Source organism: Lepidochelys olivacea, assembly GCF_965140295.1.
Source record: "Lepidochelys olivacea isolate rLepOli2 genome assembly, chromosome: 4".
In the NCBI taxonomy this organism is placed as follows: Eukaryota; Metazoa; Chordata; order Testudines; family Cheloniidae; genus Lepidochelys; species Lepidochelys olivacea.
The window spans coordinates 19,804,883-20,093,240 of NC_140414.1; the positions used below are offsets into that span (position 1 = coordinate 19,804,883).

Genomic DNA, 288,358 nt, shown 5'->3' on the forward strand with positions numbered 1-288,358 from the left:
ATTTAGACACTGAGTTACAGCGATCAGCAGCCATTCATACACAGGAGGCAGTGGTCTGAATGATTAGAGATTTGGGGTTGATCATTCAGTCCGAACACTGACATCAGTGAAGTTTCCATTGCATTAGGCTTATGAAACTGAACTTTGACACTACTGTACCCAAAACTATGTTCTACACCTCTCAAACCCTGCAAAAATTTAAATCAAATTCATTATTTTACTTTTATCAACACAATTACTGGAGCTAGGTCTTTTGTTTCACAGTCTGACCAAGAACACCCTGGCTCCATTTAGGCAGCAGATTTGACTGTTGGAACCTCTTGCTTTTAAAGAAGTTTCCTGCTTGGAGTGACAGGTAGAGCCAAGGCACTCTGGCTATTTGAGGATACAGCCATAGGTAAGCTAACAAAAATGGTTACTATTTGAGACTTTGGATTCCCTTTCTGTAACTGAACTGAAAATATTGTTTTAATTGTAATTAGCGGTGAATGTTCCTTTTTAGAAGGATTTGTACTAGACAATAGTCTAGTGATTAGCATAAACATTTTCTGCCATCCTGCATCAAGCAACAGAATTCAGATTGACATTGTCATGGAGCATGGGCCTGATGTGTTCCCTGGCACTGTGGTTTTACAAACTTTAAAAAGACCAAGTCATGTAGAAATTGTGGGCCAGATCCTCAGCGGGTGTAAATCCTTATCACTCCACTGACTTCAATACAGCTATTCCAGATTTACACCCGCTGAAGATGTGGCCCATTCGTTTTAACTGCAGTGGTAATTTTCAATGTGTAAAGTAACATTTTATCTTTCTTTGACCAGGATTATATAAAAAGTGGAGATAACTCGCTGTTTATAGCACATATGCCCTCATCTACACATTGTTGTGGAAATCAGATCTCTGGGTTGCTAGGTATGTCTGCATATCCCAAGGACTGTATGCAGTGTTGTCGTAGCCGTGTTGGTCCCTGGATATTAGAGAGACAAGGTGGGTGAGGTAATACTTTCCGAAGGTGAGAGAGAACAGCTTTTGAGCTTACACAGAGCTCTTCTTCCTGAGAGTCTCTCTCACCAACAGAAGTTGATCCAGTAAAATATATTACTTCACCCACTTTGTCTCTGTAATATCCCAAGAATTGTCATTCTTTTAGAGTGAAATTTTACAGCTTAAATTATACACAGCTGCATTAACAAGGGAGCAAGATCCAAATGTTGATGTGATTCTGGCTGCTCCAAAAGCAACAAACCAACTGCAGGTAACTATTTTATCTTATCTCACTTTTCTACCTGTTTAACAGTAGCTCTCACCATGACTTCAGTGAGGTTACACAGGATTTGCAACTGGTGGAACTAAGTGAGAATTTGGTCCCGATCGTCTGGAGCCATTTTCAGGTTGGTGGGCTGTGCATTTTAATGATGTAATATCCAATCGCTAGCTCCCCGCGAATTCACAGCTGAGGTCTTGTCACATTAATATGTAAATACATCAGAAATCACTCTGGGTCAGACTGTCCCCCTCCTGCATGACAAGCCATAGGGAAACAGTTAAACGCTTACTCTTTCCAGTCCATTTTTACATTATTTTAAAAATATATATATCGGCTTACAAGGCAGGTGTGCGGGGGCAGGACTTGGACCTGTTCTGGGAACCACCAGAACTTATACAAACCTGGCGCCATTGGGAATGGGAGCACCAGGTCCTGCACCCTGCATTCCATAGCTCCATACTTGCTGTGCAGAAATGGGCAGCCTTAATCCAGTTTACTCTCACTTCCCCACTCTCCCTCCGAGCAGCAGTAGCTGCTGTAACACTGGCAGACCATTTGGGAGAGCACGGAAAGTGAAAAGAACTCAGCTATCATCTCCACATTTTTTCAAGGGATTAATTTCACCTGCTTTTCCTGTTTGCCCTGTAGACTCCAGTTCTTTTTAATCCCAGACGTGGGAAGTTATTTCAACTTTAAAACCACACGGAAATGTTTTTTTGGTCTGGGCTTTCTCTCCCCCCACCCTCGTTTTTTTTTTCTTTTTGACAAGTCAGAAAATTGTGAAGTGAGCAGGAGAGAGCGAGTGAGAGGGAGAAGACGCTTTCATTCTTTTCGTGCAATGGACTGAGGCAAAAAGGCCATTATAATGGTAAATCACACACAGAAAGGAAGAAAAGACTGATAATCAATCACAAATGAAGCATTCGTTTGGATTTTGGCAATTTACTGGCCAGTGGTTATAAACCTACATAGTTTTTTCTTTTGTCCAATTTACATAAAACATGCAGGTTTGAAACAGCAAGGGCAGGAAGAATCATTTTCAGAAAGGTATCCTGCCAAGGAATACTTAGGATGGGAAAGACACAATACTGAAATGCCAGCAAGGACTCAGTGAGTTCTGAAGAAAAAGCAACATGCTGAAATGCTGGCGTGAAGGCTTTTCAACACAGGACCCTGGACTTCAGCTCAGAAGAGAAACTTGCTGTGTCAGAAGCCTCTCCCCAGACAGCCCAGGGTTTCACATGCTTAAGGATGACTCGTAGTGGACTTGGGGGGGAGTTCAACTCATTCTTCCGTGATTGCTTCAGTGGGATTTGTGGTTGAATGAGTATGTGATGATAAACATGAGGATGCTAGGCAATACTGCCACTGGCATAGCCTCTTCAGAATCCAGCATAACCCAGAAAGAAAGATACATTTATCTGGAGGTGTTGCTTCAAGGAGGAGCTCCATGGGGATTCACTCTGAAAGGCGGACTGGAGCATGGGGAACCATTAATCATCTCCAAGGTACTTTTGTTTGTTTTAAATCCGGATGCAAACAAGTTAGCAGAAATGCCTGGTTTCCAGGGCAATAGTTGTAAAATATTGCCTCCTACGGGGTGGAATTGTTCCGGGGTTTGGACTGATCCTGGCAAGTGCTGAGCAGCTCTAGATCCTGTTGAAATCCCTAGGTGCCCAGGACATCCTTTTGTTGATTGTAATGCCTGAAGTCTAAGGACATTGTTAAGCTATCAAAGCAACTTTCCTGTCCCAAAGGACAGCAACTATTGCTTTCAGAAAGAGGCTGTATTCATTTCATCATAGTTCCTTTTAAAATGAAAGCGGGTGAATCTTCCTTTTGTGTGCTGCACCAGCCATCTTGTACCATGAAATCATGGTGCATCTGAGCATGTTCAGTGAGCCGTTACCTGCTTTTGTGAATTGACTAGCGAGAAAACATTTTAGGTCACATGATATTGTTTCAGCTAATCCGAACTGAAGGGAAAAAAAAGAGAAAAGTGTAATAAATAGTTCTGGGTATGTATGTGTATATAAATATACATATGCATACATGTGTGTGATTACTCTCACACACACACAGAAAGTATACATATACATAGCAATTTTTAAAAACCCACTCCAGTATTCTCCTATTTACTAAATGCCGATGAAATGTGGTACTTCTGGAACTAAATTACTATTATTCAGGAATGCGATATTAACCTACAGGTATCTGATAGCATAGATGGCAAATATATTTGGGGTAACATTTTCAAAAGCACTTAGGTCCCATTTTCAAAAGGGACTTGAGCACTTAGGAGCCTGAATCGCACTGAAAGTCAGTAGGGCTTGGCTCATAAGGTTTCTAAAGTATTTCTAAAGTATTTCGGCATCTAAAGATTTAGATGGGTACCTCGTGAGATTTTCAAAAGTAAAAATCCCCCTAGGCACCTATCTGAATCTTTATGTGCCTAAATTCCTTTAAAAATCTGTCCCGGAGGGCCTAAGTCCTATTTGCTCTCAATGAGACTGACTTGCAAGTGCCTAAGTCACTTTTGAAAATGGGACTTAAATGCTTTAGAAAAATGTACCCTTAGTGGTTCTCAAATCTCTGCTAGGCTATTGGCAATAGTATGTATATGGGTATATACATAATGTATGGAATGATCCTTTCACGTGTGTGTTTGAGTTTGTATGTATATGTATAATTATTTAATCTAATTTCTTTATATAGGATGGGATTTGTGGGCTCTAGAAACTCAGAGGATCAAAACCAATGGCAGCTAAAAGAAAACTCTGGTACTCTGTATCTATTCCATTTAGGCGAGATCCTGCAGTCCTTACTCAGATGAGTAGTTCCATTGAAATCAGTGAGTTCTCATCAATTCATTTCCCCTTTAGTCACGTAAGCAAGGATTGTGGGATTGGGACTTTCACATAAACGTTCCCAACTTGAACTGGTTCTTAGCTGTAAATGAACGTTCCCCCCCTTTCCTGTAGAGCAACATTAAATAGAGACAACTTGGGACAGACACATAAAACAAAACATCACATCACTGAGTCAGCAGGTTATATTTCATTGTTTGCACATTAGGGACTAATATTGCAGTGTCAAATTTTCAGCTTTGTGCATGAGAATGTTTTTACTGTCGTGGTAAAAGCAGGTTTTGCTTTTAATCCTGAAATATCTTCCCACCACATACAAAGTTCAATAACTTTTCTTAAATGAGACAGAGATGGCTCTTGCTGTGGAGCATTAATGAGTCTGTGGGATTTGGTTTCCTCAGTAACCAGCCCCCTGAATGTCAAACATGCCTGGAGTGTGCAGGAGGCCACTGGCAGCTGTATGACTTGTGCCTTCCTTCCCTAAAACAACACTGCAAAAATTTGTATTTTGTTTTTTTAACTTGTAGCTACAGCCTCGCTTGCACTGTCACTAATTTTTGTGCATCTGTTCATGCATCAGTGACATAGATGCTAGCTTGCCAGCTTCCATATGAGTTTTACTCTCTGGAAATTGTGCAGAGCATGGTTTGGTTTGGTTTTGTTTGCTTCCAGTTTCAGCTGAAAACTAATCTGGTTATATAGATTAATATATTAGAGCTATGTAAATATCTGTGTTCATAATTCAGTCTGAATAGCAGATAGTGAATTCATGTTAGTTACCTAGAAAGCTTTTTGACCTAGATAATACATAATTCTTTATTCTTTGACCAATCAAGTTTATACTGTAGAGCTATTAGGAATTGTTGGGAATAATAAATGAAAACATTGTATAGGTCAAATCTTGACCACCTAACTTACTCACAAAAGAAGTCCCATTGAAATGAATGGGACCACTCATGCAAGTATGGTGACAAGATGAGCATAATTTAGTCTAACAGTAGTATTCCTGATCTGTAAAAACTAGAGAAAAGTGGGCATGGAGGCAGGTTAAGAATTTAAATGAATGGTAATTCAGAATTAAGGCCTGATTCTCATTTACACTGTGGCCTCTTTACACTGCTCTGGCAAGTAAGGTACATTTACACCTACATTAAGGTCCCTTGACATTGCCAGAGAGGTGCAAAGTGTAAATGAGAATCTGGACTTCAGTGACCATGTAAACCAGGGGTGGGCAAACTTTTTGGGTCGAGGGCTACATCTGGGTGGGGAAATTGTATGCAGGGCTGGGGCAGGGGTTTGGGGTGCGGGAGGAAGTGCGGGGTGTGGGAGGGGGTGTGGTGTGCAGGAACTGGCTCAGGGCAAGGGATTAGGGCAGAGGTGGGGTGTGGAGTGTATGAGGGGGCTCAGGGAAGGGGGTTGGGGTGCAGGAGGGGTGTGGGGTGCAGCAGGGGGTTTAGGGCAGGGAGTTGGGGAGCAGCGGCGCATACCGGGGCCAGGACAGGCTCCCTGCATGCCTGTCCTGGCCCCATGCTGCGCTGTTCCGGGAAGTGGCCGGCACTACGTCCCTGCATGGCCCTGGGGGTGGGGGGGCCACAGGGCTCCACGTGCTGCCCTTGCTGCGCCTCCAGGTACCTCCCCCGAAGTTCCCATTGGCCACGGTTCCCTGTTCTCAGCCAATGGGAGCTGCGGGGGGCGGTGCCTGGAGGCAAGGGCAATGCATGTAGCCCTCTGCTCCTCCCCGGAGCCCAGGGACATGGTGCCAGTTGCTTCTGAGAGTGGCGTGGGGCCTGCAGCACCATGGGGGTAGTCCCACGGGCTAGATCCAAAGCCCTGAGGGGCTGGATCCGGCCCGCAGACTGTAGTTTGCCCACGCCCGATGTAAGCTGAAGTCTCTGAAAGTTTGCAGCAAGATTTTACCATCTATTATTATATGTCCTGTTATCTCCATGTAACACAATTAAGAGGTCATGGAATATTTGATAGTTGGCAAGTCCACTCGCATGTGATACTTGCCTCTGTTTCTCATGCTTTTCTATTCCATGTAGTCTATTTTTTGCCAGTCTCCTGCTGCAGTCTTAGCAGGTCATTTTGATAGCTTTCTATGCTGCTTCTGTTGTGCATTTCCATGCTATCCTTGATCCACCTTGTTGCCACTTGCCCAGGAGGGGTTTCAGTCCAATGCCTGCCTTGTTATAGTATTGGGTCTTTTCTCCATGTGTGTCCTAGCCATCTCCAATTTCGTTCTATAATTTCTGGTCCTATTGGTTTCTCTTTCATCCTCCTGCAGAGTTCTTTGTGATTTTTTTTCTGGCCATCTGATATTGTGGATTTGTCTAAGGCAGCTGTTTACAAAAACTTGGAGTTTAGATAGTAAGATCTTAATAAGTCTCCAAGTGTCAGCGCCATATACTAAGACTGGCTTTGCAATGGTGTTAAATATTCAAAGTTTAGTTTAGAGGGCAAGATTTCTGTTTCTTCCTATTTGGCTTTAGAGTTACAAAGGCTCACTCCCAGTTTATGTCTTATGTTCCTAAAGGTTCATGCTTCAGGGTTTCAACTAGCCATTTCCAGGGGTCAGGAAGGACTTCCCTGCCCCCAGTATATTCTGTTTTCCCTTTTTTAACATCTTCTCCTCAAGCATCAGGGATGGCCGTGGCTGGAGATGGGACATTGGATGGGGAGGGCCAGGACTCTGAGGTAGCACCAAGCATTATCTCTCTCAGTTGCTTGGCTGGCTGGTTCTTGCTCACATATTGAGGATCTAACTGATTGCCATAGGTGGGGTGGTCAGGAAGGAATTTTTCCTCCAGTTGAGATTGGCAGTGACATTGGGAGCTTTTCACCTTCCTCTGCAGCATGTGGGTGTGGGTCACTTGCCAGGATTATCTGGGTATGTCTCACTTAATCATTTCCTGCCATTTTGGAGGCCTCGGGCACTGGTACACCTTGATCTTTCCTATTCCCTGCCTGTGGCACATAATAATCTTGTCTCCTGTGGGCTGTAATACCTTGTTTTTATTTTGGTCGTTGGGTTTAGAGTGGGGCCGTTGGTGGCCTGTGGTATACAAGAAGACAGACTAGATGATCTGATGGTCCCTTGTGCCCTTAAGCTCTATGACTCTGTGGCTGGTTTTCAGGTCTTTATTCCACCTGTTGTACTTACAATGCTGCCAAAATAAGAGAAACATTGGACCTCCTTCTTTGTCAGTCCCAGAAAGTGTTATTGGCGTTTCCTGTTGTGTGTTGATTCTCATGGTTTGTGTTTTCACGGTGTTGATATTCAACCCTACTAATTGTGCATAGGCCTAGAAATCATTTGTTTTGGCTTGCATATCTATGTGGGTATAGAATAGTAAGTTGATATCTGCAAAGGCAAGGTCCTCTAACTTGTGTGTGAAAGCCCATTGTACGCCCCTTGATTATTCTATGGTCTCTCTCATTACCCAATCCACTACCGGTTAAACGATCATGGATGACATAAGACATGTTATATTTGTAGTCATCAGTAACTCATAATTGTTTTGGTTCTGTAAGTATCAGTCAGTGGGTGATCTCACCTAAGAGAGCCTTTGAAACTGTAACTGAGGGGAAGGTAGATTGGTGAGTTTAAGAAAGGTCCAGAAGCATAAATACAAGCTCTCTGTCTCTCAATACTGCACACCATGGAAAGGCAGTTCTTTGCACTGGCATGGTGTGTGCCAAGCATTGGCCCAAAGGCAATTGGAATTTTCGATGTGCAAGGAATGCAGGATCAGGTCCAAATCTTTTAAGCGAAAACACTGGGGCTAAGGCCCAATCCCCCAGACCCCTCCACATGTCCTACAGACACTGGAAAATACTTTAACTAAACACCTTGGCCTAGATCCTCAAAGCTATTTAGGCTCTAACTTCCACTGAGATCAATATCTTTGAAGATCTGGGCGTTTGAAACTAACCCAGTCAGTTAGTGGATATCCATCTGGAGCCCAGTAATTTATAGATGGCTGTTGGGTGTCTTTTAATTAGGGCTGTTGATTAATCACAGTTAACTCATGCAATTAAAAAAAAATTAATCGCAAATAAAAAAATTAATCGTGATTAATCGCAGTTTTAATTGCACTGTTAAACAATAGAATACCAATTAAAATTTATTAAATATTTTTGGATGTTTTTCTACATTTTCAGATACGTTTACAACACAGAATACAAAGTATACGTGCTCACTTTATATTATTATTCTTGATTACAAATGTTTGCACTGTAAAAATGATAAAAGAAATAGTATTTTTCAATTCACCTCATACAAGTACTGTAGTGCATCTCTTTATCATGAAAGTGCAGCCTACAAATGTAGATTTTTTTTTTTGTTACATAACTGCACTCAAAAACAAAACAGTGTAAAACTTTAGAGCCTACAAGTCCACTCAGTCCTATGTCTTGTTCAGCAAACTGCTAAGACAAACAAGTTTGTTTATATTTATGGGAGATAATGCTTCTCACTTCTTATATTCAATGTCATCTGTAATCATCTAATTCATGATTAATCACAATTAATTTTAATTGCGTGATTAATTGTGATTAATTTTTAATCGCTTGACAGCCCTAATAAATATTAAATTATTGTTCTCCACTTGTTGCTATTACTGTTCTATCCTTCTGCTTCGTCAAACAAGAAGACTCCATTTCTGAAGACTTGCTGTGTTACACACAGCACCAACATATATTACTGTGTAACCATCATGGCCTATGCTATGCAGGACGTCAAACTAGATGATCATGACAGTCCCTTCACTGGCTTAAAGTCTATCAATCTAGGAATCAATGACTCACTTACTGGTGCGCACTGAAAGATAGAGAAAATTTTTTTAAAGTACTATGTCTAATAACATGGAGAAAAGTTATTCTGTAGTTGGGCAAACAGAATAAAATAAACTAAACCCAAACAAATGGTAGAAGAATGAGAATGCACAAACGTTTTGAGAGTAAAAGTATAGTCAGTGTCCTGTTATCTCTAGCTCTACCATGCCAAGGACAGTATGTCCATCTTAGAATCGTTGAACCATAGGGTTAAAAGGGACCACAAGGATCATCTAGTCTAACCTCGTGCCAAGATGAAGGATATGCAGCTTCTTGAATGTGCCAACTTCAGCTCCTTTAATAGGAGAAGTGATTCCTTCTCTTTAGCAAATCAAGACCTACAAAAAGGTTAACAAACAGTTTTAAAATAATTTGTAGAGAGTCATGGGAGTTTAAAAATAAAATGCCAGGCTTAGCAAAGAATCTTTGCCTCTTGGTGCTTGAGATCATTTAATTTCACTTAGAAGCCATCTGGATGTCAGAGTGGGAAAGACTGATAGACTCCTGGAACTGACCTAATGGGAGAATGCTGACTCTGTGAGTCCTTTGATCAAAATGTTACAGAAGTTGGAGCTGGATCAAAGGCGAAGACTTGGAAGAGTCTGTCAGCCGGCCAGCTGAGGTCCAGAATGTCCTTGTGGGTTTGGGTCTGTCAAGGCTGATAGAACGATTCTCATTATGTGTCGCTAAATGCACTATGAGCTCACTCAAGTGAGGACAGAGAGAGGCTTCTTAAACGAAAGTGTTAGAAGCAGCATACGCACAGGAGCCTCATGGCTAAGGGCCCAATCTTGTTTCCATTAAAGTCCGTGGAAACACACCTATCAGCTTCAACGGGAGTTGGATCAGGCCCTTAATATGGGCTAAAGCTCTTGCTAGTATTCAAGATTATTTCCCATGCTCTCTCGCAGGTTATCCCTATTATTATTAAACTTTTATTGCTTCCTACAACCCTGCTGGGAGGTAAACCTCGGGGTTTGTCTCGTGTTTCTGGCACAAAGACCCTGTCAGTGACCTATGCTTTTGAGCTAAGGGAATGGATGAGCTACAGCACAGCATGTGAAAAATGTTCCCATATAACTACTAGCCAAGAAAAAACATCTCAGATGCCTTAATCCCTAGCAAGAGAAACAGCCCTCTTGTTAATTACATGAACATTGAGTTTAAAATAAATGGGTATTTCAGAGGCCTACAGCACCTTACATTTCTAAAGGTCTGTGTGTACCAAGGAGATTGCAGAAATAGATCACGCTTGGCTCTAGGATTCACCAAACAACATTATTAAATTACATTCCATTAAAAATTCTTGCAGCAAACCAAGGGGAAATGAATAAGGCTCCCCACTCCCATCTTGACTATCTTTGCTGCATAGAAATATTCAGGTGCTTTTACTCTTGAGATAGTGGTCTCACAGCTAGAGTGGGACTAAGAAAGTAGTGTGGATCTGGATTGGGGTTAGTGTATTGGTTTGGTCTGGAGACCAAGTCAGGGCAAATAAAGTTCACATTCAACATAGTGAAATCTTGTTTGCTCTTCTTGTGAAATTTTTTAGCCCCAAATGGCAGAAATCATGAACCACTGATTTAGTGAGATTTCCACAACGAGCAAGTCTCATGCGACTTTCAGTCCTCTTGCAACAGCTTTGTTAACAGGATTTGAAATATGACCCAGAAAATAGGAACAGACACCAAAGCACTATTTGGAAGCTGGGGTCATAATTGGGGATTTGAATTCAAACCAACCCCATACCCTAATACAGCAAGGTTTGTTCTGGAGGTACTGATTTTGGCGGCTTTTTATTTATAATCCTTTTACACTATAGCAAATGTTTTTTTTAAACACTGTTTAAACAGACAGGGTCCAAATAATAATCTTTTGTGAAGTAATTTTATGCCAGAAAACAGATCTGAGTAATGAACAAGGATAAGTAACAAGGAATCTTTGCCACTGGTGAATAGTAAACATTTTCCTTGAGATTTACATTGGATTGTGAGGCCTGAGATCTTGCAAAGTTCACTCAGATTAGAAAGTTCAGCATGAAGTTTGGTTTGCTGTAGAGAGACTTTTTTCTCTCCCCACCAAGCTCTTTTGCCCCTTCACCTCAAGAGAGTTTTTATGTCTTTGAATAGCTGGGAAGAAATGGTGAATAGATCCAAATTGATCTGAGGTTGATTGACAGAATCATTCTCAAAACCCACACAAACAAGAAATATTAACTGCTTCGGGGGGCATGTCAAGACAACTCTTCTACTTCAAAACCCCTCACGTACAGTTTTGATTGACAACGCTGCTCTTTATCTCAAAAACAACACAAAAGGGAGACTAAGTCTCATTGGTTTCTCAACCTTGCTCCAGAGCTTTGGCTGTTGTCCCACTGCTTGCCAAGAAGAATATTATGCCTTGTTTAGAGGACTGGTCTTTGGAAAGAAGCTGCATTGAAATTATCCCTCTTTCAAATAAATTAACACACATATAGATTTTCCCATCTTTTTGTATGTTAACTTTTAACAGGAGAAAACATGTTAGTGTATGTCCAGATTCCTAGATCTGCAGATTCTTGAAACACCTTAACCTATGCAGAAAACTTTATCCACTTAGTCAGCAAATTGATTCTCTCATCTGCTGATTTAGATGAAATACATGGCAGAATGGAGGTAAAACAGAGTAGGAGACATACAATTCTCCCGCAAGGAGTTTAGTCACAAATTTAATTAATGCATTATTTTTTTAATTAACATAAGCATGGAAGCATGTCCTCTGGAATGGTGGCTGAAGCATGAAGGGGCATACGAATGTTTAGCATATCTGGTACGTAAAGACCTTGCAATGTTGGCTACAAAACTGCCATGTAAATGCCTCTTCTCACTTTCAGGTGACATTGTAAACAAAAAGTGGGTGGCATTATCTCCCGTAAATGTAAACAAACGTGTTTCTCTTAGCAGTTTGCTGAACAAGAAGTAGGACTGCGTGGATTTGTAGGCTTGAAAGTTTTACATTGTTTAGTTTTTGAATTCAGTTATGTAACAAAAAAAATCTACATTTGTAAGTTGCACTTACATGACAAAGAGATTGCCCTACAGTACTTGTATGAGGTGAATTGAAAAATACCATTTCTTTAGTTTGCATTTTTACAGTGCAAATATTTGTAATAAAAAATAATAATATAAAGTGAGCATTGTCTACTACTTTGTATACTGTGTTGTAATTGAAATCAATATATTTGAAAATGTAGAAAAACATCCAAAAATATTTAATACATTTCAACTGGGATTCTATCGTTCAACAGTGTGATTAAAACTGCGATTAATCAGAATTAATTTTTTAAATCATGATTAATTTTTTTGAGTTAATCGTGTGAGTTAACTGTGATTAATTGACAGCCCTAATGTTTATTCATATGAAATCTGACCTATGCCCACTGAAGTTAATGGAAGCTTTAACTTCAGAGGGGCAGGATCAGGTGCACATACAGTACCAGAGACCTGATCCTGCAAACCCTTATTATGCATGTGGGTAACTTCATGTTTTTGAGTAGCCCTATAGTTTTCAGTGAGACTACTCATATGTAGTTGTGTCATGTGTACCAGTGTTGCAGGACTGGGCCCACATTTGTCTGGTTTTTAAAGTGGATTATATGTACCTGGCTTTTGTGTCATTTTTGAATATAGTCATAATATGACAACAATATAAGGCTTCAGTCATGTGCAAATACACTTAGCTTTATGTGTTGTGAGTAGCCTTATTTGTCATGACTGGGGCTTGGGTAGTCAGACCTAGTGGTTGCAGTCAGGGGCATGCACAAGGAGGTGCAAGCAGGCACCAGCCCCCCCAGTAATCAGCAGGGGCACAGAACTCCTCCGGCCCTGGGGTTGCGGCAGGGAGGGAGAGTGAGCTTCTCTGGCCCCAGAGCTAGAGGAGTTCTGTGCCCAAGCCACAGACCCAGGGCCGAAGGAGCTCTCTGAGGTCCTGGAACTGGAGGAGCTCTGTGATCCCAGTGCAGCCAAGTACTTGTAGATGACTATATTCAGATGGCTCCACAGCGCATGGATTTTTGTTGAAATGGTGCATGTACTGCTGTTTATTTCTATGAATATGATATATGTGGATCTGTTGATGTTTTAATGTGTGTAATGTGTGCGTTTAATATGCCCCTCCAAAAATGGTCAAATTTAAATTTCTGTGCACGCCCTGGTCGGAGTAGAAGCTATAGTTGGGAGTTAAGCCAAAAGTCAGAACGGGAGTCGGAGGCAGAGACCAAGGGCAGGGATCAAGAACAAGGCAGGACAGCCAGAACCAGAGCAGGTCAGGAAAGCAGGAACCAGGGATGAGTCAGGAAGGCAGGACTCAGGCAAGAAGGTAGGCTCCCGTGTAGCAGCCAGCCAAGAATACATCCAATTGCATGGACAACTTCCTGTGTCTCTTTCTGGCTTAAATTGTGTACCATGTTCCTCCAGCTGGGTTCAGTGGTCTGTACCTTTAGCAGAGCGTAAAGGAGGGCTCCCAGTTCTCCAGTCACTAGTAGAACTGTTGGTGGTGGTGTGGAGGCAGGAGTGGCCTGCTGGCTTGGGTTTGGGACCCGCAGATCCTCACTTCATTGACTTCAATGGGACTAGTCACAGTGTGTAACGTTAATCATAGGTGTAAAACTTTGCAGGATTGAAGCCTGATATTGTAAGTAGACATCCAGGGACCTGCTTTGGACTGGTATAAGGAAGGCAACAGAGAATATACAGTACTGCCCGGCTGGAGAGTTTCTATTGTTCCTTCATGTATTTTTCATTTTACTCATTGGAAAGGGGAATAATCCTATTGATGGTGTATCGAGGCTCTTAAATGTGTTGTATTTCATGCAATGGTTTCCATCCAGATTCAAGTGGATGGGTGTCCCCATAAATTAAAAAATGTGGCTAATTGGTACTCTTCCTTGCACTGTCAGCAAAGAGGCTAAGAACTGATTGGGCACAGAGTTGAAACCACCCTTCTTCCCCCCAGAGGGGTTTTCTTCAGGTCTGTGTTGAAGCACGTGGGCAAGATACAGAGGGAAGATGAGCAGAGAACCATATTTTGCAGGGTGATCGATCTGGCACCTTCCACCAGCACTAAAGCCACACACAGCTTAAACATAGAATGAAATACGCTAGTCAGCTTCACGGCATTGCCGTATGGAAGGGGCATGCCCTAGCCTAGCCCTAAGGACCAGGAATTGCCCAGATCACTAGAAAATGGAAATGAGACAGACATTTACTTACAGGGCAGAGGGAAAAGAAGGGTTTTGATGCTGTGCAGGAAGAGTCCCCGCTGCGCGTTCCCCTCTTTCCGAGGGCTCTGAGTGGGGATTTCTGATGCCAGTTTTGGGGACAGGATCTCCTACCTTCTCTCAAAGGAACAGAATTGCTTAATGAAAAGGCCTCTATTGTCAGCCACCTCCATTAGGCTGCCAATCCCCCCATTCCACAAAAAAGACTTCTGTTTGCTTCCACTACGCTGAATTAGCACTTGCGGACACAGAGCTTCCTTGCTGACTGACTGACGCGAGCGCTTGCTCCCTGGGGTGCCAATGCACCACAAACAGAGGCAGCTGGAGCTTTTGAGCCTGGAGACGGGTTGCCTGATGGTGCAGATAGTCCATCTACAATTTGTCATGACAAATGTTTCCCTCTCTGATCCAATAGGAATATCTCAACTTCCCTTATTAACAAAAAACGGGTGAATCCAGAGCTCCTCCACTCCAGACACAAATCACAGAGGTGCCTTTCCTGAGGGTAAATTTGTTAAGATGAGTCCCCAGAAAAATAGCTCCTCCAGATTGAGAGATGAGGGACTTCCAGGTGCTTCTCTCCAGCTCAGTAGCCATACTTAGAGCTACCTTGCTATTGAAGACAGCCTCTTGCTGCGAAATTAAACTTCCACTCAGCTCAGGAGCATTTGGATCTGGGGGGGCTTAGTCTGAGCCCTTTTTTGCTTCCTGTTCAGTCATTTGGCTTCATGTCACCTCTGCAGTAGGTCACGCACTTAGTGGTGTGTCTCAGAGCAGAGAGAAGGTGGGACTCAGCTGTAATGGACATCAGAGATGTTCTATATTCAGGTTACTGGACACAGACAGGACCTCTCTCCAGCTCTAATGCTAAACATGGCCTGTGCTGCCTGATGTCACTACACAGGCTTTGCCTAAGTCCTGACTTGCACTCAGGAGTCACAGAAGGGTCTACCAGACATACATGTCTAAAGAAATGTGTATCAATGGGGTATTGCCTCCATACTGGCTCGGAAAGAGTTCAGTGGAACTGGAGAGCTCAATTAATGCACCTGGTTGTGGCTGGAGGATGGCATAGACTGGGGAGGAGCTGGGCATCAGTGAGCGATGCTATAAAAAGAGGATGTCTGGAGGAGAAGGAATCTGCAGGGCGAGAGAAGAACCCTGCAGTCAGCCTCTTGGCGGTGGAGAGACCACTGGAGAACAGGAAGGTTGCTGCAGGGTGAGGAGAAAGTCTAGGGAGAGAAGACGCTTGGAAGACACAAGACTGGAACAAATTCCTGTGTTTGACCCTGGCATAAAGGTAGGCTCCAGACTTCCAGGGAGAAGCCCTAGGAGGCACTGCTCATTACAGAGTGCCTGGGAACAAGCTGAGGAAAAGCCCTGAAGAAAGGCTAATAGTTGGAAGTAGTCCAGGGAGGCAGCACCAAGGTGTCTGATGGAGCAGACTTTACCTGCTTGGCCTGGCTTAGACTGCAATCCAGGGTAGTGGGAGGCCCTGGGTTTCTCTACCAGCCACTAGGAAGGTGAGGTGAAGCCCCCAGACAAAAGGGGATAAGGATGATTTTAAAACCCTGGGTAAGGCCCATGGGGCCAAGAGTTAGGGCCAAGGGCCATATGTAAGGACATTAGAGTCTTTGTTGGAATTTCTGTTACCCTGAAAGGGGTGGAAATAAAACATGACTTGGCCAGAGGGCTGGGTCACGGGAAGAAGCAGACCACTGCAGGAATGGAGTGAATGTTGGCCAAGGGCACTGGAGAGGAAAGAGCTGCAATGCTATGCCCAGCCATGAGGGGGACACCTGCAGTGAGTAAACCTTTCTGTAGTGTACTGAACATTTTCCAGATATCGGATTTAAGCTGATCCTGGAGAGTGTGTTGGAGAATAGGTTTGTATAAAATATGCCCCAGTGAGACCCAAAATAAGAGTTTGTGTAGAACTGACAGTTCTTTAGGGAGGACTCTGTCAATCTCTAAAACTCTCCTGCACTTGCAGGGAGCTCAACCCAAGGAGCACAAGGTATCGGAGGAGGCCAATAGAAAACAATGCATTAATTAAAAACTAGAGCTGGAGCTGAGATAAGCTGAACTCAGATTTTAGGGCTGTTTGTCTTTGGGAATTTGGATCAGGCCTAACACTGTGGAACATGCATCTGAACTGTCCAAACCTTGTGAAGGTTTCAGATCTGCTGATTATTAAAGAAGAAAATAATCCTGAAGGATAAGCTAAAACCTGATGATCAGAAAAAATAGCCTGGAATCTTTGGTCTGAATGCATTTGTGAGCTATAAAGATTTTGCTGCTGCAGCTCTTCGGTTTCATATTCTCCAAAGCTTTGGGTAAATCACCATTTGGTGGCAGCAAAGAGCCCAAGTCCAGCACATTGTAGAGCAGAAATCTTTCAGTACAATCACAAAGGCAAATCGCTTACCTTTTATAACTCCATGTCCTTTGAGGAGGGGCGAGGAGAGATTTAGGGCTCGATCCTGCATGATGGAAGCTAATGGCAGTTCTGCCACTATCCTGAAGAATCCCAGTGTGCTCTTTCAGACTGTGTATAGAAGCATTATTTCCCTCCCCATGTGAACTGCAGAATCTCCTGGCTGGAAGACGGCAGCTGTTTAATAGGGCAGGACCATGCAACCAGCAATGGAACAGCTAGCGACTGATAGCTTGTCTTGGGCTGGAACTTAGGCAGCAGAATGGAATGACATGAGGTGGAATTTGGTGTTCCTCTCTACCTAAATCGCAGCACCCTCTAGCTGCCCAGTGCCCACTAACACCAGCACAGGGCACTGGGTTCAGTGCTGACTTAGAGGAAAGATTTCCACCTCTTGCAAACCCCACAGTGCTTCCGATTCGCCTGCCATCCAGTTACTGTCCAAGCCCAACCCTGTCTGGTTTGTATGATGGGAGGAGATCACAGCCCCAGGCGGGACGGCTGCTGCTTGGGCAACAGCTTTGTGAAATAAGACGTGTGGAGTTCAGCTAAGCTCTGTCCTCCACGGGAACCAGGCCTGCGGTACTACTGCTGGTGATGTGTGTAGTGTGTGAGTAGCATGGGCCGAAGGCTAACCCTGCCAGTGCTATATCAGAAGTACACTAAATATGCTTCACCTTTGCTTTCTAACATACTCCTCTAAACTCACACATCTGGGTTTCCCTCTTCTCCAACCCCCAAGGGGTCCCCTATGTCCCTGGCTGAGACTTTAAGACCCTCCATTTTTCCTTGTGGTCACCATTCTTCAAGCAGAAGAGATCTGGACCGAACCCTTTGAGGGAGGCCTGTCAAAACCCTGCTAGTTAATCAAGAGTTGCTAAGTGCTATGAAGCATTCGTCCCCACCCCCAATCAGTGAAGTGTTAGGGATCTTCCACTAGAACTTCTTCCCTAGCTTGTGATAAACTGTGTGGGCCACAGGGTATATGTGGTATAGGTAGGCGCTGGGGCATCTCTTCATTTGTGTGCCCATTTCAACACAAGCAGCACAAGGAGGGAAGTGGCACCACCTGGCAAACCAACTCCCGTGACGGGCCCTTGCTGGGAATGTTTGCACTTTGTTCCTGGTAAATAGCTTGCGTGTGGTTATACAATGGGGAATTGTTCAGCCGGTGCCATTGTGAGAAGGGACAGGCCTGGGGTGGGGAATATTGTGTACAGGACACTTGAGCTCTTTCCCTACTGGGAAAATGCTGTCAATATGACCTGGCACCCTATGTCATCTGGCCCATTCCATAGTCAACACATTCCACTTCAGATGTGGGATACTTCAGCAGTATCCACAGTAGGGGAGTCTCAATCAGAGGTAGGGAAGTCACCTCAGCTTTCCTTTCAGTGTGGTGGTAGAACTTTAACAAGGTGCTTCCGGAAGCCTCTTCCAGCACATCACTGGGAGAGGCTGAGCAGGCCGCCTCTGCAGTACAGAAAAAACAAGTACATAAGCCTGTTTATTTTTTGGAGGAGGTTGCATTGATTGTGTACTGTCCTACTACTCTTATGCAGTCTAATTCCATCCCAGGTATGGTATAACATTGTCACATTGCACCATCAAGCAGCTTGTCCTGCTTTTTCATTAATGATGTATTATGGTAACACCCAGAGGCAACAGTATTTCTTTAATGCAATCCTGTTTATTTACAAAAAATATACAAAAGCTAGTTTGCCCGAATACAATGGGAATCAAACAACAGGAGACCATTTCTTTGTTCACAGTTCAAGGCCTCTTCAAGCCAGCACCCGACCCAAAAGCGCGCGCGCTCTCTCGGGGTCACACCACAGTCTCCGGCTTCTAATTTTCCCTTGGGGTGCTCAAACCCTGCTCAGCCCCAGGCCCTGCCCGCACTCCACCCCTTCTTCCAAAGCCCTGCCCCACCATAAAGGAGATTAATTGCTTTTTACATTTATCCTGAATGAAGGTTGGCTGTTAAAGGAGGGGGGAAAGGGAATCCGGAAGAGATGAACCCAGCTTACTCAGGTCACAGCGCTTGTTAACATTCTAACCAACATCCAAGCACAGTGTTCATTTTTTATACTAATGTAAAAAAAAAAAAAAGGTAACCGTTAAGAATGATTCCCGCTGATAAGAAAATCACTGTGCTTAATTTCATTAATAGAGCAGGCTGTGGGATACATTTCAAAGCACTGGGTGAGAAGTAAGCTCCCAAATCCCATTAAGAAATAACAGGATTTATGTGCATTCCTCCCATCTATTAACTTTCCCCTCTGGAAACGCCTTGTGCTGAGTTGGTACCATTTTACAGGCAGGTGCAGCATTTTTCAGTTCCCACAGCCCCCTCCAGATAATCTGCTGGCCTGAAAGCCCTTCTCTATTCTCACTGGAGAATGGGGATTTTCAGAATGATGGACAAGTGACGTGTTTGGCTGACAACTGTCATGGCTCCATGTTCCACCAGGTCTCAAACACACATTCTGTAGCAGTGCTGAAAGCAGTTTTCTCCTGACTACACCAACAGTTCAAATGTTTCCAACACCAGTTGAGAGGGAGAGAATTTCTAAACAGCCATTGTCAACTACGGGTCATTTTCCTTCTGTTGATTGATGTTCAGATGAACACCTTCAGCATCTGAAATCTCAGATACTTGGCTAATATTGTCATTGTTGTCTCTCATTATTAGAGCTGACCGAACTTTTTCAGACAAAGTATTTCCAGTGAAAAGTGGCCTATTTTTGAAAATGGTACTTTTTGCAAAAAATAGTCAACCTCTCCAAAAACTTTCACTTTTTTGCAGACGTTTCATGGATATTTTTTATTTGTTTTTAATCAACATTTGTGTTGCTAAATGAAAAATGTTTATTCACTATTTCAAGCACCACTTTAATAAAAATGTTGATTAAAAATATTGTGGAAACTTTTGCCAAAAGTTGAAAATGGGACCATTTTGAACCCTGCAAAGTGGAAAGTTTTGAAGTTTCCTGGGAAGGTGCTTTTCTCTGGTTTTTGATCAGCTCTATGTATTATTTATTTTTTATTACTGAATTGCTAAGAGGCCTCACTCAGGGATCAGAGCCCCATTACGCTAGGCATTGTACACAAACAGAATAAAAATACAGTATGGCTTCAAGGAGCTCACAATCTCTACGTGTGATGTAACAATAGGTGGATAAACCAAGCAAATGGGGTGATGGGTAAATAGTGAAACATAGGCCCTTAATCTGCAAAGACTGCACATGCTTAACTTTATGCACTACAAATAGACTCATTGAATCATTGCTTTACATAATAATTCTACGATTTTTAGGAATTCAGAATTATGCAACTTGACGTTTCTATATCATTTAAAGATGGAATCAAATGTCTATAGCTGCACATATTTATGGTTGGAACAATCTTCTCCTGGAAGATTTTTGATAGTGCTAGAGCCATGCATTTATCTTTTCTTGAAAAAAGTCTAGGAATGTATCCTTTCACTCTTTTTATTAAAATTATTATTTTTTAAGAGAGTGGCTGTTTTAGAAAACCAGATTGGTCCCCAGTGCCAGACGACTCATTTTTATGTGTTCATTGCAGAACAATCCTGCAAGTGGACTGAAAGAGATACACATTTCTCAAAAGCAGTCTCATAGAAACTGGGAAATGAACTGCTGGAATTCAGACCAAAGATCTGGCTGTTTTCCAAGAGCAAATACATGGCAAGACACATTTCTACTTTCAAGAGAGCGAGAGCCTTAAAACACAGGAAGAAATGTAAAACATTCAGAGAGAAGGAAACAGATGGATCTTCATATTATCAAAGATTTTTCCCCCTTCATTTCATGTTTGCTTAAAAGCAGTTGCCCTTATTTCTTGTATAGTGTCAGTTCAGAAGGGATGCAGCCACTGACCTGACTATAAGGCAACAGCAAAAGGTTAGAAGAATTAGTCGTGTAGTGCAGACTTTTATTAATCGTCGTATTGTGATCCTCTTGGCACCAAGTCTGCAATTAAATAAGTTGCTGGCACTTGTCCCTTGGTTAAATGACTACCACTGTTCACCCTGCTTGCAAGTCAATGAATGCAATGCTCTTGGGGAGGCAAGTTCAAACACGTTTGTTCCTTGGGGATACCGCACAGTGATGATTCCAGGCTAAGAGGTTTCCACAGGCTTTCCATGTAAATCTCTATTGTTGTTAGGTCTCTATAAATAGCACATGCAAACTAAAGCTGGGATAATGGGGGTGGGGAGGGGGAAGACTGATGTAGAAACAATGTTCTTTGAAGGGATCCTCCCATTCTCTTATGCTAGGGGCTAGAGGTGTTCCTTAGGATTGCAGCTTTTGTTGAAGCGGATTAAGTTTCCATCACAGCTTCATCAGGGGTGATTTAGCCTTTTTATCCATCCAGCAAGTCAGCCACACACAGGGTGGTTTCCGCCCCACCCTGCCCAAAAGGGGAAAGGAGCCAATTTCTCCAGACATAGGGCCCTGTCTCTTTCCCACTTAAATCAATAGTAGGAGGTATGGGCCCATGGGCCAGCACTGCTCTGTGAGTCAGTCAGCAACGGCTACTTTCAGAACAGTGTGGCCAACCTCTGCTTGCCAGAAAACATCATGCCTGTGATTTATTAAGGCTCCATACGCCCTGGGAGAGAGAGTCCCTGTGTGCCCCCCCGCCCCCAATACCTACATCTCTAACCTAGCAACCCCACCTGGCCAACCAAAACAGTCTGTTTTACTTAAGGAATGTGAGAGGACAAGGTAAATTCATTAACATTGTACTTCACAGTCCAGTGCTGTTAGTAAATATAGATGGCATTTTTGTGGTAATTCTAGTCTGATCTGCATGTATTTGTTACACCGCTGTCAGGTCAGGTACACAATAGTTACTGTAGAAAGAAGATAGGGCTATATTTGAGTTCACATTTCTTTTGTCTGAGAAACAGAGGATTTTCCCAATGTGAATAGTAATTGTAGGTGCTTCAAGCTTTGGTCCCCGACTTGAGACATCTTAGAGGGGGTCTGATTTTTTTTAGAGGGTGGGTACTCAGCACTTTCTGAAAAAACTCAGTTTATTTATGGTTAATTACCACCGGTGATTATTTGTTATTTAGTGATTATTTAGACCCTAAGTTCTTCAATATTCTCATGCTGTGTGTGTACAGTGCCTAGCACGATGGGTCCTGACCCTTGTTTGGGACTTTTAGGCACTACCGCAGTACAGCAGCTGCCTGACGTCACTCTGAAACTGATGAACAGGAAGGGCTAGATTGTCATTGAAAAACTAGCCCCATGTGAGGGGAGGAGTGGGGGTTCGCTCAGAGAGCCACAATTCTTTCGCTTGTGTCCAGAGGGTCCTAGTAATCTGCTAGGGTCCCTGACCAGTAGTACATTATTGCCCTTCCCTTGCTAGTTCAGCTGTGCTGGCCAGTATGATGCGAGGTGGAGACAAAACTCCATTGAGTCCTTGTCCCTCTTTCCCCACCTGCACAGGGGGTGGAAGTACCCTGTGCACAGCAGCGGGGAAGCCATGCAGCAGTGTGGAGGGTGTTTGACTTCCTGTTTTGCCCCCCCCCGCCCCTATGTAGAAGTGCAGGGCCAATCTGTGACCTGGCCCTTAGGGAGAGTTACAGTGAAAGCTAGAGAATGAAACGGTCTAAGTGCAAGCAAATCCCAGATGACAGTAGTGCAAGGAATCAGTGTGCTGTGTGCACAGGTTCCCAGTGGCAGCTGTAGTGAGGATACATAAGGGCTTCTTAGGAGGAAGAGCTGATCGCACCATGTAGTCTCCATCCAGTTTGATGTTCCTCTTGCACTCGATAGCCCCCGCTAGAATAAGAAAAGTTGAGGCTGGTTACTTGGCCCGCATTCACGACAGATAGAAACGGGAGCTGACATCTTTGTCAGGCAACGAACGATGGAAATGAACGCTGTCTTCCTGCCAGTGTGCTCACCACACAGAAAAGCAGCTGTATGTCCTAGGGTGGGCTCTGATTACATAACGCTGCTTTAGGACTGTTCCATGAGCTGCCTTTCGCAGCAAGGGGTGTAAGAATTTGTTATGCCAACACGCGACCCAGCAGCAGCCTGCCAAAGCCCTGCTTCTTACCCAAGGGGCAAAACCGCTCGACCAGCAATACGCTTTTGAGGACGATTTCTAGTCTTTCCTTGCTCATATGCAGCACAGCAGACTTCCCACCCGCAAGCCTGAGCTATTCCGACTGACTACCATCTCTGTTTCCTCACAGAGGGTGTTACTGAAGAAAATGTCTCTCTGTCTTTAGTTGGGGGCTTAGAGAGAGTGAATGACTGGGGAATTTTACCTCCCAGGAAGTCTGAGGGGTTGGATTGCTCTTGTGTGACGCTGGTATGTTGTACTTTCAGAAAAGGTTCAGAGCTGAATATTCCCCTGTTTTGTGACTATTAATAGCATGAGAAAGAAGAGCCAGGCCTCCAGCTGAGGGACTTTTCTGTATAATGGCTTGCAAAGAAGGACTGGGCAGGCAGGGTGTGGACAAAATGCTGGCGGAGTCTTAACCCATATTTTATTTTAGACTGGCTATGGGGTTTGGTATCTCCCACTGCAGAAATCAGGCTTGTGGGGGACATTTTCTCTCCAGCTCATCTCTGTTTGACTCTGTTACTAAGACCTGGGGAAGGAAGTCACTGCAGTGAAGGCACTGGATTCAAACCCAGGAGCAGGGTCCCATTCCTGACTCTGCCACAGACTTTCTAGGTGATTTTTGGGCAGGTCACTTTATCCCTCTGTGCCTTTGTTCCCCAGCTGTAAAACAAGAATAAAAACACTTCTTTTTGTCTATGTCTTTTCTGTCTTCTCTACTTAGATTCTAACGAATTTATTTGAGCATAAGCTTTCGTGAGCTACAGCTCACTTCATCGGATGCATCATCGGATACATCCGATGAAGTGAGCTGTAGCTCACGAAAGCTTATGCTCAAATAAATTTGTTAGTCTCTAAGGTGCCACAAGTACTCCTTTTCCTTTTGCAGATACAGACTAACACAGCTGCTACTCTGAAATCTACTTAGAATGTAAACCCCTGGGGTTAGACTCTGAATTGCTGAAAGAGCCAAAATACACCAGCTCCAAACCTGATCCTGTCTGTCTGGAATGGCTGTCTCTTACTGTGTGTTTATAATACGTAACAAAGGTTTTCTGAGCATAGGTGACAAAAGATGCAAATGCCTATGGCTCTGTTATCTCAAATGTTATTCAAAATAAGGCAATTGGTTTCTCATTATTGTTCTGTAGTCAGTAGCATCTGTGAGTAGATGCACAGTTCGGTTTATTGCGGACAGTATTTCACCAGCAAAATTCCTTACTGGGAGCTTCTAAATGTAAGCATGCTTGAGTGACTGCATCTTTAGGATGTCTTTTGCATCTCATCAGCTCCTCAAACAAAGGGTTCTTCTGCTGGTCAGGTTTTAAGAGAACCCAGGGTGAGTGGCTGTTGTTCACTGCAGAGAATGTTTGATTATTCTCAGGCTGTGATCTTGTCAGATCTCATTAGCTAAGCAGGTTGGACTGGGCCAGTACTCGGGTGGAGACTTGGAAATGCTACACGAAGGGGCCTTGGGGATTCAGTATGTGCCTTTATTCCCTCTGAGTCCATACTGACCCAGTGCCCCCAGAGGGTTCTGGGGCGTGGAGTGGACACTGTGCTGCTGGAGGTTCTGGCTTTCTGAGCACTAGCAGTCATTACGGATCATCCTGTGGACCATTCTGCTAGATCAGTCGGGTGAACCCTGGGTCCTGGCCAAATTCCATCGAGAGTAATTACGTTCTGTCAACTTAAGTTCCATCTCACTACTTCTCTTCTTGACCTGACGCAGTTACATGGCATTGATTATGCTATTATACCAGCTGCTCTGTGCTGTTGTAGAGATGGCTGCATTTTCGCAGTGGGGGCAGTAAAATGATCTCTCTGTAGACATAGTTTGTAATTCTTTAAAATATAGTGATGTGTGAAAAGTGCACTATAAACAAATGAATGATCACAATCATCATATTTGACTATATTTTGTATTTTTGGTAGTAAAAGAAACCATAATGCACAGGACAGTGAGACAGAATGGTGCACTGAACTGAATGGCAATGACCGCATTTAGGCAACAACCAAGGAAAATAGCTTTGTGTGCACACCAATGACAGGATCTTTGGCTGACTTCATACCAGTGTTAATAGAGTGATTTTTTTTTTTTTTTTTTTGGTAACCCGTGTAAACAGGGAAAGGAACAGGCAAATTGTGCAGAAGATACAGGTGGGAAAACTGGGAGAACAACTGAGCAACTAGCTGGAAAATCTGTGTGCACTTATAATATGGTCATAAAATGTGTGTTGCATTTCCTGCTAGTGGCTAGTCCACCTGGAGGATAACAGCCTACCATTGCTGCCAGCTGGCAACTGCGTCTTTAGCTCAACTGGTAGAGTTCCGTGCTATGGATTCTCCTGTCGCTGTAGTTAATCCAGCTCCCTCGGAGGCGGTATCTGTGTCAACAGAAGAATTCTTCCGTTGACCTAGCACTGTCTATACCAGGGTTTGGGTTGGCATAGTTACGTCTCTCGGAGTGGGGATTTAGCTATGCTGATTGTAAGTTCTGAGTGTAGACCAGCCTTACATTTGAATGTCCTTGGTCAGTTGTTGGCTCATCAGGACTTGGTAGTATAGTCTGGCTCTAAGGAGCCATTGCAGCAGAAAAGGTTGAAATTCATGGCTGATGTCTGCTCTGTCCAATAAAAGTATTTAGTTCCATCACATGTGTGAATTGTGGCCAAGACTTTCAAAAGGGACTATTGACTTTGGGTGCCTCACTGTTTTGGTGCCCAACTTGAGACACCTGTAAGGGGTCCCCTTTCCAGATTGTGCTCACCACCTTCCTCTGAAAATCAGACCCCTTTGAGATGTCTCAAGTTGAGAACCCAATAGTCAAGAATTGCTTTTGAAAGTCTTGGACATTATGTCTCTCTATTTTTAACATGACCAGAAAATAAAGGCAAGGATGTTGAAAAGAAGTTAGACTTAATTATACACCAAACTTTGCAGTCTTGAGCTAGAAGGACTACTTCTTTGGTGAATAGGTCAGGTCATATCTGGCTCTTCATTGAGGAGGAGGGAAAGAGGGTTCAAGGAGCCCTTACATCTGCTTAAGGGGCAGCCATTATTCCAGTTCTGTTCCTTGAGTGCATCGGTGGAAGTTGTTTAGGATCACCAGTGTATCATAACACCCCACAGGAGACAAGGATGGATTGGGCTGAGGAAGGACCATCGCCTCTCTCCCTTCCATACCGGTCAGCAGAAACTGGTTGACTCTGGGAGAAACACGTTGTCTCTCCAAAAATACGTGGTTGCCATGGCTACGTGTGCTCTCTTCTCACCCCCATTAGACATACTACTTGCTTTAGGCAGGATATCTCCAAACACTCCTCACTGCAGCAGTGGTTGGAAAGGTAAAATACAGCTCTAAGTCGGAGAGACTGATTTTGGCAGCTGAAGAACTTGTTGATTACAGCAGTGATTTCTCTCAGTAACAGCTTGCACACTGTGGCTGGGCAATGAAATCAGAGCCCACCCAAACCAGCTGCATTCTTGGCTGCTGAAGCAGCCCTTCTCGGTGTTCATTCAGTTTTGCAGGTGTCGGAACAGTTTAGCAGGTTTCTGTCTCAGAAACATTGGGAAGAGCTTGGTGAAATGTATGACTAACCTAAATCTAAACTTCTATGGATTTGCTCATCCCTGTCACACACAATAGTCCCTTACAAAGATATGTGCTAGCATTTGCCTGTAGGTTAATCCAGTCTATTTTGGCCTAGATATGCTATTGTGATCACCTGTTATTTTGGCTGATTGAACCAGGGACCTCCAGAGCTAACAGCATGAACCTTTACAGTTTGAGCTAACGGGGCAGACCTCTGTAGCTGGCGGCGGTAACAACGCATATGTTCTGCAGATCAGCATAGTGGGGGACCTGTAACACACACTCATGCATAGGTTACACTGTGATGTAGCCCCGTGGCTCTCAACCTTTCCAGACAACTGTATCCCTTTCAGGAGTCTGATTTGTCTTGTGTACCCCCAAGTTTCACCTCACTTAAAAACTATTTGCTTACAAAATCAGACATAAAAATACAAAAGTGTCACAACACACTATTACTGAAATTGCTGACTTTCTCATTTTTACAATATAATTATAAAATAAATTAATTGGAATATAAATATTATACTTACATTTCAGTGTATAGTATATAGAGCAGTATGAACAAGTCATATTCTGTATGAAATTTTAGTTTGTACTGACTTTGCTAGTACTTTTTATGTAGCCTGTTATAAAACTAGGCAAATATCTAGATGAGTTGTACCCCCTGGAAGACCTCTGTGTGCCCCCAGGGGTACATGTGCCCCTGAGAACCACTGATGTAATCAACACAGAAGTCAGATGCTGACTGATAATCATCCTATGGCTGCTTGACACCTTCAGCCATAGTAATAACTAGGGATGTGCCCAAATTGGAATGCTAAACAATCGAGAGAAGACACAAATCAGGACACTTGGGGGAAGTTTGGATCTGGATCCAGATCAGATTTGGCATCTCAACTTTGTAACTTGGTGCCTTTTTTATTATTTTCTATTCATATTAGCTAAGTACAGACAACGTTCTCGAATAACAGATTAAGTGACCATGATGGAACAAATTCTTAAAGGTCAGTGGAAGAATAGACAGTGTAGGAGCGGTTCTTGGTTGTGCTGGAAAAATGTGCTAGAACATTTCCAAATGTAGTTTAACATTTTGTGGTAGTCAAAAGACATGACTACAAATGGACAGTTACAGAAGGAGGTGATCTGTGCAGTGCTCGCATCAGAAATGTCCAGGTAGGGAAGACTCCGATCTGAACATGAAAGAATACACTTTTCCAAAATCCGTACATGTAAAAAAAATGAAAAATGGGGTGTTCTTGTAGCTGTTCAATGGACCACTCGGAGACCTTTCTTATAAGATCAACTGAATCTGAATTCATCATTGTTTGGCTTGTGTCACCCAGCTGGTCGGGTCAGGGTGTTTCTCTGACCTGAGCTTGCGAGTGATGGACAGCTCTGTAGAGGGCATTATCCCAGTATAATCAAATGGAATGAAAGGAAAACCATGTGCCTTTCTCTCAGGGTAACTATTTCTCCCATTCCTGCTATCTTTGGGATAATACAGTTTTTCTTACTTCATTCAGAATTTATTAACACTTATGTAACAGGGTTTTCTTGAAGTAGTATCCACCTAAACAGTGGTTCTCAAACTGTGGGTCATGGAGCTCTTCTGAAGATGCACAGAATGTTTCTGTCACACGTTGAAGCAATCATTAATCTTCAGGCAGTGATGTTTCCTGCTAGCTATAGCCCAGTGCCTGATCTCCTAAGTCTCCCAGGCGCTAGTGCAAATTCCAGTTGAAATTATTATGTTTTTTTACTGGTTCCAGTTAGCCAACTAGGTTTTAGAACAGAACAACAGGTCTTTTGGTCTCTTGGTTCTTAGGGCTACTAGTCCTCTTACCAAAATGAACGGTGGCCAGAAAAAGTGACAGTAGCAACTAGAAACCAAGAGAGATTAGTAGAAACTAAGAATGCCAGGTAAAGAATTTTGCTCGGATCCACTGAAACTTCCCTTAGTAGTGGAGAAGAGGGCAGAGGAGGGGGCTTCTGCCACTGTTGGAATTCTGTAACTTATTTTAACTTGCAGGTTTCATTTAGTTGCAAAATATTGTCTGAAACATAACAAACATGCAAATAAAACTGTTTGAACATGGGTCTATTTACAGTTTGTGAAGTGTATGAATAATCTTTCTCACTAATTTTGTGGCTTCTGGTGACATCTGGCGTCCCTGTGACTGGAGGTGAAGTTGCATGTTTCCCCTTCAAGATCACATCTTCTTGATGGCATGGGGGTTAATGTTAAGCATGAGACTAAATTCCGTTAACTTCAGTGAGACTTAAGTATCTGCTTGAAGTTAAGCACCTGCTTACGTGCTGTGCTGAATCTGGGCCATAAAGAACAATCAAAACCTGAATTTGGAGAAAGTTCAGGACCTGTGACCAAAGGCGTTGAGATTAATAATAAAACAGGGACTGGCAGTTACAAGAAGCAACTCAGGCTCATAAATATTCAGTGACTTTTGCTTCACTGCGTTGCCTACATTGTTCCCCTGCTAGAGGTGCACACAGAGGAATACTGAAACATACAGTCGTTCAGAAATATGAAGAGGGCTGCTTCCTAGTTTTGGTCAAAGAACTGTTTCTCCAAGAGCTTCAGAATTTTGTCTGCAAAAAGCACTGATTCATTTCATTCCTGGCTGCTGACATGGCATTAGAACTGACAAGAAAAAAGGTTTTATGTTCCACCTGATCACTGTAGCTTTTGGGGCAGTGTGAATCAAATTGGGACTGGTCATCAGGTCAAGTGTGGAGGTGAATGGAACATTTTTCTTCTCACACCAGAATGAGGCCCAATGTATAACAAGGAGGACTATGATTTTATTAATGCATCTCACTTATGCATGTTTCTGAAAGGAGAATGGGGACTATAATGTTACTGAGTGGAATATTTGCATATTGTTGTAGCCGTGTGGGTCCCAGGATATGAGAAGGTGGGTGAAGTAATATCTTTTATTGGACCAACTTCTGTTGGTGAAAGAGACAAGCTTTCCTGCTATCATAGAGCTCTTCAAAAGGTACTCAGAATGTCACAGCTAAATACAAGGGAAACAGATTATTAAGCATAAGGAGTTAACACATGTCGCAAGAGACCATTTAAGATGAAATGGGCAAGTAACACCTCTATAGTCGTAAGACAAAGGAGGGGTAGTGGGTTACAGGTTGTTGTAATGATACATAAAATCAGTGTCTTTACTGAGTCCATGATTTGTAGTGTCTATCAAAGATATAAATTTAAGCTCCCAGGCTCATCTTTGGAAGGTGTTCTGCAGGTTTCCTTTGAGGATGAGGACTGAGAGGTCAGCTATGGAGTGATCGCTTTGTGAAAAGTATTTTCCCCGGGTGATAGGGTGTTTCTGTCTTTCATCATTTTTCTGTGTGAGTTTATTCGAGAGCATAGGGATTGTCTGGTTTCACCCACATAGTTGTTGCTGGAACATTGGATGCACTGGATGAGGTATACCACATATGCTAGACTCCTGGATCTTGAAAGGCATGTTGTGGGGGGTGTTGATCACGATCCTATACATGGCTAGCACAACATATGTGATATTGAGCACACAGCCTAGGATGGGCACAGGCTCTGAAGAGAGACGGGTTGCAAGCCATTGTCTTGCTACAGTGCTTTGCTTCTTATGCTAAGTACAGTGTCATCTATTTAAAATGGCCTTGTCGGCCTTTCCGTGGGCCTCCTCCCCACACAGACAAGAATGTTCTATTTTTATTCCTAACCAATCTGCTTCTTTTTAATTAGTGGGATCACCCTTAGTCATTGGGGTGATAACCCTGAAATGGTGGCTGCTGATTCAATCCGTGCATCTCCAGGGTGCTGATTCCAGGCACGTGGTAGTACAAAGACCTCTTTTTCTGTGAATTAGGATTTTGCCCTATTGCTCAGACTAGTGGCCCGTGTGCTCTGCTATGATGTAAACAACATGGCGCAATCAAGTCACGCAGAGGAAAAGATCGCATCTCAGCCCTCTGCAAAGTGACCGTTTTCAATACGATGCTGCTATTCCACTTGTCCTGTGTATGTGTGACATTCCTTCAAACCTGCCCCAACAGACACACACCATGACCCTGGTATCCATCGTTTCCTTTTCCATAGCTTGCCGTGGCTGACTGTTGCACACCGGCCAGACCTGGCATTCATCCTGTTTGCAGCCTGTTGTGCTGCCCAAATCTGTATGTGTGGAGGGAGATGTAAAATGTGTGCACACCACAGGGCAATAGGTGACTCAGGAGATTTCACCTGAGCCACACCTCTTTTTTGTATTCACAGAGGCAATGGGTAGAGCCCTGGACTAGAACTTGGGCAACCAGAGTTCTATTCCTGGCTATGCCACTGATCAGCGGTGTGACCTTTGGGCAAATCACTTCACCTCTCAGTGCTTCTGTTTCTCCTCCTATCCTTTTTCTATTTACATGACAAGCTCTTCACGGCAGCAGTTGTCTCTTAATATGTGTTTGTGTGGTGCATAGCACAATAGGGCCCCTGTCTCAGCTGGGGCCTCTTGGTGACTCGTGTAACAGAGATAATAGTAATATTCACCATGCCTGATTTTCTGTTGCTGTGTCTTACCTGTACCTGTAAATCACAGCGTGAATTTCACTGTGCTAGATGAGAGCACAAGAGCCTTCCCACCTCAGTGCAATATGCACACTCCTCCTCTACACTCTGTCGGGGGTGATGATCAAACCCTGGTTGTTTAAAAAATCTAAATAAATATTGTTCTCTTTTCAGTCTTGCTAAGTGATTTGCCTCAATCTCCTGTAGCAGTGAGTTCCAAGGGTCAACTAGATTGTTATTCCTTTGTGTTGCAGTAGCACCAATGAGCTCTAGTTGTGGACCAGGCCCCCGTTGTGCAAGGTGCTGTGCAAACACAGAACAATAAGAGCTTACACTCTAATGTTACATGTGTCACTGTCTGTTAGAAATGTTAGTTCCTCTGCTACTACCTTAATCACTAGCAATACGCATCGGAGGGTGGAAGAGGAGGAGCTGATTCTCATGCTGCTGGCCCTTCTTGTCTTACCCTCTCAGGTGCAGCTGCCTATTATTACCTGCGTTACCATAGCATCTCGGAGCCCTCGTCATGGACCAGGACCCCATTATGCTAGGATCTAAACACAGAACCAAAAGCTGGTCCCTGCACCAGAGAGCAGGTGTAAGACAAGAGATGCCAGATGGATACAGACGGACAGAGGGGGAGTACCAAGAAACAGGATTGGTCAGTGTGATAAGCCATGACCTCAGTGCTCCAACCACCCAATCCTCGTCAAAATTTGAACGCAGGAACATATTTTAGGTCAAGAAAGGGGACTCTGAGTGAGGACAGAGAGATGAGCCTGTGACAGGGAAGGGTGGAGACCAGGATTCAGCTCTTACACTCTGAGGGTGGGAATTTCAAAACCTCTCAGTACTGGCCTCACTCTGCTCCAGTGAGAGCAGCTAATGCTAAGCCCTCTTGGAAATCCTGCCTTGCAAATAGCGTGACCTGCTGAGTGAAATCCTGGAGCCACAACCGTGCAATGTCTTAGAGAGAAACTTTAACATAGACACAGCCAGATCAGGATTCCCACCTCAGGGGGAACACGTCTCTTTCAGAGCGTTGGGAGCATAGTCTCCATGGGAGAGAGAATTAGATACCACACAGGTGTATGATTTTCCTTTATATGCTTTAGACAACATTTGTCTCCAAGAACCCAATCAAAGCCCAGTGAAGGTCATTCCATAGACTCAGATGAGCTCTGGATTAGTCCCTAATATATCGCATGGTGTAAACTTTTCTAGCTGCTTTGAGTTTCTGCTCTGCATGAAACTTTGAGAAGGTGTCAACAACAGCCTCGTGCAACAGCCTGCTGCCTTTGGGCACCAATAAACACCAAGGGCCTGATCCAAAATCCATTGAAGTCAATGGGAGTCTTTCCATCAACTTCAGTAGGCTTTGGATCAAGACCTAAAACTGCTGATCTTTCAGTATGCAAGTGAAGATGGTGGGTAGAGCACCAAGGATCAGCTGCATAGTTTGCATTTTTCTAAGATTAAGAGTTGCCTGCTCTGCATTGTAAACCTGCTGTGAAGGATGGTTGTCCCGAAGTAACCTGGAACAGTTGGCCTATGGTTGTGACCTATCCACTTGTTAAATCTTGATTATTGCCAACCGTGGGTGACACAATCTCCCCATCTGATTAGGTCAAGTCATGTGTTTGATATTTTGTGAGATTAAACCTCAGAAAAGAGAGAAGTAACAGAGGACGAATGCAACCACTGTTAGCTGTAACGAACCAGCATTTTACTAAAGATACACAGCAGGACATGGGCAAAGGCAGCAATATTCCTACGTGAGAAAAATGCAGCTTTGCAATTGGCACAACAATTGGTTGCTGAAACCTGTAACACTAAGGTCAATAGAATCACGTCTCTTTGAGGGCCTGGGAAATGTTTGGAATGGTATATCATAGTTTGGGTCAGTGATACAAGAACAGGAGTAATTGAGATTAGTATTAATATTAGTAATATAGACACTGACAACACTTTTTTTATATTTAGCGATTTTCGGTAAACATTTCAAAAGTATCTAACCAGCATGATCACCCAATGTGAATTTGCTGCACCGGTGTAAGACATGGGGCATTCCCCTTGCAAGTCACACCTGCACAAGTCCCATTTTGCACTGGTGCAGTGTAAGAGAGTTGCACCCGGATTATGAGTGCAAAATTCCCCAGTCTAAACAAACACCTACGCTTTCTGAGGCTGAGACAAAAGATAGATAAACACGATATGTTTAGCTGTATGTTACATAGATAAGCATGATACATTGGGGAAGAATCAGCCTAGCTTTTGAAAAGGAAATCATGCCTCATCAATCTATTAGTATTCTTTGAGGGTGTCAACATGCATGTGGACAAGGGTGATCCAATCTATATAGTGCACTTGAACTTTCAGAAAGCCTTTGACAAGGTCTCTCACCAAAGACTCTTAAGCAAACTAGGCAGTCATGGGATAAGAGGGAAGGTCCTCTCATGGTTCCGTATCTAGTTAAAAGATGGGAAACAAAGGACAGAGAGGTAAATAGTGCCCCACCCCCAGGTATCTTTACTGGGACCTGTGCTGTTCAACATATTCATACATGATCTGGAAAAGGGGATGAAGAGTGAGGTGGCAAAATATGCAGACGATACAAAATTACTTGAGATTGTTAAGTCCAAAGCTCACTGTGAAGTGCTACAAAGGGATCTCACTAAACTGGGTGAATGGGTGACAAAATGGCAGATGAAATTCAATGTTGATAAATGCAAAATAATGCACACTGGAAAAAATAATCCAAAATATACATACAAAAATGATGGCTCTTACCACTCAAGAAAGGGATCTTGGAGGCGTCAGATAGTTTTCTGAAAACATCAGTTCAAAGTGCAGCGGCAGTCAAAAAAGCTCACAGAATGTTTGGATCCATTAGGAAAGGAGTAGATCATAAAACAGAAAATATCATAATGCCACATTATTAATCGATGGTACTCCCACGTATTGAATACTGCATACAGTTCTGGTCACCCCATCTCAAAAAAGATATACTAGAATTGGAAAAGGTGCAGAGAAGGGCAACAAAAATGATTAGGGGTCTGGAACAGCTTCCACAGGAGGAGAGCTTAAAAAGCCTGGGACTGTTCAGTTTAAAAAAGAAACAACTAAAGGGGGATAGGATGGAGGTCTCTAAAATCATGACTGGTGTGGAGAAAGTGAATAGGGAAGTGTTATTTACCCCTTCGTGTAACACAAGAAGTTCCAGAGGTCACACGATGAAATTAATAGGCAGCAGTTTTAAAACAAACAAACAAAAGTACTTCGTCACGCAACGCACAGTCAACCTGTGGAACTTGTTGCTAGGGGATGTTGTGAAGGCCAAAAGTATAATTGGGTTCAAAAAAGAGTTAGATGAGTTCCTGGAGGATAGGTCCATCTATGGCTACTAGCGCAGATGGTCAGAGATGCAACCCCATGCTCCAGGTGTCACTAAACATCCAACTGCGACTGGACAATAGGGGATGGATCACTTGAAATTGCTCCCTTTCTGTTCATTTCTGCTGAAGCATCTGGCACTGGCCATTGTCGGAAGACAGGATACGGGGCTAGATGGACCATTGGTCTGACCCAGTATGGCCGCTCTTACGTTTTTAAGATTGAGGGATTGAGGATCAAGACAACTATTTCCACTTGTTTGTATTCTTCCCCTAAGGACCAACTAAGTGCTCAGCTTTAGCATCTGCCCCCCCGTCCCCGCCACATACCCCACAGCCCATTTTGTCCTGACTCTGGCTGCCCTGTGTGGAAGTGCTTTACCCTTGGCAGCTAGTTGAACATAATAGCTTTTCTTCACCCTCAGCAGGCATGCTATGGAAACAGAAGCTAGCCAGGTGCTGAGTAGCCAGCTCAGTTCTTCTCTTGGGCAGCCGATCACAATGTAAACTTGAAGATGATGGCAAGCGTCTGTGTTACCATGTTGGCAAGGAAGTGCCACGCTCACTGTCAAATGCAGTGACCGCAGCAATTCTTCCCACACGAGTAACACCTAAGAGGATGTTTATGACATCCTGCTCGTGGTGCGTACTTCCACGAGCCCAGGCAAACCTCAGTGAAATGTCACATTTAACTGACTTGGACAGCTCTGAGGTTAACTAAGGCCAGCTGAACCATGTAAGTAACATTGCCTCGCTTCATTGTGGCTCCATGCTTTCTCTTTTCTTCCGCGTGAAACACAGGAACAGTCAGAGTGGCGTTGGAAAGGGGGCGGGGAGTACGGTCCTGCCCTGGCCGGGATCTATGTGTAAGCGTGCTAATGAGGTTCAGATGTGATGCCAGCCAGCGATCGCAAACTGTAATGTGCACATGAGCACATCAAGAATGCTCCAGCTATTCAACAGTAATAAGTTTTTATAGCTACACGTTTCCAACCATGTCACATTTTGTACCCAGGCAGCTGCTAAACTCCATGGAATTTGACATTGGGGAAACAATCACAGTTGAGAAAAACCCATACCATGGGAACTTCCATTGCTTACTGTCTGGAGTCTGATCAGATGATTGGGTTTTCTAATGTAATGGTTCCTAAAACATTGGTCCCTAAAACAGGATTTTTTAAAAAGGAATTAGGAGTCCGGTGGCACCTTAAAGCCTGTGTTTGTGGATACAGACTAACACAGCTACCCTTCTGATATGTAAAAGGAATTAGCAGGCAAGGTTGAAATAGAAAATACTCCTGTAGCGCTACATTAATTATAAAACAAACTCATTCCATGCAGGTGTGCAGGCGGAAAGGAGAGACAGGTCTTCCGCAACTTTGGGCCCGGGTCCTGCCAACACCTAAGCGAGTTCCTAACTTGTCCTGACATCAGCAGTTCTCTGGGGCTGCTCATGTGAGCAATGTTAAACATGTGCTTAAGTGTTTCTACAAGATCAGGCCCTTTGGTTTATCAACTAAACAGTAAGGAATCAATTCATACAGGCCGTGGTGTCCAATCTCTGGGGAAACTCCGGAACAGGTTCATGTGCCTGGGGGTGCTCGTGCTGACCATCAGGGAGTGATATGTGATTTCATCTTCACTGGAGAGAAACGCTGCGAGTTAACTGGTTCCATCCCATAGCAAGTAGCTGGTGAGAGATGCTCAGCATTGTCCAGGAAGGACAATGGCAAGGAACTGGAGGTTTGGGAAGCAGAGAATGGAGACCAGGGGTGGTAGGAGATACTTAAATAAGCTTCCAAACCCCATGTTTCCCGTTCATTGTGTAACTTTGAATCCGAATTTCGTGTGGCTAGAAATCAAACACACCAAGCACAAATTGTCTTTAAAATGCCACAGGTGGCTAGGTGAACACCTGGGGCAGATCCTGGTGTAAATTAGCATCACTCCATTGACTGCATTAGGGCTATGCTAATTGACACCATCAGAGGATCTGCTTAATTGCTCTGTAACTCTTACCTTTTACCACCGAACTAGAAACTGTCCATTCATATGTAATACCTGTGGGAATTCAGCAGTCCCCTCTTTTGTGGATGTCGGAGTGGTGCTAGCAGCAGGAGGCTATCCTTATTTTAGAAAAATGCTATCAGATCGACACTTTTCTGTTCTGTCTGTCTGAATAAAGTATTAAATACAGAAGATGAATGCACTGAAATCTAGTTCCCACGCTGCTGTTCTGATATCAGTTTACCGCACTAACCTGTGACTGGTAAAACAAACATTAGCTCAGTAGAAGGCAAACTGCTAAACACCAAGAGAAGAAATATTAAGGAAATGACAAGGAGTCACTTGAGCTCGTACAGTAGCACTTGACTTTCTCACCCTAAAGGCTTGCGGGAAATGGCCAGAGTTACTGAAACTCATTGTTCATTTAAAGCTTTTTCACACCGTGATCAATATTAAAAAACCAAACCAAACCTGTGTGAGAGTTGAAGGACGATTAGGGACAAGTAATAAAACTAGAATCCGATTACAGGCCTGATTCTTCCCTCACACTGGTTTTATTTAGTGTAGCTCCTGTAAAAGAGGCAGTGGGATCTAGTGGATAGAGCACTGGCCTGAGAGTTCTGCCACTCACCTGTTTGACCTTGGGAAAGTCCCTCTGATTTTTTACCCATGGGAAGTGCAGTACATCTAATATACTTGGACTTCAATAAAGCATTTGACACAGTACCACGTGGGAAATTATTGGTTCATTCAGGGAAGATGGGGATCAGTACAAGTATTGTAAAGCGGCTAAGGAACTGCCTAAAGGGGAGAAAGCAACAGGTTGTGCTGACAGGTGAATTATTGGACTAGAGGGAGGTTATTAGTGGAGTTCCTCAACGATCAGTCTTGGGATTAATCTTATTCAATATTTTTATTAATGACCTTGGCAGAAAAGGTAGTAGTCTGCTGATGAAATTTGCTGATGATACAAAGTTGGGTGCTACTGTCAAAACAGGAGTTTCACAATATTATACAGGAAGATCAGGATGACCTTGAAGACTGAAGTGACAGAAGTGGGATGAAATTCAATAGTACAAAGTGCAAGATCATGCATTTAGAGGCTAATACTAAGAATTTATGCTATAAACTGGATGCTTATCAATTGGAAGCAACAGAGGAGGAGAGGGACCTGGGTGTGTGCGCTGATCACAGGATGACTATGAGCCACCAATGTGATGCAGCTGTGAAAAAGGCAAATGCAATCCCAAAATGTATTAGGCAAGACATTTCCAGTAGAGATAGAGAAGTATTAATGCCATTGTACAAGGCACTGGTAAGACCTCATTTGGAATACTGTGTACATGAAGGCCATGAATCTTGGTGTCTAGCAAAGTTATGAATTTAAGTTCAGAGGAGATGCACCAGCTTGTATGAGGATGAGTTTTCCCCAAGATGCTTCTCTGAGCTTATCCAAAGTCTCTTTGGTTTCAAAACCAGACTTGAAATCTCAAAAAAATCGGATGGGTTTACTCATTTCTGGGGCTTCCCTGAGCCTCTTCTGCCTTGATGACTATAACTTCCTTCTCTCCAGCCTCCCTAGCACCTATGTTACCCCTGTGCCATCCACACAGTACACATTGGCTAAGACTATCTTCCTTCCCCATCGCTTGGTCCACATCACCCTGCTATTTGAGCCCCTCTCCTGGCTCCTCTTAATGCACCGCACCAAGTTCAAGCTGCATCTCCTTGCTTTCCTGACACCTTGCAACTTAGGTCTCCTCACAGCAGCCTTCCCAACAGACTCATCCCCTTGTTAGTCAGTGTAAGCTGCTGGACTGATCCCTTCCCAGCCAGGGAAGGCAAAATCACTCTGCTAACAATGACACAGCTCCAGATCCTTTATTCGGGTCTTTTCTTTCTTCTTTTTGTATTGACTAAGATTCCAAACAAAGCAATGCAACCCAAACAGTCTCCCTGCCCCCAAGGTCTCATCCCAGCCCTTTTTCCAGCGCTCAAATTTCCCTCACCACATGCCTCCCTGTCAGGGTGCCTGACAGGTCAGAGAGGGCCCCTCTCTGATCCATTCCTGACCCAGGGTCTGACTTGCCTCCTCCCCAGCCTAAGAGGCCTGTAGGGCACATGACTAGGAGAAGGCATGTGACCTGCCACTATAGCTCCCAGACTTACAGGGCCCCAGAGGCATAAAAGATAGACTGGGGCTCCCAGGTCTAGTACCTTTCTTTCAATCAGGTTCTTGTGCAATCATCTCTGCACCTTCTTCTCCATGGAGCTACCTCTCTGAATGGGTCCAGAGGGCCACTATTCTCTCCCCCTGCTCAAGTTTCACTTTGGCCACAATGCTTATAAGAGCTCAGCTAGTTAATACTGAGTTGAAGGGCAGATAGGGATAGTTGGTGACATAGTTTCAGAGCAACTGCACCTGTATTACCCCTCTGTTGTCCACCAAGGGCACACACTCTAGGCACCCGGCTCCCCCCCATCACCTGTCTTGGGTGGAAAGCCATGTCTCACTCCCTCCTGACCTGGGATTTTCCAGGCTGCACAGTTCCCTGCCTTATGCTATGATATTCCCAGCAAGTCATACTGCCTAAATAGGCCAGCACCTGCATTTTGCTTTCTCTCCAGTGTATTGCCCGCAGTCACAAGTTACCACACAGCTCCTTCTGAGCAAGCACATTTATTCTTCAGATAAAAGCATTACAGAGAAAACATAAATAGATACATAAACACTCGTAAACACATGCCAAGAGCCTACAGAAGTCACACAGTTTTATGGGAGCCATAGTAGGTCAAGTCCTTGGGGGCCCCCCAGGACAGAAAGTCCTCTCCATTTGCTGGATCAGAAAGAAGTTTAAACTCAAGCTCTTCATCCAAAAGTCCTTTCTTTGTCTGTTCTGGAGAATCTAGATTGAACTAGTATATGCGAGCCTCTCCAGGAGTTGGTATCTCTCTGGGGGGGTTATATCCTTAATTTTGCCTTAATCACCAGCCACTGTTCTTAGTTCCTAGAGAAGCTGTGGATGGAGTTCTACCCCATGGAGTAGAACACAATCATCCATGAACCATTCATTTAAAATAATGGATCCCGAAGACACTGCATGGGGTTGCACTATCTGTCCATCTCCCCGCTACAGCGGTTACATACAATCCCGGCCCACAATAATACATAAACTTAATACAATTATTGTAGGAAACTGCCAGACCTGTCACTATTATTACTTACCTCTTCGCCCTGAGGAGCTTAGCAAGGCCTTACCTGCGCAGAAACTGGGACTAAAATAGCTAAATTGATTGTAATTCACACCTTTAGGGCCAGTCTGTGTGTGGACAGTCTTAAGAGGGAAACTCTGAAACAACTAACAGTGGGGATGAACAACCGCTGTAATTATTTTGTTTCCAGTTTCTGTGTAGACAAGGCCTCCAAGCTAGAAGCAGACAAGGCAAAATGTACTGCGAGACACAGAGGAAGTTTCTACCCCTTCTCGTAAAATGTTGGGGTGATGAAGGATGTGTCTGGTGTGGGTTGATGGCTTTACTTTTGGGCTCAGAGTTTCTGCACCCAATCCTGATATGCAGAAACTGCAGAATGTAAGAAAACTGGGGGTGGGGTGGGAATGATCAACCTTTTTTTGAAATTTCAAATGAAAAAAAAATCCAAACAATCAGTTCGGTTTGGGTGTAAACTTGGGCTGACGGCTTGAGTCAGTTCGTATTTCGTCCCAACCGGTTTCTGCACCCCTCATTAAAATTGCACTGTCCCTGAGGTATCGGGTTACAAATCTTCTTGTAAACCAGGTGTAGCAGCCACAAAACTCAATTCATTTCCAAACACGGGCTCTGCAACCGGGCACCAGCGTTTTTCAATTAAAAAAATAGAAAAGCAGCAAATAATTCAGACAAGCTGCTTCATTATGCAGCATTTACATCACCTTTTGTCTTGTTCTGAGTTGTATTTTTATCAGAATGTCCTTTCCCTACATGAGCTGGTGGGAAGATGGTATGTATTCATTTCAGCAAGTTCATAGTTCCTCCTCTCTCGCAGCTGGAGATGCTTATTCTGAGCAGTGAATTAGCCAGCGGGAGTCAGGGTGAGAAGGGTTATGGGTTCAGAGCGGCTAAGGAATGTCAGTTTGGTGTGTGACGGTTCACAGGCTGTGAAAGGCAAGGCCTGCTGTCATGGCAGGATCATCCCATCCAGAAAAGCAAGGGAGGGGGAGAGAATTGTATGGACAAAGTGAAATCCATAACTGATCACAAAAAATAGAACATAACAATCCCTCCCAATTAAAACAACAACAACATGGGTGGTGTTGAGTGGCCAACTGAGACCTAGTTTTAGCTCCTGTGTTACACAGAGTGCACATTGAAATAGATAGGCAAAGCTGCCTAGATCATTAAAAATTAATTAAGCATTAAATGAATTTAAGGGACTTGATCTTCAGCTGGTGTCAGTCAGCACCTCCGCATTGAGTTCACTGGCGCTACTTCAATTTGCACCAGTTGAGACGCTGGCCAATGGTTTTGTCCATTTTTCTTGGCATGAAGAATGTAGCCCTAATGTACAAAACTGACTCGACACATAAATGTAGCTTTTTTGTGCAAGAAGAGTCCCAAGAGTTCTGGCAGTTCTGGTCTAGGGTATATAAACTAAGGCATAATATTCAGGAGAGGTTTGGGGAAAGATGGTGCTTCAAGCAGCTTTTTTTTGGCATGGGTTAGGTTCCTTCAAAAAGGTTCTTGCAAACTGGAAGTGCTGATTTTCTGCCTTGTTGTGTTCCTTTGAGGAAAGAGGCTGAGGAGGTGGCTAAAATGGAACGTGGCGATGTGCTCAGCAATTCAATTTTTATTTGTTTTTATAAAGCTGGCTTATGGGGAAAGAGAAAACTTGAGTGTTAAGTGGCACCATCCTTTGGAGGAGTCTAATAGGCCTGTCTCTGCCATGTGTCCAATACTATTGCCTGAAATTTTCAAAGAGGGGATTAGCTGGCGGGGGTGAAGTATGCAGGGAAATCAAAGGACACATCAAGTCACCTAGCCTGAAAAAAGTGAGTCTGCAAGAAAATAACCCCTTGTAAATCTAAATTTGAACAGGCCCAGTCAATGCGAGGGACAGCTCTGTCTTAAAGGTAAAAGGCATGGTCAACCAAGGCCTTGTCTGCCCACGACATTTGTACAGCTTTAACTAGACTGCTATAGTTAAGGTAGTACAACCTTCCCTTGTGTGGATGCAGTTCTACCAGCAGAGAGGTGCTTATACCAGTATGGCTTATTCTCATACATTTAGGGGAATAAACGACACCGGTATATACATGTACCTATATGGCACCGTTATACCAGTATAACTGCATCCACACTAGAGTTGAGGTTGTATCAACTTAACTGCTTTGATAAAACATCATGCCCCAAAGCAAAATAGTTAAATAGGTACAAAAACAACGTGTAGACCAGGCCATAGGCCCTGATTCAGTAAGGCACTTAATCACATCCTAGCATAGGTGCTGGAACTAGCAGTGTGGAGGGTGCTGCTGCATTCCCTGGCTTGAAGTGGTTTCCATTATATACAGGGTTTACAGTTTGGTTCAATGGCTCTCAGCAGCCCCACTATACACATTGTTCCCACACCCCTGCATTCAGCCTGGCATCTCAAGTAGTAACGATAGATTACCAGATGAGTGACGCCTTGGTTGAGGGGTCTAAACTTTGGAAGAAGAGCTAATGAGGAGAGGAGCTGAGAGCTGCTAATCAGTGATCAGGCTGGGACTTGGGAGGCAACTGCCAGACACAGGATGTTCCATAGGACCTCTTTGTCTTAGAACCTTTGTGAGAACTGTTGTGTAAATACCACCTGGGAGAAGCAGAATTCAAACCAGAAAAAGGACATGGTGTGGGTGAAGATCTTGTGGTGCTCAGTGAGTAGCAGTGGGAGTGCAAAGCCACCATGAGTGCACCTTTCAGAGGAGAGGGAGAGGCAGGTTTGCTGGATAACTTATACAACAACTGGCAAGTTTCTCATCTGGGTCTGGCTGGACTTGAAATACTTCTTCCTTGACAGCAAGTGGAGACAAATGATGCAGGAGACGTTCTGTGACATTTGCTATCACATCACAAACTTTGATCTCTGTGTGATTCTTAACCACTGAAAGAGTCTTCTCTTTACCTAGGATCTTTACATTAAAAAACAAATACCTGCAGCCTCTCATGGCCTGTCTATCAGAATTGCCTTTGTAGATGGCCCCTTAAAAGGATATTGGGGTGAGATCCTGTAGTCTTATGGGGCCAGATCATCGGCTTGTTAATTCAGTGGTCCCACTGACTTCAAAGGACTTCAAGAGGCAGTTTACTCCACCTGAGGATCTGGCCCATGGACTGCAAACTGTCTGAATTTAGGCAGCTGGTCAACAACGGGCCAGATTCTCAGTGGGTGTAAATTGGCAGGGCGCCCTTGAAGTCAGTGGAGCTAGTCTGATTTCTTTAGCTGATCTGGTTCCTGTCCAAGGATAAAGGTACCACTTGATTTTTAGAATGCTTTTAAAACAAATCTGATTTATGGCATTGTGTTTGTAGCTAGGCAAATAACTGATTTTTTCAGCTCAAACCCAAATGAATTTTTTTCAGATTTCTTAGTGAGCAACTCTTTTCAGGGGCATCCATTTACAAGGAACACTGACCATCTAGCTGACACTATCATCTGCAGGTCAACCTTCAGTCACATGACAGACTTTACTTTACAGCCTCCATAGGTCCTTCATTTCAGCGTTTCAGGACTATGCTGTGGCTTGACTCCTCTCAGCTGCAAGGCCAGGGAAAGAACCCCAATTAGTCATGCATGGCTGCTGGTGGGAGGGTGATCAACTAATTGTCTTCTGGTCAGAGGAGGCAGAGCTAGGCCTTATAAGTACATTGAGGGCACTCACCTGGTGTGAGCTGATAGGGCAGAGACGTCTCTGGTGGTGAGAAGCCCTGGCATAGGGTTTAACAGATGGGAAACCACAGAAGAAGCATGCTACAGGAACAGGTTATGCTCCTGCAGGAGAAGCCCTGAAGTAAAGCCAACAAGGGGACTCAGGTGATGCTGGAGAGGAGCAGAAGGGCTATTAGTTTGATGACTAGTTTGGACTTTTATATGTTACCCTGGCAGGGGAGTGAGCTGTTACAGAAAACCCAGAGAGGGAGCTGGGAGAAGGCACCAGCTGGACTGGCCATTGTGGCTATGGGGAGGGTGCGAGAGGCAGTTTGCCGCAGTGCTGAGTCCGTGAATAAGGCTGTGCCCTTATAAGGATGTAGTAAATTCCCATAGTAAATGGATAGACTTTATACTCTGTCATTCATATTCAGGGCTCGCTGAGTTTGAGTTTCCTTGTTAAACTTTTAGCACTTGTAACTCATACAAGTCTCCTGCCTTTGCTGTGTCAGCAGGTCTGAACTTCCATGAATGACGACTGTGTCTGTCTCATTGAGTAAATAATAATAATGTATCAGATTCTCATGAGCAGGCGGTGCTTTGAGCATCATGAGATAAATATGTAGGATTCATAGTATTACATGCATTAAAAACGCACCAGGGAGCGCTTTTGAATTCGTTGAGACCAACAAATGCAGTTGATGAAAACTACATACTCAGCTAGTGAAGCTTGTGTAGTTTGCAGAGTAAGTTCTGGGAAAACAGGAGCTGGGGTTTTAGGAACTTAAAAGCATTGCTAATAAAGCTGGCTGGCTTTTTTTTTTTTTTTAATTTCTCCAAAACTTTTCATCCCCATTTTGAACACTGATGGGGAGAAATTCCACCAAAACTTGTGACCTTTCACCCCCTTTAAAAAAAAATTAAAATGTTGATGGAAAACGTAGCTTGATGTCTCTAGAGCTGCTTTTTTTTTTAAAACATGGGGGGAAGATTGCAGAAATTTTGTGGTCAAAATTTCAGTGAACAATTGCATTGAAATGTGACCTGCTCATGAATCCATCGAAGCATATATGTCCCAAGAGAACAAACAGGCAAGGAATTAACAAGCTTTGCTGGTTAATCTAGGGCAGTCAATCAATTAGTAAAATTAAAAAAACTAGTGTGTCTCATGAAAATTAGCCAAACCCTTTGAATATACACCTCCCCCATTTAAACTGCTGGAACTCTTGTGTGAACCCCTGTGGAACATGCCTGAGGTAGATTATACTGTTTTTTTTTTTTTAACATGAGTTGCAATCTCTAGGAAAATCCTCAAGGCACTTGCATGCATTTCTTCTACCTTACATGCCCCCATTACAGTACTATCTAAGCATTTTCCAATCTCTGGTGTATTTATCCCCCCAGCCACCCTGGGAGGTAGGAAAGTGCTATTTTACCTTTTTCACGCATGAAGGACCAAGGTATAGAGAGGTTAAGTAACTTGCCCTAGGTTGCATAGGTAGTCTGTGGCAGAGCAAGGACTTGAACCTGGATCCTAGGTTAGTGCCCTAACCACTGGCTACAATGATGAAATTGCAATTTCCAAGTTAAAACTTCCAAACAAAACACCTGTTAAAACACAATTAAAGATAAGAACCTCATTTGAATGTAGAATAAAATTAAAAAAACCCAAACAACCAGCTGTTTGAAAGCAGGAAATGCATAGGGAAAGCTCCACAAATAACTTCAGCTGAATTCATTCTGCTTGACATTCTACACAATGCATGCAATCCTGTGGAGGTCCATAATACATAGAGCTCACTGGGCTATGCGGTGGAAAACACCATAGGGTGCCAGCCAGCTCTGCTGGTAAGCATTCACTTCCAGCTTATAACATTAACCCCACTGTGGTATGATGCTGTACTTATTTCTATTATTTATATTACAGTAGTGGTCAGAAGGGTTAACAGAGACAGCAGCACACTTGGGTTTGTGTCGTGTACATGCACACAGTAAGACAATCCATCTCCCAAGGAGTTTTACAGTCTAAACAGACAGATTGAGGGGAAACTGCTTCTCTGGGTCTCAATGTGATTTACTCAGAGTCTTACAGCAGATCAGTATCAGAGCCAGGAACAAAACCCAGGTCATTTGGTTACTCGCCCAAGGCCTGTATTCACTAGACCATACAGTGTCTCCAGGGGGTCTGTTTGATTTGGGATGGGATGGATGGGAGAAGTTGTTGAGGGTTTTAATGGCTGGCTTTTACACTTTCTTTGAGAAACCAAAGAGCAGTCAGTCTGTTAGAGACCCTGCAGGGACAGTTCTGATTTTGCCGACCAGTTGGTAGCATTGTGGGCTGCCAGACAGAAGAGAGCCTGAATTGAGGAGAAGCCGTGGGGCTAGTGGAAGTGGAGACAGAAATCCCTAACCTTGACTGAGTGATGGGCATTACAGCCAATGCTGCGATGGATGAAACCCTGCCACAACCAAGCAGGGATGGGGGAGGGGAGGAGTTCCTTTGGAAAGATGTCCAAGAGAGTGGTTGACGGATGCTAATGCAGCCCAGGGACAGCTGTCCTTGTGCCGAGGTTACGCTTGCTGCTATCAGGGGGAGGAGAGGACTTGAAACTTTTTGTTCGTTGGAGTATTACAAAAGGCCTCATTCTGCCCGTGCAGCCCACTAAGCCGTTTGGTGACTGAAAGAATCAATTAGGCAATCCAGCGGTAGCAGAACAAAAGATCTAGGCCACCATAATTAGCTTAGTACTACATGCCATTCCTCCAGCCCCCACGTGGTTAATCGGTCCATGCACAAAGTGATGACGCATCGGACTTCTAGTATGTGGGGCAAAAGCAAACTGCCTCTCAAGCAGATGCACCGTCTGCTGCAATTGAATTCATAACCTGAATGTCTCAGCCAGGCAGTGGCCTTTGCTTGTATCCGTTGCTTAACGCCTGCCTTCCCAAGAACCGGGCAGCAAGAGGGGATGTGGGAAATGTTGGGTAATGAGGATCCAACTGGCAAGGTGGGTGCCTCAGTGTAAAATCCCTTGTGAGATATGAGGCCAGATCCTCAATTTGTGTAAATGGGCGTAAGTCCATTGCAGGGAATGGAGGTGTGCTGACTGATGGCGGCTGAGGATCTGATGTGTAAAAGCTGATCTGCTGTGCCTATGGAAGGGTGCGCTGTGCGGTGGCATCAAAGCAGACACAGAATTATTATTTTAAAACATTTATTTAAAACGACAAAGGGTGTAAACCTCAGCCCAAATGATAAACCCTAATGAGCTGCTGGGGGCTTTCTTGGGGTCTCAGGATGTGTTACTGACTGGTGCTCAGATGCTGTGGTGATAGGAGCCACATAGGTACACGGATGGATAGGTCAGCCCTATGCACAAGAAGCAGTCCTGGAGAGACTGAGTCTGCCTGAGAAACGGTATCTCCATCATTCCTTCCAGGGTGGCGTGGCTCTACCCCATGGTCTAAGGATGGGAACATAAGAATGGCCATACTGGATCTGGCCAACAGACCATCCAGCCCAGTATCCTGTCTTCCAACAGCAGCCAATGCCAGGTGCTTCAAAGGGAATGTACAGAACAGGGCAATTATCAAGTGATCCATCCCCTGTTGTCCAGTCCCAGCATTTGGCATTTGCATCCCTGACCATCTTGGCTAATAGCCACTGATGGACCTATCCTCCATTACTTAAAAGCTGCCATCTTTGCTTATCAGGGAGTGCTCACAAGTGACTTTGATGGAGATGTGCATTGAGACCACACTGAGCTGATTCTTGGAGAACTAATGCAGGAATGTCCCTTGGCTTCGCTGATTTAGAGAGGAATTGATAGCATAACTCTCACAGGGGAGGGCTGGAAAAGGTGACTGCAACCTTACATCTAGCTTCTGATTTATTAGGTCTATGATTCATGGCTGAGTTTCTAAAGCAAAGGAAGAATAAGAGAGACGAGAGGAAGGATGGTCTTGAGGTTAAGACACTGGACTGGGACTCAGGAAGTCTTGATTCAGTTCCTGGATTGGCCACTGACTTTCTTTGCAACCTTGGGCAAGTCCCTTAATCTCCTTGTGCCTCAGCTCCCCAGCTGTAAAGTGGGGGTAATAATACTTCCTGTCTCCCACCCTTTGTCTAGTCTATTTTGAGTGTAAACTCCTTGGGGCAGAGGCTCTTACTATGGGTACGTATGTTGTCCACCACATATAGGTGCCTCTCGGTGCTACTGTAGAACAGTAATAACAGCAGAGAGGTTACTAGTGTCACTGTGGAAGGTAGTGTTTTTATACGTCCGTGGGAGTGCCACATTTTGGTTTCTCTGTGGCTTCTCTTGATTGTGAGTGTGGGATTGCACACTCTGGCAGTGATGGCCAGAGTGTTTGGGAGATAAACAGGAGTGCACAGTGGTTCAAATTTTTGGGTCCCTCCTGTCTCCAAAGGGGACAAAAAGAAAGCGGGGGTCAGCTGGCTATTCACATAAATCCCTGGTCACGCTAATTCAGCCAAAGGAACAGCGATAGTGGTTCTGCTGTAATTGCTGCTCTACCCATCTTATTAAAGGGCTAGCATTATGAATTGGGTGTTGTAGCAGGGGCAGGAGAGAGAAAATGCAGTTAAATTCATTTAGACCCCATTTCCCTAATATTTACTATAAGGTTGGTACACAAGTGGTTGAAAGAGAGCACTCAGAGTAGTTACCAATGCTTCGCTGTCAAACTGGGAGGGCCTGTGTAGTGCGGTCCTGCAGGGGTCAGTTCTGGGTCTGTTACTGTTCAATATTTTCAATAATGATTTGGATAATGGAGTTGAGAGCGGGCTTATAAAATTTACAGATGAGCTGGCAGACGTTGCAGGTACTTTTGAGGGCAGAATTAGGATTCAAAATGCCCTTAAATTGGAGACTTGGTCTGAAATGCACAAGATGAAATTGAATAATGCGAAGTACTCAGGAAGGAAAAATGAAACGTACAGTTACAAAATGGAGAACAACTGTCTAGGTGGTAGTAGTGCTGAAAAGGATCTGGGGGTTATAGTGGATCACAAATTGAATGAGCCAACAATGTGATGCAGTTGCAAAACATAATATTCTGGGGTGTATGAAAAGGAGTGTTGTATGTAAGACATAGGAGGTAATTGTGCTGCTCTACTTAGCACTGGTGAGGCCTCAGCTGGAGGACTGTGTGCAGTTTTGGGGACCGCACTTTAAGAAATATGGGGGCAAATTGGAGAGAGTCCAGAGGAGAGCAACAAAAATGATAAAAGGTTCAGAAAACCTGGCCTGTGAGGAAAGGTTCAAAAAACCTGGGCATGTTTAGTCTTGAGAAAAGAAAACTGAGGGAGACCTGAGGACAGTCTTGAAATAGGTTCATGCCTTTTATAAAGAGGACTATGACCAATTATTCTGCATATCCACTGAAGGTAGGACAAAATGGTCTTAATCTGCAGCAAGGGAGATTTAGGTTAGATATTAGGAAAAACTTTCTAACTCTAAGTAGGGTGACCAGATGTCCCGTTTTTAAAGGGACAGCCCCGTTTTTGGGGACTTTTTCTTATATAGGCACCTATTACCTCCCCCTCCCCCGTCCCGATTTTTCGCAGTTGCTATCTGGTCACCCTAACTCTAAGGTGAGTTAAGCTGTAGAACAGGCTTCCAAGGGAGGGTGTGGAATCCCCATCACTGGAGGTTTTTAAGAGCAGGTTGGACAAACACCTGTCAGGGATGGTCTAGGTTTACTCAGTCCTGTCTCAATATGGGGTCTGGACTTGATGATTTCTCTAGGTCCCTTCCTGCCCCATATTTCTGTGATTCTATGATTAATACTCATGAATGGACAGCTGGAAAATCATACACACGGCTGTAAGGTTTGTCATTCTGTTCCCTGTGTTTTTTGTTAATCTCATGGCAGGCTTGGATTTGAACTGGAGCTGGGTAATCCTGACCAAGGCTAGTGGTATCATGAGGCTATGCCACATATATTCAAATTCTTCCCTGTGATCCAGGCCCTATGCTTGGCAAGCCATGTCATCCACACTGCCCTTGTTAGCAATTATCGCACCCCCCGTTATCCCATCATCCCATCTTTAAGGACACTGCTGGAAACAGAGAAGCAACAAACTAGAGGCAGAAATATCCCTAGAGAAGGCAGGCAAACGGTGCACATAGAGGATACACACATTCAATTGGTATATGGGACAAGGCTTGCCCACAGAAATTGCCTGGGGCTGTGTATCATGTCACAGGAGAAAGGTTGGAAGCCCTAAATGTAGAACACAATTTACATGTAATGTACAGCTGACTGCGAGTCCTGGAGTTCGGACCCAGAGTCAGGTCTGAACTCGGAGTTCCCCAAAGGTGGCTGCTGCTCAGATGTGATACTCTGGCTTGTCCCACAATACACAGGGAGGAAGGGATGTGGGAGAGTTGGGTCTGGCGTTCTGCTCAGGTTCTTCCATCATGTCCATCACCATGCTGTTTCACGGTTTGGAGTTCAAATCGGGACCCATCTCTAGTGGAATGACAATGAATCCCATCTACTGTAACAAAAACTGAGCATGCCACAAATGGTTTGCCAGAGTGTCTTTATAAAAGGGTTTTGCTTGGAAACTTGGCTTTCTGAACTATTCAGGGAGCACTGCTGCCCTCTTGAGAGCATACAGGCAGAATCCAGGACAAGGTTCTTCTTGGAGAAAAAGAATTGTATTTCTCATTAACTAGGAAACCTCGCCAAGGATCAAATGCAAAGGTGTCTGAAAGCAGAAGAGAGAGAAGGCAGCAGTGGCTTTTGTTTTCTGGCTGTGGCAGTGGATTTAAAGATCACCTTTGCTTGGCAACCACTTCTCAAGGGGTTCATACAAGGCAACAAAGAATGATCATGCTCCCTCCACAGACGCTAAGCCTTTCCATCATTAGAGCCCAGCGGTGTTGTGTAAAATGAAAAGGAATGTTCCCCCAATTGCCGTGAAATGCAGCCCAGCTAATCACTAGCTTAGCACACTCTTAGCGTCTTAGTTTCAAAACTCTGCTCTAACATTTCCCCAAACTGGCAAGGAGCCCTCAGCACTCAGGGTGCGGAGATTCAGACTGACTGACAGGGGAGGAAGGGGGCTCAGTGGTGCAGCGGATTAGTGAAACCTGCTGCAGATTTGACTTGGATCCCAAGCGAAAGGAGGCTGGTGGGCTCTTTCCAGCATGTTTGCCCCTTGTTTCACTAACTATGGTATCTTTGGGAACGTCTCTGCATAAGACGCCCCAAGACCGGAAAGGCAGGCGAGTGTTGCCTACTGTATCCTGGCTTGATTTCGTTCAGGCTATCAAAATAGGCTAATCGGAGCTCTCACCTGAGCTTGTGTGGTCTAGTGCCTGGGTCACTGCACTGTGGGTGCAAAGACCTGGTTCTAGTCTCAGCTCTGCCCGTGACCTTGGGCAGTCACTTCATTTCTCTGTGGGTTTAGATGGCAAGCTCTTGTGGACAGCGGCTATCTCATCCTATGTGTGTCCACGGACTAGCACAATGATCTTGCTTGTAGCCTCCAATTGCTACCACGTGCAGCCTGCAGGAGAGATACCCAGGTGCTCAGACCAGTGCTGGAACTGTTCTCTCCATCTGCCCCTGCGGGGGCACAATTCCTGCCTAAGCTTCCTGTGAGGTAGTGTTGCACCTCCACACCTGTACCAAGGGCTGAATGCAAGAGTCTTCTAGCAGAATGCAGTAACTGAGAGCAGAATTTGGCCCAAGAAATATATATGCAGTCTGCACTCATTTCTCCGTGCGTATGCTTTCTACCCTGGGACATAATGTCCGATGGACAGTGGGAGATAAGTGGATAACCAGCGCCTAGTAGCTGGTGGTTTATTTATCATCATGAATGTAAGAAAGGCCAGCTCTCGGTGATTCAGTATCTTGTAGGGGACTTGAGATGGGATTTGCAACTTTTGGCCTCTAGATCATCCATTGAAATCTAGCCAAGGTCCGTAGTAACTGAACGTCACTATGACCCAGTGGATGTTTAGGGACCGGTGTGAAAGGTGTGGGTGACCTCAAGGCAGTTCATAGGGGACACAGGTTTACATCACAAGAACTGCCATGGTATCAAACACCATCAGCCACAGTCCATATAGAACAACAAGCACAGAGATTCATTCACCCTCTCACTATTGGAGTGGCCCCTACACCACAGGATTGAAGGATGTTAATGGGGCAGTATGAGAGAGCTGGCAATGCCCCATCCCTGTTTCCTGGCTAAGTGGAGGACTCCAGCATCTAGTGCCAGTGGTCCACAAACTTCGCCAGGTCTAAATTCAGAAGCAAAAAGGAAGAGCCTTATTAAACAGAGAGCTCCTTCCCTTCCTTAGTCTTCATGCCATAAACTCTGTTCCGTCCATTTGATGCTGCCTCTTGCATACTCATAAGTTGGCCTTCAAACGGGCTTTCTTGCAGTCAGTAGGTCCTATATTTTAATGGCATATCCTGTTTTATAATCCAAAAACTTACTTACAGTGGGCCCTTAATGAAAATCCAGTTCATCTCCTCAATTGCTCATATTCCAGTCTGGGTTCAGGTTTGAAATCTGGAATATTTCCCCCCCAAAAGTAATCAAGATTTGGAGTTCCAGATTGGTCCCTTCTGACCCTACAGTCTGAGTCTATTACTGTATGAAATACTTTTGTTTACTGAATCAACAGTCCACTGGAAAAGCGGCTCTCAGGAGTCCTGTCCCATTCAAGAGCACGCGTGCTCTCTCTCAGGCACAGATGAAAGGCACCTATAGTCTCTGGTGTGAAATAAAAGTAAATGCCCCGTGGTGGGAGCTGCCCCAAATATCAATTGAAGTTCCACTTTTTCACTCAGGGTGGCAGCAGAGGACAGAGTGATTGAAGTTTAAGGGGCTTTAACCTGAAACAGCAAAAGCTTCACAATCCTGGTATTGCTTCTGAAGGGGTGGCTGCTCCTCGGTGTTCCTGCTGATCTCGCTAAGATCGCACAGCACTCCAGGGACCGCTGCAAAGCCAACACAAAAGGGCATGAATTAAGACGAGTGCCACGTCTGGCTCTGAAATTCCTTTGCTCTTTCAAGTTTAATCAGGTGGAATCAGGACCAGGAACTCCGAATTCTGGTGGACAAATGCTCATATTGTTAAACCACCATCACATGTGGGTCCGCCTTGCTGGCAGTCTGAGCTGAGGTGCCAGGGAGCAAATGGGTCATGGAGAACGAAGCCCCCTAGCAGGCTGTCCCCCCAGCAAAGAGACAGCACACATGGGTGGTGCAGGGTGAGGGACAGAGAAAATCAGTCTCCAGGCTGCTGCCCACCTGGCACCTTTCATGAGCACTAAATTCACTCGGGGAAGACTTTGTAATAATTGTAGAAGAAGGGGCAGGGGGAAAGTAGTGCATTTGCCTTGTGTGCTGTGATGACAAGGGTTTGGCTCTGCCATCAATGCCAATATTAGACAGTAACATTTCCCCTCTTGTACTGGCACCGTCATGCTAAACTGCACTGTTCCCATTATCTGGTTAGAGGGGAACTCTTGCTGTGCTATTTTGGAGTGAGCATGATTTGGCAGCGACTCAAACTGCATCAAAGCTTAATGCTGTGGCTGATTGTGCTAGCTACTTCTGGAGAGTCAGTTAGCATTTCCTCTTCGTGGGCTAATAAGTTTGTCTTAAGGGACAAACACATCTCGCTTGACATTGCATTGACTCTGAAAGTTCCTGTGGGACACGCTAAGCTCAGAGCTTCTGAGAAAGATGGGTGTCTAATCCCTATTAAAAAGAAGGGGAATTGGACCTCCAAAGCTGCTTATGGGAGTTGGAAATCTCAGTTTTAGTGTCTTGCTTGGGACAGAGCAGGACAGCCCTAGCCAGGTCAACTCCACCAAGAGCTTCCTCATAAGCATTGACCCTTCTGGGGTTCATTAGCAAGCAAGCTCCGTGAGGAAAGGTGGCATAAGGGCGAGAGGGAAATGGGGCATAGGAAAGAAATGTAATGAAATAGTATATGGGAAGAGAGACAATAGGAGAAAACAGAAGAGTTAAAAATAGGCAGATAGAAAACCAAAAATAGAGAAATGGCACCCAAGAGAGACAGCGGCTTTTGTTGATCACAGATAGGAATTGCTGCTTCCTGGGAGGTTTAGTAATCAGAAGGTGGCAGAAGCACCAAAGGAGAGAGGTTGACTCAGCTCACGCCAGTACTGCGTGCATGTCCTAGTGATCTGAGCACAGGGCTGGGAGATGGCAACTGAGAAATTTTCCAACACCCTCTGTCACCCTGGGCAGATACCATGGACACTGCTTCAGTCTCTCTCTCTCTCTCAAATAGGAATAACAACACTAAGTTAATTCCTTCACAGTGTGTTGAAAGATCATCAGATTAGCTAATGTAATGAATGTGCTTTGAAGATTATGTGCTAAATACTATTACTATTATGTAAGGTATTAACCCCCCCCCCGCCCCCACCAGCAGTGTTCTCTTAAAAGAGAGAGAGAAAACTAGGAATTGCCATAACTGAGCAGACCTGTGGTGCATCTAGTCCGATACCCTGTTTCTGCCAGAGGCCAGCACCAGCTGTACAAGGGCTAAGATATGCCTTAATGGAAAATTATTCACCTGATCACAGGGTAAATTTCTTTGGAAGCCCAGGCAGTCAGTGGCTGGCATATCCCTTGAAACATGAAGGTTTTCTCCTTCTCTGTGCTTTTTTTATTCTGTCTAATGTAACTCGGGATATTCTCATTATTATTTATTTTATGGGATTTATTTATACATACTGCAGTAGCATCTAGGAGCCCCAGTCTCAGACCAGGATCCCATGATGCTAGGCGCTGTACAAACAGAACAACAAGATGGCTCCTGTCCCAAAGAGCTATACACGCCTAATGCCATTTCAAATCCTACTAAACTCTTAGCCTCAATAACATATTGTGGCAAGGAGTTCCGCAGTCTGGGTTTTTTTTTAAACTGAATCAGTTATACTGTTCGATTTCATGGGGAGCTCTTTTTATCCCTGTTTTATTAGAGGGGGCCCAATTTACTTTCTCTGTACCAGTCGCTATTGTGTATATACCTCTGTCATCTCCCCTCTTTCTCATCTCTATGCTGTTCTGTTCTCTTCAGTGTTTCCTAATATGCGAGCTTTGTTGTGTTCTCTGTAGAAGCCCAGGTTTTACAAAGTGATGAGTGACTCTGGATGTTTATTTTTCCATGTTTACTTCGATAACTCTGAATATTTTTATTCATATAGGCCAAGAGTTTACAAAGCAACTCGTGATGTTGGGTGCCCAACTTGAAACACCTTTTAGCAACCTGGTTTTCAGAGGGCTTGAGGCTCGCCCTTTCTGAAAATCAGGCCCCTTGAGAGTGTCTCAAATGGGACACCCAACATCACGAGTTGCTTTGTAAACTCTTGGCCTATATGGATAAAAATATTCAGAGTTATCAAAGTAAACATGGAAAATAACACAAGGGTTTGGGAAGGGATATAAACTCTCCTGCTTCAGGGCATGAGTCAATGACTGACAAGTGAGGGGGCCCAGGAAGTTATTTAAAAAAAAAAAATCCTACCAAAACATGATACTCCACTCTACACACTTCTCCCTCTGGGGAGTGGATGAGAAGACAGACATATAACAGATGTTAGTCACGTTGTTTAATGCACAATTGGAAGGTGCTCAGATACTATGGTGATGAGCATGGAATGAAAGTCTATATAGAGTAGAATAGGTAACTCTTCCTGAAGGCAGGTAATCTCAGAACTCCCTACTGCACCTTGTCTAAAGCAGCTGGTGATGGTCTTTGTTAGAAGCAGGATGCTGAACTGAATGGACATCTGGTCTGATTCAGGGCAGGTCTATGCTACAGCGGGGATTGATGCTCTGAGGTCAATCCACCGGCGGTCAATTTAGCAGGTCTAGGAAAAACCCGCCAAATTGACTGCAGATTGCTCTCCAGTCAACCCCTGTACTCTACCGCCAATGAGAAGAGTAAGGTAAGTTGATGGGAGATTTTCTCCCGTCGACCCCTTCATGGTGTAGACCCCGCGGTAACTTGACCTAAGGTACATTGACTCGTGAATAACGTAGTTGGAGTTGTGTAGCATAGGTCGACTTACTGTGGTAGTGTAGACATAGCCTAACAGTTCCTGAGATCCTAAGTTCTCTTTTGTCCATCTTGTAAAGTTGTAAGATAGTCTCCTGGATGCAAAGGCATTTCGATCTATTCTGTTTTCCTGGGTGGGACGTGGGGGGAGATCTCCTCTCTTAGGTTTACATCACACATGGGTTTGGGTAGATGGAGAGCTACGCCCTCCTGATTTAGTGCGGCATATGCTTGCAATCAGCAGGCACTTCAGATCCACTGCTTTATACCAAGAAACCCACTTCTTCCTCATCAGCACGACCATTGCCCTTAGTATCAAGAACACTACTGGTGTTGCAATCATGGGACTGGGCAATTTAATTAGCCTTTGATCTGAAAAACCAAAGTGTAGAACTCCAGAAGCCACCTTTTACAATGAGAGACTACAGCAGATTAAAAGTAATTACACCTGCCAAATACATTTAGCTCACTCAGTATTGCTATTCTCGAGCATTCAAAAATCACTTGTCAGGCTCTGCCAAAAAATCAGGAAATTGGCTTAAAAATCATGACTTTTTTTCTAACTAATACATTGTGTACTTTTCTTCTTTGCCTTCTAGTTTCTGGGCCTTTAGGTTGTACCTGTTTCATGTTTCAAAGCTCCTTCTCCTCACCCCAGAAGGCTAGAAGATTGCTTTATGTTTTAAATGAAAGCTGAGATTCTCATGAGCAGCTGGGGCTTTAAGAAAAACGCCATATATTGCAAGACTCACAATAAAAATGGTGAGTTGGAAACAGTGTGCACTAGATACATGTGTGTACTCTTAAGCATTCATTTGGCTGACAATCTGGAAAGGCCAGTAGCCTGGGGGTTAAAAGACTCTATTTATTTTCAATTCTTTCCTCTCAGCAGTGGAATATACCAGCATAAAGGTTTGCAAGAACTTTTAAAAAACTATTGCAAGAACTTTTAAAAGCTATTGAAAATGATAAACTTGTGTGTTTCTAAATGGTCTTTACTTGTATTATTTAAGACTTTTGGAAGCTGCAAATTAGTGACTGTACATTACAGCAAACAGATCAGCATGAATATTTATTAGAAAAAAGTGCTTTATTTTGTCTTGGCAAAAAGTGTTTTTCATTGAAAATGCAGCTTCAAGATCTGACTCTACTCTTGCTAAAACCAATTGCAAAACTCCTATTGACTTCGATGGAAACAGTGTTGGATGATATATATGCAGTCTGTCGTCATAATAACCCAACTGTCCGGAATTTGATCAGACAATAAGAGTTGCATTTTTACCCCAGGTTACCAACATTAAGTCCTGATCCAATAGGCTCTGAAACAGGGCCTTAGTTCAATAGGTTATGTGGGCATCTGAACCCATTTTCTCTGCTGTAAATAGTAATTGATGGCTGATTGCAAACAGTATGAGCATTTTAACAACTTTAGCTTAATTCCTGCCCTTCTGGTTTTTAAATTCAAGTTAACGGCTTAGATCCTCATCTGGTGTTCATTGGCATAACCCCATTGACTTCCATGGTGCTGTACTAGTTTACACCAAATTAGCTGAAACTCCAAGTTTTGTGGGGGGGATAGGGGGGAGCTTCAGATGACTGCGAACTTAAAAATTGGACAATGACGGACTGTGAATCCCAGTGACAATTGGACCTGGTGATATTCTAAACAAAAAGCTCTCAACCATGCTTGTAGCTGTTTCTGTTGCTTCATAGTGACTCAACAGATATTTTAGGCTTCAGAGTCATGTTTGGGGTTGTGTACACTTGTGGTGTCGCATGGGTTGTGTTTCGGCTGGGACAATTGTTTAGATTTGTACAGGTGGCAGTTGGGCTCATAGATGCGGCGGATGGACCAAGTAATCCACCATCTTTGCAGTCTCCCTTGTACAACCAATGAAATCATTGCATGCAAATTAGCCCCAGAGCAAGGATGGTGATTGGATGAGTAACCTCTGTGTGACGGGGCACAACTCACCATTGTGGCGCCCCCTGCTGGCTGTTCTGGGAATTAGCTTAGTCCACCCGTGTGCCCTCATCTTGTGACGTCTCGCCACTGTCACTTCTGCTCCAAGATGCATGTCGTCCCAAAGGATACAGCATCTTCTTCAGGACACAGCCCTCCAGCTGTGTCACACTCTGTTCTCCCCCATTTTCAAGGGAACAGCAGTCCACTGTTCAGCCACTTCCTCGATGGCAAGTGTGGGGGGGGGACAACCCGGGCCCACCCACTATTCCAGGTCCCAGCCCAGGGACCCAGAAGATGGAAGCCACGTGCTGCATCCCCTCCAACCCTGCAGTCTACTTCCCTGGGACACTTCCCCATAGCCCCAGCATCTTCTCCGCCTTTGTCTCAGGGCCCCAAAATGCCAGCAGTCAGCCAGGAGCTCCCCCTTGCTCTCCCGATCCTGCCCAGCACTGCTCTATCCAAGATGCTAGCTGCCCTCTGCTTGCAAGGCAGCCTGTCCTCTCCCTCTTGGAGCTCCAGGGAGTGACCAACCTGCTCTGCCCTGCCGCTCTTTTCATATGGACCTGCCCGGCCCTGATTGGCTGTTCCTCGTAGCCTCCCTCCAATTGGCTGTCTCCTGCATAGTCTCCCTATGGTCCTCCCCAATTGGCTGCCTGTTGCGCAGCCTCCCTAGGGTTCTGTTAACCGTTTATGGCCTGGGGCAGACGCTCCATCACACTCTGATATCACAATGGTCTAGGGGACTCTTGACATGGCATAGATATGCCTCACTGTAGCTGTACACTGTACAGTCAAATGGCTGAGAACTTAAACTGGATGGTAACAGACCACGAAATCCAGTGATGATTGAACTGGGTGACACTGAACAAAAGAGCTCTCAGCCATGCTTGTGGCTGCTTCCATCACTTCATACTGACTGCAGCCATCTTAGGCTTCAGAGTGACACACAGAGCAACATCCTATTGTACAAATGAGGACCTGGTCTGAAGTTTCTTCCTTCTTAGGTAGCAATAACTTGAAAGTCAAAGATAATTAAATAGTCAAAGATGGCAACAAAATTTGGTTGCGCTGCACGCTGCTGGTAATCTGGGTTGTTGGTGATGTGTTGAGACCAATCCTGTCACTCTGATAGTCTGGTCAATTTAATCCCATTTGATAATATACCACATTGAAACAACAGCTTTCCTCACTTTTCCCCACTGGGTTATCCTCTTGGTCACATGCCTGTCGCTGTCCTTTTGTTGTTATCTTTGAGAGAACCAAAGCATTTAGAGTCCTAGGTCATCACAGAAATCTCTGTGTTTGACTGTTATCTACAGCCTCCAAGGGATGAGAAATGAAGTACCAAGGACAACATGTCTCAAGAGACAAGGCGGGTGAGGTAATATCTTTGATTGGACCAACTTCTGTTAATGAAAGAAACAAGCTTTCAAGCTTTCACAGAGCTTCTCCTCAGGTCTGGGAAAGGTACTGAGAAGTGGGTCCAATCAAAGATATTACTTCACCCACCTTGTGTCTCTCATACCCTGGGCCTAACCCAGCTACAGCAACGCTGCAAAAAGCATTTCTCAAAGCACTCAGTCCTACACTTAGTGCTCCTCTGTCAGTTTGGTTTGTGAAATGAGCTCAGTGTCAAAATAGTCATTGTATTTTTGGGAATCCAGCATGAATCAGGTCCAGTTGGAGGTGTGTGATTGGAAACCCTGGACAAACAGGATCTGATGTGCTCATGTAGGTAGAGGCCTAAGACTGCCCCGGTTGAGAAACATGTACTGGGACATTTGCAAGCTGATTTGTGACAGTAGACTCACTGGAAGGGGAGAGTGGTGTGGAGAGGGCCTATTAGAATCACACAGAGGGAGGAACTGTGTCCCTCAAAGTCTAGATAAGCACCTGAAGGTTTGTAGCTTTGTCTGTAACCTCCAACGTTTGGGACTGCTCTCATCACAACACTTAAACTGTGGTCAATCCCTAAGGAGCAGTGGAGGGGATTAGGGATCAATTGGCCCAGGATTTGTTGAGTTAATGAAGACTTGGTTTTAATGTTGGCCTTCCTTGTGTGGTACAGCTGGCTGTGGTGTTCCAGCACAAGTGCAGGTCATGCTGAGCACTAGGCTTCATCCATCGCACTGTGTGGAAGTCTGTGTGTGCCTGCTCCCTGCTTCTTAGGAGCACAAGTAAAAGGCAGGAGAGTGGGGCTGTCTGAAAAGAAATAGGCCTAAGCGCGATCCTCATGCTCTTACCTGTGCACTCCTCCCTAGTCCTTACTCTTCAAGCTTCCTTACTCAGCCCTTTCCCCAGAGCATCTCTGTTGAACTGTGCTGTGCAGGGGCAAACCCTTAATGCTTATAGGGTTGGGGGGTTTACAACTGAAAACCGCTTCACTCTGAACTTTGAAATGGCTGGGTAGCAAACACGCACTGTATTGTAACCAACAGGCATTTTCCAGGTGCCAGATGAAATGGTGGGGAAAGTGTCCCCTAGGGGACAGCGGAGGAAAGAGAAACTGAGGCAGGATTAGAGCTGTTAGCTTGGGCATGTGATGGCAGAATCGAAGAAAGAAAAGGCATTACCTGCTGCTCGCATGTGCAAGATAGTGAGCCTTACTGATACACCTCCTGCTATCTTTGACAAACAGCTATTTTTAACCAGCACACTGCAAAGCAAATGTTAACACTTGGATAAGTGTAATCAGTTGGCTTGTATGCTCTGGGGAGGGAGGTTGCTGTGTAAAATGTAACAGAAGAAGAGCCAGTGAGTTATAATAAGCCTTTGGCTAAGCATCACCCTGATAACCACCATAAACCAAACAGGATCAAATTGCCTTGTCCCATTACTTGCATTACCTGGTAATAAACTCTCAATGGAATTCATGGAATGACTTGTTTGCAAAGCCAAATAGCAATGAGCAGAGGTAACGCGGTCTCCAATTCCCACACGCAACAGCGTGGAGTGTTCCCCAGCCTGTAGTAAAATCGCATTATACAAGAAGCAGGGAAGGAGCAAAAAAAAATGATCCCTGGAGTTTATTGTCATGATAGAATTCTCCTTACTCTGTGCCTGGGGAGGGCAGGGATGGTGGGTTCCTGTAGCCGCTGCCCCTGATTGACTTCACTATTTTTTCCTTCTCTTCCACAGTGCCAAGTGACTAGAATGCATTTGTCCTGGTGTTTACTATTAATGCTACTGCTTCTTTTTTTGTATGACTGAGAGGAAGGTTGGTCTTGTAGTTAAGGCACTGTACTGGGACTCCGACTTCCTCTTGGACCTGAGGCAAATCACTTAATCCCCTTGTGCCTCGGTTTCCCTATCTTTGAAATGGTGATACCCCTTCTTTTTCTGTCTTGCCTATAGAGATGGTAAACTTTTTGGGGCAGAGACTTGTACTATATGTCTGTGTAGCATCTACCGCAATGGGACTTTTTGGTAATACAAAGTAATAAGGATGTGGTGTTCTAGGTGCCTTACAGACAAGGAAGATGACAAAGTCCCTACCCGACAGAGTTTACAAATAGAATAACACCCTTCAGGCTGTGACGCTCAGAGTATCTTTCCCAGACCTAAAGAGGAGCTCTGTGTACCTCAAAAGCTTGTCTCTCTCGTCAACAGAAGCTGATCCAATAAAAGATATTACTTCACCCACCGGGTCACCCTTCAGGAATAACCCATATGGCTCCATAAGAATGGCCATGCTGGGTCAGACCAATGGTCCATCTAACCCAGCATCCTGTCTTCCAACAGTACTCAGTGCCAGGTACTTCAGAGGGAATGAACAGAACAGGTAATCATCATCATGTGATCCATCCCCTGTCATCCACTCCTAGCTTCTGGCAAACAGAGGCTAGGGACACTCAGAGTATGGTGTTGCATCCCTGACCATCTTGGCTAATAGCCATTGATGGACCTATCCTCCATGAATTTATCTAGTCCATTAATGATACAGGGAGAGGGTATGATTCTGATCTTATTTATGCTTGTTTTACATAGGTATATCTCCACGGATTTCACTGGGATTACTTTGCCTTACACTGGTGGTGGTGAGATCAGAACCAGAATATAAGGACTGTGGCTAATTAGCGATACATATCATAGCCCAAATTCTGCTCTCAGTTATACTAGTGCACATTGAGGCAGTGGGGTTACTCTGGGCTGACATCCGAGTAATAGAGCAGAACCAGGCCCCCTGGTTTTTAACGGAATTCTGTTTGCTATATTGTTGCTCATGTGACTTATCACCTTTAAGGCTAACACTAGAATTTGCCTTGTGTGCTGTTTTTCTTACACCCTGGAGATTTTAATTTATCAGACCCAAATATGGCACTGCATGAAACTACCTGCTGCCCCTCAGGAGCCCCAGAGAGCTGGGAAGATGTGCCTCCTGGAGATGCCATGGTAAATAACATTCACAAGCAAAAAACAATCGGTCCTTCTTAGTGATGGACGCATCTTGAAATGTTTGGGCCAGTTTTGATAAGCATCCACTTTTCCAAATCTGTTGGGTCCGAAATACTAGGAGGACGGCTTTGCTGACTGTATTTCTCATTAGGATTCATTTAGTAGTAATTACACCGTGCTTTACAAACATACTGAGATCTGTTCCCCTGCCCACAGAATTTATGTGCTCAGATGGACAAGGAAAACAATGGCAAGCCCCAGGAGAACAGCACAGGTCAGGTAGGGGTGCAGGAATTATCGGGGCGGGGGGAACATGGAAGGGGTTCTCAAAGCAGTAGATTTTTAAGGAGGACTCTTGGTGAACCAGAAATAGGAGACTGTCCCAGGCGCAGAGGGCAGCATGGGTGTAGACCCAGTGTAGTGTGGAAGGAGACGAGTAAGGGAGCAGTCAGAAAAGGGGAGTGGGAAGAATGTCAAAAGCAATGGAAGAGGAGGAGGCCCTGGGAGCAGAGAGGTGTGAGAGGCCCCAGAAGGACTGGGGTTAATTGCTCATCTGTCCCAAGAACCTGCTGATGCACAAGGCTCTCTTGTCACCCCGGTTTCACTAGCAGTCAGTGATGTGTCAGACAGGCAGGCATATAGGAAAGAGCTTTACAAACCATGCTGAGAGGCCTGTGTTTGTCTGGTAGCAGCACCGCCCCTTGCTGGCATTCCTGAGCCCCTGGTCCCCCTCCACACTAGGGCTCTCCTGAAACCTGACTCTCTTTCTCCAGTTTTCCTCACCATTGTCCAACCCCTCCTGTGTAGTGTAGTGAGGCCACGGGGAGAGATTGCTTGGGCTGCGGGTGCCTTCCATGCAGCTGTGTCTCCCCCTCAGGGGCCCTGGTGTTGCAGAGGCTTTGCTTTCAAAGTGGCTGGATGAGACAAGGATGTGGATGAGCATCAGCTGGTTGAAACAATATCCAAATTAACTGGCGGTGATGCCAATAGGTTTGCAGGGGAAGAGCTGTGGGTGCTTTGAAGGGGAGGGAGGAAGCCCTGCTGCTTCTGGGTGTTTTGGGGGTAAGGCTGTGGGTGAGTAGGGGGGTTTCAGGTGACCTTTTACTCCCTCATTCACTGTTTGTCTTGGTCCTTGGGTTACATCCAGGCTGGCGGGGATGTTCTGCTATCTCTCTAGCACTCTGGGTACTGAAGAGCTGCTCTGTCCAGCAGTTTCCACCGGTGGTCGCCGTGATGGAAGCCTACGGCTCTTCTGAGATAGCAGCAGCAGTGGGTGCCAGAAGCACCTCCAGGAAGGAGCTCAAACCCCTGCAGGCTACAGCCCATTATGGTTCTGGAAGGTTTATTATGAACATTATAAAAAGGAAAAAACATATCTAACCTACTCCCAATGGACTAAGGTGGACAGGATCTGAGCATTAATGTGTTAGGATTCCCATAGGCAGAGTGCAAGAAAATTAATACTGTCCTTTCCCATTTAAGCCTCAAAGCATTGTGGGACAGAGCTGGCATGGGAGAGGCTGCTCTACAAACCAAAGTTGCCGTCTAGTGTTAATGATACTGCTTTTGAAATTAAAATAGTTCTTACTGCCTTAAGACTGACTGATACACCCTGTAGAAATCACGCTGCAGGAAGAGCCTGAGCTAATGCTGCTTAGTGCTCAGTGACTGTGGGAGCCCAGGCTGCAAATCTGTGAGCGTTGTGTATTTGAAGAGTGCTCTGGGCTCATTCTGGATGGCAAGTCAGTGTACAGGGTGAGGGGAAGAATTGGTGGATTAGTGAACTTGAGGGGTCCCTTAGTGATGTAGCCAGAACACACCTTTGGTGAGCTACACGTGACGCTTAGGCTGCCATTGTATGAGAGCCTGCTTAAGGAATAATGTATGTTTGTAAAATGGTGGCTGACCTCAGTGGGGAAAGAGTTACACCTGGGAAGAGTGCTTTTGCCAATCCCACCTAAGAACTCAGTGGGTTGAGTTTCCAAATAATTGCAAAGAACCCAGACCAAGTGCTAGCAGAACATTTAGGATTGGGGTGGGTGACATTGAAAGATAACCACTGAGGGCCTCTTCTTGGTCTCTTTCCGGCTCAAGCAATCCTTGCTCATCTGAGTAGCCCCGGGAAGTCCATGGGAGCTTTGAAACTGACGTCAATGGGAGCAGAAGCAGGGCCTATGTGAATTAAGTCCCACAACACCTCAGTGATATCCCCATTATCTCCATAAAGCCGATGAGAAAACCAAAGGGCAGAGAAATTAAGTGACTTACCCACATCAAATCCATGTATAGAGCCCAGGGCTCCTGACTCCTGTCCTTTAGACCTATATTTCCTCCTCTTGCTTATCAAGAGAATACACTGCTTGATCTTTTTTAACCCTGGGGAGCATTTTGGACTGACGTTGCATGATCGCCCCTGTACACAATACAGCTGGGTGGTGCTGGGGGGTGTGTGTTGGTGCTGGGGCTCATGTTAACATTTCCCACTGTCCCATAGGTGCTCCTGCTCTGTTCAATCAAGAAGACTCAGTCCAGCTGTTTCTGCTCTCTTGGGTCACTGCATAGCTGAGAGCTGCGTCATGATCATGCCCATCTTGTCCGAGCCTTTCCTTTGTGGGTACGGCCCCGCTTGTGTTTCTGCCCCCTCTCTCTCAACCACACTTATCTAGCCGTCCACATCTACCGAAAGGTTAGTGCTGCAGGGTAGGGTTTGCCTCTAGGCCAACCGCATTTCATGAGAGACTCTTCGTTCCCATGCAGTTTCCCTGCCTTTGCAGCCCTGAAAGTGAGAGATCTGCCCACTCTTCCTCCTGTGCTGTGGGAGGGGGCTTGCTATGGAACGAAAGTTTCCAAAGCCCTTGCTGTGATTTTACAATCAGGCCGGTGACAGCCACTGGCTCGAGCTGGAGCCGGGCTGTGACATGAAGCCAGGCCTGGCCCGATCTCCGTGACAGGTGCTGTCAGGAATGGTATGCAATCAGACTCTTTCATAAGCCAGCCTTCATTCCTCCTCTGACGAATGAATAATGCTGGAAGCTGCTGAGCCACCCTGCTGGATCAGGCCCTGAAGGCAACCGCTTATCCTCACAGGATTGGAGCCGTACCGCTAGATCCTCAGCTAGTGAAAATCGGCGTGGCGCTGTGGATCTGATGCGCGGAGGGATGGAAATCTGAAAATGAGGCTTGAAGTAAAGGGAGGAATTTGTATTGTACAGGGTTCTCCTGTCTGTAGTGGAACCGATCCTCGATCTCTGGGTACCAGCCCTGCGAGCAATGCCTTTTATCTGTCGCTCCTCAGTTCCTCTCCGAATCTGAGCACATTATTCCTGCCTTTGGAATGGACCAAGTGGCATTTGATGTGTCATTAAAACCATCCAGGAGGGGGACACCCCAAGACTCTTCCCCAGGGCTGTAGCTCCTTTGCAAGTTGCTCTCTCTGGGCATTTGTCTGGAAATGCTTGTGGTTTTTACAACTTTCTGATTTCCAGCCAGGTGCTTCCCTCCCATTGTGCAGTGTGGGAGGGAAGAGAAGGGCTTTAGTCCCAAGCAGAACTCAATTAAGGAGGGCACATGTGGCGGGAAAAGGCAGTTCTCTGCAACAATCCCCTCCCGCTTCTCTCTAGCCCTTCCATGAGACCTTGACACCCTGCACACTTCAGGAGGGTGTACCCAAGCTGGTAGGGAGAAGGGGCATGTTCCCGTCTCAAGACAAGGGAATGCCCAATACTGCTTGCAGCATTCATTGCTGGTACCCAAGGAGCAGTCATCCCCGTGCATGTGGGCTCGAGGCTGGCAGGTGCCCAGTCACCGGTAGCCTCTCCCCTTGGAGAGCCATGCTGCCATTGCCGTGTGGATTCAGCAGGAGACACTTTGCACATGGCATGAGATTCTATGGGCCTCGGGCAGCAGGGTGAGCTTTGCAGACCGTGCCCCCTCCCTGCCCTGATATCCGCACCTCAGCTGCGACGGGAACTGATGTAGCACATTGACCGCTCTTGGTCTGTTTCAGGAGGGGACCTTGTAGACCTTAATCTGTGGGTCTTAAATTAGCTTCCATACAGTGTGTGGTAAAGGCAGTGTAGTCTAGTGGATAGGGCACTGGACTGGGGGATTCAGGAAACTTTGATTCTGTTTTCAGCTCTACTGCAGATCTGCTGCTTGCCCTTGGCTCACTTCTCTGTGCCCGTTTCCCCTCTCGCCCTTTTTGTGTCTTGTCTACTTAGACCATACGTTCTTAGGAACAGGAACTATTTTACTACGTGTTTGTACTGCACCTGGCACAATGGGGTCCTGGCGGTGATTGGCATCATTAGGTGCTGCTGTAAAGCAAATCAATAATAGTCATAATGTAACTTCCCAAACTAGTTCCTTGGCATTGTGTGTGTTGCGGAGCTGGGAGTAGGACCAACTCACAGTTAGTCTGACCTCCCAGCATGCCAAGATCCTGGAGGCTGCTTCCTTCTCGAATGCCTTGGGTTCAGCGCTGGCATGGTTCCATCCCTGTTGTAGGGTGAAAGGAAAATATTTCTTCCCTATCCCACCACTCTTTTTGCATATAAATCTCTGAGCAAGCCAAAAAATTCTGTTCATACAGGTGGAAAATCAACGTAAGAGCTAAGCCTTCTTTCCTCTAGTGGATTGTGAATTTAGAGTCACCCCAGGGAGTTGGATACAAACTGATAGAGACCTGTTCCCTTATCTCTTCTCATTGAAGCCAGCAATTTGTTTTCCGCTCCTTGCCACTTTTAGCTGAAGAGCTGTCTGCCTTCATTGATCTTGCTGCCAGAACAGGAAACAATCCAACAGGAAGTGCGGCAGTGTTGGGAGCCGCTGGGGTGGTCTTGGGGATGTTTGGGAGCGGGTTGGTAAGGACTGTGTAGACCTGCAGTATGTGGATCACAATAACTTTGGGTCATGTCTTCCATTGACCACTTTATGGCCTGCAGACACTTTGCCTCAGTCCATGGCCTCAGCAGATCTTACAGGCTAAGCATGTGCGGTCTGGTCACGACTCTTATGGGAGACCACCACGAGGAGCCCATGTGTTACACAAAATTGGTGCTGGTGAATTACTGGATAGCAACTGTCCCTCTGGGTGAGTAATGCCAACAGAGGTGTGCCTTGCTGCTGGAGGTGCCATGTTCTGGCATGTGGGAATAGACATTAGAACGAGGTCCTGATCACTTTTTGCAAGAGGTGTTAACCTCAGTATCCTGGCCAGATTCCAATTTGGGTAATTACATTGTGCCTACATGATATTCCCCTCTGTAAATACAACTGACAAGTTGTTCTTCACTCTCTCCATTTTTAAGATTCTTGTGAAGTATTGTGGTGTCTTTCAGTGCTGGGTGAGTGTCTCTTCAGTCGAGCTGGTTGGGAGTTTTTTTGATGAAAATTTTTTTGTCAGAAAGTGCCAAATTTTCAAAACTGAAATTTTTGCAGGAGAGGTAGAATTTTTTTGACGAATTTTTTTACTCAAAAAAATTTTGCAGAGAAAATTTTGAAATGAAAAATTCCAGTTTTCTGGTTCAAGAAAATTGTGTTTCACAATTTAAGTTAATTATAGTAGTTTTTGTAAATGGTTGAAGTAAAAAACAAAAGGTTTCAAAATTATTGAAACAAAACATTTAGATTGACCTGAAAAAACTCAACATTTTTTTGGATTTTCAATTTATCCTAATTTGAGACTACAAATGTCAAAGTCTCTCAAAGATTTCTGTAGGGTGGGAAAACCAGTTCCTGCCCAACTCTACTCTTTATGTACACAGGGTCACATTTTGCTGTGTTTCACCCATGTACGTTTTGAGTCACTTCACTGAAGTCAAAAAGAAAAGGAGTACTTGTGGCACCTTAGAGACTAACCAATTTATTTGAGCTACACGTAGCTCATGAAAGCTTATGCTCAAATAAATTGGTTAGTCTCTAAGGTGCCACAAGTACTCCTTTTCTTTTTGCGAATACAGACTAACACGGCTGTTACTCTGAAACCTGTCACTGAAGTCAGAGGTTCATGGATATTGTTGTGTGAATACTTTTTCTCTTGATTTATGTTGGTGTAAACAGGAACAGAATTTGTTTCAGAGTCTGAAGATTGCTTAGGGATGCTTCTGGATGATGGAAGGTGCTCTTACAGGCAGAGCTGGTAGTGACATCTATGTTTATGGTTGCCTGAGACTCCCCATTAGAGGACCCCTGTCTGGGCTGAATTTTCTACTCCAGGTATCTGCCTCAGGCTGCTGCTGCTGCTGATTATTAACAGTAGTAGTATTACTTTCTTTAAGTTTAATTAAAATGGTTCAGCTGTTTCTCAGAACAAGATAAGGGGAAAATATATTGTTTTGCCCATGCAAAAAAAATTTTTTTATGGCCGTGTCAAAAGGCATCTTAATCCTAAAACATAGGAACTGACTTCTTCTTCCATTTAAATGATTCAGTCTCTCAAGATGCATTAGTCTTGTACGAGCCCATTCCCTTATTTGTGGTGGTGTGTTTATATTGGCAATTCAAAAATATATTCCCCTAGTGGTGACAGCTGGGATTGGGAGGCTTTTAGGTTCTAATCAGAGCCCTGCTTATGACTTGCTGTGAGCACGGACCTTGGTCAAATCACTTAAAATCCCAGGGCCTGGCTTTCCCTGATATGCGGCTTTTGGAGTCATGTGCAAAGCAGTGTAAAGTGCTAACCAATCAGAATGCTGGCATTTTACACCCACTTTGCAGAGGGTAAACGACTCCCCAGCATGCAGGACAGCAGAGAGTCAGGCCTTCTGCGCTTTGGTTTGCAAAGCTCCATGGCATCCTTTAATGGCAGGCACCATGGAAACCCAAAGTAGTAGTATTCGGAATAACCCATTTCATTTACTACATGAAGTAAAGGTTAGGAATCAGTCACCCACCCAGAATGGATGAACTTCTCCTTTATGAGAGAGTCAGTGAGTCAGTAATGCAGACCATTCTGTGTTTGGGAGAAGATACTTTGTTGGGGTGTATTCCAGAGCAGTCTGAAAAGGATGCCTTCCTTGCCTCCCAGAAGAATAAAGGACCAGCTTATTTGAAAGCATCTGTGGCTTGAAGTGAATCTCGATGGCTAGGTTCTCAGTCCCTAGAAGCCTGTTTGCACTGGGGAAGGAGATATCCAGCAGTGATATGGCTCCAAGGGGGGACCTTTTGACTTAACTATATTTTGGTTTAATTGTCTTAACAACTACATCCTGCTGACATGCAGTTTGTGGACAATGGGGAAGGAATGTCTGTATTGCATTGGAAACCCTCCCACGCCCCTCCCCCCCGAAATTGTCAAACCATGTTAAGTCAAATGATGTTGGAGTCTCGAATGATGTTGGAGTCACTCAGCATCTCTGCCACCCCTTCCCTCTTATTTTCAGAACCTCCTCGGATCTCCATGAGAGCCTAAGAAACTCCATGTCCCATATAGAGTCTTAGATGAGTCCATCGCGTATTGAAGGTGTTCAACCATGGGTCCCAATGGTCTCATTCATACGAGTGGTCCCATCCATTTCAATGTGACTCCTTGGGTGAGTGAGGCAAGCAGGATTTGGGCCTGACACTTTAGGGCTCTGCACCTTGTGTGGTCATTTTCACCAGTGCAAAGTGGGGGGCAAAGTGTTACTGTTCTGATCTGGTATAGTTTTACACCCACGTTCGGGTGTATAAACAACCACGTGAGGGGCAAGACTGAGGCAAATCAAACCTTTCCCAGCAGCATTCTGTGATTAAGTCCCTGCTGCCCGAATTACAGGCGTATTGCCAGCTGAGAAAGCTAGAGTGCAGAGCTCTTCCAAGGCACCGCATCTCTCCCTCTCACCCTGTCAGTTTCTAGAAAGCTGTTTTTTGCCCCTGGGGAACTGCAGCCAGCCATCTCCAGCAGGACATTTCTGTTGATCGCCTTGTCACCATTAGAATATCTGACAAGTTAAGGGCAGTCATTTGTCATAGCAATTGCCATTGCTTCCATCAATACTCAGCTACAATGATTGCTGCATCAGAGTTCCAACTTCTTTGGGATCATTGAGCACCCAAACCCATTTGGATGCTTTCTTTTTTTTGCTTCTTAATAATTAAGAAACTTCAGCAAATAGTTTCAATTGAGTAATCACATGTCCTGTGCATAATACAACGGGTACAAAGCTGGTATGCTCCATCTTAAAAGGTACAGAGATTTCATTGTTACAAAAGACTCTATAACAAAGGGAAGGGGAAAAGAGTGGAATAAATAAAGGAAACCTCTTTAAAATCATCAAGAAAGGATCTCGGTTAGACGGCATTCTCTGAACCTACAGTAACCATAGGGAACTGAACAAAAGACAGCAGCAATAAGTCTTATGTATCCTTGGTGATCTGCTTAAGCAACATGTTGCTTTTACAGTAAGCCAAAAAAAAAGAAAAAAAAACAGATGGGTTCAAAGTCTGTGGCATGATCTACTGAATGACAAGAGGCCTGCTCTAGAGGTGCAAGATGGAGTACAGTGTTAATGCAAAGCGGGCCCAGGGTGGCCTTTTGGATTTTCAGGCCAGGGTAACGGGCATGGTATACTTTGCCCTCAATAAAGGCAACTGAATGGAACTCCATTTGCATCAGTCTGAAGATGCCGTTGAGATGCGTTGAAGTGGCTGTATTTCAGGAGAGGCCAGCTTAGTGGGGAAGACTTTTGTCTTTTTGAAAGAAGCTGAATGTACTGGCAAGCTGGATTTGATGAGGGAGGAGGAGGAGAGGAGATGCTGGAATCAGTCCTTCTGGAAAAGAGCTGTGGGATTAGAAAAGGAAAACTTTTCTGTAGGTGTTTTGGACCATCCTGTGCAGTTGGATACAGCCCGGTTACTGAACTGAATAGGGCTATTTGCATTATAGTCACACCTAGAGGTTCCCACCAAGCTCAGGACTCCATTGTGCTAGGGACTGGATACACATAGTCCAGAAGCTGGTCCAATAAAAGATATTACCTCACCCACCTTGTCTCTAATATCCTGGGACCGACACAGCTACCACAGCACTGCACACACAGTCCCTGCCCCAAAGAGCTTATGCTCTAAATAGCATTACTTCCTTTGTCTGTCCTGGCTACCTCTGTCTTTCAGCTAGAGATGGAGACCCTTTTTCCTGTCGAGTAGCACAAATACTCCCGTTGATTTCAGCAGAGCTCCTTACGCTGTAGGAGTCTGTTCATTATGGGCGACTGGTATCAGAATCTGGCCCTAAGTGACTTGCTCAAGATCAGAGAGGGAGTCTGTCAGAGCTGGGACTCAAACCTCAAATCCCTGGCTTCCCAGTTCCGGCCCTAACCACAAGGCCAACTTTCCTATCAGGAACGCTCAGACCATCCTATCAGGATGGTTCAAAAAGCCCATAGACTTTTGGAGTGCTTTCTATAGAAGGCTATTGCTATTGGTTAAGCTTTGTCAGATGCTTCCTTAGGAGACTGGGTGCTGCATTTGCTGCCAAAAAAGAAAGGGAACGCAATACTCTTGCGATAAGAGTTGCAGGGCCTTCTAATATATTGCAAGCTCCAATGACGCAGTGAGTTCTCCAGTGTTTCTTGTGTGACGTGTATGATCTTGTACCTGTGGATCCTTCATGAGATCTCTTGCAAATGTGCTAGGACACCACCAGGTAGAAACTGATGCTGACAATGTAGTCAGTAAGGTGAAAGGCCCAACTTAATTCAGCAAAACCCAGGCACACTGAGAGGTATGTCTAACCCCTGGCTCTTTATATTTAGCTGGTATGGCATATAACGTTGTAGACAGGGTGAGCTTCCCCACACGTGACTCCGCAGATGAATGTCATGGCTGACCTGGAGCAGTTTCTTGGCCTCCTTAGCACACAGGCTGCCACTTAGAGCTGGGTGAAACTTTTCAGATAAAACTTTTTCCCCCCCTGAAAAAAGCAAACTTGGGTCAACTGAAACATTTTGTGCATTGGTGTCAATTTTGGCGAATTGTTTCAACTTTGGGGGGGAAGCAAAAAAGTTCCCTCCAATGTCAAAATGTTTTGATTCTTTTTTGGGGGGGGGAGAAAGGGGGGTTGGAAGGGTTGAAACAATATTTTGTTTCCAAATTTCCTTTACTTTTATTGAAACACAAGGTTTTGTTTGGCCCAAAATGATTTTTGGGTTTGTTTTTTTTTGCCAAAAATATTGGTTTTGCTTGACCCCAAACTGATCTCTTCCAGACAACTGAAAAATCAATGATTCCCCCAGCTCTACTGCTAGTTCTGCAGCACTGCACTTTACCTAGGTGCTGTCTGGGGGATGGGCTCAGAGGAGACAAGGAATGGGGAGACACCCTTGTGATATAAGCCTGGGTTTGAGCGGTGGCCTTCAGAGGTAAGGTTAGTGGGACAGCAAACCTATCACACTTCTACCACCCCATGTGCTCTTCAGAGTCTTCTGTAATAACCAGCCTCTGCACAATGACTGGGTGACTTCAGAATAAATCACAACCTTAACTCAGGGGACTGGACGCTGCCAGGCCCCCCATCTTTAAAGCTTCCAATGAAGGCAATGGAAGTTCTGCATACAGAAGGCTTAAGAGCTTACAGGCTCCAGCTCCCCTTATCTTTCTCCGCCTAAACCAACCGTAGGAGCCTTTGCTGACAATTGCGTGCTCTGTGGTAGCAGGTCACTTAGCTCACAATAGCTGCATTGCTGGAGCAAGCGGCTGTCTGTTGAGTGGAAGCAAAGTTTGACAGCGCTGTGACTAATGTGGCCGCTCATGCACTGTTCATGAGACTCGGAATAATGAACTGCATTTTTGACTCTGTCTTTGACTGACAGCATCCAGGCAGCTTGCGATTTGGGCAAGGCGTGACATACCACCTTCTGACCTCCTGTCACTTGAAGCCTGATTTTTCAAAATTAAATTGTGCATCCAGAATGAGTAGGCAGAAATGGCTGTTTATCTGTGCATGCAATTAGGGCCCTGTATGCCAAATCAGGTAACTTTGAACGTTTGGCCCTTAACCACTCGCTGCCTTGGTTTCCCCATGTGTAAAACTGGTGAAGTCACATACCTCACAGGAGGGTTCTGCTAGTTAAATGATTCCTGTCTGAAGTGCTTTGAAATCCTTGCATGGAAGGCACTGTGAAAGTGCCAACGGTTATTCATTACTGTTGCTTTCTTTTTAGCTGCTTTTCAGGGTCTCAGTAAAATGATGCCTGGAACCTCTTTTTGCAAAGCTGGCTTTCCTTTGCTTCCTTCCACCCAGATAGATGGAGGTAGAGGAGACATCCAAGTACCAAACACTCTCCCGGAAGTGGCACATGTTGGGCTTTTTTATTTGCCTTTAGATCCTTCCAGTCTTTCTCCTAGCTCTGAGAACCCTCTTTCCATTGTACCATTCCTAACAGACATGCCAGGGCCGTGTCTCTTTCTGGCCTTCCAGTGCAGGAGGGCTGGACTCAGCCCTGTCTGGAGCTCACTGACTGTTACTTTTATTAGGGCCCAACTGAGATCAGGTTCCCACTGTGTAGACGTTGTACATAGCACGACGCTCCTTGCCCCCAGAGAACTAATGGTCTCAATTGATGAGACAGATAAAAGGTGGGAGAGGTGAAGTGACTTGCCAGTGGCAGTGCTGAGAATAGAATCCAGGTCTCCTGACTCCCGGGCCAGGACTCTAGCCACTAGGTCACACTGCCCTTGACTGTTCGTAACTCAGGAGAGGTGGAATAATGTATGGATCCGTCTCTTCCACGGGCCAAGCATATAGCTTCTATGACCCTCCTTGCCCTTGATGGCGTGGCATCACACTGTCCTAGCCTCAGACTTTCACCGTCCGCCCATTCAAACAGTCCTATTTCCTCGTTTCGCTGTTTTTGATCCTGTCTGTTGAAACAGGTGTTCATTTAAATACATTCCTTGGTCTTTGGATTTTGTTTGCTTCTGCAATAGTGACGTTGGCTGGAGATAGAGCTGTGGCCAGCGCGCACTTGCTCTGTCTGAACTATGCAGTCTTTGCTGTGAGAAAGCCACTCCCTAACCACAAACATTGCGTACATAGCCAGCGAGAGGAAGTGATACTTAGTGGGATCCCAGGCCTCTGTTTGCTCTTGATTCTTCGTTGGCAACTGAGCACGTTCGGACGAGAATTGTGCAAAACTTGCCATGCTCAGTTCATGGGGCTGTTTTCCCCTTTTCCCTCATGTAAGCTCCCATCCTTGGCATTCCAGTTGAGTTTGGGTAGAGCTACCTGGACCCAAATCACAAAAGATGGGTTCAGAGCTGGGTGCAAACTCTCCAAGGGTGAGGAAGTGTTCTGAGATGGGCTGAACTAAAGGCCCAGATCTGAGGCTGTACATACAAAATGTGGATCTGGTTTCAGGTCTGGATTCTGAACCCTGTCAGTGTTGATGTAAATAAACCTGAACTGGGGTCACTCTGTCCTTTGTTTTCCCTTTGTTTCCATGAAAAGACAGCAAGAAAACTGTTAGGTACAGAGCACTAGGGGGAGATTCTCTACTGATCTTCTGGAGAGATGCAGCGCAGAAGACGCCACCTGGGGAAAAGAGATGTGGGCAAAAGTGGTTTAAACTACTTTTGTGGATTCTGGCTGCTGTAGGGGCTGAAACAGCCCTTAGTCTGAATTGGTGCAGCCCCAGGGGGGCTCCTCAGCCCTGCCCCGCTGACCAAATGTGAAGGTGGGATTTAAATTGGCCCTAAACTGCTCCTGAACTGTTGGAATACCTCTCTGCCCTCTTGCTTCTCCTGTATGTCTGACCCACTCAGTATGGTCCTCTGTCCCACTCCAGCGGTGCCTGGACTACAGAGAACAGTTGGGGAGCTACTCTGAGCCTTGGCTAATGTAGGAAGACTTTTTCACTGTCAGTAGAAAATCATGCTTTAAGATCCACAGGTTCCAGTCTCAAGTCCTGCTGCTGGCTGCCCTCCAAAGGGCGTGGCATAACATATGATGTTGCACACCAGTCCCAAAGTGGTGGTGGTGGTGGTTTTTTAATATCCAGAACAGGAAGCAGATATTTAAACATTTTTAAAGCTGTACTGATTTGTTCAACTGCTTTTGTCCCTGGTTCAGTTTCTGAATCACAAGGCAAGGTCCCTGCGGCTTGTTGGCTCTCTTTTCTGGGGTTCACCTCAGGAACTAACCAGCAAAGGTGTTTACTCAGGAACCTTTTTAATCTAAAACACAATAGTGGCAATTTATCTCCTGCTTGTGGAGAATGCTCAGTACTTGTGAAATAGAGCAGTGAATTGAGCGGTTTCCCATTTCCCAGCAGGTGCAAGTGTTGGATCATATTAAAGAAGTTCTGTATTAAAATCACAAATGAGTTTGATTCCCCAGAGTTTCAATTCCAGGGTATTACTAATTAAGAGGTCTCTTGGTTTTTGGTACTGTTTCTCTCCCTCTATGTGTGAAACTTGCAAGCTGCTAATTGTGTTAGTACATTCTAAGACAGAGTCTGTTCTCAAAGCAATTCACAGAGAGAGAGACTCAAAGCAATACTCTGTAACAACAGAAACAGCACCCAGAGACTCCCCGCCCTTTTGTTGTATTAACAATTGTGATTAAAATAGAGATAGAGGATGTATGTGGATGGATGCTTGGTGTGGATAATAACTGAATGATCAGGGAGGTGCCAGCCTAAGAATCCAGTGTCCATCGGCTGAAGAAGGCATCAAGTGGAAATAATCAGAGGATCCCCCCCGGTGGGCAGACTGGAATCCACCCAACAGCCTCAAGAATGGGAGAACCAAAGAACAAGATAACATCTTGGAGCCGTCAGGAATGTGCTATCTGCTGATTGATTCAGCAACAGCATGATGAAGCAATTCCCATAGACTGGCATAGGAAGAAATTCCTATAAAAATAGACTCTAAAAAGTGAGAACTTTGGGGTCTGATTCTGCAAACCAACTTCCAGGAGCATCAGATGAGCATCTGACAAGGCCCTGCTCCCTCCTCATGTCCAGGCCACCTGGCCAGTGACTTGGCATGAGCAACTCTAAGGCTGGTAACTATGATAACAACCTTGCAGAACCTGTGTGTGTGTGTGTGTGTGTGTGTGTTTGTATGAATGACTGTGAGAATAAATATGAGATTGAATGGAATGTTATAGCTATAACTAACTGCTTACTATGATTCTTTCTGTATTCACAATAAATGTGGTATTTTGCCTTTTTCCCTTTAATAAGATCCTGCTGGTTTTTATTTTATTGGTACAACATTTTGGTGGAGAATTGCGAAAGGGGGAATATTGGTAAAAAACCTCAGTTATTGTAAATATTGGTGTGCACACCGCCAGCTCTAGTGAGCTAGGCATTTCTATTAGGTTAACCAGACCTGCTGGCCTCCGAGAAGGTAGCAGGGGACCTGCTGGCCTCCGAGAAGGTAGCAGGAAAAACAGATTAAACCAGACCTGCTGGCCTCTGAGAAGGTAGCAGGGGACCTGCTGGCCTCCGAGAAGGTAGTAGGGAAAACAGATTAAAGCAGACCTGCTGGCCTCCGAGAAGGTAGCAGGGAAAACAGATTAAACTAGACCTGCTGGCCTCCGGGAAGGTAGCAGGGGACCTGCTGACCTCCGAGAAGGTAGCAGGGAAGAACAGGTTAACCGGACCTGCTGGCCTCCGAGAAGGTAGCAGGGAGAAACAGGTTAACCAGACCTGCTGGCCTCCGAGAAGGTAGCAGGGAGAAATAGGTTAACTGGACCTGCTGGCCTCTGGGAAGGTAGCAGGGGACCTGCTGGCCTCCGGGAAGGTAGCAGGGGAAAAACGCATAGATTAAGCTATGATTTCAGAATCTAGGCTGTGTCACTTGCTAAGTAATACCAGCAGTGACAAAGAGATTGAAATATCCATGTTAAGATGTTTAAAAGAAAACAGGGTAAGCCAGTACTAGAGGGAGGAATGGAGTCAGAAGGAACTCCAACCTCACCTTTTGTTAAAGAAATTACACCTTTTAAACAAATCCTTCAAAAATTTGGGCACAGTCCTTGGACTAAACAAGCCCTAGCTGATGTCTGCACTATTTCGGACCTAGAGGATAGATTAGCTCAGTATATCCTCATATACAAACCTTCTAGTGCTGCCAAAAGAGATGCAGCAGCAATTTGGTTGTTGTGGGAGGCATGTAAGGATTCTTCCCTCCGCTTGTCTTCATGTAAAGAGGAAAAGGCACAAATGGAAAAGGGAGCAGACAATTGGAAGGTGCTGGCTACACATATCCAAAGCCAGCTGAAAATAGTGAAAGAGGCACTCCAGGAATACAAAAAGAGTGAAAAAGTTAACTCTGCAGAGGCTGGAGGGAGGCAGGTAAAGGGGGAGAAGGTCCTATGTACGGCACCCCCAGGCATAATTACAAAGAGAAAAGAGAGTAAAAAAAAAAAAAGTTAACTCTGCAGAGGCTGGAGGGAATTAAGCAGTTAAACTTTGTATTTCACCCAAACAACTTTTAACCGAAAATGTTAAAAAGGAAAAGTGTTAGAGCATTCTTGGTTTCTTTGCAGCCATTCTGAAAGAAAAATGAGCCCTTTTCCAAAGGAATGTCTGTAAATTAGCCAGGCAAAAATAAACTATCTGATTAAAATCATTTGACTGGACAATTTAGTCAAATTTGCTAAAAGAACATAAGAGGGTTCTATTGGAACTTAACTGCCTCAAATGTATAAAGGGAATGTAAGATGTAAAAAACAGAGCAGTGTGGAAGGGATGTTAAGGAAAAGAAAATGTGTATGTATCTGTCTGTGTGTGTGTAAATATGTAAAGTTCTAAGGACCAGTTAGTTTTGTTTTTGTTAATGCCACTAAAAATCCATTTGACTCTTTAATTCAAAGTTGCAAAACTGACAGACCTTTTTGCTAGACACAGGTAATTAGTGTTGTTTGGCTTTGGGATTTGGCATTTAACCCTTAAAAGGTAACTCAATGCTTTACAAAATTTAAAATGTTTTTAAGTTGTGGCTGCAGCAGGGCAGTCAAAATCAGGAGAATATAAAAAAAAAATTTGGATTCTTTTTGTTTGTTTTTTGTTTGTTTGTTTTTGTAACAAAATAGCAGATGAGAGTTGTAGTAAAAAAAAAATTAAAAAAAGACAGTGCCTCTCTGAAGCAACAGCAGGGGTGAGGTGCACAAAACAAAAAGAAGCAATGTTAGAAACACTGAGTCTTAAAATGGCTCTGAGTAATCAGACTGTCACTTTGATAAAGGTACATGAAAACTCTGTAAGCAAAAAAAAGAAATAGTGACACCTTATGTAAAAATGGATCTGGATAATGTTATAGAAGTTAAACTATGGAAGAAATGTGCATTTGCCCCAGAACATGTGCAGGGTATATTGTAGAAGGGGCAAAAGAAATGCAAACATACCATGCTACTTAATTAAAATGCTATTAGGGCTCCAAAGGGAGCCACAATAGGTTGGGTTTTCTTTTTCAGATTGCTGTGTGTTTTGGAAGCAGAAGTTAAAAGTAATCAAAACTCTGGTGAAAGTTGATTGTGTCCCTTTTAAGATAGAGTCTCTGAGCTGCTGATGGCTTTAAATCCAAAAGCAGGAAGTTTCTGTGAAAATGCAAATTACCTAAATGATAAAGGAAGGAAAGAACTAGCAGCACAAAGGAGCTGCAGATAAAGGACATACCTGGTCAGCAAACAAATTGTCTAAATAAAAGGCATGGGATAACAAGATAATTTTAATAAATGTAATGATAATAAGTATCCCTGTAACAACGTATAGTGTGTATGATTTTTGGAAAAATCCTTTAAGGTCGTGTGGTAATGATGCTTCTCAGTTATTACCTGTAAATAAAACTTAAAGCTTAACACAGCAGGAAAAACATTATAAACTTGGTCTGCTGTATAAGAAGGAAAACTCAGGGATTTAATGACTAAACAGTGGGATAATTTCCCCATTTTTTATCTTAAAAGATAAAAGCCTTTGAAACCTGGCCTGCCTATAGAACAAAAACAGGAAAATATGGGGGCAATTTCTCTGTTTTGCCTGCAATCAGCAAGGGTATTTGTAAGAGAAATATTTTAAGCAATAATCTGCCACCCCAAAAGGGGTAGAAACATGTTCTTTTTGTCTTTCAGAAAATCAGGAAAAGCTGCCAGCTGAAAAGCAACCCAATACCACGAATCTACTGTCACAATAGAAATTGTGTTCTGTGTTCTATGTTTTGTCTTGTGTTTTGTGTTGTTGCTAGCACTGTTGTGTGTTTAAAAAAAAAAATACTGAAGACCTGCAGGAACTTAAAAATAAATTAAGCTTTCTGTCCCAGCTACAGGACAGCCTGATACAAAAACAAGTACATGCCAAAGTAGACTTGGTCCAAATTGGTCTGGGTAACCTAAAAGGCCAATGGAATCTTTAGTAATGGCTTAATACTACCACATGGCTTATCCATAAGAAAAAAAAATATTAGAAATAGGAAACTACACAGGCATAGCTATGGGATGCACTGAAATGCAGATACTTGCACTAGCTACTTTGGAACACAAAATGTTCTGGGTCATATTGGGAAATATTAAGGGTTTGATGCATTTGTTAAAAAAGAAAGAGATCATTGTTTGACACTTATCAATATGAATGGATGCAATATGTTTCCACTATTGTAAACCAGACTTGTTAATGGGAGAAATTGTTGTCAAAATTGCACACCAACAGTCCCTGGAGGCAAAGGTATTGAAGGTTAACCCACTCCCCATATTACACATGGGATCCTTTTGGCTACCCTGGACCTTGAGCCAGTGAGCTGGGGAGGGAGGGAAGCTATTGGACACTAGAGGTTGTACCGAATGGACTCCTCAAAAGTGGGTGTGCCTCACCTTGCCTGTTGCCCCAGAACCTTGTAGTAAAGATACATCACTAGGATCATGTATGTGGCATGAATTGGAATCACAAACTCAAATTGTCTCACAGTACTTTCTCTTGAATAGGCTACATAGAAAGTGACACTGACGATTATAAATCTTAGTGTCAAAAGGGGGATTATGTTGGATCATATTAAAGAAGTTCTGTATTAAAATCACAAATGAGTTTGATTCCCCATAGTTTAAATTCCAGGGTATTACTAATTAAGAGGTCTCTTGGTTTTTGTACTGTTTCTCTCCCTCTATGTGTGAAACTTGCAAGCTGCTAATTGTGTTAGTACATTCTAAGACAGAGTCTGTTCTCAAAGCAATTCACAGAGAGAGAGACTCAAAGCAAAACTCTAACAACAGAAACAGCACCCAGAGACTCCCCACCCTTTTGTTGTATTAACAACTGTGATTAAAATAGAGATAGAGGATGTATGTGGATGGATGCTTGGTGTGGATAATAACTGAATGATCAGGGAGGTGCCAGCCTAAGAATCCAGTGTCCATCGGCTGAAGAAGGCGTCAAGTGGAAATAATCAGAGGATCCCCCCCCGGTGGGCAGACTGGAATCCACCCAACAGCCTCAAGAATGGGAGAACCAAAGAACAAGATAACATCTTGGAGTCGTCAGGAATGTGCTATCTGCTGATTGATTCAGCAACAGCATGATGAAGCAATTCCCATAGACTGGCATAGGAAGAAATTCCTATAAAAATAGACTCTAAAAAGTGAGAACTTTGGGGTCTGATTCTGCAAACCAACTTCCAGGAGCATCAGATGAGCATCTGACAAGGCCCTGCTCCCTCCTCATGTCCAGGCCACCTGGCCAGTGACTTGGCATGAGCAACTCTAAGGCTGGTAACTATGATAACAACCTTGCAGAACCTGTGTGTGTGTGTGTGTGTGTGTGTGTTTGTATGAATGAATGTGAGAATAAATATGAGATTGAATGGAATGTTATAGCTATAACTAACTGCTTACTATGATTCTTTCTGTATTCACAATAAATGTGGTATTTTGCCTTTTTCCCTTTAATAAGATCCTGCTGGTTTTTATTTTATTGGTACAACACAAGTATTTCCCTTTAGAATAAGTGGCCAAAGCCTTTCTTGGCTTAAAAAAAAATGATAAAACAATCTTCTAATGGGACAGTGTGTGTCTGTATTAGGCAGAGGTGGAAAGGATGGCTGAGAGCCTGTATGATTTGGAAACATTCATCAGCGGTTCTGCTGAACGCCTTGTGATGCAGAGTGGCTTCAAGAGGCACTGCCTAGCATCATTTCCAGGAGAGATCACCAAGGCTTGAAGGTTGGGTTTTATTGATGAGACGAATTGGCTTGACAGTGCTGGGAACTGGGCACACAGCACAGATATGCTGGTGGTATCTTTGTTGTGGTTTTACACTTCCTTTGCATTGGTGTGCTCCCCAGTGCAACAAAGTATTTAAGCACTTAATTAGTTTGCTTAACTGTAAAAACAGGCCCCACCCCCTTTTGTAAAATTATAAGCTAATTCTATTCTATGAAAACAATACCACCTGTGTTCTTGCATAGCCCCTGCCAACTGAGACAAGCTGGAACAATCCTGCGTTTTGATTTTATGATTTAGGCATCTAATTTATTTTGCCAGTAAGGTCTAGCATTTCTAAATCCTCCTGGGAATTGTGATACATGCCTGGCTCCTTTATATAAATTCTCATTTGTTTGGCTTTGTGGTGTTCTCGGGGGGAAAACACCCCTGCCCCTCCACCCCAATTCAGCAACAACTTGATAGAAGGCTTAAGTATGCAATGACACTTAGGTACCTGGCAAGGGTATTAATGTTTGGAGGAGGCTTTGAAGATGTGATGTTCTATATGATGTATGTGCTAAATCCTGTTCTTCTCATCCGAAGAACTGGCCATTACCTCCTACGAGAAACTGTTGTTCACACTGAAACACCTGAGACACTGACAGTAATCTATAGAGCAAGAAAGCTGGGTAATGTGCCGGAATGTGCATTATGGCTCAGTTACTCTTTGCCTGGCGTGACAACTTCCTGAAGTATCAATCATTTCACTTTATAAGAAAATCCCTCAGACCTAAGCATCAGCCATTCTCCACGGACATCCTACTGGACTACAGCAGACTGGATCAGAGGCCTGTGTGAGTTCTGAGAACGTGAATCTGCAAAGAGGAGTTCAGTTACAATTTTTAGTTGAATATGGTGTTGAGGAACTTGAAGGCCTTGCTGGAGGCAGTAGCATGCCTTCTGTCATGCCACATCGCTGGACTTCAGTCCTGATCTGCAAAAGCCTTGCTGTCCCAGATCTGAGCTTCTCTTGAGCATGATCCACCAAATGTCTTGTATGATAGCAGATTTTCAGTGGTGGTTTTGTGGCATGATTGAACTTGAGTCTCTAGAAGTGAACGCTTAGTGCCTTAACCCATTGTGTCACCTAACTTCACCCCAATGCCTAGTATCCTTACTTTAGGCGGATGAGTAAGGAGACAGCCTTTCTCTATGGAGAGAGCACAAGACTGGGAGTCAGGAGAACCAGGACCTGGTTCTCCCCTCCCCTCCCCTGAACCTTCTGCAGTCATTTGCCCCTGTGCAATGTGTAAGTGAGAATGTAGCTGACACTGTGCAGGGATAGATGACTGCACAAGGTGTAGAGCAGGGAAGAACCAAGCCCCTGGGTTTTATTTCCAGTTCTCCCACTGACAGACAGCATAATCTTGGGCCAGTTGCTTAACCTTTCTGTGCATCTGTAAAATGCTACCTCCCTTTATAAAGTGCACTGAGATCCTCAGTTGAAAAGTACCAAAGGAGTGCTCCCAGTTGTTATTAATTGTGTTAACTTAGATGCATCTGCTCTACAGCTTGCATGTTAGCAACTTGCTCTTGCTGATCAACCAATCTAATGACTAGAGCGCATAGGTGCTGGAACTAGGGATGTTGTCACATCCCCTGGCTTGAAGTGGTTTCCATCATATACAGGGTTTACAGTTTGGTTCAATAGCTCTCCACACCCCCACAATACAAATTATTCCAGCACCCCTGTTAGAGAGAGATCTGAACCACAGGATCTGAACCTTTCATGCTTTAGTGAAGCTTGGATCTGATCTGAGCTTTGCAGCTTGATCCAGAATTCATGGCTCTGGCTTATAAAACTGACCAGGAAATATTTCATGACCACTTCCTTACCCCTTACTGCTTCCAGATATCACAGAGAATTTTCAGCTTCATTGGAAAAGTCACAGAGGGCTGCATTCTTTGCAGATCTTGGTTGCATCCATATGAAGTGGCGAGAGAAGCAAGCAGAGAGTTCTAGGTGCCGGGAGGTGAAGGTGCTGCTTCTTGGTTCAGGAGCAGAGCTGTGGGCCTGTAAAACTTGTCCCCGATGAAGTGGCTCATTTTAGTGCCACAAAAGGCTGCCAAACCCTGCCTGGGAATCTGAGCCAATTGCTTCTCACTGCTTTTTCTCCTCTCTTCCATGCAGGTTGAAGAAGGGGGGAAAGCGGACTCGCTGCAGGCTGGTGATGAGGTGGTGAACATCAATGAGGTGGAACTAAGCAGTTCCAGGCGGGAGGCCATCTCACTGGTGAAGGGGTCCTACAAGACACTGAAGCTGGTCATCCGCAGGTAGGCAAGCAGGGTACAGTGCGTTATTGCTTCCTCCTCCTTCCCTCCTCTCCCTCCCCATCACCATCCTGTAAAGACTCTCAGCCAACATCTTCATCTCTCCTGCTGAGAGTCAGGGGCACCTGTGACTTGACACCTGGGCCATTCTGGCGCACGATGTCCTACCATGTGTGATGTCTGAAAGAGCTATTTCAACTGCTCCCCATCAACACAGCAAGTCAGGGATGCTGCTCAGTCACTTCAAAGCAGAGTCCTACTGCCTCTCTGGGGCTACCTAGGAGAAGATGCAACCATATGCTCTCTGTCATTTCTGTGTTTTTAATTTGTGGATGAGGATTCTGGGCCTGATCCAAAGCTCATTTGAAATCAACAGCAAGAATCCCATTGCTTTCAGTGGGCTTTGGATCAGATCTTTACTGTGCAATTGAGGGAAAGAATGGCTGTTTCAGTTTTAAATAGCATTGTGGATTATATAGTTAGGGTGTGATCTAGTAGGTAGAGCTGTGACCCCTGAATCAAGCCTCCTGGATTCTAGTCACAGACCTGGCATGGATTGCAGGATTTGGGGCAAATCACTTAACTTTGCCTCAGTTTCCCTGAGTGCTCAATGAATTTGTAATGTATAATCATTACACACTGTACCTCCTGGGGTGTTATTAAGCGATTTCATCTATGTCAATCACTGTGATCTCTGCAGATAAAATGCATTCTGTAGATGGAAGTGTTTGTATTAGAATCAAAATCTGTATCGGAATCCAAGTCTGTGGCTTGAATCTACCAGGGGCTGGGGGGTTTGGATCTGAGGTTTTGGTTCTATCACGGTGGAGAGGTAGAGGCCAGTGCTGACGTTTGGTTTTCGATCTGGATTTGCATTCTCAATCGCACCCCCACAGCTGAGGGGAAGGGTTCAGAGTAATATTCTGGTGCTGTTGCAGTTGGCCTTTCTAGTTTTGTTTATGTGCGGGAGTTGGTGCATATCATACGTGGCTATCATCAGCTGCAGTGCAATTCCTCTTAGAAGCTAAGCTTATTACTACTAGAGTCTTTTCTGCCTCTGTGTGTGTGTCTCTGATTGTCCTTCTGTTCTGGGGGCAGGGCAGAGTCAGCTGTCTGACTCGCTGGACCACAACTCCCAGTGTGCTAGAAGCCTGTGTCCAAGCTGGGAATCTGTCCTTTTTCTTCCAGTGACAGCACAAATGAGCCTCTTTCTTGTTTTTCTGACTAGCTTTCCCATACCATAGGAATCAGCTGAGGCAGAACAGCTTAGCGCCCATTCAGTATGCACAGCTCAACCGCCAGCCTGGGGTTCTAATTAAAGTTGCTGAGTTATTGAAAGAGGAGATGACCTAGCATCTGAAAAAATTAACAAATAGCCTACAGTGTCCTGCGTTCCGCAAGTATACTTCTAAAATGGAACCATGTAGCATTTCTGCCACCATTATTTTCCAGGGCATGGTCCCGTCTCTCTTTTCCTCCCGTCTTATAAATGTCTCCAACAGGGGAATCCCGAATACTCTTGTCCCTGCTTTACAGAGGTAATACTATGGGAGCTCTGCTTTGGTTTGGAGCTTTGGTTTGGTTGTGGTGCTTCATGTCATTTCATCATGTGACATGGTTCACTTGCAGTAGCGTTCTCAGTGCTAACAGGTTCGTGATTTCTGCTGTATTTTTTTTCTGTAAAACATGCAGTTGTAAGATGGGATTTTCAGAAGTGCTCAGCACTGGTCTAATTGTGCTCCCACTGAAATAGATCAAACTGAAGTCCAGTTTTTAAACAGCTTCTGATAAGGTGCAAGGGTATTTCCTGGTCCCCAGTGAACATAGGGTTAACATCCGCTCTGCTTCCCCACTCCCTTCATAAAGTATTCTGCTATTCACCCCAGGCTCTCAGATGAAGGAGGGCCTTGCAGACTTCCTTAGCTTGTCCCACATTCAAACTCTCTCCACTGAGAATATTTTCTCTGTCTTTTACATTCTTCATCCTGCATTTTGTTAACTCCATTGCCCTAGAGAAGCATAACTGTCTAGACAGATGGAGATGTGCTCACATGTGCAGCTGGGTCCTAAGCTATGGATGGCCTTGAAGATCAGGACCAAGGCCTGAATTGTAACATTAGATGTCACAGTGATGGCAACTTAAGATGATCAATGCCATATACCATTAGAGAAGAAGGAGATAGAGCATAATAATTTTATTCATGCAGTATCCATGCCAAAGTGCTGCAAGCTCCACTAACCAGTTACATAAGAATGTAAGAACGGCCATACTGGGTCAGATCAATGGTCCATCTAGCCCAGTATCCTGTGTTCCAACAGTGGCCAATGCCAGGTGCGTCAGAGGGAATGAACAGAACAGGGAAATTATTGAGTGATTCATCCCCTATTTTCCAGTTCCAGCTTCTAGCAGTTGGAGGTTTAGGAATCTCCAGAGCATGGGGTTGTGTCCCTGACCATCTTGGCTAATAGCCATTGAAGGATCTATCTTCCATGAACTTATCTAATTTTCTTTTGAACCCAATTCTTCTTTTGATCATCACAACATCCCATGGCAACAAGATCCACAGGTTGATTGTGTGATGTTTGAAGTACTTCTTTGTATTTTAAACCTGCTGCCTATGACCCCTAGTTCTTGTGTTATCTGGAAGGGGTAAATAACACTTCCTTATTCACATTCTCTACACCCTTCATGATTTTACAAATCTCTATCATAGTCCCCCTTAGTTGTTTCTTTTCCATGCTGAACGGTCCCAGTCTGTTGAATCTCTCCTCATATGAAGTGGTTTCATATCCCTAATCAATGGAATATTACTGCATTTTATAAGTATACAATTAACAAATAACTAACTATCAGAGCCAGATCCTCAGCTTGTCCTCCGTTGACTTCACCAGCAGAGAATCTGGCCTTCAAATGTTGACATGGACAGATGGAGGCTAAAATCCTGAGAGAGGAGCAAAGGGAAACGAAATTGGAGATCGCAAGTAACTTCAGGATTGTGGGTCAGAAGCGATATGAAATCTGCTGACCCATGAAAGAAGCACGATTCGGCCCTCTGGCTGAGGAGGGGCCATGAGAGAGTAGGCAAATGTGTCCATCTCCAACACAAAACAAGGAGTGGAGGGAAATGGTTAAGGATTCCAGAGAAAGGGGAAAAAGCAAAAAGAAAAACAAACACCCTCAATCAGATAAAAATGTAAAAGAAGGAAATAAGGAGTGAAATACAGTAGAGAAATAAAAGAGACTAATTAAGGAAAGCCATTCTGTACACAAACATGGCCAGGGGCACAGATCCTTCATTGCCGGTAGGGGAATGTTGCTAAGTCGGCGTGTTGCTGTGTGATGAAATGCAAAAACTCAAAGGTATGTGAGCGAGATTCAGAGACAGACAGCAGAAAGGATCTTCTGAGGCATGGATCATCTTTACCCGACTCCTAATGCACCTGACCATTCAGGCTAATATAGTAATAAGCACTGTAATATCCTCCAGAGTTGTGAAAGCTCCTTATGGCCTGGGACAATGTGGGATGCAGGTTTAGGCATTGTACGGCTTCCGTAAAGACGTTGTGGTTGCTTTGAGTCTGTGGAGCATGGTGGAAGAAAGTATCCTGATCCAAGAGCAAATTGTGGGGCACCCAGCAATAAGTGTGTAAGGTTCCCAGACCTAAGGGATCCTTGGTTAGACACAATGGTATTAAATAGACTATTTTTTCTTGTTCTCACTATGGCACTGATACTGTACATTTTATGCAAGTAATGTCTAGTAGTGCAATGCCTACTGAGATCAGCAGCAGTACTTCCACTGACTTCAGCAGCCTGTCAGTTGGGCCCATGCTTGACTTTACTCATCTGGGTGAAATTCTGCATCCAAGGTTTATGTAGTGTAGGTTCAGGTCTGGGGTATTGGTTCAGCCCATATAATGTTAGGAGCCAAAGCCATTAAATTCAGATCTGGAGCCAAATCCAACATTTGGGGCTGTTTGGCCCCCATCTTTTACTGGGTCAAGCTCATCTCTCTCTAAATATAATAATGCTGTTTTTCAAGGGGTAAAAGTGCAAGTAGCTGATGTCTTGCAGCTCGCTGCCAGTTGACGATAAAATGAATGAAAAGTTAATTTTGATTCTTTTTGAAGGGAATTAACAAGCTACTTTCTTGGGCGTGCTTAGCAGATTGACTTCTTTTTGTAAATTGCCTATGGTGGACTAGGATTGCTGGCTGAAGACACAAACTTTCTGAAACACTCATTTGTTACCTGAGTTCTCAACGTGCGACTGGCTAATGCTTTCAGTAGTTGCTGCAAGAGATCATGCACAGGGAGTGAGACAAACTCACACTGCCGTGAGCAATCCCACTTTCCTCATTAAAAGTGACTTGCAAATAATGGCGCAAACCTATTTTTTTTTTTTGCTGCTTTTTATTTGCTGCTTTCTGATGTACACAGAAAGCCACCACTTTTAAAGTATTTTCTTTGCTTGTTTTCGTATTAGAAATTCAGGAACTCTATATGAGTGGTTAAATAGTGTGCTTATGACATCAGAAGAGACAACCAAGCAATTCAGAGGAGATTTTTAATCAGACTGTTTAAAGCAGGAGTGTTAAACATACGGTCCCTTGGCTTGATCTGGCCTGCATTGTTCTACAAGTGGATGGACACCTAATACATAGGGGTGCTGGTCCCTGATTAGGGCTCCTAGGTGGTACGGTAATACAAGCAGTAAATACTAATGATTTGTTTGTGGCCCCCATGACATACTCAGATTGTGCTCACGCTCACCTCTCCTTTTTAAAACAAAAGTAAATTTCTAGCTCTCATGTCTGCAGAGAGGACCTCCCAAATGTGAACTGAGTGTCCATGGATGTTGCAATGTCTGCCTGAGCCTGCAGACAGCCTGAAACAATGACCAAGAGGGATGAACTTCCCTATTAATCTCATTCAAGTGTCAGCTCTAAAAGCCCAATGCAGATGCTTCAGTGTTCACCTTGGCAATTAAATAGTTAAACATTTAGCTGATGGAACGGGAAATGAGGTAGGAATTGGGAGTAGCTGCAGGGAAAGAAATGCAGAGGGAAGAATAGAAGAGACTTATTAAGAGAGAAAGGAGGAAGGAAGAAAAACAAAAGGCAGACGTAATGGTGGCCCCATAGGGAGCCCTTTTTCTGAATATCACAATGAAGTACTGAATAAATGATAGATAAAAGTTACCTAATGACATAAAGGTTGTATTGTCGCTTTCATCTCTGTGCAAACATCAGTGGGGGATTTGCTGGGGATTGAAGGGAGTATGTATGAAGTGTTGCATTTATACCCTGGATCATAACTAAACATGGAATCTCCTTTGCGTTTGACAGCCCAGGTTTAAAGCTTTGTTTTTAACAACTGGTTCTCAAATGCACATGGGATGATGTAATGTGGTGCACGGAACAGTAAAACAAGTGCATGAAACATTAAATAAAACTCTTCCCACTCAGCTATAGACAATAAGGCAGTAATCCCATTTTGGGCACTTAATTTTCCCTCACGTAGTTTATGCTGGCAACAGATTCCAGCCTCTGCATGGATACTGTTCACAGAAATAAGAGATGGGAAAACCCTGTTAGGTCATCTAGTCCATCCTTCTGCCTTATATATAAATGGGTAGAATCAGCCCCTTTGTGTCTAAAATGAAAGCATACACACCCAGCAGTAGTGGCGTCAGCTTTCCAGGAGTATAAAACCATACCCCATAATACCTGGTTTCTGTCCAAGGTACTTACATGGCCCCCAGTACTATGTGGGAATCACACAAGACCCCTGGGAGGCAGGGCAGTGCTATTATCCCCATTGTACAGATGGGGAACCGAGGCACAGGCTTACTCAGAGTCACACAGGAAGTGTGTGGCAGAGCAGGGATTTGAACTCTCATTTCAACTGCTTGGCAGTGCCCTAACCACTGGACCATCCTGCCTGATGCCTGTATCCGCCATACACTCCATGATTATCAAATGGCTTATCAGCTAGACCTGGGCTGCTGCTTTTTATTTCTGAGCTTGATCCAACTACTTAGTTTTCACTGCTACTATAAATATAACTTGTAGTGTCATATAGTGTCTGCAATATGAATAAAACAAGTTGTTCTTACTAGTGACAGATGGATGCTTTAAAGATGTTGATGCTTGTATTAAATTGAAGCTGTTGAATGCATGGATTAACAGAGACAAATTTGGAAAGACACCCACATTTCAGATGTACTGAGTACCCAGTAGCTCCTATTGACTTCTGAAAGTCAGGCCAAATCTCTAATTTCCTATGGTTTCTTTAGCCTCCCCACTACAAATTTAATCACTGAATTTAGGCATTGTAATACATGTACTGAAATGTGTGCACACCACCACCACTCCGTTAGTGGATGGAATCAGAACTGCTCACCTATGTGTCAGAGGCCCTATACTGTCAAGCTGTTAACAGACAATGGCAATACACCTTTTTCTCCAACACAGGGGGCTGTGCTTTTGTAATGGGAGGATCTGAGCTGATCCCCACTATTACCATTGAGTTCTAGCTGTAATTTCAGTTGCGACTGACAGTCACAGCCAAGATCAGGGTTGGGTCTCACTGTGCCAGGCACTTTGCAGACACATCGTGAGAGACAGTCCCTGTGCTGGCAAGTTTATAATCTAAATGGACAAAATGGGCACTGGCAGTCCTATTTACAAATGGGGAACTGAGGCAGAAAAAGACCAACTGATTTATCCAGTCTCACTCGAGGAGTCTGGGGCAGCCTTAGGAATTGAACCCAGGTGTCCAAGCCCAGTGCCTTAACCACAGGACCATCTGTCCTCAACAGTCTTGTCTTACCATGTGGCCCTCAAGTCATGCTCCCCAGCTGTCATTTATGGGTGTATAATCTCCAGATCTGGAACTCCTCTGTGGATTAGGCACTCAGGGGTTTATTGACAGAGTCATGCACCTCGCCACACCTCCCGGAGTTCAAGTGTATTTACCATGTTGGCAATAATAGTCTAAAGATCTGTTGCTAATGTCTGCTCGTTCCTTCCACAACACTTCCCCACCCCGGTTCTTTTATACTTTCTTTTTCTAAAATATTTGGCTCAGAATTTTTTTTTTTAATAGCTTGGGCCTGCAATCTGAGTGCCAAGGGGAATTTGCTTATTCTTCATGCTCAGTCAGCTGGGAGTCAGAGAAGGAATTGGTTTGCACATCAGGGAGCCTTATCAAATGCACCTTAGGTGCACATTCCACTCCCTGCTAAAATGAGTAATAATTTCCTGCCTTACATACTCCACTGCTAATATCTTTTGTACATTTGCCCATGCCATTTGAATACATTTTCTGCCATCTGGTTTTAAACACATTGAGAAATACGAGAAGAAAATACCTCCCTTCCCTTGTATTGTTACTGCAGTGCTCCTTCAGGAGGCAGATTACAGAAAAGGTTGCTCCTCTGGCAAGAGAGAAAGCAAATTCATTTCCTGCTCCACTGTATTTTTAAACAACAGCAATAAAACACACAGCATACTGAAGGCTTAAGAACTGGTCCCTTCTAGTCAGATAAAGAGCTAAGTGTAAACAGCATGCAAAGGGAAGAGCCTGTAAAATAATTGCTGGGCGAGGTGACAGGGCAGCAGGATGTGTTGCAAATGGAGGGTGGAATGAACAAGCATTGCTCTGCTGGTGACAGAGAAATAGTGAGCAGAAAACCAAAATCACAGGTGTGTGGGGGGAAACAAGTATCTTCCCCCATTACATCAAGCGTGGCCATATTGCCGCTGGGGACAAACGTTTGAAGCAGCTGTTAGCTGGGTGTCGTGACTGTCTGTGGAAGTGATGGGAAGCCAGGGCTTTCTGTAGAGCTGAGAGCACCTGAGCTTATTGACTTGTAGCTTGTAGTAGTCAACCTCTTGAACTTGAGCACAGTGTAAGGCACAAAGTACCCACATATGGCTTCTCCGTGGCTTCTTCTCCCATCCTGTGAACTTGGGAATTCAGAGCTGCTGTGGTAGCAAACCCTTCACTCTGTCCTGTGTCCCACTGGATGATGGGCCCCTGGTATGGTACTGCACTCGTTCACACGTGAGGAGTTCTGTTGGCAACCAGGGTTTCTAGAAGCATCAAAGGAAGCTTAAATTTCGCAGAAACCCATGCTGACCACATGCCGTCCCACTGGTGCAATGTTAATACTAAACCCTGTTTGGAATAGTCCAGTCCCGTGTGTGCTCCAAATTTAAATGTACATTTAGCATGACAGAGTGTGCACAAGGACAGACATGTAAAAAGCCACATGCATATGACATTACAGTGATTGCATGCACAGTCATGGAAAATGTGTGCAGATTAGGTTGGTGGTTCTGAAAATCTGGGCCCCACTGTTTAGCTGCTCCTATCCACCTAAATGAAATGCAGTTCATGGTTCTGGATCTCTTGGTAAGGTTGGCTCATTTGAATAACATACATTTTAATATGGCAAATGCCAGGTCATACATCTAGGAACAAAGAATGTAGATTGTACTTACAAGATATGGGACGGTATCCTGGAATGTTGTGACATGGAAAAGGACCCAGGGAATGGTAGATAACCAACTGTACAGGTGCGAAGTTGTAGCCCAGAAGGCTAATGCAATCCTTGGATGTGTAAGCAAAGACATATCATGTACGAGTAGGAGGTGGTATTACCTCTCTCTGTGGCATTAGTAAGACCATTACTGGAATACTGTATCTAGTTCTGGTGTCCACACTTCAAAAAGCATGTTGGAAAAATTGGAAAGTGTTCAGCCACAAGAATTATTCAAGGTCTGGAAAACCTGCCTTATAGTGAAAAACTGAAGAAGTTCAATCTGTTTACTTTCTCTTGGATAAACTAAAGAGGTGACTTGCTTATGGTCTACAAATACCTGTATGGGAAAGACGTTTCTGATAGTAGATGGCTCTTGCATTTCTTTTTCTGCTAGATCAAAGAGTTGGAAGCTAATGCTGTAACAAATTCAGACTAGAAATAAAGCAAAATTTGTTAACAGAGAAGATGGTAATTAACCATGGGAGCAAATTATCTGGGGATGTGGTGGATTCTCCATCATTTGAAGTCTTTGAAGCAAAACTGGATATCTTTTTAAAAGATATGCTATATAGCTTAAACAGAAGTTATGAGTTTACAGAAGTTATGGGCTTGATGCACAAATTACTTGCTGGGGTTGTATGCTGGTCTGTATTATGCAGAAGATCAGACTTGATGATCATAACAGTCTCCTCTGATCTTAAAATCTATGCATTCATAATCATCAGACTTTGAAGCAAAAATGTTTACATTAATAGAACACAGCAAGTCATTGGCACTAAGATGATACTTAAGACAATCAAGGTCTCCCACATCTGGGATGTCTCTTGACCGTGCCAAAACTATCAACCTATACACACCCAAATGTGAGCTACAATGTATGACAATCAAAATGAGAGACGTGCAAATTTTATGTAACTTAAAATGCTGTAGGATTCCTCCCTTTATTGTAAATAGCTCTTTCTATAGTGTCAGGGGCCTGGTTTCTGAATTTCTGATGTAAATAACATCAATAGTAGAAGTGAGGTGACACCAAACTTGTGTAGAACTTGGTGGGTTTGGAGATTAAAATGAGAGAAGCTGAGAGGTAGACACAGAACAAATAGGAACCTGCAAACATAGATCTTGCTGAGGAGCCTGACCCATTGTAGTTAGTGGGAGCTTTCCCATTGTGCTCAAAGGGAGAGGGACTGGGCCCCAACTGCGATCATTTACACACAGTAAATAAGTGAAATGTGTTGTTGTTTGTTGTATCTGACTGAGGGAGGCATTTGGCCCAGTCAGAACAACCATGCTAGTCAATGCCTTTATTTCTTTGAGATGCAGCTAGATGACTGGGGGCCTGGATGTTTCTGATTAATCCTTTTGAGGTTCTGCTGCTGGCCAAAGCTGACACCACATTCCTAAAGACAATGGGCCAGATCCTCAGGTGCTGCAAACTGGGGTAGCTCCAGTGACTTCAGCAGTGGGTTGCTGATTGCCACCAGCTGAGGTTCTTTCTCTCTTGTCCATTAGCTCAACGACAGGGTCAGCTTCATTCTCATTCCAGGAGAAGGTTCGAGTTGGTTTTTGCTTCTTTCAGACTGGTTTCTTCTTTCCTCACTTAGCAGATTCAACATTCCTCAGGCCCAGCTCCTCAGCTGAAGCCAGTGGAACGGTGCTTGCTTACACCAGCTGAGAATCTGGCCCAAATCTGTGCACTGCCTGCCTGTTTTACAAGGGCCACCGTGGCCTACAGCAGTCGCTAAAAATAGACTTTTCTCATGGGTCGCTAAAGAAGGATGGCTGTCGCTGTGCACTGTTTACACAGTCTTACGTTCACAGCAGCAGCAGGTAGATTGCTGAGGCATGATGTGTAACATAGCTATTCTGGGAATATTGTTGTGAAAGCAACCTCGCATCCAGCACCACAGGTACAACAACTCGGCAGCACCCTTTCAGACACGAGCAGTGTTTGAACAGAGCGCCCATTATGACATTCTGGGGCGCAGTTCAGACCAGTGATGGGTTGCCACCACTTGCCCTGAAAGCTGGGGTGCCTCACAATGCTTTGCACCCACAGGGGGACACATCTCAAAGAACTGCAGTTCCTGCACAAAGTCAGTAACCTCTTCTTCCCTTTCCCTTTAACTGGGGAGAGTTTTAGAAGAACACCCCCTTCCTCCCCCCCACCCCATTTGACCATCCCTTAGATGGTATCAAAGACAGGAACAACTATCTTTCTGGGGAAAAGAGACGTAGTTAGTTGAAAGAGCCTGGAGCTGTTGCTGCTGTTGAAGTCTGATCCTTTTTCACCTCAGCTGGTGGTTGGGTTTCAGCTGGAGCTGGTAGAGGCGGTGATGTCACCCAGGATCCCTCTCTCTGGCCGGGTTTGGTCGGGACATCTCTGAGGATTAGGATGACGAAGGCCCAGGATACCAGTGAATGGTGGTGGTGGCAGCTATAATGGTGAAACGTGTTCCAGTAGCCTCCACCTGTTCTTCTGTATCCCCCCCCCCCAGCCTCTTTATTTAAGGATTCAAAAAGGGCTTGATGGGTAGACGTGCCCATGCCCTTATTATTTTATCCACAAATTAGACCTAATATCCGACATGCCCCTTTTGGTTCATTAATTTCCGGACCCATATTTTCTTGTTTACTGAGCATGATTTTAACACAGTCCTTGAATTATATCACTAGGCCTCTTTTGTTTAGACTAATTCAGTCTTTCTGTCTCTTTTTTGTCCCTTTTCCCATCAACCCTTGTTGTTATAGATTATTGTGACACCTTATGAACTTTCACATATGTTTCACAGTTGAGCTCAAAATTAAAGTAAATTGATAGGCCCAGTTATCACAACAGGATGATCCTTCCGGTGTTACACAACAGATAAAATACCATGGTCACCACTAGAGGGAGCTGTTGTTCTAACATAATAGAAGATTGATTTTGTGGTACTCATCATTGCATCTTTCTAAGCCTATTTGGCGGGGAAGGGATCTTTTCGCAGGAGTAGTCAGTATCCTCCTGAAAGAAGCCAAATGCTTGTACTGGCTTCATGTGCTGTTTGACTGCAGCCAGTGGGTCCTCTGGTGAGCTGCATCACCCTCTAGTGGCCGGAGGTTGGAGAGGGGGTTCACACAGGTGGCTGACAGCCCAAAAGGGACTCTGGCAGTAGCACTGGTTGGTGTGGGTGAGACAGGGAAGCCAACAGCCCACCTTGCACCCTTGTTAGATTACTTTGCACTTGTGTCCCTTATTACGCTAGTCGGTGGAAGTGATTGGCCAGATCCTCAGCTGGTGTCTGTTGTTAGAATGCCATTGTGGAGCTTTACAGGTGAGCTATGACAACTGACCACGGCTGAGGAGATGCCTTAAAATGTTTGCTGTAAATAAAAACAGAAGGATGGTCTTGTGGCTAAGCACTGGACTGGGATCCTAGGAGATACAGAGTCAATTCCTGCCACAGACTGTCTATGTGACCTTAGGCAAACCACTTACTCTTTGTGCCTCCATTCCCCATCTCTGACATGGAGAGAATACTTTCTTCCTCCACCCATTTGTCTTTCTTGTCTTCTTAGACAGTAAACTCTTTGGGGGCAGGGACTGAGTCTCATTAGGTGTATGTACAGCGCCTGGCTCCTTGGCGTTCCAGTCTCAGTTGGGACCCCTAAGCACTACTAATTATTAATAGTTTCTTATCAGTTTTAGACGGAAAAGACATGGGTTTGAATCCGTATCTCCTGGTATGCTAGTCCATCTCCCTGCCAGCGCAGGGCTGTTCCCTGTTGTACACTTCTTAATGCTTTCATTGTAAACTGTATAGGACATTTTATTTTGAATGAAAGACATGTGACTCTCTCATCTCTTGCTTTGTGAGGCAGCTCAGTATTAAGGTCTAAGGAAGCCCAAACACAAAGATAGCAAAGATCGGTATTCAAGTCACTCCTTTTTCTTCTCTAAATGTTAACAGTCTGGACCAACTAAGCAATGCCTGTTATTACATTGAGAATGATTCCCTCAATATGTGATTAATCTAATGGAGCAAAAGCTGGGCTTAGCTGGCGGCAAGTCAATCTTCTCAAGTTCCTTGTTTGTTTACAATGTCTGCCATTAACATGGATATAGCTGATGGCTTGTTTGCAAACTACATCAGAATCCACAGCCATCCTTTCAATTTCCTTTAAAGGAAGAGCACAACTTACCACAGAGTGATTCAAACCCGATTCAGTGCTGAAATATAAGCTAGAAGGTTGAAAGGAAAGGGAGAGTATTTCTGGACCATTTGAAATCCAATACCTTTTTATCCAGTAGCATATACAAAATTATTACCTACGAGCTTCAAATATGAAGTACCCAGAACTATAAGGACCTGGGGCTCAGATCTCCAGCTGATGTAAATTGTCAGAGCTCCCTTGCATAATAGTAATATCTAGCTCTGCTGTAGCACTTTTTTCATCAGTAGCTCTCAAAGTGCTTTACAAAGGAGGTCATTTTACAGATGGGGAAACTGAAGCCCAGGGAGGGAAGCGACTTGCCCAAGGTGAGTCAACTGGCTAAGCCAGGAATAGAACACGGGTCTCCTGAGTCCCAGTTCAGTGTTCTTGCTGCACTGCCTATCTCACTGAGGTTAAGGGAGCTGTGATGGCTTATATTAGGTGAGGACCTGGCCCCTGGAAGTCGGTGGAAAGATAAGCTAGCTAGAATGCAATGCCAAGGGAGTATACTATTCATCTCTGGAGCTCACGAGAGCATGGTGTGATATGATTAGAATTAGTACTATTATTTTATTACTGTGGTAGCATGCAGGGGGCCCCCCATCCTGGATCAGACCCCACTGTGACAGACACTCTACACACACAGAATGAAAAGGTGTTCTTTACCCAAAACAACTTACTGTCAATAGAAGGGCTATATAATTATTACACACAAGTGGTGATGGCACAGAGAGAGAAGCAGGTCATCCCAAATGAGTCCGAGTAAAATCTTTGCCCCACCCTAGGCCCTCATTACAGAAGGTCAGACTAGATCAGAGTGGTCCCTTCTGGCCTTAGAATCCATGAATCAGCTGTTCCCTATATGTCACATAAAGCTGTTTTCTATTTTAAAAATATTTAGCCAGTTTTTAAAATGGCTACTGGGGTTATTTTTATACCCTGCACCTGTACAGCCAGGTATCTTAGTGATCTTGAGACAACTCAACCTTCTAGCACTGAGAGGGAGCCAGTAACACCTCTGGAAACTACCTACACCTGCTTTTCTATAGCTAATAATAGTGCAGTGCTGACTTCTGATCTCTCAGTTTCTTCCAGGGCTAATAGCAAGCGCCCTGGATCCAGTGGGAAGTTTTCCAACAGGATAAAGTGCCTGGTTTTTAAGAGACCAGACTTTAAACCCATCACTGGCCCAAGACTAAATAAGTGACTCAGGGTGTAATCTGGGGAAAGCAGAAAACATTTTTCTGGCAGAAAAAGGCAGGCAGGTGTTTTGAATTTGGGTGGATGTTTGGAATGTGGGAATAAACTGCAGGGAGGCAGATTAGTGAGCACAGAGCAGGTGGCCCAGTCAAAGGTGCATGATACATTTTGAAAGCTCTGCAATCTATCCCCGTGTGTAGGGATCCAGCACCTGGTCACAGTGAGTAATTTCTTATTGCATTATTCAGTTCTGTATTGCACGCTGCAATTAACTATTTCTCTTTTCAACCTTGCAGCCCCTGATTATTATTTGTGCCATAGCTCATGAAGGCCTCTTTGAGCAAGGCGCTGCTCAGACATATAGTAAAAGACAATCCCTGCTTTGAACCGTTTACAACTGAAATAGACAAAAGGCTTGAGGGGACAGGCCAAGAGACGTGAAGGCCCAAGGCCAGGCAGTGAATCTGTGAAAGAACAAGCTGAGCCTAGAATTCAGCTCTCCTGACTTATTGGGCCACACTGCCTCTGAGACACTGACTCTGTCTTGGCCTGAGGTTCAGCTAAGCAAGGTTTTATTATATAGCACTGATACAGAAATACAGAGTCTCTGTGCTATACACACCCTACATGCCTGACTTCCAAAGGTAGGGCATTTTGTAATATTTCAGGTTTGATTTTCAGAAGTTGGTGAACTGAAAGGTAAAACAATCCCAGGAATGGTGACCAGATGTCCCATTTTCGACTGGAACACACAGTCGAAAAGGGATCCTGGCGGCTCCGTTCAGCACCACTGACCAGGCCGTTGACTGTCTGGTGGCGCCACGCAGTGGGGTTGGCAGGCTTCCTGATAGCCTCCGTGCTGCACGGCTCCCGGGAAGCAGCCAGCATGTCCATCCTCTGGCTCCTACGTGTAGGAGCAGCCAGGGGGCTCCGCACGCTTCCACCACCCCAAGTACTGCCCCCACTGCTCCCATTGGCCGGGAACTGCAGCCAATGGGAGCGGTGGGGATGGTGCCTGCGAACAGGGCAGCATGCAGAGCCACCTGGCCACGCCTCCATATAGGAGCCGGATGGGGGGACATGCCCCTGCTTCCGGGAGCCACTTGAGGTAAGCGCTGCCCAGAGCCTGCACACCCAGAACCCCCCCTGCACCTAACCCCCTGCCCCAGCCCTGATCCCCCTCCTGCCCTCTGAACCCCTCAGTCCCAGCCCAGAGCACTTTCCTGCACCCCAACTCCCTAATCCCCACCCCCACACCAAAGTCTGCACCCCCAGCCAGAGCCCTCACACACCCCTGCATCCCAACCCTTTGCTCCAGCCCAGAGCCCCCTCCCATACTCTGAACCCCTCGGCTCCACCCCCCAGCCCAGAGCCCCCTCCTGTACCCCAAACTGCTCATCCCTGGCCCCACCTCAGAGCCCACACTCCCAGCCAGAGCCCTCACCGCCTGCATCCCAACCCACTGTCTCAACCTGGAGTCCCCTCCCACACTCTGAACTCCTCATTTCTGGCCCATGCCAGAGCCCACACCCTCAGCTGGAGCCCTCACCCCATCCCGCACCCCAGCCCCCTGAGCCAGCCCAGTGAAAATGAACAAGTGAGTGAGGGTGGAGAGAGCGAGTGACAGAGGAAGCGGGGATGGAGTGAGCGGGGGTGGAGCCTTGGAGGAGGGCGGGGTAGGGGTGGGACAAGGGTATTCATTTTGTGTGAGTAGAAAGCTGGCAACCCTAACCCCAGGTTTTGAGACAAGTGTGTCAGAATATACATCTCTTGCATTATTTTGTTGCCATATATTATGAGCATGTTTTAAGACTAGATTTTAGAGCTTCAGCTAAAAATTTCACCTTTTCCCGCTTCAGTGCTTTCAGTTCTGCAGAGCCGGTTTGTTATCCATGCAACCCGCTTATGGTCTCAGGATTATTCCCTTTTATGTCTTAACAGAGGGAAATGAACTCTGTTATCTGGTGAAGTTCACAGAGCGGTTTAATCTACAGGTGGTGGTGCTGCTTGCTTGCTCGTTTTGTAACCGTTTGTTTAGGTTAATAAATGTGCAAATATAGCTACTAATGACACGTAGAGAAAAGGAGAGCACTGATCAAATAAACAGTATGCTCAAAAGAGGAATGAAAAGATGTGGATGAAAAGCCTCGTGTTCTTAATATTCAGGAGAGTAAATAAATGGTAATAGCCTCTGTGGAAAGAATCAACTTTCATAAACAGGGTGGTCAATAAAGTTAAAGGGCAGATTCCCATTTTGTCCTTTCTCTGTTGTTGTAGTTTATTATTATTTTATTATTACAATCGTGCCCAGAGGCCTTACGTGAGTGGGGCCACATTGTGCTAGGCACTGTCTCAGAGAGCTTACAGTCTAAATAGACAGATCAGATAAAGGTGAGAAAAAGGAGCTTTTATGACCTTTATTTTACACTAGCACCAAGAATTGTATGTCAGGGAAGAATTGCCCAGGGATTAGGGCTGGCGCCTCGAACTTTGGCTCCTCAAATTCAATTCTCTGCTTCGACAGATTTTCTAATCTTGGGTAAGTTGCATAGTCTCTGTCGCCCAGATCTTGCAAAGGTATTTAAGCTCCGAACTTCCATTGATTTCAATATGTCCCAGAGCCTTAACTACAAAATCATCTTTTCTTGCAAGACCCTCTTGTTACGGTTCAGGTTTGAAAAAAGACAGGCTGAAAAGTCTTCCACACAGCCCGGCAAATGACCATACCAGAGTTTTTGGGAGAAAATACATGAGTAACTCTCTCTCTTTAGGGCCCATTGATGTCAATAGAAAGGGTCCCATTGATTTCAATGGGCTGTGGCTCAGATCCTTCTTGAACAATTTTTCCTCGCTGGCCCTTATTCCTTTTCATTTACTGGATGGAAATGGGGTTTTCCTAAAGGGAGGGGAAGCTGTTGGCATTTTTACAAAAAGCAATGTGCCAGCACGATCCTTCAAAGAGCTTTGTGGCCTAATCCTCTCCGCCGACAGCACTAATGTAATGTCACGTCGTATTTGACCAAGTGCCAAAAAATTAAATCAAATAAATCCCACTTTTGTGAATGACATTAATTAGAAGATGGATTTGGCTCTCGCTCCGCTACTTCATGCAGAGGCCTGCTCAGCAGTGCTGGAATTTGTATCCAGATGATCATTGTTCAGTACAGTTACTTTTGAACAATACTGATTATTTTGGCAGCGGAGAGGTGGGGGCTAGGGCCCCTGAAAGTTACCAGATTAACAGCTCTGGAGACCAGAGTCTTAAGTTTATTCACAAAAAGAGATTTAATGAATGGAAGGAGGGTTTTGTGATTAAGGCACTGGTTTGGGGCTCAGGAGAGGTGGATTCAGTTTTTGTCTGTGTCTCCTTGGACATATCATCTTCCTATGTCTCAATTCACCTTCTGTTGACTAGGAATAATTGTTTCTTTTTCCCACCTTTTGCCTGGGTTGTGTAAGCTCTTGGGGGCTGGGACTGTCTTTTATTGTGTGTTTGTACAGCACCTACCTACAGCCTTCATCACCTTTGGGGCCTCTAAGTGCTATGGTAAATACTATAGGTAATAACAGTGGGACAGAGCACATATTGCAGTCAATGGAGATGCACCCATTAAACCAACTAAGGATCCAAATCCGCACATCTGTAAAATATTTTGGAGCTATAGGGCATGTTCCTAGACTATTGAAGAGCTTTGCCATTGATTTCATGGTGTGCAGGATCCAGCCTGTAAGGTCCATTCTATTTAAATGCTAAGTATTTTTATTAAAGTTGAGAGGCTTTCAAAGCCATTCATCAAAATGCTTGTGATTCCTGGTCTAGTGAGGAGGACCAATAACAAACACGGAGCAAAGAAAGCTGATCTAGACCAAAGAATTTTAATAAGCACACAGTAAATTAGAAATCATTGCAAACATACTGCCTGTCAAGTGTTTAATCAGCTGTAATTTAGGTTTGCCAGGGTTTTGCACTGCAGGAAAATGTTGAGAAGAAAATCAATGGGCTCATTTGTTTTTATAATTTCAGGTCATTGATGGTGGTAGGGTGACCATGTCAAAATGCCTTTGCCTCCTAAAAAGATGCCAGCCATCACAATGTGTGACACTACGTGAGGCATTAGAAACGGAGCTGTTGGTAAGGGAACAATGGTAAATCAACACTTGCCAAATGGACAGGATGCTGGCTTTGTGACACTGTACTAGAAATGCAGACATTGTCGGCACAGCAGCTCCGGAGAAGAAACTCATCCCAGTGATGTCCAGCAAATAATCAAACTAGATTTTGATATGTCAGGAAAATCCTGCCAAGGCAGTGCCAGATGGTATTTTAGGGCCCAACCCTGCTTCTTTTGAAACTCCGAATTGCTTAAGTTGGAGCAGGAGCATACCAATGCAGAATGTAGAAGCTAATGTGTTTTACTTCTGATCTATGCCACACTTCTGTGTCTATGGTTTGGTCTAGACCAGTGTTTCTCAAACTTTTTTTTTCACGAACCACTTGAAAATTGCTGAGGGTCTCGGTGGACCATTTAATGATCTTTCCAAATGTTGTTTGTACCATTAGCTAACTATTGTAAAGCACTTTGGATAAAAGCGCTCTATAAAAAAGCCTTAATAATAATTAACATTTTTTGTTGTACAAATAAAAGCACACAACTCCATATTTTAATATCAGGAGTATTACCTTTCTAATGTGATGGATGTGCCCTCTCTCCCCCACTGCGGCAGCCCCTGAGCCGGGGCTGGGGGGGAGGGGGTCTTTCCCTCTCTCCCGCACCACAGCAGCCCCCAAGCTGAGGCTGGGAAGGAGGGCCATCTCTCCCTGGCAGCCGCAGCCCTGGAGCGGGGGAAAGTCACCTTTCTCTGGCCGCCGCAGCCCTGCATGTCACAAATTCCCCCCACCCCCTCTTCTCACCCCACTGCCCCCTCCCACCTATCCGCTATTCCCCCCAAGGCCAACACCTCACCTTACATGGGCATCTTCTCCAGAGTCCAGGCACCTAATTAGTGGAGCCGTGCCTGCACGGCTCCACTAATTAGGTGGGTGGCCCTTCATTCTCTCATGTGTGGCCGCCCAGGAGCGCACCTTAGAGGGAACTATCCGCGGACCACCTGAATGGAGCTCGCGGACCACTGGTGGTCCATGGACTACAGTTTGAAAACCTCTAGTCTAGACTGACCTTTAGAGTGCGGGGCAAATAGTAGGACATGAGTCAGGTTCCTCTTCCCCATACCAGTGCAAAGGATTGCAGAATGCTGGCTTCAAATGACACATGCAAAGAAAATCTGGACAGAGGTTTGAATTTAATAGTCCTGTACTATAAGACTCTCCCATAGCATTGCTTTAGTTTAGAGTCCTGTTTGATTCTATCCTAAATCTGATTGTTTATTAAAAGGGGTTTATAATTTGCATTACGGTGAAATCTGTTTCATATACACCGCCAGTCTGGCTGGATAGTTTATTAAATTCACTTCGAACGATTGAATCTTTATTTTGCTACTGGCCCAGAATCTGATCCCAGTTAAATCCAACATAACTCCAGTGATATAAATGGAGTTTGTCTCAATTTACACTAGTGTAACAGACACTGTTGACCTAGTTCTCATCTCCCTTATGCTGGAGTCTTTCCATAGGATTAAATGGAGTTGCTCCTGATTTACACTGGCGTAAGTGAGATCAGACTCAGCTCCCAGAATTGAGTTCACACAACTTAGATACAAAACAAAGGTTAAATCTAAAATAGCCATGAATATGATATGTCATCAATCAATGTTTATTGAAGGTTTATTTTTAGTAGAGATGATAGAATTATGTGTGGTGAACAAATTGACAAATTTAACCCTTTTTTCCTGTTTGCAGATTGTTCATGACTTTGATTAAAGCTAAGCTAATCTTTTTTTGAAACTATTTGCCAAATAGTTTGTGTGAACACATTTCAGCCTGTGGTGCATTTCCAAACTGGTCGCTGTGACTGTTTGCCATTCCTTATTTGTGGGCTATGATTGGTCACATGAGCCATGTAGTATTGTTTTTGCTTCTTGGTAGAATTAGCGAAACTTTTTAAACAGAAGAACGATGAATAACAAATGAGGAACAGCAAATAATGCACAACCAGTAGTGAACAGTCATGTTCGCATGCGGAGACGCTTGTTCGCTTATGGTATTTGTACGAAGAGGAGCAACCATTCCCCAAATATTTATCAAGCAATAGCCTTCTTGCAAAATGTTTGTGAATAGCGAATAAACATTTTTGTGACCATGGAACAAACAGCTGTTTGGAATTCAAATAAATACTCTTTATGCAATATCCTACCCGCTGCAGTAACTACACTAGAGGAGCAATGGTGCCAGTGTCATTGGGCATCAGTTGTAGGTACATTTATGGTACAATCACCATTATGTAGGTGACTTTTATATGAGTAGCAGCTTTTATGCTGCTATTAAAACAAAACAAGCTCATTAAAAAACAGCAGCTAAGTCAAAATGAATTCAGATCTGTCAGAAGTTGAGAAGAGCTGGACAAATTCAGACTTCAGCTACTACTCCGTCCCCCTATTTACCATCTCTTTGCAGCATTGTTGGAAATGGTGATGTTTCCAGTGTTAAACTGCAATAGGAAAACCAAACAGCCTCACATCAGCAGTGATCTCTGAGAGATGGAAGCGTGGTCCAGTGGTTAGAGTGCTAAATCAGGATGTAGGAGACCTGGGTGTTTAATTCCCTGCTCTGCCAGACGTGTGTGTGATAATTTGCCTCCGTCACCTCGTTTGTAAAATACGGATAATGCTCCCCTACCTCACAGAGGTGTAATGAGGATAAATATGTTACAGATTGAGAGGTGTTCCGATGCTGTAGAGATGAGGCGACACGTTACAAGAGGTTGTCAGCTACTGATCTCTGCTGGTGACTTCCTCAAGTGCTGCTGTGGCAGGAATAGGAGAGGATCACATTCCCCAGAAATCATGACAGAAGCTGCCTGGCATCTTCACTCTGTGTATTTCCCCTTCCACCACGGACTCTGCTCCTTTGTCAGGCCTGCTGACGATTGGTAGGAAGGAGGGCAGTAATTTGAGCTGCCTTTCCTCATTTACTGCTGGAGCCGCCTACTTAGCTGCTGGGTCAGTCCTGAGGTGCCTCAGCCCGAACCACCTGTATCTGAGGCTTGTTATCTTAATTGCTATCCTCCTGTTTCTTCCTTGTCTGAGACAGCCTTCTAATTCTTTCCCTTCAGTGCTGAGCAGCCTGCCACATGGCAGGTCACCTGTACTGTGCCTTCTGTCTTAGGAGCAGCGCACTAGCAAGGATGGGGCTACCTGAGGCTTGGTCTGGTTTTTCATAAGGTAAGCAGCCTCCAGGCAGCTACTGCAGAGCGAGCTGGTCTCGGCTTTATACCTGCTTGAGGAATAGTTTGTGTGCCAGGGTTTGGGAGGAGGGAAAATTGAAGAATCTGGTTGATCCTAAATGCTGGAGGATTCCAAGTGAACAAACAAGTGTCCAAGTGATGAAATGAGAGATTACTCAGCCGCTGCTGTGGGTGAGACTTGCAGCAAGCAGGAACGGGGCACAGCATTGCTCCAGCTATGTTAAAATCCTGGCCAGGGGAAGAGAGTCTTACTGAGCTTTAAGTTAAAAGGGTCTTCAAGGACTGTGGTGAAGGGTGATCTCATGTACCCCTCAAGAGACAGAGAAAAATATTTAAGGCCAGACCTTCAGCTGATATAGATGGGCATAGCTCCATAGACTGCAGAAGCCATGATGATGTACTCCAGCCAGCATGCTCAACATGATGGGTGCAACAAATCTTTTACTACAAGCCACCCCCAATAGACAATGTCCTCACAAACCACTTTAAGGGATTGCTAAGATTTCCAGTGTCATGTCATTCGATCTTTAGCTGAAGCCTAGATGAGGTAACAGATTTGTACTAGTTCCGTGAGGGCTGCATAAAGCAAGTTTCAAGCCATGTGACGCTTTGCCTCACTATTTTTAATAAGGACGGAGCAGCCATACAGATGTATTTGTCTGTGCTTAGTGTGGTGAGATTGTAGGCAGCAGAATACAAATGTAAAAGAACCAGATCCCCCATTGTAAATCAGTAAAACTCTATTGTGGAGCTACACCGGTTTACACCAGCTGAGGATCTGGCCCAGAATGTGTGCAGCTTTATAGATTGCTTATTAAATTCCACAGATAAGAACTTGAACTTGGATTTAGGTTACTGGCTATGGTTTTATTTCCCTTAATATAATGCTGAACAAATATGTAGACAAGTTACCCATTTTACTGTGAGCACTATTAGTTTGCCTGTAATTCTGTAATTTACTAAGATGGGCTAGATCTTCAGCTCATGTAAATCAGTATAGCTGCATTAAAAATCAATGCAGGTTTTTACCTCCTGAGATCTGGCCCACTATATGAAGGTTGGGGGAAGACAGTGGTTGACTGGCACTACTGGGACATTGGAGTTTGTTTTCCTAATTATATGAAAGGGATTGTTTCCTTCTGGAGATTTCTGTTTATGAAAATTGTCATGAAATAGGTTATGGTCTCTTAGCCCTATTGAAGCTGCAATGTCTAATGCATGCTGAATAGTCTTAGGAGTGACAGCTTTACAAAGAGAGAGGCTCTGGCAATGATAATGGGATGATTTATGGGGCAAATGCCCATCATTGTAGGTAAAATACCATCCACTCCAAAAGACTCTGCTTTTTTCTTGCCTATGTGCCATTTTTTAACTGAACTCGCAGAAACGGATGGTAAGGACAGAACAATGGTTGTAGAGCAACTTTACTTCTCGGAATGCTGTCACTTCCCAGGTTGTCAGCCCTTTAAATGCTTAGGAAAGTGTGTGTGTGTGTGTGTGTGTTCTCCAGCATACATATTCCTGCAGTCCTTTGGGGGCAAATCCAGCCCCCAACTCAGCAGCCATGGAGGTCCCCAAGGCAATGGATCTGGTGGTCATTGCCTTTGGAAGGGTCTGTATTTAAAGGACGTTCCTGCGCAGCACGAATTCCAGTTCCCTGGGGGCTGCTTGCAGACTGGCGCAGTTCCTAGTTGGATGGTAGGAAGGGTGAGGCCAGAGGATCTATTGCTGTGCAGAGTCTCCAGTCCTCTTCTCCCCATGATGGATCCATGTTAGGAGTACACTTTAATCATGTGACTGAATTAACTTCTGTAAAGTGGCTGCATTGGCTTGGTGGGAGTGGATGCCTTCCCCTCTGCACATCTCTCAAAGGTTCAGACCATCTATCTGAGCAGGGGTGGGGTGGGAACAAGGTAGTCAGTGATATATTAGAGTGGGCGATCTTGCATTGGCAAGGGAATGAGCTGGGGTCCTGATCCAATGCCCAGTGAAGTCTGCCACTGGCATCAGTGGGTTTTTTTACACCAGGCTCTAGAGGAGCATCTCCAATTCTCATAAAAAGAAAAGGAGTACTTGTGGCACCTTAGAGACTAACAAATTTATTTGAGCATAAGCTTTCTGATGAAGTGAACTGTAGCTTACGAAAGCTTATGGTCAAATAAATTGGTTAGTCTCTAAGATGCCACAAGTACTCCTTTTCTTTTTGTGAGCACAGACTAACACGGCTGCTACTCTGAATCCAATTCTAATGTCCATCACTAGTTCTGTGAATCATTAATGATGACTTGCACCTGAGTGATTCTACGATCTATAACATATAACATGTATATAGATAAGACACATTATGGCTAAGATTTCCAAAGCTGTGTAAGGGATTTGGATCCCCATTTTCTATTAATTTTAATGGAAATTGGGCACCAAAACCCCTTAGGTAGTTTTAAAAATGTCAGGCCTGGTCTACAGGAGGATTTTACATCAGTATAGCTATGTGTCAAGAGTCCACAAGAGATGTAGCTACACTGACCTAACCCCCCAGTGTAAACAGTGCTAGGTCGATGGAAGAATTCTTCTGTGGACCTAGCTACTGCCTCTCAGGGAGGTGGATTACCTATGCCAATGGGAGAATCCCTCCCATCGGCGCAGGTCGTGTCTACGCTGAAGCACTACAGTGGTACAGCCGTGCCACTGTAGTGTTTTCAGTGTAGACGCAGACTGAGGGTATCAGTAATTTCTCTTTCACTCTCTCTGGTATATTCGATAATCTCCAAACGGTCTGACGTCTCCGAAGGGTTAAAAACATCTCCGAAGGGTTAAAAACATAAACACACAGTTGGCTGTACAAATACCAGGTATTACCATTGACTTCAGATGCCAAAGCCAAGTCATTTCTTTTTGCTTTTTAGTGATTGCAGCCGGCAGAGACCACTTAACAATGAATCGCCACAGCTTGGCTGTGATAGGACAGGCCATGGGTGCAGACACTTAAAAGCCATGCCAGCTCTCCTTTGCTCAATAGAGGGAACAGCGGGAATTTGATTAAAGACTGATTTAAAAAAAAAAAATAGAGAAGATGAAAGGATGAAAGAGCCACCTGGAAACTTCATTCCTTCTTTATTTGTAACTTAAGCTCATAAACCAAATCTAAACCATTGTGTGTGTGGGAGAGAGAAAATTTCCTGTGTGGCTGCTCCAAACCACGAAGGACTCTGCATATGCAACCCCACAAGCCATCTCTGAATAACAGAGTCATAAATATTCCTGTCACCAGTGGTCTATGGCCTGCACAAAAGAGAGATCCCCCCGATGCGCTGCAATGACAGCTTTTTAATACGTGCAGAACAGTTGCTAAAATGAAAGCGACCTGCTCAGAAATGTTAGTCAGCCCCACTTGTGAGCATGTCGCTTAGCCCCATTCCCCAGGCAATCTGGGAGCAGTTCTTCTGCACAACACAATGAGGCATGAGCGCTCACATATTGCAGCTAGGCTTTGCCTGAGCGGGTCAGCTATGCAAATGGCCAGCTGCACACATCAAACGCCACTCACTGCGTTTTGCCTACGGCATCTGCCTCTTTGTCTCTTCGGTAGGTGTAAATCAAAAAAATAAGTCATCCCAGCAGCCTAAGGCAAATCAGCCCTCACAGATCCCACTAGTTGTGTGTGGTCAACGCTACCGTGACAGGCAAAGCAGATTCAAATGCTTTCCTGCAAAGTCAGCATTTCTGTTTGGGTCTAGGGGACCAGCGTGGTTTGAGTTGTGTGTGCACGGTGGAGGTGATGCTGTTCGGAGTTTGCCTTGGGAGCCGGGAAGGTCTTTACCCATGTAGATGCAGGCTTCAGATCCTCATAAAGGACTTTTCAGGAGGAGCAAAGCAGGTACTAAAGCCAGAGAAACTTTAGGTTGTGAACTCTTCAGGACAGGGATGGTGTCTTCCGACAGCATGCGTCTGTGCGCACCTAGCATGTTCTGGGCACTACTATAATTTAAGTAGTAATAGGCAGGGGTGCGGGAACAATGTGTATAGTGCGGGGGCTGAGAGCCATTGAACCAAACTGTAACCCTGTATATGATGGAAACCACTTCAAATCAGGGGGTGCAGGAGCACCTCTATTTCCAGCACCTATGGTAATAGGCCACTGGCTAAACTAGATTGTCACATACAGGACACCGTGTATATCGGGGTGGGCAAAATACGGCCCGGGGGCCGCATCTGGCCCTTCAGATGTTTTAATTTGGCCCTCGAGCTCCTGCCAAGGAGCAGGGTCCGGGGCTTGTCCTGCTCTGGTGCTCCTGCCGGGGAGCAGGGTCAGGGGCTTGCCATGGCTCCGCGCGGCTCCCGGAAGCAGCAGCATGTCCCCCCTCTGTCTCTAACGTGTAGGGGCAGCCAAGGCGTTCCACATGCTGCCCCCGCCCCAAGCGCCACCCCCATTGGCCAGGAACTGTGGCCAATGGGAGCTGCAGGGGTGGCGCCTGCGGACTGGGCAGCACGTAGAGGCGCCTGGCCGGGCCTCCATGTAGGAGCCAGAGGGGGGACATGCCGCTTCTTCCGGGAGCTGCTTGAGGTAAGCACCAGCCAGAGCCTGCACCCCTGACCCCCTCCCGTGCCCCAACCCCCTGCTCCAGCCCTGATCCCCCCTCCCATCCTCTGAATCCCTCAGTCCCAGCCCAGAGTACCCTTCTGCATCCCAAACCCCTCATCCCCAGCCCCACCCCAGAGCTTGCACGCCCAGCCAGAGCCCTCCCCCTCCAGCGCACCCCAACTCTCTGCCCGCCCAGAGCTCCCTCCCACACCCTGAACTCCCTATTTCTAGCCCGCACCCCCAGCCAGAGCCCGCACCCCCAGCCAGAGCCCTCACCTCCTCTCACAACCCAACACCCAATTTCATCAGCATTCATGGCCCACCATACAATTTCCATACCCAGATGTGACCCTTGGGCCAAAAAGTTTGCCCAGCCCTGGTGTATATAGTTTATCTCATTGCTCCCTGTCAAGAAGCTCTTCTCTTTCTGAACATCCAGCAGCCTTCCCTCCTCCTCCTTCCCTTCCAGCAGTTTTTCCCTGCTTGTTTTCTATCACTAATCTCTCCAGTGCTACATTCCCTTCCCCGTCTTTGGTGATGTTCTCCTCCCAGCCTCCTGCCTGTTCTCAGTCCCATTTAGACCATAAGCTCTTTAGGGCAACAGCCCTGTCTCTGTGAAGTGTCGTGCTCCCCAAAGGTGGTGGAAAGATAACGTCCTCAGATTTAGGGGACTAGCTCTTTGCCTCATCCCTCAACATCGAGCAGAAATAATCCATGAGAGCCCTTTTAAAACCAGCTGAGGGCTTGATCCAGACCAGTGCTGAGTACCCACAACTCCTGTGGAAGTCAGTGGGAATTGAAAATGCTCAGCCTCTCTCTACTTACCAAAAGAGAGGGGTGGTTAGAGCTCCCCAGCTGGTTCAGACATGAGCTGAGTTTTGATTTTAGGAATCAGAGCATTTTCCCAGATGTAGCATCTGGTGGCTAAAGCTGGGGGGGGGGATGACAGCCTCCCTCCTAAAGCCAGTCCCAAATGTGTCCGAGTGCTGTTGGAGCACCTTGAGGAGAGACGCCACCAGAGGAGCTGCCTGCATTGAGCTTGTCTAGGGGACTGGCAGCCCGCATGGAAGCCGCCGGGGCCTGAGGTATTTGAGGAATGTTAATGGTATGCTTGAGTGGAGAGCTTCAGAGCCAGGCCTGAGAACAGCTCTCACTGCCATCTGTTGTGAACCATGGAGTTTCATAGCAACAGCGTCTCAAGAATGATTTTTTTTTATTAAGAACCCTCCCCCCCCATGAATAAGCAGGATAAGGGCTTAGAATCCTTCTACAGAGTGGTGAGCATTAAAGGGGAAAATGCCTTTCCATACTCAGCTTGTATTTGGTTTGAGGAGGCATTTTTCTTTTAAACCAAGACTTTCCAAAAGTACATGGGGATATTAACTGACATGTGCAATAGTTATTTAATCACCCAAAAGCCACCAGTTCAAATCCACTCTAGGACAATAGTGACCCAGCGGCTTTCGCATCTGAGAGCTTGTTAGTGTGTGAGATGAGTTGATGTTTGCAGTGTATCATCCACTGGATGAATATCCACAACACTGTCCCACTTGGTAAAACAGTGGCCTATGGTCCTTTTAATTTTACAGAATATTACTCAATGGTAATTTGCATATCTTTTGCATGGGCATGTTGATTTATGGTCCCTATCTTTTATGAAGCTCACTAGGTTCATATTCTGCATAGCTGGACACAGAAGTTGGGCTCATCTTTAGTCTGATGATTATGAGCCAGGTTCTCAGAGGATTTAAATCAATATAGCTTCAGTGACTTCAATAGAAGCTATGCCAGTTTACAACAGCTGAGGATCTGGCCTTCTAACTTGAACTGTGTCACAGTACAATGACATTGTCTCTCTCTCCATCCATCCCATCCTGAGCATGATAGATGCCAGCCTGGAAGGGCGCATGTTTTGAGAGCCCATATCAAGAGTGTAGAAGTAGGAGAAGACTGGCCATATGAATGAACAATCTTACATCTCCTCCTTCCTGTGCTTTCGGGGATCAGCTCCTAAAATGCAGAGCTCCTTCTCTCCCCATAGCCCTGAACTTTTCTTATCAACTGGACTCCAGAGATGAGGTCCTTTTAAATACGAGTGCTTAAAATTAAGCATATGTTTAAGTGGTTTGCGGGATCAGGGCCAGAGTGCCAGACCAAAGTCCCTAGAGCACAGGACTTTCTGGGCTGGTGATGTCATGCCAAACCTGAATCCCCAAAAGTTTGTGTTCAGTTTGGCAGACTAGAATGGGCTGCTTCGAATTGGGCTTGGATTTCTGCTTGACCTGTTTGCCCAGGGCTGACACCCTGTCCTTTACACACACAAGCAGCAGTGCTATGCAATGGCATATAGGAAGGGTTAGATCAGGGTGTGTTTTGCTGAGTTCGTGTATGAGTAAAGGCTAAATGCTACTTTTTATCTAGCGAGTATAAAGAGTAAATTGACCTGTGCGTTTCAAAGCACCCCCTATTCTGCTCCCTACATCAAGAACCACTTCAAAGATCAGCCTCTCCAGTCAATACAAGCATGTTTCAATGAACTTGGGTGACCTGCTGTCTGCAGCTGCATTTGCGGCGCTAGGTGACTATGTCATTTCACAAAAAGAAAAGGAGTACTTGTGGCACCTTAGAGACTAACCAATTTATTTGAGCATAAGCTTTCGAGAGCTACAGCTCACTTCATCAGATGCGTCCGATGAAGTGAGCTATAGCTCACGAAAGCTTACGCTCAAATAAATTGGTTAGTCGCTAAGGTGCCACAAGTACTCCTTTTCTTTTTGCGGATACAGACTAACATGGCTGCTACTCTGAAAGATGCCATTTCAGTTATAGGTCTATCTAGCACAGAGGGACTTTGCTTAGAGTAGACTAGAAACACACTTTGTGCCTGGGAGCTGATTGCTGGAGACCAGATGTGTTGTGAATCCCAGTTACATGAGCTATTGCATGTGGTAATGGCTAGTTAGGTGTCATTGCAATTGCTTCATTTGCAGATGCAATCACAGCAACAACATGAGCAAATGTAGGCGAACAGCTGCAACCTACTTTCTGACATGTGCACAAGGGGCTCCATTTTAATAAAGTGTGGGCTGCTGTTTTCCAAGGGGCCTATGGCTGTCAGGTGCCCAGCTCCTGTTGAAAATCTACAGGAGCAGGAGGCTTAACTCCCTTAAATTTATTTGAAAATCCCAGTGGGCTTTAAAATGCGACTGTAAAGAGCGCTCAAACAGGTTCTGTAGGGAACACACCTGGAACTGGTGGACTAGATGACCTGGTAGGTTCTCATAGGTGTGTTCTATTTTGTAACTTGTCTTATTTTTTGACTCCGTTCTCTGAGACTTTAGTGGCACGACAGGCCATGGGATACTGCTAAAGTGATTATGTGCAGAGATAATGAATTCCACATGGTCATTTCATATGGAAAGCCAGTCTGGCTGAGCCACCTCCACAGGCTTTGAGGAGCGCATGCTTTGTAAGAGGCTAATGCTACTTACTTTGCAGATAGCATATTGGCTTTCTTATCGATTGAGCTATTTGTATACTCCTACATCTAACACATTAATGGGCCATAATAAATACATGAGTGTGGTGGGAAAACCACAGGAACACAATGGGGTCAGAGAACAGTCAGGGAGAAGAATCTCTCTCATCATTCATACCACTCCGGAAGATCTGTCCTGCACTGAGCGAGAAAATCATCCCCATCAGTGCTCCAGGCTGTCGTGAGCGTTTGAAATTAGGCACCCACTATAATGGCAGGCTTGATCATAGGGAAGAGAGTGAAAGCTGATAGCTGAAGAAGGGTTGCTGGGGAGATGGGACTCTCCCCCTAATCAACAGGTAGTCATTATCACCTGTCCGCTGTCAGTTTCCAGCAGGGGATTTGTCCCACTGTCAGCTTTCTGAGAACTAGATTTATTTGCCTAAGGCCATGGATGAGGGGAGGGTCTTTCAAGTTGCAGGTATCATTTAACTATGATAAGAAGAAAGGCAAAGCTTTTCTTCATTGGAGGTGGGGGAGAACACAGTAGAGAGACTGCCTGTGCCTGTGGAGATGGGGAAAACAAGTCACGACAATCCAATAACTACCTTGAGCAAAGAAATAATCACAAACCAGAGGATGCCCTATCACAATACAATTGCATCTTCCAGGCACCATTAGACTTTCAGACACTTTTATACTTCTCTATTTCTCCTGATCTTTCCCTGGGGAAGCTGTTATCTTTCTGTGACAGAAGATTTAGGCTTTTGTTTTAACTGGGAATTATTAATATCAAGCCAAACCCTGTCATCCTCCTGCCCCAAGCAGATCCCCCACTGAAGCAAATGGGTGACTTACGTTAAGTAAGGACTGCATGGTTTGGCTAACGTGGATCAGAGATAACTAGGGATCTGATGTATAAGCCCACACTAAAGTCAATGGACATGTTCCCATCAACTTCAATGAGCTATGCATCAGGTTAGTGTCAAACCAGCAACAACTGGTAGTGGAAAGCCTTGTGCTGAGGAGGACAAGGTTAGACCAATGAGAACCAATCGCAGTCCCCTGAATCTGGCCCATTTCTAGAAATGATCCAAAATGGAATCTTTTACTGGGTTCTGAAATGTTCATTAAATCTCCTCCCACTATTCCCTCTCCCTCTTTTCCAACCATGATTTTCAGGGTTTTGGGACTTCTGGTTTCTTTCTTCGCACAGAAGCAAAACTATTGAAATACCACAAGGTTAGTCCCAGGGCATTTCTGGTCTAACCCGAAAAGAGGGGGTGGGATACAAATGGAGATTATTGGCCAAATTTTGCAGACACTCAGCCTAGGATAAACATCCAAGCATAATAGAAGACTAATTCCAAACTCGGCGGTTCTCCTATCACTTGTCCCCTTGGTTTGCTATATTCAGCGTTCCAGTGAATGAGGATGTTGTAATGTAGGGCTCGATCCTGCATTTACTGGTGTTCCCACTGCAGGTAAGAGGGATGGGTTTTTTGGTGCACAAGGCACGTACACAGCTCCCACCGAGGTCAGCTGGCACCTCTGCAAACCAGGCCCATCATATAAAATGCAATCCATTTATCTCGCTGTGCCACATGAGGGCTGATTCAGCTGAGATCTGTCTCCTGGCAGTAACACAGCCTCATTTATCACTAAACTAGATGAATGTATTTTGTGGAAGAGGGGAGGTAGGGAAATGTCTCTTTGCCTGGGCATCGTTTCATTACACTGATTCCTCCCCAAAGGCATCAAAGCTTTGGGAGTGATGAGGATAAATGATTGCAATACAATAATTGTCTAATGATGCCCCCTGTTGAAGGGGTGGTTCTCTCTCACTGTCATGCTATACTTACTCTCCCAGCAAGGAGCTGGCCTGGGACTAATTCTGTCTTGAGGAAAATGAAAGCCTCCTCTTGACTTATTCTTAGGAAGGAGCAAATGCACATGGATAGCTTTACCTGGAGGTCTCCACTTGGGCAGCGCTCCTGTTCCTTGCATCTGATTTAGCCCACTTACTGGAAATACTTGTGGGCGATAGGAATCGTTATGCTGGAATATACCCATAGTCCAACCATCTCTCAGCCAGTGGTTAAATACAGGGTGTTTTGCAAAACACCCCCAGAATGTGCCTATTTGTGCAACACTAACCATGGAGGAAAATTTCTTTCTGACAGTAACTGATGATCAACTTATGCCCTGTAGTGTGGGGATTGATAACCTAATTCTTTTCTAGCTGGTGGAACTGTAGATGTTGTTTCAATGGGAACAATGATGACACTCATCACAATTTTGTTGTTGATCAGTTCTTGGAATCCTGCCTGGTGGTACTGTATGTTTAATAACCTTTTTTCCTAGCTTTACTTCATCATGGCATCCTACCTAATCTTTCTCTAGTGGCCACCATCACACGTGGGGGCACCAGCTGTGGGTTCAAGAAGTGTCTACCTACCATCTGTAGCTAAACCTAACCATTGTCTCCAGTGCATATAGCCTGAGAGATGAGACCAGCTGCCTAACCTCCTGTCTCTACACTGGCCCTTTGTCTATTTCACCACATAGCATTTGGCAGCCTTTTTGCTACTACTGCATCAGAACAGCCCCCCCCACACACACACCCCTTCCCTCCACACCCCAAATCTCTGTTTGCTTTTGAATAGTTCCCACTCTGTCCACACATGGAGCAGTAATGAGCTCTGATGATCAGTTGCTTTTCCTGTGCATGGTTCATTCAAAATCAGTTTTTATTGTCATCTTAATTCCAGCCCAGTTTTAGTGTAAAAGTTCACACTTGAGGAGATCATAGACCACAGTGGGGAAGGCTTGCTTTGCTTAAGTTTGGGGCAGGCGGAAAGAAGGAGAAACAAAGAAAATTATATGTGACAAAATATTGTGCAGTTTATTTCAAAATGCCATTGCTCTATATTTTGTTTTTTAAAAACTGAGGAAATTAAAATAAAAAATGACATTAATGTAACATCTTATTTGAGATTTTACCAATAGTAAATTCAAAGCAACCCGCAGCAACAACTGTATTGTGCATATATGTTCAAGTGCAATAATGGACACCATATACAATGATCTGTCACACCCCATATCTACATGATGGCCAAATTACTGTCACTGTGGGAACCATGACTTGAGTTTCCTAACTTTTTTTGTGCATGCAAAACCCTCGCCCATAAAGTTGCAGTAATATGTAGCACTTTGCATCTAATTCCAGCAATACTATGGCCTTTGTTTGTCTCACAAAGTGTAAAGTAAAGACAAAAGACATAGCTGAGCCTGGATCTTCTGAGACATTCTAAGAATATGCACTCACACACATTCTCGCTCCCTCGGAGGAATGTATGGCCATTATGATGTTCTCTAATGAGCACAAAATGAGACCGTTACATCTTCACTTAATTAGTTTGACAGATTTTCATTTAAATATAAAAAGACTTCTAGCCCTTCGAGAGCAAAAGGGGGCCTTGTCTCCATTTTAGTGTTTGACTCTGATTTGCTGGAGTGGGGGAAGGGAAACAACTAAGCATGAATAATTCCCATCTTTTGATTCCAGGTCTTCATTTTAACTTGCAGCTTTCCACATTCCCCTGCACTGCCCACCTTTGGGCATGCTGCACATCACAGCTCTTTCACCTCTAGCTAGGAGAGACCTGGGAGGACATATGCCAGATGTTCTGAGATTTGAGGGTTGGTGCTGGTGCTCTTCTCTAGTCACCAAATCAATTAGCTCTCTCTAGGGCCTGGTTTTTTTCCCTCTCAGTCTGGGGCCCAGTCCAACTCCCACTAATGTCAGTGGGAAGACTCTCAATTTAATAAGTGATGGGAGTTATGTGTTTACTTGCAATTATATTATTTGGCAAGCAGATGTCTCTGTGTGCTATATAGAGTTCCAGAATGCAGTGTGGTCCTGATAAATAAGTGTGACAAAATTGGGACACAGACTATATGGGAAGCCTGTCTATTGTTTGTAGTGTTTTTCCTACTGCCTCCTGTTTAAGATGGACTGTGATTTATAGACTCATAGAAGATTAGGGTTGGAAGAGACCTCAGGAGGTCATCTCAAAGCAGGACCAACCCCAACTAAATCATCCCAATCGAAAAAGATGCTCTCCTTTGAGCTGAACAAGCAACCTAAGGATATCTTGCTGAGCGCCCCCTACAGTCCGTCACTCTACCAGCTGAGCTATCGAAGGGCTCATGTTAGGGACCTTGGAGAGCCAGGTTTTCTGGTTCCTCTTGTTCTCCCAAATGACAAGACCGAGAACTGGCATCAAATCACGGAGCCGATAAATTCTCTTCAACGTTTTGTAGCAAATCCTTTGGGAATGTAAGAGACAGAAAGTTGGGTGTGCCTGGATGGCTTTATATTTGGACACCGCAGTCATCAGCTATACCACATGCCAGCCTTGCCCACCCTGAGCCTTTCGCAGAAGTCCCTCCCCATGGCTGTAGCAGTGGTGAAGCCTCGCTGTGGCTACTATGGGTACAAGCAGTAATGTAGACCAGCCTCCAGTGTTATCACCACTGTCATCTAGACCTGCTCTGAGCAGGGTCAGACAACATATACATGTATACCAGCCAGGGGTGGTTTTTTTGCCAACACCATTGGGGCTGCACTAGTTGGACAGCAAAACAGATAGATATTCAGGAAAAATGTAGAAACAGCCACTGAAATCACACAGACGTCACCATCAGCAGAGCTGAGGAGAGTACTCCTTGTCTGCTGCTCCCAAAGCATGCTGAGAATCCCCAGGAGCTGAAGCAGCATTGGGCTTGTAGCGAGGGCCAGTCTTTTGAGAGCGTGCTGGGGATTTTTGAATTTGGATTTAAAAGTTAAGTGAATTAATTCAGTAGCAATTTGTGGGTTTTGTTTCAGATAGAAAATCTTCTCTTTAGTTTTAGAATTAAAATTTGGTTCCAGGTTTGGGCTTCATGTGAAAGTGGATGGATTTTAAGTGGAAGCTGGTATTTGCTCCAGAGAACTGAAAACGAATACATTGCTAACTCAAGAAGAAGAGCTGAACTGAAGAAGAGCTCTGTGCAACTCAAAAGCTTGTCTCTTTGACCAACAGAAATAGGCTCAATAAAAGATACGACCTCATCCACTTCCCAAGAAAGTCCTTTTGCGTCATTGATCATGTCCTGCATGAGGTCGTATCCTGTTGCAATGGTCAGGTTCCAGACTGATTTTTGAATAACAATGTTACTTTCATGATGTGAGGGGCATCTAGAGGACGGGAGCTCAGACTGTTCCTTGGTGGGAGCGGTGGGTGATGCTAAGTGGCCAGTTAAAGGCCTTTATTTGCAATATAACTGGCAGCCAACATCAAAAATCTGAGGCTTTGGCCACTAGATTATCCAATAGACTGATAGATTCATAGATACTAAGGTCAGAACGGACCATTATGATCATCTAGTCCGACCTCCTGCACAACGCAGGACACAGAATCTCACCCACCCATTCCTGCGAAAAACCTTTCAACTATGTCTGAGCTATTGAAGTCCTCAAATCGTGGTTTAAAGACTTCAAGGAGCAGAGAATCCTCCAGCAAGTGACCCATGCCCCATGCTACAGAGCAAGGCGAAAAACCTCCAGGCCTCTTCCAATCTGCCCTGGAGGAAAATTCCTTCCCAACCCCAAATATGACGATCAGCTGAACCCTGAGTATATGGGCAAGATTCACCAGCCAGATACCCAGGAAAGAATTTTCTGTAGTAACTCAGATCCCACCCCATCTGACATCCCATCACAGGCCATTGGGCCTATTTACCATGAATATTTAAAGATCAATTAATTACCAAAATCATACCATCATACCATCTCCTCCATAAACTTATCGAGTTTAATCTTAAAGCCAGATAGGTCTTTTTCCCCCACTGCTTCCCTTGGAAGGCTATTCCAAAAATTCACTCCTCTGATGGTTAGAAACCTTCATCTAATTTCAAGTCTAAACAATAGTCTAAACTATTTCCCCATGCTAATTTCCCCCCTACTGTTACTCACACCTTCTTGTCAACTGTTTGAAATGGGCTATCCTGATTATCACTACAAAAGTTTTTTTTCTCCTGCTGATAATAGCCCACCCTAATCGATTACTCTAGTTAGAGTTGGTATGGCAACCCCCATTTTTTCATGTTCTCTGTGTATATATATATATATATCTTCCTACTGTATTTTCCACTGCATGGATCCGATGAAGTGGGCTTTAGCCCACGAAAGCTTATGCTCAAATAAATTTGTTAGTCTCTAAGGTGCCACAAGGACTCCTCATTCTTTTTGCGGATACAGACTAACACGGCTACCACTCTGAAACCTTTCCCACCCTTGTTTCCTAACTGCACATACACATAATATCTAACAAAGAAAGGAGACAGACAGCCATTCAGCCACACCCAGCTTTCTGCTTCTTATGTTTCCCTAGTGAGCGCACAGCTCCACCAGTCCAAGTTTTTCAGAAAATAAAAAAACTCAGTGGTGTGACTCTGCAGTTTTCTTCTGGCTCGATAAGGTAGCAATGGCCTGCCTCAGCTTCCTTAAGGAAAAGTCCTTTAGAATTTCATAGAGGATGAGAACATGGTGGTAGAATTTTTAAACCCACTTATTGGTTTGATTAAATTCCATAGGATTTTTCCATAAAGATTGGCCTGACTGGACTTGGTTTTTAGCACCCTGTCCCTTTTGCAGGAGTCGGTGTTTTGTTTGAAACACTGGAAGGTGGGGGGTGTAGAACCAGTGTAGGGAGCATACTTTGTAGTAGGCAAAGCACACCCTGTGCCATCTTTTTGCAGCCCTGAGCACCGGGGGTACGTTGAGCACAGGGTAAAGACCTGGTAACTACTGTCCCCTAATATGTACCATAAGAGCTGCCCACAGGTTTCTCTCCCAGACCTCTGCACTTGGGTCTGGCAGAGAAAGAGAGTTCCATAATCTGGCCCATTCAATGGAAGGTCTGTTCGAGGAATGACTCATTTGCAAACATCCTAACACCTTGTTGAATTTCAGATCCTTTCCCGTGTTCTCATAGTGCGGCTACATGGGGCCAGATTCATCTTGGGTGTCACTTCACTGAAGGCAACTGAGTTACACCAGAGATGATTGTGGCCCCTGAGGGTTATGTTGTAGTTCATGGTAGAAATGCTGACTCCTGAAGCCACATCGCTGTTTAGAAAAATACAAACAGGATTATTTTCGATACCATCCTTTCATTGTCAGGAAGGGAGCTGAATGTTTTCCTGGCACCCCACACCATTAGTGTGGGTTTAGATAACACAGTGGATCGTAACTGGTAGTAACAAGTTGTTTGTCAGAGTTTGTATTGTTGCATTGGGACCTGCTTCTAAGAATGTCTTCTGTGAATTTACATAACTGCCATAGACTCTGATACAAAACACCTCAGGGAGGGTAAGTAGTATATGACTGACCCTACCTGAAGAGACCAGTGTTCCAGTTAGTCTGGTATTTTGTCACTGGCAGTAGTTTACAATGGAGGCTTCAGAATATATAGAATTTCCTGTTAATTTTTGGTGTCTTATAGCTATGTAAGTCTATGGTCTATGTCTTATATCTATATAAAACTATGGTCTATGCATCTTTTTATGCTCTGTTCCATTTCCTGTTTTATTTACGTCCACCACCTCTCCTCTGTTCCTGAATATTTGTTCTTTGGGGAGAGGGGGGTGGTGTTATATTTCACCATTTTGCATCCCACATGCTCAAGTTTCTGTTAGCATCAGTTGGGCAGAATTTCCGTGCTGTCATTTCTGTGACTCTTAATCTAGAATGGGAATATTTCAGGGATCCTCCATGTTTTCCTCCCTTTTGATCACCCTCAGAGGACCCATACTGGGTTACTCCATTCTTCTACCTGAGGAGAGTTGATTGTGGCACCCCTCATTGCATTTCCTGGGTTAATTGGAGGGATAGTTGGAGGCAAACATGAAGTCTCCCCCGCAGGGCTCTGTGTATCACCTCAGCAGCAGTTCGAGCCAAAGGGGCCCTGGATTAGTTTAAGTTTCAGAGTAGCAGCTGTGTTAGTCTGTATCCGCAAAAAGAAAAGGAGGACTTGTGGCACCTTAGAGACTAACCAATTTATTTGAGCATAAGCTTTCGTGAGCTACAGCTCACTTCATCGGATGCATTCAGTGGAAAATACAGTGGGGAGATTTATATACACAGAGAACATGAAACATTGGGTGTTACCATACACACTGTAACGAGCGTGATCAGGTAAGGTGAGCTATTACCAGCAGGAGAGCCGGGGAGGGGGGACTTGTTGTAGTGATAATCAAGGTGGGCCATTTCCAGCAGTTGACAAGAATGTCTGAGGAACAGCAGGGGGGGTAGAGGGGGGGGAAATAAACATGGGAAAATAGTTTTACTTTGTGTAATGACACATCCACTCCCAGTCTTTATTCAACCCTAAGTTAATTGTATCCAGTTTACAAATTAATTCCAATTCAGCAGTCTCTCGTTGGAGTCTGTTTCTGAAGTTTTTTTGTTGAGGAATTGCCACTTTTACATCTGTAATCAAGTGACCAAAGAGATTGAAGTGTTCTCTGACTGGTTTTTGAATGTTATAATTCTTGATGTCTGATTTGTGTCCATTTATTCTTTTATGTAGAGACTGTCCAGTTTGGCCAATGTACATGGCAGAGGGTCATTGCTGGCACATGATGGCATATATCACATTGGTAGATGTGCAAGTGAACGAGCCTCTGATAGTGTGGCTGATGTGATTAGGCCCTACGATGGTGTCCCCTGAATAGATATGTGGACACAGTTGGCAACGGGCTTTGTTGCAAGGATAGGTTCCTGGGTTAGTGGTTCTGTTGTGTGGTGTGTGGTTGCTGGTGAGTATTCACTTCAGGTTGGGGGGCTGTCTGTAAGCAAGGACTGGCCTGTCTTCCAAGATCTGTGAGAGTGATGGGTCATCCTTCAGGATAGGCTGTAGATCCCTGATGACGCTTTGGAGAGGTTTTAGTTGGGGGCTGAAGGTGACGGCTAGTGGCGTTCTGTTATTTTCTTTGTTGGGCCTGTCCTGTAGTAGGTAACTTCTGGGTACTCTTCTGGCTCTGTCAATCTGTTTCTTCACTTCCGCAGGTGGCTACTGTAGTCGTAAGAACGCTTGATAGAGATCTTGTAGGTATTTGTCTCAGATCTTCCATACAGCCCTACAGCCACTACTAGGACACCATGTGGCCCTTTAGCAGTTTTTAATGTAACCATGTCTTGGTTTATATAAGGTACCAGTGAGGGGACACGAAACAGACACACCTGCATAACAGGCATGTCCCTGTATCAGTGCTGACAGAGAGGGTAGTGCTGCACAGGGGTTGCAGTAGCAAAAAACAAAAAAAAAGGACAGTTTCCCTTTAGCCACTTAAAACTTGGTGCCCATTGTTACCCTCTAGTAAATCTGCTAACCAAGAGAGTCTCAGTTAGAGGCTGGAGCAAAATTCTAGGCTTCACACACACCATGTGCAGGTATGAATTAGGTGTGGCCTTGTCCTCACTAGGACAGTCACGTGTGTTAGTTAACATGAGGTGAGAACCCACCTTTTCCCCTAGTGAAGACAAAAGCCACAGACAGACCTCAGCACTTTTTTATTTCTCTCAGTACCCCAGCTCTTACATTCCCTGCTGCTTAGCCCTGTCTCCCTTGCTCAGCAAATGCTCTTTCGATGATCTAATTGTCAGGAGTTCTGACTGGGTGATGAATTAGCTCAACTGGAATTCAACCATTTTTGTTTGCTTTAGTTATTCTTATCAGATGGGCTGCGTTTCTGGAAGGGGAAAGGAGGCTCTTCCTTTTAGCAAAGCTGCCGAGGCAGGAAATGATCAGCAGCCCCAGATGAAATCATGTCTGAACGTTGACTTTGTGCTTCTAGGGGAGTGCCTTGAAAAGACCCAGGCTCGCATTTCAACCCATTAAGCCTTCAGCCATACTTTATTGGAACCCCCTCAGTATTTTTATTTTCTCTTGTCGATAAGAGCTCTCTCAGGGCACAGTCTTTTTGCTCCTATTAAGGGCGAGGGGGAGTGAGAACCCTTCAGGACTGGAGCAGAGGGAGTCAGTGACCTTCACCCTAAAGACACAAACACTGACGATTTCAGCTCTTAGTGTTTGTCAGCCATAAACATAAATTAGAGAGAGTTAACGATTGATCTGGAAGGATAAGTAGTAGCATCCCTGGAGAGGGATTAAAAAGCGCAGAATGAGTTTGGACATAAATGTTGAGTAAATCTTGTCCGTAATCTCTTAGACCTGGGCAGCCTATTCAGAGGGAACAATTTAGCCAACAGATTTAGCCACTTTTCCCTTGTTATCTCTGAACAGATGTTGATATTTCAAGGGTTTATTTGTTCTTTGGGATGGTTCGCCTAATGCTTCGGACAAGCCTAGATCAGGCCGTGGCTGTTTGCCATGACCGGCTGCTGGTGGTGGTATGTGCCCTTGCCTTTATTGACAGAGGAAGGAATAAGGTCCTCCCAGCCAAGTCCCTACTCTCTTCCTCAGACTACCTGGACCTCAGGCCTGGGTCTAGTGTAGAGCACAGCCTCTGCTTTCTGGATAGTATTAGTATCCCTTCTCCATAAGTGGGCAGGGGTGAGGACTTGGCTCTGCCTCTCCTTGATTGCTGGCCAGAGGAGCAAGCCAGGTGTGTGGGTGGGAGGGAGTAGGATGCACCCTTTCCAGGACTTCAGAGAATTACTTCCCCTCCTGCCACCCAGGAGCAGGGAAGGAACTATGACTCTCCGAGACACAATTCTTCATGGCGTAGAGGGGTCGCATTCTGCCTCTTACTCATTGCTGCATCTAAAGGCTCAGGCTAGTCCGCAATATTTCTTTTCCCTGGCTTGAAATTGTATGAAGAGATGGTGTTGGTTTTTTGCATACATAAAGCCTGGTTCTGCTCCATTGAAGTCAATGGGTGTTTTGCCTTTGACTTCACTGGGTGCAGGATGGAGCCCTTTGTGAACACCTGTATTCATGAACAAGCAAATCTGTGTATGTGCAGAGCTGAGTATTTGCATTCAGAGAATCCATTTGCATGAACATTCAAAAATAAACAGACACCGAAACTTTTCCTCAAACAACAACATTCAAATAAAGGCTCATCATTACAATCTGAGTAATCTGCTTGTTGAGTCCAATGTTTCAGAATATTAAACCACCCTGTAGGTATCCTTTCATAACGAGTAATTGGTTGTTGTTACAGTGCTATAATTATTTAATATGAGGTGTTTCTGCTTAGTGTGTATATAGGCTAGAAGCAAAAGGGGATGCAGAGGTGCCTGTACAAAAGAAGAACACCCAGTGCTGGTGTGAATGGTTACAGCTCTTCTGACTTTAGTGGAGCTACATCTGTTTACACCGGCTGACGCTCTGCTCTGTGTACTGATCTACAGTTGGATATTTACCAATATTGCTAAGACAAAATGTGCCATCAAAATAAGCAGAAAAAGTAGAGTTGGTTGGAAAATTTCCGATGGATCCGTTTTCTGCAGAAAATGCTGATTGCAACGAATCCAGACAATTCCAGCCACACTTTTGATGGAAACCAGGCCTGGTTTCCTGCCAGTTCACCCATCTCTCTGGCTCCTTGGCAGCCTGCTTAGTGTGCTACCGGGAAGCCAAAGCTCCCCATCTGGTGGGCTTCCAAGGAGTCAGGGTTTCTGGGCTTCCTCGCTCCCTGGGCTCTCTGGCTCCTTGGCAGTCCACGTGGTGGGAAGCTGGGCAGCTCAGGAAGCTAGACCGCAGGGCAGCTGTCCCCCCGGCTGACAAGCTCTCCAGGAGCCTGCCAGTAACTTTAAGCACCCAAATTTGAAAATATTGGTATATGCTCTTCCTTTTAATTAAAAACAAACCAAAAGGATTGGGTGAATTTGGAGCTCATAAAAAGTGCGAGCCTATTTGATTGGATGGAAACCCCACAATAGAAAGATAAATAGCCACCTGCCCTCCTCCAAGAGTCAAGTTATTGCAGGGGACAAAGAAAGCAGGAACGAGGGGTTGGTCAACACAAGGAATCCAGAGGACAGTGAGCTTGTGCTCACTACTCTGAGAAGGAATCCAAGGAGCCAGTGGACTCTGACCAGGGGCACTCTGCTTAGGTGTGTGAATGAACTAGTGATGGGAAATAGGACCCACCACCACAAGTCCCCCTTCCGCTCCTATCCAGCTTCCCATCAAAGGTATCAAATTACAACTCTGTGGATGGAAGCCTCTCTTTCTCCATGGAACAGGCCCAGTAATGGCTGTATCTGTGCAAGCTTCCACACCTGCATTACTGTTGTGACTCAACCCTTCCTAGGTGCCTTTCGGGTTGGTAAGGCTCCATGCCCATTCAGCCCCAGGCACCCCTGCTGCCACTACGGGGCTGACTCTTGCCAGTTGTAGTGCTGGCTTTTACCACGTGGTCAGGTTGGGAACAGGACTTAGAACCCCTGGCCAGGGAGTGGCTTTCCAATCCTTACCTTTCATTTGTTACTGTAAATGCTTCATGCTGGTGTATTCTTAAGGGTTGGGGAAACACGACTGCTTGGTTTTATTCCTGGCTGGGCTACTTATTCACTGGGATGTTGGGCAAGGTGTTTACCTCTGTGCATCTCAGTTTCCCCATCTCTGCAATGGGGATAACACCACCTCCCTCACTGGGCCATTGTGAGGTATAATTATAGTTTACAAAGCACTTTGAAATTCCTGGCTGAAAGATGGTGGTACGAAGTGGCAATTTTAAAAACGACGGGCTGTCTCTTTAATTCTCTGCAGAATGCCTTTGTACTTTGAGCTGGGTGCTGCAAGTTCCTCCCTTGGGTTGCCAGTAAGTCCATATAGTGATTGCCATATAAAATGGGTTGGGAGGGACACACTGCTTCTGGCAAAAACACAGCCAGCCTCCACCTCAGTCCGGATCTCAAACCAAGCCTAAAACCAGAACGGACTGTCCCTCATTCCATCCCTATCTAGAGCTAGCCCAAGGTTTAGTGCATCTCGGTGTTGTAGGATTTTCGGGGGCCTGTGGCAGACTTCAGGAACCCATGTGGCCAAACTCCATTTCAGGGGCTCAGTAAGTCAGAATCGCTGCTGAGCTGGCTTCTGCCTTCAGCTCCCATAAATCCTGATGGTGCTTCCATGGGTCTGAGGAGGAACAAGTACATTTGGAGGTGTCTCTGATCTAGGGGAGTCCATGGGATTTGAATAAAGCAGCAGAGTAGAACCCAGCAGAGAGAGTACCTGGGGAAATCCAACTTGTAAAAGAGTGGCTGCCTCCTTGTAACAGCCCTGCTTGTGGCCTCTTGCCTCAGTTTCTCCCTTAGGTCGCCAGTAAGTCCATAGAAGCTTATTCTTTAGTCCAGCAACAATTTATTTACAAAAGACCCAACACAAAATTCCCACAACATAGTCCACATCAACCCCATGTCAGTAATCTTTAAAAACCCAGCTCTGTTCCCACCATCCTGGTGTCTTCTGCCAGACCTGCACTCTTAAACAGTCCCTCATCTGTCCCTCCGCTGGGGCAGCTGCCCCAGCCCTTCATGTGGGGCATGATCCTGCTCTTCCCAGCGGGAACTCACACAGGCTCACCACTGGTCATCTCTCATGGTTCCTCTGGGAGCCAGCTGTCCACCAAGGAGACGCTAACCCTACTGATTCCCCTCCTACAGCCCTCAACTTCAGTTCTCCTGCTTAGAGCCAGCAGACATCTCCCTGTTCTGCTGCTGCTCCTTTTCCTGCTTTCAGCCCTTTCTGGCCCTGGCTCAGGGATGCTAGCCAGCGAGCCCCTGGCTGCTCCTCCTGCCTGCAGCCCTCTCCCAGGAACCATCTTCTGTCAGAGAGGGCTCTCGTCTCCTGCTGAAACAATGCACTCTGGCTCCCCAGCAGCCCCTTCTCAGCCGGCCTCCTATACCCCCCAGGTGCTGCCCTGCCCTCATAATTATCCCAACTGGGCGCACCTGGACAGGAACAGAAGCGCTGAGCCCTAGTTCATTAAATGGGCCCACTAGGGTGTTACACCCCTCCTTTGGGATTTTGCTCTTAAAGGAAAGAAGAGTGATAGGGACAAGGAAAGAGAGGTAGGTGGAAGGCATTTGCTGGGAGTTGGAGAGAAAGGCAAGTGTCAGGGGAAGGGAAATATGACGTCGGTGAAGGATCTGCTTGTGTCTGAGAGAAAAAGTGAAGGAAGACCCCGTAGGTTTGGATAATGGGCCAAATCTTTCCCTCCTTATTCAAGTCACATGAGTAAGGCATATGTAGGATTTGTCACAAGCTCTGAACCGAGCTGCCAAACCATTTGAAGTTCCCCCATGCCTAACTGTGACTTCACTTGTATGCAGATACTGACTGCATGCATTAAAAAGGGTTACAGGCAAAACAATGTGATCGAGTCAAGTGTAGGAGTGGTATAAAATCAGGCCCCGTCATTACTGACAGGGTGGCTTGTCTGTGTGTGTTTTTAGTAAGATCATAAAGACAAGATGCATGATGCTTATATAGTTTCATTCAGTCCACACTTGGGAAGAGCGATTCGTGGTGTTTGCTGTCGTGACATAAGGGGGTTCAGTTGAAGAGCAGCTGCCAGTGAAATTCAGCTTCGTATTGTCTTGTTCATATATCATTGCATTTACCAGTCCTGTTTGAAGTTGAAAGTAAATCATAATCCAAGTGATAGATGGTTATTTTACAGCTGTGGGGGATGGGTGTGCATGCGTGGCTACAGAGTAGACCGAGAAGACTCTTTATGATAAAGAAAGAAATAGGGAGGAGAAACAGGGAATTTACTTTTGCTTTAAGGATTTGCTGTTATTTTTGCATATATAATGTTTATGGGAACACAGAAAATCGTTCAATGTGGGCTGAGAGTTAGACACAAGCTTTGATGGGAAAGATCAAGCAACGCTCTGTTCTGTCTTGTCCATGTGCTTCAAGGAGACATTGCTGCGTGCTCTAATGTTGATGAGGGAACCATAGAATGTTCCCAAGAGGGGAACAGGATTTCGGAGGCTCGTCTGACTTGATGGATCTGTAGTGGTGGGCTACAAGTCTCATGAGAACAGGCTTACTTGGGAGATTTCCGTTACTGTTAATTATTGTGGTACTTCTGCAAATTTGCACCCCTCAAGAAAAGGAAATCTCATTTCAGCTCTAGTCATCCAACCTCCTCATTAAAGTCAATGGGACTATTTGTGGGGGTGTTCTGAATCCAGGCAATAAAGATTTTTTTGGTCAGGCTCAGGCCCTTGTATTTTTAACATAGGCTTGTTGTTAAGTGTTGTTTGGGGGCTTATTGGCATTATTCACCCAGCTCAGTTTTCCAAGTGTAGCCCCTGATCCTGCAATCAGATCTACATAGGCGGACTGACCCTGGTGGCTGAGGAGAGCCCCGGGGCGGCACTGGGAATTGCCTGCATAAATCACATTTCGGGATCAGAGCTGTGTGCTCCACCCTCTGCACCATCTGGCTATAATTTCTCCCGATGAGTGCATGTTGTGTGCGCCTTTTCTGCACAGTGCTCAGGAGCAGATGGGACTCTGGGGAAGGTGATACTGTAGGTGTGGAGGCAGGGCTAGGAGGGGAACAGGCGTCAGTGTTGTGCAGAGGCAGCCGTCTGCCTGTTGTTGCCAGCTGTACACAAATGGGAAAGTGCTGACTGAGCACTACTGACTTCATTACATGGCACGTCCAGACCACAGTGAGACAGCCAACAGCAGGGAGCAGATCCGGAAAGGCCTGATCACCAGCGGCAGCCAGTCCAGTGCTATTCTCAGCAGCCAGGTGATGGCACTGCTGCCTGCTGGCTCCCTCACCTGACTTCCTGCAAAGGAAGAACTCTGGGTTGGGCTTGGGAGACCAGGAGAAACACTGGGGGTTGGGAAACACCAAGGTGTATGTTGGGGTGTCCCTGTTGATGAAGCCTCTTCTTATCATCCTTATGCAGGTATAACAGCCACCCCTCCCCTCTTGACTTCTATGGGACTAGTCAGACAATAAGGATTGCTCAAGTGAGTAGAGCTTTGCAGGGCTGAGCCTTTAAGTCCTGACCACATTTGCCTTCGTTCTTTTGAACCGCTCACCCAAGGGGCTGGGGAGGGGGTGGGACGGTCCTCTAGGGCACGGTGAATTCTAGCTGCAGTCCCAAAGTTGATTCACCAAGCTGTCCTGCCAATGACAGTTGTTTGACCTTCCTGACCTGTTACATGCTTTGGGGTAAAAGGTGTTTCATTCTTCATCCCGGTTTTGTCTTGAGCCTCCGCAGCACAGAAGAGCTGAGTGACTAGCTGGGGGTGGCTTGTAGCGATTGATTAGACAAAGAAGAAAAGAACAACTAAGCAAATTCTACTTGGCATTACAGGCAGACCATATCAGCAGAGATCAGATAGGAGCAGCAGCTCCGTTGCAGAGATGCCCGCGTCTCCATTTTTACAACCCTTAACATCATTAAATTCATGGCGAGTTTGCCAGCCCGTGAGTGGTTTGCACAAGGTCTGATCTGCACCCTGCAATTATTTGTTTAACATTCATTAATTTACTTTCCTGGAAAAGCTGCAATAAAGAGAATAAGGAGACGGGACTGAGGAAAAACCTGTTTTGAATAATCAGACAGTCACGTAAAAGTGTCTAGTGCACAGGGCACTGGCCTGGAGCCAAGAAACCTGGGTTCTGTCCATGGCTCTGCCAATGACTTTGGGCAAGTGGCTTCTGTTTCCCCTCCCACCCATACAGTCGGTCTTGTCCATTGAGATTGTGAGTTTCTCAGGGCAGGGATTGTCCCTTTCTACATGTTTGTGCAGCACCTAGCCAATAGGGCCCCAATCTCAGCGAGAGCCTCTAGATGCCACAGGAGTATAAATAATAACTTCCGCTGTTGTAGGAAATGCTCCTGCCTCTATTTTGGACAGCGGAACAGTGTTCCACTGCATGGAGAGAAAGGAAAGAAAAGCTACATATAGGGGACAGTGCTAATCTGCATGAAGGCATCATGGTTTGATGGTGTATGCCAGTGGACCCACTGTGCACATTGGCTTCAGTGGGACAAATTCATTCCTCATGTAACTGTATTGACGAAATGCAGTTATACCATAGATACATTTTGCCTAATAAATGTTAATCCGTTTTATCTTGCTGTTGACACTTGGTGTGAAAATTCAGCATGGAGAATTGGGAAGGACAGTCACACTGTCATGTTAGAGAGCTTTTCAGAGCGGGTTTGGAAGAGAAGAAAGTATTTGATTCAAGAGACTTGTACCAAGAAATATATCAGTTACATCATGTGTTTTCAAACCAAAATGAGAAGATTTTCTTCCTATTTTTCTTCCATAATAAGAAACAAATATGACCGTATGGTATTTATGTCACTGTCACACATTTCTCACATCACTACTAATCCATATAGTAAAACTGAATAATTCGCAAGTAAATGAAGAAGGAAATGTCATTGTAACAATCTGTGCAAATTAGGACTCCGGGAATACAGATCTCACTTCAATGCATGGTAACACACGAGTCTTTTAAATGTATAAGGTAAGTTCTGAAAGCAACACCACACAGCACTGTACCCCTAAGGAAAGCCTCCTGCTTTCTCATGCATTCAAACACTGAGCTACATCACTGGGCCAGGCCTCCTGCTGTGGAGTGACAGTAAGGTCGCAGTTTCTCCCGAGACCATTCCCAGCAATGGATCAGTGCCATAGTGACAGTTCTTCCTGAGAACCATTCTGAAAACTGATGTGTTGATGAACCTATTCTTCTTTAGTGCCAAAAATATTTAACCCGGGTGCTATAACTCTCCAAGATAATGTTACCAATCGCTGCAGCTTGCCTGTGCTAGAAACTACGAGTCACCCAGCAGGGGCTGTGGAACACCATTTAAAGTGCGTGTGGGGGAGATGCTTAGATTTCCCCTGCCCGTCAAACCCTCTTATGCGCCCCCCCTCCAAATGTGAGTGAGTGAGTATTGCGACCTGGCATGCGAGGTCGTAGTGTCACTCAGGTTTGGCAAAACCTGACAAAAATTGGTTCAGCCGTGGCCCAGGCCCCCCCCCCCCCGCCTCCATGATCTATAACAAGGACAGAGACTTAAGACCTGGTTTCTACTCCCAGCTGAGATGCTGGCCTGCAAGGTGACCTTGGGCAGGTCATTTTGCTTCTGTGTTTACAGTTTCCTCATCTGTAAAATTGAGTTGATGATACTTTCTTTGCAAAGGGCTTTCAGATGGACTGATGAAAAGTGCTAGAGAAGTATTGGTTTTTTTAACTGAGTTAAAGTGCAGACAAGAGGAACTCACTCTAATTTGCAAAGTCATCATTTCTTCTCTAATGGAACTCAGATGCTGATTCAAGCTAGTGTTTCATTCGTTGTGTTTACTGAGTGCTGATAGCGTGCGTGGTGCTGCACAAATAGAGATACATTCCCTGCACCAAGGAGTTTATAACGTAGTGCAAACACAAGACAAATCGTTGCAGACATGCCTCGGCTATGGGGTCCTGCTGTGAACCTCAGCAGCCGTCCTACTTGGAAGGCTTTGTAGAAGAAGCATGTTCCGCGGGGTGAATTAGGGCTTGATCCTGCAACGTGCTGAGCACTCTGGCTCGATCCAGTAAAGTGCTTAAGAACACGATTGACTTTAAATATGCAAGTAATGAAATCCACAGGACTACTCGTGTGTCTAAGAGCTTTGTTGGACTGGGCTCAGCATGTTGGAGGATGGAGCCCTTAGAGAGGAGAAGGAGGTAATTTTCTGAATGAGGTGGCAGAGACTGTTTCAAGTGCACAGGGTCGTGATACTGCTTCTGTAAAACCCAGAAGAATGTTGAAACGTAGGGTGAGATAGATTTCGCTATTTAATTCAATCCCAGTCCTTCTGAAATCCTCGAACTCTGTCATGTAAGAATATCAAAAGGGGTTAAAATTAGAGCTGGGCGGGGGGGGGAAATTTTCAGCCAAAACCTTTTTGTGGTAAAAAAAAAAAAAAGCCATGCCTGCAACGGTGAAAGGTTTTGTGAATTTATGTGGGTTTCGCCCAGTTGTTCCTGTTGAGAAAACAGAACAAAAGTGAAAAATTGAAATGTTTCATCATTTTCAAAATGAAATATGTGGATTTTTTGGGTTCAAAATGACACTTCTTGTTTTGAAACTTCCTTCAGTGTTATGGGAACAAACAATGAAAAAGCTCACATGCAAACATTTTGTTTCAGGATGAACTAAACATTTCATTCAGCCTGAAACATTTTTTTCCCCAACATTTCTGTTCGCCAAAAATTCTGCAAAAAAAAGTGCTTTTCCAGTTCAGTGTGGAACAATTTATTCCCTGATTATTCACAGTTCCAGTGAACTAAAAAATCCATCATCCACTCAGCTCTAGCAAACCCCACTAACACCAGCTGACAGCAGCAGCAGCATAAAACCAAATTTATTTTGAAGTTGCAAGTAAGTTAGATATAGCAGAGTGCCCTGGAAAGAGACAAGCTAATATTTTTGTTCCATCAAAATGAGTAGTCATTAAATCCTTCACATTTCTTCTGAGGAGGAAAAAAGAAAACCCTCTTAATTCCTTAAATTCTTTATGCCAGCCTGAAAAAAGTATTCCAGGCATGTCTGGGTCTTGCTGCTTGTTCTCTCTGTCTCTCTTTCTTTAGTATTCCGCCACCTGTTTGTAACCAGCGTTCTGTAGGTTCTTATAGAGGCTTTCTTCTCTGGTTTGTGTATGCCCTTGGTCTTGTTGCTTTGACACTGAGGCGTTGTTGTCTGCGAGAGACTGTGCGTTAGAGCTCCCTGGCTTACCCTGCTGCCTGCTTTACTCCCATAACTTCATTCTTGGAAAGTTTCTGAGTTTCCTGGGTGATAAAACACGAGCAACATTTGCTCTGGCCTGACTCATTTCTGAAGGCATTCAGCCTTGTTTTGTTATGAAGGTTACCAAGGGAGGGTGGGGGGCATGAGAATTCCCAGGGATGGCAAGTCCTGAAAAGTGTCAAAAAGTCACCTCCTGCACCTTTTACACTGTGGGGTTGTTTTGATTGGGTTTGGAAGGTACACAGAAAATATTCTGGCCTGTCAGGAGGGCAAGACATCAGCCGAACAAAGCAATGTGTTACAAACTTCTTCCCTCTCTCCAAAAAAACCCAGCTATGTATCTATAACAGCCGTCAAGCTGTCAGAGATCAGGGCTATTATCACTCAGGTTAGACTGATATAGTAGTGGAGTGTTCGCCGTTCTTGTAAAAGCCTTTGATTCTTCGCTGGAGACCAAACCAATGAATCAAGCGAGACAGTGTTTTGAACGGTTAAAGAACCCATACATTCATTTTTTAAAATGCAGTTAATAACTGGGGAAGGCAGGGAACTGACTGCATGGGCGCTTTTTCCCTCTTCACGCCATGTCATTTATCTCTTTAGAATAAATAGCTTATGCATAATTGGTGGCTCAGGGGTTTACAGAGACTAACAGAGGAGGGTTTGCTAGCTGCTCCTGGCCAACCAGTTTGGAGTCTGATTCTGCTCTCATTTACACAGGAGTCACTCTGTTGGAGTTAATGCTTTTATATTGTCATTAAACTGGAGTGAGTGAGAAGAGAAGTAGGTCCTGGGTATCCACCATTTAATAAGGACTTAAATTTGGAGTGCAAAACTCTACTTTGCCACAAGTATTTTCATATGGATTTTTCTCATTCCTCAGTGGGTGTAAAGTCTGGCGTGGGGGTATTGACTTAACTGGCACGATGCCAATTTATACTGTCTGAAAGTCTCCCTCCACCCCCGTTCATAAGAGGCAAAGAACATTAGAAATGCTATAGCAGTAGAAATGGCCCTAAACCACTGAGTACAAACATCACCCTTGGTGTATTTGGTCCTAGATCCAAACTTTGCAGCTCCCCCAGCTCTTTAATGGCCCCAACCAAATGCTGGATCTGAACCCAAACCCCAGGTTTGAAGAACCTTAAACCCTGAGGTGAGCGGTTCTCCTTATGAAGGCACTGAGGCCCAGATTCTCGAAGGTGTTTAGGCCCCTAACTCCCGTTGATTTTCAATGGAAGTCTGAGGACCTGGGCAGGAGAGCTCATCTTTAACAATCCCATTGTTGTTCTTTTAAACATTCCATACCTCTAGCACAGCTGCAAGCAGAGACGAGAGGAAATGCGTCAGGAGCGATGTAGTCTGGCCGAGGAGTCAGCCCATAGAGGAGAATGGAGACTTAGGGTATCCGAACAACAGCTCCCATGAGGTACTTTGGCAGCATTTCTAAATTGAAATATTTTGGGTTTGGGATGTTCATTTTTTTTTATGAAAAATCAAAATTGTCTGCAAAAAAATAATAACAATGCAGTCAGTGGAAGCACCAGTATAAATGCTTTGCTGAATCAGAGCCTTAGATGTTGGTTTCTGGATGCATGAACATTTGACCAATGTTTTCAACTTACGTGGAAAATAAAAACCATTTTATGGCTATGCGAAGCAACTTGGAATATCCTCCCTGCATAAGAATAGTTTAAAGTGTTAATAGGGTTTGGAAGACATGGGAATGCTACCAGAGCAAGACATGCCCGTTATTAAGAGCAATGGTATGTCCTTTTTGAATCTGGGGTGATGGAGTTCTGGTTCCTGAATGCCGCTGTGTAGATATCAATGTAATATTGGATAGTTCTTGTTCCCTCCCTTTCACTTACGCAAACTCTGACTTCAACTGCTAAACCAATATTTGCCGTTTCTTTTTAGTATACTCCTCTCTTTTGTGTTTGAGTATTTGAAAGCCTGGAGAACATTTGTCAGAATCCCAGCCTGACTGGGAGGAGGGGAATGTGAATGAATGCTCCTGATCTAGAAGAAGCACAATGTGTCTGGAGAAGAATGAGAAGTCAGAGAGCTGGAGCTTTGTTGGTTCACCAGGAAATATTTCTTTATATATGATGGCTGGCTGAGTCATTTCTCTGTATTCTTGGTCCCACTCCTCCCAACCTACACAGACAGTACGTGAGCTCCGATTTCTGCGCTGGCTTCCTCCATAGGAAACGCCATGAATTTGTCCCGAATTTGCATTAACTAACGTGTGGGTGAAAGTGCTAAATTGTGGCATTGTGAGACTTCAATTTCTATTATAACAAACCTTCGGGGAGAGGATGAATTCACAGACACCTGCCTCTGTTGCTGGTTAAACAAGGTACATTTACCTTTCTGTATGTGCAACTTGCCCTGGTGTGCAGAGAGAGGCTGGGGGAACTTCTCATGAGGATATCTACATCAGCAGCTATGATTGCTTGTAATGAAATATGGACTGGCATGCCAGCCTAACAGAGAAGTGTAGGTATGCTATAGAACCAACATTTCCATCCAACCTGAGTACTGGGTATTGTTTCCACTCAAGAATGCTGAATAAACTTTCCCTATAGTGCTGCCACACCTAAGATTAAATTCAATACACAATCTAGCTCACAGAGGGAGAAAGTACAATTGTTTTCTCAACTGCCTAAGAGCACATTTTTGGCTCTGCTGGATCCAGGATTAGGGCTCCACAGATACAAGGAAGTCTCTATCCCTCCCGGGCACCTCTGAGCAAACACTGGATTTTCCTGTAGATTGGCAGATTTGCTTTTCCAGCTGGTTATGGTTTGTGGAGCTGCCAAACAATGTTTGCTGAACAGATTCCTACATTGCAAGCTGTGCGAGTGGGGCTGCTCCATGCTCTTGTTCAGGTGCTCCTTGAGAAGGCCCTGGCTAAGGGGGAGCATCCCTACTCAGGAAAGCACTCAAACCCGTACTTAACTTTAAGCACACGCTTAAGTCACCTCCCATTAAAATGGACTTCAGGCCATACATAAAGTTAAGCATTTACACAGGACTTAAGGACATGCTTAACATTAAGCACCATGTTTAAGTATTTTCCTAAACTGGGGTGTCAGAGGAGGAGTTAACCTGACCCTGGAGTCCTTGCTGCAAACAGTCCTCACACACGCCTGCATAGGTTCAACACCGGGTGCTTTATTTACAATGTACTGTACAGGTGCTTGTTCCCCGCAACGTAAGGCTTTTTACCTTCTCCCCAGGCACAGGGTGCTAGATCTCGCCTCGCTGAGGTTCTGAGCTCCTTTGGTCTCTCCTCCCAGCGTTTTCTGTCTCCCTCCTGTCTCACTTTTAGCTGTCCCCAGCAGAGGAGTGGCATCCCCCTTACTAAATTTATCCAGAATGCAACCAATTATCTCCTTACATTGGCCTTGGTGGGGACTCTTGCAAAGTGCCCAGAGTGATGAGTCGGCCTTTCAGCTGCTCACACTGTCATATGGGGTCACTAAGCAGAAGCTGATAAGTTCATTGCACACTCAGGGGTCTAGGGCTTTTGGAGGAAGCTAGGACTATTTATGTGGGTAAGGGTCGGAAGGATCGTATTTTCTACTCCAGCACAAGGGAAAGTTATGAAATTAATTTTCATGATAATAAAGGGGAGGTACCCACATGACCACATGGGGCAGTGGTGGGAGAATTAGCTCTTTTTATGTGCAGCACCCAAGATAACTGCATGAGTGAGGCATTCTGTTAGAAGCGTGTGGTAATTCAACGTGTTGTTCAAATACTTCATTTCCTGAAATTCCCTTTCTCAGAAGGCTGAAGTTTCTCTAGAGTCAAAAGTTGTGTACTTTGAGTTTCCCCCCAAGCTTTGATTCTGAGCCTTTGGTGAAACCCTCAAAGATAATCAGTTTTCACAGTGACGCCCTGCAGATCCTCAAGTCCAGTGATCAAGGTGAAAGGCATTTCGGGGGGATTAATGACCTGCTGAGAGAAGCTGCTGGCCCCAAATCTGTTAAACTTGGCTGGTTGCTAATCCCCAGGCAATGCTCTGTCTTGCACTGAAGATGTTACTGTTTTAATATTAGTGGAAAGTGGAATAAAAACATAGGTGTATGGAATATTTTCAGGGTAATTCAACTTCATTTGGTAGCCATATGGTATTGCTAGAGAATTATTGGCCTGTGTTTTAGCGGCTCAAATAGCTTGGATGCTCTCCAGAATCCCCATCAATATCGTATGTATAATAGGTTTCAGAGTAGCAGCCGTGTTAGTCTGTATCTGCAAAAAGAAAAGGAGGACTTGTGGCACCTTAGAGACTAACCAATTTATTTGAGCATAAGCTTTCGTGAGCTACAGCTCACTTCATCGGATGCATAAAGTGGAAAATACAGTGGGGAGATTTATATACACACAGACCGTGAAAAAATGGGTGTTTATCATACACATTGTAAGGAGAGTGATCACTTAAGATGAGCTATTATCAGCAGGAATAGTCTATGATCTCACTATATTCACATTGCAAGACTATAAAACAGTTTCAAATATAATGTGACAAATTGAAAAAGCTGTTCGTCACCATGTCCTGCCAGTCTGGTGCTCACAGGCTAGAACCCAGATAAATTGTGGTACTCAAATCTGTTATGTTGTTTCAAAAGCAGTCAACATTATTATTATTTTATTATTTATTTGTTCTGTGGTTTCACCCAAAGACAAGATCAGGACCCCCCTGTGTTAGGTGCTGTACAAACACGAGTCCATCAGATTCCACAGCATTCAAAGGGATTATATTCTCATTTTATTACCATGTAAAATTCTTTGAATTGGGACCAGCCCAAGTTCTCAATGTACAAGATAATTGGTAGGTCAAAATGTTGTGGGCCCTGCTCAGCAGTTTTATATGGTAATAAAAGGAGGTTATATTACCTTTAAATGCTCTGCTGACTTTCCTCTCTCACTAGAGTGCACTGCAACTGCGGTTGCTTCATCTGTTGATAGCTGAGAGTTTATTTGGTTCCTTGGAGTCATGAGATGTGTCTCCACATTTCTTTCATCATGTCATGTGATTCAAGAGCCTATCTGCATTTGTAACAGCATAATTAGGTTTTCGTCCCAGACCCTTACTTGACAGTTGTGTTTTTTGGCCATATTTGAAATTATGGTTTAATTAACGTAATTAACATCATAGGGCCACATTTTCAAACAATGTTCAACGTTGGCCGACCTCTGCTTCCCTTTGAAATCAAGGAGAGTTTTACCGTTATCTTCCCTGGGATCAATGTTGAAGTCGATGCTGAGCACTTTTCAAAATACTCCCCACTATTCTTTTGTAAAAATAGTATTATCTACTTGGTTTAATTACAGCCAGTCACTCTGGAGTCCGATCATGTGTCTCAGCCTGCCACAACCCAAACATTAAGGGAGCTCAGCAATTTGCAGTTTCATTCCCACTCTAACGTGTTAAATTTCCCATATCAGTGTGTTGTCGACAAGGTCTCTGCAGAAGGTGCAAGGTATGAATTAATACCCCATCATCTCTGCCTTGACATGTCTCATTGTTTAATCAGAATTTAACAAAGTATTGCTCAGTGGAATAGTCTTTCAAGTACATGACTGGATGATGCTAATCCGACTTAAGCAAATGCTAAGGAAAAGGTTTTAAGGCTATCACTATTCAATGAGAGCAAAGCCAGCAAGCTGCCTGGTTGTGAAATATGTTTTCTCTACTAGTAAGACAGCGGTTGGTATCCACAATAATATTTAATCCAGGGTATAACTGTTCTTTCAACAGTGGCAGCAATGCAGATGTCCATTATGTACAGGAAGGGCTGAGCTTGGATAACTGACAGAGTGGCACCAGCACCCAAATGTAATTGAAAACATTCCCTTCTTCTCTTGCATGAGACTTGTGATTCCCTCCCGGCTCTCCTTACAGCTGTCATGTGGGCAGATGTTATTTTTGGATTGGGATTAGCAGCGCCTCACTTGCTGCTGATGGCTCCTGTTCTATGGTGGTACTTTTTTAATGATGTCTGGAGAATTTAGGTATCAAAAACAAGCTCTGAAGGGCAGCCCAGTTGGAAGTTGCCTGAGTAACATGGAGATCAAAGGAAGGCACCACAGCATTGGTCTGTGTGCTTGAGAGAAAGCGTTTTGATTTAAGAAGATTTAGGCACCTCATTAATTAAACTGTGTGTGGGATGTTCTCCTGTTGCTGGTGTAGTGGAAAGATATATTCTCATTGCATCGTGAGAGTAATAAATTCAGGAAACATACAATGCAAATGATACACGAATGGGCAGGGAGTGTTGTCTAGGGAAGGCAACTGAAAGTCAATAACCTAAATTCTATTTCCTGCTCTGCTGCTGATTTGGGGTGTGACTTTGGGCAGCTCACTGTGGCCAAGATTTTCAAAAATAGGAACCTGAAGTTAGGCTCCTAAATTAGTGGACAGATTTTCAAAACTGTTCACCACCCAGCAGCTCCCACTGAAGTCAATGGGCTCTATTGGATCCGCAGCATTTCTGATAATCAGGCCATTTAATTAGACCACGAAATAAGGATTTAGGAGCTTAACTTTAGGCGCCTGTTTTTTGAAAATTTTGGTCTTAATTTTTCAGTGCATCATCTTGCCCATCTGTAAAAGATTATATCTACACAACAGGGGTCAGAGTGACTGAATAGGGGAGGGGAAAATATAGCAAATTTCTAAGTAGCAAAGGCAACATCTGCAAAAGGTAAAAACAAATGAGAAGTATCCTTTATAAATGCCCAGTATTTCCCCCTCCCGGTTTTAGTCACTCTGCTCTCTTTCACTTGAGTGTTGTCATCACCTTGGTGCTTGCAGCAATGGCAATTGCTGCAGAGCAGGTATGGAGCAAGACCGCGGCTGCAGGTTGTTAGGAAGAGGAGCTTTGTCCTGGTTAGTTGTCTGCCTGTTCAAGGTGTGAGCAAGACTGGCTCTCTGTCTCCCTCCCTCTGGGATACCCTTTTTGAGCACAGCTTCACCTCTTCACGTGAATTATAGCATTAATGGTAAAGCCGCATGTCACTGGCGTACGGGCTCCATATACAGCTCGCTATGCACTCAGACCCGCACCCAGTTCTGAAGATCCTGGCCTGTTGGGCAGCAGCACCAAGTCCGTGAGTTAACTCTGTGTGTGTGTGTGTGTGCACTCAATATTTACAGATGTCAGAAGGGAGCACAGAGGACAGTATGAGAGACAGTCTCATGATCTAGGTTAGTGAGTGTTTCTGTTGGAAGACATGCTGTAGATGGAAAGCCTTAGTTTCTATTAAAAAGAAAAGGAGTACTTGTGGCATCTTAGAGAAAGGTGCCACAAGTCCTCCTTTTCTTTTGCAAATACAGACTAACACGGCTGCTACTCTGAAACCTGTCATTAGTTTCTATTGGAAATCCAAGCAGAAGGGTCTATTCTCAGCCTGCGCACAGGTTCTTTTCTCAGGGCATTTCATGCCAGGTTTGATAATCTAGTTTCACTAGCTTTTTTTCCCCTGAGTGTCTGGAGAAGGCAATTTTCTGCCAGAATATTGTTGGATTTCCTTAATCTCTTTTCTCCTTGTTCCTGTTGTTGTTTTGGGGAAGGATTGTGCTGAAATGTTTACTTGTACTGTAGAAGATACACTGTGCTGAAAGTCCTGGGGGTTCCATCCTGACCCTTTGCAGTTTCCTGCTCTGACTGTTGTCCTAGTGGTTGTTGAGGTTTTTGGTTGTTCTTTCAAGCATGACCTTGTGTAAATTGCTGAAACCTAGGGATGAGGTGGTGGGATAATTGGCGGCAGTTAGAAAGGGATCTTGCAGCCAGACAGGCCCTAATGTCGCAGCTCTCCACTGGGCAGCAAGACTGAACAGACATTCTTGAATGATGCAGAAATCGCCCAATGAGAGCTGGATTGGTTTGTTCCTTTATCTAGTACACTGTTCCTTTTAAAGTGTCCAGCATGTGTATACTGGAATGATTTAAACATGCTTCTGTTATTAAGTTTATTATTAGATCTGATGAGGATTTCATAACATAATATAAAGTCATGTTGGGTATTTAAGTATCAGGCTCCACTTATGGGCATCAATCATACTTTTATCTGAAAATCTTGGCCTAAATTCTTCTCTACCATATGCAGATCCAGTTGATTCATTTTTGCCATTTACTTTATATTTCAAGTGAAAAATTGTTCCCCTTGTGATTTTTCTCCCCCCTTCCCCCTCCCCCAATCCCATTTGCAAACTAATGTAATTTGTTTCACATGTATTAGTGGCTGAAATTAACTAGCCCTTCACTGAGTGCTAACATGGGACAACTAACATCCCCACAGCTAGTGGCATCCTGTGTTTAGATGTAGCACATGCAACTGAGAGATCCTAATGCAAGGCTCTCCCTCAGCTGGGTCTGTCCCCCTGACAGCTGGAATAAGGGAGATACGAAATGATGAGTGAGATTTTAAAGGGCATGTTGAAAGACGCTTGTCAAAACCCTTCATCCCAAGGTGATGAGTCCTTTTTCCTGGAGATTAATTCTAAAGGAAGGAGTCTCCTTCCACATGAGTTAGACTTAACAGCTCTGTACACCCACATAGCCCCATGGCAATTCTGAACTCACCCCTCCCAGTAGCACAAACACACAAACAGAGGAAGGAGAGTTTCACAACAGAAACTACATAATGATACACACCTGCATGGTGCTCACAGGGAGGGACCAGCTGTTTTTCACTGGTGTCCAGGGAGAGCCAAGGAAAATCTTTTTCGGTCACACCCTGAACAGTTCCTGTAGAAAGCAGTTGCAGGAGGAAGGGGGCCCACGCCTGGTTTACTGAAGTCCTGTTGACTTCAGTAGGAATAGGATCAGCCCCCAATTGTGTGCACTGCAAAGTATAGTCAGTGCAGCCTGGGAGCCTAGAGAGTTGGCTGACCAGATTCTGCTCTCAAAGACTTCAGTGCCAATGATGCAATGGTACGATCAAGAGCAGACTCACATGTGGTAGCAATCATAAGAACAGTGTGTGGTGATGATTTACTTTTATGCCTCTCATGCTAGGAATGATTAGATTGTATAAGAAGCAAAATCTTTGTCCCAAACATAAAAGGAACCTATTTTGCGATTTGGAAGAGAGGGTGTAATGGGTCACAGACTCACCCAGCAGCACCTCCTGCTGGCTGTCTGGGAATTAGCTCTTTTTTACCAGCTCTGGAGCACCTCTGCCAGTGTCTCACCATCGCTGGTCCCCATGCCCCTCCCAGACCCCAGTGCCCTTTTGCCTGGGGTGCTTCCCCTCCAGGCAATACGCCACAGATCTTGGTCTCCCCTCCCGAGGGAATCCACCACCCTCTGTCACCACCTTGCCTCAGCCTATGGGCAACTGCCTGTCACGATCTGGCCCCCTTTCACTGGGGCTGACTGCAGTCTGTATAAGCCAGTCATCATTGGCAAGGGGGGTTTGGACCTGTTGCCTCCGCCTACCCTTGGGCTGCCCTGTTGCAACCCCAGTACCCTGTCTTAGACCTTCAGCCAGACCTGCAGCCTGGGGCTTTTCCAGTCTGTAGCCTCTCTGCTCCTCTGGCCTTCACCTCAGGTACCCTGGTATGCTCCCCAGCAGCCAGGCCCATCTCCCTCCACAGCTAGAGAAGACTCTGTGTGCTCCTGGCCCACTGCCCTCTTATAAGGGCCAGCTGGGCCCTGATTAAGCCAGCCGTAGCCTGATTGGGGCATGGCCCCCAGCTGAGGCTGCTTCTCCCAATCAGCCCTGCTTTTCCTTCCCTGCCACAGCCCTCTCCCCGGGCTTTTAAGGTAGGAGCGGTGACCACCCCTCTACAGAGGGGCTAATGTGTGTGGCTTTGCCCTTCCAGGCTGGATGGCTAATTTCAGAAGTAATCAACATGTTGTCTCTTAGACCAGCTGTGTTTAGGGGCGGACAGGTAACCTTGTAGTGTGTAATGGCTTTGTCTGCTTGGAAAGTGGCTAAAGAGAGGAAACAGTAAGTGACTGTGGCTGGACATGGTGACTCAGTATGTAGCACAAAACTCACCAAATGGCTGGCTCCTGCTTAATGCAAATGGGGTAACCAACAGGATTCGTAGGTTAAAGAGGCTCAGACTATTCTGAGTGGAGACAAGAAGATTTTTAAGGGAGTCTAATAAGAGTACAGGAGAATCGATTTCATCAGGATCCTGATAAATGCCCCAGGTATGGGTGATTACCAGGGAACATATTCAGTGACTCTAAACAATGGGTCACTGGCACGCCAAGTCCATTTAAAGCATATGCCTGGCAGTGCCTACAAACCTATTCACAGTTGTTCACAGGTCTGAATCAGTGAATCAATGTCCTGCTTTGTTTCACTGTTCTACTGTGATTGCTAAATGATTCCTTAGTATCTGAATATTGATTTTAAAAGAGGCCTAGGGAGTTGTGTATTTGTTATTTGTCATGGCTCCATGGAGCATCTGCCTCTATGTCTCAGTTTCTCCGTCTGTGACATTGGGGCAATTATAAAATGTACCAAGCTCTGGAAAAAGCATTAAGATCCTTGGCTGGAAAGTGCTATATCAGTGCAAAGTGTTGTTGTGAGCTCACTTCACCGTGGGGGAAACTACACTTAACTGAAAATTACAGCATAAGAACTGGCTTTTCCTTCATTGTTCTTGAATCAGATACCACTTAGATTGTTTGTAATACAGGCTGTGATGCTGGCAGAAAGGGATTGAAAGGAAAATCATGCTCATTAAACATACCTTTTAAACAGGACAAACCAAGGGTGCATCTGGCACGTGGAACTTATTAACCTGTATTCTGGTTTTAGTATTTATTTGTATTAGAGTAGCGCCTCAAGGCCCTAACCAGGTAGGGGCCTCATTGTATTAGGTGCTGTACAGACATGTAGTAAAATACAGTGTCTGCCCCAAAGTGCTTACCATGTAAATATCTTAGTTAAAAATCAAATTGATTTGTAAAGGGAAACATCCCTGAGCCCACTTTATTGTCCCCTTGCTTAGAGGAGACATGGGGAAGGTATGCAAAATAATGAATGGTATTGAGAAGTGGAGCTTCACATCATAATCCAATAAGGGGAGAGTCAGTGAAATGGAAAGGCAGCAAATTACAAACCGGCGCTGTTTTACGTGATGTGTAATTAGTCTGTGGAACTCACTGCCACAAGATATCAATGCTAAGAGCTTAGCCGGAGTAAAAAAAGGCCTGGAAATTTATACAGATAACAAGAATATCCAGAGCTACATTAGATAGGTTAAAAAAATTAGAAGCCTTTGTCGTGCAGGGCACAAGCCAAACACTAGCTGACAGAGTTTAGGAAGGTATGTTCCTTATGGACCGGGTATTCCATAGGTACCCAGCATGAGGTTTCTTGTGCTTTCCTTTGAAGAAGCTGGTACTGGCCACTGTTGGAGAAAGGTTCCAGGACAAGATGGACCCCTGCTCTGATCCAGTCTGGCAATTCCTGTGTTCCTATTTATGTCTTCTGTCATCCTAAAGATGTAAGAGCTATTGAGTTTCTCTTGACTTTATGATCACCCTATGTGTGCGTGAAGTGACACTCTTGATGAGTTAAGAGATGCCCATGTTCAGACACTGGCAAAGGTATATACATCCAGACACAATGAGTGAAATCTTCATATTTGGGACATGTTGGTACAGTACATGGTCTATTGCCCATTTAAATGGTTGTCCCAATCCAAAGGCAGATGGGGCCTGCCCACTGGGCAGGTGCTCATTGTCCGGAGGAGTAAAGGCACAACTGAAGTCTTTGTGCTGTCCTGAATTTGTCTTGAGAAGTGATTTGAAGGAGAGGAATGTAGCAGCCTTATGTATCGGTTTAAGAACGATGTGGCACATTTTTTTTCGTCATGTGTCGTGATAACTGTATTTCTCCATCAGTTTCACAAACAGTTGTCTGTGGTTCAGTGCAAATCACTCATTCAATCAGTGGGAATCACCTGAAAACCTTTTATATCAAGAAAAATGTTAATACTGGCTTGTAGTTCTATGTTTTATGGGAATGAGAGTGAACACTGCATTTGTTTTGTAGACCCTTACAAAGCCATTAGAATCGAAGTGGCAACTGACCCAGAAATATAGCAGCTGCACTACTGGCTATCACTAAAATAGCCTCTCAGTGACCTAGTTTCTTTTCACACTTTTCAGAGAGTATCTAGTTGCACAGTGAGTGAATCCTCTTTAATAATACAGCAGCAACAAATTAATCAGTGGCTCACTGAGGTCCTAGACAGAGTCAACAGAGAAGTGGTGAATCAGGTGGTGTGAACAGGAACAACACTAATGCTTAGAACAGTTTGGAAAAGTCTGGGAATAAGCAGAACTTCAAAGATGAGAACTAGTCACTTGTGGGTGAATTTTTTTCAAAAGCATCTAAATGACTTAGGAGCCTAGGTCCCATTTTCAAAGGTTCCTAAGTCATTTAGGAGTCATTGAAAATCCATGAGACTTAGGCTGCTACATGACTTAGGTGCTTTTGAAAAGGAGGCGTATGCCCCTAAATGACTTAGACACTTTTAAAAAAAAAATGTTACCCTGGGTCTGTTTTTTCCTCCAGGGCACTAGATTGTCCAGATTGTTCCCACCAGGTAAACATTTAGGAAGGTTGTATATATTAGAGATGTGAAACCGAAATAAAAACGTGTCTTGGATGGCCTGAATTTCAGCCTTTCTGGTGTATCTGAATGTTCCCTCATGTTAATTGGGAAAATACTGTTGTCTAGAACAAGTGGTAAGGTGAGGAGTAGGGTAGAATTTCACACAATGAATGTTAAGTCTTCTAGGAGGGGATAGCTTTGGAGGCCTTCCTTGAACTGACCCTGACCTTAATTACAAGCACGTGTGTATTGCCTCCACCCTCTGGCTCTCCAAGCCCTGGCGATAGGCCTCGCCTTCTTTTTTGTGTGTGCATAGCTCTTAGCAAGAGAGATAAGGTAAGGCTAATAATAGTGTATCAGTCAAATTTCTAAAGGTGACGCGCTTGAAAAAGAGCTTCCTATGTACACACAATTCACAACCAGTTTTCGGTAAAGGTGGTGCCAAACCTAAACCATCAAGAACTATCCTGCTAGCACTTATGTCTTAACTGTCTGCTTTTAATTCTGTTCTAGTGCAGTTTATGTGGCGCAACAGTGACATCCATTGGCCTGTTAAACTAGTCAGAAGTACTGTAGAACGACATATACACCCAGGATGTACAGTACTTCAAGGGGAGTATCTCAGAGCCTTCCTTCACTAGCTAATGAACATGCTCTCCAAAACAGGCAGACAATAACACTAGGGCCCAGATCCTGAAAGGTATTTAGTTACCTAATTCCCATTGAAAGCAGGGAGTTAGGAGCCTGAATACCTTTGGAGGCTCTGAGTGTTAGCAATTATCTAGCTAGTGTTTTACACCCTGATAGCACTTTCCAGACATTAACTCATCATCCTCATTCCTCACAATACCTCTGCAAGCCATAGGTAAGAACTAGTAATCCCACTTTCCATTGAAAATGTTTGGATGGAACATTTTTGTCCAGCTCTCCTCAGATGATGGCGTCAGAGTCAAACACATCTTAAGTAACTTGTCCGCATCGCAAAGGGGAGCCGGTTAGAACTGGGACTAGAACGCTGGAGTCCATAGTCCCATGTTGGGTGCACTGCACATGCTGAATAGCTTCCATGTCCATTTGTAGCACTGCCCCCCTCTCCCACCCTTAAAAATAAGGGCAACTAGAACTTTACACAATCAACATCACAGCTGAGGTCTATAGCTTCTCAATTCCAACAGGGTAGGAATAGAATTGAGCGTAAAATATCCAGCAGTATCTGTTCACAGTGGTTCAAGCATTCTGTTTTTGTCCTTTTGGTTTCACCTTATGTAGATTTGCACCCTTTGAGTTTTGCTTTTAGATTTGGGATTGACTCAAATCACAAAACTCAAACCAGAACCACCAAATTTCACACTATCTACACTGCACTGGAAGCTACAAATTCAGCCAAAGGCTACTTCAAATTTGGTCCAGACCCAAGAAAGTTGGCCTAGGTTTGGTGCTATTAATATGGAGCAACACTGACATCCAGATTTGCCAAATGGCTCGCAAATCTTGGAGAATCTGGTTGAAGTTTTGATTTTGCAACATCACGAAGAAGATTTGGTCTGGTTTCAGAATTCATTACAACACATTTGTGGTTGGTTTCAGAGTAACAGCCGTGTTAGTCTGTATTCGCAAAAAGAAAAGGAGTACTTGTGGCATCTTAGAGACTAACCAATTTATTTGAGCATAAGCTTTCGTGAGCTACAGCTCACTTCATCGGATGCATACTGTGGAAAGTGTAGAAGATCTAGCTCAAAATCCTCATCTACATTACTGAGCAGGGGGAGGTGAGGATATGTGTGGCTAAATTCTCCAGGGCTGTGCTGAAACATACATATTTCTCATGATTTCAGAAGAGCCAGCAAAAGAAGAGTCAAAGTGAAGCAAAGTGTTATCCTGGATGACTCTTCTTTTTTAAAGAAAAATAATCATAAAAAGCACCCCCAAAAAAACCAATCTTACTTGTATCAATTTCTTATTGAATCATTGTATTCAAAGATTCAAATAACGGGTGAGTTACTGTGTACACAGTAAGAAGAAAAGGAGTACTTGTGGCACCTTAGAGACTAACAAATTTATTTGAGCATCTGATGAAGTGAGCTGTAGCTCACGAAAGTTTATGCTCAAATAAATTGGTTAGTCTCTTAGGTGCCACAAGTACTCCTTTTCTTTTTGCCAATACAGACTAACACGGCTGCTACTCTGAAACCTGTGTACACAGTGAAGATCATCTCTGATTCAGCAAAAGCTGTTAAAAATAAGCAGCAAGATTAAACTCAAGCTATGACTCACTGAAAGTCATACTCTGATTCTTTGTTTGCAAGGCCACCCAGTTGGCCAAGTCAAAGTACTGTAGTGTCTACTTGTGTTTAGTCTAGTTCAGACTTCTGTTATCACTAATTAGAAAGGGATTTTAGGCCCAAATATCCTTCCAACTTGCTTGGCACCCACAGTTTCTGTTACAGTTAATGTGAGTTGCCTGTGCTCAGCAGAGGGCCTCTCATTGACTTCAGAGGGTTTGGATCAGGCCCTAGATCCTCAGCACTTTTCAAGATCTGGCCCATTTTCATTTAGGCTAAAGAAAGCAACCCCACAGTCTGTAGTTCTGCACTTCCTGGCCATTATTTTGAGTCACTCTTTCAGATTTTATTGCATATTTGCACATAACACATGGAGGGAGAGAGAAAGAGAGGGATCAGATAGAAGAGAACTAGATAGATAAGTGGACCATCTTATTGCGGACAGAGCTGCCTTACCCCATAAGCCTTGCAGACGGGAAAATATTTTAATGTCCCCAAAGCATCATGAAATCATTGTCTCACTCAAGAGAAGCCCGGGAGACTGTTTCACTGCAGGGTGTAATTTGATGGCCGATAGATGCTCTTTATGGGTGAGTGCTCAATGGACATCTAGAAGGAAAACTAATGATTGTGCTTTGCCAGAACTGCTTCACCTCCATTCCCCCATGTGCTTCCAAACCTCATTCTCCCCACAATGTCTTCTCCCAGCACATCTGATGTCAGCCCTTAGATTACCTGTCCCCCACCTGCATACTTTTTCCATCAGCTAATTTCATTGGGCTCTCTCAAGGCTTGCCTCTTTCTCACACTTGCTCAAATCTCCTTGCTAAAGCTTTCAGGTAAGCCCTGTCTCATAGTTTACTGTAGTCCTCTGATGCTCCCTCTGAGATTCTATCTTCTCCCTGTATTACTCCCTGACTTTAGTGCTTTCTCATTCAGCATCCCTCCAGTCTCTGTGATGCTCCCTCAGTTTTCCCCACGCCAGCTGATATGCTCTTGCATGCCTCTCCACAGCTGCAGCTGTCTCCAGTTGGTGCTAGTATACTTTTGATACCTTTTCATGCACCAAAAGGGAGTATTTAGTGGTTCTCGGACTCCAATTTATCACTCTCTAACGTGCATAGTATATTGTTTTCCGGATCAGCCGTCGAGAGTTGTATTGGTTTGCAAGAGTTGATTTTTAATCAACCCTTCCGAACCACTGGAATTTCCCATGCTGTTTACTCTTTGATGTCCGTTGAGTTCTTTCTCTCATTCCTGTAGTACTGGGTTTCACTGGCAGTGGCTGTAGCTTCTTTGTCTATACTTTGTACATATTTCCCATGACCAGGAATCAGGACAGAGCACTGGATAAAATCCAGCTGGTTATGCTTGAGAGTGTGTAACATAGTTTTAAAAAGAGAATTTTGTTTAAGAGGTATAAAAATAGTTTCCCTCTCACCCTTTCTATTAACAGTGCTGGGTAACCACTACTGGCACCGTGCTGCTGGGGGCACGCAGGGCAGTGGTCACCGGTGCAACTTTGAATAGGTTGTGATGTGCACCAGCCCTCCCTGCACTGGTTCAGCTTTCTGGCAGGTGTGGGATGCAAGCATTTACCACTGCTGCTAAACTCTCTCTGTCGTCGTACTCGGGGAGCATAAGGATGAAAGGGTTGGAGTGGAAGGTTCCATGTGCCCTTGTTTTCCACTTTTGCATCAATGGGGGGGGCGGGGGGCGAGGGTAGCCACAGTCTAGCCCCGGGATTAGGGTTGGTCAATTTTTTTTGTTGAAACTTTTTTCCAGCAGAACAAGTGTCTGCTCTCCACAGAAAATGTCAATATTTCGCCAAAAAACCAAACATCCAAAAACTGAAAAGTTCAAAATGGGGCTTCTTGGGAGTTTTAACTTGACATCAGTGTGCTGAGAAATTCATTCAAAGATGCTGTAGCAAGGAACTAATGGGAAGTTTTCTTTCATGGTGCTGGAAGTAGAACCAGACTTTGAGCTTTTCTATCCTCTACGGACATTGTTCTGCCTGTTTGTCCAGGAATTAATTACATCCGGCACTGATGGCTGTTATTGTATATTAGATGAATCTTCCAATATTAAGCTTTAAAAATACTTCATTTGGTTCACATGACTACAACATGGCGTACAGTGAACGCAAAAGACTCCACCACCTGTGTGTGTTGTTTGCTACCCTGGCTCTTTAGAAACCATAAAATCAATAGTAAAGTCCCCTTTGTCCCTACACACCCTGCATTGATTCATTCATAACCCTTTTTTGTCATCCTCCAAATATGGACTGAACCTGGGAGGCAAAGGAGCCTTTGCCAATCAGGGCTGTGGGATTCTTTACCAGACCATTTTCACATAGCCAGTGTGATCGATTGTTTTGGAAGCATTGTGGGAATTCATCTGCCCGATGCCCTGCTCCCGTCTGGCCTGGCTTGTGCTCCCACCTGGAGCTGACACTGGGGGTTACCTCCAGAGCTAATGGGGTTCAGCATAGCTATGGCTCCACTACAGTTTCAAAGTAAACAGAAAGCATTCCTGTTCTCTCAGGTTTATGACCAGTTGTGGTTTCAGGTTTGGCTTGTTTCATTGAGCGCCTTGGCAACACTTCAATCCATAACTAGAACTCTGTGACACTTCCTGCTATTGGCATAATCTCCGAAATGCTCAAGAGGTGAAAAGGGGTTTAAGTCATACAACTCCCATCCTAGTCAGAGGCAGAGCTTTGTGATCTAAGCAGCCTGTCTGGAATACTTAGACCCAGAGCCCTCTCTCTGTCCACAGCACAGGTCATTGGATTGACTCTGGTTTCCATTCTGAGATGACTGTGAGTGAAATCTCCTACCACCTTGACGGCTGTTCGGCAGCGCCGGTGTGAGTGTTATGGTCTCAGGCCAGTCGCCAGAGGAGAAGCGTCACAAACACTACCCGATTTTTCACATTTGCTGTCTGGTCACCCTAGCTCCCACGTTGGCCATGTCAGCAAAGACATGGCCATTACCTGAATGGGCCATGAGGACTAAACCATGCCTCGAGGGTGGTTTCTTCAGTTCAGAGTTGAAGAACATTGCAGTGAAGCTGCTACCGCAATTGTCTGTGCAACACCTGGCCTCTGTATGACGAGGAGTTCAGTTCAGTCTCCAGCACTGCTAATTCTGCATCTTTCCCTGGCACTGAATTGAATAAACATGCATTTCACTTTCATTTCCCCCTCTCTAGCAGTTACAAGGGAACAAAGGTTGCTCCAATGCTGAAGTCAGACAACCTGATGCTCACACTTTCACAGCGTTAAGGCTGGGAATGGTCAGGAGACTGAGGAGCCCGACTGATTGGCCAAGCAGAAGGGCTGAAACAAAGAGTTAAACTTGCAGGAAGGGCAATGAGGATGGCTGGGCTAAATTCAGTTGTCTGTGACGCCAGTGTAAATCTGGTATAACTCCACTGAAATCAGAGCAACTCCAGAGGCCCAGGGAGAAGAAGGATGGTCTTGTGGGTTCAGTTCTTGGCTCTGCCAAAGACACTGTGTGACCCTGAGCAAGTCATTCCATGGCACTTCACCAATCCTCCGTTCGCCCTCAGGAAAACAAAAAGAGCAGTATTCCTTTCGTCTGCCTTGTCTATTTACATGGTAAGGTCCGTGAGGCAGGACTGTCTCTTAGTATGTCTGTGTATGATGCTTAGCACAACGGGCCCCCATCTTGCCTAGGGGCTTTGAACACTACTGTGGTACAGATAATAACAGCGTCTGATCTGAAAGTCCCTAAATCTGCATTCTACAGCACTGCACTAGCAAAAACACCTGTATTTAAAACAGAGGTGATGCTTTAATTCAGAAAGAATATTAACATGGGGCTTGGTCATTAGCTTCCATGCAGGGGAGTAATGGGATCTCATGCATCCCCCCTTATTCCTTTGCATGGGCTACCCACATACCCAGTTGGGGGGGGGGAGGTGCAAGAAATGCAGCTGCCTTGGGGCTATCACCCTCTAAAGTGGTGGGTGGGGAATGAGGTTGTCCCAGGAGCAGCCTCTCAGAGCTCATGGTAACACCATGCTCTAGCCCCCAGTGATCTGTTTGTAAGTTTTCAGCAAACAATGCTTTATTACCGTACAAGTGAAAAGAAGGAATGTAAAATTCCAAAAAAGAACATCTTGTGAAGGTGCTGTTCTCAGATCTCCTCTGATAAGGACAGTTCCAAGTGTTGGAGAAGTTTCCTGCTCTGTGATTTATTTAACTTCTTAGAGAAAAGCCACCTTCATCTCTTTTTTTTTTTTCCCAACACAGGTTTTAATTTGGTGAGAAAATATCTTTCCCATAAGGAAGCTATTCTGCCTCATTAACTTCTATAAAAAGCATCCCCCCCCAAGCTCAAAATGCTAAAAGAAGCATAAATTAAGGCAAAGTTTGTTGTTTGCTGCTTTAATCAACAAACAACCTTTTTAAAAAGGACCCACAAAAGATTCTCTAAATTAAATTTATTAGTGAGTGCAAAAGACTCGGCCTCCCAACGGCAAACCCCTCTGCCTAGGAGGTTTGGAGGGGGTCGGGTTTCCAGAGTGGCTGGTTTTGTTTATAGTGTCTTACTGTCTAGGCAAGTTGTTGTGGTTCCATGCATCTCTGTCAAACTTTTGTGTTGCAGCTGAACTGCAGTGACTTGGGACAGAGTCTGTTAATTAGGACTTCAAAAGCCTCCTCCCTTTTCTTTGGTGTATAAATGTCCTTTTTTTTTTTTTTTTTAATCCGCTTGTCAGCGGTTCAGAAGGAGAGAGCAGCTTTACAAAGCAGGAGAAATCTGCCAGTCTGTGCTTCCTTCTTTATGCCTCTCCTGGCTGCCAGGAAAGACTTAAATGCAGGTCTTGCTTTTTAATTCTCCATTACGTGTTTACAGAACACCTTCCTCGGTCTCCTCTCAGCATTTCTGTTATCTGTATTCCAGTGGTAACAAGGAATGGAGCCATTGTCCAGTGAAACTGAACAATGATGGATCATATCCTGCTACGTTGTAGGGAGTTTTCTTGTCTTTGGTTTAACGATAAGCCTCCTGGCTCAGCATGGTGACCCTGAGACTCGCAATGGAGGGGGAAGACCAATAGAAATCAGTTTTGTGTATTGGGAAAAATACCTTTACCCAGAAGAAAAGGAGTACTTGTGGCACCTTAGAGACTAACCAATTTATTTGAGCATAAGCTTTCGTGAGCTACAGCTCACTTCATCGGATACATACTGTGGAAACTGCAGAAGACATTATATACACAGAGACCATGAAACAATACCTCCTCCCACCCCACTCTCCTGCTGGTAATAGCTTATCTAAAGTGATCACTCTCCTTACAATGTGTATGATAATCAAGTTGGGCCATTTCCAGCACAAATCCAGGTTTTCTCACACCCCACACCCCTTTTTTTTTTTTCCAAAAAACACACACACAAACTCACTCTCCTGCTGGTAATAGCTTATCCAAAGTGACCACTGTCCTTACAATGTGTATGAAAATCAAGGTGGGCCATTTCCAGCACAAATCCAGGTTTTCTCACCCTCCGCCCCCCCCCCACACAAACTCACTCTTCTGCTGGTAATAGCTGTCTGTTGCCTTACATTTATGTGAGCATCTCTTTTTCTACCTTACAGGAATTAATTTGTAGTAGAGATGAGCCAAGGGCGGAAGCATTTATCTGAACTTCCCCAAGCTTTGGAGGATTGGCTAAAAAGGCTGGTTCTGAACCACTCCTGGGTAAGGTTTGAGTTTTGCAAAACCAAAAGCTTACTGGGGAAGTCTTGCAAAACTTAAACCGCCCACTATTGTTGCCCATCTCTGATTGATATCCCTGGCTCTGACCCCTTTCCCCCGTGGCTCTCACTCCTCATGGTCTGTGGGTGAGTTATAGTTGCAAATAACCCCTCAAAGGAAATCAACCTTCTCAAATGCAGCTTATGTTTTATTTCAGAAACTAATTTCCTCCCTTCCATCCCACTCCTGCCCTTCCTGCTCTGACAAACGTGACACGGGCCTCGCATTTTGCCCCAGCTGCCAGAATCCCTGCATGGGCTGCTCCAGATTTACTGAAGCCTGGCATCTACATTGACAAGGAAGCCAGTAACATAAATTACAGACTCAAGACATTGAGTCTTTCGGGGCATTTGACATTGTCCTTTTTACTTCATATCAAATCTTTTTTTCATTTATGTGAACCAAGAATAGCTCATCTCTCTATGCAGCAGCTTTTTGGTGTCAAACAATGGGGAATAAGGCTGAAAGACTTACTAGACTAGAATACTTTCCACCCCGCTCTCCAACTCTCTTTGCTAGTTGGGACTCATTCCAGCTGATGATTTGTACTCCCTGTGTTTCAGTCCAAGCCTAAGTCTCAGCCTTCTTTAAATAGGAAGAAGGAAAATGTCTGAGTTATCGTACCCTTCTAGTTCATGCTGTTGGTGGAGCCCTGTACTACACGGCAGCCACACACAGGGGAGCCTGTGTCCATAGTTATAGGAATACCTGGAATCGCCAGTTATTCCAGTGCTAGGACTGTGTAGCATTGTTGTGATATAGCGGTGTCTCAGGGGGACTGGAGCTTTATTAAAACTCCCTCGGATGCTAATTTAGGATCAGTCTGTCAAAATGCTTGTCACTACCTCAACTTTCCCATCATGTCAAATTGTCTGTCTGTCTGTCTGTTTAGTGCTTGTGAGTTTGAGCCAACCCATCACATTGGGTTCAAATAATCTTTTATGTTTATTTCCCTTTTTTAACGGTGATTAGAAAAAAACACAAATTAAAAACTCTGTCACAGGAGTGTAAGGGAGTTTTTATTATTCACTCATTTGTATCATCTCTTGTTTAAATATACAGGCAAGTGTGTGTTTGTACAAACACTCATACGTCTGTGTCTCGGTGCGTTCGTTGTTAATGAAGATGGGAAGGTGCCGCTCAGATCCGTCTGTATTAGTGGTCACATATTAAAATCAACAGAGTGTTTTATATTTTGACACTGCTCATTTTCCTCCCTTACGAGACCGAACCAGATCCTCAGCTGTTTCTATTCATGTGAGTTTCTATTCATAGTTCTTTGGAACTATACTGCAGCTGAGGGTCTGTTCACTGTTCTTATTGCTTGTTAGTAACACTCCAGAGAAAGCCATTAATGATTAGCTTTCATTTAGCAAAATATAGCGATTGCACATCACGTATGATAAACACATCCTGTTGCTACTACATTGGATGTACTGGAGATCCCAGTCCTGCTCCCCCTAAAATCGGTGCCTGAGGAAGAGGATTGGGCCCATACCTAGCAACTCCTGACTTGGCAGCTGATGCAAGTAAATGTACAACTACAGTACTCTTTGTAAGCTGGTCTCTGGCTGCTTCACAAAAACCAGAACCATGTGAGTGTCATCTTAGGAGTCATAATTGCCCTGCTTTTTGTCGGTGAAAGCATGAGTCACTGTTTACTCATGTATGTCTATTTTTAATAGGTGTTATTTGTGGACTTAAGCGGCTGCAGCTCACACTTGTTTCTGAGCGTTCAGGCTGTATTAGCAAATTTATTAAGGAGAGTGGGAGGCAGTTATTTTAGAATGCATGAAATGAATCTCTCCTGTGTGACTGATTCCCTCCGCCTCTGCTCCCCGCGGGAAGGTGACGTAGTGGGCTCACACTGATTTCCATTCTGTAGCAGAGAACCTCTCATCCTCCGACGACGCCAACACCAGCCTAGGAGAATTTGTATTTGGCCCGCGGACTTGCTCTGAATGCTGGAAGACAAGGAAAATAGCAATTCTCTCCCAATCAGTCTCTGAACACTGACTTCCTGAAGACCAAGTCTCTGAAGGGGTGCCGCCGTGTGCGTGCTCTCTTTGCACACCAAGGCGCTCCAGAGGAATATTACTTCTAAGGAGCAAAAGGTTTCTCAGAGCTTCCCCGGGATGGTGTAACTCTGCATGGCTCCCAACGTGAAGCTGTGCATTGCTGGCGCCGTGGGGTCCTTCAGTATCTCTGTTGAATCTGTGCTGGTGCCCATCACTGCAGCATCTGAGCACTGTACGAAATGCAAAAATGTTTTGTCCGTGTACCCAGCTCTGTCTACCACAAGCAGCAGAGTAATTCACTCCGACCGTTGGCCACACCTGCATAGGGCTGAAACAGAAACCCTCCCAACTGTGTCCCAGAAGAGCAGAGAACGCCCGGTCCAACTATGCACCTTGCCCTGAGGTCTGAAAGCACTTACACCTGAGCACTGATAGACTGTCTGTGAAGGGGGTGGGGGAAGTTTCCCAGTTCAGCTTTTGGGATGGAGTGACCACAAGAATGCCTCACAGATCCCAATGTTGATGGGAGGTCAGAAGAGGCAGCCCCTCAGTGAGCCCTTTGCTCAGTATACGTATACCAGAATCTCCAGGTCACTAGTACGGCATTTAGACTTCTTCTTGTTTTCACCTACAGTTTAAAAAGGGAAAAGGGCAATGTGAACTCTTGGAGCCTAATTCTGCTCTCGTGCCAATTTTAAACTCATGTAATTTCATTGACTGACTCCGATAGAGTTGCTCCTTCTTTACAGCAGTGTACGTAAGAGTGGGCCTCTAAAATGTGTACTCGTACGTTGTGCAGAGAGCAGTACAGTTCTTGGGAAGTGAGTGGCTTTGTAAACTGAACGGCTCTGTTTATCTCCAGCTTAGCCTGCAGTGCAGGCATCCAAACTACTGATCCCTCGGGCTGCCCTGCCAAAGAGTTTGACCCTAATCTGAAGGGATTTTTCTTTCTTTCGAGTAAAAAGTGTGATTTAGTCTCCATGCTAGCCCCATAGGACCACGAACCATTCCTAAGAGCAAAATTATATCTGGTGATTTGTTTTCTGGACAGGGTGTAATTCTAGGACTGAGCAAACGCAAAAGACTTCTTTTGTGATTTAGGGCTGACAGGAAATTGGGTTTAAAAAATAGACTTAAAAGCCAGTTTTTATGTACATTGGGCCTGATCCAGCAGCCCTTCTCATGTGAGTAATCCTTATCTAGCAGAGTAGTCCCCTTGATAACAAGGCCATGTTACAAGTCACATTGTTTAATGTGAATGCAGCTACTCTGCTGAGTGAGCATTACTCATGTAAGTAAGGCTTGCAGCATTGTGCCTTCAATAATGACACTTTGCACTTCTCTGGTAGACCTAATCTCTCCTCATGTGGTTCTGCCGCAGTGATAGCCAATTTCAGTGCTTAAACTAACAGCCACCTGGTTGGAACGGGAGGGAGCTGGAATTGGGGCCCAGGGAGCTGGAATTGGGGTGGGGCTGGACCCCACTTCTCTCCACTGGATTTGACAAAGCTCAAAATTGTTGACTTGCAAGAGCACACTTTATGCTTTCCTTACTTTCCCAAGCCTTTTGGCAAGAGGGTGGTCAGATGAGGGGTGTTATTACTTGGCTGGGAGGTTTGCGTTGTGTAGGATGGGTGTGATTTTGGATGGGCTAGTCACTATCTCTGGGATGTCTACCCACTCCTTTGTATTTAAACAATTTACATGATCCTCTAGAGCAGTGCTTCTCAACCTATCTGATGTGGGGGACTGGCAATTTTTTTTCCAATGTGCCCGCAGACTGGCAGCCAATGGCTCGTGGACCAGCTCCGGTCCACGGACCACCACTTTGAATAGCACTGCTCTAGAGCTTCAGGATAGGAGCTATTAGAGGAATTTGAAGAAGTAAATAAAATATCACCTGCTATCTTAGGGCTCATCTACACGGTCTGTACAGAGTGTGAACGTACAGCATGGCAGCCTGCCACACACTAATTGGCCATGTGGACCCCATGCACTGAAAATTCTGTAGTGCCCTGCTTCAAGCAGTACACAACAGGCTCGTGTGCTGTACATTCACACCCTGGCTTGCTGAGTGCCAGCAGACCGTGCAGACAAGCCTTTAGAGACCACTCTGGGAACCAGGGATTGCTGGGACATAAGACAACCCCAGTCATGTCCCTTTCTCCAACCATGTCCCCATCATTGGTGGTTGTGGGAGGGCGGGGGAAACAGGTTCTGTGCTTCCCAAGCTTTCCCTGACTGTGGGGTTGAATTCTTCAGTGACTGGCTTAGGAGAAGTTTTGCACCTCTGGAGCAGTGTTAATCAGCCCCTATCCAGAGGATAATCTGTCATTACTGCAGAATTTTGTGTGATCATTACAGGAGACTGTAGCATTTTTTTTATAAGGGCATCTCAGAATCCATGCATAGTTTTGCATTGACAATGCAACTGGAATATTCAGGGAGGAGGCAGGTCCCACCATGAAATACCTGGCTCCTACTAAATATCAGAAATGGGAATGAAAACAAAGGAAGATCCTTGCTATTTCCAGGTTATAAATTTAAACTACACCAAACTTCCCCGGCATGCCTGATGGAATAGGACACATTCCTGAAGCTCAACCCCAGTCCGGGGAGAGCTGTGCCGGCCTGCAAACGAGACACAAATGAGCTGCCAGGAGAAGGCTTCTGCTCTTGAATAAACACATCTATGAAACAGTAAATAAACCACGTCGCTTTAGATGAATGCGAGAGCGTGGCCAGTTTGTCGTAAATGTGAATTTAGGTCATGCTTGAGGTTCAGGAGTGCAAGATGCCGACAGGGAGTGACTCCATTATTAATGGAGTTTTTTCAAAGGGTAGGTAAATCCGTCTCTATAATATTTCACTCAGACAGCTTGTAATTTGACTTGGAACACTTCTGAGAAACACACCAGAAAGCCAGAAGAGTCTATCTCCAGTTTCCCCAGTTTCTCTTTTGATGTTAGGTCAAGGCACATTTTCAAAGGCAATGAAAACACCCCCAGCGCTGAGAAAAATTCATTGTAAAGTACTAATTATTGGGGTTTGTTAAGGGAGATCATATGTCTTCTTCTGGTGCACTAAATAGGATTAAAGTATCCTCAGAATCAAACAGCAGACATAAAACACTACCAAAAAAACCCAAAAAAACCCAAGTTAGCTGAATCTGCCCCATGGTTCTTCGCAGAATATATAATTTGAGACCGGTATCATCAAAGTCACCTTTCATAATGTCACTGGTGGAAAACTATTGATCACAACACCATATCCTTTCCTTTGTTTGAAGGAAGGTCTTGTGTTTTCGAATGTGCTGAGCTTCTATTTAGGCACGAGAATAAGGACCAGATTTTTCAACAGCTCCGCACCCCCATGCTCCTCAGGCGAAAGGTGCCCATTCCTGAGGGCCGTAAATGGGAGCTGAACTCTTTATTTTAAATGTGGCCCCGAGTATGACCGCTGAGCCGTTGGCAATCCCGCCCCACGAACAGGAGCTGCTCCACCCCCCGTTTCTGGTGTGAAATGTAGCAGCTGTTTCACAGTGCAGAGCAGGGCTTTGCAGCAGTTCAGGGCATAAAGTGAAGACTATCTTCTCCAGCTGAAATTAGAGGGGAATTTCAGCGACTGTAAAGTGATTTCCCAAATTGGAATTTGGCCTGGACACCACCCACAATCCAAAGATCTCAAAGGACTTCAGACGTTAACAAAACACATTTCACTATATGAGGTATATGCTTCTCTGTAACTAAGGGCAAGCCTCCACTACAAAATTAAGTTGCCTAAGTTATGTCAACATACAGCCACCGCAGTAATTAAATTGCTTTTGCACTTCCGTGCTATGCTCCTTGTGTCAGTCGTGCACGTCCTCACCAGGAGTGCTTGCACCAATTTAACTGTCAGTGTGGGGCATTGTGGGACAGTTTCTGAAAGGCAGCAGCAGTCGATGTAAATCCCGCAGTGTCTACACAGACGCTGCGTTGCCCTAACTACATCGATCTAAGCGCTATACCTCTCACGGAGGAGGAGTTATTAAGTCAGGGTAGTGGGCAACTTACATGGGCGGGAGCAACATTTTAGTGTAGACGCTTACAGAGTTAGGTTGACAGAAGCTATTTTACATCGACCTAACTGTAGTGTAGACCAGGGCATAGTAACTGCTAATACCAAACTGGGGCACTGCTTAATACTGATGCAGAGAGTCAGATACTAACACCCTTCCTCATGCTGAGTAGCACATTACTCCCAAATTGGTCCTAGGGACTTCAAAAGGAATAACATACTATTCAATAATTTATTTGAGCATAAGCTTTCGTGAGCTACAGCTCACTTCATCCAATGAAGTGAGCTGTAGCTCATGAAAGCTTATGCTCAAATAAATTGGTTAGTCTCTAAGGTGCCACAAGTACTCCTTTTCTTTTTGCGAATACAGACTAACATGGCTGTTACTCTGAATACTATTCAATGTGAGCAAGGGTAGCACAATCTAACCCAGAGGGATTACGGCCACCTATTCGGAACTTGTATGGAGAAGTTCAGTGAGAGTTATGGATTCTTAGCTGTTCTCACGTGAGGCCTTTAATCACCAATTCCTACAGCCGCTAGTCCTTGAGTGGTGGGGTCTCCTATCCAAGTACTGACATGACCCAGCCTCGCTTATCCTGTAAGTACTGACGTGATCATTGCTCAAGGCACTCAGGCTGCAAGCTCTGATGCAGACTTCCTCTATCAGAATGTGTGCTTGTTATAATCACTGCTAATTAATTCCCAGCTGGAAAGCCTGTGGCAAGCTGCCTGAAGGTTTGTACCTGGGCTCTCAGAAACGCATAACGCTGAAACAAACCACCGCCAGTTACAGTGAGTCTGAGGTCTTAGAGGGCAAGCTGTGGTTGTTAAATTTTTATCACACGCAAGAACAAATGCCTGTTGCTAAGAAGCTTTTATGATTATACCCCAGGAAGGGACTTTGTTTCACTGCTTGAAAAAAGTTCTGGAAAACTGTTTGCACATCTCAGTTGCATATTTCATATGGTGTAATTACACTGGACCCATGTGTCTCATAATGGAATGAGCATGAACCGGCAAAATACGCTGTAGATTTTACAGTGGAACAGGCCCTATAAAATACAGCCCCTGCCTTGACTGCTGCAAAATCTAGGGAAATTACGTTAATTTGATTGGCTAGCAAAAGTCATGTCAGGCTTTAGCAGAATGAATGTAACATTCAAGGCTCTGTTGAGAAGAAATGGTCCCTTGGCCTCAAGGAAATCAGGACTAAGCTGTCTGCCAGTGGTGGGGGAGTTGGGAAGGATTATACTGAAATCTCCACCCTGCCAGTAGCTCTCTGTGAAAGAATCCCACACAGATGGCATCCAGTTTGTGAATGCTTGACTGCTTTATACAGTCGCTGAGCAAGGTGTGTCATCTGTGGCATTCTTCCGTGGAGAGCAGGGCCGGATTAATTTGTTGTGGGCCTGGCGCCAAACATATTTGTGGGCCCCGATGGGGCAAGGCGCAGGGGGGCGGGATGGTCAGTCTCCAGAGTGAAGAATGGGCTGGGGACAATGAGGCACAGCGCGGCCGGAGCAGCCCCGCTCTGTGCAGCCCAGCAGAAGGGCACTGTTTATGAACCTGCAGCTGCCAGATGCACACTGGCCTACCCAGCCCTGTGCTTCCAGCATGCCCCTTCCCCTTGAGGGTGGGCCCACACCACACCGCCCCCCCTGCCCAGTGCCCCACCCTTATGCCCAGCCGCCACCCCTCCCAGAAACCTCCCCCTCTGGCCTCCCACCACAACTGCACAGCACCCTGCACACCACACCGCTTGCCCAATGCCCCCTGCTCATAGACCTCCCCATTGCCCACCAGCTTCCTCACAGTCCCACCATCACAGCTGCACAGCACCCCATATTCCTGAGGGGATTCTACACCAAAAAATTAAAAATTCTGTGCACAATATTTTAAAATTCTGCAAATTTTGTCAATAAATAAATGTGGAGGCTCCAACATGGCAGTGGGGAGCACAGGCCACTGGTTGCATGAAGGTGGGAGACTACCCTGCAGCCTCCGGCCACCCCACCCCGGGACAGGGACTCGGCAGTGAGGCTGCACCCGACCCTGATACCCAGGTGTGGGTGAGCAGACTCAGCCTGGCAGCAGGATCCAAGTGCAGAGGGACTTAGTGTGGGGGAATCTAGGTGGGCATAGGAGAGTTCTTTGTGGGGCAGTCTGGGTGCAGGTGGCTCAGTGGGAGATCTGGATGTACAGGGGCTCATTGCGGGGATTCCAAGTGCACAGGCAATGGGGCTCTGAAGGGGATCCAGGTGAAGGTGTTTGGGGCTCAGCGGGGGGATCTAGGTGCAGGGGAGGTGGGGTTCATTTGGGTGGGGGGTGCAGGTGGTGGGGGTCAGCAGGGGGGATCTAGGGGCAGGGGAGGTGGGGTTCATTTGGGTGGGGGTCCAGGTGCAGGTGGTGGGGGCTCAGCTGGGGGGATCTAGGGGCAGGGGAGGTGGGGTTCATTTGGGTGGGGGTCCAGGTGCAGGTGGTGGGGGCTCAGTGGGGAGGGTGTCTGGGGGTGCTCATCGGGGTGGTACAGATGCAGGAGAGGTCGGGCTTGTCAGAGTGGGGGTTCGATGGGCCTGCTGAACAGGGGAGCCCCAGCTTCTGCCAAGGGGATGCCACATGCTGGGCTCCAAATTCCCCCTTGCCCCTGCTTCCTACTCCCATGCCCCTTCGCTTCCCCCATCCCATGCCCCTTCCCCACTGCTCCATCTCCACCCCAGGCTTGGGGAACAGGGGGAAACCACCCCGCAGCATGAGCCAGCAGAGTGGGTCAGGGCTGGGTCGCTCCACTTCCCACTGCCTGGTGAGTGCAGGGCTCTCCCGACCCCGCTGCAGTCCCCTGGACGTAGCTCAGGGAAAGGGGTGGCGTGGGGGCAGGGGTGGGAAGAAGTGGGGTGGGGGTGGAGCAGGGGCTGGGGCAGCTTTCCTGGCTGGCTATGCCAGCCAGAGGATAGGGCTAGCCGGAGCCCCTTCTGACTCTGGGCCTGGCACCATGGTAAACCCGATACTGGTGAAGAGACGCTGCAAGGGTGGAGATTTCAGTCTAATCTTTCCCCACTGTCCCCACCCCTAGCATACTACTTAATCCTCATTCCCATATACCCCAAAACTCACCTTGCACGGCTGAGGAAGCTATTTCTGGATATCAGAATGAATCCCTCTCTGTTCTAGAGAGGTGGTGGCATATCCCCTTCAAGGTAGGTATTGGAGCTATTTTGACTTTCCTGGATGGTAATCTGGCCTTTATTAATCAAACTTGATGGACATGCTAATTCTGTAATATAACTAAAGTCAGGCCCATCTAATAAACTGGCATTGTGCCCAGTCAGGTGGTAACGTACCAGTGTTTGCTGAGGACAGGTGTTCACTGTGAAGAAGCATAGTCTGCAGAACGTGGAAAGTGACATTTCTCCTGCAAGATCCCCGTTGTGGCGGACAGTGCCACATTCAGGTCACAGGCTTCATTATTAAAGGTCCTAGCTAACACTTACAGCAGTTATGCCATCACCCACAGCCTTTCTCCTCTCTCCCATTTTCCCGACCATCCCAGAGTTGGGAAGGTGGCACATAGATGTGTTTGGTATGTGCGTCTTGCTAACCAGTAGATTTCTCAGGCTGGTAGCATGGGAAGTGGTATTTAGAGCAGAAGCTGGCAACCTTGTCTACATGGAAAGTAGCACTGGTTTAATTTAAGGTGTGAATTCAAGCTGATTCTAGCTAAACCAATGCAAAATGCTGTGTAAACACTTTGATTTCAGTTTAGGAATGACTCATTTTAGTTCAGTTTAGGATGATTAGGAATACATTTAAGCTAAACCAAAACATGAAACACTTAATTCAAAATAAGACTGTCCACACAACCTATTTCACTGGCTTAACTACATGAGTTTAAAAGCCCATTTAAATTAAACCAATGCTACTCTCTTGTGAAGACAAAGCCCTGGGACTCAGGTGGCCTGGGTTCTATATCCCCAGCTCTTCCACAGGCTTGCTGTGTGAACTTTGGACAAATCCCGTATCCTCTCGGGGCATAAATTTCCCCATCTATAAAATGGAGATCAGAGTAATAGCCACTTTTGTAAAGCTCTTAGAGCTCCTTGAATGAAAATCACTTTATGAGCAAGACCATCCACTGGTGGAAACTCACCTATATCTCCATAGAGTTACTCATCTCTTGAGGGGAACAACTGTATTTCTATAGGCTCCATCTACTCTTCTGTTTGGAGTCTAAAACGATTTTTTCCCCTTCAGTACTGGATGTACCTCCTACTTCCCTACTGGTTTGCAGTCCTCCTGTTTGCTCAGCATCTGTGCGCTGCTAGCAGCTTGCAAAGGTGCAAGAGTTAAGTGGTGTTAAAAGTCTTTGCATGAGGGCTAGACTCGGTATTCACACTCTGGTGAAAAACAGGAAGAACAACAGAGAACACTGACCGGGCCTTTCAGCATGAATCAGCTGCGAGCACAGAAACAGCCCTAAAGGAGGACAGAGGGCAAAAGTGGGGGAGACGGGTCACTAAGGCATGAGCGTTAGGGACCAAAAGGATGGGAGTTCAGCTTTTGAACTGACTGGTTTCCTCTTGGGTATCCCCTTGGGCCTGATCTTTCCTCCATTGGGCCTCCTCCCTTTCCGTGGTGGAAATCAGTATCTCCGTGGAAGTCAGTGGTGTGGCACTAGTGTGAGTGAGAGGAGAATCAGGCCCACTGACTCCTGCAGAACTACTCCTGATTTACATCAGTGCGAGCGGAGAACCAGGCCCACAGATTGCAGTGGGCGCTGGGCTGCAGAGCTAGGCCCGGTGGGTCTGGTTGTGTTGTTATTACAATACCAGAGAGAATGCACAGAGGAGGAAAATGGTTATTCCCTTTGCTGTAACGTGAGCTTTATAAAAGCAGTGAACTTTTTACCTCCTATTATCAATGCTCCATTTGATCTACTCAGGACTGCAGAGTGGCTACAAACTAGGCAGAGACTTTGTTTTTAATCTAAATCCAGAACGAAGCTGCCTCTCCCAGCTGAGCAAGGAATCAGCGTGTCTCCATCCACTAGTAGCTCAGTGACAGGAGGAGCAGGGACAGGGAGGCAGAGCAGAACCTGACCTGGGAATACTAGATCCATTTTCAAACTGGAGGGAGCCTTCTGAGCCATTGAAATGCAAATACAGCCCTGAGTGCCTTGAGCCAATCCAAGCAGGTTTCTTGTGGGATTACCTGAGACTGGGAGGGAAGAAGGAGAGGGTTGGATGATCATTTGGGAGCTGTGAAAAGTGTTGTGCTTTCCTGACCAGCTCTGGATGTGCTGCAGCAAATATATGCGTGAGTTATGCTTTCTGTCAGGGCTGTTTGTCAACTGCATAGTCGGCTTCTCGCATGCTGGCTTGCCTTAAATCCACTGTGGATGCTGGATCACAGCAAATACGACTGCACTGAGGCACTGCTGCTTGACAAACCGTGGAGAGAGGGGCTGCAGAGAGTAGGCTATTGTTGCAGAGTCTCCTGAATTACCCCCCTGGAGAAGCAATGCCTCCCTCTCTCACTGAAGCAGTGGCAGGGCTGCAGCCTCCTCAGGAAGTGGGACGCCAAAAGATTTGAACTTGGGCTTTTGACAGGATTCTGGGGGGCTCATGTGCCCTCCCCTGCGGCTGGACCTGAGGATTTATTTTAGGAATGGTAAGTGCTGGCTCGGGGATGGGGCGTTTGGAGAGATCCGTACAAATTCTGAGAACTTGGAGGGTTATTTTTCTTTTCCCTAGTGCCTGAAAGAAACAGAAAATCCTTGTTATTTGCAATGGAAGGCTATAAGGCAGCCAGATCTGGGGTACTAAGCTTTGTGTGTAGAAGGATTCTCTCTAATGTTAGTGCTTATTTTGAGAAGTTTGGTGAAGGAGGAGCCTATGACTTTAACTGTGGTTAATTATTTGCCAAGCCAATGTTTTCACCTACAGCTGAAGAGAGAGAGAGAGAGATACAGTTCGATGCCGAGAGACTCATTGTAATAGAAAATCTGATTTTCCTCTCATGTATACTGGTGTAAATCAAGAATAACTCCACTCCAGTCAGGAGTTACACTCATGTAAAACTGGCGTGAGATCAGAGTGAGGTCCATAGTTATTAATGTCTCATTCTGGAGGTAGAAAGCAACTAGCCTTTTTTTTTTCTTTTTAAGAAAAACAAAGAAAATTGTTCATCTTGATTACAAGGAAACTCTTAAATATCAGGGGCCCAACTCATCCAGCGAAGTCAGTGTGGTCTCACCACCAGGGATAAATGTGGCCTGAGGAATGTGTTGTTTACTTTCATTTTTTTTTAAAAAAATGCTTTGATATTTTGCTTCTTGGAATGTTTTAAAACAACAAAAAAATTGATCAAGTTGTAACATTTTTCCTGTTTCACTGTGTCATCTGTATGTTTCAGAGAAGGAGGAAATCGAAGTATATTTTAGGGCCTTTTTTCCAGAGCAGAGCCGACATAATACAAATTGAAAATTCCAGCCAAGTTCAACAGAGACAAAACGATACAAATGTATCATAGTAGTTCAATTATCTAGATTGTTAGTCTTTGATGGCCACTAGAGGGACAATACAGTTATCTTCCTGAAAGGAGTTATAAAACGGTGATAAAACGGTAGAGGAGAAAATGAGTTGAGGTCTCCTGTGTGCAGTTAACATATTGTCATATTACTGCTTGTGATATTAACAAGCTGTGATATATAACCTAAACAAAGCAGCTCAAAAGTCTTACCCAGAAGTGCTGCTCACCTCAATTTTGCCTCTTTGATTACAACATAGTTTTAGCAGAGGATGTGTGTTCGTTTGCTAGGTCAGATATATGCTACCTTGTGAGTAAGAGTTTTATTTTTACATTTTGAAATTTTGAAGCCTTAGACTTTAAAAAGAGTCAATGAATGAGCAGTTCTTGTCCAAGATACAAGATCAGTTATATCCCTGTGCTAGTAAAATATTTAGTTTTCAGATCTAATTTTCCCTTTCATTTCATAATTTTAGTCCTCTATGCTCCATTATCTGTGCATCCAAAACTCCCAGGAACCTCAGTGGGAGGGAAATGAATGAAGGATCAGGCCCTTAATTAACACACTTTCCTGGGAACTTCAATATGAAATCTTCCTCCAAAGATAGCGATTCCCCAGACGTGATTCAATTCACTTCTTCCTGTTTGGACGACCTTCCCACCTTCAGAGCCACATAAATCCCCTTTTGTGTCATATTTGTAAACTTTCATGTCATGTATCGTCAGACCAGTGAGAACTCTGATCTAGTGGTAGTAAGGACTCTGTAAGCCTAACATTTTTAGGCATTTCAGTGTGCTAGGTATAACACACGTCTGAGAGCAGAATTTACTGAGACAAAACTGAATGGCTGTTTTTTGTTCCCTAAGACATATAAGTGGGCACTTTTAATCAATCAGCAATCTTCTTCTGAGTAAGCCTCCACATATCTCATTGGCACATGACCTCTATTTGTTTGTGCTTTCCAACAGATCCCAATGGCAGCAGTAAAAGCTGCCACAGCATATCCTACCTTAGGGTCTGTAGTGAGGTCCACAGGGCCTGGTGTATTTCTTGGGTTCTGTTGGCAGAAGCTCTGTGGAGAGATGCAGTGGTACAAGCTACCCATTTTCCGCACCCCCCCATACCCTTTTCCCACTGGAGGTGCCCAGAAAACCAGGCTTGCTCTGCTCAGTGGTTCTCAACCAGGGGTACCTGTACCCCTGGAGGTACTCCAGGGAGTACATCAACTCAGCTAGATATTTGCCTACTTTTACAACAGGCTACATAAAAAGCAATAGCAAAGTCAAAACAAACTAAAATTTCATACAGAAAATGACTTGTTCATACTGCTCTATATACTATACACTGAAATGTAAGTACAAGATTTATGTTCCAATCAATTTATTTTATAATGATATGGTAAAAATGAGAAAGTCAGCAATGTTTCAGTAACAGTGTGCTGTGACACTTTTGTATTTTTATGTCTGATTTTGTAAGCAAGTCGTTTTTGAGTGAGGTGAAACTTGGGGTACGCAAGAGAAATCAGACTCCTACACCAGGTACGGTCGTCTGGAAAGGTTGAGAACCTCTGCCCTAGATAGAGAGGAGAAGACAATCTTTTTGCCTATATTGTCCACCTCCTGCATCTCCCCAAAGATCTGTCTTTCTCTATCATGTATGGCTTTTTAAATGATCTGCCCACGTTTTTCTCTCCACTCCCATTCCCCATAGCTGCTCACCAGCCCTCATGTACCTGCTCTGCAAACTCACCCACATGAACCCATTCTAACAGATGCCCATCCATGTACCCACCCACTTGCCACCCTGCATGTATGCACCCAACCACTCGTCCACAGACCCATATGCACCCACTCAAACACGAATGTACTCCCCCACTACCTGAACCCACATAGACTCACACTCACATATAGTCCTATGCAGCCAGCCACTCACAGGTTCATTCCTGGGTTCCCCCTTCCCTTCCCCTCCAATTAACTGAGCACCACTTCCTATGCCACTCTGCCCCCATCCCCCTCTCTTAAAGCAACAGCAGCCCCTGGGCTGCTCTGCTCCCAACTTGCTTCGTGCCCGCTAAATCAGCAGCTGTAGCTGCTCTGTTCTCTGGGTCCCAACCAGCTCACTCCTCTGCTCCAAATTCCTGCTTGCTCCAGGCAAGCAGGCGAATGAGGCTTTCAGGCCCTGTGCATTTCCTCAACAGTGTGGGCTTAATTTCCTGGTCCTATTGAAAACATTGGGGAGTTTTTTCATTGACTCCAGTGGGAGCAGGATCAAGGTATAAAAGTTGGGGTGTGGAAATCCTTTGAATGAGACATGAAGCCTAGTCCAGCAAGCCCCTGGGAGAAGTCATTGTGCGCTCACAGGTCCAGAAAGGCTACTCACATGAGTAGAGTTGTCACCGGTCCAGATTTCCCCAGGATCATCCCTTTTCTGAGGTAGCTGTCCTGGGAAATCTGCCAGCTGTCTAGTTCTATGGGCTCAGGAGCATCCCAGATGTCCCGGTTTTTTGTACCTCGGAGAGGTGGCAGCTCTATACGTGAGCAAAGTTTAGAGGATCAGGTCATCCCTGGCGCTTGATGAGTGGCATTTAGTGCCCTTTGGGTAAGATCATGGGAAAGAAGCAAACTCAGTATGGAACAATCCTGGCTGCTAGTGATTGTGTACCAGAACCCAATACATCATTAGCTGAGTTAAAGCCTTTCCAAGAAGTCAGAGGTTGAATGTGCAGTAAACTCTGCACCAGTATCCTTTCCATCCTTCTGCCCATGGGGCTACCATTGAAGGGCATGAGAGTCCTGCATACGGATCGGAAGGTAGGGCGTGATCCCGTGCTGCCAATGAAATACAGCTAAAAATCCCAGGAGTCTTTAGTTTTTTTTTAAAATATCCTAGATTCCCAGTCAAAGAGAAAACAAAAGGATGCTGGCCTTGCTCCTGCTCCCACTGCAATTGGAAGGAGGTTAGTCATCGAAAACAAGACGAGCATGGTCTGACCCAGTGCAATATGCTGCTCGAAGACACTCTACATTCTTTACTTAGGCTGTAAGCTCTCTGGGGCTGGGACTGTCTTTTTGTTCTGTGTTTGCATAGTGCCTAGCACAATGGGGTCCCGGTCCAGGGCTGCGGCTTCTAGGTGCTATGGCAATACAAATAATAAATATAAAAATTGATATATTTTAAAAGTTCAATATCCAGTTGTAATTCATGCTTCTGGCAGATGTTACTGTTTGCCTGTTAATGTTTGGTGACTCCAACTGGGAAGTACAAAGGATTTGTCTTAACTGTGTGAGGTGCTGAGAGACCATCTGCTGGCGTCTGATCTCTGGGCACCCCAGAGGTACTGCTCGCGGAAGGGATTGGCTGGAAAGTTAAATGACACTTTTCAGGGGGCCCTAATTCGAAAGAGTATTTAAGTATCTGCTTAATTTTAAACATATAAGTAATCCAGTCCCTAGTCAGCAACATCCCATTGTGATGTCAATGGAATTTGAGCAGCAGCTTAAAGGTAAGAATGAGCATAAATGCTTTGCTGAGGAGGGCCGTGATTCAGCAAGATTCTTAAGCATGCACCTAACTTTAAGTGCAGGGAGGCTACTCCTGGGCTTAACGTTAGGAGTGTATTTAAAGATCTTGCTGAATCAAGCCCTAGGTATGGACTTCAATCCGTGCCTAAAATTAAGCGCATGCTTAAATATTTTGCCGACTCACAGGCTAAGAAATATTTTAATAAGTCCAGTTATATCGGACCTGATCCTGCAACCCTTCGATCATGTGAGTAGTCCTCAATACTCACAGTAGGCCCATTGACTTTTCTGGGACTACTGGAGCAAGGAAAGGTGACTCCTATGACCAGTGGTTTGCGGGATATAATATAATAATGCGGGGAATGAAAATATATTCTGTAAGCTAAAAGAAGAAACTCTGTTATATGCAATCAATTTGCCCTATTTGAGGATCTGGCCTAAGGTCTATGATACATCAGGTGTTTGAAATTAGACATAGATTTATATTTAAAAATGTTTAATTGCTAATTTCCCAAAATAACCCCTTATCTAAGTGAACCTAATCTATGTTCTTGTGCATTCCTGCGGTAATATAGCTTGAGGCCCTGATTCTCACTTACACTAAGGCACCTTTGCATGGCTCTGACAATGTGAATAGGTGTTAAAGTGCGGATAAGAGAGAAGAGAAGATACACCAAATGAATAATAATAATAATCCCTAGCTCTAAATGAAATGGATATAAGTCAGGGTGAACCGATTTACCTGTGTTCATGGGGTTTGCATCAGTTTAAATTGATTTGTAAAACTTTTTGAGTTAAACCAGTGCAATCTTTGCTTCTGGACAAAGTCCAAATCGAAGGGCCCTTGGAGGCTGCTCTTCAAAAGTTGGGATTTCACAGACCACTGCTTTCTCAGCCATGATGTTTGACAGCATCCTGTAAATCTACCCATTGTGTGACCTGAGATACCATGGCACTTTCCCCCATTTTGACAGTGGCAATTAAACAAAAGATGAATGCCCACCCACTCCCACTGCCCTGGGAGAGCAATGGTGGTGAGCGCCAAGTAGCATCGGTCCTAACAAGAAGATTGAAAAGGTTGGAAATGTCAGATTTTTAGACAAGTCCTGGCCAGCATTTCCTTTCTGTGAGCGCGTACTGTACTGATAGGAGATAGGCTGTCATTACAAGTGCCATTCTGGATTAATAATAGTCACTGAGACGGACATTTTATAAGTGACTATTATTTTACTGAATTTTACTGTTCACAAGTATCCGAAAGGAAATCTGCAGCGCGATTGGTTGTTTCATCCATTGCCTAGCGGCCCAGAATAACATAAATAACCATATTGTGATTAACAACGATAAACAACCCTCCCCTCTTCTCCCTCCAGTGCTGGCTTTATAAGATGTCCAAGGGCATCACGGCAATTTAACTTGCTGCTGCTGAGCAAAAGTCTCGTTTAGTGGCGATGATGTAGCAAATGCTTAACATTACCCGTGTGACAACCACTTCTCTGTTTACTTGCCATGACTTGAATCATAGTCATGGAGGGCGGAAGGGAACTCAAAAGATCATCTCGTCCAGCCCTTCCCTCCTACTCCCCCAGGCAGGATTAAGTAGAGCTAGACCACCCCTGACAGATGTTTGTCTAAGGCCTGGTTTACACTTAAAAGTTGGATCAACATAGCTGTTGGCGCTCAGGGGTATGATAAATTCCCACCCCTGAGCCCCATTGCTCTGCTGAAGAATTTTTCCATCAACCTGGCCACCGCCTCTTGGAGTGGTGGGTTACCCGCAGCAACAGAACCCCCCACCCTTTCATCATTGTAGGAAGCATCTATGCTATGGCACTGCAGCAACGTGGCTGTGCCGCTATACGTACCCACAGTATAGACATGCCCCCCACTTCTTCAGTTACCACCAGTACTTTGTTTTTAAGGAGAACTCAGCGGCCAGTGGTTTTTAGGCGGGAAAGGGTTATTACGTATTTATGCTGGAGGTGGTGCTGGCTGGCTGGGGCTCTGTTTCATTTTTTTAAAGTGGGATCTAAAGAAAATTAAACCAGATGAAATGGACTGGTTTTGATTTAATCGTATTTACATGAAATAAAAAAATGCCTTTCTGGCCCATGGTACAGTTATAGCCAAGACAGGATATGCACTTCCAGCATAATGTGCCCTACCTGTGCTGTGGCAGTTTAGATGGGGCAAAGCTGTGTTATAATTATGTTCCAAAAACTAGCTACAGCCCTAAAAAAAGACCAGGGCTGAGGCATGGTTCTCTTAATGTTGTTATAACATGGTTTTATCCCATCCGTGAAGCTCAGACTACACTATGTGACAATGTGTCTGGGTCACCACATTGTAACGGTATTTCCCAGCATCTTGGGCCTTAGATTATTGCAAAATAGTAGGGTCCTGGCTATTTCAGGCTGTAACCTGTTATAACGCTACTGTCTAGGGCAGGGGCTGTGGTGGCCAGCGTTACGGGAAGAAAGGAAATGCTTGCATAAAAGAAAACGTATCAGCTTGTTTCAGTGGGGTTGAATGGGTGTCACTGAACGCAGAGTCTGGCCCCACAGATTCTGCATACAGTATGGGGACAGATCCTCGGTGTAAATCAGCGTATTTTCATTGACTTTGAAGGAGGTACACTGGATTTACACCAGTTGAAGATCTGCCTCAGATATTTTATTTCACAGACCATGGACTACCATTCACACAGCTACAGAGTGTGCGTATTTAAACACAAATAAATAGACCTGCTTTGATCCGCCTCAAAAAGGGGCCGAGAAGTCATAATCGTCTTTACTGAGCTTGTGGAGGGGTTGACGTTCACCATGACCGTGGAGAAAGCAAAGAGGAATGCTTTTGTGCTCCACATGGGCTCAGGAGATCAGGGTTCACTGCCTGGCTGTGGCACAAAATTCCTTGCTCAAGTCACTTAACCTCTCTGGGCTCAAATCCACTTCTACAAAACTGAGATGAGCATCCGCCCATTCCTCAGAGGAGTGCTAAATGGGAGTGGGAGGGTAGATCCACTGGTGTCTGTGAGCTGCTTGCATACTGTGGTGATGGAGGCTGGATAGATGAAAAAGTGTGCAGTCTTGAAAAGTGCTGTATTGCAGGGCTAGAAAGATATCCTGTTTTAAAAGAAATCATTGCACCATCTACTTGATCTGTGACAAGAGTTGGGTGGTCAGGTTTTTTGTTAATATACATAAGAAAAGTAGTTAGTTAGAAGGTACTTAAGGCAAATTCTGAGGTGCTACTTTGTCTTCTTCTGTTGAGAGATCCCATGTGCTTCTGTAAGACAGCCCCAAAACTTATCAGCGAAAGGATGGTTTTGTGGTTAAGATACTGGGCTGGGATTCAGGGGACCTGGGTTCAGCTCTTAGCCCTGTCACAGACTGCGTGACTGTGAGTAAGTGGATTCTCATTTCTGTGTTCCAATTCCCCACCTGCAAAACAGGTTTTGTAGTGGTACCTCCCCACCACCTCTGTTGTCTATATACACTGTACGTTTGGTGGGGCAGGGACTCTTGCTATATATTTGTACAAAACCTGGCACAGTGGGGCTCTGATCTCAGCTAGAGCCGCTAGGTATTACAGCAAATAAATAAGAGAGCACCTGAGTCAACAATTATCTCTGGCTGTGGCAAAGGGAAAGTCTGTAGTAACCACCTCCATGTTGTGTTGGTTTTGATACATTTGGGATTGAAAGAAAAAAGCCTAGTAGGCCTGCCTTAAAAGATGACAAACCTTCAAGCAAGGGGAGCTGGGGAGCCTAGGCAAGATGCAGTGGCTATATGAAATGCACAAGGATTTTGTTGCCTAAGTGGTTAATGAGTTTACTACCTTGTTCCTGTCAGGGTTTTGTAGGGTAGGTGCTGATTAACGTGTCATGCCCTTTCCCCCACGCCTCTGTTGCTGCACTTCTATCTCCCAGGCTCCAGCTGACACCTTTTATTAGCAAACTTGTCCCTGAATCGTTAGGAATAAATATTGACAGTGATGGCTGCCTAATAGGATTTAACTTGCAGTTCACTGGGTGTAAGCGTTTGGCACTTCTGGCTCTTGGTGTGTCGGCTTGAATGAGAAACCGTGTTTGGGACAGACCCAACCAAGATTTAGTCCGGGGGGGATTTCTTGATAGAATGTTCTCCGGACCTGGGGAGGGGTGGGCCAGGGACACACACTGCTACCCTTTGTCTGTTGGTATGGAAAGCAAAGCTCGGATTTCTATACATTCCGCCACTGAATTCCACTCTGTGTATAGCGTGGATTCCAATCCCTGAGAATCCTGAGCAAGGGGCCCGTTAAAGACAATGTTTAGAGACAAATGGTCACTTGATAGAACCTTTTTGGGGGGAGAAAGCTGCTGTTTCGTACATCTGATCATGGAGTAACAATTCTGATGAGCGTTTTCTTCTCTCAAGTAAGGCTTGTAAAGTAGATCTGCGTATTTAAATTGTGTGATGATGGTTCAGCTTGACAGCCCTGGAGGAGCCTAGCATGGGTGTGACATAGGCTGTAACAGCACAGTCCTTCCCTGCAATGCCTTGCCAATGCACATCAGTGCTGCCCTTCAGGAAGAGACTGATAGAATTTAACATAGAATGATGATGGGTGGGACTTTCAGTGGTGCCTAAGTGACTTATGAACACAGTCCCCTTGAGAGCCAATAGGACTTGTGTTCCTAAATCACTTGGGTAATTTTGAAAATCCCACCCAAGGATCAAACTGTAGAGTTTGTAAGCCAACCGACAGTATAAAATCCTGTTGTAGGGATCTCATTCTCTGTTAAATTCTGTAGGCTTATAGAGTAATTTATGTGGAAATCCATTTAAATTCAGTAGGACTTATCCTGGAGGGTGACCTGCGAGGATCATCTCTAGATGACGGAATAGCTCAGTTTTCATATCCATTCAGTCCTTGGGTTCTCTGCTAATGGCATCCCAGTTCAGCCCAAGTGGAGCTTGGTTCCAAAAGCAAAACCAATCAGCTCACCAGCCAAACCCAAAATGAAAGAAACGTGACACTTGGGGAAAGCTTTACAGTTCATATTACTGGAGGCGGCGCACATCAAAGAGATCTCATGCTCAGAAATGATTAAACTAACTTGCCGGTAGGAGGAAGTCATAGAGAAGCGGGAATTTCCAGACAGACTGCCCCTTCCGGTCTCTGAGAACTGTGAAAGCCTGCACCTGCTTCTTGTGTATGTGGCTCCCATGTAAGTTATGCATCTGTCTCAGCTTAGAACTGATCACAAGACTCAAGCCCATTTATCCTTTCCACACTTACAATACTGCCCACAAGAATCCCCTGTTGAAATTAGAATAATTGCTTTATTGTCTCTTACAGTCCTCCCTCTCCTTCACCTCCCTGCTGCTTCCTCTTTAAAATTAGCTCCTTTGTGTCAATTCCCATAGTTTACCCCTCACCGGCAGCAGCGGGAATGTGAGATGGGGCCCAGGTCTGGCCTGTGGAGGCCATTCACCCACAGCTGGATCTTTGTGTTGGGGTTTCTACCTGTCTGGAAAGGAGACGAAGTGTGAAGCAGCTTCTGTGGTCTCTTTTGCTGCTCTGTTTGTGTGAGAGGTGGTTGTGATGAGACAGGATGCATAGGGCAAGGTCAGAGATACCAACAGCTTATCTCCTGAAATCAGAAATGTTGAGTGACTTCATATTTTCTCCTACCCTAAACTGTTCTCAAATATCTAATCTGAATGGGGAAAGACAGATAGGTGCTAAAAATAGAGTGAGAAACCGAGATTGAATGAATGAGTCATGGGAGCCCCTGGGAGCTTATTGGAAGCTAAACGGCTTGCGTCAGACACTGTGTCAGCAGCTGTGATCAAGAACGAAAGTGAATTTTAATGAAAAATTACTCACAGGCCAGATCCTCAGCTGGTGTCAATCGGTGTAACTCCATTGGCTGCCCTGCCCACTGACTTCAATGAAACTATGCGGATTTACACCAGAGCACATTAAGCACAAAGCCCTACAGTAACTCTATTCCAAGTAGCAGGGGTTTGGGCCATGACTGCAGGAAACTCATTTTCTGTTTTAAAAATCAGCCGGACTAAAGGCTCTTCAGTGATTAGCAGTTCAGCTGCTGCATGGGCTTGATCATTCAAGATGCTGAACACCCTCGTCGGCTGCCAAGCTCTATGGGAGTGGGAGGTTGAACCTTGTGTCAGTATAACTGCTATTTTCTTCTTTGCATATATCATGCTGTTGCCTCTCTCCTGTTTGAACGGGCATATCAAGAAGCAAAGGAGAAAAGTAAATGATTGCAGGGATTACACATTCTCAGTTGTCCCTTAAGGGCACTGGATGGCTTGTACACTGCAAAATGGGCACTCATTCTGCATTAGATCTCCCCCCCTTCCTCTCAAAGGGACAACAGGAACCCGATATTTCAGTAGCACTCTTCTCCTAGAACAGGATTTCTGGATGGTTGTAACTCCAAGGAAATCATGAAGGGCAATTGTGTGGGTGGGGAAATCACAAAGCATTGAAAATTGTATGGCTGTCTAAGCAAAGAAAATCTCACTCCCTGCACATCCTACCCTTGAAGGTCAAGTATTCTCTGTCAACCTGTTGAAATGAAACACGCACACAAATACATCATTATTCTTTAAAAAAAAAAGGAGTACTTTTGTGGCACCTTAGAGACTAACCAATTTAATTGAGCATAAGCTTTCGTGAGCTACAATCACTGTATTTTCCACTGAATGCATCCGATGAAGTGAGCTGAAAGCTCATGAAAGCTTATGCTCAAATAAATTGGTTAGTCTCTAAGGTGCCACAAGTCCTCCTGTTCTTTTTGCGAATACAGACTAACACGGCTGTTACTGTGAAACCTGTCATCATTATTCTTTATCATTTGTGTTGTGGTAGCACCTAGGAGCCCCAATCATGGAGCTGGACCCTGTTGTTTTAGGTGCTGTGCAAGCACAGAACAGAAGAGCATACAACCTGAACAAATAGATAATATTGTTCTCACTGAGGCATTTTTTTTTACTCTTACTGTTCGAGTAAAGGTCAGGCAGTCATGAACATTTTATTTCAAATAAGCTGTTGCCAGCTCAAAAAAGTTGAGAAACACTGACCTGGAAGGCTCCCCAAACCCCTGACTTTATGTAGACAAGCCCTCTGCAAATCATCCACCGGAACTTCTGAGCACACCTCCAAGCCCTCGACAAAGGCAGTTTCTCCCGCCCCCTCTGCCCCCACCAGACAATCAACACAGTGCGGATGGGATGAGATGCATCAGTGAGTGTATTCCTTGCTTCGTGGTTTGAATTGTAAACGAGCAAGGCCCTCTTATGTTGTATCTATTGTGGATTCCTTTAGTTCACTGTTAGAATGTTTTTTCTTGTTGTTCTCTGTTAAAAAGCCCAAGGGCTATAGCTTTTTGAACTTTGCACCAATGATGCCATTGAGAACAAGATGCCACATCTTATATGATATTCAAATTGCAGTAAAATACTCCTTTTTAAAAAATGAAGGCAGATTGTGCCTTTAGGTCTGTCATTGATGCAGAGCATTGCCATATTAAAGGAGCTTTGGTCAACAGTTGCTGTCTTTGTTCTTCTTCATTACCTCTGTGATTGCCTTAGTTTGGACCTTTTGTTTCACCCAGGGATGGCAACAATGGTTTGGAGTGAATGACAAGTAATAATAGTTCTCATCATATGCAGGAGAAAGGCAGGATGAGCTAAGTGGTTTTCCCTCCCAGGGAGGCTGTAAGCATAGTGTGATAATTAACAAACATGCAGGACTGCAGAGCTATTTCCCATCTCAATTGCTTAACTGACTGGGCTACAAACCATGGTGTATGCAGTGTAGTTATAGCCCTGTCCGTCACCCACCTTGTCTGGGCTGTAAACCAACAGGAGGTGGATCACCGGGTCAAAGAGTGCTAGTCCTTCTGTACACCGTATGGGCAGAATCCTCAGGTCATTTTTACTCCTTATTTCGGCAAAACTCCCACTGAGATCAAAAAGTACAGAAGTCATTGGGAGTCCTCCTGAGTAAGGACTTCAGGGTTTGAGTCAAGAAGAAGTGGGTGATGTTTAAATAAGTATGATTAAGGAACAGGGACATATCCTTGGAATTGGGCCCTGTGTGGGCGAAGATGTTTCAGGCCATTACCCCCAGCCAGTTGATAAGTCCTATCAAATACTCTCATGTTACTGCAATTAGAATTTAAGCATATGGGAAAACACTTGAAGAAAAGATGCAAAGAGACAGATTAGATAGCAGAGCTGGGTTACAGCTGCAAAGTTCAAATTCAGATCCTGATTCTGAACCCCCACCAAACTTTGAGCATATTGGGATCTGAGGTTTTAGTCAGTCTTCTGGAAATGTGCAGCCAGATTTTCGAGTGCTCAGCCTCCACAACCAGGGCCCAATTTTCAAAAGAGGTGAGCACCCAAGAACTCCCAGTGTAACATTTATGGCCAGATTCTCAAAGAAGCTCAGCACCCAACATTCTAAGCACTTTTGAAAATCTGGCCCTGGTTGTGCTGTGCTGTGCCCTTCTGAAAATTCTGCCTAAAAAGGCCAGTTGTAAATTTCAGATCTGGAATCTGAGCTCTGCACGTGTTTGGACTGGGTGTTAGGATCGAATTAATCTAATGAAGCATTAGTTTAGTCTGCTGGAAAATGCCAGTGTTCTAAGAGTTAAGTGTAAAAATAACGTGGAAGGATATTATTTGTTTACAGAATCTCTTGGTCCAAATACAACATAGAGTGTCTTCAGCTTCTAGATCCAGTGAACTTTTCTTTTAGAGACTATTTTATTTTTATAATTAGCCCTAAAAGGGGACATCTTGTTTCGCATAAGCAGGAGACCTGTTTTCCTTTTGTTGCTGCCTTCCTTGGCAAGTGCTGGGAGATTTTCTGTTCATTTGGCAGGCAGTTTGCACTTTACTCCCATTACAGTATCGTGTATGAGGAAACAAATGGTGTAATTGGAACTGAATGAGTTTTGCATAGGTCGAGTCTCACTGTAAATGTGTGCCATATTGCGCATGAACAATTTTATTAGTTTCACTTGTGTAGAGCAATCACTGTACCAAATGGCTATATGAGTTACTTATTGTTCTATTATGAGGTAAGTCATCTGTACATCAACGTGGCAGAGTTCTTATTTGCATGAGAAATAAGTCAAGCCAAAATGCCAGATCTGACCACTCCTCCGCATGGGAGAAGTTTGGATCCAGATTCAGGCTTTATGACTAGCCCCTATAATGGAGCAAACCAAACTCCCCAATCGACACACCCCTAAAACTTGGAAAAGTTCAGATCCCGTTCCAAATGTTGTGGCTTTCACAGTGGTATCAGAATATCAGAACTGATATCTGTGAACCTTAAAAGGTTTTGAGGTTCAGATTTGGTTTGATTTGGCATTCAAAAGTTTTCAGACATCTGCCTGTCTGTCCATATTTATAATCAATTGTAGCTCTAGGATGCCTGTTAGCATGATAACTATACTTATCCGAAGTTTTAAACATACCTGAACATACCTTGGCCTCTCCAATCGGGAAATTCTGTGGGAAATCTGTCAAGAGCAAGTGTGTGAAATCTTGTATAAGATTCCCAGCACTTCCTGGCCTGGGATAGAGTGGACATTGACTTTCTTGGTATTTCTGTATCTGTTTAAAACTGTACTAAGTGAAGCTGTTTTCCCAACAGATCTGGCTTTCCACTAGTGCAGACTGGACTAAAATGTTTAGCTTTCAAGGAGAGATTTAGATAGAGAATGCATTGCATTTAAAATTCTACAGCTTCCGTTGGGATGCTGTTTGAAAACCCAAGACAGCGGTGATTTTTTTTAATCTAGTGTACTTCGTTCACAACAGGCAATATGGGTGAGTTCCTCGACTGATGTAAACTGGCCTAGCTCCATTGAAGTCAACAGAACTATACTGATGTGGCCCTAAAGTTTTATGGTCATTTTCCATACAAAATGTGTCCTAAAAATCTCTTTATAGAGTTAAAAGAGTTAAAAGAACTCTCGTGGCACCTTAGAGACTAACAAATTTATTTGAGCATAAGCTTTCATAAGCTACAGCTCACTTCATCGGATGCATTCAGTGGAAAATACAGTGGGGAGATTTTATATACACAGAGAACATGAAACAATGGGTGTTACCATACACACTGTAACAAGCGTGATCAGGTAAGGTGAGCTATTACCAGCAGGAGAGTGGGGGTGGGAAAACCTGGTGTAGTGATAATCAAGGTGGGCCATTTCCAGCAGTTGACAAGAACGTCTGAGGAACAGCCGGGGGGGGGGGGGAGGGGAATAAACATGGGAAAATAGTTTTACTTTGTGTAATGACACATCCACTCCCAGTCTTTAGTCAAGCCTAAGTTAATTGTATCCAGTTTACAAATTAATTCCAATTCAGCCGTCTCTTGTTGGAGTCTGTTTTTGAAGTTTTTTGTTGAAGAATTGTCACTTTTAGGTCTGTAATCGAGTGACCAAAGAGATTGAAGTGTTCTCCAACTGGTTTTTGAATGTTATAATTCTTGACGTCTGATTTGTGTCCATTTATTCTTTTACATAGAGACTGTTCAGTTTGGCCAATGTACATGGCAGAGGGGCATTGCTGGCACATGGTGGCATATATCACATTGGTAGATGTGCAGGTGAATGAGCTTCTGATAGTGTGGCTGATGTGATTAGGCCCTGATGTGATGGTGTCCCCTGAATAGATATGTGGACACAGATGGCAACAGGCTTTGTTGCAAGGATAGGTTCCTGAGTTAGTGGTTCTGTTGTGAGGTGTGTGGTTGCTGGTGAGTATTCGCTTCAGGTTGGGGGGCTGTCTGTAAGCGAGGACTGGCCTGTCTCCCAAGATCTGTGAGAGTGATGGGTCGTCCTTCAGGATAGGTTGTAGATCCTTGATGGTGCGTTGGAGAGGTTTTAGTTGGGGGCTGAAGGTGACAGCTTGTGGCGTTCTGTTATTTTCTTTGTTGGGCCTGTCCTGTAGTAGGTGACTTCTGGGTACTCTTCTGGCTTTGTCAATCTGTTTCTTCACTTCAGCAGGTGGATATTGTAGTTGTAAGAATGCTTGATAGAGATCTTGTAGGTGTTTGTCTCTGTCTGAGGGGTTGGAGCAAATGCGGTTGTATCGTAGAGTTTGGCTGTAGACAATGGATCGTGTGGTGTGGTCTAGATGAAAGCTGGAGGCATGTAAGTAGGAATAGCAGTCAGTAGGTTTCCGGTATAGGGTGGTGTTTATTTGACCATCGCTTATTAGCACCGTCGTGTCCAGGAAGTGGATCTCTTGTGTGGAGTGGTCCAGGCTGAGGTTGATGGTGGGATGGAAATTGTTGAAATCATGGTGGAATTCCTCAAGGGCTTCTTTTCCATGGGTCCAGGTGATGAAGATGTCATCAATGTAGCACAAGTAGAGTAGGGGCGTTAGGGGACAAGAGCTGAGGAAGCGTTGTTCTAAGTCAGCCATAAAAATGTTGGCATACTGTGGGGCCATGCGAGTACCCATAGCAGTGCCGCTGATTTGAAGGTATACATTGTCCCCAAATGTGAAGTAGTTATGGGTGAGGACAAAGTCACAAAGTTTAGCCACCAGGTTTGTCGTGACATTATCGGGGATACTGTTCCTGACGGCTCGTCCATCTTTGTGTGGAATGTTGGTGTAGAGGGCTTCTACATCCATAGTGGTCAGGATGGTGTTTTTAGGAAGATCACCGATGGATTGTAGTTTCCTCAGGAAGTCAGTAGTGTCTCGAATCCTGTAAAGACTTATTTTAAACACATGTCCATGGGCCTGCTCATGTGCAGACTGCATTTGCAGGATTGGTTAGTTGGTTAATACAAGGCAGGAACTGGATGGCTTAGTGAAACTTTCCTTTGGGTCAATAGTTTGAATCCAGCCCATCTCACTCATGGCTGAAAATTACCACCAGCTGATGGCCTACATGAAAGATTGAGATATTTTAGAATTTTCATACATTCAAGTTTTAGAAACATAGAAATTGACAATTTTAGCATTTTTAGATTAACGTTTACATTTTAACTGTAAGCTCTTTGGGTCAGGGACCATCTGTTATATATGTCTATGAGCGCAACAGGGCCTCAATGCTGGATTGGGGCCTCTTGGTGCTGTGTGATAGAAATAATAAACTATAATCAAATAGTTTGGTGGTCCCAGTCTAGTGACAGGCTTCATGAAAGCCAGCACTGCGCTCTTAACAAAGATGCCAGGTGTTGACTGGGCATGAAAACTTTCAACTATACCTCCCAACATTTCAAGTGGCTAAAACAGGACACGACACCACTCAGGTTTGGCCCATTTGCTTCTCTGTAGATGGAGAAGAAGGGCAAATGGGCAAATTTGACTGGCACTGCAACCTGAGTGCCACTCAACTTTGGCCCAGCTGCCCCTCCACAGACAGAGTCTAAGGGGTGTCCGGGCGAAACACGTGTGGTGTTGTGACACTGTGCACCAGGTTGCAATGCCACTTGGTTTGGGGGCCCTCTCAAACAAGGTCCCAGGGCAAACTGACCCTTTTGTCCCCTCAGGGAGCCCTGAATGATTAAAATGTTCACTGCAATTGGAACAGGAGGGGGTCAAAGTGGGACTGTCGGGAAGTGACAGTCTGTGAGCTACCTTCTCAGCCCTACAGGTGATTCCTTCCTGTCAAGGTTAAGTCACATTGGCAGGCCGGATGGGTACCTTTCTGCATCCCTGGCCTGTTCTGTGGATAAATAAGGGACTTAAGTCATGAGGGTTGCACGCCCGACGCCTTTCATAGCACTAAATTCACATACACGGAAAGAACAACCAATAATGCAAGACCATGTCAGGCACTTCAAAAAGCAGCAATTTAGGGTATTTTTAAAGAGTGAAAAATCTCTAGGTCCAAGGTCTGGATGCATTTAAACTCTGTGGAATGCCTATTATCTAACCTAAAGAGCAGAATGAAGTCTGGATATTGTGGACACAAATGCTGTTGGCACAAGCTAAAAATGTGCATGTGAGCGCCTTTCTAAGTACCCGATAATCCCCCAGGGCCAAGTGAAGATTAGGTCTCTCTCCCAAACAAAGAGGGAGTTCATTTTCTCAAAGATCCCTCAGCCGAAGCCAAATTGAGCGAGGAACCCATTTTCCCCAAATGAATGAAAATCCCTCATTCAGTTCTCTGCTTGCAAACAGGTATAGAGGTGAAGCATCTTTATTTCTTTGTGTGTGTGCACGCGAACAGAGCATTGTGTGAGATTGTGGGACTGGGGTCAGATCAACGAAAATAGATCCAATCTAACACTAAAAAATGCTAGAAACCTTTGAGATTAAATAATATTGCATGATGAAAATCCAGCCACTTCTCTCCACAGCCTTCCCCCTGCAGAGCTGAAGATCAGTGTGCATTTCTCTGCCTTCACTCTGCAGGGTGACTGTGGTGGTTCTTTTTCACAGAAGTCTAGTTTCTGGTTGTTTAAAAGGAACCACCTTGCTGGGAGAGACACTTAATTCATTTCAGCTGGCTTGTCCTTCTCTCTCGTTTCTTCTTGCATTGCAATGTCATGTGCTCTGCACTGCCAGCAAGGAGCCCTTAGGATAAATGCAACAGATCCTTCAATCTGAGACTTTATTACTTAGGAATTCCCATATCAGGGTAGCCCAGTGACCTCTAATCTTTTAATCTGTCTCCAATGGTAGCCTACACATTGAGAGAGGCATAATCTCTGTCCCTGTCCCCCATAATTCACCGAACTGTGCTCTACAGTTCCCTAGAAATTTCTCTTCTTGACCCTCGCCAGTGAGCGTCTTATGCCCTAGCATGAGGATCCTTAGCCCCTGTAATTCTGTCCGAGCGAATGTAACTGCAGATGCTACTGTGATTTATACAAATCTCTATTTTTTAAAAAAAAATTCCTGTTTTGAGGGGGATGGATCTTACGCGGGATTTTTTTTCTTCAGCTCCTCCCATCTTCCCACAGGCTCCCCTGCTTCCAGCTGGCTGCAGAATGCTTGGCTTGACGCTTTTCTGAACTTACATATCAGCATCTGAGCACAAGAGCATATAATTGCTATTTCTAGTTTGGCTACAGGCCACACTGCCTAGTGACACGAGGGACGCCTTAACCGATGGAGCTGATGTGCAGGGTCCTGGGGCAGAGTTAGCACAGTGCTCCCAGATCCTGGCAGCGCAGTGTATTGAATCCATGGCTACCTTTAGACAGGCATTGCCATTATCAGCTAAGCCACACGCACAGCATCCAGAATAGGACTCAGGATCCTGTGCTCTCAAACCACAGGACACGACCACTTAAGCTCAAGGAGATACTCTGTTGCCTGTGCCAACAGTATGGATTACGTGCTATTTTTGGACCAGCCACAGCAGGAACAAAATGACAGATACTTGAGCAGTGCTGTCTTTCCACCCAGTGGAGTGCAGTGATATCTACAACATGCTGCGGTTAATAGAGTGTGCCTCACATGGTAATGTCTGGTTCAAACCACAGGACTATAGGGTTAGCCCTTCATTTAAATAGTGTCAACCATGAAATAGTGTAGAAGAGGAAGAGATCGATCCCACTTTCCAGGAGATAGAGGATTTTCATTTTGGGGACATTTTCATTCACAGGGAGGAATAAATGTTTCACGAGCTGACAGCTGTCCCTTTGAGAGCTGGCCTTAAGCCTGCAATATGAGGTATCAGAATTCAAGCCAAAAGATTGCTGTTATCTCACTGGTTGAGCCCAGGGCTGCTGGGGCAGGGATTTCAGGACAATGTGTGACATTATGTAACAGCAACCCAACACCACAGGGCATGATAAGGATAGAAAGGAGGCTTAACCCCTTCACTTCCTTCCTCTGGTGAGCATGTCAGATGTGAGTGTCATTTCCCTGTTTGCAAAAAGAAAAGGAGTACTTGTGGCACCTTAGAGACTAACCAATTTATTTGAGCATGAGTTTTCGTGAGCTACAGCTCACGAAAACTCATGCTCAAATAAATTGGTTAGTCTCTAAGGTGCCACAAGTACTCCTTTTCTTTTTGCGAATACAGACTAACACGGCTGTTACTCTGAAATCTGTTTCCCTGTTTGTAGTCAGATCATTTAATGTTTCAGTGTTTGGGGGTTTTCAACCAGAACATACGAGAAAATGCCCAAAGAGCTCAGTGGAACTGCAGAGGACAAGTTTTTGTCACTACTCACATGTCTGATTGCTGCCTTCACTTTCCACCCCGTGTAAGAAGTTCCAGCCTTTTTGCAAATTGTGAAACGTAGACCCTGCACGATCCTGTTTATCATAACAGTATCGTCAACCCCAAACATTAAAAAGAAATGTCAGGCCCCACAAATTATGAAATTGGCTTAAAAATAATTAAATTTGAAAAATTAATAAATGGAATCGCTTTATTTGCCTCTTGAATAAAAGATCCCTCAGGGGGTCTTGTTTTCAAGCTTGTTTCTGTGACTATACTAGCTGGAAACGACCTCCTTTCTTTTTTAAACAAAACCCAGGATTTTCTTGTAATCAGTTGACTCTAGGAGCTGGGGATTTAAGGAAAATAGAGCACAAAATTCACAATAGAATTGCAAGAGTTGGCAACACTGTAATAATTGGGGGTATTGAGATCCAAGGGTTTGGTTGAGGTCCACTGTAATCTGAAAGCAATAGACAGACCCAAACATGGAGCAGAATGTTAGCAGTGCAGATTCTGGGAGTGGATACAGGGAGTGTTGGAGGAAATCAGTTGGACAAAAGCAATGGAAGGAGAGCGAGCACAGAGGGCCAGCAGAAAGTGTTGAGAGAGAAATAAATGTGTGTCCAAGAATTATGTATAATGTCTGGCAATAAAATACACAGAGACACCAAAAGTACATTAAAGAAAGTGATATAAGAGAGAGAGATGGAAAACATCAGGTACACAAAACAACCGGAGAGAATGCAGGATGGAATGTAGAGATTGTAAATAATGATAAAGAAAGCAAAAAAGATGGGAATGAAAGGCAAAGTGCCCAAGAGGTTAAAATAAATAATAAGAAATGTTTCAAGTATGTAGGTAACAAGAGGTCAGTGCAGGACACAGACAAGCCTTTAGGAGGAGGTCAGAGTAATTTATGGACAGAAGAGGTGGATGTTACTAAAACATTCAATGAATTTTCCAGAAAGGAAGGTCTGATGGTGGAGGTAAAGGGAGGATGAAAGATATCAAATGCTAGAAACAGACTACATGTTCTGGGGGAGTTGATTAAGGGCAATTATGAGTCTGAGGCCACACAAGATCCTTCTCAGAAATCTAAAGAAGGTGGTAAAAGATGGGGAAACCTTTAAGCAGGTACATTGTTTAGAAAAGAGGCAGTGAGTGATGGACTGCAGAGATAGTGCAATACTTACAAAGAGAAACTGCCTTAATGGAAAAACTAAAAGGAGTACTTGCGGCACCTTAGAAACTAACAAATTTATTTGAGCATAAGCTTTCGTGAGCTACTGCTCAGATAAATTTGTTAGTCTCTAAGGTGCCACAAGGACTCCTTTTCTTTTTGCAGATACAGACTAACACGGCTGCCACTCTGAAACTTGCCTTAATGGAGGTGGTCTTCTGATAAAATTGGAGCCTTGGTCCTCAGTGGACCAAGATCGTCAGTTGGGATGGCATCGCTCCATTGACTTTATTGGAGCTATACTGATTTATACCGCCTGAGGATCTGGCCCACTACATTGTGGATACTAAAGTGACAGTCTCTTAAGACAGAAGATTGCCTAATAAGGTTGATTTCTTATAAAGATTTTAGTGTATTTTATGAAGGGTCTAATGAATGACCAAAAAACAGTAAACATGTCAGCATTAACTTTAAAAAAGCAGCTACAGATTCTGACACCTTAGTCATGATGAATAATATCTCATTCCACAAATAGCTCATTGGGTGACATTCTGGCCCCATTGAAGTCAATGGCAAAACTTCCATTGACTTCAGTGGGGCCAGGGTTTTACCAAGTAAGACAATTTGTGGAGTGAGGGTGTTAAATCCTTTTTTCATTCAAAAACCCTATAGCTATTTGAGAAAGGGGAAAGAAATGGATGAGGGAAACCAGTGTTCTAACGAGATTACAACAAAGATGGCTCCAAAACCTAGGTCAGTATTCTGTAATAAAAGAGATAAGGAGGGATATTCCCTCTTCAATACATTCCCATTAGCCCTCCTTGAAAAGTATACAAAATTCTAAAAGGATTAATGCCACAAGTCTGTGTCCCTTATTTTTTTATATATATAATACTTCAGTATTCTACAGAAATGACCCAAACTACTTCAGTATCGCTAATCCAAGAGGTAGTGTTTTGTATTATTAAGGCAAAATTAGGCTCCTAAACCTTTGTTTTAACTCCTAAATAAGTGACCTGATTTTCAAAAGTGCTGAGAACCCTGCAGCTTCCACTGAAGTCAATTGGAGCTGCTGGGTGCTCAGAACTTTTGAAGATCAGGTTACTTACTTATGTACTTAATAATGGATTTAGGAGACTAACTTCAGACTCCTAATTTTAGAAATCTTGGCTTTAATGTATAATCCTGCAGTATTCTTTTGCTACTGGCTGAGCGAGTGTTAAGTGAAGAGCAAAAGGGCCACACACCTAAGCTAAGGAAAGGCTGGACAGAATGTCTTTGTACAGCGAGTCGTTAACATGTGCAGCATTAAATACCAAAGGCACAATGGGAGCAGCCAGTATAAATAACATTTAACAGTTTGACAAGAACTTTGCAGAAAAGAAAATATTTTGGGTGCAGCTGCCAACTTCAAGTGGGGGTAGAGGGACGTTACGTAGACCCAGCTAGCCTTTAGAAACAGTGTTATATCTGGGTGACAGATAAAGGACAACTGCAGGATTGTGCTTTTCCGAGATGGTCACTGTGGTTTGTTTTTTTAAACTATGTAACTGTGAGGCTGTTTTCTGGGTACTGCAATTTAAGTGGGAGGGGCCTGCTCGTCTGTCTGCCAGGGCACTCCCAGGGAGGGAAATGGTATCACAGAGAGAGTTGTGTGGACCCTGCTCCCTTGTGGAGATTTCATATTGTCCAAAAGGAGTTGCTGTGAAGAAGGCAAGAAAGCAACTTGTGGGCCTTGAGCTGAGCAATGACAGTTCAAGGCACAAGGTATTTCGCTGATTTATTCCCTGCACTGAGATGACGATTTCCGTTGTAAACTGGGAAATGAAAGAAAAGCCAGGTATCATGTTTGTAAAGAGCCTTCCTAGAGAGTGAACTTACTACTGGGTCGCTGGATTCAGTGCGGTGTCAAGGATTGCTATGGGAGTGCGGTGCTGTGGGAAGTTTCCATCTTTCAGGGGACATGTCATGCCAAGGCCTGACAGGTAGATTCTGTGGCACCTTTTGTAAGAGTAGGTGTGTTAACCCTACTGTCCATTTAGCTAGCAATAGTCTGTCTATCTACAATTCCCCGTGCATATTCACCTGGGCAAGATATTCTTCTTCACTTCCCATCCTAAAAGATCACGGGGTGTTACTGTACGCTGTTAAACAGCCGCTGTGTTCCATCTCAGAGGCGTCTGCATTTTAGTGATAGAATGATCCCTATCTCTTAGGTACTTTGCAGCAGTTGTGAGGTTTAATTCATTGTGTTATTTATTAACTGTTCGATTATCACATGGAATGTTTTTGTCTTTTATCCTTTTTCTGTCACCTGTGGGTGAACGCTTTTCATGAAGCGATCATTCTATATCTGACTGCTCAGTCCTCCTGGACAAAAGAAATCTGCACAACACCTTCCAAAGATGAGCCTGGGAGCTTAAATTCATATCTTTGCTAGACACTAAAAATCATGGTTTCATAAAGACCCTGGATTTATGGCTTATTAGGACAGTCTGTCACCCACTAACCTCCGTTTTTTGTCCTGTGACTGCAGAGGTGTTCATGGGCCACTTCACCTTGAATGATCTCTTAGGGTATGTCTACACTATGATATTAGGTCGATTTTATAGAAGTCAATTTTTAGAAATCGATTTTATACGGTCGATTGTGTATGTCCCCACTAAGCACATTAAGTTGGCGGAGTGTGTCTTCAATACTGTGGCTAGCATCAATTTACGGAGTGGTGCACTGTGGGTAGCTATCCCACAGTTCCCGCAGTCTCTGCTGCCCATTGGAATTCTAGGTTAAGCTCCCAATGCCTGATGGGGAAAAACATTGTCGCGGGTGGTTTTGGGTACATGTCGTCAGTTGCCCCTCCCTCCCTCCGTGAAAGCAATGGCAGACAATTGTTTCGCACCTTTTTTCCTGGGTTACCCATACAGACGCCAAAAGTACGGCAAGCATGGAGCCCGCTCAGCTCACCACTGCTTTTGTGAGCATTGTAAACACCTCGCACATTATCCTGGAGTATGTGCAGAACCGGACTAAGAGATGCCAGCATGAGGACGATTGTGATGAGGACATGGACACAGATGTTGCTGAAAGCATGGGCTGTGGCAATTGGGACATCATGGTGGCAGTGGGGCTGGTTGATACAGTGGAACGCTGATTCTGGGCCCGGCAAACAAGAACAGACTGGTGGGACCACATAGTGTTGCGGGTATGGGATGATTCACAGTGGCTGCGAAACTTTCGCATGTGTAAGGCCACTTTTCTTGAACTTTGTGAGTTGCTTTCCCCCACCCTGAAGCGCAGGAATACCAAGATGAGAGCTGCCCTGACAGTTGAGAGACGAGCATCAATAGCCCTGTGGAAGCTTGCAACGCCTGACTGCTACCGGTCAGTCGGGAATCAATTTAGAGTGGGCAAGTCTACTGTGGGGACTGCTGTGATCCAAGTAGCCAATGCAATCACTGACGTTCTGTTATCAAGAGTAGTGACTCTGGGAAATGTGCAGGTCATACTGGATGGCTTTGCTGCAATGGGGTTCCCTAACTGTGGTGAGGTGATAGACGGAATGCATATCCCTATCTTGGCACCGGACCACCTTGCCAACCAGTACGTAAACTGCAAGGGGTACTTCTCAGTGGTGCTGCAAGCACTGGTGGATCACACAGGATGTTTCACCGACATCAACGTGGGATGGCCGGGAAAGGTGCATGACTCTCACATCTTTAGGAACTCCAGGCTATTTGAGCAGTTGCAAGAAGGGCCTTACTTCCCAGACCAGAAGATTACCATTGGGGATGTTGAAATGCCAGTAGTTATCTTTGGGGACCCAATCTACCCCTTGCTCCCATGACTCATGAAGCCGTACACAGGCAGCCTGGACAGTAGTAAGGAACACTTCAACTATAGGCTGAGCAAGTGCAGAATGGTGGTAGAATGTGCCTTTGGATATTTAAACGCTCGCTGGCGCTGTTTGCTGACTAGGTTAGACCTCAGCACAACCAACATTCCCACTGTTATTGCTGCTTGCTGTGTGCTCCATAGTATCTGTGAGAGTAAGGGGGAGACGTTTATGGCGGGGTGGGAGGTTGAGGCAAATTGCCTGGCTGCCAGTTTTGAACAGCCAAACACCAGGGCGATTAGAAGAGCACAGATTGGCGTGCTGTGCATCAGAGAGGCTTTGAAAACCAGTTTCATGACTCGCCAGGCTATGGTGCGACAGTTGTGTGTGTTTTTCCTTGCTGCAAACCCACCCCCTTTGTTGATTTTAATTCCCTGTAAGCCAACAACCCTCCCCCCTTCAATCACAGCTGGCAAAGGAAATAAAGTAACTATTGTTTTGAAACCATGCATTCTTTCTTTATTAATTAAAAAAAAGGTGAGATAACTGACAAGGTACTTGGGGTGGGGTGGGGTGCGGGAAGAGGGAAGGACATGGCCACATTGCTCATTGTAGCCACACTACAAATAAAAACTGTTTGAGTGACAGCCTTCTGTTGCTTGGGCCATCCTCTGGAGTGGAGTGGCTGGGTGCCCGGAGCATCCCCCACCTGTCTTCTTGGGTGTCTGGGTGAGGAGGATATGGAACTTGGGGAGGAGGGCAGGCGGTTATACAATGGATGTAGCGGGGGTCTGTACTCTTGTTGGCTTTCCTGCAGCTCTAAGAGATGCTTCATCATGTCTGTTTGCTCCCCCATTAGCCTCAGCATCACCTCCTGTCTCTGCTCTTCACGCTCACTTAATGCTTTCCTGGCCTCTGGCACTGAATGCCTTCATGCATTAAGCTGTGCCCTATCAGTGCGGGACGACTTCATGAGCTCGGAAAACATATAATTGCGAGTGCGTTTTTTCTTAGGGATGGAAATGATAGGGGGAGCTTAGAAAGATTTGCACTTGGGGAGGGAGATAAAAAGGGAGAGTAAAATTTAAGATGATACATTTCTGAGAACAAAAGGGAGACTCTTTCACAGTGAATCAAGCAATTCATAGCAGACAGCACATGTGCTTTAGGTACAAGGTTGCATTTTGCCTTTTATATTGAGCGCCTGCCGGTATGCTGACACATCACAAACGGCTGGGCAACAAAATTCAGTTTCCAGGCAGCCATGGTAAGCCTTTTGGTACACGGGGTTGGCTTCTTCTGCCTTCATAACATGTGGGAATGGTTTCAAATTGCAGTGCCATCCTTGCCCATAGCAAGCTATGCCAGTTGGGTTTCACATTTAAAAGGAGGGGTTGTAGTTTTTGGGTGGATGTGCAGCAGACACCTCCCTCCACCCCACTGCGTGACTATTCTCTGGGATGATCCCTTCACCCCTCCTCCGCCATGTGGCTGTTCTCCGGGATGATCCCTTTTAACCAAGCACAAACAACCCAGCAAGAACAGGGACCTTTTACTGTTCCCTTTCAAAAATTCCCCTATTTCAACCAGGTGACCATGAATGATATCACTCTCCTGAGGCTAACACAGAAAGATATAGACCGAATGTTGCTTGAATGCAACCAAAACCCAGGACCATTTGCTGCCATGCTTTGTGCTGCAATGATTCCAGACTAGTTGTTACTGACTTGGCGTGGTAAAGTGTCCTACCGTGGAGGATGAAATAAGGCAGCCCTCCCCAGAAACCTTCTGCAAAGGCTTTCAGAGTACCTCCAGGAGAGCTTCATGGAGATGTCCCTGGACGATTCCTGCTCCATCCCCAGACATGTTAACAGACTTTTCCACTAGCTGTACTGGCCGCGAATGCATCCCAATTCTTCAGGACAAATCAAACATTAAACACTATTGCTTTTAAACCCTGTACTCTAGTTAGAAATGTGCACTCACAAGAGCAGCTTTCTCTGGCTTCAGGGTCGGGCATCCCGCCTTTGGAGGGTATTGGCTCCAGGGTGATGAAAAGGTCCTGGCTGCCGGGGAGAACAGATTCACCGCTTGCCTGCTGTGCATTCTCCTCCTCCTCCTCCTCCTCCTCATCCACAAAATCCTCCTCCCTGTTGCGTGAGACTCCCCTCTTGCAGGTGTCCACAGACAGTGGTGGGGTAGTGGTGGGGTCCCCCCCTAGAATGCCATGCAACTGATCATAGAAGCGGCATGTATGGGGCTCTGACCCAGAGCAACCATTTGCCTCCTTTGTCTTTTGTAGGCTTGTCTGAGCTCCTTAATTTTCACGTGGCACTGCTGTGTTTCCCTCTTGTAGCCTCTCTCTACCATGCCCTGTGCGATTTTGGCATATATATTAGCATTTCTTCTTTTTTATCAGAGTTCGGCCTGCACAGATTCTTGTCCCCATAAAGTTTATACAGGGTAAACTCATAAATTGTTCACCCTCTATGTCACTGATAGAGAGATATGCACAGCTGTTTGCTCCACCCAGGATTAATCACTTACTCTGGGTTCAATAATAAACAAAAGTGATTTTATGAAGAATAAAAAGTAGGATTTAAGTGGTTTCAAGTAATAACAGACAGAACAAAGTAAGTCACCAAGCAAAACAAAGCAAAAACATGCAAGGCTAAGCCTAATTCATTAAGAAACTGTTTACAGGTAAAATCTCACCGTCAAAGATGTTCCAATAAACTTGTTTCACAGACTAGACTCCTTCCTAGTCTGGGCCCGATCCTTTCTCCTGGTACAGTCCTTGTTAGTTCGAGCAAACATCTGAGGTAGAAAACAGGGGTGTTTGCATGACTGGCCGCCCCCTTTGTTCTCTTCCACCCCCTTTTATAGCTTTCACACAAGGCGGGAATCTTTTGTCTCTCTGGGTCCCCACCCCTCCTTCTAAATGGAAAAGTACCAGATTTAAGATGGATTTCATTACCAGGTTACATGGTTACATGTCACTGTAAGACCTCATTCTTCATTACTCACAGGATGGCCCACACGTACACAGGAACATCCACAACCAATTGTCCTAGTCAATTGGAGCCATCAAGATTCTAAACCACCATTAATGGCCCACACTTTGCATAATTACAGTAGGACCTCAGAGTTATACTTCATATTTCTAGCTTCAGATACAAGAATGATACATGCATACAAATAGGATGCTCACTCACTCACACTCACTAGATTATAAGCTTTGTAATGATACCTTACAAGAGACCTTTTGCATAAAGCATATTCCAGTGACGACATATTCACGTTCATAAGCATGTTTTCATAAAGCATATGGAGTGCAACGTCACAAGAAGAATGAGAAGTTATATTACCAAGGAGCATCTGTTGGTGTTTCCGGAAAGTTCGGGTGCTGATCCTTCCATTTCTGGGTCACGTACTGGACACTAGGAATACATTACTTCTAACTCCCAGAACGGGTTGGTGCTGAATGTTCCTGTTGTAGTTAATGAGGATTCCTCATTTACACAAAGGCATATGTGTACACTGCTAAATGCTGGGCACAGGCTAGCCTACCCCAGCTACTTTGAATCCGGCTAGTGTGGGTAACAATGGCAGCAAACAGAACGCAGGCTCCAGAGTGGGCTAGTGAGCAGCGTATGTCCCCAGGGCCCATGCTGGGTTGTACGATTAATGCTGGACCATGTGTTGGCTTCACTGCTACTGTTACCTGGGCTAGCTGGATTCAAGTTAGCTCTGGGAGGCTGTTGCTAAACTCGCTCTCCACCAATCTGGCAGTGCAAGGAGGGGACTTCAATGGCATAAATTAGTTACACTCACTTTAAGACCCCTTTACGCTACCAGAGGGGCATAAAGTGTAACTGAGAATCAGGCCCTGAGTAGTGATGTCAGAATTTGCCCCAGAGCTAAGGACAAGTGCATGTCCTGAGAATCTTAACATTTCAACAGGATCCCGCCATCGCCCCAGAATGAGACAGTTCATTACACCAGGGTCTCTCTTCCCCATTGCCATAGAGTGAAGAAGAGCTGATGGTAGGTTACTGTTTCCATGTGTAGATTAATAGAGGATTAGAAACAAAAGTGCTACTTCTCTGTATCCACTCCACACGGTTGTATCAGGGCCAAAACCGCAGCTGATGGGCCACATCCTGACCCTGCTGCTGCATGGGGAGAAACCTGGCCACAACCCCACAGCCTGGCCAATATGAGCACCCAGAGATGCTAAGCAGCTCCTGGGGGGAACGGGCTTGCTGGGCAGCAGCTGAGAAGCTACTCTGTAGCCAGGCAGCCCGATCCACTCCCACAGAAGAAGCGACCGGTGCTTGGAGGGTGTTGGGTGGAAGTGGTGCTCTCTTTGCTCCAGTATTGCAACTTGCGAGCTCTCATAACTTGAGTCTGAGTTTTGCAATATTTGGTGTTTTTCTTAAAGGCCCAGCTCCTGGAGTCAAGTGATTATAGGAGACATCCAGCTTTCATGAATAAACCCAGGGTATGTTTCTGTCCTCCTGGTTGCCAAGAAAGGCTTGAAACTGTGGCCTGACTGCCTCCTGAAGGCTCCAGCCCCACCAGGCAAATGAAAAGAACCCAAAATGGATCATTCTTAAATTCCATATATTTTAAGCCTGTCTCATGGAGCGGGGGAAGGCTCACTCATGGTTTTTGGCTGGCCATACTGCTTCTCTGCGAGTGTAAGGTTCTCCTCTGCAGAAGTATAGGACCGAGGATTTGGCCTAGTATCAGTGCAATAGTATAACTGTATATCCTGCTTTGTACTAGTGATAGCAAACCGCCAAAGGGACCAAATCCCTACATTTTGTATGTGGCCAAAGCTACTGAAATCAGTGGGGAATTTTGAGTACACAAAGAATGCAGGGTCAAGCTCCTCATTTGGAAACAAGTTACCAGTCAGCACCCACCTCCTGAGGGCTTTTCTGATCTGCTGAGGTCTGCCAAAGGGTGCTGGAAGTCTTGCAAGAATAGATTTCTCAGATGCTTCCATGTGCTCACTTGTAACAAAGATCCCCCCAAGAGCAGCTCTGTCTAGAAACAAGTCTGTCTAGAAACAAGTAGACCAAGTGTGTAAGCTCTTCAGGGTAGGGGCCATTTCTTTGCTGTATGTTTGCAAAGAGCTTGGCATAATGGGGCCCTGTTGTCATGATCCACAGGTCTGGTCCCTGGGAGAACCCCTTCAATGCATCAGCCCCCTTAGGGTCACACTTTCACTGGGGTAAACCCCTTGGCTTCACTGCCTCCTAGGACCGAACCTCAGAGCCTTCAGCACTCCTACTTTATGCCATGAGCTCCCTGCATCAAGTCCACCTGGATTGTACCCCGGAGGGAGACTTACACACCTAAAGGGAGCAATGCATCCCCAGTTTCCTTTATCTGGAGTGACTCCCAGCCAGTGCTATAAGAGCAGAAGGGTCTATTAGATGTTTGGAACGCAGCATTGAAAGTCCCTGATTATCACAGAGAAGAGAGAGTTACAGCATAGGCCATCTGTGTCAGTTCAGAGCCCAGAGCTCTCCTCTGACCCTTTCTTAGTCCCAGTCCAGGCGCTTTTCCTGCTTCCAGAAACCCACATTTAACAGCCGCCTGGCCCCTCCTCACTCCTTTGTCCTCGTTCCTGGGCAAACATTGTCACCTGGCCCTCCTCCTAGCCCTTTGTTCTCCATCTGGTCAAACCAGGCTGGCTTTCTGCAGAGGGATGGATCATCCATAATTGTTATTTATTAGGTACCAAAAGTCTGAGCAATTGTCTTCTGAGACTCTTCATAGCATAGGGCCAGGCCCAGACAGCCAGGCATCAGTCACACCTGGAGCTTTGCAAAAGGTACACAACCTTTTCCCCCTCCCCCCCCGACCTAGTTAACCATAGCACATAGGGGAAACTGAGACACACAGGGTATTCATACAAAACATGATGAAGAACGCATCACATCTGTCCTCTAGGCACTCCTGCAATATAAGCAATAATATTTATTTTTTCAAAAAAGGGGTTAAGTTTTAATCTTATCGAGACCAGTTCTTCTCCCACACAGGCGTAAATCAGGAGTAATAATAACTATATTGATTAAACTGGTGCAAGAGGAGAAGTGGAGCCATTGGCTTCAGTGGGATGTCACTGGTGTAAACAAGAGAAATTTGGTGCCCAGTATTCATGCAGGCTTCTTCCTCAGGGGAACCTGGTTAGCTTTATACAGAGGGAGATCTATTTTATTTGGCATTGGTCCATGAGTTTGTATTGTTTTGTATGTGCCTCGAGCAACTGTAAGGGCCCACTGCCTCAATTGCTAAATAATGTCCCTTATTCATACCTGCAAGGTTCCCCAGGGGTTTATACAGAGGGGAGTAGGATATGGTCACACTGGGTGAGAGGCAAAGTGGAGTGAGATTTGGTAAAAAAAAAAAAAGGCAGCCAAGGCAGGATTTGAGGTAAAACGCAGACACAGATAAGCAGAGGGAGGAAGGAGGCCGTTTTGTCTAGCTCTGGACCAATGAAATTCCCCAATCTAGGTGAAAGTGCTGCTGCTTCCCTGGTATATCTCATCTGCAATGTGAGACTTAAAATTCTTGCCTGACACGTGGGGGGCTTGCGGGGGCGGGGGACTTGGAGGGGGAGGATTTACATGGATACAAAGAAGGCTGGCCTCTCACAGGAATGGAATCCAAGCCATCCGAAATATCTAAAGCCTCATACGTTGGCTGGCATGTGCTCTCAGACTGAAGCCTATTAAACGTAGAACAAGGGACAATTGCTCCCCATCTCAGTCTGCAGCTCTCCTCAGGGCTAGGCAGGAGTGAAGGAAAGACAGGGAAAGAGCATGCTTCTCATACAGATTTGTATGCAGTGTTTTCCTTACTTTAGCAGAGAGGTGACTGTAAACCGGACCCACATTTTACTGTGAAAATTAGAGTCAGTAAGAACACCCAGTGTTTCAAGATATTTTATTTTCTATGCTAAAAGAATAGACATAATGAATAATCATCTGTGTTGTTTTTGATGGGGTGGGCTAGAAGAACATTGGAACTGCGGATAGACCTTTCTATCTCTCCATCATTCAGCGTAGGTAGGACTTGTCTGCAGGTGTAAGATCAATGGTTTTGCTGTTAGGAGAGTTACCTGGAATACAGCCTTAAAACAAGAAGAACTAGGGCTCACCCAAGCTAAGTTCCTCAGCTCTGCGATGCGACTCCTGATACTCTTCTAAGAAGGAAGGTTGTTCTTGTGGTTAAGGCGCTAGCCTCAGAGACAGGAGATCAGCGGTCAGTTCCTGGCTCTGACACAGACTTCCAGTGTGACCTTGGGCCAGTCACTTAATAGCTTAGGGCCTCATTTGTAAAATGGGGATAACGTTTCCTTTCTCGTAGCTTTTGTCTTGTCTGTGTAGACCAGAGGTGGGCAAACTCCGGCCCGCTGGCCACATCCGGCCCGTGGGACCGTTCTGCCTGGCCCCTTTGCTCCTGGCCCGGGAGGCTCGCCCCCAGCCCCTCCCCCGCTGTCACGCTGCGCTGCCAGCACTCTGGCCCGCCGCTCCTGCCAGGCAGCGCAGTGGCATGGCTGGCTCCGGCATGGTAAGGGGGTGGGGAGTGGGGAGTCCTGGGGGGCAGTCAGGGGACAGGGAGCGGGAGGGGGGTTGCACAGGTGTGAGAGTCCCAGGGGGCCTGTCAGGGGTCGGGGCAGTCAGGGGACAGGGAGAAGGGGGGGTTGGATAGGGGGTGGGGTACCAGGGGGCGGTTGGGGCGGGGGTCCCAGGAGGGGGCAGGAAGTGGGAGGGAGCAGATAGGGGTTGGGAGCCAGGCTGTTTGGGGAGACACAGCCTTCCCTATTCAGCCTTCCATATAGTTTTGCAACCCCGATATGGCCCTCAGACCAAAAAGTTTGCCCACCCCTGGTGTAGACTGTAAGATCTCAAAGGCCAAGGACTGCCTTTTACTGTGTGTAAGTTCCGGACCCGGCACAATGGCAGCCCCGGCTCAGTCGGTTAATACATTTGTGCTTCTCAGTCAGCTAATGCATTGACCTCTGGTTAACTCTCTGGTTACCTTTTCCAGACCTGAGAATGAGCTCTGAAGTTCAGAAACTTATCCCCTCCACCAGAAGTTGGCCTAATAAAAGATATTACTTCACCCACTTTGTTTTTCTCTCAATGCGCTCTATATTTGATCCCATGGTTGATTCTTCTCGATCACTGACAATAGGTTTCAGAGTGGCAGCCGTGTTAGTCTGTATCCACAAAAAGAACAGGAGGACTAGTGGCACCTTAGAGACTAACCAATTTGTCTGAGCATAAGCTTTCGTGAGCTACAGCTCACTTCATCGGATGCAATATGTGTTGCTGTATTGCACAGTTGTTCCAAAACATTTAGGAAGAAGGGTTTTAATGACCCAACTCTGTCTAGATATAACGGAGAGCAGAATTTCACCCTACGAATCCAGTTTTGGTGGTGAGGTATTCTTTCATCTTTCCCATGGAGAAGAAAAGGCACATCAATGGCTTTTAGCAGCTGTTTTCCATCAGACATTTTCCTTGGTGCGTGTTAAAAAATGAGGCTTTGATGTAATACTCCTCATCTACATATTTCTTTGATATTTTGAATGTGATCTTAATGTGTGTGTGTGCGTGCACTTGTCTGTCTCAGGCACTCCATGAACTTTGACACTCCCTTGGTTTCTTTTGACAGGGACACATATGCAGCAAAGGAACATACTGACCTGCCAGCTTCCCACTCCCTCAGTCCAGAGTGTATCCCCACTGACTTACAGCACAGCAAAACAGCATGGTCAGGAGCAGTTAAACCACGGCTGAAGACCAGGTGAGAAAGAAGATGGTTTTATTCATGATTCTCTTCCTGCCCTCTACATATTCCAGTTATTTATGTATACTTTGAATTTCATTCTGGGACAGATCCTCAGCTGGGTCCATTGTCAAACACAACTTCCATCTTCCGGGAGAAGAGTCAATTTAGACCTGTGTAAGTGTCAAGTTTTTGTGTCAGAGTAATTACCCCACCTCACACTTAGCCCTTCCCACACCTCCAGCATAACGCCAGGGAAATAAACTCAATCTTGTGCCCTGAGCAAGGGACAACTTTGCTGTCTGTTGGTAATGTTTGTGTGGGACTCTGCACAGAGGACTTAGTCACTCTTGTTACTGATATGCCCAGGGGGGAGACTGGTTGACTCGGGTGTGCTTTCCTTTCCTCTCCTTTATAGAACTTTGTCAGTCCTGGAGAAGACAATTAGAGACGTAGAGACAAATTCAGCTTTCCACTGCACTGGAGTAAACCTGGAGTAACTCCATTGCTTTGGACCAAGGGATAGATTTGTAGAGGTATCGAGGCATCTGAAGATTAGAGCTGTGCAAATAACGTGTTTTTTGATTTTCTGGGAATTCTGAAAAATCAAGGAAAATTTTCAGTGAATTGAAAAGCGAAAAAAGAGTTCATTTCCGATTGAAAGACATATTTCATTTTGACAAAATCAAAATGTTTCCCTTTTTATTTTGACCAGTTTTTAATTGTTTTTTTAGTAAAACTAATGGAATTTTTGAAAGATTAGTACTTCCTGCTTGTAGATCTTTAATTCCCAACAGTAATTACTTGAGAGAAGCATCACAGTTTAGTGCTTCATTGTGATATTTTACCATCAGAGGCATAGTCATGGGTTTTTTTTTATTACACAGAGGGTAGCATTTCAGGCTGTGTCTGCTGCCTGTCTATATTGTGTATCAATGGTTGACACTTTGGGTCCAAACAGGAAGTAGCCTTAATGTAGAAGAATTTGAGAGTGGGAGGGAATATGCTGCATGGCCTTAACCTTTGGCTCTGCCAGCAGGGGCAGCCCCACAACTTGTTTGCTTTTCTATAAACACACGCGAAATGATGAAGTGCTTTGGAGCACTGATTGTCTAAAACGTTCTGTGAAATTCAGGGTGGAAGATAAGTGTTTCCAGTCTTTGGGAAATTCCAGGATTCTAGGGCCAGATTCTTAGCTGATGGAAATTGGGGTCTGTTGAAATCAGGGGAGCTGCACCTGTTTTCACCAGCTGAGGATCTGTCCTGGAGCTGGCATCGTTAACTGTGTAATGTTTGTGTAATCTTTGAGTTCCACCTGACTGATTCTTTGTTGCCCAGCATTTTGTGGAGTGCAAAGCAGGTATACAATGCTACTAGATTGTAATGATCCTGTTTTACACAGGCATGAATGACTATACAAGGTACAAAGCAGTGAAGAATCAGATCTAGAGAGTCCAGATCAAGAACTCTCTTCATTAAAAGGTTTTGTATGAAAGACGTGCTGGCTCCTTCATCATCTGAGCTATATTACATATTTGAGTTATGTTACATATATGGTCTGTACTTTCAGGTTTGCTAGGCACTGCAAGCCGCCAGAGAAGGCTAGTGGAGAATTACCGCTGTTCCGGGCAACTCTCTGTTGATGTAAATCTGGTGGAGGCAGCTCTGCCCTCTCCCATCCCTAGGGGAAGGGGAAGGAGGGGGCAGTGCATGGGCAGGTAGGGATGGGATCATGGCAGACCTGAGCTCATCTTTGCGTGCCCCTTCACGGATGTAAGGGACCTTAGGCCAGTGAAATAAGTTAGGTTGACCCTGGCAGCTTGAACTTGCACCAGGGCTGAATCAGGTAGCTGCAACCAGCTCCCTGCAGCCGCCCTGCTCTCCACTCTGTCCAGGCTGTGTGAGATTGAGGCCATAGGGCCTGGAGACTGCTCTCACAAGCTCAGGGGAAAATCAGGAGAACTCAGGTGAAACCAGAGGGTCAGATCCCCTGTTGGTGTCGATCTGCTTGTCTGTGAGTTATGCTGGCTAAGGGTCTGGTTCAGAATATATGTAGTATGTAATGCATACATACAGATGTACATACACTGGTGTAGAAACAATGTAGGTGTGGGGGCAGCAAGGCCTTTTATGTGTGTAACTCCATTGAATTCAACAGAGCTGCGTTTGATTTGCATCTGGGTAACTCTGAGGCGAATCAGGCACAGTGGTATGAACGTATAGCACAGAAAGAGTGGAATTCAGATATCCCATCTGAAATTGTTAGCCAAAATAGGATCGTGTTCCTGGTGTCTGCTAATTACAGTGCAAATCCCCTTTGCTATCTGCCGTTATCCACTGTCCCCATTACATTTGGATAATCAGGCTTATAGTGTGACATATTTCCTGCCAGTCACCGGCTCTGTACGGCTCATTATTGGAAATGAGCGAGAGTTGGAAAGCACATTCCATCCATTGTTTAGAAGTCTCTCCTGATGCGGTTGCTGTGTGTTTTCTAGCAGAGTGCATAAGCATCTTAGTCTTCCTTGTTCTCTTGTCTTTTTTTAACTAATTCTGTATTGACTGAAGAAGAACCAGAAAAATTGTTTGCATTAAACCTGTTGGGCCAGATTCTCAGTTGGCATAAATCAGCGTCGCTCTGTGACCTCAACAGAGCTGTACCGATTTATGCCAGCTGGGCCTGGGGGTCTGGCCCAGGGTCTTTTGTTTTGGCTTCACTTCAGGAGACTAGAGTGGTAATGCTTGGGGAGACAGAAATAGCTGGAGTTGTTCACCAAGACATAAGCTGAAAAGTATAAAAGCCATACAATACAATCAGGCACCCTTTCCATATCTCTTCTTTCTTCCTCTTTTCCAGTAAAGGAAAATCCCGTGAAATTGTAGCAAGAACATGAGAACAGGGGAGAGGCTGTATTTCAGACCCCTCCAGCCTTTCATTCCAGTCTTCCTGTTCTCTAGGTAACACCAGGCAAGAACAATTAATCGGTCCTGACTTCTGCTTGCCTAAGCCACAGTCACGTGTGAACGGCGTAAATGTTCTGGCAATGGAACCCCACCAGTATGGCTTCCCTTCAAATTTAGGATCTGATATACCCCTTTCATTTACTTTATATAGGGGATTAAATAAATACTACTGCTTGTTAAAAATCTGCCTTCAGAAAAGATTCCAGTAGGACATAGTTGTTGAATCTAGTACTCAATGAGCATGTAGTTATTCTACATCAGCTCTCGTATTAACAGCTAAATCCCGCTCACTTCATTCAAGTGAGGTGTCCAGTTAATGTCAGCTGAAGTCAGTGGGACTCTTCGCTTGAGTAAGATGAGCCTTAAATCTAAGAGATATTGTCTGTTAGTTGCACTTTTTACTGAATGACAGTTAAGCATTAGGTAATTAATTAGAGCATAATCCAGTTACTAGCTCTGGGCGACCTTCGGCAAGTCACTTCACCACTGTATGCCTTAGTTTCCCCATCTTAAAAGCTCAGTGGATTTCAGAGCCTGAGCTCCAGCACAAGCAGGAATGCCTAAACTGCTATTTTTAGCCCCGTAGCATGAGCCTGGGTCAGTTGACCCAGGTTCTGAGACTCACTGCTGCGGGGTGTTCTTTGCTGTGTAGACAGACCGTTAGTTCACAGCAAGGTGAGGTGTAAATCTACCCTACGATAGCCTGCTGTTCACTCATTGTCCCTGTGTACCCTGCTGCTGTGCTCTTAACCGGTTCCTAATGCAGTCAGAGTGACACCACTTTGAAACAGGACTAGCTCAAAGCTCACTAGGGAACTTCTGATACAGAGCAGCAGGGTCCACATTGGCCCTTAGTGCCCGGCAGGCTAGTGTGAGGTCGATTTACACCCCAGCTTGCTGCAAACGAAGTGCTCATCTAGACAAGCCCTAAGTAAACGTAAAGTGATTTCAGAGGTGCGTTAAAGCTCCCACAACTAATGCAACATGACACAGCTATAAAGATTCAACGTGGCACAACTCAGGTATCCTAAATGTAGCTTGTCAAAGACAGTAAACAAATAGCATTTGATTGTCTCAGCTAAAGGCCAAAAGTGAAACCTGTCTTAAGCACTGGGAATGGGGCAAGCAATACAAGTGGGACCAAACTGGTTCATGCTAGAACTCTGGTGAGCTCAGCAGATAAATTTTACCCTTGATCTTGGACTAAACATCAAACAAGCTAGAAAGCTTGGGGACACTTTAAAATGATTTCCTCAGGCAGAGAGTTGTCTATTGGAAATGGCCCATAATGTACTTCTCAATATATTTTGAATTATTTAAAAAAAACAAACCAGCAGGATTAAAAGCCAATTTGCAGTATATTCACAGGTCTTACCTAAACTGGTGCACACTACTGTTAGTGGGAATGTTGCCTGAGCATATGCAGAAGAATAACCATGTGAGCGTGTAGTTTTGTTCCATTTTTGCAAACCCTGTGGGGAGATATGATTGGCCCAATGTTGATCTGGTGACATTTTGCGTAACGCTTCACTGACTTGAGTAATCTTTCTGGTGAGTTTTCCTTGTTCTTCAGTAATGTCTATTAAGGAACACAGCTTCCTCCCAGCCTGGCACCAAAACTTCTTACAAGAGTTGGGTGAGTCTAAACAACCAGAATCAGTAAAGAGGAGTAAAGCTGGGGCTATTAAGGTTGTTTTTCTTCTAATTGGCCTAGTCCGAGAATCATGACTGCACCTTAATTATGAATGATGCTTCTTTGAGTGGATTGTGGCTTCACTCTGTAGAAATCCTAATAGGCTTTCTGAGTGTTTTAGTTTGCATTCGCCTGCTGCTTAATAGCAAAGCACAAGGACTGCAATGAGGAGGATGGCCCCATATAAATATGAAGCAGGAAGTGCAATGCAATTGATTTATTCTCAGGCTCTGGAGACTGATTGCCGTTTTGGTGGATGCACATAGAACATATCCTTATAATGGTGCCCCGTATATGGCTACAGTGAAATGTGACAAACTCTGGGCCAGATCCTCAGCGGGTGTAAATCAGTCTAGCTCCATTGATGACAATGTTTTCATTATACAAATCCTTCTTTTCAGGTCTTTTTAACTTAGAGATTTTCCCTTGTGTATCTTAACTGCAGGCATGGGCCCTGATCCAGCAGGACGATCCATGCTAGTTGACCGTTATAGGCACCCATATGGACACAGGAGTCCATCCACATGGATTAGCTTTTACTGGGAAAATCTAGACTCACCAAAGGTTCTTTGATTCATATGTCAGCCATGAGTTTGATGAACATCTGCACACTTGTAGCCTCCACTGCATACTGTGATTGACAAATGAAGATCACCTGACTGGTGTGTTGACAATGGTGACTTAGTTGGTAATCAGTCAAACTCAGTGATAGGCCCTTTACTGTACACTGATTCATGTTCTAAAAGACTAAATTACATCCCATTATTCCCTGCATGGATCAAATTAAGTTAGTCAGCTGTAGACTTGGATTTCTATGATATACCAGCTGATGAAGGGGCGTTCATTACAGAATCCGCCTCTTTAGCTTCAGCATCTTACTGAAACTTGGACATCAGTCTAAAGTTCTTCTTGTCCCCTATTACTATTTATCTGCCACTCTCTAGTAACATTTTCCCTTGAATGTTTTGGCTCTTGGTCCGAAGCCCTCAACCAGCAATGGAAGCTCCATAATCCACAGAAGCAAAAGGGTTAATGTTAAATGAATCCTTCAAAGCTCAAAACTTCTTTAAAAAATAGTAGATCCATTCGGTAATTTTATAGCTAATTCTATAGCTGCCTTGAGGGCTCTAACATGTTTCCATCTAGCACTGGGTAGGGGGGAAGCTGTTGACTGAATGCTTTCCATGTGGTTTTGAAGCGTATATTTGTAAGCCCCTCCTACCTTCAGATCCACAAAGTGAGTGCTACATTTAAGAGAAGGTAGACCACCCTGTTAGACGTTTGGCAGCCCTCTTGGCCTGCCCAGCCTGGCTGAAATGCTTATTGCAACCACTTCTTGTCTTCAGAAGGACCTGATGGGGCTCTGTGTGTATTATTTAAGTACGAGTTGGAGAGAACATTTAATCTGAAGTTTCCACCCATGGCAGTGTACTGAATTAACGCACTAGCCTTTCATCTCTGCAGAGCTACCTTAGCTCATGAGTGAAGATGGGATTCATGGTCTCATGCTAGACATTCACCCATGTCTCAAAACTCTGTGTAATTTCGCTGAGTTGCCTTTCTCTGCTCAAGGGACACTTTGGACTGGAATAGCCAGAGCTATTGCAGGCCACTGCGATTCAGCAGCGTGACATTGTTGAGAAATTTGCCCAGTGCTTTCTTATCCTGTGCCTGACTCTAGTTATTGCTGACAATCCTCCCATTTAATAAACACTCAAAGCCCTGAATCAGCCCAGTACTTAAGCACGTGCTTAAGTTCTACCAACTTAAATGGGTCTCAAGCACAGTAATGAAGTTAATTTTGCACTTCGGTGCATAGCTGAATCAGAAGCTACATTCACCTAAAAATGTTTTTTTAATTCAAACCTAGATCCCCAGCAAGACAGTGCAGAGCACTTTGACAGGACCATGGACTGTAATGGGGTTTCCTGGGTGTAACTAACCGCAAAAAATAGCCCATATAAAAGATGGAGAAACCTATTAATGACTAAAGAGAGAGCCTGACGTGTAAAGAGCTCCCTTTATTTAGGCTTGTAATGAAAACAGAGGTTTTACCCTGTAAGGCAGACGATTGTGATTTCAGGTGAGAGATTACTCATTTCGTATGGATTTGCTAAGCCATGTACATGTAGCACATTGGAAAGCAGTTGTTACGTACGCCCACTTTTGCAGTAACCACTTCTTAAACAACTTGCCCCTTTTAAGTGAAATTGATTTTTATAGCCAAGTTCTAAACCCCGACAATAGACTCGGGGTAATTCTATAGTGCTGGCCCTGGCATCCATTCTCTCTTCACTTTATTGATGTATTGTCAGGAACCCCCTTGATGAACCGCTGAGATGTGGTGTGCTATAAGGACTGCTTTGTGCAGTCGAGATCCCATTTTCCCTGTTCTTTTAATCTGATATGCACCCCAGAGCTGTTATATATGTATGGCAACCTTTATGCAACACGACTGCACCACACTTGGTAGGAATGGTACCAAAATGTACAGATCCCCCAATCTGCTCATTTCCCCTCCAAAGGTCTTTGCAGTGTTTTGCAATGAAGCCTGTAGCGAAGCTCTCCAAAGGAATTCTCGTGGGGTTTTGCAAACAGTTATCATTTTTTGTGTGTGGAGGAGGCTGCAGTTATTATTGGTGATATCATTCGAAAAGGAACTTTGGATTTTATCTTAGGTTCTACCATGGAGCATTTTTCCCCCAGTAGAAGTGGTCAGCAGTTTTCTTCCCCTCCTTGCTTTTTCTTGCATCACATTGTGACACTCAGCAGTTAACTTCTTCTAGCATGGTGTGCTGTGGGATGCCTGCTACCCCTGGAACTCCAGTGTGGTTTTAATTTGTCATGTTAGTGGAATGGTTGGTTGATGAAACTTCCCTAAAACGCAGTGCCCTGGAGTCAGATCAGACTGTACAACTGCAGCAGAAAATGGAGCTCCTGGGGAACTTTTATATCGAAAAAGAGGCTGAAAGAAGAACAGAGAGCACGAAGAAAGGGTTTTGTGCAAAGCACCTTCTCCATATGATGTTGATTTGGCCAGAGGGTTGCTATCAAAAATGCTGATGTTTGCTATAAGGTAACATCTCTGTTTTGGAACTCATCTTGCTTTGTGTTTTAGTATTCTCTGGAGATGAGCTTAGAGAATTAGGGGCCAGATTCCCATTGTTCAGTACCTTGTGTAATCTTTGCACATGCCTTGCCCTGGTATAAGTTACTGCACAAGGTGAAAGGCAGTGGAGAATCCAGCCCTGCTTAACTAACATTCTGATGAACGGCAGGTGCAAAGAAGCATCTCCACATCTCTGCTGCCTTGTTATGTTCTGCGATTTATTTGTTGGGAGGACTCCCGAGATCCTACAGAGCTATTTTCTCCCACTGAGGATCTGAGGGTCAGATTCTCAGCAGCTGTAAATCAGCATTGATTTCAGTGGAGCTACACTGATTTACACCAGTTGAGGATCTGGCCCATACATACACGTTCAAAAACTTTGCATTCGCGGCATGTATTTTTCCTCCTCTCCTCCATGTATTTTCCTATGGTTTTCATTATCTTCATATATCAGTCTATCTATATCTATATATCACAGCACACTGCTTACCACAATCCATAGCTTGAAGAGCTTCGTATAACTTCCCCACAACACTAGGAATTTCCCTAATAAATCACTGGATATGTCAGGCAATGAATAAATTCCATGCTTGTTGTAAGTGAAGTCCTCAGGTATGATTTAAAGTATCCACATCTTTGCACTATAAAATGAATAGGCATGTATAACTGTGGAGACGCTCACTGTTCCTGACTAACCCAGATAGCTCCACAGTGCAAGATAAACACTAAATCAGAGTAATCTTCAACACATTGATAAAAGCAAGTGAATTTAAATGTCTCCACTGTTGCCTTCTCCCATTGCTGTTTTTTCTCTTTGTTTTTAAAATGGCAAAACCAAAAAGCTTTTTCCCAGGCATGCTTTATTTCTTTTCTCAAAATCAGCACAGAACTTAGGATAATTTTTTTTTCCTTTTGATCAGGAACTCAGTCAAAACTAAAGCAAATACTTTTCAACTACTGGGCCTGATTTTCCTCTCAGCTACACTGATCTAAGTCAGATGAAACTGCCGTGACATGAAGTGAGCCACTTTGGTGTTAAAAAGGTGTGAGAGGAGAATCAGACCCACTCTGGTTGTTACAAGGAGAAGGGAGAAAAATTGTTCTCGTTAACCAGTGAAGTAAGACAAGAAGCAGTGGGCTTAAATTGCAGCAAGGGAGGTTTAGGTTGGACATTCGGAAAAAAATCATAACTGTCAGGGTGGTGAAGCACTGGAATAAATTGCCTACGGAGGTTGTGGAATCTCCATCATTGGAGGTTTGTCGGAGCAGGTTAGACAAACACCTGTCAGGAGTGGTCTAGATCAGCGGCTTCCAAACTTTTTTTTCTGGGGACTCAGTTGAAGAAAATTGTTGATGCCCGTGACCCAGTGGAGCTGGGGATGAGGGGTTTGGGGGTGTGGGAGGGACTCTGGGCTGGGGCAGGGGGTTGGGGTGCGGGAGGGGGTCTGGGCTGGGGGTACAGGCTCTGGGGTGTGGCTAGGGATGCGGGGTTTGGAGTGTAGCAGGGGCTCCGGGTTTGGGGAGGGGGCTCAGGGCTAGGGCAAAGGGTTGGGGTATGGGAGGGGGTCAGGGCTATGGGTGCAGGCTCTGGGGTGGGGCCGGGGATGAGGGGTTTGGGGTACAGGGAGGGGTTCCGGGTTTGGGCGCAGGCTCAGGGCTGAAGCAGTTTTGCCTTTTGAAATACGTACTTTCTGGGTGAGATTCTTGGTTTCTGTAAATTGGCCTGGCTTCACTGAAGCCAATGGAACTACGCTTATTTACACCAGTGGAGGGTCTGGCTCATTGTTTGTCTTGAGTCAGAAATTAACTGCGAGGCTTACAACTCTGCCTGTCTGCCTAGGATAAGAGTCAGGTTCTCACAATATTGCAGCTCTCCAAAGCCAGTTCTATGGCCATTTTTAAAAAATGTTTACTCTTGCTGTGATTTTATATTGGTACCTGGAACCTGTACCCTGGGGTAAAGCACGTGTATGGAATGTTTTTTACAAAGACTGCAATCAAGACCTGCCTTTGGTAAACCAGTGCTTTGCTTTGATGAGTTAAATGTGGTCATCTTCCCATAATACACAATTGGAGGTAAATATTCAGCTGCAGATCCAGCAGTTTCCATTGCACCAGTCTCCTTCCTCTAGGGACGGCTTTATTAGGAGTAAACTAGATTTGTGCAAATACTTGAAAGAGCAAGCTCCTTGACTAATCCTGTGTTAGAAGGCACATGCCAGGAACCTATGGTGTTGTACCACATGAACAAGGGCACGGGCACACACTTACACAGAAGACATCAGCTGAACAATTATCTGTAGACTTGTGGGTCCAATCCTAGTGAAGTCGCAAGGAGCATTTCCATTGAATTCAATAGGAGTTGGATCAGTTAGTCTTGTTAGTTTGGTGCACAAACACATGTTTCAGTCTCCGATTTTCCACAGAGCTTGCGTGCACAGAGTTTTGTGCACCTGTACCCAAGCACCCACCACCACTATTAGTCTGAACTCTCCTACGATTCTATTACACTTAATCCACATTTTCAGCAACAACTAGGTGTGGACACAATGCAAGGTTATCCCCCACTTAAATTTGTAGTGCTTGTCTTTTGAGTTAGATTCACAGCTTCCTTGTTTACTCATGAAGCTATTACACGATTGTTGGTTGCATTGCTTTTAAAGTATTAATGGCTTAAAGGACTGGGCAGCACAATTCTTACAGCTCTTTGCTGAAGGATTCAAGGGAAAACATACTTCTATCTGTCAAACAATGGGCTTTCCCAAGCAAGAAATGAAAATGGCATAGGTTTCGCTTCTACCAGAACGACAAAAAGATCCTTTAAATCCCCAAGTCTCTTCGTGTTATGAAGGGACACTTCAGGAATAAGAGAAGGTGACAGTATGAGTTACTTTGTAAATCCAGTTCCGTCAGCCTCCCACCTGACCACATTCAGTTTCCTTGTTTTCTTGGCAAGGGATGGAACAAAAGAGCTCTGTTTAAATATACCTACAGGTAAAATTTGATTTGTTCAGCTCCTCCTTTTTAAATTTTCAGTTCAGCTCTTATTAATGAGATCCTGTCATAACAGGGAGATAAAACAGATCTCTTTCCTTCATGAAGATCAAAGGTGCCCTTAAAACTGAAATAATGGTTTGTTCTTCTGGAATCTTTAGCAAATGGTTTGCAAAAAAATAGTGAAATGGTGTTATGCCCTAATTTTTCTTAGCACTTTCTCCTTAAGAAGAACATGGAACCAGATCCTCAGCTGGTGTAAATACCAATTTATGCCAGCTGCATAATACCAATTCATACCAGCTGCATATCTGGCTCATAGCAGTAGCATTTATAGATTATATTATCCTTTGACCATCTTTTCCACAACTTCATGCAGCACTAGTGGAAGCCATGGTCAAAATATCTGTTTTGTGTCTACCTAGGGCTTTTTATTTATTAATTTATTTGGAACACATTGTACATAATGTATGAAAATCTCAATGAGACGAAGACTTCTGAGAGAGGCCTGGCACAGAGAAGTGTTATTTTGCCTTGAATTGTACAGTTATTATGCTGTATGTTCAGGCTGAGTTATCTATAAGGTGATTCATCTGATAGAAAGTTGGGACTTCGGTGAGATGTGGGTAGTACATAGGTCTTGTGCTGGCCCTCAGCATTGGACTGAGTATCACCTAGAGAGCGTGGCTGCTACTGGGATGAGGCTATAGCAAAATGGCAGACAAAAATGGGGGGAGGGAGTTCAAATGCAAAGGGAAAGAAAGAAAAATGGAAAGCATCAGGCTCTGGGACCAAAGAGAGCCCATTCAGGTCCATTTAGCTACTGAGCTGGTTCCCTGGCTTGACTTTCTCCTTGGCCACTGTGTGCTTTAAAATGGTGTGTTTGCCCAAACCGGCTTGAGATTCTGTGCAGCAATGATGACTGAAGCAATTAAACCCTTCTTGTGCTAGGGCTGCATTTGCAACCTGGGACACACTCTGTGAAGAGACGGCTGGCTAAATGAAAGGCACTGTAAGGTGTAAAGGACAATCATAGATGCTATTTTGTTGGTCATATGTCATTGTGGGCATTTATAGGCACTGAAGGGACGGAAGAACCCTGTGTAATATTGCCCAAGCTTTCCCTTTATGGGCATTAATTCTTTAGATAACTCTGCGAGCCATTACTTTAATACAAACAGTACCGTTTGAAAAATGTTAGTTATCTAGAGGATTTTTATCGAGTAGCATCACACAGTACATTCTGTAGCTGCTACCAAAAAAAGCACCGATTCTGCAAGCTAATCCATGTAGGTGGACTCCTGTGTCCATATGGGTGGGTATAAGGGATCAGCATCCTGCTGGATCAGGGCCCATGTCTGCAATTAAGATACACAAAGAAAAATCTTTGCAAGGAGCCAGTGGACTGGGTAACAATTTTTGAATATGTTTGTGTGTCAGTCGTCACTATGTTTGTACGTATCCATGTGTGTCAGCATGTCAGAGTATGTGCTGATGGGCACGTATTGGCATGAGGACGAGTGTGCCTAGGTGGGAATATGTGCTGTCATGTGTACATGCGGCAGGATGGGTGAATAACTCGGTGTTCTTTCAAATTAATTCCCTGAAAAGTAGCAGCAAACAGAAGCATGAGGAGTGATATGTGCTGATTGACATTTATTTGCTAATGTCCGTTTACATGGCTCTTGCCCGAGACAAAAGAGCCAAATGACTGGGTGTTGCTAATATTTCGGATCCCTCTCTCTTTCTACCTAGGCGGGCTGAACTTGTGGGCCGACCGCACTCCTGGCATTCAACCAAATTCATAGAGAACCAACCCGATCCCAGCATGATGCAAATATCTCAGGGCACGATTGGCACTCCTTGGCATCAGTCCTACCATTCCAGGTGAGGGCCATGTCGTCTTGGCCATGTATTGTAAAACTCAGAGGAATACAGCAGAGTTGTTTTTGTTTAGTGTATCATTCCAAGAAAAGAAAACTCTCTACTCATCCAGAAAAAGTAGCCTTCCTCTCTGAGCAATAAAATCAGTCATCCCTGCTGGACTGCCTGTCTATTGCAACCTACTTCGGTGCATTCGAACAGATCCTGCCAGTCCTTACCCAGCCTTTACACAAGCAAAACTCCCATTGACTTAAATGGTAATTTTATGTGTGTAAGGACATACAGTTCAGTGAAGTCAGTTGAAAGACACCCAGTGATTTCATTAGGCTTTGGGTCAAGCACTAGATAAGTACTGCAGTATTTGGCTGCTATGATTATTATCATTATTTTTCTATGTAGCGCCTGTCTGCACTTAACATACACGTAGTAAGACCAATCCACAAGGCTTCTAAGCTGAGGCCCTGAGCCAACAGTGTGCTCCAATGATCCCTAGGGCATCAGTGACTTCAGTGGGGCTCCGTGCTGGCTTGAGGATCTGCCTGTGTGGAGCTCACTGCAAGATCAGGGCCTAAATATGGAACAAAGACAAAGGAATGGGACACAATGTGTCAGGGCAATACGATCATTTGCCCCTAATATGAACAGGCAAGATTTTCAAAAGTGCTCATCATCCACAGTTGGGACTGGATTTTTACAAACTTCAGCTTCTACGTGGCATCCAAATGAAGCAGCCAGCTGCATTTTGTTTATGGGAACTGTTGGTGATGAACTTCCTTAAAAATCTGGACCTGTATTCCAACCATCTCAGTAGGGTCTTAGTCAAATCTCAGCATCGCACCAAGTGCTCGATGACAACTCTAGGCAGGGCCCTAGCCAAGTCCTACTGTACTTCTGTGATATAACAACTCAAGACCTAGAGCTAGTCTTGAAAACTGGTTCCTGCAGAGATTAAACACTGTGTTCCCTGCTCTACTCTGACTGGGCAACTCCTTTAAACCCATGCTAGGCAGAACACTTTTAAAAATGTGTTTAGCTAGCCCTGAGTTTTTATCGATAGTAGGATCTGAGAGAGACACTCCCAAGGCCTTAAAGACCTCACAAACATTCTCCACCCTGTTCCTTTCCCCAGCGAAGGAAAAAAAAGTAGAACAATTAGCAAGTAAAAAGAAATAAGAAAAGGACCCAGGCAGCATGGAAACATCACCCATCGGTGTAACAAGCAGCTTTCATGAGCAGTCATTATAGCCAAAGGTATTACATCACTGATGGCCCTCCCAGGGTGAGAAGTTCAGTGATGGATTTCCTGATGTTGCCAGTTGCTTTCTGCAGGGGTCAGAGTTATAATTATGTGTGTGTGTTTCCCTCCTAAGTCGGTATGGTGGGTTACCAGTCCGAGAAGACTAAGCCTGGGATCCTAGTTCTGTTAAAAGAATATGGTATCCGACCCTTCCAGCCATTATTTAAGCTGCAAACTTGAACAAATGCCATGATCCCAACCTGTGTATGTGTGTAGTGGTGGTGGTGGGGGGGGGGTTCTCTTTTCAAAGTCTGTACAGATGTATCTCTGACTGTACTAAGAAGATCCAGAAGACACTTGTCAGTAAGTGCCATGGGCAGTCTGGGGAGAGATGTACAAAATTCTACCCTCTTCATTTCCCCTTGAAAGGCAGATGGGCTTCAGAAGGAGGGCATTCTCCGCACAGCCTCTGTGCAAACCCTCTGGGCAACTTAAACGCTGGCACAGCAAATGTCAGCCAAGAACCAGCTCCAAAGAGCCTGTGGGGTGGGGCAGGGGAAGACAAACTAGGATTACAAAAAATGAGTTACAGTAGAAATGCTTGTTCCCCTCTGCTCAAATCATCCTGTTAGTAGCCCATTCATCTGAGAGCGAGGGGCTTTGCATCACAGCTGCTGCATTTCCGGCAGAGAACTCCAGCCTGGATTCCCTGCTGCCAGGGATGCTTTTTCCTCCAGGTGTTTTTAATGAGGAACACCAGTGGCATCTAGTGGTCAGTTTGCCAGCTCCACACATCGACTTCCCTGGGTGGGATGCCGGGACCCTGGCTGAGAGTCTGGCTGTTGGGGTCTGAAACCCATAGGCCACTGTTCATTAAAAAAAGAAACAACTGAAATAAAATGTGAAAGCAGATCAGCAGCTGACACTGGACATGAACAACATGGCTGTTTTGAGGTTTCATTGACGTTGTTCCCCTCCATGTCCCTATATGTGTCTCTGCGCCCTTCCTGCACATATCTTATCCTTTGCTTTACAGGCAGACTCCTTCTCGCTGCCTTTCCTTAAGGCTATCCACCCATCTCTCTTTCTCTTTGCACAGCTTAACTCCTTCAGTCCAGCTGTGCATGGGGAGGTTACAGTCCGAATGTGTTTTGAGAAGTACCATGGACTCTTTAGTGGCTACAGATTAGCCTGAGGGCTGCTTTACCTTACACCAGCTGCCTCAGAGGACCTGGTAACTTGATGTTCAGAGCTACTGAGAATCCCCAACTCCCATGAGCTACAATGGCTGTGATGGGGCTCCTTGTGTAGGGGAATGAGGGTATCATTTTACATTGCTCCCAAGCAACTCCTTCTGGCTATTGCTCATAGTGGCATTTAAACGGCTACAGCGTGAGCTGTGTCCCGAGGGAGAGTTGCATAGGACAGAGGGAGAGGAAAAGTAGTACCTCAAATTACCCTCTTCAGCCCCAGAAACACTTGATGGAGTGAAACAGCGGTTGTGAGCCTAGAAAATCCCTCCCAACAATTTAAAACCTCCTCACCTTCCCCCTTAATGTGAACAAACACATTCTGAAACATAAGTGTGTCTGGAACAAGAGCAGCTACCTCCCTCCCAGGAACTACTTGAATAGTCTTCTTTATGGACAGACTTCCAGTGACCACATCAGAGGTTCCTCCACCAACTTATATCTGACCTAGCTAATGCTCTGCAGATCCCTTAATGGGGAACGCCCTTGCCTGCTAAACTACATCCGTGGTGGGGCTGTAAAGACTTCCTGGGGCCTTATCAAAACACTACTGTAATTTCCTTCCCACACAGACATCCACACGCACATGCCCCCTGTCTCCTTTCTGTCTTGTCTGTTTAGTTTTCTCACAGCAAACAAAATTTCACTGCTACAGTTGAGTTTCCAGGAAGACTGCCAGGGTGTAGCCTTCAACTCCATAAAAAGAAAAAAAGGGAGAGATTCAATTCCTCCCCCCAAGAAGCTGTTCCTACTCCCTTGCTCTTTCCCTCTCTGGCATCTGCGTTTATTTTTATTTTTTAAATGCTTTGGATGGGTTTGATGGGTGCGGCAGATCTTCCCTGGCTCCAAAGTTTGCACCGTGCTTCCGCCTTTATTCCCTGTCCTCCCCGCCCCCCCCCACCCCCTGTGATAAATAGGAGACATGTGTTGCAATGTCAAGCAATTTCTCTTAGTAAACCAAGATGACTGCAGACAGCAAACAGAGTCAGGCCCAAATATGGGTTTTCGTCTGTTCTTCTAAAAACTAAACATCTTGCCTCTGAGCTCGTTTATAAGCCAAAGCATGTCTCTCTCGCTAACAGTCTATTTTTCCCTTCTCTCTCTCTCTCCTCTAGTTCCTCGACGAGTGATCTCTCTGGCTATGACCATGGCTATCTGAGGAGAAGCCCTGACCAGTACAGCTCGTGGGGTAGCATGGAGACCTTGGACCAATCTCCTTCTGGATATCACCCTGGCCACCTTTCGCCAGCCAAGTCCACCAACGGCATCGACCAGCTTGCCCAACTCCACAGCAAGAGGGACTCCGCCTACAGCTCCTTCTCCACTAACTCCAGCATCCCCGAGTGCCCAGCACCTTCCTTCTGCAAGGAGCGCTCCTTCTCCATGGACAACGTGCACTCCCGAGGCAGCCCACAGGAAGGGATGAGGCAGGCTGACATCAGGTACGTCAAGACGGTCTACGATGCCCAGCGAGGGGTCTCTGAGGAGTACGAAGTGAACTCCTCCGCGCTGCGTCCAAGCGGCGAGGGGCGGACGCAGACAGAAGGCCGTGGCTACAGCAGGCTGCATGGTCACAGCCGATACAGCGGAGTCCCCTTCTGGGGCCAGCAAAGGAGGAGCTCCTCCGACAGTGAGGGTCAGCACCCGAAGGGGCCCCCCATGCCACCAACTCGCAGTGACAGCTATGCGGCAATAAGGCACCACGAGAGGCCCAGCTCCTGGTCCAGCCTTGATCAACATAGACCATGTCGAGCTCAGCCGAAAGGGGCCTGGCCTCCATCATCTGGCACTGCCTCCCTGGGGCAGGGACAGCTGCTGAAACCCATGTTTGTGGAAGGACAGCTGCATACCGTGGTGGAGAAGAGCCCTGAGAGCAGCCCCACAGTGAAACCGAAGCAGAGCTATTCCCAGGCAGCACAGCCTGGACAGCCTTTGCTTCCTACTGGCGTCTACCCTGTACCTTCCCCCGAACCACACTTTGCCCAGGTGCCCCAGCCTTCGGCAAGCAATAATGGGATGCTTTATCCAGCTCTGGCCAAAGAGAGTGGATATGCTCCACCTCTTCCAGCCTCGTATGAGAAGGCCCCGGTCTGCAGGCATTCTGGCGTCGATGAGAATGGAAACCAAAGTGTTACAAGCAGATCGGCCGTCTTCTATCGGCCGGACCACGGGCCACCGGCTGCAGAGAAAAAGCAGGAAGCAAAATTCGCTCAGTACAAACCTCACAGTACGTCAGGCCCTGACGTCCATTCAACCCCTTCCCAAAAGGACAAGTCAGGCTCCCTTTATGTGGCATCACATGGCATCCGAGAGAGCACAAGCAACACCCCGCACTCCAACCACAATTCACAGCAACTGCAGGCCCGCTCGAGGGATGCCAATGAAAGCAAAGCTCTATATCAGCCCAAGGAGTACTGGGCGGCTGAGTTGCAGGAGGACAAAAATGCTAATCTACAGAAAAGTGAGAGAGACCCCACCAGCCAGAATCAATGGTGTTACGGTAAAGGCAAGCAGCTTGGCTTTTCATCCTTGCAGAACAGCCTAGAGAGCACCAGAAGGCAAAATAGTTTGGAGCTAAAGGAGACGCAACAATGTGAGGGCTATTCTGATGCCAAACTGTCTTTCACAAATTGCAATAATAAAGCAGAGAAGGATCGAAGAGAGCAAGGGTGTGGCCAATGGAACAATTTGGACAGACAAGCCTTCAGACGGCATGAGGATGACGTCACCAGCATGGCCCCATTCCACAATGCAGAGCCAAAGTACGAGGAGCCCTCTTCTCTGCTGCACCCAAAGGCCTCCGATTTCAGCAGGAGCTGGCTAAGCTCCAGCAGCACCCAAAGCATCCAGCCTGGGAAACTGGAATCCAGCAAATCCCACTGTTCTGTGCTGGAGAAGGTCAGCAAGATCGAGCAACGCGAGCAAGGCAGTCAAAGGCCCCAGAGCATAGGTGTGCCCAGCTTTGGACATAATTATGGGCCAAATAGGCCAAGCCAATCATCCGGCGCTAGGTGCTCTCTTAACAGCACGGAGGACGTACGAAACAAGACAAACTCCCAAGAGCATGGCCAGCCATCCGGTGAACCGTGCAGGCTACCCAGCACGACTGGCTGTGAGACGCCGCCCTGTGTGCAGCCGGTGAGCAGGAACGGGAGTGTGAAGCCTGAGGCCGTTGACTGGCATCCTGTGGAGCAGCAGATGGTGGCAGCAGCAAATCAGGCGCAACAGAGTGAGTACTATGGTCTGACAAGGAGCAAAAGCACGTTCCAGCTGATGTGCGAGCCAGAGAAGGAAATCCTGTGGAGGGATAACGTCCAAGACGCTCCTGGAACACAGCTGGACACCTCGTTCAGCAGAAACTACAGAAACAGCATTAAAGACGCTCAGTCCAAGGTCCTACGAGCCACATCGTTCAGGCGCAAAGACCTCGACATCGGCCCACCCTTTGGGAGCAAACCCAAGAGGAGTGCACAGAGGCCGGCCTCAGCCCACGTTGGGATGAGGACCACCACAACATCCCCTCACATCCCCAAGGAGAGGCACAGCGTCACTCCTACGCAGAACAGTGTCCCTCTCCTGGAGTACACTGAGAAGGAGAGCCACGCTAGGCTGTCACAGCCCATGGCCCGCATTGGGGGCAGGAAGCGGCTGACAGCCGAGCAGAAGAAGAGGTCCTACTCCGAGCCAGAGAAAATAAATGAAGTGGGTGTCTCAGACCACGAGCCCTCGCCCTTCTCCTTCCAGAAGAAAGGCCTCCATTTCATCTTCCCAGAAAACACTGTGGCTGACCGGCGCAAGATCTTTGAGCGAGAGAACAAAGCTCGCTCCACCATCAATCTCTCCAAGCCGGAGCTGAAGCAGCTCCAACAGAACGCACTCGCGGACTACATCGAACGCAAAACGGGGAAGCGGCCTTCTCACGATGCTGGGGTCCTGAGAGAGCACTCACAAAGCTCCTACCTGCAAGCCAGTGGCCTGGACAGCCAGAGCCTCTCCTCTGCCTCCAGCATGAATTCTCTCCAGGATCAGAAGCTTTACCGCCGGAGACAGTCACTAGAGCAGGTATCTAGAACAGGCCGGGTCTCCTGTACCCTTCCCCCGGGGCTGACGGGCTGCTTTGATCTCAATGGGTTTGAGCAAAACAAAGGGCACCCGGACGGAAGCAGCAGTTCCTTTGCAAGCCAGTTTAAAATGGACAGACGCCGAGATTATAGAGCCAAACCGGAGCTTCTGAAAAGCACTCAGGCAGGTCAGCATGGCTCACATGACCAACTGCTCTACAGGATGGAAGAGCAGGCCTTTGAAAAGGCCTCATTGCCTGGGAAATCTGGGAAATCTGTGTCTGCAGAAGACTTGCTCGATAGATCTGATATCCAGTCAGTCACGGTGCATGTGCGCTCCAGGTCGTCTCCCACAGCCGACAAGAAACACCGGGTAAGTACATTGTCCAACTGATATTCGCAGGCAAGAAGTCTCTGTGGGCTGTGGGTGTTATGATGCTAGCCTGACATTCAGTTATCCATACACACAATGTGGTTAAATGTGTACTGCGATATAGATCATATGGTCTGTTTAAATTATCCTGGTGCAGTTTGAAATGCGGGCTGGCTGGATAGCACACGCCTTCTGTATTTCTCTTCCCCTGTTTTGTTAACACTAGGGAGATTTGCTCGGGGAAAGGATGTTTGTGTAAATGCTTTTAAGAGTACATCTGCTCCTGCTGCATATTCCTCGTCTGAAATCCTAGGTCTAGAGGCTTGGCTGCAGCTCAGAAGCACGGCGCACAACTCTGAAAAGGGGTGTACAAAGGTGTCCTTAAGCTCCCCCAATCCTGGAGCTGCAGTGCAGCAGGCCATTTCCCTGGCATAAATTAGAGCAGGCTAGGGGCACCAATGACCCCCAAAGGCCATTACAACAGCTGGGGTGCAGGGAAGCCCAACCATGCGCCCCTTTTCCCCAGCCATGCCCTCACTGCTGCCTGCAGGGAGGGGTATGCCTTAGGAGCCATTAAATTACCTCCACAACCCTGGAGGATCCCCCTGCTGTCCAAATGCGGAGGAGAAACCAGGCCAATATTTTCTACATCCAGTTGGTTGTTGTGAAAATCACGATGCTGTCACAAGTGGGTGGGAGGGTTGAGTGACTCTAGTGGCAACAAATGAAGCAAGTGAACTTCAGAGATAGCAAGATCCTGGGCCAGCTCCTCAGCTGGTGTAAATCAGTATAACTCCATTGACATCACGGCAATGAGTGGAGCTGGGCTGATTCGTCCCATCATTTTCATATAGGGTCCCTTCGTTGGAAAGAGAGAGAGCGGGAGATGGAGCAAAAACACAGCATGAAAGCTCGATAGGCAGAATTCTTTCTAAAAATGTTTCCTAGCTGCCCATGTAGGCCCGGGGTTTACGGTATAGCTCCACTCAACAAGAACATGTAGATCTGGAACCGCTGCCACTGTAAAAAAATTATCCAGTTGCGATATTCTAGTGTTTAGTAGAATAAATTAAATAAGGATTGAATAAGCTAGTAAATGGAGTGCTCTGCTGAGTAAGAGCCCCTCTGAAATGCACCAAGAATGGGAGCCTGTCCTTCCTAAACCCATCGTACACTTCGCTTTAAATCTCCCACCTTGAAATGCATCAGTCCTTTCGCTGCTTTCTAAATGGAGAGCATAAAAACCAGCACCTAAATATCAAATGGCTAAAACACCTTACCTAGCTAGTGCTCACATCCCATCGTTTTTTCCCCACTCTGGACGATGGACCCATCTACATAACATTACTACAACTGCTGTCAATTGTGAAACATTTCATATTCAATGAGAGGACATATCCTTAAGAAAGAGTTATTGTGAAAGCCAAGAAGCAAAGCCCATTCTGACTCCTGGTGCATTTCAGAGCAGGAACAAAAATAACCAGGATTCCAGATGAGAAAGTACAGATAGAAAATATCCCCCCCCCCCCCCCCCGCCCCAAAGGTACTTTACGATGGCAGTCTGGAAACCAGACTGTTTCCAGTTGGTTCCAAGCTCCTGTTTACCAAGCCTGTTGTCTCTGTCAGAGGCACAAATTGTGAGCATCCTGAGACCTTTTATTATTATTTTCCCTGTTGGCTTGTTTTTGCTTTTTTCCCCATGCATGCATTAGTGAGATTGAAGGTGCCAAATGGTGTGAACTGAGGAACTGACGCTGGGAAGAAGATAACAACTGTGCAGATACTCTAACGGACCCCAGTTCAGGAAATCACTTAAGCACGTGCTTAAATCCAGCAACAAGGGTAACCCTTTCAAAAGTGTCCTAAATGATTTAGGACCCAAAGTCCTACTTTTCAAAAGTGCTTTAGGCTTTTGACTTTTGAAAATAGGACTTAGGGCCCTAAAGCAATTAGGCACTATTGAAAATTTTACTCTTAGACCCTGATTCAGGAAAGCATCTTTATGTTTAACTTCAAGCACATAGTTAAAACTCCACTAGGACTTAAGTTATGCATCTGTTTTCATGAATAGGGATGTTGTTCAGAATTGGGGCTAGAGTCCACAGTACAGAACCAAAAATGTTAAAGTGTGTGTGAAGAGGGGAATACGTAGGTGTTTTTTTTTAACCAGCTCAGCTCCTCTGTGGAAAACATTCGTTCCCATTTTATAAGCAGACTTAGCTCATTGTATGCTATTCAGGGCTTTGCTTACGGTATATGCTGTTCTCTTCATGCTGAATATGAATCCCAGCACAGTATCACTGTAGGAATTTGTTTAAAGATGTGAGGAAATCGATAGCCGTGTGGAATTATTAGCCCTCAGTCTGCAGAGCACAGTCTCTGTCTTCCTCTTTCTGCTCTTTTGACTTGTCTCAGCCCACCTATCTTTCAGCTCCCCAACTTCTAAATCAAGATCAGCAGAAACCCTACCCCTCCCATGCTCAACAATGGAAAGAGAGCAAACAAAACCTGGGAAAAATTGGAATGAAGGGCCCTACACTGAAAACCTCATCAGAAAAGTTAGGGAGGAAAGACTGAGTCTTGAAATGAATGCTCAGCATTTACCATCCTGTCAGGTAATAGACTTAAATCCTTTGGGGGAAGCAGTCGGAACCAGATTTCCAAAAGAACTCAGGGCCAGATTTTTCAGTGTTCAACACTGGTTTTGCAAATGTCCACAGCACCCAGCAACTCCCATAGAGACAAGTGACTAGCCTTTCAAAAGAGCAGAGCAGCCAACCTGCTGAGGCCCTTTGAAATGCAGCCATTTATTTTGGTGTCTAAATGGGAGTCTTTGAAGATCTGGCTGTGGGCGCATGATCAGAAATGGGCTCCGAAAGGACAGAGAGACTCGTTACAGTACAGCAGTGGTGATGAGCTGGCTATGGCACGTTATGCTAGGCTTGGGCGGAGCTCTGGTGAGGAAGAGCTATGTGATGGCTTGGTGTTCAAGGAGAAGGGATTGTGCTGCGACAAGGCACCGTTACCCTGGCCAGCTGAACACCACTGCAGTACTGACAATTAGCTTCCACTTAGGAAGTCACAGGCCTCATCCGGTTCCCATTTAAGCCACCTGGGGCAAAACTTGCGTTGATTGTAATGGGAGCAAGATCTGTGCTGTGCTCACACGGGCTGTCCTGCCAATCAGAGGAAGGGCGTGATGGGAAAATGGCAGCCTCAGAATCACAGTATGGTTGAAGGCTCTTTCAGTCTCTGGGCAATATTCAACTCTGGCTTCCACTGAGGTAAGTCTGGCCACAGAAAACCACCACAGTCTCCCCTTCCTTGGGTGACCAGCAGGAAAAGGAGCGGTGTTGGCCGGGGAAGTGAGGGCAATGGCTGATTCATGGCATCTCCACAGCAGCCTTCACTGGGGGGCAGCTCTGAAGGGAACGTAGGCCCCCATCCTTCTGTAAAACCTCTTAGGGAGGGTGGTGGTAGAATTGCTGCCAAGCAGGCCTCCGTGTGTCAGCAAGGGTGAATCCATTTGGTTTAGCGAGCACCTCAGAAGTTCCCTGGTGGCATAGTTTTACTCTAACCACTAGACCACACTCCTGCTCTTTACTTCCCAGTGTAAATGACACACAGAGTGCTCTTGTGTTAAGAAGCTTCAGCCGTTTTCAACTTGCTGCTCACTCTGCTCCTTTTTGTGTTCCAGGACTTGCTGAGAGGGGAAAGTAATGAATTTGGCCACTTGGTGAAAAATCCTTCTTACGTGGTTGGTGCAGGAGATGGGTAGGTTTATATTTATGTCTCTTCTCCAGTTGCTGGTGCTAACCCCTTTGTTGTTGGCAGCAACTGTAATATGTCGTTGATTTAAATGAATGGGATATTAGGAGCTGGACAAACCATATGCTGTGGGTGCACTGGGAGACCGCATTTTGGTTGTCATACGTGATACACCTGGCAGAGTTAGAGGGGCTAAGCTGCTGTTAGCTCTTGTTTTTCAGCATAGAAATTAGTTAAAGGTAAAACCTTCTCTCCGATCTCCTCTCCCCGATGCACATTTCTGTAGCATGGTCTATCCTAGTTTAGTATGCAGAAGTCCTGTTGACTTAAAAATAACACTTCTCTCTGACAGTGTTTGACCGGCTATTGTTAAATGTCACATCTTAAATTCCTGGGTCTCTGTAAATCTCTACAGCCACAACTGAGAGAAACTGGAGAAAAATTACCCTAATGTGCCTGTATGTTTATTTGGCCCTGATCCAGCAGGGTACCTAATCTTAGCACATGAACATTCCCATTGGTGGGCAGGTGGTTAGGTACCTTGCTGGGGTGGGGGCTTTGCAGTGAGACGGTTTCCTTGTTTTCCCTGTACAGTCAGGGTTTTTCACTCAGTATAGGGAGAGGGACACATTTAAATGTGATTGTAAAGCCCACAAACTAGGTCGGGGGCACAGGGGCATGCATAGTACCTGACACTGCTAAGTAACAGGCTTTTTTATACTGACCAGATTTCAAGGTGGTCAGTTTTATATATTTGTTTCAATTTAAATATTAAAAAGACTCCTATGCAAAGCTCTAGACACCGAGACACATGTGATCACAACAAAACCCAGGCAGTATTAAGATAATTATTCAAAAGGGAATTCTGCTCTCCGGCCACCTACAAAAAAGATACTTTCCACCCTTTCATCACTTTGGGAATCACATCCCCAGCCATCTCCCAAATCGCCTTCGAACGGCATCGGGGCAACAATGCAGTGAGTGCTGGAAATGCAATCCAGGTGGATAAGACAGGGTAAGTCAGAGACAGGATATTGGATTAGATGGTTCTGATCCAGTCTCACGACTCCTATGCTCCTTAGAGATTTGTAGTGTAAACCACAGAAGAGAATTTTGTCCTACATCACCACCATTTTTGAATATTTTAAAACATGCAGTTTTCCTACAGGATTTGAACAGTGTTTGCAGTGCTCATTAGAGGATGACACAGCTGGCTCTTATTCTTAAACTCTTCCTGCCCTCTCCATTTTTTTTACCTTCAGTGTTTCATAATTCTTCGCTATATTGTAACTTCCATCATTTCCAAGCAGCTAAGTAACTGAATTTAACACCAGGTCTGAAAGTGAGCCAAGAGGGGCAGGAAAGGGGTTATTATGTTATGTGTTTTCCTGCCAAGAGCAGCATTCCTGGATTGCTTTACTATCTTCACATCTTTGTGACGTTTCTACTGCATCCGCAACACGTGTGTTGTATTAGCATATTTTCCAGTGGAATGTAAAGTGCCCTGCACTTAATGGTCAGGATTCTTTGGATAGATAAAACATGGAGTGCAGGGACCAAATACACCCCTGAAACTCCATTGACTCTGGGGAGTTACATGCCCACTCACCCCAGCCCTGCACTGGGCCCATGTCACGTTGTGTACGTGGGTTTTGTGTTGGTGCCATTCATGTGCTTGAAAAAAACATGGATGGATCACTCAGTGGTGACACTTTTTTGCTCATGTGTCGCCTGGCGACTCCACAAAGGATCCTCTGTGGGTGGTTTTGTCCCACTGTGACATGTAGGCTGACCAGATAGCAAGTGTGAAAAATTGGGGCACTTTTTTGGGAGGGAGGAGGGACATAGTTAGAATCATAGAATATCAGGGTTGGAAGGGACCTCAGGAGGTCATCTAGTCCAACCCCCTGCTCAAAGCAGGACCAATCCCCAATTAAATCATCCCAGCCAGGGCTTTGTCAAGCCTGACCTTAAAAACTTCTAAGGAAGGAGATTCTACCACCTCCCTAGGTAACGCATTCTAGTGTTTCACCACCCTCCTAGTGAAAAAGTTTTTCCTAATATCCAACCTAAACCTCCCCCACTGCAACTTGAGACCATTACTCCTTGTCCTGTCCTCTTCTACCACTGAGAATAGTCTAGAACCATCCTCTTTGGAACCACCTCTCAGGTAGTTGAAAGTAGCTATCAAATCCCCCCTCATTCTTCTCTTCTGCAGACTAAACAATCCCAGTTCCCTCAGCCTCTCCTCATAAGTCATGTGTTCCAGTCCCCTAATCATTTTTGTTGCCCTTCGCTGGACTCTCTCCAATTTATCCACATCCTTCTTGTAGTGCGGGGCCCAAAACTGGACACAGTACTCCAGATGAGGCCTCACCAATGTCAAATAGAGGGGAACGATCACGTCCCTTGATCTGCTCGCTATGCCCCTACTTATACATCCCAAAATGCCATTGGCCTTCTTGGCAACAAGGGCACACTGTTGACTCATATCCAGCTTCTCGTCCACTGTCACCCCTAGGTCCTTTTCCACAGAACTGCTGCCTAAGCCATTCGGTTCCTAGTCTGTAGCGGTGCATTGGGTTCTTCCGTCCTAAGTGCAGGACCCTGCACTTATCCTTGTTGAACCTCATCAGATTTCTTTTGGCCCAATCCTACAATTTGTCTAGGTCCCTCTGTATCCTATCCCTACCTGCCACTGTATCTACCGCTCCTCCTAGTTAAGTATCATCTGCAAATTTGCTGATAGTGCAATCCACACCATCCTCCAGATCATTTATGAAGATATTGAACAAAACCGGCCCCAGGACCGACCCTTGGGGCACTCCACTTGATACTGGCTGCCATCCAGACATGGAGCCATTGATCACTACCCGTTGAGCCCGACAATCTAGCCAACTTTCTACCCACCTTATAGTGCGTATATAGGACAAAGTCCCTAATATTGGGACGGTCCTGATCATATTGGGACCTCTGGTCACCGTGGTAACCTGCTAACACAGATATGAGCAGTGTCAGCTGTGGGTGTTAATATCAGAACCCAAATGTTTTGAGTCTGACCCTACACCGTTAAGTGAGTGGGAGTTTTGCCTTTGACTTCAGTGGGAACAGGGCTGGACCCTTCCCAGATTTAAAAAGCCCACTTAGGGCAGATTGTGATCCCCTTTTACTCACATCAGTGAATTCACATGAGGAGGACCCCTGAAGTCAATAGGACTACCTGTGCCAGATTGTACTTGCCAGGGACCAGTGTGACCCCTGGTGTAAGTTAGAGCAGCCCCAATGGCTGCGCTACCTTATGACAGCCTCCCTATGGCTGCTAATAGATTGTTCCCCAGCCCAGACTAGCTAAGCTCTGAGTGCTATAGCTTCTCCCCATCACATCCTCAATACCCTCTCCCAGCTCTGCCCCCAGTGCACCCCTTATGCCGAGGGCTGCAAAGGGAGCAATATAGGGTCACGTATGCCAGACCTGTGCAGCTCCTATGCTAGTGGAATTCTCCCCGAGTTCCAACATCTGTGTTGTTAGTGCAGTATGTGTAACTGATGTGGCTTTACCAGTCTGAGGATCAGCAAATGTTACTACAGTGTGACAGGCCTCTAAACTGGAGAACTACCATCCGGTTCTTGTGACAAACACTGAGTGGCTCAAAGATCGCACATTGCTACTGTCCAAGAACCACAGACAGCCCCGTCTTCCCAGGCATGAGCTGCCAAATTCTGTTCTCAGTTACACCAATGTAAATCCAGAGTAACCCCCAGGCTTTCATGGTGTTATTGCTGGTGTGCACCAGCATAACTGAAAGCACCTTTTGGCTCCAAATCTCAAACAGCACCTGCAACAGATCATTTAATAGTGCAGTCTTTAACTATTTACAAATATAAGGGCAATACTATAGGATTTTTTTCTACAGCCTCATGCATGCTTGGAATATCTTGTATGTATTATCATTAATTTTGTTTTTGAGCTAAATACCTGCTCAGGCTTATGAGTTTTATATGATGTTCTAAGTGGGGCTTTCACTTTCAAGACAAGTGCTGTATTTCTGATTCATCTGAGAACATCCTTAAAAGTGGTGTGAACAATTTAGTCTGTTGCCCATTCAGATTGGTAGCTCACTGGGGCAAAGTACTTGTCTTTGTATTGTCTGCAAAGTGCCTGGAACCCATCTGGCACTAGGTAAAAAAACCAAAAACACCCCAACCCTACATTAAGAGAACGTTGATGTTGCAAAGTGGAGCACTCAAAAGTTAGGAAATGTCAAAATTAAGTTTGCCTCTGCAACCTTACTTGGGCCCTCCTTGTGTGTATGCGTTACAATACATCTAATAACAGTTTTGCATGAATAGTACATAATATGCTATTTTTCCAGAGGACCTCACAGTTCTAAGAATTTTTTAAGATGGCTAAAACAATATATTTCTCTCTAGCCTCATTCTTGGAAGCATTTTAGCTGAAATGTTCCAAAAAAAAAAAAAAAAAAAAAAAAAAAAAGCAGCCTGAAGCAGACACCCAGCATGGGACATTTCAGCCCACACAGATTAAATTTGGCAAAATTATAAGCAACCAAAAACAGGGTCTTTAATAAGAAGTGTCTCTAGGAGTCACTACATGCACTGCCGATAATAAATCAAGATGCTAACTGGAGTTAAATAACTAGTGCATTGGACCTAGGTTGTCCCTGTATAGATAGCTGTGTTGCTTAGGTCTTGCATGATTAGCTATGTTGCCTGCATTGTTAGCTACAGTTCCTGCTGTTTTCTGTAAGTTGGATCGAACTTCATGACTCTCATGCCCACAGAAATATATTTCTCCTACAGTCCTCAAACCAGATTATTCACCCTGTTACACATCACCCTTTGGGGGGAAAAAACCTATTAATAGATTAGTTGTAATTTTTATTTCTCTAGGTCCTTATATGGTGCCCAGTCCATCACCATAATATCTGTGTGCCTACTCTGAGTGGACCAGAATTAACTGCTGGTTTCACCAGTGCAATCCCACTGAAATCAGCTTTAACTGGAGGCAGAAATTGGCAGCATGCCTCTGGTATTAAGGTCTAATGTGAGTTCTTAGCTTTTTAAAGGGGTACATGTGAGTTCTTAGCTTTTTAAAGGGGTTCTTAGCTTTTTAAAGGGTTCCTTGAATGAAAATGGTAGATTTATCTTAGTTATATCTTGTCTTAGGTCCTACAGCAGTAAGAAAAGAAGCCACCCTGAAAAGCCAACAATCCCAAATTATCGTCCCCATCCTCCTGGCAATGACCTCACAAGCTCGTCCACTCTGATTGAGAGCCACCAGGCCTCAGAATCCCCTAAGCAAATCAGCAGGACTCAAAGGTGTGTCTCATCGCCAACAGACTTGAAGAATCATTCTTCCGAACCTAAGCAGGGAGCCAGACCCTTGCTTCTTAACCGTATTCCTTCTGGACCTGGTCAGTCCCAATCTACCGCTGCTCATTCCACCCAGACTCCCTCAGATCTGCAGGCTGCTGGGGACGACCTGGCAATGAGGCAACGTACCAAACTAGACACGGTCCCCACTGAAGGCAATGATAAGGGTCAGGCACGGCCTCTGTACCATAATGACAGCTCCCCTGAGGACTCAGCCGAAGAAGCAATGCAGAGAAAGGCCATGCTTACTCAGAGACTCCTCCCATCCAAAGTGAAATGGGCTCATTCGGTCAATGATGACAGCTTCCCAAAGGGCTCGGTGTCTTCTCAGGTGTCTGGGCAAAAGTTCTTTCAAAGATGGCAGAGCCTACCGATACAAAGCAGCACTTCTTCCGATCCGGAGACTCCTCCTCCCTCTGGGAAGATCTCTCTGCGGATCTCCGAGTCAGGCCTTCAGCTGACTCCCCCACCGGGCCTGCTGGAAGAGGGAGACGATGAGGTGTTTATCAAGGACTCGCAGCCTGGTGCTGTAGGGACTGCATTTAAACCCTTACCCCCTCCGCCACCACCACCTCCTCTTCCTGAGTGGAGCCCCAGCGCTTTCACAAGCGACGCAGAGGTATTTCCACCTCCTCCTCCGGCTGCATTTGAAGCAGGTGGGATAACAGGAGACAAATCCACAAGGCTTGTAGAAGAGACCAAAATAAGGTAAGGGAGAGCTGTAATGCCCTGGTGTCTTCCCGGGCCAGCTTTAGTCTTTGTAGGGCCATAAGGGGTAAGATATGCCGGGCCCAATCCATCTGGGATGGAGCACCCCCCCCACACACACACACTGCATACCCATGGGACCCATTCACAGCCACTAGCTGAGCGGAAAGGCTTCTAGGGAGTGTACGCTCACAGCAAGGAAAACAGGGAAGTTGGACAAAGTCTCTGTCACCAGAACTTGCTCGCTTCTGGCTCTGTGGGCGGACAGAGAAGGATCAGTGACACTAAGAAAGAAGGGGGTGTCACAGAATGCTGAGACTGTGGTCTGTGCTATACGGGGGACGGGGCAGACGAAATGGTCCCCTCTGGTTTTCAAGCTCTATGGCACCTACACGGCAATAAAAAACCCACGACACCTACTGCTCCTTGTGGGGCTCGGGCTGCAGGGCTAAAAAAGCGATGTTGACACTCAAGCTCAGGCTGGAGCCTGGGGTCTTGAGACCCACCCCCGTCATGGGATTTCAGAGCCCAGGCTCCAGCGTCAAATCCGAATGTTTACCCTGCTATTTTTAGCCCTGCAGCCCGAGATCTGTGAGCCTGAGTCAGTACCCAAAGTTGGCAAGTCCATTACTGTCGGTGGCACTGGCAGGGCAAGGAGATCCCTGGTTAAATGGGCCCTATGCAGCTGCATAGGTCTCATAAACCTATGGCTATCACTGAGGCCTGTAACTAACAGAATATCCTGGGCTTGATTCTCCTCTCAGTTACAGCACAAGGACATTACGCCTTATTTATTGCTGTGTGAGAGGAGAATCAGTCCTGGGGTTCTGACGTGCTGCGGTGGGTGCTCTCCATTCCAGTTGTCAGGGGGACCTCCCAGGTTTTGAGGGGGATGATCCCACATGAAACCTAGACTTGCAGGATCAAAGTGTCTCCGAATATATCACAGAGCCTGTGCAAAATGATCCTGTCACAACATGGTGACTGGGTGTCAAGAGGTGGTTATGCAACTATCGCAGCTCCTGAGTGCAATTAGTTTATCCCGCCAGAGTCACTTGTAAAGCAGGCCGTGGGCTGGTGTAAATCAGAGCAGCTTCATGGACTTCAAAGTTATACCAGCTGAGGATCGGGCCCATCCCAACTTTATTAGCAGGGCTGTGGCAGTGAGTTGTTAAGGAACCTTTGGTGTCAGTGTGAAAAGGACAGCTAGGATTTGAATTGTTCAGGCTTATTCTCGTTCCCAGCTTGAGAATGTCAAGCTGATTGACTTCCTTGTGGGGCTGACAAACCTGATCTCCGACCGCTTGCTAGGAGGGTGGCTGCTGTCGTTTTAGCTCCCCCAGCAAGGATCAGCTTGTTATGTGTCACTGGGAGTGAGCACAACAGTTGCCCCACATTGTCCAACACAAGAAGTTTGTAACTCACTCATTCAGTCTTTACTGGAATAAGGAAGCAACTGTGCTTCGGAGTCGTGGGGATCATTTACTTCTGGTGCCACTAGCTTCTTAGAGTGGGTTTTTCTAGGTACAAACAATTAGCAAGAGGCAGTCTCTGCCCCAAAGAGCTTACAGTTCAAATAGACCAGAGAACGTGTAGTGGAAAGGGAAATGTGATCTACTATTCACCTCTCTTGCTTGTGCCGTACCTTCACTCTCCAAAAGGAGTCCTTCACCCCATGTTTGTCATAGAATTTTTCTGTCCACAGCAGCTTTGGCAGGTTTCCCAGGAGTCTGGTTGACAGGGGAAAGCCGGGGTTGAGCTCCAACAGCAGAGAAACCAGCTGGGCCGCTTCACCACCTGTTGGGAACACTGAGTCACTGCACCAGTCACCTGCTGCTCAAGAGGAGTGGCCGAACTCTGAGAAGCAGAATGCAGAGCAACTTGGAGGCAACCTGAAAGAGCCAGAGGCCCAGGGGAAGGATTCGGAAAATGGTGGCCTCAGCCCCGGGACTCAGGGCACAGCTATTCAAGTGAAGAAGAAGACCCCAGAGGATATTAAGTCAGAGGCCCTAGCCAAGGAGATCGTCCATAGGGATAAGTCTCTAGCAGATATCCTGGATCCAGACTCCAGAATGAAGACAACCATGGACTTAATGGAAGGGATCTTTCCCAATGGAACCAGCTTGCTGAAAGATAGCAACATGAAAAGGAAGATGATGCAAAAGAAAGCCAGCAGGACGGTGCCTGAGGATGACAGGTGAGCCCGGTTCATTTCAGGGTTTAGCTGATATATAAGAAGTGCTCTTAGCCTGCTCGCTTGTATGGAAGAGTGCAGGCTGAATTCCTCCTGCCAGTGAGGCTGGAGCACTAGTTTGCTTTCAGTCCCCATACACTGGGATTAGCAAATCATTCTGTAAAAGGGATTCCTACAGTCTTGGCTGTGCATAGCCATTGACTTCGGGACCTTCTCTCTAAGCTCCAGGACACTAAGACCAGTAGAGAATATGGTGCTGAGTTTGGCATAGACACATGGGGAGGGAGAGGTGGCTTCACTCCACCCCCTTGTTGGCTAATCTCTGCAATGACGTTTCTCGTGTTTTTGGAAACTGAGATCCATGCTACGCCTCCAAACCAGGGAGAAAGGGCCTAATTCTGATCTCACACACGGGTAACCAGGAGTAACTCCATTGAACCCAATGGAGTTACCTCCATGTAAAAGTGGTGGGAGAACAGAATCGGGACCAAATCATTGGGAAGGCAGATAGATAGTTTATGAGAGGCAATATTTTTTGGGGGGGAGCCTGGGGGAATCGCTTATGAAAAATACTACTGTGTGCTGCAAAATTTACCCAAAACTTTGAAGAATGCCTAACGTAAGACAGGTTTCAGAGGAGCAGCCGTGTTAGTCTGTATTCGCAAAAAGAAAAGGAGGACTTGTGGCACCTTAGAGACTCACCCATTTATTTGAGCATGAGCTTTCGTGAGCTACAGCTCACTTCATTAGTATGCATCCGAGGAAGTGAGCTGTAGCTCACGAAAGCTCATGCTCAAATAAATTGGTTAGTCTCTAAGGTGCCACAAGTCCTCCTTTTCTTTTAACATTAGACAAAGAGTCCTGTGGCACCTTATAGACAAGTCTATAAGGTGCCACAGGACTCTTTGCCGCTTTTACAGATCCAGACTAATGTGGCTACCCCCTCTGATACTTCGAGTAAGACAGAGGGCCAAATACAACAGCTGGAGAAGCCCTGCTGTAATAAATTATAACTGGATTATGCTGGATAAGATATTCAATTAAATTGACTTCAGTGGCGCTATACCAGTTTAGACTAGCTGAGGATCCGGCCCCAGTGTTTAGACAAGTTGTTAGCAGACAACCAAACATCAGTGCGATTGTGCTGGCTTTCCCAGTGTGGAAGGATTTGAAAATAGGCTGACATGCACCATCTACTGGTGGGAAGTGGCAGTCTCCTTTACAGACCCTATTAATAGACTATCCTAGCTGATACCCTGACATTTCTCTATTCCCTTATCTAAACTAAAGCCCTCTCTGCATCTGTTGTGCGTCTTTTTCACTGTGGTATAGAAGAGAAGAAAAGGAAGTTGCTGTAACTTTGGTCACCTGCACTGCTTACTATAACATGTCGGCCCCCAAAGCAGAGCTGCTGAATAAAATCAGAGACTTGCCAAAAGATGTGGACAAGGAAGAGGAACAGCTGGACATCAATGAGAAGAAGGTAAATTCACAGCGTGGGTTTCTGTTGGTCTGCGTGTGCTGCTGCGGGGAGAGAGAGCTGGGGGGGAGGGGTCCTCTTTCCCTGCCGTAGCCCCTCAGCACCCTTCTGCACCCCAAACTCCTCATCCCCAGCCCCACCCCAGAGCCCACACCCCCAGCCAACCTCACCCTCTGCACCCAACCCTCTGCCCCAGCCCTGATCCCCTGTTCCCTGGCCCCACTCCAGGGGTCATATTCAGCAGTGCGATCAGGCCCAGCCATGGTCAGGGCGGCCCTAGCTGCGGCCGGAGTGGTTTGGACCCAGGCTCAGCCACGATCAGGCCCCTGCTGGGGTGGCACAGCCAGAACGGTCTGGAACCCAGCCGCTGCCAGATCGGGCCCAGCCGCAGCTGTATCAGGCCCAGCCGCAGCCGGGGCGACCCAGCCCAGCCCCGGGCTTGGCCAGGCAGCGCAGACCCAGCTGCAACCAGGGTGGCGCAGCCAGAGTGGCTTGGACCCAGCCGGGGAGTGGCCCTCCCCCAGCCAGGACCTGCTGGGGCCGGGGGAGGGGAGCCTATCCTGCAGGCCCCAGAGCTGCCACGGCAGGGAGAGGCACCTCTCCCTCCAGCCCAGGTGCTGCTGCGGGGAGAGAGAGTTGGGGGGAGTCCTCTTTCCCCACCGTAGCCCCTCAGCACCCTCCTGCACCCCAAACTTCTCATCCCCAGCCCCACCCCAGAGCCCACCCCCCCAGCCAACCTCACCCTCTGCACCCAACCCTCTGCCCCAGCCCTGATCCCCTGTTCCCTGGCCCCACTCCAGGGCCCACATCCACAGCCGGAGCCCTCACCCCCTGCACCCAGCCCTCTGCTCCAGCCCTGAGCCCGCTCCCACACTCCGAACCCCTCGGCCCCACCCCCACCACATGAATTTTGTTTTGTGCACCAGTATGAAGTCACACATTACTTCCATATTGGTGCATATAACAAAATTAATTCCGCACATGGAAGAAATTAGAGGGAACACTGGTTCCAACTTGTGTGAATTTTGGCTTTCCTAGTGTCAGCTTGAGGTTCACCCCAGTTGTTCTAGGTGCCATACGGTCTTTATTACAAGAGAGTCCCTGCCCCAAAGAGCTTACAGAAGGTGGGAGAGGAAACAGAAAGGTAGTGACTTGCCCAACCAAGGTCACAGCTCAGGTCAGTGGCAGAGGCAGGAACAGAACCCAGGTCCTGTGATGCCCAGCCCAGTGCCTTGGGCTCTCTCTTGCTCCATTCTGTTGCTGAGGCTCTTGATGTCAGTTCCTAGAACTCAGTTCTGGCAGGGCTGGTGGCAGGGCTCCTAGGTTGCCAGGGGAATTCTCACTTTTGTGACCCACTGAAGATGGACACTGCAAAGCTCGCAAATCCCTGGAGGCAGGTTGTTGCTGGAGAGAACCCACACATATTTCTATGTTCTTTTCCCCCCAAGTCAAAAACAAATCACTGCTGTAACTTGACAGCACACTGTGTCTCACTGGACAGGATAACATAACAGTATTTTTATTCCTTCAGTATGATAGGTTAGTTTGAACAGGCTGAAATATACAAAGAGTTGCACAAGTACCCTGTGTTGTAAACACGTGTATATACTTTGCGCACTGAGCTCACACGTTGCTTGATCTAGTGTCTAGGACACTGGACTGGGAATCTGGCAACCTGGGTCTTAGTCCCAGTGTGGCAACTGGCCTGTTGTGTGAGCTTGGCTGAATCCCTTCACCACTCAATGCTGGTTTCCCTTCTGTGTCTGCTCCCAGCCATTGTCTGTCTTGTCTATTGTGATTGTAAACTCCTTGGGCCAGGGTCTGTCTCTTATTATGTGTATGTACAAGGCCTAGATAGAAGGGGAACCCAATCTCATTTGGGCCATCTTGGTGCACCCGGAATGCAAATAATTAAAGATAGAATTGGGAAGCTCCATTTCATAGGACATTTAAAATAAACTTCAGCAATGTGCTAGAAAATGTTTTGTAGGGAGCAATCCAACCCTGGCAGTGGAATATAGCTAAGGTAACAGGCCTTGTCTCGTTTCTATGATTCTGCAGAGATGCAGGATAATAACTGCATACTGAATAAATGATTTGACAACGCGCAAGTGATCACAAACATTTAGCTTGTGCCTTCTGCCCCACTTAACACCTGGTTTAAATAACTAGCCTAGTCCACAGTTTGTAGTGCACTTCACTTTAAATCTACTAGTTACAGCCAGTCCAAGATTTGCAGCATTGGATTAATCCTTTGAGTGCTGTTGAACATAGCTAACGCCCATCCGCCCGTATCAACAAAAAGACAAGAAGGATAAGGGGTTGAGCTAATGATTCAGATGCATGTAGTGAAGGATTGACAAGCCAGCAAGTAGGTGCAAGCCTGCCAGAAGGGGACAAGTCCCAAGAATCAAAGGTTACATTTGCGTGGGAAAACAGAAATGGATCTGAGTGATTAGCGAGATTGCTTTGGCATGTTTGCTGGGTGTCTGTGTGAAGTAACATTTGCATAGGTATTATGAGGGGAGGCAGCTACTCCAAGAGGTCATTTGGGTAAAGCAAGCACATTTCCATTGTAAATATGCAAAGGACTGTGTGAGCTGGCATTTGGAAGGGCAGGAGAGTCACTGATTAATGAATACAAAGCAAGTGCTTTCAGGTCCACTTCAGACTCCTAGGCATTCCAGGACAAAGCTCTGATTAAAAGGTATGTTTGCTCCCTGCCTCCACCCCCACCACCTGACACTGTCCTGGTACAAGGGGCTCAAGGACAGGGACTATACACAGACAACATTCTGAATGACCGGTCACGGTTCTCCGGCAAAACTTGCAGATCACCAGTGAGTAGCACCAATGCAGCGCGCTCTGGGCCTCATCCAAAGCTCGTGGAAGTCACTGGAAATGCTCCCATTGGGCTTTAGACCAGGCCCTTTGAGTGGCTCTGTGGCATTTTCCCATTTGCCACTGTAATAATTCAGCTGCCTTCTTTGCTCCTTTGGCTACCGACGCCCTTGCCCCCAGTTTCCCAGGCCCATGAATTCTAGCTGGGTCACTACAATAGCACCTGGCAAAAGACAAGGGACCTCGGTTCTGTTCTCCCGGACGCCGGTGTGAATCCGGAGTGCAGCCCCTGCAGCCACTGGAGCTACCCAGGAGCAAGTGAGCCGAGGCTCAGGACAAACGCTTCGGCACAGGGAGGTTCTGCCACCCAGCCCAGTTTCAGAGGATGAGCCTGTATTCAGCTGATGATGTCCTGCGTTCCAGCCACACAGCTGAGGGTTTCACATTGCCCAATAGCGAGGGCCCATCTGTAGCATTCAGTAGAAACATATTCTTTCCTACTGAGGAGCAAACTGGGCCTGCAGTCAGAAGTATTAGTGCCAGGAGGTGCTGTTTGGTGTTTGCTTGGCTGTTGTGTGTATGGGGGGGGGGGTCGGAGTAGCAAAGGATTCTTGATCACATGTAGTGAGACCAGTGTGGTCCTCTTATGTGTTTAGAATGACTGGATCCTCAGCTACAGCCAAGGAGCACAAAGATGCTCTTTTCACTCCCACGATCCTGGGGCTGCTCTGTGCCTCTTGGCTCTCTAGCATGGATTGCAACAGCCTGAAGGCTGCTCTAAACTACATCAACTGCCAAAGGCAACAAGGGGTCGTTAGGGCAGGGGTTCCCAAACTGTGGGCTGCAGCCTAAAGGTGGGCCACGACACAGTCCCGGGTGGTCAGCCATTACTGGAGTTTGGGAGGGGCATGGGGAATGTTGCCCCCACCAAATTGTATTTGTTGGCGGAGTGCTGCTGGAGATGGCCTGTGCCTAGGGCTGGGAGAGGGCAAAGCAGTGCTGCCAGATGGAGGGCAAGGAGAAGGCGGTGGCTCCCAGGGTGGCTGGAGGAGGCTGGAAGGTTCACGGCTGTTTCTGCTCTGAGTTGCCGCACCCCAGGATCAATGAGTGTCAGGCTCTCTGGAGTATTGGTCCCATGGCTCCCCCAGGTACCGGGACTCGGTGGTGCTACTCGGTTTCCACCTGGACAATGCCATGATGGGGACCGTCAAGGAAACAGCTGGGCCTCTTCCTGGCAGCGGCAGCCCTCAAGTCCTTTCCTCATTCCCAGGCAGGGGGTGTCTGTGAGGCACCCCAAGGTGCTGGGTGTTTGACTGAGGCCAGGCTGCAGGTGACAAGCTCAGGGCACTCAGCAGGCTGCTGATGCTGGGGGTGTTGGCAGGGGCTGGCTGTGGCACCTGCCTGGCCCCTTCGCCTTGCACTGGCCCTGGTTCCTGCTGAGGTGAGGGGCAGCTCACGCCCGGTGATGCCCCTCTCCCTGACGGACTCATGTTAATAGTGGGCTGCAGTGCCCATTGCAGCTGCACCAGTGGGACTCGGGAAAAAAATTGGGAACCCTGCACTAGGGCATAGGAATTCCCAAGCCACGCCCCTTTTCCATGGCCACACTCCCTGCACTGGCTGCAACAGAGGTTGGTGTAGGAGCAGCTATGGTGGCTCCAGTAATCCCCCTGAGGATCTGCCTGCACAGGGAAGGCTGAATTCACTGAGATTAGAGCCGCTTTGCAAGGGGAGAGCATTGCAAAGAGACCAAAGCACAACCCAGGATCAGAGCCATTCTTATGATGTGTTTGTATTCCAGTAGTTCTGAGGTCCCAGTCACAGCTGGGCCCCATTGGACTGCACAAACACATGGGAAGATACAGTCCCTACCCTGATGAGCTTACAGTGTAATGCTAATGAATCAGGAGCTGAGGCTATAATTTCTCTTCCCCCTTCCAAAAAACATTGTGCATTAGTACCCAACAGCCAGTCATCTTCCCCTTGGGGATTCCCAGCTATAAAATGAAATGACTTAGCTGTGCCCCATCACTGTGAACCTGGGCAGCTGAAATCTATGGTTAAGAGTATTTGTTCACATTTCACTGACCCTCGGCCCTGCCACAGAAATGCTAATGGACTCCGCAATCAGAAAACTAACTGCTGGTGACAGCTCTAGACTCCCAACAGATCTGTGAATCATGCAGCCATCTGGTGGTAACCGGCTAAACGATACTGTATTCTTTAGATAGAGGGAAGCTTGCTTTGAAAACTACCTCTAATGGGCATCTCCTTGCTTTAAAAGACCACTTCCAAGCATCCCCAGAGTTTCCACTACAGTTTGTTTGACTGTAGTGAAAGATCCACTTTATTTGAAGCACAGAGTCTGCCTACATGAAACTACCGGCACTTCTGATAGAAAGAGGGTTGTTCCTTGAAACGTTTCAATACCCCAGGGACTTACTCTTTGGAATGAGACCTCATATTGTACCCTGTAGCCTCTGTGTGCAATGCATATTCAACTAGCGATAATGATATATTATTACTCCATAGGAAGCTGAAAGCAAAAGCAGAACACATGGTGTTCCAACCGCTCCTGATGCACACTCTGCTGGGGCTAACTGCTCAGTGAAAGCAGAACCGTAGCAGTACCAGCCTCATACCAGGGAATACATGTACTTATTGCTTTCCTCCAAACCCTAATCGGAATCAGGCACTCCAGGACATGCACAGCATGGCTGCCCTTCAGGGTGATTTTCCCACTGGCTGTGCAACAGCTGCAGGGGTTTTCACAAAATGAGCTTTGACTCTCCTTAGCTGGTAAAGCTACATGCTGGTTTGTTTCTCTTTGCTGAGGGCCACTTCAGCCCAGGCAGTGGGTTCTGCCAAGGGAGAAATGCCACGGCTCTGGCTGAAGCTGAAATTGAAAGTGGCACTTGCACCTGATGCTGAGGTTTCTACGTACTTCAGAGCCCCAAGCTTCAAGCACTTTATAGTACAGTCTAAGAGGACAAAAATAGGAGGGAAAAACATGACAAGTTTTTTTTCTCTTTTCCCTCAAGGCTTTTTGAGCCAGCATGCACTATGCAGCTAACAACTTCCAGCCCTGGCATTTGTTACACCGTAACAACCCTGGCCAGAGTCTTGGTTAATTAGTCACGTTTGCTCCCTTTTTTTCAATCAATTTTTAAAATAATGTTTATTTGAACAAAGGACAGTGCAAAAAGTAACATGCAAACAAGAATCCTGAAGGTGTAGGAGTGTGATATAGGCCCAGATTTTTAAAGGTACTTAAGTGCCTAACTCCCATTGATTTCAATATATACAGTCTTATAAAGCACTCTTCATCCGGAGATCTCAAAGCGCTTTACAAAGGAAGGGAAGTTTCAATATTCCCTTTCAGGTATATCAAGTGGTGCATCAAGGCGTGGCACCAAAAATCTTGCCCAATCATTACAAAAGCAGGTTACGATTTGGGCTACTAGGCAAGTAAAGCGGTACCCTAATATCATTTGGCCAACAGCTCAAACCTTCTCCCATTGAGTTTCACTGTCTCCTCCATTTCCTCTTCTCTCTCCAGCTCATCCCGCTGTGATCATTGTCAGCATTTGCTGAATTTTCATTCTAATGGGACCAGGGCCATGTTTTCATATGGTCACACAGACAGCACAGCATACCCTATAAAGACTAGTAATAATATTTCCCTCCTACCAGGCTGAGCTCATCACGAGTTTGTCCCACAAACTGGAGATCTTGCAGGAAGCTAAGGAGAGCCTGCTAGAAGACATCAAGATGAATAATGCCCTGGGAGAGGAGGTGGAGGTGTTGATCAGCGAGTTATGCAAGCCCAACGAGTTTGACAAATACAAGATGTTCATAGGCGACCTGGATAAAGTGGTGAACCTCTTGCTCTCCCTCTCAGGGCGTCTGGCCCGGGTGGAGAACGTTTTGAGCAGCCTAGGTGAAGATGTGAATACTGAAGAGTGGGTATGTCTCTTTTTGTAAACTTTAGAATGTTGGTGATTTTCAGAGCGCTGAACAAATGGGTGATTAGAAGAACACACACATATAGGCTGGGACTTTCAAACGGGCTTCAAGGAATTAGGTGCGTCAACGGGAACCGGGCCTCTAAGTCTCTTAGGAACCTTTGAAACTCCCAGCCATATATAGGATTGTAGCCTCCAAAGTGGAGCCAACAGTTGAGCCTGTTCCCTGGGTATAAAAAACACGATTCTGGCCCCACGAATCTTGGCTGATATTTTGTACAAATGACTCTCGCCCTGTGCATCTTGGCAATGTAAAAAAAGCATTTGTTTTGACTGGTCTTACCATCAGCTGTGCAAGCAGAACTGCAGACGAAGCAGCACATAGCTGGACAAATGGTGGTCTCTTGGCTCCAGCTAACCATGTTTTAGCCCTTTGTGGCCAGACCATGCTCGGGGGGCAAAAGCATGGCAGAAACCATGGCTCAATCGTGTTTTGTTAACAATTTCTAACCCCGTCTGCACCATGTTGACCATGCTGTATGAAGTATTGGTCCTAGGATATTGGAGACACAAGGTGGGTGACATAATATCTTTTATTGGACCGACTTCTATTGGTGAGAGAAACAAGAAGAGCTCTGTGTAAACTCAAAAGCTCATCTCTCTCACCAACAGAAGATGGTCCAATAAAAGATATGACCTCACCCACCATGTTGACCAAACATCTTCAGAGTATGACTGAGTAGGATTCATGTTTGAGCCTCATTGAAATGTTATTCCCCTTCTCCATGTGTGTGACCATGAAAGAGGGAAGCATAGTCCCCAGGCCATCACTGCCAGAGGAGGGAAAGGCTGTCTGTGGGGAGGGGAAGAGGTTGTGGGATTAGCACTGTGATGTTAATTCCCTGTCTCTGATGTGGCAGAGCTCTCTCAATGAGAAGAGGAAGCTGCTGGCTGGCCAGCATGAGGATGCCCGGGAGCTGAAGGAGAACCTGGACCGGCGAGAACGTGTGGTCTTGGACATCTTGGGCAACTACCTCTCGGAGGAGCAGCTCCAGGAGTACCAGCACTTTGTGAAGATGAAGTCCACACTTCTCATCGAGCAGCGGGAGCTGGACGACAAGATTAAATTGGGTCAGGAACAGCTCAAGTGCCTGACGGAAAGCCTCCCTACAGACTTCATCCCCACGGACACAACAGCAGCAGCGGCCCCAGCCACAGCAGCCACAACCCCCCCGGGGGTCAGCAGTAGTTTACCTACACCATCGGCCTCTTCACTTTAACCTTTCCCGGACAAGCCTCGGGTACAGCTCTTCTGCTTGAGTTTATTTAATCGGCATACTTTTTGGAGAGCTCTCAACAATTACAGTGGAGCGATGGGTTTAAAAAGAGAATCCAAGGAAGGAAAAAACCAGTAATAAAGTCTTTGTTTTTCTCTCCCTATGCCATCGCCCCGAGAGCTCACTATGAAAACTTAATCCAGCCTGGCTCACACTAGAGGGAGGTGAAAGATTTCTCTGGCTACAAGGTATGAGAAGGAGGCACTTATTTTTGAATGGGCCAGCTCATCATGAACAAAGATGTCATCTTTGGTAACATGGCATGGTTGCCTCTGCTTCCCCCACCCCCACCCCAACACCTCAATCAGAGTGAGGCACTATTGTTAAATAATGAAGGATCTGAAAGAATGAAGCCTTAAAAATAAAACCAACCCACAATGCTCCTGAACATTATTGATATTTATATTTTTTTAAAAACAAGACTGAATGTGTAAGTTGTTGTACGTATACTAGTTGCTTACTTGAGTCTTGGCTCTGTATGTAGAAAATGCATTTAATTTTGTATTTTGTGAAAACTTAACAAGAAGAGGAATCTCCAAAGATAGTCGCACCCTAGAATGGAGCATCTTTTCCAGGGGCTTTTTACATAATAAAGGGCAGCCAGAAAAAGCTTCAACCCGTTTCAACATTTCCTGAATGCGCAGTAAGCACCCTTGCAAAGGAGACTTTGCCCAGCAAAGTATAATCTACCCTCTTCTGGATCCCGTGGCTTGATACATCCAGAGTTTAAACAAGCACTTGTGTGAACCAAGCAACTCAGGAGTCAAAGTTAGGGTGAAGCAAAAAGATTCCCTTCTGGTTCTGGATTCACAGATGATTTAAGACAGTACAAAGGCAAGATCTGTGCTAAAAGCAACCTGAAGGTTGTTAGTTTGATTTGGGAGAGGGTCTTTAAAGGGCATTACATATAGGTTGCTTTTTCTAAAGGGGATGATGTACACACCAGCATTTCTTTTAAAAACTGTAATACCTCGTTTATCTGGACCCATCTTATCTGAAATCCCCGAACGGCTAACAGTGGGTTACATGCCCCAGCATGAATAGCTTGCAATTAAGTCTTCTGCCTACCCCAAAAGCTCATTTGTCCTAGTTAGATAAATGGGGCTTCTGCTGTAGGGTTAGTGAGTCATTTCTCAGTCAGTCTAACCTGGGACAACCAAATTTGCCCAACTGAACATCACTTAGGCAACTTACCCAGAGCTCCAGGGCTGCAGGTACTTTGCATTAAGAAAAGCAGATTGGAAATGGCCTCCTTTTTAAGACAGTGGGTGTTATCTCACTTATGGAGCATTGAATTCTTGGACCTCTAGTTCTCCAAGGCTTTGCACATGTCTCCCGAGGAGTCTTTCCACCACCACCGCCCTCCGCATTAAAGATGAGGGAGTCCATGGACTGCATTGTAGAAAGCCATGGGCTACATTTGACTCACAAGACACAGTTTGGTCACTCTGGTCTAACCTCGTAGAAATTTTATGTTGCTGCTGCTGTTTAAGCTGTTCCTGTCTTGTGTGTGTTTGTTCATCCCATCATACTGCAAGAGGGCCTCACATACCAGTGCCCCCAAAGGCTCTGACTTGCATGGTTTGTAAGACCTTCATGCAATTAATTTATGTTTCAACAGTAAATGGTGAAAATGAGAGTGTGCACTGTTTATACTGCTGTTTTTAAGGACCTTTTTCTTGAAGCAAGTGCTCCCTGCAGGCTTCAAATGTATTGCTACCTTGGGAAGCATGGCAGAGCTAGAGCATCCTACTACCTTGCTGCCATATGAAATTTCAGCCCTCACATACCCTGAAGGTGATCTGCCCTGTGTGTTACAGGATGTCTCTGGAGGAACAAAGCAATTGCATGTCACTACGGCATGCAGAATTTTTTTTGAAAGGAAGAAACTAGGGATAGTCCAAACAGAGCCAAAAGGACCATTTTAGCTGCTTCTTGACTTGAACATGGTTCTGCCCCACAAAGTGTTTCGTAAGGCCCCTCAAGCCAGAGGGCACCTCCCTTTAAAGGTCCCCTAGCGCTAGATAGGTCTGTCACTTTACTCAGTGTCGATTTGCACCAGCTGAGGATCTGGCCCTCTAGCTCATACTCCCCTCAGTCCACATGCTCAGCTTCTGGGGAAGTCAGTTGTCACTGTGTGTATTTACTGGGGTTAGTATATAAGTCGTTTAGAGGTTAACCTCCAATCACACGAGCAACTGTCATTGAGGCAAATGATCATTTACATTTATACAGCGGAAAGTAAATTACTGTCCATATTGGAATTATAAGCATATATCAAGGAAAAAATGGATCCTTTTATTGTTACTAAACTCTGAGCAACTAGTACTGTCTGTACATTCATGTGGATGCTGTATTTTGGGTACCCATTCCTGGCAATCTTCCTGAAGGAAGTTCCACCATCCCTTTGTCCTGTGTTTCATTGCGATGAGTTAAGGTTCGGGTTTCAGGAAGGAATTTTGCACGACCTTATATAAACATTCTTCTGCTAATTCTCTGGGGTTTCCTGAGTCATCAGATTGGGGAAAGAACATTTTGCCATGTACCTGGAGAAAATTAAACATTTGTCAGTCTCAGTGAGTTTGCTTCTAAGTGCCTTTAGCTGGAGAGGAAACCTATTTATTGCCTCATTTCCCATGATGCATTCCTGTTCCCTTAATTAGAAGTAGCATAAAGTTAATTGTATAGAGAAGAACGTACATGGAACAGCAGTGCACGGTGCAGAGGCTCACTATAACTGTTTGCACGTTGCAATGCATTGAAACAAATCAGAACATTCGGCTTTCAGCCATGGGTGTAGCTACCGTGACGTGGCTGCAGTGGTGCAAACCCCTAATTTAGACACACCGAACATGTCTCACATGGGGGTAGCTTACCCAGGATGCACATCACTGTGTATCGCGGACTGCCCATCTAGACTTGGGGTTTGAACAGACGCAGCTGCAGTGACGCACCTCAACCAGTGGCTAAAAACTAGAGACAGTTAAGAAATTTTCATCCAAAGCAGCTGAGTAACTTTAGGACCCTATGCCCCATTGATTGTCAATGGCAGTTCAGCTCCTAAAGTCACCTTGGTACTTTTTGAAAATGTTACTTTTGATGGGGGAAATAATTCCCTGACCAGCTCTCTTTTGATTTGGTATATCTCTGAATAGAGTTTCAGCAGCTGTCAGTTCACCAGCAGAGGGTGGGCTGTATTTACTAACTGTTTAGAATGCTCTTTCACAAGGGTCAATATGCACACAGCCTTGAGCAGTCTCTCTCTGTTTGCTAGACCCGTGAGTAACAAGCAAACATGTAAAGATCTGGCCAAATAGTTGTGTTTGAAACAGCGTAGAGTGTGTTTTCTGGGAGCAACGGCAGCAGGACCTTCCAGGATGGGATGTTCATGACCTGTGTGTTGTGATGGACATGGTTTGGTTTTGTTTCTTGGGATGACTTGTCACAAGTGGGAGATGGGAGGAGCCCAGGAGTGGGGCAATTTTGCTTTTCTTTCTTTCCTCTGGGCAAGTCTGCTGAAGCCAAAAGTTCAGGTGGTGACACGCAGACAGATCTTCTCCCTGCTCAGAAGAGATTCACCATGTTTTGTTTCACAAGGCTGGATTCCATTCAAAACTTAAGTCAACCACGTGAAAACTTAATTGACAGCTTTGGGCTAGGACTAAATAAGGTATTTTAATGTGCAGTTTGAAAGCAGCATCCCTGTTTGGGATCCAAACGCTCACTCTGTTCTCCTCCCTTTGCACAGCTGAATAGTGACCGATTTACAGGAAAGGTACAGGTGCTCTTCCTTCTCCTGGGTGCCTTCGCACTACATTCTTGGCTCACGTGCATGGTTTTGGCCATGGAAAGAGTGATCTTGCTGCTGACTCATTCTGTAATCTGATATCTTCCATATTCTGTTTTGATCTTCCGCCCTGCGCAACGAATTTGGACTAAATCATCCCAGCTGTCCGTACCAGATGGGGGAGGGGAAGCTGAACCATTGGGAATGTTTTGTGCCTAGCCATCATGGAGCCGTGGAGACAGCAGCACCAGGGGTCTTGCAAATCCCTGCATGCCGGCAGTGGATGTGAATGCAGCCCCCAAGGTAGAGAAATAGTAACGCTTGGCTTCTGGTGTCACTAATCTGCGCTCGTTCTCGGGCAGGTTGTCAGGTGCTCATTGCCGGTGGGTATCATAGGCTGGGGGCGGCTGTGCCTCCCCAAACAGCCAGGTGTGGCCGCGCCCACGCTCGGCCCCCCCAGGCCTTCCCGTCCTGCTTCCCATTCTGCGGCTCCCCCTGTGCGGTGGCCCTCAGGCCGTGCTGCCTGCCCTCCCGGTGCTCCAGCTCTGGGGGAGCTGGGGCAGCACAGCCCACCCTGCTGGCATTGGGGGGAGGGCTGGGGCTGCACTGTCCTCCCTCCCAGGGCTGAGGGGGCTGGGGCCGCACCTCCTGGCACTGGGGGGCTGGGGCCACTATGCCCACCCTGCTAGGTAACGTGAAGTAAAATCCTAATGAAGACCAAACAGATTGGTTATCAGGTCAAGGTCAGTCCCAAGATCCCCCATAGTCTTTCTCTTGACCTGCTAACTCATGAAAGCTACATATTGCCTCGTCTTCACTAGGATTTTACCTCAGGTTAGTTATCTCCAGTTAAGAACATCCTGCTTTTCCCTAGTGAGGAAGCCCCTCGGTTGGGGACCTGTACGTCTGCTGCTTATGCCTCTTCCTTTTCTGCCCGCTGCTCCCTGGCCTGGGTTCAGAATACAAGCCTTAGCCCTGGGCTGTGCATGAGCTTACTTTGGTGCTAAGGGGGTCACGGCCCATACTTTCCCTGACTGTCTCATTCTCAGCAGCCAATGCTCAAGGCCAGATTAACACAGAGGCAACCAAGGCGTGTACCTAGGGCCCACATTCCTGGTGGGAGCCCAAAATGGACGGGCCAGACCTGAGTGGCACTGTGACTCTGTGCGCCAGGTTGCAAAGCCATGACAGAGGGGTGGTTGGGCCAAACCTGAAGTGTACATTTGTGTACGGTCCAGTGATGGGTTAATATGGACCATCTTATCCTTAAAAAGAAAAGGAGTACTTGTGGCACCTTAGAGACTAACCAATTTATTTGAGCATAAGCTCACTTCATCGGATGCATACTGTGGAAAGTGTAGAAGATCTTTTTATACACACAAAGCATGAAAAAATACCTCCCCCCACCCCACTCTCCTGCTGGTAATAGCTTATCTAAAGTGATGAAGTGAGCTGTAGCTCACGAAAGCTTATGCTCAAATAAATTGGTTAGTCTCTAAGGTGCCACAAGTACTCCTTTTCTTTTTGCGAATACAGACTAACACAGCTGTTACTCTGAAACCTGTCATCTTATCCTTGTGGGCAGTGGCTGGTTTATTCAATCCTGCTATTAAAATAGCAATTCTGAAGAGCCCCCAGCAGAGTGTGGCTGTTTTAACTGATGAGACATGTGAGGCGTAGGGGAGGGGACTACTCTATGCACAGGTTTCAGAGCAGTAGCCATGTTAGTCTGTATCAGCAAAAACAACGAGGAGTCCTTGTGGCACCTTCGAGACTAACACATTTATTTGGGCATAAGTTCAAATTTATTTGGGTTCTAGACCACGAAAGCTTATGCCCAAATAAATGTGTTAGTCTCTAAGGTGCCACAAGGACTCCTCGTTGTTTTTACTCTATGCACAGTGGACTGGGATGCAAATGTTCCTGTTTTAACTCTTCTAATGGTGACCTACTGATCGTTGGCCAATTTCTGCTGGTTCAGTAAGGAATACTGGTGTAAATTGGCACTGCTCCATTGACTTCAGCTGAGGTTCTGGCCTTGTGAAAGAATTAGTGTCCTACATCCCGAGGGGGTGTTTTAGAAAAGCAGTGAAACTGTGTAAATGTCACAGCAGCCAGGTCTAGTGCTCTAGATTGGAAGAGGATGGAGGCATGTGTCAGGGAGCACAGTCCTGCAGTTGTGTAATTACAACAGGCCTTTTAAATCAGCGCTTGGTAAATCCTCAAATACCTCCATTAACAGAGTAGTTACATGGTGCAGGGGGCGGTTGGAATTGCTTTTGGCTGTCATAACATGCTGCATGGCCTGAAATCAATACAGTCCCAGTCATCAAAACTCGGATTTGCTTTCTTTAAAAATGGACAATACAGAGTCAATGATGGGGGGTGGGGAGGTGGATTTGGCAATCACACATACGAGATTTTCCCCATGTCTGAAACCATGCCTGGGTTGGCTAATGAAAGGGATTTCATTTTCAGTGAAGGTTAGACATGAGACCATCTGATAGCAAATGCTTTGTGGTTCCAGGCCTGATTCTCCATTGGCCTCGCCCTGGTATGACTTGTGTAAAGTGGATGTTAAAAGCCAGCAGATCAGCCTGAAAGCATTTTACCCCTGCTTTGCACAAGTTCTAAATGACCGCATGTGGGGCCAGGCAGGACCTTTCCTAGACAGGAGAGATCAAAAGCTTTTCCTATTAGACTCCAGAGTGGGGCCCTGGTCCATGCCTAGAGTTCCTAGGTACTATGGTAATACAAATAATAGATACTAATATTAATAAATGAAAATGAGCGGATATGGGGCATATCTGTTTCTCATACCCAGGTTCCCCCGCCTCTCCTACTGCCCTCTCCCAAGCTGGCCTGAAAGCTAAAGTCGATTAACAGATGAAAGGTGCTTCCATTATAACCAACCTAAAGTGTGTAATACAAACCCCAAGGTCAATCTCTCGGTATTCTGGCAGTGTGGATTGGCCGTGTACTTGCAGCCTCGGTGCTTATGTTTTCCCTCGGACTGCACTTACGCTTGGTAGGAGCACAACACTCAGGGCTTTTCTAATGCAATGTCACTGCCTCATGAAGATCACTCGTGTTACGTATTTGTATGTTTTCATGCGGCTAATGTGGGCACCAGGATCCCTTTCTTACCCCCAACAGGCAGAGACAAATTCTGCCCTCGCTAGTCATGAATCTTCCATACACGGTGCAGGCATTTAACTGAGGGTAGAACTTGGCCTGTGGGGTCAGAAACAAACTGCTCAGCCAGGCCATAGCCAGACCAGCAGCCTGTCTGCATGTGGCCAACACGCTCTCTAGCTAGCACTCAGGCTCTTTAGCATCTCGATCACCAATGTTGAAATCTTAACAAATGCCTCCTTTTCTTCCATGCCATGTTACCATGCAGAAAGAGAGTTGGAGCAGCCTGTTTGTAGTGCCAAGATTATGCACATGTTCTTAGCTAGATTTGTCGTTTGGTAGTGTTAGTTGGTTACTGTCACATTAGTTGTCACATTAGCAACTTTCACATTACTGTCACATTAGCAACATTAGTTGCTGTCACCCTTTTGCAGTATGTTGGAGAGGGAAGCTGGGGAAAGAGAGAGATGTCTCTTTGGACGCAGGGATAAGGGCACAATTATTTTCCAGTTCATCATAAGGAAATTTTGAAAGTTTGAGCCAGTCAATCTGATCGCTGCTTACAGACAATTTTACTTACTTTGCACATCTTGGCTACACACGTCATATTTTCAGCTGCTTTCTATGATTCTTAAAATGACTTTTTTTTTTCTCCTGTGTTGGGGTTGCCAGAGGTTGCCAATCAGTTTACAATTTAAGGTTATTATCATATAGCATTGTGTAATTATGACTTGAAATACATATTTGTTGACATGTAAGAACCACTTAACTGACACTGACAATAAAAGAAGTGCTATCAAATACTCCATAAACTGATGTCTCTTAAATCAAATGAAGGGGAAGAGAAAGGAAAGGTACTTTTTTCCTTCCCATTTGTTCCAGTGCAAAAATGTATCTTAGAATTGAAATCCAGAGAATCAAATCTTCAGCTGGTGTAAATAGGAACCAGCTTAAGGAGTTACTAAGAGAGGTCAAAATACAGGAGAAGTTAGGTAATGAAAAATGTTGACATTTCCATTTGACAGGATTCAAAATAGATCCCTTTGCCAATTTTGGCCAGATTTCCCATGATCTGTTTTACCAACATTTTCAAAAAATGTCTGTGTACTGAAAATGCGGTTTGCAGTACAAAAACAGTTTTTGGTAAATGAAAAAATTTGGATAAAAATTAAAAAAAAAAAACATTGAAAATTTCAATAATATTGACAATGTTTTCCAAAAGTGTCATTTGGTAAAGCCTGTTTTTCAAGAACAACACTTTTTTTGTGCAAATATGTCAACCAGCTCCAGTTACCAGCATGGCTAGTTAATGCTAAATGTTACATTGGTGGCTAGGCCTTTTTCCTCCTTGTTTAAATGTTTTCAGCCATGACTAGCAGCATCATACCTTCCTAATCTTCACTTCCCCTACCGGCTTCACTCTCCCCTGCTGTGACTTATCTTCACCTTTTTCCAGATACTCTCCAGGGGTTAAGTAGACTATGCAGTTCTGCAAGATTCCTAGAGAACTTTAGAGTAGCCTACCTGGAGGCAGTGTGGCGTGGACCTACCTACCAAAACCAAGACTGGAATGTAGTAGATTTTGGGAGTTGGTGGGGGAGTGTAAAAATCGGCAGTTGTGGATGCATTTGGAGTGCCCTCTAGTGGCAGGGCTTGGCTATATCTGCGCTAGGAGGGATTCCCAGCTTGGGTACACCTATTTGCATTAGCTCAATGAGAGCTAGCGGGAGTGTAAATAGTAATGAAGCTGGGCAGCATGGGCCGTGGTTGAGTGTAATATTTCTCTCGACCTATTTTATCCTGTTCTATTTAGCAATGGTTTTATTAAGCTGCTGGTACAACACGAGCCAGCCTAGGTGCCTATTGTTAACTCGGTACACCAGTCTCCTTGGTAACAAAAGGAGTAGTTACAGCTCCGGAGCTTCAGCCATCTCACTTCACTTCCCCCCTCAGGGCTTCCCGTGGGAAGTACTGCACACCACACCGTTCCCTCCCACCATTGCTCCTTGCAGTTGTTGTGTCCAGAGCACTGGAAGCTGCCAACATCTGTGAGCAGGTCAGTAAACCCAACTTACCCAACAGTGAGAGAGGGAGTGGTACCAGCTGGCCCTAGATGGGTCAAATGAACAGGTAGGATCTTAAAGGGTTAGAGGGCAAGGCACCTACCATGCATGCACCAAAGAGCTGCCTCCTGAGCACCTGGGGAAGGGCAATAGAGAGAAGGCTCCCCTGTCCCACAGGGGACCTGAGTTTCCATGGTTTTCCTTTAAAGCTTCTCTTCCTTCCTCTGCTATACCTCTTAAGACTCCTTTCCCCACCTGTGCTTTGGCTTAAAGCACAGGGGAAATCTGAGGGGGAGAGAGGCAGCCAGTGTTGCCCCAGGATAAGGATGGTGGCCATAGCTTAGCCAGCCCGCATTACATCCCTCCCATCCTGCTTGGAGTTGCGCACTACGACCCTGGTGGCAGTCCGAGTGGGTTGAGGTGCAGCATCAGTCCTTCCCCACATTCACAGCAAGCCTGGAGGGGCCGGGAGCAGAGAGTTAGACACCTGCACTGTGCCACCCCCAGCACTGGAGTCAATCCCATGCTGGGCTGCCGTGGAAACAAACATGCCTTTTGGTGTGGGAGAGAAAACTCCCAGAATGCTCCATGCTCACCCTGCCCCGAGCTTCCCGCACAGCTAGAGGAGGGGAGAGTGTAGCTTCTGGGAGGCTGTTTTGAATGGGTTAATTGGAGGGGCAGCCCCCATCCTTTCCCTAGGAGGAAGGCATTTCTAAGAGCAAGCCTGCTCCCCGGTTACTCAGGCACCCTGCAGCCAGGGTGAGGCAGAATGATAGCGTCTCTGGTCTCGAGGAGTAAGACAGCCTTCTCCCCTCCAGCCCCAGGTTCTTTGGGGAAAATGGCACCGCAGTTGCTGTAAGACACCAGCTCAGCTTGATAGAAAACCTCTACCTTCCCATCCCAGGAGGGGATAAAGTGTATGAGGCCCCCCTCCCCCTAGCACACTCCAGGAGTTGATTTAAGTGGAAGATCCAGGTATAGTCCGTATGTCGGAGCTATCAGATCATTCTGCTGCCCCTCCCCACCCAAAGGGCTCGGGGTGTTCTGCTGTGAAAGGCCCAGCTCCACAGCCAGAACTTTCCTGGAACCCCCATCTTTGATAATGACCTTCAGCTGAAGGCCTAGCCAAGGCATGATTGGGCCTTATTTGGCGAGAGGACCTAGCAGCAGTTGCATCAGCATTGTCTCCTCCAGCTCTGGGGAGAGGAGTCTTTTCTTGGCTTTGAGGCAGCAGCTGGGAGGGAGTTCAACCTGGGCTGTTGGGAAGCAGAGTTTTGCTGTAAGTGTTCCTTCTGCATGCCTAAATCAGAGGGTAAAGGCAGGGGATATGGAGAGGAAGTTTGAGTGGATCCCAGTTTAACAGGATTAGCCCCTATCCTGACTGTTCTCCCTATTTTCAGGAGCTCAGCCAGGATAACAACTAGCCAGCTGCATTGATTCAGTCTGTTCTCTGCCTTTCCCAGCTCCTCTCTTCCCTGCTTACTGAGGAGGTCAGCTCTAACCCCACTCGCAGTATCTGAATGCTGTGTGTAGTGGCCACAGAGCTCCTCTGCCATCCCACTCTTATTCTCCTACATCGCTGTGAGGGAGGCTGGGGCAGTAGCTGGAAGAGGGCATTTAGCAAGGCAAGGAGAAAGCTGCTGCCAGAGGCAAGGTAAGCAACACTTCAATCAGCAGAAGCTAGAAGAGCAAGCATGCTCCCCCACCCCACCCTGCTTTGAGCCCCACCAGAGATGGTTTTAAAAAGTCTCCTAGAGTTGATGTGTTCCCCTACCCCCCAAAAAATTTACTAGAATTGTTTAAAAAAGCCTAAAATATTTCACAAGTTCTCATTCCACTCTAATGCCCACTCCGAGAGCCCCATTCCACCAACGGGGTCTCCCCTGCCCTGAGCTGGATCACTTTCCCAATGACAAGTCCCCATTGACACCTGCCCAGTTAACACCCCCCGACTTTCTCCCCTCCCCAGGAGATACATAAGAGACTCCTATGTAGCCCTCCCTCCCAGTGAGGAACACCACTGGTACAGTTGTGAGGAGACAGGCAGTCCTTCAAAGCCTGAGCCACTCTGTCAAGAACTGCAGATCATACCTATCTGTAGTGCATCCTAGTCTAACAACCCCAGCTATCAAAAGAGATAGGACTTGTACACTGCCTGAAATCCAGCAAGCTAGGACAGCCAGCCACCTCCAGGATTCAGCCCTAGCTCCACAACTGCATTTACATAACTGAGCAGATGATCACTGCAGGAGGTGCGGGCAGTATCCTTTAACAGCGAGAAGTTCATGGGGGCTGTGGAGGGGGGAGATGAGTGAAGTTAATAGCCTCTTTCAGCTAAGAGGTGGCATTTACACTAGGCGGCAGCAGCGGGGGAGGTGAGAAAACCTGGATTTGTGCCGGAAATGGCCAACCTGGATTATCATACACATTTTAAAAAGAGAGTGGTCACTTTGGATGGGCTATTACCAGCAGGAGAGTGAGTTTGTGGGGGGGAGGGTGAGAAAACCTGGATTTGTGCTGGAAATGGCCCAACTTGATGATCACTTTAGATAAGCTATTACCAGCAGGAGAGTGGGGTGGGAGGAGGTATTGTTTCATGGTCTCTGTGTATATAATGTCTTCTGCAGTTTCCACGGTATGCATCCGATGACGTGAGCTGTAGCTCACGAAAGCTCATGCTCAAATAAATTGGTGAGTCTCTAAGGTGCCACAAGTCCTCCTTTTCTTTTTGCGAATACAGACTAACACGGCTGCTACTCTGAAACCAGATTACCATCAGTTTTCTTTAAGGGGGGGGGGGGGAAAATAGGTGTCCCAGGGCTGGCAATTAGGTACGTGTTGGCTCCTGGTACAACTTAGCCATTCCTATTTAGTGCAGGAGAGGCAAGCTGGCTCGAGCAGATGAAATGGCAAAGAGCGGGCAGACACGGCAAGCTTGAAGGCCAAGTTTAGATTTATTTCACTGAGCAGGGAGGTGGAAGGAATAGGACTCAGCAGTTAGCTAAACTTAATGGCTCTGATGGCAAAGTCACCTTCCACAGACAGGTACTCAATGTTCTGCAGGCCCAGCCGATTGGGGAACGCGATCTCCTTGTCACCAGCCAGTTTCACCATCAGGTCTGCTGTGTCAAAGGAGATACAGATCTGCAAGGAGTAGGCACATTAGAACCAGCACAGGCAGCCAATCCCCATGACCTCTTAGAGACGGGTTAACCAGGAGCTTCGCCCAGACAGCATTAGCTACTCTTCCCTCAACTAGCATCTGTCTTGAGGGGGAGAAAGCCTGATTTCCCCAGATCTGGCTGAGAGGGCACCCCAAAAATCTCAAGGGGCCTCACTGGTGCCTTCACCTGAGTGAAGAGAGGCCTATTTCATTCATGTGAAGTGCTTTGCTGTATGGTGTGAAAGGTGCTGCAGGAATGTAGGGATAGGAACTCCCCAGGTCCAGAAGGACCCCAGCTCCATAAATCAAGTGCCCTCTTAGCATAGCTTTGTTCCCCACTCCCGGGTCCTCACCTCAGTCTTGTCACCCTGCTGGAAGGGAAAGTCAGTCTCCCTCTCCTCTGTCCCCCACATCCCATCCTCCATGGAGTTGCACACAATGACGTTCACATCCCCGTGGCTGTCGAAGCGTGGGTTGAAGTGCAGCACCAGGTTGCTGCGGTCCTTCCCCACATTCACAGCAAACCTGGCATGGAGGAGACAATCAGACACACAACCACACTACGCAGCCCCTCCCACCGGAGTCCAGACCGATCATCTCTGTAATGCAGAGACGGATCTAACAACAGAGAGAGCGGAAGCTGTCCGGAGACAGATTCACCTCTGGCACCTACCCCTGTCGTGTGCTAAGGGAAGAATCCCCACTGGTTACCTAAATGATGATGCAACATCTAACCCTTCCCAACTCACCCCTTGGCTTCCGGCAAGATCTTCCCCTTCACTTTGATGCACTCTCCAGCCTGGACGTTCAAGTGAGTAGCAACCAGTCTCTAAGGGAGTCAAGCCACAAACGTATTAGCCTCCCCCTTGGGGATCAACAGACCTACTTCCTCGGTTTGAAGGGAGAGGCAATAGCACCGGGGACACAAGAAATAAGTGCTGAGCATGAGCTAGAGACAAGACAAGTTCCAAACCATCCCCCTGATCAGTCAGCGACCAGAATCATTAACATGCAACCACAGTTCCGTGGCCTACGGAATGAGGTCTGTTGGTCTCCGTCCAGTTCCCATGGGGCAGGACTCCAAGTGTTCCCAGCCACAGGCACTAACTGGCCTGATGGCCAGCAGTCTGTCCAGAGGTCAAGCACTGAATGGACTAGAGGCGCACGTTGGTCTCATTAGCTGCAGCCCATGGGATTTGGGGATGTAACACACACAGGGAAGCCTGCACTGCTACGCCTGCCGCTGCTTGGGCTTTACCTGCACTGGAGTTAAGAGGGCTCAATTCTTCCCTGGGAGTTTGACTAGCATTTTTCCCTAGCTGCCTTTCTAAAAGAAGCCACCGTTCATTTCTTAGGCGCCTGACCCTTTAGCGTGCAGAGAGGTAACTTCCCCGGCCTGCAGAAATTTGAGACTTAACCCTCTTTTAATCTACCCTCCCACATTTAAAGCCATGGCTGTTACTGTGCAATATCTACAACCCACCAGCTTGCTGTGCACACGGTCTTAGCCGGCCAGTGCTCCCGTGCACTGGGAGCCCTGAGTGGGGCTTGGCTTGCTAGCTGAAAGCGCTTGCCCATCAGCCAGCTTGCTTGCATACATCCCAGCCTCTGCTGCAGGGGAGCAAATGAAGTACATGAAAACATCCACCTTCAGCCCCTTGCTACCCCATCTCCACCAGGTGCCACCCTTGTCTTGCAAAGGGCAGCCACTAACCCTGAAGGGAGCTGACCTTGATAAACAACCTCCATATCCAGCCTGCGTCTGGCCAGAGGCCCCATTCCACCCACTGGATCAGAAACACAAGCACCCTCACCTGAGGAGCTATTGGAATTTAGCTCCAAAGAGACCGCAATAATGAGCTTAAGACCGAAACCTGTCACAGCCAGGGTTATATTGCATTAGACCAATGGAAACAGTAGCATTTGCACCAGTATCACCTCCTCCAGTTTTGGAGAGAGGGTCACTTTCCTTCATTTGGACACAGTTTTTTGTTTTATCTCCTTCTCCAGGAGGTGGGGGAGAGACAGTTCAGAGCCTGGGAACAGCTGCAACATTTCTCGCTTCACACCCCACCCCCAGGCAGACCTTCCCAACCCCTGTGTTACAGGGAGTCAGTGACCAATGGAGAGGCCAGATCTCTCCGGTTAGTGGGCTCTGATCCTGCAACCTGTTCTGGAAACTCGAACTGTCCTCATTTTAGTTGGATCAGCCAAGAGGCTATCCAGCCACCTGCATAGTCTATTCGGTTTTGTCCAGCTCTCCCATTCTCACCATAATGCTGAGGTCAGCCCAGCTATGATCTGCAGATTGCTAAACTGCTTATCACCATAGCATCTAAGCCCTACTTATCCTGGCTCCCTACACATCCCTCTTTTATTCTGTTTCTGGAGCACAGGCTGAAACTTGGTCGGATGGCAGAGCCAGGGAGGAGGTAGCCACCAAGACTGAGGAAGGTAAGCAATATTTAAGAGCTGCATTTCGGAGTTAGAGAGGGCTGAAAGGCCAAGGTTGGGTCAGTGACATGCCCCTATCCTGTAGTGCCCTATAGGGCTGAGTTAAAGGGGGTTTATTTTAAGTTAAAAGAACCCAAAAAAGGCTCTATACAGGCATGAAATGTTTTATAAGAGTTCTCAAGAAAAAAAAAGTGTACTTAGATATTCTTTCCAGACTGTCTAAGACATTGGAAACATTAGTAGAGTTACTGACACTACAAGTGCTGAAAACTGTTAACCTAAATAATAAGTGGCCCACCATGAACCCTTCAAAACAAAGGCTACTTGGAAATATCTTGCAAAAATAAAAATTCATCTATCTCTAGTGTTCCTTCCCCCTCAGTGTTATAGTCCAATCATGCATTTTTCTTCCATCACTGACATATGGCCCAACCCAATACCCACAGCTACTAACCCTTTAGCTATTTCCCCCTCCGTTAAAGAAATTCTTCTATTCCAAGGTACAACAGAAAAAGAGCCCTGCAGCTCACCCTGGGAGAGCCTTAAGAGAGAAGTCAGATGAGTGGGGGGGGGGGGGGAGGGTATGTACTAGACCAGCTGTCTGGTCACCCAGCACATGATTCACAGCTCTCCCAAAAAGAAAAGGAGGACTTGTGGCACCTTAGAGACTAACAAACAAATTTATTTGAGCATAAGTCCTCCTTTTCTTTTTGCAGATATAGACTTACACGGCTGCTACTCTGAAAGCTCTCCCAAACACACTCACCAGCAGTTAACCTTCTTCCAGGATTCCACACCTAGCTTCCTATCCCCCTGTCTTGCAAGTAAAGCCCTAACCAGTCCCAGCTACAGAGAGACAAGACTCACACATTCCATGCTGCTGACTGAAGCCACACCACAGTTAGGACAACTGCTTGCTTTCCAGTTCCAAGATTCAGCTGTGTGACTCAGCACTACCTCTACAGGGCCTTTAAACAGCTGACCTGGGCAGCAAAGGGCTCACATGATTAAACAGGTGGGTGAGTGGGTGGGGCTGGGGCTGGGAAAGAGTCAGTTCTTCTTCTTCCAAACTTCAGGCATACAAAGAGAGACCAGCAGACCAGCTTCAATACAGTATTTGGTTTGGAAGACTGAGCTTTTTTCAGCCGAGCAGTAACATTTGCACTGGCTGGCAGCAGCGTGGTTTCGGATCAATATCCCCAGTTTGCTTTAAAGAAGCAGCGAACATGCATGAATCTCAGGGCTGGTAGTTATAGAATTGTTTGCTTCGGGAACAATTCACTGTGCTTATGCTAGCTAACTGAAAACCAGCCTGTCCACGCACAACCATCCCTCCAGCAGCTGCTCTGCCAGGGTATTGTGGCATCTATCCCACAAATCGAAGCCCCGCCAGCTCCATGTGGGCAGTGTTGGGCTTTTGAAAACATACTGGCTAAGGCAGAGGTGTGGGAGCCTAAAGGATATGATTCTAATCCTGGCTTTGCTGCTGTGTCTCCATTTGCCCATCTGTAAAATGGGAGAAATAATTCTCATCCCCCTCACAGAACGTGTGTAACGAGGCCTGATGCTTGCAAAGCATTTTGGGATTCTTCGGTGGAAGGGGCTATAGCAGCGCAAAGTATTATTGCTATTGGCAATTAAATAAAAGTGTTGCTGTAGGCAAGGATGGTATTAAAAAGCGTGTCTAAAAATCGAGGTCGTTCGTGTGGGGCACCAGTAAACAAACTGGGTATTCAGACCTCAGCTTTTTCACACAGCATGGCCTAGCCAGTTTTGATCTGCATGCACTAGAATCCGGGGGTGGGCAGGAGCCACGCTTTGGTGTGAGCTGAGGAAAAGACGCGGTAGAAGGAAATGCAGCCAGCAAGGGAAGGATTGTTTGTCAGCGAGCTGCTACCACACGTTATTCCCCTGGGGGGGGTCTCTTGGCAGAGCCATAACGTGGCCCCATTAGGATTCTGCAAAGAGGAGTCAGGAGAGCTGGGTTTTGTTCCTGGCTCTGCCGTGGACTTTCCAAGTCACTTAGGCCCAGATCCACACACAGTATATACATGCTGCAGCTGGGAGCCAGCTTCCCAGACTGGTACACAGACAGAGACTAAGAAAAGGAGGACTTGTGGCACCTTAGAGACTAACAAATTTATTTGAGCATAAGCTTTCGTGAGCTACAGCTCACTTCATCGGATGTATTCAGTGGAAAATACAGTGGGGAGATTTATATACATAGAGAACATGAAATAATGGGTGTTGCCATACACACTGTAACGAGAGTGATCACTTAAGGTGAGCGATTACCAGCAGGGACTAGTGCACTCAACGTAGCAATGTGGAGGTTGTGGCATGGGCCAGCCTGACACTCCGGGACCAAACTCAGGTGGCTAGCTACATCCACGCTGGTACTGCCCATCAGTCAGTCTAGTCTACCTCTGATGGGAGACATGGTCCCAGCTGGAGTGTAGACATACCCAAAGGTATTTAGGCACTTAATGCTGATTGTGGTAGTTACGTGCGGCTAAATACCTTTGAGGATCTGGGCCTTAACTCCTCTGTGCCTCTATTTCTCCCTGGGGATAACTAAACCTACTTTACAGTGGTGGTGTAAGAGTTCGTTAATGTTTTGCAAAGTGCTTTGTGAGTCCTTCAAATGGAAGCTGCTATAGAAGGGCAAAATACCATTATCTGTTTGGTAAGCAATGACTAATGGCTGAGATGGGTATCCACCTATATAGAAGGGCTGTCAACACTGGACTTGTTTAGGGTGTGCGTGAAATTGAGCAAAGGAATTTATGGCTGAATAGCAGAGGGAAATGTCCTGCCTGTGGGATCTACATCAAACTCCAGTGTCCCAAACTCCCTCTGACCCCTGACTTCTATTAATCACCTTGAAAAATCACCCTCAAATCCCAAACCTTAGTTATCTGAATGTCCAAGTGTCCCCATGACAGAGTGGGAATCATGTCTATACTGCCTTTGAGCTGGGAAATGCTCCCACTCCCATGGGAAGTGCTGAAAGCCATATCCCATCAGACATCTAAAACTGGACAAAGCACTAGAAAAAATACTGAAGGAAACTACTTTGTGATCTCAGAAGATGGACTGTGGCTCTGAGCTCCATGTGGGCAGGCCTCTTCACACATGTAGAAGCCCCACTGAAACCAAAGGGGCTTTGCATGGGCACAAGGGGTCTCTGTGAGTGGAGCTTGTTGCAGGATCAGAGCCTTAGTGACCCATCTCCTGCCTGTTTAGGGCCTGATCCAAAGCCCATTGAGGTCAATCTCTAGAACCTGATCTACACACCAAAGTACTGGCTTAACTAAAGGTGTGGTTTTTTGGCTGATGTAGTTAAACCCTCTCAATCTCCTGTGTGGAGACTCAAATAGGCTTCAGTCTGATTTATATGGGGTTAACTTGCATAGTGAATGTACAGGTACAAGCTCCCCGGACTAAAAACTGTTTTAAACCAATATAAAAGTTTCGACAACAGGGGTTTGCCCCAGTTGAACTCAGCTGGTTTTCAAACCGACATTAATTAAACTGGTGTCAAGTCTGCGTGTAAACGGGGCTGAGAGCGCTCTGATTTCTGTTGGTGGTGGTTGGATGTGTGCGGCCCTGTTCATGGCCACTCCTGGGCTACGATAAATTCTGTCCGGGTTCTTGTGGTGTTTTACATTCAAATCCATGGCCTTGGCTACATGAGGCAAGTGACCACATGTAGATCAGAGTACTTGTTCCAGAATAAAATCACTTCTATCCCAGAACAGAAGAGTTATTCTGGAATAGCTAAATTATATTGGAATAAGAAAAGGAGTAGTATTCGTGGCACCTTAGAGACTAAGAAATTTATTTGAGCATGAGCTTTCTGATGAAGTGAGCTGTAGCTCACGAAAGCTCATGCTCAAATAAATTGGTTAGTCTCTAAGGTGCCACAAGTCCTCCTGTTCTTTTTGCGAATACAGACTAACACGGCTGCTACTCTGAAACCTATATTGGAATAGTTATTCCAGAATAGCTATGCTGGTGAATTTTGTGTTATGTGGACAAGGCCTAAACAACTTGGAAAGGCCTTGCCACTAGCATTTTCTATTCTCCCTAACCCTCTGTTCCCTCCCTTCACTATTCCTGGAGCTCTGCCATGAGTGTCTCTGCAAATCATGCTGTTCCTTCCCCCGGCCCTGTGGTGCCCCAGGCATGATTTGCTGGTGTCACTGCTTTCACTGTTAAAGCACATCTTTCTTACGAACAGCCAGTCTAGTCTCTGCTGTCCCTGCCCTTAAAGGCTGTTCCTTCAGACAAGGAGATATAATTGCAGAGTCAAACTGAACTGAGTATTTTCCTCAGCGCCCCAGTGACAACGAGGGGTTGGAATGATGTTCAGGACCAGAACGGGGTCAGCAGCAGCCCCTCTGCTCTGTGCTGATGTAATGTGCCACCATTCTTATGCCAGGCTGAGGGAGCAAAGTGTGGGGCCAGAGAAGAATCCCAACAGTGTCTGTGATGCCAGACTGGCTCCCTCCTCCCTAAAAGATTCTTCCACAAACCTCTCTTCTGCGTGGAGGGGAAGGAAGAACTCATCCCCTCCCTACTTTTCCACAGGGTGAGAGAAAGAAAAGGACCCCTGGCAGCTCCCCATCCCCTCCAAGGGCTTTGTAGCAGGGCAGATGGGGAGCCCTCCTCTCCACATGAAAAAGAATTTGCTCCGAACCTTGGATCCTCTGCACCACACATGAGGGAAGGAAGGGAGAACCCATCACCTCCATCCAGGGGGAAGAAGGACTAAACCCAAGCCCTTTTCCACCCACACCCCAGACTACTTCTGCCGCTGGGGGCGGCTCTGTGCCTGGGGATGCCAGGTGGACTGCCCCACCAGCAGTGAGTGGACTAAGCTTTCCGTAGGATTTCCTCCCTGGAATATGTATGTCTGACACCAGTGCCCTCAGCCTTCCTCTGCATGTTGCTGCTCGCTGTGACCAATAGGTGTCACTCTCAGAGCAAACATGAACTGGGTGGGGATATGGAGAACACAGAGGCGAAGAGAAGAAATAAAGAGTCCCTCATAACACTCTTGCAGCAAGAAGCCTCAGTGCAAAGGTGCCTGGAGTAACCACACACAATTGCTGCCAGGGAGAAAAATGCAATATTCCTCACTGTGTGGGGCACTAAATTCAGTCCTCACATAAATACAACTGACATACGGCTCTGTGCATCTCCCCAAAGGCCCAAACTATCCCCACCACAGGGATAGTAAGGATTTCCCTCAGGGAAATTGTTTCCTCAGGGGCAAGGGTAACAGGAGATTCAGCCCCCTCAACACACAGATCCCCACATGCCTGCGGCTTTCAGAGGAATCTGTTGGATGCCGGAGCCATCCAAATGGAGGCTGCCTCCCCACACCCTCCTGGCTCCCTCTGCTGCTCACCTCCTGGGACCGTGCCTCCAGGCTTTCTTCTCGCCTCAGCCCCCAGCACAGAAGGGCCCCTTGCACGATTTACCATTTGTGGAGCCATTGCCTGGAGGGTTGTTCATGTGGGGCCACAAGGCAGCTCTTGGGGAGGATGGTGGGGTTTGAGCCATGTCTGCTTCTCCACCGCCCCATGCTTGGAGAGCTACCGCTGAGAAGTGTTATATAAGAGCTAGGTGGTATTTATCACTAAATACTATTAGTATTTATCCCCATTATCCGAGATGAGCAGCAGCCCTCAGAGGCTCCATCTGTTTCCCTGGCACCCACGCCCAGCTTTGTTGCTTTGTGGTGCACCCATACACAGCACCACTTATTTGTTTATTTGCATTTTTTTCTAAATTACTAATTGTCTGAGTGACAATTTGACAACTTGAGAAAGAAACAACAAAGGTGGGGTGAAGGCCTCTGTTTCTCATGTTTAAAAAAGAAAAAAAAAAAACCAATGGGTTTGCTGAAGCTACATCCTCCATTGCATCTGTTCCTGTATGGGGTGGGGCTGGCATGCTTCGTAAGCTGCGCTGAGGGCGGTGGCTGCCCGCTCAGCGGCTCCTTAGAACTGGAGTAACAAAGGGAATTCGATGCCCTTAGCTTATCACAGGTGCCTTGCGAGCACTAGGAAACAATCAGCCTGTAGTTCTCCCCTGGTGAGGCTTTGCAGCAGCAGAGGAAGGCTGGGCTTGTAGCTAAATGCACTGGACTCAGGAGAACGGCATTCAAGTCCCAGTTCTACCAAAGACTCCCTGGGTTACCTGGAGCAATCACTTAGCACTTGTCTACACTGGAAAGTTTTGCCACTTTAACTATACTGGTATAATCAAAGGGACACCACCACTCGTGTGGAGGCAGTTCTGCCCATATAAAAGTGCTTTTCCTGTCTAGCTTATCCTGGTTCAGGAAGTGAAATAAACTATGCCGGGATAACTACAGTCACACTGGGGTTGTTCCTGGATCATTATATCAGTAAAACAAATCACACCCCTTAGCACCATATTTTTACTGCATTATCTCATGTAAACCAGGCCTTGGGCACAGAGAGTCTATGGCCCAGATGTGCAGAGGGTTTTAATACCTCTCTGTTCCCCATCTGCAGAGTAGGCATAATAGTCCTTCCTTTCTTCCACCCTTTGTCTGTCTTGTTTAGTTAGGCTGTGGGGCAGGGACTGTCTCTTACTATGTTTATGGGCAGCATCTTACACCTGATCTCAGCTGTGGCAACTAGGTGTTACTGTAATCTAAATAGTGAGAGACAGTGTAGATAGGGCTTTTTCCTCAGAAGGCTGTGTAATTCCTAATGAAAAGGAGAGAGTTATTTTCAAAAGCCAGCTCCTGCTCTGACTCACCCCCGTGAAACCTGGCTGAGGCCAACAGGGCTACCCAGTTGTGAGAGAGCAGGATTTGCCAGCATGCCACCTCCCACCTGTGTTAGAAGCAGGACACCTTCATTCCAGATGTAACCAGGCCAGCCCCCTCAGGACTGGGGGTCGTGCTACAGCCCTCCTGCCTCAGTTTCCTCTCTTGGCCTGTTCAATAAACTCAAAACCTACTTTTGTCCATTCCTATCCCTTCTTGGGTTCTGCTTTATTAAACTCACCAACATCCCAAATCACGTTTTCAAGGCCAGCCAGGATTCCATGCTAACCAGAAGTTTCTCTTTATCCTCCTCGGCTTTTCCTGTTTTGCCTCAGTCCTAACTCCCAGGACTCTCTGCTAGAGCCTGCTGGCTCCTAGCAGTCTCCAATCCCAGGACAATCACCCTGATCACTCCAGGGCGTGGCTCCTTCTGTAATCAGGGGTGGCTAGCTCCAGCCCTTAAAGAGTGGGCTACCCTATTACACCAGGTTAATTATAAGGCAGTTTCTGCAGAATCTCACTGGTGGTGAAAGGAGTTGGCTGGCTCTTGTTCTTCAAGATACTGAAAATTTCACTCCTCTTTTTTATTTTTTTTATTTCCCTGCTTAATATTGACCCAGCTTGACACGGGTTTAGTTTAAATCCCATCCCCCAAGACAGAATTGCTAATCAGAACAAGGGGATAGCAACCCACAGGAACTGTGGATGTCACCGTTATTTTGGGTTTCTTTAACTTTAGAACCTCTCTACACATATAATAAATTTGCAGCTTCCAAGCACACCCTCCACCTTTATTTTCCCATGTCAAATAGACTGTGTGCTTTTGTTTCTTGGGCCCTGTCTACACTGGCAAGTTTCTGCACAGTAAAGCTGCTTTCTGCACTGCAGAAAGGCATACACACCGCCTGAGGTGTACACACCACCAAGCCATTTAGTGTGCAGAAACTGCACAGTTGCAGCGCTGTAAAAAAACCACCCCGACGAGAGACGTACAGCTTTCTGTGCCGGGATTACAGTGCTGTGATTGGCCTCCGGGAGGTGTCCCACAATGCCTGTTCTTGCCTCTTTGGGTCATAGGTTTGAACTGTCCTGCCCTGCCCTCAGGTGACCAATCATCAGCCCCACCCCTTAAATTCCTTGGGAATTTTGAAAGTCCCCTGCCTGTTTGCTCGGTGATGTGTGCAGTGGTCTCGGCGCATCTTTCCAGGTGACCATGCCTGCTTCACACACCAGGCGATCCCCCGCCTGGAGCAATGCCGAGCTGCTGGACCTTATCTGCATTTGGGGAGAGGAGGCTGTCCAGTGCCAGCTGCACGAATTATGATACCTACGGACAGATTTCACGATGCATGACAGAAAGGGGCCATGGCCGGGACACACTGCGGTGCAGGCTCAAAGTGAAGCTGCTGCGGAACGCCTACCACAAGGCGCGGGAGGCAAACTGCCGCTCTGGTGCTGCACCCACAAGCTGCCGGTTCTACGAAGAGCTGGACGCGATACTCGGTGGCGACCCCACCTCCACAGCGAAGGCCCCTGTGGATACTTCAGTGGCTCACGTGCCAGTCGAGAGCGGACCAAGCCCAGAGGAGGAAATCTTGGACGAGGATGTGGAGCGGGATGGGGACCCAGAGACAGAGGATGGCTTTGAGGTCAGCGATGCATGCAGCCAGGAGCTATTTTCTACCCCAGAGGAAGCTAGTCGGTCACAGCTGTCGGATCTTGGCAAAGCACAAACAGGAGAGGAGGCCCCTGGTAAGTGGATCTGATTTTGGGAATCACTGAAGCGAGTTGTTGGTGGCAGAAGGGTTGCAGAAAGCAGGCTTGTGTCTGTATGATGCACATACCATCACATGCCTAGTCAGAGTGGCGGAACAGGGTGTTGATTGACTCCCTCACTTCACGGGAATCTGCCTCAGAGATCTCCACAAAACTCTCATGGGGATACTGGGCAATCTGCTACTGCAGGTTCTTTGGCAGAGCTGCTTTGTTTCTTGCCCCATTAAAGGTAACTTCCCCACACCACTCTGCTGTCACGGGGCCGGGGGGGACCATTGCTGCACACAGGCGAGCCGCATAAGGGCCAGGGCGGAAGCCATAGGCTTGGAGAAGACCCTCCCTTGATTCCCTGCTCACCCTCAGAAGTGAGATATCTTCCATAATGATCACCTTCTGTGGAAAGTGTGGGGACAGGAATGATTATCAGTCCCCCCTACAGTGCTGGCTGTCCCCAAGAGCCACGTTCCCAGTGTACAGCAGGGTCCGGGAAGAGTGATTTACCCTGCCCCTGTGGCTATTCACCATTTTGGGGGTCTTGTGGCTCATGTGTGCTTGCCCGGGGTCAGCCAGTTAGTGACAGGTGTGTGAGTACTGGCTGTGTTTTAAAGCATTGAATCAGTGTTCTGTGTGTTGCAAACAATACTGCTTCTGTAAAATGTTGCATTTAAACTTCACAGAGATGATCTTGGGAGCCCAGCCTCCCTCTTTGTTATCACCGGCTGAACGGCTGCACAGAATTAGAAAGCGGCCATGAAGAACTAAGGAGGACTTCCTGCATGATGTTATGATGCACTCCACAGGTGAAAAACAGGAATCAAAGGAGTGGCGGGACACTGAGAAGAGTGACCAGAAGGAGAACACGGCACATCAGAATGAAGCCACGGAGCGGCTCTTAAACATTATGGAGTGCCAAGCGGACACAGTCCAGGCAATACTAGTTCGTCAAACCGAGCAGCTCCGCACCTCCCCTCCCCTGCAGCCACTGTCGCAAAACTCTTTCCCATGCACCCCCCAGACGCCACCAAAACACTCTTGTCAACCTCCTGGCTCCAGTCTGTACCACAGCATTCCACTCCTCCCCCATCACAGTCCAGCACTGCGGACTCCCACTACCCACTGCACTCAACACCCATCCCTCTGCAGTTTATACCGCTGCACTGTACTCCAAAGGAAAAGGTTGGATATGATCCCAGGATGTACACAAATCTTTAGCCATCCCAGGACCCCACCTCCTCCTGGGACCTCCCCTTCCCCCATCTCCCTCAGTGCTGGTGGGTTTTTTGTTTGACTCTTTCCTCCAGTTGTTGCTTTTTAATAAAAGAATTGTGTTGGTTTTAATGCAATCTTTATTCTATTAACTGAAAGGAAACAGAGCCCTGCAAAGCAACAGACAGTTATCTTGAACCTTCATATTGAATCATCTGCACCAACCACAATCACCTCCTAGCATTACAAGCACTGCAATTCTAAGAATAGCAACAAATATTAGTGGCTTTCAGCTTCAAATTGCTGCCTCAAGGCATCCCTGATCCTTATGGCCCCATGCTGCGCCCCTCTAATAGCCCTGGTCTCTGGCTGTTCAAATTCAGCCTCCAGGCACTGAGCCTCAGTGATCCAGCCCTGAGTGAAGCTTTCACCCTTCCCTTCACAAATATTATGCAGCAGACAACATGTGGCTATAAGCATAGGAATATTGTCATTGGCCAGGTCCAGCTTCCCATAGAGGCAGCGCCAGCAGGCCTTTAAATGGCCAAAAGCACACTCAACAGTCATTCTGTACTCGCTCAGCCTGTTGTTGAACCACTCCTTGCTGCTGTCAAGTGGCCCCATGTATGGCTTCATAAGTCATGGCATTAAGGGGTAGGTGGGGTCTCCCAGGATCACAATGGGCATTTTACCTTCCCCTACGGTAATCTTCTGGTCCGGGAAGAAAGTCCCTGCTTGTGTGTTCCTGAACAGCCCAGTGTTCCAAAAGATGCATGCGCCAAGCACCTTTCCAGACCAGCCTGCGTTAATGTCTGTGAAACCCCAACAGTGATGCACAAGCGCCTGGAGAACCATTGAGAAATACCCCTTGCGATTAATGTACTCAGTGGCTAGGTGGTCTGGTGCCAGAATTGGAATATGCGTGCCATCTGTCGCCCCTTCGCAGTTAGGGAAGCCCATTTGTGCCAAGCCATCCACGATGTCATGCACGTTGCCCAGAGTCATGGTCTTTTGGAGCAGGATGCGATTAATGGCCATGCACGCTTCCGTCAATACAAGTCCAACGGTCGACTTTCCCACTCTGAACTGGTTAGTGACCGATCAGTAGCAGTCTGGAGTAACCAGCTTCCACAGTGCAATTGCCACACGCTTCTCCAACAACAGGGAAGCTCTCATTCTTGTGTCCTTGCACTGCAGGGCTGGGGTGAGCTCATCACATAGTCCTGTGAATGTGGCTTTCCTCATCCAAAAGTTCTGCAGCCACTGCTCGTCATCCCAGACGTGCATCACGATGTGATCCCACCACTCAGTGCTTGTTTCCCGAGGCCAAAAGTGGCGTTCCACTGTGGTCAGCACCTCCGTGAATGCCACAAGCAATCTCGAGTCGTAGCTACAACACATGGCAAGATCAATGTCACACTCCTCTTGCCTTTGTAGTTTAGGGAATAACTTCACTGCCACTCGTGACATGTTGGTCAGAGCGAGCAGCATACTGGTCAACAGTGCGGGATCCATTCCTGCAGACTGAAGAGCCAGAGCGTGCAGTACACAAACCATTGAAAGATGGCACCAAATGCAGATGGAACCACAGGGATTGCTGGGATGCGAAGCAATGGATCACGGGGCATTGGGACAGGACCCAGGATGCCCCACGACCCCCTCTGCCTTCCCACAAGTCTGAGCGGCAGAAGAGGAAGAGATGCTCGGTGCGATAGCTGCCCAGAGTGCACCGCTCTGAATACCGCTGCAAGTGCCGCAAGTGTGAACACGCTATTGCGCAGGCAGCTAACAGTGTGAACACACAACAGCGGTTTCCCTTCAGCGCTCTCTGAGCAGCGCTGTAACTGCCGGTGCTGTAACTCTGCCAGTGTAGACACCTCACTGTGTGTCACTCTAAACCTTTCTCCAAATCATGAGTCAGCTTTTCTTTCCTTAAGCAGCACACCAAGTCATGGGAAAATAACCCCCCTTAAAGCTCTCTCTTCCCATGATGCCTGCAATAAACTCAACACTGCTTAGGCAGCTGGTGTGCTGAGACCACAGACTATCATGCTGACCAGTATCATCTCACTGGTACCTGGTATTCCTCCATCTGTCTGTTGTAGCTTGGCTTATCCTTGAATTGTAAATTCTTTAGGGGCAGAAACTCTCTTTTTGCTCTGTGTTTGTAGCAAGCAAACCTAGCACAATGGGGCCCTGGTCCATGACTTGAGCTCCTGGGTGATACCACAATAGAAATAATAAGTAATGGATACCTTGTAATTGACAAATCCTATAAGAACTGGATTTGTTCTTCAACTAGACTGAACTGTGTCAGAGTCATGAAGGATTCTTCCATTTTATTTTTAGTTTATTTTTAGTGTGGGGGATTTTGCTACAGGAAAGTTGGATGCAGTTATTATTGGGTCAAATTGTGCCCTGACTTGTACAGCCAGTGAAATCCCATTGACGTCAATGGAGTTGCAGGGGTGTAAGTCAGGGCATCAGAACTGCATAGCTCTGGTCCCCAAGACATCTGACCACAAAATCTTGTGAGTCTTTTGCAGCGCAATAGAATTTACAGCTATGACAATGGAATATTCCATGTGACAAACTTCTACAACATATGCCAGATTCTGAACTAGCTTTTCATTGTGATTCCAGTGGATTCACATGGTTTTGAATAGGAAACAGGTATTGGTCCTTCCATCATAAATGTTGGGTATATTCCTTTGGACTTCATGGGCTTGACTGGACTTGTTAATTGTGACTCGCTGGTCTGGAGGAGGGGAGTGAGGAAATGAGATTTTCCCCCCCCATCACCTTTGACCCCTAGTTTCATGCCCATCCATGTTGGGGCTACTGGAATATCAGCTCTAGGTGCTTGGGTAGCACAGGGGCTACAGGAATACACATTCCCTCCAGCACAGCGAATTTACAAGTCAAAACAAAGAAAACCTAACGCATCTTCTAGCTAGATTACTTACTAACTTTACAGGAGTTGGAGGCTTGCATCCTTGACCTGTTCCCAGCAAAGGTATCACACAGACAGACAAAAGCCCCTCCAGATTTGAAAGTATCTTATCCCCCATTGGTCATTTTGGGTCAGGTGCCAGCGAGGTTACCTTAGCTTCTTAACCCTTAGGTGAAAGGATTTTGCCTCTGCCCAGGAGGGATTTTATAGCACTTTATACAGAAAGGTGGTTACCCTTCCCTTTATATTTATGACAGCGGGGGAGGTTGCAAATTACTCCTGCCTCAGTGCAACAAAGGTGTCTTGGGAGGAAGTGTGCCTCTGAGGAATGCCCTCCAATGTCTGGCCCGTGTTCCGCTTCTCAGGAGGTGTAAATCCTCAAGCAGGAGATAAGATAATGGACAAGAATGCAGGTCATTCCCCAGCAAAGAAAATACAACCTGTGTTCCTCTTTATCACTCAGCATCTGCCATTCAGAGGGAGCTCTCCACAGAGCTAGGGCTCCTGGGTTAGTCTAAGAATAGCTGGATGCTTTATAGGAAGATGCCTGTAGATTTGTACAATTCCATCCCAAAGGATTAGAAGCGCAACCGTAATGACGGATAAGCCGGAAGCGTTATTTCCTGCATTACCTTCCACAGTGTCTGAGTGCTTTCAGCAGGACTGGAGAACGGCCAGAAATATTCGCTTGTGTCAGCTACAGCATGTGTGACGCTGCTCAGTCAGAGAGGGGCATTAGGGGCCTGAGCCAATGCCTCCAGGAAAAGGGGTCCCATTGACTGCGGTGGCTGGTAACATTAGGAGTAGGTCCTGCATGGAAGTCAGAGCTCCTCCCCAGAGCAGCTTCTAGGGCACAGCCTCAGTGTACTGGCCCTTACATAAGACCGAGCCCAGAAGCTCACGCTAGCCCCATGGCACTGTGCCCTGCTCTGAGCACAACACATGAGTTAAAGCACCAGCAGCTGGCTGGAATAAAACTCACTTCTCCATTCAGCTGGTCATATTTCACTTGTCAGAAGGCCCCTAGCCTGCTAGTCCTTCACTGAGCATTTCAGGAAAGACAGGGCAGACATGATCAGACCCTGTGAAAGTAAAAACACAAGCACGGGGGGAAAGCCTCCCATGTCTGAATAACCCTTTCAGCCTTCTCACAGCAACATAATAAAGGGCACAACACGCCCCATTTATCTCTCCTTTGCAGCTGGGGAGGGGGAATCGTGTCAGACCTCACACCGTTTTTTGAGGTTTGATTTCCTTTGTGTTGCTCATGGTAGGAAAAAAATCCCTGTCAAGGAGTCAGTTACAGACTTACAGCTCCCTGATTTGGAGCTTGAAACGCCCGTTGACTAGAATGGAGCAGGATCAAGCTCTTGGGCCAGGCCAGCATCCATTATAGCACCAATGCGCTGGTTCATCCCGAACACATCCCCTCCCTTGCATTCCCATGTGACAGGTGTGGGGGAGCCACCTCTATCGGAATTAGACCAGGGGAAGGATCCTCTTCATAAGGAGAATTCGCTGCTGGCCATTTATAGCTGGAATACAGCCCCTTTGTGCCACCCCAGCCAAGGAAAAGGGGCCAGATAGAGCTGGTTGGGATTTTTCAAACTCAGTTTCCAGAGAAAGCAAAGTGTCACTGCCCAGTCTGAGAATGGTTTTGATAACACCAGTGATTAAAAAAATTGGCAACAACTTTTGAAATGAAGGAAAAAAACCCACAAATGTTGGATCCAAACCCTGTTCGATGGAAACAACTTTGCAATTTTGATCTCTTTGGTGATTCCTGCTTTCCCCCTGCCCTCAATTTTTCAACCAGCTGTAGGGTTGGATCACAAGGGAGAACCTGGCCTTGACGGCTTTATCACTACAGAAATATAGTCTGCCTTGAAATATTTGAAGGAAATCTTATCTATGTGCACAGAGGGGTACACACACTCACAGGGAAAAATAAATAAAAGTCAACACATGCTCCAATTGTAGGACACATTTCTTTGAACGATCCCATTTGACACGTTCCATTTTCAGGCCCATCGTGAACTCAAATGACTGCAAATAGACATGAAAATAGGAGCTTCTTTAAAGGCCTATTCCTGACCTCATAAAATGCCTGACAATATATATATAATCATATTACATAATCCAGCGTGGCCTGGCTCACACACCAGCCATCTGAGGATGTGTGACAGCAGCTTTGGAACAAAGGGCTGCCAAGGGCTAGCGTTCCGAAGGGCACTGCCACTGGAAACAAGATGTTTACACAGATGCTGGGAAGAATCAAGGATTCTGGCTGCAGGCCATGAAATCCAAGAGGTCGTAAATGTGGAGACAGGAAGTTTAAAAAAAAAAAAAAGAAAGAAAAAGGATGATGTGGGGGGCCACAAGAGCAGAGGGATGAAAGAAAGCCAAGTGTGGGAGCTGGAAGCATGTCTCGGTAACAGGGGGCCAGATTACGGCCTTTTGATCCATGCCTGAAGAGAGGGAGTAGTGCACAGGTTCTCATCCCACGCGTGCCAAAGGAGGCCAGTCCACCTCTGCAATAGTATCCTACTGCTATGAGTTCAGGGATCCCTGTGGGTCAGGGTTTGGCAGGCTGGGGGACATGTATCACCCCCTCCCCCGTCCTCAGGAGAGATTCCCTGGAACTATGATGCCACTGTGAGGATCATCCAATTAAGCTGCACCCAGGAGAAAGCTAGGACTAGGAGACTCCGTGGCGAACATGCTGTTGGGACACAGGAGCAGAACTGCAGGGGCTGATGCTACTGTGGAGGTACAAGGGCTCTGTATGGATCACCCTGTGTCCCTTCCAGAGGAACCCCAAGATCCCTACAGAGTTTGGGGTACCCCAGATGTTGGAGGGCCAGAAAAATTGCTTAGTCTGCTGGGGGCAAACCTTGTCCTCTTGGAGTTGACTGCCCCTGATTGGGCACCACCCCAACCAGCCCAGTGGAATTAGGAAATGGGGGAAGGAAAATTGAGATGACTCAGCGGAAGGATTGCACGTTAACCCGTTCCAGAGACGAAATGAAAAATAACAGCAGCGGGGGGCCCAGCCATTTAATGCTCTGGCCTTTTTCTGTTCTGGAGATTCGTGCTGAGCCGTGGAGCAGAGGTGCATTAATTCTAAGTGCTGCCGGCCCCTTCTTGTTGGGATTACCGAACGGCAGAAGGACATTGTTGAGACAGGACGGGATAATGAGCAAAGGCCTTTGGTAGCACTGCCTGGTGTCATCAGCCAATCGTACCATTCTGCTAACTATTCCAGGCATTCTCTGCAAGATCATCACATAAGAACATAAGAACGGCCCTGCTGGGTCAGATCAAAGGTCCTTCCAGCCCGGTATCCTGTCTACCGACAGTGGCCAATCCCAGGTGCCCCAGAGGGAGTGAAGCTAACAGGTAATGACCTAGTGATCTCTCTCCTGCCATCCGTCTCCACCCTCTGACAAACAGAGGCTAGGGACATCGCAGTGCAAGACAGTGTGGGCACTGCAAGGAACAGGGCTGAAAGCCACGGGCAGGGCTAAAAGCCTTGCAGGAACCAGGAGTGGGCCTCACAGGGTGCATGTACACTGCAGCCAGGCGTGTGAACGGCAGCGTGTGGAGATGCACCTGTGCTAGCTTTATTCTAGCTCGTTAAAACCAGACATGAGGATGCCGCATCTGAGCCCTCTTGCTTGTGCAGCCAGCGCTGCAGCCTGTGCCCTGGCTTCCTCCCTTCTCTAGTTAATAAGCTACCTAGAGTACAGCTAGCGTGGGTACATCTAGCCATTCACAATCCCAGCTGTAAGGCAGACGTACCCACAGGCCAAGTCTGAACTTTTCTTTTTTCTCCCCCGATGTCACACCGTTGCTGCCACCAGTTCGTCTCCAGCAGTGGGAATGCTCACAGAGGGTACAGAGAGCCATCAGCATTTTCAGCAGCACGCTGCTTAAAATGGCTCTGCTCAGGGGTAGCCAAATCGACCCATGAAAAGCCAGTCAGAACCAGTCAGAAAAGGGGAAAACTTTTTGTTAACAATGTAAGTGATCATTTGGGGCTTTTGTTGAGAAACTTTGTGGTTGAAAATTTCCCAGCTAGCCCCCTTTTCCTGCATGCATCGCTCTGTGCAAGAGCATAAAGCACTCTCTGACGTTCTTAAGGAAACTCCATCAAAAGTAGAATTGCTCAGTTGGTTGACTTCCGTAATTGATGACAGGTCATTTCAGAGGCCTAGAACATGTGCTCTCGGTGGATGGATGGAACAAGACATCCAAAAATCCCTGTGAGAAATACAAATGGGGAACAGAACAGAACAGTGCCAGCTTCCCCAAACTGCCATGTCTGAACCTTGAACTGGAAGGATCACTTCTAGAGACACCGTAGTTCAGTTTCCATCAGAAATGGACCTGAGCCAAAATCCTGCTTCAGAACATGCCTGTTTGAAACTAGATCTCAGCTTGGCCACTGGCTCTTTTCTCTCAAATGGTCTAAACCAAGGGGAAGTTCATATCCAGAATCAGACCCAAATTTCAGTACCTGACCTTTCCTATATGGGCCATGGCCCGTTCTGCCACTGGCCTCTCTACTTAGACTGCCAAGGAGGGGATTGACTTGTGCCAGCTGTGACAGTGGTTTGTAATAACAATGCTTAGTCACTCACCGCTGAGCTGGCTGGAACAGAACCAGCGTTCAACCATTTCCCCTCCCTGGATAGGCCCCTCACCCTGCTGAAAAGTCCCCTGGATAAGTTTCCCCCCAAGGCTGTATAGGGTTGTCCCACCAACTCCCAAATAGCAGGGAGGCTTCCCTCTTTCAGAGCCTTGTCGCATCAGCAGAATTGATCCAGACACAACTGCCTGTCTCACTCAAACTGCCAATGCTGGGCGCTCATTTCTCCGGCCCAATGTCACTGCCACTGCACAGACATTCCCACTTACCGTCCAGCAGCAGCTAAAGGCTATCCGATGCAAAATTGATACGTGAGAACTTGGGTGTGGAGCGACATTGGATTGTCAGAGAGCAGCAGTGGAAGGAGGCCAAGGAACAGGGGCGAGTGGGTGGCTGATATTGCTAGGACTGGTGGTTCATATTTCATTTACGTCCCTCCTCCTCTGCAGTGGCGGAGGGCCCTGGAGGCAGAGCAGCCAGTCTCACGCTGCATTTCACCCACCCTTGGGAATATGGCACTGCTTCTGCCCACTCAGCCAAAGGCTTCTTTGCTTTCAGTCTATTGCACTTACCCAGGATCCAGCTTCTTTCAGGGTATTCTGTCCCTTTTCACAGGTCTGGTTCCTGATTTGTCCCTCCCCCATGTCACCTGGCATTGAATTCTGCTGGTAGTTTGCCACCGCAGCATAGATCCATCTTGTGCAAATACTGTTGCTTGTCCCTGCTTTTCTGCCCTGATAGATAACGGTTTCCCGACCTGTGCACCAACAGCTCCTGGCAGCATGGATAAATGACACAGAAACATCACCTATCAGGCCTGGGGTAGAAGCAGCTAGAAAGAGCCATACCAGGTATCTGCTTTGCAGGTGCAGCTGTCCCACCTTTCCTTTTTAAAAGGGGAGTCCAAACCCATGCTGTGCTAGGTTAGTTTGTCCCTTGTGGAGATGCAAGAAAGCATGTGAGGATCTTGGGTGGGTGAGCTGCGTCTCCTGAGCACTGCAGAGTCCAACAGTGTGAGGTACCTTCATGTTTCTGTACAGCAGGATTCGGGGGCTGGGATAGGGCTGAGCACAGTGAAGAATGGGACAAAACCAGTGGCCCATTGGTGGATGCCAGTAACGAGCACAGAGCAACCTATGGAGATGATTCCCCACCCCACAGCTGCACAGTGCCCCTGTACCAGGCCTACCTACCTTGGCCTGGCACAAACTGTGTGACTTTAAGAATGTGCCAACACTTTTGAGGGCTACTGCAGTGGTAAACCAAGCCCAATAGCTGTGCCTGGATTAGTAAACCCAGTTTCTTGGATTGTTGGGGAATAGGTTAAAATAGTGTTAACGAACCTGAGTCCCAGGAGAGGGTAGCTTAGAAAGACACAAGGGAATCTGCCTACAGCACATACCAGCATGTCAATCATACGTGCCAATGCACACTCACTCTCCTTGAGTAGTGTTGTGTCCCTTTCTAACTCTTACCAGGCATGCCAATTAGTGATGGGGGAATCCCAAAGGTTTGCAGGCTCAGCTGGAATAAGCACCCAGTTTGACAATGCTTCATTTGATCCTCTTGTGTCTGTAAAATTAGACTGGAAATCTCACAAGGACAGGTTTGCTCATGAGCTTCCTGGTGCTTCTCGGTTTTGGATGGGCCAGAAATAGCCTGAAAGCACCCTTCCCCACAGCATCTTCCTTGCTGGGTAGAACCAAAAAGCATCACGAGATGGAAAAAAAGTTAAAATGGGAGAGGAAAATGTTAACCAATATTTTTCAAAGCTCAAACCAAAAAAAAAAGGTTAGAGTCATTGGCTAAAGTTTGCAGGTTGATCACGGTTTATCCAGAGCAGTTCATGCTTCTTTAGTGTTGTACATTGTAAGACAATGTAATGGAACAGAGAGGATGGAAACATGGAGAAGAGGTTAGTCTAGTAGAAACCTCTGGCGTGCATTCTCAGCTCCATGCTCAACAAATGGGTCAGATATAGAGTGAGTTCAAAAAGTAGAAAAACTCTGTCCCACATCTACACACACACATAAATATATCAACATTAAAGGGGATTTCTATTTTGCAGGGTTTGAAACAGATTTTTTTTTTCAAAATATTTTTTGAAAGCTGTTGAAATTTAGAAGGCATGTGTTTGTTTGTTTTCTTTTCCCAGGGAGCAGAAATGATGTGGCATCAGTGACCTATCATCATGAATAACAAGTAAGTAAATAAATCATAATGAATAGTGTTCTGGCTGATGTCACCAGGTGGCACTGTTGAACATAGTCCCCATAGTCTTTTTCTTAATGTGGGAAGACCTGCTGTGTTGTTAATGTAGCATGTGATGCAAGGTTCTGGGTTCAGGGAGCTGTGGCAAGCAACAAGTGACTTTGTTTTCTGGCCTGGACTCTGATTAGGGTCAGCTGTGGAGGCAGAGTTGCTCCTTGGGAGCTGGCACAGGTGCTGGGCTGTGAGTTATGGAAGTTGGGATTGGCTTGCATGCTGTTTGTGACCATCTCTGTTCCAGGCCTAGTTTATATAGTGTAAATGAAACTAGTTAAACTTACAATGTACCCAGACTCTTTGTCACTAATTTCTCCTCCACTGGAAAAGCTGACCTGTAAGGCCCTGGAAATCCACTACTGCCCATTACTTTGCAAACATAGCTGGGCTTAGAGCTGTTCGCGCAACCCGTCCATCCATTATTTACAAATAATGCACTAAAAAAATATCAGGGTGAGTCTGCAGATGATTCATAGACTGAAAAAGGATTGTGTTTCCAATGACTATTCTAAACGGCAGATACTTATACCTTCCAATGGATGTATCCGACTGTCTGTATTGCGTATAAGAAGTAAACAAGCTCGATAACTACTGCAAGGCTACTTCAGTTGTTGTCTTCTTTCTGGAAGGTATTTGTTAAAGCTGCTCTGTAGTCTGGGAGTTGCCCTGGAGTCTTTCTTGTGAAGAGCATTTCATTGTTTTCATACCTATCAAACCGCATCTTCTCAAGGAGCTACAGTTTCACCCAGTTTCACTGGAAAAGGATGTGTCCTGACGTGTGCCTAATGTAGGTTATGAAATTGGGGTAGGATGTTGTTCATTTCCTCCAGACCCAAAGGAAACAGTAGAGGAAAGCTTTTGTTGTTGTCATCAGCTTCTTGTATTTGTGATGAACGAGTCTGCCTAGTGAATTTCTAGTCACTGGTGCCTCTGCCCATGCTTATACGCTATAGCAGCTTATCAAACAAGACTCTGACTCTCAAAACAAATACGAGATAACAGGCTTGCAGCACAAGAACCTCTGGCAAGAAATGTGCTAAAGCAAGACTCAGACTTTACCTTTCTTGTCACTAACACTATGACTCATAAGTGTAGCCACGAATCCAGCTGACAAACCATTTTACTGCAAGGACCCAGCTAACGTTCAGGAGGGGAAGATTTTTATCTCCTGTACATTTGAGTTATTTGGGGATTTTATCTATAGCTGTTCAAGCTGGAGCAAACCCCCTCCTCTTCCCACGTCCAGTGTCAGCAGTCAGGTTGTAACGACGCCCAGGCACGGTATAATGGCTGTATGCCTTCCGCCTGTTCTACAGGTGCTAAGGGCAAGGTGGTTGTTCTTCTAGCGTAGAGTCGAGTAAAGAGGGGTGCAGAGGGGCACTGCCCCACTGGGAGGCATTGTGCCTTAGGCTCACAGTGTCTTCCATGGCTCCCGGATTGCACGGGGCAGCAGGGTGGGGTTAGTACTGGAAGTAATTGGCTACACCTGTCCGGGATGAAACACACCCTCCCCAGGCCCCCAGTCAGCTCCATTTGCCAACGTGTAGTGGGATGGCACTGTGTCTTTGCTGCTCCCTGCTTCTCCCCACCTTCTCTCCGCCCAGTTGCTGTCCCCGCACGGGGAAAGTATCTGAAGAATCTCCTTGTGTTTCCCCAAAAGCCAGGGCACAAATACGGCTGGCTCGTAAGTGGCCTTGCCTGGCTGCCTGATTCACTACCCAGAGTGGGCCCTCCAGCCCTGCCCCCGTCTCACCCCCCTAGGTCCAAGCTGAGGTGCATCGGAGGGACAGCCAGGCATTAGCATTTTTGGATGAGCCTGGGAACCAATTTTTGCCACTCCCCCAGATGTAGCTGATCCCTGCCCTCCATAATCACATCACCATGCCCAGGGCCAGCCTCAGGGTTTGGGAGAGGCTTCGTGAGATGAGTCTTTAGGGCACACTGACTCACTGTACATCAGAAAGTGTCTGTGTGTAGGGGGTAATCTCTAAGGCCCCTGCCCAGCCTCCTGCTGCAGAGATGGAGTCCTGTTGCTTCCCCTTTTCCATACAATTGGCTTACATTGAGCAGCTGCTGGTGAGAGCTTCGGGGCAGGAACAGGGTCCTCATCAGGGTGCATGAATATGGCACCTAGTGTGTCATGGGCGCTTCCAGAATGCAAATAATAAATAACCCTAATCATTACGCAGAGGAAAGAAGAGCAGGTGGTCAAAGCTCTGGGCCTGGGCCAAAAGCATCTGGGATACTAGCCTGTAGAGCAGGGGTGGGCAAACGTTTTGGCCCGAGGGCCACATCGGGAGTGCGAAACTGTATGGAGGGCCAGGTAGGGAAGGCTGTGCCTCCCCAAACAGCCTGGCCTTTGCCCCCATCCGCCCCCTCCCACTTCCCGCCCCCTGACTGCCCCGCTCAGAATCCCCAACCCAGCCACCACCCCCCGCTCCTTGTCCCCTGAGCACCCCATCCCGGGACCCCCCCACACCCCTAACTGCCCCCCTGGGACCCCACCCCCTATCCAATCCCCCATGCTCCTTGTCCCCTGACTGCCCTGACCCCTATCCACACCCCTGCCCCCTGAGAGGCCCCCTGGTACCCCACCTCCTATCCAATCCCCCCATTCCCCATCCCCCCGAACCTTTGTCCTATCCAACCACCCCTGCTCCCTGTCCCCTGACTGCCCCCCGGGACTCCCTGCCCCATATCCAACCCCCCAGCCCCCTTACCATGCCGCTCAGAGCAGCATGTCTGGAGCCGCTCCACCCCGCCGCTCAGAGTGCTGCCCGCACGGCGGCGTAGCTGCAGGGAGGGGGAACAGCGGGGGAGGGGCCGGGGGCTAGCCTCCCCAGCCAGGAGCTCAGGGGCTGGGCAGGACGGTGCCGCGGGCCAGATGCGGGCTGCAACAGTGGAGCTGAGGCTGTGGAATTGGCTGAGGAGTAGCTCTCTGATGGTGCTTTGGGGGAGACTTTTAAGGGAGCTGAGGGGTTATTTCCTCTCCCCCATCCGAATGGCATGAACAAACCCTGTGCAAACCCCACTCACTCAGTCCTTGTGCTAGGGTTGAGACTCTGGAGAGGACAGTGTGCTCTGGGCACTGGACTAGGCAGCAGGAGACAGGGACCGTATTCCTGACTCTGCCGCTGCCCTGCTGAGGGACCTTTCCGTTTCTCCCTTCCGCCTTTGGCTGCCTCATCTATTCAGACTGTCAACTCTTCAAGGCAGAGCCTGTCTTTCAATACGCTATATGTGCCTATCCCAGTGGGGCTCTGTCAAAGTGGCAGGCCTCTTTAGGGGAAATGGGTGCCATAATTGGCTGCCTCCCAGCGTGAGGGAGCAGGACTAAAGGTGTCAGGGGCTAGCCTGATGAACATCTGGGCCTCATAAAAATGGAGGCAGGGGAGAGGAGACTACAGGAATCAAGTCAGGCTCCTGTAGGAGGCCCTGAGGTAGGGGGGCTATAAAAAGCAGGGAAGTCCCATGGGGAAGCTGCCAGAGTCAAGGAAGTAGGGAACCTGCTAGGAAAAAGCATCTCCAGGAGAAAGCCCTGAGAGGCCGTGTTCAGCTGACAGAATAGGGAAAGCCTTCAAAGTAGCCCGGAAGTGACTAAAATGGCTGCTAAGAATGGAGCCCAGAAGGCAGACTGGCAAGTAGGCCAACTGTAGTGGAAGAACCATTTGTTTGGAGGTTGGTTTGGACTTTTATTACCCCGGGAGGGGACTGAAGTTGAAAGATGACCTGGTTGGGGACTGGACCATGAAAGCTGCAGGCTACTGCAAAACCAGAGCAGACCATAGGGCGTGCTAGCGTGGAAGAACCCCCTGCAATGCTGGGCCCTACTTTGGGATGGGGTGCTCAGGTGGTGAGCTCCCTCCAGTACAGGCCCTCACCTTGGCTGGGGCCTGTAAGTGCTGCCAGTAAATCATTTGCACCTTAAAACTCACACACAGCAGATCTCAGTGCTGACAGCTTCTCCTCAATGTGCAGACACCTGGGCAAGTAGGGAGAAGAGAAAAGCAGAGGCAAGAGCCACCAGGCTGGTCTGAGAGAAGACCTTGCCCTTAGGCCATTAAATTAATTATGATCATTGCTGTGCTTTCAGGGCTGTGTTGGAGGGAGGAATAATAACCGCAGTATCTATTGGTTTCTGATGTCAATGGGAGAGTACACTGAAACTCATTGACCCGATCCATGACTGATTTCAGTCTTTGGGAACTAGGCAATTTCATGGATAGAAACACACATGTCTGTAAATGGGGGGAGGGGTGGGAAATCATTCAATTTTAGACCCCATCATGGTCTGTAGCTACAGTATCCATTCCTGCGAAGTGCTTGTTAGTGGAGTGAATACAGTTCTAGTCATTAGATCATCTAGTCTGACAATAACCGGGTCCACATTTCCCCTTCATCCTCCCTCCTTAGTAAGAGTTTTCTCTTCCCTTTCTGTACATGTAAATAAGAACTAAGTCATTCTCCCAGTTCCCTGTACAAGCCCATGTACTTGTGCACTCTTGCTAACTGCTCTGAGGACTTTGGTCAAGCTGTGATAACATCTCCTCTGTGCTGCGTGGGAATTTTATTGCTATGCAATGCAGACAGGATCATTTGTTTCCTTGTCATCCATAATGGGATCCGCATTGCTTGTTAATTAGTCTCCTTTGCTGTATAAGGAAGATTCTGCACCACGTAAGACACTGTAAAATAACTTGCTATGTCAGACCTGCCATTCTGTTCTGCAGAGCTATGAAGTGTGATGCCAAGAGAACTGAAAGATTAGATTGGCCACAAAACCCCAATAAACAATTCTGTGCGGGGGTCCGGTGTTGATTGGCAGCTACTTTGACTTTGGGTGGATTTTGACCAGTAACTGTGACCCATTGGAAGGTAATGCTAACCAGTCCTTCTGAATTACCTGTTTAACTGTCTGGGGCTTGGGACTTTTGTTTTTTTATGTCCTTTCTAGGTAGAAACAGCAAGAGGCCATTTTAAAGAGCACAATTTTCATTTATCTGCTGCTATTGAGTGCACACAAATCACCTGATAAAGGAATAATGTCATGTTAAAAGACAAGATGATAAAAAGCATTTCATAGAAAAATCTTACTCAAACCAAACCTGCCCCATGTTGTTGTCCATTGCCATTTCTGGTGGTACACCCACACAAATGTGAGTAAGGCAAAAAGTCTATTTGCCAAGTATGGATTTTTTTTTATTTACTTATTTTTTTGCATATCACTAGTGTGATCTGTAGAATATCTGCGGCCTGTGGGAGATTTGAAATTGGAATCTCTTTATGCCATCCACTTGTAACTCTCCTTTAAAGTGCTATGCACACTTGATTACCTAATCCTCATTTCTTTAACAGAGTGCTGGCCTCCAAGGTCCATGACATGAGACCAGATCAGCTGGCCAATATTACCTTCTTGAGGGAGCCATTTTCTACTTTTATTATTCGTACTCCATGTTTATTACTGTAGTGCCTACGGACTGGAGCCTTGTCATGCAAGGCACTCTACAAACAATAGTAAATGGCCCTGAAGAACTTGCAATCTAAATAGACAAGACAGACACAGGGTGGGAGAAGGGGTAGAGCACACAGGCAGAGTGAACTATGTGATAGCAGCCACTGTCCTGCTAGTTCCACAATGGTATTGATTTTTGGGGGTAGGTTTCAGTTAGGAGGGAATCAACTAAAAGGAAAGAAAGGGGAAGACAGAGGGGACACTGAAGGGGTGAGGGGGACAGGGCAGGTGTTGAGGGAACAAAAGGTAAAAAGACTGTGAAAGAGAGAGGGATGGAGCAAACAGCCAATCAGCACAGGGCAGAGAGAGTTCTGTCAAAACCGTAGAACATTCTCTGAATGTCTGAAGGTTCCTGCTTTAGCTGCATCTGCAGCTGCTCCTACCTGCTGGTGTCTCGGAGTGGCTCATCCTTGCAATTTTTCTCCAAGGCCACATGGCCTCATTTCCCACAGAGGATCCCTGAAGGAGGGTTTTCTATGCACAAGATCCTCTCAGGTGGATATTTCCATGACGGAGGAGAGGGGAGGGAGTGATCAATGCTACTGAAAATTACCTCTGTTGTTTGAAATCCTGATCATCTGATCTAAGGGCCTGATCCTGCAAACGTGCACACATATCTACCCTTATTCACATGAGCAGCTCCATTGACTTCTATGCCCCCAGTGACAGTCAGATACTAGACGATGTATTTGCAATGTTTCGTGCCCAAGAACTGCTTGCCAGATCCTCAGATGGTATAGTTACAGGCCCACTGACTACAAAGGAGCTGTGACAATTCACACCTTCTGAGGCGCGGCCCCTGGAGGTTTTCTAATCGGGGTTGTATATGTAGGCGTAGTGAATACACACACCTTACAGCATCAGGAAGCGCTCTCTTCACTGTGGTCAATAGCCATAGCGAGACCCTAACACCAAATCACATGTCAGAAGCACTTTGTGTTCTGAACAAGTCTGTAGCACAAGTGATGTCAACGTGTGTCTGCTAATATTGACAGATGGCCAAGGAAAACACTGGATTTGTGCATGAAATTGTATCATTTTTCAGCTGTGCTTTAGTGGCTTAAAAGGTTTGAATTGCATATTCGTGTTAGGGGAAAGGCTTGCTCATTTTCACCTTCTTTCCTGCCCTTCCCTGCGGTTTCCTCTTTTAAAATAATATTATTAGAACAACTTTTTCTTTTCAGTTTCACAGCTGCTTTCCTATAATCAGCAATGTGCCTCCCTCATTGTCCTATCACCTGCAAACTCCCATCTCCTGCATCCCCTTGCAGTGACTCGGAGCTGCCCCAGCTCATATTCCAGATCTCACCTCACCCTTAGCCCAAAATGGTTATTTATAAACCTGGTTGAAATGTTTCACAGCAGACGTTTCTTTGTTCCAGAATGGTCTTTTTTCTCAAAAGTGAAACTTCTCATGAAAAATCACTGTCACTGAAACATTCTGGTTCTCCTGCCCTCCCCCAAATTTTCCATAATGCTTTTAATTTTATAGAACTTTTAAAAATAATTATTGAGATTTTTCCACTTACTAAAAGCCTGGTAAGAAAATGTGCATTTTGATATACAAGAAACTCTGACAACCACATTGAGAAATACCATGAAAGGTGGAGCTGCTTCAGACCCAACATAACTGAAACCACTTCAAGATCTTAAACTTTTTTGCAAAATGGTTTTCCTGTTTTTCAAACAGTTCTAGTTATTGATCCCTCCTGGAGCTCCCACATTGTACTGTGTCAGGGTGTAAACTTGCTCTGTCGCTTTAAAAGGTGCAGCATAAGGCCATGCAGCTCCACCAGCTGGTGTGTGGGGGGTGACCCTGGCTCTGCCTGCTATCCCCGCCCTTTTAGACAAGCTGCTCGGAGGGGGAGTGGGGAAGCAACTTGATAGCAGCCCCTGTGCTTCCCCCCATATTCAGGAGCTGCACTTCTGGCTGGCAACACATGGCCCATGCGAGTGGGGAAGGAAGTTTACTCTCTCTCTTTACCCTGTGTGGCCATACAGGATGGACTTTTCCAAAGTCCCCAGAGCCCAGATCCTCAGTGAGTTAGGCACACAAGTACCTCAGAGGATCTGGACCTGAGTGATGTAGGAGCACAAGTCCCATAGATTTTCTGTGGGATTTGTGCTTCTAAGTCACTTAAGCATTCTTGCAAATCCCACTCAGAAAGGCTAGCCTCAATCTAGCCCACCAGGGTATGCCTACACTGCAATAACCCAGCGGCGTGTCCAGGGCTGGCCTGGGTCAGCTGACTTGGACTCACGGGGCTCAGGCTGGAGCCTGGGCTCTGAGACTCCCTCAAGGGGGGGAAGAGGTCTCCAGGCCCAGGCTCCAGCCCAAGCCCGAACATCTATATTGCTATTTTTAGCCCTGCAAGCCTGAGTCACCTGACCGGGGCTCTGAGACTTGGTGCCACTGGTTACTGCCCTGTTATTTGTACAACGAAGCCTTGCTAATACTCACATTGCTAACCTGCCACTCTAGTTATTTTCACAACAGCCCTGTCATCTCAACCTTTTATTTTAACAAGATCTAAAGAGCAGTAATGAGGCTTCCCGCACTTAAGAAACCACTGCTCATTCAAAAGAGGCAATACCTTCACTAGTGCACCACCAAGTACCGGCATAAATAATTTAAACCAAACAGCACTTGTCACAGTCAAAGAAGAAAGTACGTTCTGTGAGGCAGTTTCCTTGATTTATTCAGATCTTCACATTGCATTTGTTCCCTTACTCTCTGCTTCGCAAAATGTGTTAATATGCGAAGAATCTCCTAGTCATGGACTACATCCACCCTGACTGAATTGGCCCTGCCAACTCTGGTTCTCCACTTATGAGGTAACTCCCTTCTCTTCATGTGTAAGTATAATAATGACTGCATCTGTAATTTTCACTCCATGCATCTGAAGAAGTGGATTTTTTACCCACGAAAGCTTATGCCCCAAATAAATCTGTTAGTCTGAAAGGTGCCACCGGACTCCTTGTTGTTCTAGTCATGAAAGGGGAATTGAGAAGGTTTAACTGTATTTCTTTGCACAGGAACCATTTTCCAGTTGCACTAAAACCTTTCAGGATATTTGTGGTACTGAGAGCTCACCACTTCTGAGGTAGTCCCCAGTCATTGGCCCCAGCCCCCTGCTCATAAAAATAGAGCTAAGACAAGACAGTACATACCAGCATGGAGTCCTTTGATTCAGAGCGTACACTTAGCACTTTGAGAGCAGTTTACCATTTACATGGACTCTCGCAGAGCCGAAAGGCTCTGTCTTGTCTAGGCGGTTTGCATTCATCTCTTGCTAGTGTCGTTCTAATCTGAAAAGTGACTGTATGCGGGGGTTCCGTGTTCATGAGTCTCAATGGCTTCATGGGAAGCTTGCTCAGTTTTATACATAAAGGGGCAGCAAGTTTAACTGGACCGCCTTGTATGCTCTCCGGCTCTGGAAAACAAGCTGGGATCTTTCTGGCTTGAGCTTCATCATAGGTTCTTGCCCAAGATAAAGCAGCATTTTGAACAGCCTGAAGGGGAGTCTCCTTAGAACTTGCTTCTCAGACTGTGCTGACAGCAGCACCAGGATGCAGCCGTCAAATCTGTTGCCATAGACTCTAGAAATGGTGGGTGAAATCCTGACTCTGCTAAAGTCAATGGCAAATCTCCCGTTGACTTCAACAGCGTCAGGATTTTTCCCTTTCATTGCAAAATCCGTTTAATTCTTTGCATGTGAAATGCACCCCAGAAGCCTCATGTTTGCACCCTGTGAGAGGGATGGACGTGGGGGTTCTAGAGAATCCCCACACTCTGCATGTTGCGGGGGGGATGCTCTTCGATCCACAGAGCTGCTGACCCTAGATCCTGGAGAGGAAAGGTGCTGCAGTTGTAGCAGCTACTGAAGACTATAGGCTGGATTGCTAGCTAAGGGGGAGTGGGGAGGGGAGGAAACTGTCCTGTGACCCCATGCTGTACCTATAGGTTGAAGGATGGATTTCACCCTCTTCACTCCTGTAGACTTTGCCTGCAGAAAGCCTGACTACTCAGACTTTGTGGGTGAAGTGAATTTCTGTGCCTATATGAAATGACTGAATGCTTTAAAAAAGGTGTCATAAGAGCTAGGTATTATTAATGTCAGCAACCACTGGGCTCATAAACAATCCTGTAGTAAAAGATCAAAGAGATCCATCTGCTGGCCCCATCTGAGTGAAGGTTCTGTCAGCATTCCCATTACACAATCACTTTTTCAGATACTTAGGAACATAAGAACGGCTATACTGGGTCAGATCAATGGTCCATCCAGAGTAGCAGTCTCTGACAATGGCCAGTACCAGATCTTCAGGGGGAGTGTACAGAACAGGGCAGTTGGATGGATCCACCCCATCTTCCTCTTCTGGCAGTCAGAGGTTTAGGTACACCCCAAGCATGGGGTTACATCCCTAACCATGTTGGCTAATAGTCATTGATGGATCTATTCTCCATGAAATGACCTAGTTGTTTTTTGAACCCAGTTATACTTCTAGCCATCACCTCAGCCCATGGCCCTGAGTGCCACAGGTTAATTATGCATTGTGTGGAAGAAGTACTTTGTACAATTAACCTGTGGAACTCATAGCCAGGGGACTCAGAACAGTGCACATACCTGATACAATGAGTTGCTGCAGAGGGTTGGGAGCAGGAAGGAAGGGATTTCAGCTTTTATTCAAATGCTGCTGTTTTGCATGTGAACATTAATATAAGCTGAGATTTTCAAAAACACCTGTGGGTGTCTGGTGCCCACTTCCCTTGAATTGGACACCTAATTCCCTCCAATTGCTTGAAAAATCTCACCCTTAGTACACAGAAATATAAACATAACCAAGCAAAGACTAACAAGGCAGAACTATACAGCCATTCTTCACCAGCGTCTTGGAATTTCACCTCAAGGTTCAACTATACTTGCTTTTAGTTGCCATGTGAGACTTTCTTAAGGGAATTAATAGCTGAAGTTTTATTAATATGATTCTTCTCCATTCTGCTTTGTTGATTTTTATCAGATGTAACTGATTCTTGCTGGGCCCATTCCTTTTGCCTAGACTGAACTTCCAGAAGCCAGTTTAAAAGTTCCTTCCCTGTTTTTGGATAACATCTTAGCCTATTAAAAATCTAAGTTGCTCTTTGCTATTTATGCTCTCTTGGTTTAACTTTGTGCCGTTTGCTCAGCTTGGATAATGAAAATAGACTCAGCAGTGTCACTTTCAGTATATTCCACTTCCAGCCAATTTCACTTTCTGGGACTAATGCTTTAGGATGCTGCAGCCTTTGGGTTGCAAACACAGGGCAGATCATGCCTTGTCCTACTGAAAAAACCATGCAATGGGTCAAGTCAAGTCAGAAGTTTTGTGCATTCACGCTCATAGAGCTCCTGAGGTTACATGCTGATAGGGTATAGGGCATAGGTTATGGGAAATAGTTGGTTTTACTACTTGGCTGGGATTAGTGATGGTAGTAAAGTTAAGCACCCTTTGTAGGATCAGGGTCTGTGTGATATCACCTGGTGGTTTAGGAGAGAGATCCTTGAGCTCAGGTGATGGAAGCCTGTGGGTTTCGATATTTTTTGTAAGATGAAGGGCAAGGTTTCTAGCCCTTCCTCTGCAGGTGATTGATCTAGCAGTAATGGCTGTTGCCTGCCACACATGAGCATGGTTCGCCCACCAGAGCGGGCAGGGAGCACAAACTTCAATATGTACTAGTGTCCTGGCAGCCTTGGAACAGCTGGGTAGAAGGGTCAGGGCTTCTAGGGAGAGCCTAGCCATCTTGGTGGATGGCTGACCTCAGTGCTGCCCTTATCAACCCCTATGGCCCTTCCCCTCTCCGCTGTAGCTGTGCCCCACTCATCTACCCCAAACAGGGACAGCCAGGATAAAGCAGGGGCCATGGGAGTGAATGCTAGAAGTAGGCATCACTCATATCGAGGGGCGGGAAGGGGAGGAAATCAGCCCCAGGCTCAGTATTGACTGCAGCAGGGGTATTTGTCAGGGACTAAGTGGGTAAGTGATCATGGCTGCCTTGGCCCTACTAAACCTATGTGATAGAAAAATCTGCATAAATGTCAATCTCGGTCTGTAACTTTGACCCTCATGCCATTGTGACCTTCCACGTTCAAGGGACTGGTTGAGGGCCCCTGTCTACAGTATGTAGTGTAGGTACAAGATTCCCTTCATGCCTGCTCCACTCAGCATGCCGTACCCTGGGGTTTTTTTTGGGGGGGGGCACGTTAAGAGGGCCTTATGTGCCAGGGTGAGCGTCACCCCTGAAGTGAGCAGGGAGGTACAGCAGCAGACTGTTAGCACACCCCGTGATGCTGAACACTGTAAAGAAGGTGGGTGTGGAGTGGCTTGGAATGACCCAGTTCTGGAATGAATATCAACCCCTCCCCCCGAGTGTCTGCTCTTACCTCCATCCCACCCAGAGACTTCACAGACAAAAGGCCCCTGGAAACGGCAGGGTGCTCGCCACATGCTCTTTAACCTCTTTGACTTTAAAAGTGAGTTCAGCCCTTGATTGAAATATTAAAATCCATCAAGGTTAAAAGGCCAGTGTATAAACTTGCCCCCCCCCAATTTAGGTTTTGTAAAATATTATTCCATAGCTTAAAACCCATGAAATATTTCCTTTAAACTGAAGGAACAAAAACAAGAAAAAAATTGTTGCATAGAATATTCAAATGGAGAATTCATCTAATTTTCAAAACTATCAAAAACCAGTCAGTTGCATTTAGGAATAATTACCTGTGCAAATGTGAAAGACAGGCAGATGGCATAAATGCAACAGGACTAATGAAGCTGGCCTTGGACAAGTAGCCCAGCACCAAGGTGTATGATTGCTGATTGTGTGTGTTGTGTTAGGAAGATGTGAAAGCCCGCAAATAGTCCTCAGCTGTGGATGAAAAGAATAAGAAGAACATCAGACACCCTGCTTTGTTGATCATTTTCTTTCCAGAAAATGTTTTAACACTAACTGGCAGCATGATGAATGACTAATGAATGCACATTATTAAAAAAAAAAAAAAGCTTTAGGAACCTTGTTAATTTAAAAACATTGTTTTTTAAATAGATTAGCCATATTTCTCATCTTTGTGACAGTGCCTTTTTCAGTTACTCTTTTGATCTACACTGAAACAACAAGGCTTGGATGTTCATCAAAGCAGCTTTAAAGGTTGGGTCTTTAGGAGGAGGACTGTGCCAGGGATTCTTCAGGTCTCTCATTAACATTCCCAAGGGAAGAGTCTCCATTCTCTCCTCACACACCCTTGGCTGCTAACATGAATTATTTGTCTGTACAACTAGTGTAGTGCACACGATGTTCCAATTTAACAGCTTTATCACCACTCCCTTCCCCCGACACGTGAATATTTCTGTTATTGTTTTGGTGACGATCTGTGCCTCCCTCCACAGCAGGAAGTACCTGAAGGTGAGTTTTGGCTCACTCTCTGCTCTTGATTTCAATCTGGAGGCCAGGTCAGATAGGGATGATTTAGGGTTTTCTCAAAATCTTTTTCTTCCTGTGATCACTACTTACTCCCTTGCCTATCTTTCACCACCACACCTTTCCAGCATCTAAAGAACTGCTTCTGAGACTAACCGCCTGAACTAGGGGCCAGTAGTCTGAGATCTCAAGTAGGGGTCATGGCTAAGCTTCAGGGAGCAAGTGCCCCCAGCTGCCTCCCAAAGTTGGCGGTCTCATATGGCAGGGAGTTGTCAGAGCATTAGCTCACTGGACAGAAGGTTTCTAGATGGATTTTCTATTAAAAATAGGCCAGAAAAGGATCCCCTAGTAGTTCAAGTGTAAGAGTCTAAGGTAACCAGAAAGTGCCCCCTCTCCTCCACCTCTAGACTGACCCCACATTGTGCGAACCAACCTGCCTAGAAGGGCTCTGTGCCAAATACCCAAGGCTTGTACATGTGGTCCCCACCTTGGGGAAACTCTGCTGCCTTGTCAGTCACTATACTCCTCCCGCTCCCTCAGGGCAGGGTACTTGGTAGACATTTTCCATTTCATGTGCTTTGGTTTCAGGCAGGCTGCGAGGGAGGTTTTCCTGCTGATGCTCCTGGCCACCTCCTGGCTCTTGGCCTTTCTGGGGGGCGAGGCATGTCTGACTAAGGGCTGGATAGGGAAGATTGTCTTGCCCTTTGGAGCCCCCAGCAGCTGCCACACTTCTCCAGAGGTTGAGCTGCTCAGGTATTGCCAAGGCCTCTTTCCACTGCTGTCCCGCACATGGACCTTGGAGTTCAACTTCTGGACCAGCAGCTTCATGATTCTCTGGTGTCCATGGATGGCCGCTAGGTGCAATGGGGTGTAGCCACAGCTGGACTTCACGTTCACATCCAGGGGGGTGCCCGCTTTTTCGGCCCCGCTGACCAAGTCCTGGAGCACTTGGTTGGCTCCATGTTTGGCGATCCAGTGGAGTGCGGTGTAGCCTGAAATAAAGTCCCTCTGCAAAGCAAGCTGGGGATCTTCCAGGAAGAGCGCCCGGACCTGCACCCAGGAGCCAGCAGCCACCATGACGATCCAGTTGTGTTCCCTGGGGTCTAGCGGGACAGAGGAGGGCCTGGAGTCCAAAGGTCTTTGCGGGACGGGCAGCACCTCCTCTGCAGGCACACAAGTCTGTCTTTGCACAGAGCCCAAGAACTGGAACGTGATGGGAGTGTCCACACCTGGGGAAGCCAATATTGCCCCCTTGGCCATCTTCCTGGATCTCCGGGGGCGCCGGCCTCTCCTCCCCTGGTCCTGGGCCCTCAGCTCATCCTCGGAAGAGGACACCCTGCTGCTCTCCTGGGCGCTCTTGCTCCTGAAGGAGTGGCGGGTGCAGGGCGCGGTGCCATTCACCTCCACCACCTGCCCGTTGGCCCTGCCCTTGCTGCGGAGGTAGCGGTGGCTGGGGGCCCCGTTGCTGAGCGGCTGGCAGCGCGAGGCTAGCACCCCTGGGTCCCTGGGCCCTTGGCCTGCTCCCCCGGAAGGGCTGGCAGCCCTGTCCCCCGCCTCCTGCGGGGAGTCGCTCCCCTCGCTGCCGGTGCCACCCCCGCTGCCCCCTTCGCTCCCGGGGCTCGCCTGCTCCACGAAATCCTCCAGGTCCTGCAGGGCCAGCTGGCAGCGGATGCTCCTGAAGACGGGCGGGGGGCACCTCCAGCCACCCTCGGGGGGCGCCCGGGCCGGGCAGCTGCCGTCGGCCGAGAGAGGAGCGG

The 288,358-nt window shown here is 45.8% G+C and overlaps 3 protein-coding genes across 5 annotated transcripts in view; 1 reads left to right on the forward strand and 2 right to left on the reverse strand.

Annotated features, from left to right (window-relative positions):
• The first annotated feature begins 2,567 nt into the window (after positions 1–2,567).
• On the forward strand, positions 2,568–241,951 carry SHROOM3 (shroom family member 3). Of its 3 annotated transcripts, none has more exons than XM_084625321.1 (11): positions 2,568–2,775; positions 83,005–83,147; positions 198,010–198,141; positions 210,639–210,770; positions 214,370–217,688; positions 221,386–221,462; positions 226,644–227,558; positions 229,264–229,755; positions 231,085–231,235; positions 237,767–238,039; positions 238,959–241,951. In XM_084625321.1, exons 1-11 carry the CDS (start codon positions 2,602–2,604, stop codon positions 239,316–239,318), a joined length of 6,168 nt encoding a protein of 2,055 aa, XP_084481447.1. In that variant the 5' UTR covers positions 2,568–2,601; the 3' UTR covers positions 239,319–241,951. The 3 variants fall into 3 exon arrangements, with proteins under 3 accessions (XP_084481447.1, XP_084481448.1, XP_084481449.1); XM_084625322.1 differs by having other exon boundaries at positions 229,267–229,755; XM_084625323.1 differs by lacking the exons at positions 2,568–2,775; positions 83,005–83,147 and adding an exon at positions 133,704–133,746.
• Positions 241,952–251,295: 9,344 nt separating this feature from the next.
• LOC311519106 (16 kDa beta-galactoside-binding lectin-like) lies at positions 251,296–254,964 on the reverse strand. The gene is made up of 4 exons (XM_084625324.1): positions 254,845–254,964; positions 252,273–252,352; positions 251,877–252,048; positions 251,296–251,504 (listed from the first exon to the last, which is right to left on the reverse strand). Exons 1-4 carry the CDS (start codon positions 254,851–254,853, stop codon positions 251,358–251,360), a joined length of 408 nt encoding a protein of 135 aa, XP_084481450.1. The 5' UTR covers positions 254,854–254,964; the 3' UTR covers positions 251,296–251,357.
• Positions 254,965–283,243: 28,279 nt separating this feature from the next.
• The window catches only part of SOWAHB (sosondowah ankyrin repeat domain family member B), a 6,076-nt gene continuing 961 nt past the window's right edge, over positions 283,244–288,358 (reverse strand). Inside the window, exon 1 of the mRNA XM_084625621.1 lies at positions 283,244–288,358. This exon is cut by the window's right edge and continues 961 nt beyond it. Within this exon, the coding sequence (XP_084481747.1) occupies positions 287,112–288,358 (1,247 nt within the window). The 3' untranslated portion in view covers positions 283,244–287,111.

Excerpts from the sequence above, each read along its gene's own strand:
- SHROOM3 (XM_084625321.1), top strand. The coding sequence starts at position 2,602 with ATGATAAACATGAGGATGCTAGGCAATACTGCCACTGGCATAGCCTCT. Across the intron at positions 221,463-226,643 it reads GTGGTTGGTGCAGGAGATGG|GTCCTACAGCAGTAAGAAAA; the intron begins GTAGGTTTATAT and ends ATCTTGTCTTAG. Across the intron at positions 227,559-229,263 it reads GTAGAAGAGACCAAAATAAG|CAGCTTTGGCAGGTTTCCCA; the intron begins GTAAGGGAGAGC and ends TTCTGTCCACAG.
- LOC311519106 (XM_084625324.1), bottom strand. Across the intron at positions 252,049-252,272 it reads ATCTTGCCGGAAGCCAAGGG|GTTTGCTGTGAATGTGGGGA; the intron begins GTGAGTTGGGAA and ends CCTCCATGCCAG. Across the intron at positions 251,505-251,876 it reads AGCAGGGTGACAAGACTGAG|ATCTGTATCTCCTTTGACAC; the intron begins GTGAGGACCCGG and ends TACTCCTTGCAG.